Genomic DNA, 240029 nt, shown 5'->3' with positions numbered 1-240029 from the left:
TGCCCCCTTTTAGCCACTTCCTCTGGAGGGCTTTCCCCCTCCCCACGGAGAAGGGAGGGGAGGATTTCTGTTAAGCCTCCCTCTTCAATGAGGGGCCCAGGAGCTATGGCCCCTTGGCTGGTTTGGGGAGTCGCAGCTCTGTGTCCCTCCCAGAGCTCGAGGTCCCAGGTTTCCAGCTCCATCTTCTGTGGCCACCTTGGGGGTCAGGTGGTGCCTCCTCCCTCTGCCACCCACGGGAGTACCGTCGAGCCAAAGCAGTGTGTATGAGGAGGGACAGACAGGGACCCTGAGAGAGAGACAGGGATAGGGACGGAGAGATTCTGCGAGACACACTTTAGACTCAGGGATGGCTCCTTTGCATTTACACAGAACATTCAAAGGGACATTACAGACAAGTCCCACTTGTGAAATTCAATGTGAGAACCCTAAGTAAGATATTAGCAAAACAAATCTGCAATGAATAAAAAGGATATATACCTCATAACAGAATTTTGTTTATCCTAGAAAGGGAACCGTGGCTTTACATTCAAAAGTCTATAATGCCATTCATCACGTTAATAAGTTAAGGGAGAAAATTCATATGATCATCTAGGCACTGGCAATAAATCTCAACATCTACTTCTGATAAAAACATTTTAGCAAACTTGGGATGGAAAGGAATTCCTTAAACTGATAAAGATTACCTACAGAAACCAGCACAAACATAGTTCTTAAAGGGCCAACAGATACATTCCTTAAATCAGGGACAAGTTTGCCCTCAGCCATGCATCTATTCAACATTGCACCTGAGGTTCTATCTGGGGCAGTAAGACATGAAAAAAATAAACAATAACAACAAAGTATAAGGATTGGAAAAGAAAAAGTAAAATGGCATTATTTGCAGGTGATACGATTGACTACATAGAGAATCCAAAATAATCTACAGGCAAATTATTAGAACTATGAAGGAAATTTCACAGAGCTAGAGATAGGATATTCCTATATCAAATCAATATCAAAAACCAATTGCAGGGACTTCCCTGGTGGTCCAGCGGGTAAGACTCCGCACTCCCAATGCAGGGGGCCGAGTTTGAACCCAAGTCGGGGAACTAGATCCCACATGCCACAACTAAACATGTCGCAACAAAGATCCCATATGCCACATACGACCTGGCACAGCCAAAATAAATAAATTAATTAATTAAAAAAAAATTGCAGCTACAACATGTGGATGGATGAACCCTGAAAACACGATGTTAAGTGAAAGAAGCCAGACACAAAAGGCCAAATATTATGATTCCATTGATATGAAACACCTAGAATAGGCACATGCATAGCAGCGGAAAGTAGCTTAATAGTTGCCAGGGGCAGGGGAGAGGGAGGAGATGGGGAGTGACCGCTAACAGATGTAAGTTTCTTTTTTGGGGTGATGAAAATATTCTGAAATTAGATTGAGGTGGTGGTTGTACAACCTTGTGACTATAAACTGAATCGTACACTTTAAAATGGTGAATTTTCTAGTGTGTAAATCATATCAATAAAAAGTAATTGCATTTATAAACAACAGAGCAAACAAAATATAATTTAAAAAAATCCTCCACTTACGATAATAACAGAAATTAAATATAACAAAATATTTACAGAGAAAAGCGTAAAATATTACTGAGGTATAGCCACGCTGGAAAATAGTTTGGTAGTTTCTTAAAAAAGAAAATATCTGCTAACCATATGACCCATTTCTGGGCATTTATTATAGAGAAACAAAAACTCATATCCACAATGACATATGTACATGATTGTACATGGCAGCTTTATTGGTAATAGTTAAAAATTGGAAGCAAACTAAATGCCTTTCAGTGAGTGAATGATTAAACAAACTGGTACCTCCAGACCACAGAATACTACTTGGCAATAAAAACGAATTAACAATCAATACATGTGAGGACCTGGATGGAGCTCAAGGGAATTATGCTGAGTGAAAGGAACTGTCTTGAAAGGTTGCATGCTGTGGGGTGATGTTCTCAAAATGACAACACTGTAGAGATGGAGCACAGATTAGCGTCTGGAGGAGTTGGGGAGGGGAAGGGGGGAGATGGGTGTTGCTATAAATGAGTAGCACGAGGGGTCTTGTGGGACAGAGTTCTGTATCTTGATTTTGGTGGTGATTATATGAATTCACGCAGTTGATGAAATTGCACGGACCTACACACACACACACACACACACACACACAGAGGAATGCATGGAAAACTAGTGAAATCTGAACAAGATCTGTGGATGGTACCAATGTCAATTTCCTGGTTTTGGTAAAGCGCCATGGTTATGTAAGATGTCACCATTGGGGGAAACTGTACTATTTTTGCAACTTCCTGTCAATCTATAATCCTTTGAAAACAAAAAGTAAGACAAAAAAATTACTGGAAGACATTAATGAAGACCCCAAAGACTGGCTGGAAAAAAAATGAATGCTGGGATGGGAGTGGGCAGGATTACGGCTGAAGATACAGTGGCTGAGAGGTTTAATTGGTAAAGCTTGGTGCTGGGTAAAAAGAGTTTCGTTATCCTTTTTTGTCTAATCTTGTGCATTGGAAATTTTCCTTAATAAGAAGTAAAATAAAGAAACTAAAATAAATGCAGAGAGACAGCCACTAACTTGCATAAGGAGATTCAATATCTTAAGGATGTCAGCTCTTCCCAAATTAATGTCTAGATTCAGTTCAGTCCTGATCAAACCCCAACAGGGTTTTGGTGGTGCTTGTCAAGCTGATTCTAAAAGCAGTAAGAAAGAGCAGAGCACTACGAATAGCTGAGATACTCCTGAAGAATAAGGTAGGGGCACTTGCCAACCAGCTAGGCTTATTATAAAGCTCTAGTAATTTGGCCAGTGTGGTATTTATCGGTGCAAGACGGACAGCTAGACCTATGGGACAGAACAGAGAGCCTGACACAGACCTGACACGTATGGATCCTGAGGGCGGGGTGGGGGGCAGGTCAGAGGGGAAAGAGGGAGAAGACACAGTCACAGCTGTGTCACATGCCATCCCCACACCTTCCTGTGGGGCTGGCTTTGCTCTTAGCATCCCAAGATGCCATTTCACACTTGGTGGAACTCAAAGAGGGCCAGGGATGCCCAAGGTCTTCTGGCTCTGGTCCCAGTCTCTTTCCAAAGCGGGGTCCTACCAGACCTCCCAGCCCCGTGTCTGAATCATGGGCCCCCGCGCTGAGCCTGATGACTCATGTAATCCCTGGGGGGGGGTTCCTGGAACTACATGGGTATTAACTTCCCACTTGAGTCTGAGAATCCCTGACCTGGAGAGAGAGAAAGAGAGAGAATGACAGAGAGAGGGAGAGAGAGGGGGAGAGAGGGGGAGAGAAAGAGCGAGAGAGCAAAAGTCAGTCCCTCAGCAGCCAGCATGGCTGCGCTGCCAGGGGCGGGGAACAATCAGGCACTGTCCGCCTCCCTCTGCCCCCCGGGCTCCCACTGGCTTTCATCACTGACCTAACCCGGGGGGCAGAGCACTAGGCGGGGGCGAGAGGGGAAGGTCAGGGGTCAGCCCATTATATGCCAAGCAGAACTAGGAATAGAGCTGCTTTGGGGGTGGCTGGGGGAACTTGGGGCCCCAAGGGAGCCCACATCCCACCTCTGGCCAGAGGCAGCCGATTGGAGGAGACAGGTCAAGAAGAGAGGCGAGAGCTGCCCACGGAATGAGGGCCATGGCTCCCTCAAAGCTAGGAACGGGCCTCTGGAAGGATGCAATCTAACCCCCTGCTCACCCACTGCTGCCCTAGTGGGAGAGGTTTCCCTGTCCCTAGGGGGATCTGGTCCCCACCAGACCAGGGCTCCCTTCTGCCTCCCCAGCCCAGCTTCCCAGTCGGGCCACCCCTGCACTCTGATTCCCCACCTCACTTCAGACTCCGGGAGGGGGAGGCAATGCCCCCGCCTCCGCGACAGGCGTCTCTGGCTCCCTCAAGCTGTCGCTAGTGGCCTGTGCACTCCAGCCAACGCACAGATCTGACTGTTCTGTCCCTCCTCTGCTAGTCTCCTGTGGCACCTCAGTGCCAGGCTGAGAGGGTCTGGGGTTCTGATTCTGAAATTGGAGACCTCCACTACCTCTGACCACTGCCTGGTCTCTGGGATCCTAGTGACACAGTTTTTCATTCATTCATTCATTCATTCATTCATTCATCAGGTATGCATTGAATGTACTACTTGCCAGGCGCCATGCTAAGTGTTGGCGATATAGAGGTGTGACCAAAACAGGCCAGGTTCCTGCCCTCAGGGAACTTGCAGTTTGGAGAGAAAGACAAGAAGCCAGTTAAGAAGCAAACAAATGCATAACCCAAACTGTGCTCCATGTGAGGTGGGAGATGAATGGATGTTCTGAAAGAGACTAGCCAAGGGCTGTGCTTTAGCTGGTGCTCATGGAGGGCTTCCTGGAGAAAGCGACAAGGTAACACGGAAGTAGAGATGAGGATGAAGTGAGGGAGTAGCATACCCGGGAGAAGAACGTTCCAGGCAGAGGGAGCTACAAGAGTAAAGGCCCTCAGGTGGAAACATTCCAGCATGTTCCACGAACAGCAAGCCGCCAGAGGCCCTGAACAGAATGTGACCAGGGAGGAGCAGCCAGGCCCAGGTCTCTAGGTAAGGACCTGAAGTTTATTCTGCCTGTGATGGAAAGACATTAGTGGGGTTTGGGCAGGGGGTGTCATGGTCTGACTCAAATTTAAAATCAACACTCAGGCTCTTATGATACCCATTTTAACCATGGAGACTAAGGCTCAGAGAGGTCAAGGGACATTTCCGGGGTCACACAGCTGCCATGGAGCCAGTGCTCTGTCCAGCCCATCCACCAGCTCCCACGAGTCCAGTTACACCCTTTCCCATTGGGCTCCCCTTTCATTTTGGGGTCTTGCCCAGTGCTCTGAAGAGGGGAATGTTACCTGGGTCAATGCCTGCCACTCCCACTCATGTGACCTCTGGCAGGGCAGGACCTTGCTTTTCTTGTCCCCTGATGTGGAAATGGCCAATACGTGTTAGCTTCTAGTATTACTGCTATTATCTGTTTGCTTTAAAAACCCATGCTCTGGGCTTCCCTGGTGGCGCAGTGGTTAAGAATCCGCCTGCCAATGCAGGGGACAAGGGTTCAAGCCCTGGTCCGGGAAGTTCCCACATGTCGCAGAGCAACAAAGCCCGTGCGCCACAACTACTGAGCCTGCGCTCTAGAGCCCACGAGCCACAACTACAGAAGCCCGCGTGCCTAGAGCCCGTGCTCTGCAACAAGAGAAGCCACCGCAATGAGACGCCCACGCACCGCAACGAAGAGTAGCCCCCGCTCGCCGCAACTAGAGAAAGCATGCACACAGCAAGGAAGACCCAACGCAGCCAAAAATAAATAAATAAAATAAATAAAGACATTTTAAAAAAACACAAAAAAACCCATGCTCTAAATCTCTATGCTGATGATGAATTGAACTGAATTCCACCCACCCACCTCTGGTTCCTTGACCTTTACAAGGGCCCATGAGGCCAGGGGTGAGTCAGTAAGGAGTCAGGCCTTGTTCTGGGGCCATGGCAGCACTGAGGGGTGGGCACGTCAGGCACAGGTCAGCACCCATTGCCCACAGACTCCAAAGACTCCCCAGCCAGCCCTGAGCTAGGCGGGGCAGTGACAGTGACAGGAATGGGGCGGGGGGCGGGGCAGGGGGGGACTCCGGTGCCCCAGGAGGTTTTTCTCCCAATGGCCACTGGGTGGCAGCACTTCCCCAGGAATATGGGATTGTGGGGGGCAAGCTTTTCCTGATTGAATCTGAGGCTCAGAACACAAAGGTTAGAATCTTGGAGGAGACCTAGGCCCAGAGAGGACTTGCCTGGGCTCACACAGCTTTCAGTGGCCGGGCCAGGCCAGGAGTCACCCTCCTGCCTGGATGGACTGTGGAGCAGCAGGAGGGGGAGGGGTAGTTCTCCCTGTGCTCTGGCCAGGACTCGGTGGTAGCCTCATCAGGCCTGTCACTGCCCTTGCTGTCTGTCTCCCCTGCCACACTGTGATTCTCTGAGGACAGGGGACTGTGCCTTGTACCCACTGTCGCCTGCACCAGCTATGTCCTCTGCCTGCGTCACCCTGCCCCTCTTCTCGACCCGGGTCCCACCAGCACCTCCTTCAGGACTCAGCTAAGATGTCAGTTCCTCCAGGAAGCCTTCCCTGGACTTTGTCCTGGGCAGGAGCCCCTCCTATGGGCTCCTCCTAGATGGTGAGGCCCCCAGGGCAGGGATCGTTGGTGTAGCTGAACAGGCCCACCCTGAGGGTGCACAGACACTGTACCTTCTGAGCCTGTGACACAGTGGTCCTCAAACTGCAGGAGACATTGAAGCCACCCACGGAGCTTTGTGAAAATGCAGCCTCCAAGATTCCCCTCTTCCCCGGAGACTCTGATCCAATAGGTCCGAGATAGAGCCCAGGAGCCTACGTGTGAGATACTTCCCAGGCGAGTCTGAAGCAGGGGCCCATGCATCCTAAGGCCCTTGAAGTGTGCCATCAGCTCTGCCCTCTGAAGTAGTTGGGCAAAATGATTATAATGAGGAATGACAATAAAAACCTCTGATGTCATTTAAAAGTCTACAAATAACAAACGCTGGAGAGGGTGTGGAGTAAAGGGAACTCTCCTGCACTCTTGGTGGGAATGTAAGTTGGTGCAGCCACTATGGAGAACAGTATGGAGGTTCCTCAGAAAACTAAAAATAGAATTACTATATGATCCAGCAATCCCACTCCTGGGCATATATCCAGACAAAACTAGAATCCAAAAAGATACATGTACCCCTATGTTCATAGAAGCACTACTTCTGCCTGCGAGAGGTGGATTAGAGCTGGGCCTGGGAGATGGGGAGAACAAGGAAGAAAAGAGGAGGCTGGGCATCTTGCCCTCACCTGAGAAGAGGGACTGGAGTGGGCTGGGTGGGGGGTGGTCAGGAGGCTTGAGGGACATCTGTGTCATGTGAATTCTTTACAAAGCACTCATACCTGTTTCTCCTTTTTATCTTGATGTTTGGAAGAGTCATTGTCCCCAGTCTACAGATACCTGAAGCTCAGAGTCAGGTAGTGACCTGCCCAAGATCCCCTAGCTACAAGATGGCAGCATCTGGGCTTGATCTAGGGCTACTGTGAGGTGGAAGAACCACAGTCCATGTTAAATTATCTGGGTTTGGAGACTGCTGATTTTTTAGAGTCGAAATTCTGGCCTGCAAACAGGGCTTGGAGGTCCCAGCCCTAGCTCTGCCGCTGACCACCTGGGAGACAAGGGGAAGTGCCTCTCTGAGCCTCAGTTTCCTTACCTGTTCAATGTGGCTGACAATACTTGTTCTTCTCTCACAGGGTCGAGGTGAACTTTGAAATCCTGTGAAAGTGATCTGAACAGCGGAGCAGTGGGTACGTGGGAAAGTCGTCGCTGTTGTGGCGTTCTGCACAACTGCCGAAACTCAGATAGTTCCCTAAGGAGGGGGTGGGGTGCAGCTCCCATCAGGCCATGGGATATGTGGATAATCATCCTTCTGCATCTCTCCTTCCTCTGCTGCTCCTGGGAGGAAGCTGGACAGGCCTGGGCCCATGCTGCCTGGATGAGGCAGATGCCAGCGCTGGGTCTCTGGGAGTACCAACCCTCTCCAGGGAACTTACTTTACACAATACCAGTGGCAGCAGAGGTTGTTGGGGAGATGAGATTTGGACCCTTCGGCTGGGAAGCACTGATGGCGTTCCCTGAACCTCAGGTACACAGGGGCTGTGACTCTCAAGGGGACCCCAGGGGAGCTGCTCGAGACTAAGGAAGGAGTGGGGGTGTGAGGAGTCTTTCACTAAGTATCACAGAAAGCATCTGCCTCAGTGCTCTTAGTTTGCATTTGGAGAAAGGAGGCTCGTAAAGGAAAGGGAAGGGAATCCAATCTGTCAATAGCAGAGCCACTGACCACAGGTGTGCAGGTGTTAAGACGGGCACTGAACTAGGTGGCAGGAGTCTCAGGGTCGAGATCTGGATCTTATATTAACCGTGGGTGGCTCCGGACAAAATCTCTTCCCCTCTCTGGCGCTTAGTTTCCTGGCCTGCAAAACTCCTGTTAGGCTGGCATCTCGAAGTATCCTTCCAGCTCGGACACTGTCATTCTAGTAGAGGAGTGACGGCACCCTAGGACGGGGGTGCTGAAAATGTGAAAGGGAAAGTGTCAGGGTTTGTAGTCCGCTGAACTTCTCTGAAGGTGTCCCCGCCTAAGGATGCTTCCGTTGCCACGGCAACTAGCCAGGCGGCTTGGTCCCCCGGCGTCCCGCTGAGGAAGCTGGGAAGAACCCTGACCTTACCAAGATGGCGGCGACCACAGGGCAAGGGGCGGGGTTGAGCGCCGTCGGCCTGTCCGGACGTTTCCTCTATTTCCGCTTTTTCATGCTAAAGGGGAGCTTCCGTCAATACTTGTTCTTTTTCCTCGTTCTGGGAGCCCCGGGAGGCAGGGAGGGAAGGGTTGCCTATAGGGACCCGGGCAAATACCCAGTGCGGGAAGACGGGACTTCCGCGTCCACCCGGAAGTGACGCGACAGTCGCGGCCGCCGACAGGTGGAACGGCAGGTGGGTTCAGGTGCCAGCCTGGCCCGGACCCGGCTGTGGTACTGACACTTCCGGTGAGCGACAGAGGCGAGCTCCCAACGGCCTGGAGACCCGTGGGGCGGGCTCTGGAATCTGAGGCCCCGCCCTGGCCTGGAGTCCCCCCTGTACCTAGTAAGAATCACCTACCCACCCCCAACCCCGGGGACTACCCCCATCGTCCGGAAGGGAAGGGAGGGGAGGGGGAGGGGAGGGGGAGGGCCCGGCTCTCCCACATCGCCGGGGTTGGGGTTGGCATTTAGGCACTGGTTCCCTAAGCCCCGCGCTCTTTTCTTTCTCGGATCCAGTTCCCCATTCCCCTGCCGAGCTGGGCAGTTAGCCAGCCCACTGGAACTCTCGGAACCATGTTTGCAGACTTGGATTATGACATCGAGGAGGATAAACTGTGAGTATGTTGTTACCCCAAGTCCCACTATTGCAGGAGCCCCAGGTCTCTCAGGTGCCTGGACTTACCAGTTCCACAGACCCTTGCTTCTCAGCAGAAGATTAGGTCTTGTACTGTAGCAGAAATGAATCCTGCCCTTCCAGGAGCTCACCATCTGTAGGGGGCTGTGGACACATTGATGGATAAATACAGTTCAGGGCCATAAGGGTGCTAATGGAGAATGACCTGGCTACGAGGAGAACCGAGCAGGCCAAGCAGTGCCTCTGCTGGGGTGTTCAGGGAAGGCTTCATAGGGGAGGTGACAGTTGAGCCAGATTTTGAAGGATGAATAGGAATATCATAAACATACCTTCCTCCCCAGCGTAGATGATCAGTGGGGCAGATTTTCAAAAATTAAGTTAGTTTCCTTAATAGAATATATCCTCCCTCAGAGCAAGGACTGGGTCCAATGCCTTTCTGTGTCCTCAGCACTTAGTATGGTGCTCAGCATCAATAGGTTGTTAGCAAATGTTTGTCAGGTGAATAAGAGAATAAATGAGAATATTTACCACAAAACATAAATAAGTGCTAATGTATAGTGAAAACTGAGAAGTAATTGAGTACAGCAATTGAGAGATGGGTGATGGATAGTTTAACAGGAGAAGGCTTCCTGGAGGAGGTGGCCGTTATGTTCCATATGTGCCTGAGAAGGTGACAAGGATAGAGTCTGACTCAAATCTTAGAGGGAGAATGAAGGAAAGGGAAGGGGGACCTATTTTTACTGAGTGCCTGCTCTGGGCTGGGTTGGTGTTAAGTGCCTTCCATGTACTTTCTTCTAAGAACTTTGATAAAGTGGCCGCTTTTTATCCGTACCATTTTATGGATGAGGAAACTGAGATGCAGAGAGGGTGACTTACTTACCCAAGTCCCACAGCTGATAAATGGCTGAATTGGGATTTGATCCCCCATCAGCATGGCTCCAAGAGCTCTGTGACGTTCCAGCACAAAATGCTGTCTTTTTGGCCAGGTGAGAAAGAGAAAAGCTGTGCGGCACTTGGAGGCTCTTGGGAGTTTTAGAAGGCCTGTCTGTCCCCGTCCCTCCAGTCATCCTTTCTCCAGGAGACTCAGCTGCACGTGCTTCTCTCTCCAGCGGAATCCCTACTGTACCTGGGAAGGTGACCTTGCAGAAGGATGCTCAGAACCTGATTGGGATCAGCATTGGAGGAGGAGCCCAGTACTGTCCCTGCCTGTATATTGTCCAGGTATTGAGTGCTTTGGAGGTGGAAGGGAGGTGCTGGAGGGGGCGAGCCACCTCTCTGCTCGGGCGTGACAAAGGTTCATTTCTCCCCTCTGCACAGCTGACTCCTCATTCTCTTCAGAGGGGCTTCCCCGAACACCCACTGTCAGTAGGTCCACCCTTGTTTTTCTCTGTCATTTCAGTCTGTTCTTTTCCTTCTCAGCACTTATCGCCATCTTGTACTCATGGATTTGCTCATTAGTTCTGTATCTAACTTCTTTTCCAGACTCTTTGCACTATGAGGGCAGGATCCCAGTTTGCTTTTTCACTGCAGTCAGCACCTTGTACAATGCCTGGCAAATAGCGGACCTTCACTAAAAATGTCATCAGTGAATCAATAAAATCATCAGCCTTTGGTACTAACACAAGTGAAGCATAGTGGGAAGACTAAAAGACTATGAAATAATAATGGCCTGAGTTCAAATGCAAGCTTCCCTGCTTATTAACTAGTTACTTAAGCTCTCTGGGCCTCAGTTTCCTCACCTGGAAAATGGGGATATAAAATATGTAGGTCTGGGCATCTTTGGGTTGTTGTGAAGATTAAACAAAATGATATCACACAATGTCCGACCCTCAAGCAGCACTCCCTCGATAGCAGCTGCTATTATTTTTATGACAGTTCACTTTCCCAGATGATCTGCCAGCGATACTGAACAATTCTGTGGTCCTTATAAGAAGGGCTGCCCTGGTGATATTCTGTCAGCTGTGACGCAGGAGTGGGGACAGGCCTCGTTTATTATGTGGCTGGTCAGAGTCAGTGATCTTTCTGTAGCCTTGGAAGGAAGCTTGCCCCCCTCAGACATAAACTTGACCTGGATTCCAGCTATGTTTTAACCTTCTCAGCTATGTAGCCATTGGTGGCAGATGGGAAACTGCAGTTTCTCTGAGGATCTTGCAAAAGAATCACTTCTAAGGCCTTGAAGATGGAGATTCCCTGGATCTGGTCTTGCCTGCTTAGGGTGTGGCCTTTACGAGCGCTTTGGACTTCTCTGGTCCAGGAGGTGTTAGGGAGGCCTCCCCCAGGCCTGGCCTCCTTGCCGTCTCCCTGCCCAGCCTCCCTCCCCTGCCACCTCCCCCTTGCCACCTGTGGGGGGCCAGGTTTGTACTTAATATGAACTGTGATTATAAAATAATAGAATTGATTTTTTTCAAAAGTCAATTTTAATTTTATTCAAAGACTGACTTGCTTTGAACAAGTCAAGAGTACTAAAAGGCCGGTGTCAAATAAGCAATCCCCTCTGCTCGACGCCTTCTCACCACCCTTCCCCCACCTCAATCCTACCCCCACCTCAATCCTACCCCCACCCCAATCCCAGAAGCAACACCGCTTCCCACCCTTTTAGCTGTTGATTCAGGTATGAGGTCCCATTTTTCTCAGTAAGATGCTTATCCTGTTATTTTTTGGTCTATCGCTTGTAAACATCTGTCAGCTTCTCTCAGTCTAGGAGATAAAAATTTAGCTTCCTTCCAAAACCTGTTTCTTCTCACTCTATCTTCCCAACATAGTTATTGTGCCAATTTTGGTTAAATCAGTATCAGTACAACAGATATTATGTTCGGGAAATATTTTCTGAGGGCCTGGCCAGGCTGTTTCGTAGCCACTAGAGAAAAGAAAGCAAGAAAACAGAGACCCTGCCCTCAGAGAGCTTGGAGCCTAGTAACATGCTGTTTTTTTGTCTTTTTTTAAAAATGGCATAGTGTTTGCATATGACCTCTGCACATCCTCCCGTATACTTTATTATTATTATTATTTTTAAAATAAATTTATTTATTTACTTATTTATTTTTGGCTCTGTTGGGTCTTCGCTGCTGCACGTGGGCTTTCTCTAGTTGCGGCGAGCAGGGGCTACTCTTCCTTGCCGTGAGTGGGCTTCTCACTGCGTTGGCTTCTCTTGTTGCGGAGCACGGGCTCTAGGTGTGCGGGCTTCAGTAGTTGTGGCACGTGGGCTCAGTAGTTGTGGCTCGCCGGCTCTAGGGCGCAGGCTCAGTAGTTGTGGCGCACGGGCTTAGTTGCTCTGCGGCACGTGGGATCTTCCCGGACCAGGGCTCGAACCCGTGCCCCCTGCATCGGCAGGCAGATTCTTAACCAGTGCGCCACGAGGGAAGCCCTCGTGTGGTTTATAGGTGAGCAGACCCAGGCTCCTGGCCCAGGTCCCTAGCCGGCTAAGTGATAGAGGCCAAGTTAGAAAGCAGATCTGACAGGCTCCAAAGCATCCATGTGCTCTCCTGCTGTACCAGATGGCACTGCCTGAAGACTCCAGAAATGCTGGTCCCTGCCTGCCCCCCCACCCCGACCCCCCGCCTTAATCCCTGCGGCTGCCTCGGGGGGCCCAGAGGCTTCAGTGCAGATTGTCTGCCAAAACCCGCGACGGTCTGGGAAACGTCCACTGCTGAAGCTCCAGCAGGATGTGGGCAGGGAGTCAGTGGCTGGCGCTGAGGCAGTGGCATTCCCGTGTCCTCTGTGTTCCCCAGAGAAGGGGTCGTGGAGGGTTGTGTGGGTGGGGAGGGAGCCTGGAGTTGAGTCTGTCTCCCTACTTTCTACCTTGCCTTCCACCCACCTAAGGATGTTTCCAGAGGTCTGTTTCCTGGCCTGCTGGCCGTTTCCAGCAAAGACTAGCTCTCTTTCATCAACCCCCTCTGCAGGCCCTTGGATCCCCACTGTTCCATCTTCCAGAAACAGCTATATATCTTTTATTGTTGTGATCTCCTTTACCATTCTTTTTCAAATAATTATGATGTTTTTATTGTGATTCTGGAAGGTAGCAAAAAGAAACGTTTGTCTTAATTATTTCATTTTTTTCTTATAATATTAACATATATGAAACATCATGAAATATTCTTTCTACGTGCTTTGCATAGAAAACTTGGAAACTAAAGATAAGGTATAGGGGAGACAGCTAATAATTTTGGCGTCTCTCCTAGCGGTTTTTGCCTGATGGGACTTCTGTATTCTTGGGTCCGGCTCTGCACACACTTGTGTAGCCTGCTCACCCCTCGCCCCGAGCGTCCCCCATACATCTGTCCTTTAACAGTCACATTCAGCTGCACTCAGCCAGTGAGTGCAGACCCTGTGTTAGGGGTCATCTTGGGAGAAGGGGCTTACGTGTGTGGTGGGGCCCTTGCTCCTTGGAGACAGAGATGAAGTGCAGGAACTGACAAGTGGTGCCTTGGGGCTCCGAGTCAGCTCAGTGCAGCGTTGTTGGAAAAAATCTCAGGAAATGGCTTGGGAGGAGCAAACACTCCTGTGGTCGTGTGAGGTTTGGTGTATTTGATACCAGAAGAGGAAAGTCTCATCAGTCGCATTTACCTCCAGTTCCCCCTTCCCCTCCCCCAAGAATGTGGGTCACTTGTTTCTGGCTGTTAGGGTGCTTTCTCCCCTTGCCCTTCTCCAGCACCACTTAAGGGATAGAGGGCAGAGACCAGGACGGAGCCAGGTGCCGGTTGGGGTGGAGGGAATGACTGTCCCCCACCAGGTTTCTTCCCAGCTTTCCTTTTCTCCCCCGCCCACCCCCCCTTATGCACCCACAGGTGTTTGACAACACCCCAGCCGCGCTGGACGGCACTGTGGCAGCTGGCGATGAGATCACCGGGGTCAATGGCAGGTCAATCAAAGGAAAAACTAAGGTGGAGGTGGCCAAGATGATTCAGGAGGTGAAGGTAAGGGCTGCTGCGGGACTGGGGACACAGAGGCCCTTCTGAGACCTCCAGCCTGCCAGAGGGCCTGGAAGGGGGGACTGGCCCTTTCACAGCTCCCTCCTCGGTGCATCAGGGTCTGGGTCACACCCCAGCTCCCTGGGTTTCTTCCGTGTTCATTCAGTAGATACTATTTATGATCCAGGACTTGTGCTGGGCCTTGGTGAGAGAGTGGGCACCAGGACTGAAAGGTCCCCATCCTCGAGCTCCCAGGGGAGCTGTCAGACTTGGAACCACACCTCAGGGAGGGCCAGTGTGTCCCCAGTCAGGGCCGGAGGCGAAGCTGGAAGTCTGAGGTGAAGCTACCTGGGTCAGTAGACATCCAGTAAATGTCCACGGGGCCATGCTGGGCCCAGGAAGTTGTAAGAGGGAAAGAAGGAACCCTCCCCCTAACCCCTGTCCCTGTAGGAACTTTCAGTCCCCTGGGCAGCTCCTGGTCCAGCGGATGGTCTCCTGTTCTGCAGACCACACTGCACTCTGCCTGTTCCCGGCTTCCCCCTCCCTGCCCCCGCTGCTCCAGGCCAAGGCCTCTCCCCACAGGGCCCCTCTCTCCCTGAATGGCAGGCAGCATTCCGGCCAGTCCCGGAAGCATGCAGCCCTTTTGCCATTTCCTAGAGATTTTTGCTGCTAGTAGCTCTTGGGAATCCAAAACAGTGAAGGAGGTGCAAAGCCACAGGATGATTTAAAAGTCTGAGAGTCAAGCGTCCCAGCTGTATGTTGAGCTTGGCCGAGTGTTTGAGCTCCCTCACCCCATCCATCCAAACCTCTCCTCACCTCCCATCCGTCCTCTGTGTCCTCTGTACCGTGTTTCATTCTGGTACAGAAGTGGGGTGCATGTGCCCCCTCTGGATCCTCTCCCTCATCCCCCCATCTCTACTCACCAGAACCCTCCTTATCCTCCCAGGCCTGTGTCGCGCCAGCCCCTCACGTTGCCCACGAGAACAGGAGCTTTTGGTGTGTGAGCACAGCCTTGCCATTGCACCCAGACTCCCCAGCTCCCACGTTTGGGTGCCAGGCAGAGATACGGCCCCTATTTTACTGGTGCCCAGAGTGGGGGGAAGGATTTGCTTGCGGTCACACAGCTGGACCAGAGCCCAGGTCTGACTGCCACCGCAGCGCTCCTTCCTTTCCCCACAGCTGCTCTCCAAGGCGGCCCTGAGCACACTGTGCTGAGCCTTTTGCATCTACCCCTGATTCCCTGCATCGGGTCACTTAGGAGGCAATTTTGAAATCCTGTTTAGCATTTGAATGGATTCTGTCCCAAGTTCAAAGGTCTTAGGATTTCAAGAACGAGAGTGACCTGGGTGGCCTCACGTGGTCAGGGGAGGCTTCTCAGGAGGAGCGCCACCTCTCTTCCAGTCACTAGACTGCAATTCATGTAATTTCCTTGAATTGCATCGGCCTCCCTTGCTGGCCTCAGGCCCTTGGGTGCTGGGGCTGCCCCTGCACCTGCTTCCTCCATCCCAGCACCAGGCACAGAGAACGTGCTGGGACAGTTTGTGGAGTGAATGGAGGGAGGATGGGGATGGTTTAGAGCGCGGGAGAAGATCCTCTGTGTGGCAGGAAAAATGATGTCGCAGAGGTTTGGAGTGTGGCCATGGCATGGGGGTGGCAGGGGCACAGGACATGAGAGATCGCCAGGCTGCAAGCTCAGTGTCAACAGGGACCTTGTCTGCCCTTGTCCCTGCTGATTCTCCAGGGCCTGGCGGGTGGTGAGAGAAGGAGGTACCTTTTTCCAGGGCTCAGGATTTTTTCATGACCACAAACTCCAGGGCAAACAGGCCTCCCCCGGTAAGGGGCTTGGGGTCCGGGGAACTCCGTCACAACTCTGCTTGTCCTGCTTTTCCAGGGGGAGGTGACTATCCACTACAACAAGCTGCAGGCAGACCCTAAGCAGGGCATGTCCCTGGACATTGGTAAGCTGGGCTGGGGCAGTGGCGTCCAGTGGCCCCATAAGCCCCTGTCCTGCCTTCTTATGACAATGCATCAGTACTCACATGGCTGTGGTCTCTGACTCTTCTGACCAAGCCGATCCAAAGGGCCTGGGAGGACCCAGGGGTACTCCCCCTGCAGCTGGTCCCAGGAACCTGTCCCTGGTTTCTCCCTGCCCTGTGTTTTACCCCGCTTCCCCCAGCCACCTCCTCTGGGACCTTGCTGCCCTAGGGTTGTCCTTTGTAGGGCAGCCCTCCAGCTCACCAGGCCCAGTCCCTCACCCTTCTGAAAGGGAGGGCAGCCCAGCCCGGGCCTGGTACCTCATGCCCACCTGCATACCCCTCCTCAGCCCTGGCCCCTTCTATGCACCTGCTCCCAGAAAGGCTCAGGGTCTGAACTGGACCTCAGCTTTGGGGCAGAAGCCAGCCCTTCTGCCCATAGCATGCCCTGGAACATGTTGCCTCCTGCTAGAGGGTCTGGGCCTTGGTTCTGTGGAAGCTTCAAGGCTCAAGAGCTGGACAGTAGCTTCAAGGTCCTCTGGGCTAGCCCCTTCATTCCAGGTCAAGGCCCGAGATCCAGAGAGACGCTGTGTCCCCTGGGTGAAGGCACACCCAGATCTCTTGGCTCTGGGATCCAGCACCCTTTTCCTACACCCTTGGGCCAGAGCCTCCTCCTGGTTTTTAAGGAAAGAGGCTAAGGGCAGATCAAGTCTGTCCTGGAGGTTCTTCCTCTAAAACCCTCTGGTCCCATCCTAGTCCCCTTCCAAGGACCGAGTGTGTGACCACATATGCAGTAACCGAGTCTGGAGCCTGAGGCCAGCTGTCACTGATGGCGCCTCTGCTCCCGGAAGTGGAGGAGAGATGGAGGAGAGGTTCTCCGCGGTCGGCCTGTCAGCTCGTATCAAGCCTGGGCAGCTCTGGGCTCTCAGTGGTAGCCAGTAGCCACTTTGAGTGCCAGGCCTTTGGTTAAGCGCTTTACATATTTACCCCTTCCAGGCTCCCAGCGCCTCCCTCAGGTAGAGAGTGAACAGGGCGGGGGCCCAGAACCCCTCACTGGGACCCTCCCTACTTCACAGTCACCCACACACCAAACCCCAGATCAACCCCTTCTGCCCCTAGTGTCGCTCCCAGTGAGTTGCGAAGGGGCAGGGATGGCCTGGGGGCCCAGACTCTACCTCACTGAGTCCCTTTCTCACCTGGTCCCAGTGTTGAAGAAGGTGAAGCATCGGCTGGTCGAGAACATGAGTTCGGGGACCGCAGATGCTCTGGGCCTGAGCCGGGCCATCCTGTGCAATGGTGAGTCCCCTCCTTTCACCCCCTGACCCTCGGTCGCGGGGGACTCAGGCCCAGGCCTCAGGGGCAGGGGCACCATGGCTGCCCACCAGGCTGCACCCTTGGAGGCCTCTCCCGCTCCCAGAGCATTCACAGTAGTCAGCGTAGGCATCTTACAGCCAGTGTCCTCCATTCCCCAGCAAGGGTTCACAGGCCCAGGTCACAGATGAGACAAATTCATGGTGGGGAGGTGCCTCCCTCCAGCTCCCCAAGCTGGTGCCTTCGCCACTGCCCCCAGCTGCTCTCACACAGGCAAGGCCTCCCCCCCACACACCCCCCACCCCCTCCACCCCCCGCCAGCCTAGTTCCACCCTGTGCCCTCTTGTCACCCCAGCATGCACTGCGCTGCTCCCACACTGCCCGCTCTGCCCCGCCTCTCTCCAGGAGGTGGCGCTGCTGCCCGCCTCGGGCTGGGGGAAAACCGCATACACGCACATTCGCGCCCACGCATGTGTGCACACACACGCACACACACACACACACACACACACGCGCTCTCTCCCCAGGGGGCCAGTGAAACACTCGGTCCTGCTCCTGCTGTCACCAGCCTGAGTTTATAAATAGCAGCAGCTCTGCTGTGTACGTGTGGGGACAGATATAAATACCTACATACATTGTAGGCTCAGCTGAGCACACTGGGCTTTATTGGCTGGGATGCGGGGTTGTGGGGGGGGGTCTGAGCTTGTTCCAAATGGGGTACAAAAGTGGCGGCTGCTATTTCCAGCTTCTTGGTGTCTATAAATCCCTGTTACTGTAGTTACCATGCGTTGGGATGAAATTAGAACTGGTTGTTGTGTTTTTCCCCCCAGACCTTGCAATTTCCCCAGCCTTAAATAGGGTTTCTAAAATTGAAGCTGTCATGATGTCCCATGACCCAGCTAAAAACAACAGCAGGGCACTTACGTGGCTCCTTCCCTGCCAGGCTGGCCGGGGCCCAAGGCTCTGGGGAGCCAGGGCCTGGAGGCCAGCCCGGTGGCCGAAGCCTCCTGAAGACCTCTGAGGTGCTCCCTTCCAGCCCCCAGAGCCCGGGCCTTCCTCCCTGACAGCCCAACACACAGCCGCCTTCTCTGCCCAGAGAAAGGCCCAGGCCCGGCTTCTGCTACTCCCCTTCTCTCCTGCCACTCTGAAAACCCTGGCCCAGGTCAGCACGGGAGACTGGGGGGCAGAGGGCACCCCAGCCTGCACAGCCCTCACTGTGTGCCTTTAGGCAAGTTGCTTTACCTCTCTGTCCCTCGATTTTCTCTACAAGATGAGCAAAGTAGTCTCTGCCTCCAAGGCTCATGTGGAAGAAAGACTGAGCTGCGTGGAGGGCACTCAGTAAGGCCAGGCCCTGTCTAGGAGGTGCTGGGCAAGGACGTCACCAGCATGGGCCCTGCCCTGCAGTTGCTGCCAGTGCTTCCGGTGGGGAGTCGGGGGTGGACCTCAGCCCTGTTGGAGTGGAGGAGGGTGCCACTCGGTGCTGGTGGGGGTCCCACCCACCCCGATCTGGAATGCGGCCCCCTCCCTGGCAATCCGCTTGCTCCCGTCTTGAGCCCTTGAGGTGAGGCAGCTGCCCCTGCCCCTCAGCTTACAGCCCTTACTGTCCCTGCCAGTCACGGCCTGGCCACTGTCACTGCTGGACTGTGAGCCTTGAGGGCACAACTCAGATTTCACTCACCGCGGGCATTCCTGGGCCTAACGGGGTCCGGCACACAGTGGGCGCTCAATAAACTACCTGTGAAGCCAGCGAAGATGATCACCAGGGCCCGCTCCCGTGCAAGCTCTTCCTCGAAGCCCTCGCTGAGTTTCTCTCCCCTCCCCAGATTGCTCTCGCCTCTGAGCCGGCCGGTGGTGGTAGGGGCTGCCTTTGAGCCTACCTTAGAGTTATTGTCGAGGCGTCCCGTCTCTCCTGCTTGTCTCTGACTGCCTTGCTCCTCGGCCATCAGCAGGGAGTATGTTAGAAGTCCCAGGGCCTTACTGCCAGGCATGGGCCTCCTTGGCCATCAGCAGGGAGTATGTTAGAAGTCCCAGGGCCTTGACTGCCAGGCATGGGCCTGCCTTCTGCTGGCCATGGGGAGCCACCCGCGGGCTTGGCCTTGGGGAGGGCCCAACTGGTTTTCACTCCTGATTTCTGGACGTACCCGCATCCTCTTCACCTTTCTGCCCCTTTGCTGTGTCCCAGCCTGCTGGGGTGGCGCTTATCTCAGGAGCATCCTGAGGGCTGCCCTGCCTGCCCCCACTTGTCTGGGCGTGCAGGGCTCTCTGCAGAACACCAGTGAGCCCAGCTGACCCTGAGGTGCCAAATCCCCCTCCCTGGGACCACGTCCTGTGCTGCTCCTCTGGGGGCGACACTGCCCCTCCCAAGCCTGGCTCAGGTGACTTGTGGGTCTCTCGCCTGACCCTGTGGCTCTCTGATCCCCACAGATGGGCTTGTCAAGAGGCTTGAGGAGCTGGAGCGGACCGCTGAGCTGTATAAAGGTGGGCAGGCGCACCCTCTGGCTGGCAGCCCCGTGGTGGGTTGGGTATCCCAATCTGGGAAGTGCCTGGCACTGGCTCTGCCCTGAGGTGGAGCTCTGGAGCCCTGCTCTAAAGATGATGGCAGTGGGGGCAGAGTGCCAGCCTACACAATTCTAGGACCATGGCCATTAAATATTCTTAAGGAAAAAAAATCTTAAGACATACTTCTTTTTTTTTAAAATAAATTTATTTATTTTTGGCTGTGTTGGGTCTTCGTTGCTGCTCGCAGGCTTTCTCTAGTTGCAGCGAGCGGGGGCTACTCTTTGTTGCGGTGCGTGGGCTTCTCATCACCGTGGCTTCTCGTTGCGGAGCACGGGCTCTAGGCTCGCGGGCTTCAGTAGTTGTAGCACGCGGGCTCAGTAGTTGTGGCTCGCGGGCTCTAGAGCACAGGCTCAGTAGTTGTGGCGCACGGGCTTAGTTGCTCCGCGGCATTTGGGAACTTCCCGGACCAGGGCTTGAACCCGTGTCCCCTGCATTGGCAGGCGGATTCTTAACCACTGCGCCACCAGGGAAGCCCAAGACATACTTTTTCTGATTGTAAAAGTAATACATGCCCATAAAAATCAAATAATGGCACATGTAAACCTAGCAAGAAGAGTCTGAAACCCAGGAACAGTGAGGGCCTCGGGGTGGGGTGGGCGTTTGGAGGCCGTGTCCTGGGCCAGTGTGGTCCCCACCATGTGCCCCCAGCCCCCCTCGGTTGGGTCTCTCCCACAGGGATGACAGAGCACACCAAGAACCTCCTACGGGCCTTTTATGAGCTGTCGCAGACGCACCGGGGTAAGGATGCCCCAAACCTGCTGCGTGACCCTGGAAAAACCCTTGTCACCCTCTGGGCTCAGCACCTCCCCTACACCCATACAGTGAGGGTGCGGCCAAGCTCCTCCCTGGGGCCTTTCTCATGCCCATGCTCAGGCAGACACTGCAGCATCTGACCTCAGGCCAGGTTTGGGCTGGGCACTGTCTAGATGCTGGGGTGTAGCAATAATGGGGCCAGCGGGGAGCATGTAGACCAGCTAGTCTTTTTTTTTGGGCCGCACCGCACGGCTTGTGGGATCTTAGTTCCCCGGCCAGGGATTGAACCTGGGCCCCCTGCAGTGGAAGCGCAGAGTCCTAACCACTGGACCGCTAGGGAAGTCCCCTAGACCAGCTTGTCTTCTGTGGGGCACAGTTACTCCTCTGGGCCCTGTCCCGTCTACCTGTACTGCCGCTTACAATGTACGAGGCCCTTCCTTCTTTGTGATCTCGTTTCCTACAAGTTTGTTATTAGTTGGGCAGGGAAGCTACAGTTAACCCCGTTTTGCAGTTGGGAAAACAAAGCCCAGATAGAAAAAGTGGTCACGCAGCTCCCTAGGGGCAGAGTTGACCTAAGGCCCAGATTCCCAGACTAGTACTCTGCCCCCAGACAATTTCACCTCCTTCAACCTTGACCCAGCCTTCTCCATGGTCTGGTCGCTGTGGGGAATGAGGGCCAGCTCCCTTGGATGTAGACCCAGCTTCCTCAAGGTGTAGACTCAGGTGTCTACACTGGAATCTACATTCCTTGGGGATGTAGGTCCAACTCTCTTAGGGGTATAGATTCACCTTTCTTGAGGTGTAGACCCACCTCCCTTGGGACGCAGACCTCGGGCAGACCTTGGCCTCCAGCCTGCCACACCCCCCGCCTTGCTTCTCCCCAACAAATCCCCGGCTTCTCCGTTAAGGGGTCAAGTAGGGGCACCCTTCAGGACAAACTTGTCACGCAGCCTTTGGGGACGTGTTCTCCGTGATTGGGGTGCGGGAGCCCCAGCCAGCTGCGAGTGAGGCTTTCGTGAAGTTCGCCGACGCCCACCGCAGCATTGAGAAGTTTGGTATCCGGCTGCTGAAGACCATCAAGCCGGTAGGTCCTGTGGAACGTGTGTATGTCAGCACGTGATGGGGGAGGGGGCAGGGTGGCGAGCAGAAAGGGTCCTGTTCTGGAGTCGGAGCACCGGGGGGCCGGTCCTGGCTTGGTCTCCTACACAGCTGACCATGGGTGAGTCGCTCCTCCTCCGTGGCCTCAGCATTGACCTCCAGGCTTTTTTCTGGCCCTGGCTCCACCAGAGTTACAGCTTGCCCTTGACCTGGTCTGTCTTCTCGTCCTTGAAATGGACAAGGCTGTCTAGGAGTGCCCTTTGGCTCTGACACCTGAGTCCACTAGAAGGATTGACACATCAGTGCCATTCCTTGCCACCCTGGCCAGCCTGACCCCTCTGCCCATGGGGGCTTAAGCGTCCGCCCCATCCTCCCCTTCCAGATGCTGACGGACCTGAACACGTACCTCAACAAAGCCATCCCAGACACTCGCCTCACCATCAAGAAGTACCTGGACGTGAAGTTTGAGTACCTGGTAAGTGGTCTCCAGCCTCTGCGGGGGTGTGGGCCTGGCCTGCTGGGGTCAGAGCCCACCTGGAGATTTGCCCCTCCTCAGTCGGCCACACGGTGGCCAGCAGGGCAGGGCCAGAACCTTGGTCACATCTGATTGAGGAGGTGGGACCAGGGGCCTAGGGAGGTGCTGGGGAATCAGGAAGCAGCCTAGGCCCTGCTTCGACTGTTCAGAGGAGCCCCTGGGAGCCTGGGGTGGGTAGAGCCCTCACTCTGGAGCACTCTGACCCCATGGGAATTCTTTCGGTCACTTTAACAATGGATTAGACTAGGTCAGTGGTTATAAAGTGGGTACCAAGGGATGTTAATGAGTTTTATGTTCAAATAATAATTCTGTGGTGAAAGGAGATGAGGAAAAATACTCCATCAAAGAGGCCAAGGTCCTTTGCTTGAGGACTTGTCAGAGCCTTTGATAGACCCATACGTAACATAGGTCTTCAGGGGCCTTCCCAAGCTCTTTGGACCATGGAACCTTTTTTCCCAGAACATCTCTTGGGACTTGAGTGTGGTAAACGCTGGGCTGTCTCTCAGGCCCTTTCCACCCTCCTAGATGAGTGCCCTTGCTGTCCTGAGCCTCCCGAGCAAAGGCCAGTCTGACTGAGGGGCCAGCCTCTCCCTGACACGTCTCGGCTCATCCCAGCTGAGGGTGCGCAGGGCCCATGAGGCCTGGCACACCGGCTCCTCTGGGTGGCCGAGGGGTACAGCGTGGCATGGGAGGAACTGGGGACATCAGGGTGGGCACCCAGGTGGTGCAGCCCCTCTGACAACCTGGCCTCACCTGTCCCACAGTCGTACTGCTTGAAGGTGAAGGAGATGGATGACGAGGAATACAGCTGCATTGTGAGTGCCACGGCGGGAGGGGGCACGGCTGTGGTATTGGAAAGGCTCAGGGTGCACACATCTTCCCCTGCCTACCTCACAGAGCCCCAAGAATGGGCTGGGTCTGCCAGGGACACCAGGTGGGCCAGGCCAATCCAGGAGAGGTCTGGGGGTTTGGCCAGGCTCTTGTTTCTGGAGATTTGGGGCGATCCCCCCACCCCTGGCCCCTCCGGGCCTCGGAGTGCTGGCCAGCTTGCTGTGGAACACTCCCAGTGCCTGCTCCCACACCAGCTGCCCCCCAGACTTTGTGGGGCTCTTGCAGGGAAAAATTGACTTTCCTCACTCCTGAGAGGTGGTTTTTTACTTCTTTTAAATTTTTTTTAATAGATTTTTTTTAATTTTTAATTTTTTTTTTTATGTATTAATTTTTGGCTGTGTTGGGTCTTCGTTGCTACGCGTGGGCTTTCTCTGGTTGCAGCGAGCGGGGCTACTCTTTGTTGCTTCTCATGACAGTGGCTTCTCTTGTTGCAGAGCACGGGCTCTAGGCGCATGGGCTTAAGTAGTTATGGTGCGTGGGCTCAGTAGTTGTGGCTCGTGGGCTCTAGAGCGCAGGCTCAGTAGTTGTGGCTTGCGGGCTTAGTTGCTCCGCGGCATGTGGGATCCTCCTGGACCAGGGCTAGAACCCGTGTCCCCTGCATTGGCAGGCGGATTCTTAACCAGTGTGCCTCCAGGGAAGCCTGTTTTTAATATTTTTGATATCAGGGTCCATCTGTGACTAAATATTCATTTATTTAATGTGGCAAGGGTTTGGTTTTTTGGTTGTTTTTTTTCACAAAGCTATCACTAAGCGCTTCTAGCGGTCCTGGCGCCTCAGAAATGGGGAGCCATGGTAGCTTTGAAGAGTGCCGTGCTGTGCAGGGGGGTGAGCCGGTGGGTCGGCTCTGCAGCCTCCCTGCCCCCGCCCCCCTCTGCCCCAGAGCAGGCTCCCCACCCCCCCCAGGGTCCCTGATGTGCTTCCCCTGCCCCAGGCTCTAGGGGAGCCCCTGTACCGCGTGAGCACAGGCAACTACGAGTACCGCCTGATCCTGCGCTGCCGCCAGGAGGCCCGCGCTCGCTTCTCCCAGATGCGCAAGGACGTGCTGGAGAAGATGGAGCTGCTGGACCAGAAGCACGGTGAGGGGTGTGGGCTGTGGGCAGGTGCCCGGCCCGCGGGCCACACCCTGCCTCGGGCAACCCCTACACCATCCTCTCCCCATTTCAGAGCTGGGAAAACTGTGGCCCAGAGAGGTACAGTACTTACCTGAGCTCCCAGGGCCAGCGCATGGCAGAGCTCTGAGTCAGACCCAGGATGGGAGCTTCCTGGAGCCTGGCCTGGGTGGGACTGGCCGTGCCCCGTGGGCTCCTTGGGGTGTAGTCCACCATCCCCCCACCCTGGCAGGGCTCTTCCACTGCCTGACTGGGAGCTGGGAGGCGGCCTGGGTTCTGTGCAGGGCTGGGCAGCCCTGGCCTTGCCCCCTCCCGGGGCACGAGGGGTCAGTGAGGTGCATGATGGGATGCCCAGGCGGGCAGGGAGGGTCTTCGCCACGCGCAGGCAGCCCCGGCCCACTGGCGCCCGTCTGCCCGCCCTCCTGCCCCAGTCCAGGACATCGTGTTCCAGCTGCAGCGCTTCGTGTCCACCATGTCCAAGTACTACAACGACTGCTACTCAGTGCTGCGTGACGCCGACGTCTTCCCCATCGAGGTGGACCTGGCCCACACCACGCTGGCCTACGGCCTCAGCCAGGATGAGTTCACTGACGGCGAGGACGAGGGGGAGGAAGACGAGGAGGACACGGCAGCCGGGGAGCCATCCAGGGATGCGCGGGGGGCTGCCGGGCCCCTGGACAAGGGCGGAAGCTGGTGTGACTCCTGAGTGCCCCCTTGGGGTGCGGATCTGGGGGGTAGGGCGAGTGGGAGGATGGCAGCACGGGAGTGGGGGCAGGGCTGCCGCACAACAGGGTGGCGCATAAAGGCCTGCTGGCTTGGGGCGCCTGCCTCCCTGCTCCTCTGTCCCAGCACAGTGAACCCGGGCGCCCGCCCAGGAAAGGCACCGGGCCATGGCCTGGGACCTGGACACTGGCCCCTCTACCTTCCCTCCCCACCTCCCCAGCCAGCTGGAGAGCTTGGTCTCTGGACCTGCCTTAGGAAGGAGAAAGAGGGCAGAAAGGAAGAGGGGCTGGAGGTGGCAGGGAGTCCAGGAGCCGTTCCTCGTGGGCACCTCCACTGGGCCCCCGGAGCCCTGCCGGGAGGGGGCCGCATGTGGACCGCCGAGCTTGGGACCAGGGTTTCACATGCACCCTCACCTTGCCCTAGGCTGGCCCCACCCCAGTCCACACTCACCTCGGCGGCCTTTATTTTATTCCCTCGCTCAGCCACTTCCCTGGGGAGGGGCTGGGCGCTGGGCCTGTAGTGAATAAACACAAACCCAGATGGAGCCGGGCTCTTTGCAGTGGCCTCAGACCCTCTCTCCCCTCGACGCCCCCCTCTTCTGCCCCCTGATCACCAAGGCGGGGCAACAAGGTTTACTGACATTCCCTTTATAGCACTGACTCCTCACAGCAGTCGTGTGGATTAGCACTACTGTCCCCATTTACAGATGGGAAACTGAGGCTCAGAAGAGGCTTGCTCAAGGCCACATGGTGTACAGGGACAGAGTGGGATCTGGACTCAGATCCATCAAATTCAGAAGACTCCGCTTTTCCCCCTGCCTCCCAGGCTTTCTGCTCTGTGGAGCCTCTTACATCCTCCCTCATCTTTGATCCTTCAGTGCTTCTGGCCATGAACTCAACCTTTATCTGGGGAAGGGCAGGGCAGATACTGGGTCAGGAGGACCCGAGGCCCCAAACTGGGGAGAGTGCTAAGGGTGCCCCAGCCATTCCAGGTCGCCTGTTCTGCCAGGGCCGAGGGGAGAAGCCCAGTGGGCGGTACCACGCTAGTACCCCGCGTGTCTGGCTTCACCTGGGCAGTCCCAGTCCACACCTGTGGCCCTAGTGTGATTATTTACAGTGGCCCTTTTCACTCTCAAAGTGTCCCTGTTTGGACCATGAAATATGTGCTCGTCCTGAGAATGGGAGGGGTGCAAGAGGGTGTGAGAGGTGGGCAGGGTCCACAATGGCCGGGGCGGGGGGTAGTTTCCTGCTTACTAGGTTTGCGTGTGTGGGTCCCGGGCAGAAACGCGAATGGGATCCTCAGGCAGGATTGGGAGTGTGGAGAGAGGGATGGGCTGTCACCACGTAGATCCCCTAGAACCGTCAGACTATACCACCTCCCTGAAGGGGCAGCCAGTGTGGAGGCCAAGGGCACAGACTGGAACCGACAGCCTAGGTTCCGGTCATAGCTTCTGTGACCCTGAGCTACCTCCTCACTTCCTGTGCCTCAGTTTCCCTATCTGTGAGTGTGGCTAATGAGGGTACCTACCTTCTTGGGTCCTTACTGAGGATTAGATGAGTTAACATTTGTGAAGGGCTTAGCACGGTGCCTGGCACAGTCAGTGCTCCGTGAGGATTTGTTAAAATAAGATGTAGTCACTGTTGTAGTGGCTTAGGGGAAACCACAGACACAGTGTAAGTTGGCCAGGCATCTGCAGGGGCTCCCCACACCTTCCTGGGGCATGGATGGAAAATGAGACCAGTGCGGAGGGGGTCACCAGTGGAGTGGGCTCCCCTGAGGAGTACGGATGAATGGAGTCAGGGTCTGCGGTGGGAAGGCTGCTTCCTCCACTGGGCCCGGGTCACCAAGCTGGTGATTTGGAGGGAGGGAGGCAAGGAAAGGGGTGTCTAGTTTGTGGGAAGAGAAGGAATACTTAAATAGCTCCCTAAACCTTCCTAGCCAGGGTGAGACCTGGAGCTCCCTGCACTTGACTCCAAGTGCCATTGAGGAGCTATCCCTGGGACTCCACTGGCGGGCGGGGGAGCAGATGCCAGGGTCAGCAGTGGCGTCCATAGGGACGTGTGTCCAGAGCAAAGGTCCCAGGACACCCGAGTTTATTCCCTAGAGAGAGGAGACCCAGAGCCGGGCTGGGAGAGGGTCCCTCTTAGGAAGGTGAGGGGGCAGGGCAGGTGCCGTTCCCCCTCCCCCACCCCCCTGCTCTCCACAGGATGGAGTCATAGAGTCAGGTACTCTCCACCTCCAGTGTGCGAGAGGAGCCCGGGGCTCAGGGCCAGGATCCAGCCCCAGCCCGCCTCTCGGACCCGTGCTCTTTCTCTGCTCTGGGCTGCTCCAGCGGCAGGTGCTGCCAGCGGGGGCTTCAGTGTACAGCTCCGAGCAGCAGGGCTGGAGCTGGGACACTTTCCCCTGCCGTCCTCCACCTCTGCCACTTCCTCCCCAACCTCTGCCACTTCCTCCCCAACACCCACGGCCGGTGGGGGGGGGGGGGGTGGGGGGAGTGGTCGGAGGGCCCCAGGGAGAGCCTCTCAGACTCCCTGCTAACCCATCCCCCAGGTAGCAGCCAGAGGCGCGGGAACAGAACCTCTTTCAGCTCAGCTTTATGGACTTAAGATTCACACAGGCCCAGACCCTGCCGTGCACAGCAGCTTCACTGGCGGGGCCAGGGCCAGTGGGTAGATGAGGGAGGCAGCTCCCGGCATGGACCCTGGGGGTGACCACCAGAGCAGCCGCCCGTGTGCCAGGCCCTCCAGGGGCAGCCAGGGCTCTGAGAGGGGAAGCCCCATTCCTGAAGTCCCTGGCCACCCCACCTAGTGCCCCCGCGCTACACAGACTCGGAGTCTAGCCCCGGCTCTGCCTCCGTCTCGGGTTCCGAGGGCCCAGTCCCTGGGCTCGGCACCTCCGGGGCTTCGAGGCCACCGGGCTCCACGGCGCCGGCAGGTAGAGGCTCAGAGTCCACTTCGGCCTCAGCATCCTCCATGTCGCTGGCCCCGCCCTTGGTGCCTGGGCTGGGCGTGGCGTCCTGAGAGCGGCGCAGGCAACACTTGGTGGCGACAGCCATGAAGATCCCGGCCAGGGCCACCTCAGAGCCTGCCAGGTAGAAGATGATCTCGTAGTTCTTCAGCGCGTCCACCAGGCGGCCTGCGGGGAGGGCGGATGGGGAGGTGAGGGCCTGCGGGGGAGCCCACCCTTCACACATACACCCACACCCTCAGGTAAGGGCAGTGCTCTTGGTGGGCTCACGGGTAACACACACACATGCCCCAGTCTTTGTTCCCATTTTACAGATGCAAAAATCCATGAGGGTTCTGCCATTTGAGATCTTAAAACTGTCACTTCACCTCCCTGGACCTCAATTTCTTAAGTGATATGGGGCCTTTGGTGAGGCAGCACTTCACAGTTTACAAGGGACCTCCTGTCCTCGGGATTCCAACCCCACATGTACCCTGGGACTTGCCCAGCTGGGGATATTTGACCTGGGAGTGGGGAGAGCACTGGGCTTAGGCCTGCTCTCCTGGGGGCCCCCAACTCTTGTTCTTTCCACTTAACCTCCTTGGTCTTCAGGAGCCTGGCTCGGCTCTCCCCCCAACCCCCAGGCCTCCCCCCTCCCAGGAGGCCCCATGTGCCCAGGACTGAACTATCATTAGCATGGGGGCTGGGGACAGGGCTTGTAGAACTCTTGTTTCCTTCTGTGTATTTTCCAGGTTTTCTATCACAGGTACGTGTTACTTTCATACTCGGCAAAATCTTTTAATTGCAACTATTTCCCCTAAGGCGTGGTTCTTCAGTGGGCTCCCCCCGCTCTCGGAGGCATCCTTGTGGCTGTCCACACCAGGCTGTGACCCCCCCGTCTGTATCTCTGAGGCCTTGGGGAGGTTCCCTGGAGTCCCCCAAGCCAGCTGCCCGCCTGAGCCCCTCTGAGCAGTACCCCAAACTTGCCTTCCTGACCCCTGCCCAGCCAGCCAGTCTCGCCCCTTCCACACACAGCCCTGTGGTGTCCCTCACCTTCTTCTCACCCCACGTGCCTTCTCTGCCTATTAGATCCACCCCAGGGTCACACAAGAAAATGGAAGATGGGTCCCTGAGCCTCTGGCTGGTTTTATAGCTTTTGGTGGTTGGGCTTGGGGGCTGCTCACACAGGGGTTCAGGTTCAGTGCGATTCCCACTGCACTGAAGTGGAAATTCAGGGTCAGGTGAGATGACAAAGCTTGATGACAGCACTCAGCTAGCCCAGCCCTGGAAGAATGGGCAGCTCACCTCATCTCGGGTGCAGCCTGGGCCCCAGCAAAGGCGGCCCCTGTCATTGCTCCATCCTACAGCCTGACCTCAGCTCTCTCCTGCTCACAGGCAGGCTTCCTGCTGTTTCAGGGATAACCTGACAACCCAGCAAGACCTTAATGTCCCCCACCCCCACCTTTTTGATCCTAGCTCCTGCCTTACTTGTACAGGAACAGTGTCCCCCAAACACTCCCTGTGCCCTCTCCTGGGGGGTCCTGCCCTGCCCCGTGAGACTGCCTTCAGGCCAGCCCCTGCAGGAAGCCTTCCCCTACCACCTCATCATGAGGATTTCCTATGATGCGTAGAGCACCCAGCAGGCAGTGTGCACAGTGGAAGACTCCCGCGCCCTGCCTCTCTGTGAGCGTAATGAGCCCTCCCACTCTGCTCCTGGTTCCCCAAGGATGCTCCCTATTCCAGTCACCCTTAGAGGCTGGGGAGACTAAAGGACTCAGATACAGTGTTTCAAAGGTATGGGCATTGAGCACCGGGCAGGGCTCCGCTCTGCTTCTGGGACTGCAACCTGTACTGGGCCTCTGGGCCTCAGTTCCCCCACCTGCAAAAGGAGAATACGCATCTGCACTTCACAAGGCCTTTGTGCCATCTGCTGGAGATGAGCCAGTGGGCTAGCTACTATCCGTGTTGGGTTCTTCCTGGCACATTTCCTGGCTTTTCCATCCCCACCCTGAGCTGGTGGTACCGCCTGGGGGGGAGGCAAACTGGCCATGGTAAGGGGAGTCTACCCCACCGGGCTGTCTCTCCCCCTCCCCACCCCCCATGGGTCCCTTCCCCTCTCTCATCCCTGGACGTTCCGTCTGGGATAGGGAGGGGGCTTCCCTTGGGCTTAGGGGCACTAGGCCGCGTCACCCTCTCCTCCTGTGGCACGCACCGGCAGAGGGCGGTCCAATGAGCACAGCCACAGCCTCGAGGAGTAGCACCAGGCCCAGCGCACTGGGGAATCGGGGCGCACCCACAGCCGCCATGAGCACCTCGAACTGCAGGGCGCCCACCATGCCGTAGGAGAGGCCGAAGGCGACGCAGAAGGCGACAAGGGCGCCGTAGGTGCGCGCGCGCGCGCTGCTCAGGTCCGTGAGCCCGTTGGCCATCAGGGCCAGGCTGAAGAGGTAGGCGACGTGCGGCCGCAGGCGCGCCAGGCCGGCCAGGGCGCCGCACGCCGGCCGTGCCACGATGTCTACGAAGCCCACGATGGACAGCAGGAAGGCAGCCTCGGAGTCAGGCACGCCCGCGTCCTTGGCGTAGTTCACCAACAGGATGGCGGGCACGAAGAGCCCGAGCGCCATCAGGAACTTGGTGACGGCGTACACCGCGAAGGCGCGGTCGGTGCACACCGTCACGTCCAGCAGGCGCCGGCGGGTCCGGCCACCAGAGGGCGCCTCGCGCAAGCGCAGTCCCGCACTGTCCGCCTCCGCCTCCCCGGGAGAGTCGCCCGCGCTGTTCCTGCGCGGCCGCGGCCCGGGTGGCGGCCGCATGACGGCGCCGCACGCGCAGCAATGCAGCAGGAGGCCGCCGAGCAGCAGGAAGCCGCCGCGCCAGCCGAAGTGCTCGAGCAGCTGCTGGCCGAGCGGCGACAGCGCCGACAGGAACACGGGGCTGCCGGCCGCCGCCAGCCCGTTGGCCAGAGGCCGCCGCCGCTCGAAATACAACCCCAGCATGATGAGCGACGGCTGGAAGTTGAGGGCCAGGCCCAGGCCTGTGGGCGAGGCGGTGCTGTGACGGGCTCCCCGAGGGCGCCCCCACCCCAGGCCCCGGCGGGAGGGAGGGGCGAGGTCCCGACAGGGTGGGCAGACCCCGGGGTGGGGGGTGGGAACGGGGCCGAAGGACGAGGACCGCCCCTCGTGGGGAAACTGAGGACAGGAGGTCTTGCAGCAAGGGCTGCTCACCCCCACCTGCACCCCGACCCCCACGGGGAGGAGAGCAGTGGGCGCCCTCACCTGTGAGCACCCCAGCTGTCAGGTATAGCTCCAGGAGGCGCGTGGCGAAGGATGCTAGGACCATGCCGGCCGAGGCCAACAGCCCACCCACCAGCATCACCGGGCGACAGCCAAAGCGGGTCACGAGGATGCTGGACACCGGGCCTGTGGGCAGGGCAGGATCACCAATCAGGCTGGACCCCTCTCTGGTAGACACTCCAGGCTTTGTACCTCCCAGCCTTGAAAGACGGCTTGAAGGGATGAGGTCACCCCCGGTTCAGAGAGGGCAGTGTTGTGGCCAAGGTCAGGTAGTTTGGCTGGGACAGACCAAAGAGAGCCATATGGGGGAATGCAGGGGAGGAGCCTCTACACTGGTCCCCAGCCCTCCTGAGAACACGGAACATAAAGCAGAAGGGGCGGACCCCATTCTCTTTATTACCTTCACAGCTGGAATCACAGCTTGAGCTGCCTTCCTCCCCAGGCTTCCCCCATCCCTCACCTCCACCCCTCCACGCTGCCTGGCCAGGATAACTCCAGCCATCTCCCCCACCCCACAGGTGGTTAGAGCTTTGGGATTGGGAATCATTTAAATCTCAGTTTTCCCACCTGTAACATAGGCGGGTGTGGGTCTTTTGACAGAAATGGAGGGGCCCTTCCAGCTGGCCAAGCTTTACAGGTCAGCCACCTGGGTGCGGGCTCCACCTCTGGCCAATGCCACCCTCCTGCCCTCTGCTCCCCTCTGTGGTGCTAATGTTTCCACAGGAAGGAAGGGGTTTCCATGCCCGCCCCGAGGGGCCTGGGGGAAGATGCTCAAGGGGTCGGGTGTCTCCTGGTCCCTGATCCCGACCCTCAATCCTGGGCCTGGGGGAGGAGGGAGGGATCCGCGAGGGGGCGCTGACCTGTGCCATAGAGCATGGCGAGCATGATGGAGGATACCCAGGCCGTGTCGCTGTAGCCCGCTCCGAAGTCGCGCATAAGCGCGCGGAAGAAGACGCTCACGGCCTTGGGGAAGCCATAGGCGAAACCGGTGACCACGAAGCAGGCGCCCAGCACGGCCCAGCCCCAGCCGCCGTCTGGGGGGCCGGGGCCCCGCCGGGGGCCTCTAGTGCCCATCGTCACCGCCTCTGCTGGAGGAGAGGGGACAAGAGGGAGCGGCGAGGGTCTGTAGTCCAGACAAGAAAGGGGGATGGAGACCCTGGTGTGGGGAAACTGAGGCACGGGGCTACCCACGGGAGCCCTGCTCAGGGAATGGAGCCAGGAGGGGAAACCGAGGTAGGACCTCACCCCGAATCTCCCCTCCTCCAAGGGGCGTGAAGGGTGAGGGGTGGGGCGTGAAGGATGAGGGGTGGGTAATAGAGTCGTTCCCACCTGAGTCTTAACTTCAGGAAGACTCCCTCTGGAGGACACTCCTTGCCCCTCAGGACCTAGTAGTGTCAGGAGAGGGGATTCGGATGAGTGGGAAAGCCGACGGCCAGTGTGTGACTGGAGGCATGTGTGGGGACCGGCAATGTCCCCAGGGTGTACATGTGAGGGTCTCAGGGCAACGGAACAAACAAGGTGTGGGGTGGAGGGGGAGACAAGTGCCAGCTGCAAAATGGGTGGAGTTCATTTTCCTCCTTGGCCTTGGGGTATGTACCTAATTTTTCTCAGTGATCAGGAATGTCTATTGTCATTTAGAAAATTATGAAAGAAAAACCAAAACATGTTGTAACAATATTAGCCTTGTCTCAGAAGCCAAGGGAGCTGAGTTCCAATTCATCCCAGCTTAGCCATGGATTTGCTCCGTGACTTGGGCAGCTCCCCTCCCCTTGCTGAGCCTCAGCTTTCCCACCTGTAAGGTGGGTGACTGAACACCCCAGACCAGCTGGGGATCTTGGTGTGTGGGGGGATCAGATCTCTGGCTCCACTGGACAGATGCAGACCTTTGAGGGGGCACTGGGAGAGAGACCCTCTGCCCTCCAAACCCTTAGCAGCCCCCCAACCCCTCCACATTTCCAGAGCTCCACCCAGGGGTTCACACAGCACCCCCATTGCCCCCATAACAGACCAGGAGGGGGGCCTCACAGTCAGGATGGACCAGCCCACAGCTGGAGCCTCCCTCCCTCCTGCAACCCCTCTGCGCTGGGGTCTCCCGCCTGGCCTTGGGCAATGCCAAGGGCCCTGTGGGACTCTGCCCCTGGCCCACCAGGACCAAGTTCTGGCTTGGTCACCACAGCTGCAGCCACCTGAGGACCAGGACAAGAGGTGGTCCCTGACAGCCGTCGCCGCACACTTACCTGAGCCGTCCCGTGGGTTTGGGTGTCCAGCCTCACATCTCCTGAGGCCTGCAGGGAGGGGCCGCCCCACTGGCTCCCCTGTGAAAGCCTAGCCTGATGGGGGCCGCAGCTGAAGACTCCCAGTCTTCCTGCAGATCAGCCACTCAACAGCTCACGCCCCCAAGCCTGGGGCTTAGTGTTCCCCACCCCCATCCCCTCTAAGAGGCTTTCCGCTGGGAGGGGAGAAGGGCCAGGCAGCCACCGCAGCACAGGGCCAGGCTGGGCCACATGGTGGGGCTCCTTGTCCCAGGCCCATCCAGGGAGAGCTAGAGATAAGGGGGCCCCTTCACCTCCTGGAGCTTCGGGCAGAGAACACAGAGATCCCTGCCCTGGGGGGTCTGAGTGGTACAAAGGGCACAGCCCTGCCCTGGAGAGACCCCACCAGCCCTCATCACCTCAACTCCTCGCCTGCCCTCCGCCCCCAGGCCACATTCCAGGAGGGGCCTCCATGGCTTTCCCCTGGATAAGGCTAATCCAAGCCAGAGCCTGGGACTGAGGGGGTGGGGATGGGCCAGAACAAAGGGTGCTGTGTCCCAGGGCACCGGAGGGTGACTTGCTGATGGTCCCAGGCCTCAGCCACTGCCATCCCTCTGGCTCTAGGGAACCCACAGCAGAAATGAGCCTGGGCCAGAGATGGGGGGATACAGCTTGCAGGAGTTAGGCCAGACCTAAAGACTTAACTAAAATGAGGGATGTGAGGGGCTGGGAGTGAGTGAGGCCTCCCAGGGAACTGCCGGTGACATTTAGGACCTTCTGGACTCCCTTCTCCAGTGGGAGGTCTCCATCCCCACCCCGTCCCACCCTGTCCCCCAAGTCAGACTCCACCAGTCCCGCTGCCGTGTCTCACTTGCTTTATTTCTCACCGTTTACAAAAGTTAAACAGGGGAGGTGTGTGGGGCAGGGGAGGGGGTGTGCAAGGGGCTCCTCCCCACTGGGACAGAGAAGGGGGAAAGAGGCTGGGGGGCATGAGGCAGGCCCCCAGGGAGAGTCCGGGGCCCCTGGAGGGGAAGAAATGGTTCTGTCCCCCACTTCCGGCTGCTTTATTTTGAAGTCCCCAGACCCCAGGCCAGTGCCTTTGGAACTGCTCAGGCTGGGGGGTGGTCTGGGGAAGGGCAGCTGCCCCCGGTACCAGGGCCCCGGCTCCTTGGATCCACTGCTGCTGCTTCTGCTGCCGCCAGCTCTGGGCAGCCCCTGGGCAGGTGTCGGGGGGACGACCTCAGACCCCTGGTGGAGGAAGGCACCTCAGCGGATGAGGGGCGCTGAGCGGTCATTGGTGACGGTGGGACGCAGCTTTACGGTGGCAAAGGGGTTTGTGCCCCTGTTGGGGGAGAGGAGGGGGTGAGAGGGGCCCAGGTCCCCAGCTGGCTGTGGATCCAGGGAAGGCAGCTGGGCATCTGAGCCAGGTGTCCCCCCCACCTCCTGTCCCTGTCGGGTCACCTCCACTCACGCCCACCTTTGTCTCCCCTCCACAGCCCTCTGCTGAGCCCAGCCCCCTCTGACCCTCACCCAAGGACTCACCGAGGGAAGAGCTCTGGGGGTTGCTGCTCCCAGGACATGAGTTTCTGCAGTGAGCGGGGAGGGAGGGCCAGGTTTGGGGGGGAAGGAGCAAGCGAGCCCCCGCCCCTTCCACCCCCCAATCCAGCGGGGCAGAGGACTGGACCAGAGGCCCCTGCAGCGCCAGGCTTCTGGGAAATGAGGTCCAGCGTTCCGAAACCCAAAATGCTGTGGGTTTCAGACTTGAGGAGCCTCTGGGCCAGAGTGCCATCTCCCAGGGCTAACACCGCCCCCAGGGGAGGCCTTTTCCAGTGCTCCCAGCAGGAGCCCGGGGCTCCCATCCACTAGAGGAATGCACTCCCCCCACCCTCCACCCCAGACTCAGAAGCCCATCCCACCCCTCCCTGCACAGATGGGCAGACTGAGGCTGGAGTGAGAGGGTCCCCTGCCAGACAGCCAATGGCAGGGCAGGGAAGGTTACCTGGTCTCCAGTCTTCCTGCCCACTGGACCACCCCAGGGTTGAGGGCAGACTGGGAGAGGGGGCTCACCTTGATGTCACTGGCCGCCCCCATGCTGCCCATGCTACTTCGGCGGCTGCCAGGCAAGGGTGTAGGTGCGGGGCTGGGGGTGCGGCTCGGGACCCGGCTTGGGGTTCGGGAGCGGGACTGGCCATCCCAGTAGTCTGAGGAAGCTGCGGAGTTGCCTGGCCGGTCCAGGAGGTCATCAAGGCTGTGGCTGCCCCGGAGTGGGTAGGACCTGAGCCCAGAGAAAGGAGGGACGGGAAGGGGGTCAGGGGTCAGGCCCTGCTGCAACCCCCACCCCCCACCCCATCTGCTGGGCTCCTGAGCATCCTACATCCTCCTCCCTTGCCCCTGGGTGAAAGGGGACTGTTGGCTTGAAGGCAGTCCTGAGAGGAGGCAGAGGGATGGACACAATGACCTTCACATGTAGAGAGATGGGGGTGCCCTTTCTCCAGGAACTGAAGGAGGTTGGGCTAACTCAGGACTGCAGCTCAGAGATGCCCTTCCTGGTGGGTGGGGCCACCCCCCCACTGGAGTCCCCGCCCCTGCCCCATCTCTGACCACAGCGGTACCTGGAAGGCAGCTCATTCATAGGGCTCATGGGGTTCACGGACGTCACTGGGTTCAAGGGGTTCGTGGGATTCACGGAGGTCACGGGGTTCAAGGGGTTCACGGGATTCATGGGCAGCTCCTCCAAAGGCTTCACATAGGCCTCGGGGAACCAGCCGCTCCTGTGGGGTGGAAGCAAAAGGCCCGACAATGGTGGTCAAAATACCATTTCTAAGAGGAGCAGACGATTACTGGGCACTGCTGTGTGCCAGGCCTGGCTCTAGGAGTAACTCATTTCATCCTTTGAAGGAGGTCTTTCCCGACATTCAAAGCCACCCATCCAGCCTCATGTCCCACCAGGGGCTGGGGCGCCTTAGAGAGGAGGAACTGGAGATCCAAGAAGGAAAGCATTGTATCCAAGGACATGTGGTGACCAGCTTCATTCCCTACTTGCTGAGTACCCACCACACGAGGGCCCACGGAGAGCCAGATGCAGTCCCTGTTCCCCAGGGGCTCCCAGCCAGCCTTGGGGGGGAGACAGACCCGCAAACAGATGATTACAAGGGTGAGGCAAAGGGGACCGGTGGGGGGAACCAAAGGCAGCTGTAGGGGCCCAGAGGAAGGGGAACCAGAGGCGGGGGTGCCTGGCTACCAACCCCCCACCCTAGGCCCCCTGGTCCCGGTGACCCCAGGCACCCTGCTCTTGGAGTCTTTGTCTGGCTGGAGGCTCATTACTGCATCTTCAGAGCAGCCAGGGTTGAGGGAGAGGCACTATGATCCATGTTCCTTAGCCTTTTCAGACTCCACGGAACCCATCAGATTCTTGCAGAACATCTGGGAAAGTGGTCCCCAAACAGCCACCTTAGATCCCCAAACCCGATCAATAACATTCTCACTTATAGGTAACTGGAAGCTATTTCAAGTCAAACTGACAGAATAAAACCATTTCAGAACGTTTTACTTCTGTTTTCACCATAAAGTGCCTACTGATGAAACTTGCCATTGTTTTCCCTAACCTGAGTCACAGAAAGAATAACGATGTCCCAGGAACGCGGTTTGAGAGCTCAGATCTAGGTGGTTTTATAATCAGGTCCCCAGGAGGTTTGCTACACACCTGTTTTGGGGACTTTCAGGGCAGCACCCTGCTGCCCTCTGACGTGGGTCTGCAAAGCAGGTGTTTTTCCCACTACTCGTGTTCTTAGTCGCGTCTCTACCCACCGGCTCATCTTTCCATTCCTGATCCATGCAGTCGCCTGCCATCCACCCATCTATCTACACGTCATCCCATCCGTGCATCACCCATCCATGATCCATGTGGGCAACCACCCAAGGACCACCAATCCACTAACCCATCCATCAGCACTTGCCCACCTGCCCGCCTCTCTATCAACCCACTCACACACCTCTCCAATCACCCATTAGTCTATACACGCACCCCACATCCGTGCATCCTCCCATGCCCCCTTCCATCTACCCATGTGCTCACACCATTACGCCCTCACCCATCCTCCACCTGTCCATCTACTAATCACATGACCATCCTGGCAAGCACCCTCACACGCACCTGCTGACTCCCCTGTCGACGCTCCATTCATTCATCCCCTCTTCTTGTCCTCATTCATTCCTCTCTCCTTAGCCTGAGTGGGCGTGGGTACCACACAGTCTCTTGCCCATAAAGCCCTGCGGTGGGCATTGCCCGGCTCCAGCAAGCTCCCACCTTCCCCTTTTTCTCTGGTAGAAAGAGTGATCCCTGCTTTCCTCCAGGCTTACCGCGACTGCAGTGTACTCCCTCGCCTCCCCCTTCTACTCACGGTGTCAAAAGCAGCCCCAGTTTATGTTCTTCAAGGATTTCCACTGCGCCTGACTGCAAGGAGGTGAGCACACTCAGCTTGCAAGGTCCCAGCACCGCCCCTGCGCCTGGCCCCGCTCCCTGTCCTTTCCCTCCGTCAGAGGAAACTCTGGCGGACTCTCTCAGGGTAGAAGGCAAGCTGCCCCCTCTCTCAGTGTAAAGCGCACAGCAGGTGCTCAAGCAGTAGGGTTTCTGTATTGTTCCCCCTTGTGAGAGAACCTTCCCATTCCCCATCCTCTACCACCCTCTCAAGGGCCACCACCCTGAACTTGATAAAGAGACTCTTCCTACCCTCGTTGAATGGATGAGGAAACTGGGGTGGGACGAGGAGGGGATGGGGGATGGGTTGTTCGAAGGCCCAGGGACAGCCTCCAACCTGGAAGACTCAGTCGCAGCTGAAGCCCAGGCTTTCCGGTCCTCCTTCCAACCCACCCTGCGCCCCGAGGCTCCTACTCACGTGGATGAGCCCTCCAGCTTGCCATAGAGCCAGCCGTTCTGGGCCTCCGGCACCAGCACCTCCACAACGTCTCCGGCCGAGAAACGCAGCAGCGTGTGGTTGGCGCCCTCCGAGTGGGAGACCAGGGCGCGAACTCGCCGGGCGCCGCCGCCGCCCCTGCAGCCCGGGCGCTCGCCGAAAGAGTTGGAGCGCGAGCGCTCGGTGCTGCTGCTGTAGAGCGAGGCTGCCGAGGGGCAGGAGAGCGCCGCGGCACGTGGGTGGGAAGTTCTCCCTGGCGTCTACCCTCGATCCCTCCTGCTGCAGCGCAATCTCGGTTCCTCTTCCCGGCCCCGGGTCCCCAACCTGGGTACCTGGCCCTCCCTCTGCGCTCCGGGGGCCGGGGGTACTCACAGGCGGACGGCGTCCGAGGCAGGGACCGGCGGTCTGGCTCCAGCTGGGACGCGGATCTCGCCTCAATGGGCTCCGGGCCGTGGGAGCCGGAGCCGTGCCGGCTGCGTGGGGAGCCGAACTCTCCCAGAGGCCTCTGGGGCTGCGAGGGGAGACGGGCAGGGGAGGGTGGGGCGGGGAGGGGCGGGGCCGCGGCGCCCTAGTCCAGCCCCCACCCCCAGTCCCAGGCGTCGGCGTAGGGGTTCTCTGGCCTGCGGCCGAGCAGCCACGGGGGTGCCGAGGTCGCGCCGGGGCGGAAGGGCCGGCCGAGGGGCGCTTCGTAGAACGGGACCCTCGGGGGGAGGAGGCTCCAGGCGGAGGGCCTCAGGCCCCAGGGCCCCGCGGAGGGTGCCGGGGGCGGTGGGGGCGCGAACGGCGGCGGGGGCGCGAATGGCGGCGGCGGGGGCGCCCAGGGCCTCACCATGTCCAGGCGGGTGGGCGTCAGGCGGCCCGAGGGGTAGGGCGGCCCCAGCACGGGGCCCAGCAGGCCCGGGGAGTGGGCACGCGACGGATTGCGGCTGGCCTCCGACTGCTCCTTCCACAGCAGCACGCGGTTCTGGAGCATCCCGCGGGCCTGGCCGGGTTGGGACACGGGGGTCAGCGAGATCCAAGCAGACCCCAGAATCCCGGGGACTCAAAAGTGGCACCCTAGACCCGGGAACTCGGGCCCTGCAAGCTGAGGATGACCGGACTTTCCAGCTGGAAGGAACCAAAGATCGCTGTGGTCACTTTGGGTTCACCCGCTGGCCAGCCCTCCCGGTCTTTTGTCAGAGGCCCCTCACTTTTCCTGGAGGAGTTTCCCCTGACCCGTCTCTCAGTCTTGTGCTTTGATGGCGGCTCTCCCACTGTCTGATGCAGGGGCAGGGCTGCAGTCCAGGCTTGGCTACAGAGACGGAGTCAGGTATGTGCACCTACCCAAAAACTGTTACCAAAGAACCCAGTCCCAGAACTTACCCTGGAATAATCTGGAAAAATATATTCTCTCACCTCACGGGGTTTGCTAAATGGATAGAGTGAAGCCGGCACAGGACAATTCAACTAAGCAACAGACAGTGGCAAATTTCTGATGACATCCTGTGTGCTCCTGGATCCAACTGTACTTGAAACCCTTGAACTTCCCAGTGACTAAAATAATGAACACCTTTTCTGTTTAAGCCAGTTTGAGTAGTTTTCTAAAAGACGCCTTCCAAATAGTTTTTCCTTTAGTCTACGTAAGCATCCCTTTTCTAGTATCCCCAATACATGGGCATCTAACTCTGCCTGAATACCTTCAAGGACAGGAAACTCAGCCACTGCCAACATAGTCCGTAACAACTTAGGGTGGGAAGGTTTTAAATGTTAGACCTGCTGTGTGTATCAATCATGTTTTTAATTTTCTGTATTTTATGATGCTTTGACATCGTGGGGCCTTGTTAATCTGAAAAGACTGCACCTCACAGGGCTAGATAATTCCTCGAGATAGTAAACAGTTTGCTTGGAGCACACCTTTCATATGCAAACCAACCAACCCAAAACCCATATCCCCGATCACCTCCTTCTAATTCACACACCAAACCAAAGTTTCCCCTGCCCTAAATCACCCAAGCCAGGTACCAGACAATTAGAATAACCCCTATAGCCCAGAGCCCACTGAAATTATTCAAACCATCCAATCCTAAACTTACTTAAACTTGCTTACCCTTCTTTGCCCATCCCTTCCCATGGAAACCATAACAAAGGTTCTGGGCCATGCTTTCCCCTGGCTCCTTCTGCCTCTTGACCAACCCCCAGTACTACTCCCATGTGGCCCTGCGTAGTGTGTCACGACCCTTTCTCTTGGGAAGTGTGATGTGTAATAAAACTTTTCAGTGGCATTGACCTCTCTGTGTTGTCACTCAGGTCATCCCTGGTACAATCAAAGCACTCTGCTCTCCAGTTACCAGTGTCTCTCCATTTTCTACTCCAATACTCGCTCCCTCAAGGCCAAGTTCAGGATTGTCACCTTAGGAATAATAAAAGCTTCCCTTTGCTGAGCATTTACTCTGTGCCAGGCCCAGTGTTAAAGACTTTACCTCCATTATCCTATTCGATTCTGCCAGTAGCCCTGCGAGGTAGGTGCCATTATTATCTCCATTTTATAGAAGAAGATGCTGAGGGTCAGAGCAGTTAATGACTGGCTCGAGGTCTCTCATCCAGTAAGCAATGGAGTGGCCTGTACTCGTCTGTCTTGAGGAAGCTTCCTGTGACTACATTTCCAAGATTTTTCGCTTCAGTCTGGCCCAGCTGCTGAAAATTTGATCTCAGGCAGCAAAACAGAAAGGCTCAGCGCCTCAAGTCACAGGAGCAACTAGTCCAGTTAGTGGCTAGGTGGCCGCCCCCTCTGTTGCCTTGCATAGTTAATTAGCAAAACAGCACAAAGACAAAACTCCAAAGGCCTTTGTGCGCTTGTTTCAGAGGCAGTAAGCAAAGTGAGACCATTAAGTTTTGCTTATCGTATTTAAAAAAGGGTTTTTGTCCAATTTGAAAGTGCCTGCCAGGGTGCTAGGGGGTCCTCGGAGTAATGGCCTCAGCACCGAGTCCTGGCCTGGGCGGCACTCAACTTCACTGGCTCCCCTCAGCCCTGCCTTTAGGCAGTTTAGCCAGTGGTTGGGAAGAAACATAGAGGAGACCATGGGAGAATGTTAAAAATATTTACAGAGTGGAAAAGCCATTCTGGGACTTCCCTGGTGGCGCAGTGGTTAAGAATCCGCCTGCCAATGCAGGGGACACGGGTTTGATCCCTGGTCCGGGAAGATCCCACATGCCGTGGAGCAACTAAGCCTGTGCACCACAACTACTGAGCCTGCGCTCTAGAGCCCGTGAGCCACAACTACTGAGCCTGCGTGCCGTAACTATTGAAGCCCGTGCGCCTAGAGCCCATGCTCCGCAACAAGAGAAGCAACTGCAATGAGAAGCCCGCGCACCGCAACGAAGAGTAGCCTCCGCTCGCCGCAACTAGAGAAAGCCTGCGTGCAGCAATGAAGACCCAACGCAGCCAAAAATAAAATTAAAATTAAAAAATTAAATTAATCATGTAAGAAAAATATTAAAAGAAAGAAAAGCCATTCTAAGTATGATACAAACCCCCTAAACTATAAAAGACTGATAAATTTGACTAAATAAAAATAATTTTTTTACCATGGCAAAACTCACAATAAGCAAAATCAAATGATAAAGGACAAACTGGGAAAATAATTTGCAACTCATCACTATGAAAGGGCTAATTTCAGTAACATATAAAGGGCTCCTACAAATTCATAAGAAAAATGGAGGAAAAGATACTGACCTGTCACAGTAAAGAAAATCAAATGGCTCTGAAACATGAAAAGATGTCAATCTCACTTATAAGACAAGCATAACAAGTGTAGAACTACACTGAGATACCATTTTTATCTTTTTGATTACCAAAAATCAAAAAGTTTGCTCGCATACTGTTGTCAAGGAAACAGGGAATCTCCGCCACTGCTGGTGGAAGTGTAAATTGGTACAGCCAATGCTTATATTCCTGGACTCACCAATCCCATTTCTAGGCATTTATCCTAGAGATGTACTTACACAACTGCAATAAACCCAGAGAAGCTGACGGTGAGGTAGAAAGGCGTGTTATTGACTAGACTTGGACTAAGCAAGGACCGATTATTGGAGACAGATGAGAAAGACACCTTACTGTGCTCAGGCACTTAAGAGTTCTTTAAATCTTGTGCATTCTGCGTATAGATATACTTAACAGGTAAATATTTATGCTTCACTGTCTTAGGAGTTAGATCTTGTATGTCCTAAAGCCCAGCTGGGTCAGACAACATGCTACCTATTCCCCTGTACCTAGGGGAAGTCTGGTTCATTCAATCCACAGCTCCCTCCTGAGGGGGCGATCACTCAGCAGGAGGCAGCCAATGGAGGGGTCAGCTCTCCTCTTAATGTTGGAGGTTAACTGTTCAAGACACAGGCAGAAAGGAGTTTCCTTCCAAAGAAGATGTACACATGGCCAGTGAGTACAGGAAAAGATACTCAGCATCGTCAGCCATCAGGGAAATGCAAATCAAAACCATAATGAGATACCACTCCACACTCACTAGGATGGCTATAATCAAAAGGACAGACAGTCACAAGTATTGGCAAGGATGTGGAGAAATTGGAAACCTCATAAACTGGTAGTGGGAATGTAAAATGGTGAAAGAGTGTGGAAGTTCCTCAAACAGTTAAACATAGAGTTACCATATAATCCAGCAATTCCACTCCTATATACTCATGAGAAATGAAAACACACGTCCACGGAAAAACTTTTACATGGATATCCATAGCAGCACCGTTCATAATAGCCAAACAGTAGAAACAAGCCAGATGTCCATCAATCGATGAATGGGTAAGTAAATGTGGCATATCCCGATGATGGAATCCTATTTGGCAATAAAAAGGAATGGTGTATGGATACATGCTCCAACACTGATGAACTTGAACAACATGATGTTCAGTGAACGAAACCAGTCACAAAGGACCACATATTGTATGATTCCTTTCATATGAAATTGCCAGAAGGGGCAAATCTATAGAGACAGAAAGTAGATTAGTGGTGGCTTAGGGCCAGGGGGAATGGGAGGATCAAGGAATGACCGCTAAGGAGTACTGATTTTTTTTTTTTTTTTTAGCAGTAATGAAATGTTCTAGACTTGAGGCAATGGATGCACAACTCTGTGAATATACTACACCGCTTTTTAAAAAATATTTATTTATTTTGGCTGTGCCGGGTCTTAGTTGCAGCATGTGGGATCTTTTAGTTGCAGCATGCATGTGGGATCTAGTTCCCCGACCAGGAATTGAACGCGGGCCCCCTGCATTGGGAGAATGGAGTCTTACCCATCGGACCACCATGGAAGTTCCTATACTACACCATTGAACTGCACACTTTAAATGGGTGAATTTCATGGTGTGTGAATTATATCTCAACATAACTGTTTAAAGGAAGAAGAAGCAGCTCCTCCCTGAAGGATCACTCAGTGGGGGTGGGGTAGGGTGGGAGAAGGCCGAGCCCTGAGCCCGGGACTGGGTGCGGTGGTGAGAGTGGGAGAATGTCAGCCGGGGATGGGATTAGTCACTGGATCCAGCCACGTCTCCCACCTCTGCTCAGCACCAGAGGGTCCCTGGGATCAGAAACAGAGACTCAGGGAGGACCTGGCAAGGTAAGGACCCCGAGGCGGGGAGGCGGGAGTCGGCTGCTGGCTGGTGGGGGCAGCTGACAGCAAGCACTCGGGTCTCCTGAATGGGAGCCTTTGTTTTCATCTTTGGAGGGGAGAGAGCAGGGGCAGGAGGACCTAATCCCACTGGGCTCCTGCATATGCCAGGCTCCACCATCGCACCAACCTTCTGCAGGGCGATTATTTCCCTCCTTTTCCAGATAAGAAAATGAGACTCAGAAATGAAATCACTTGCCAGAATTTGCAGCCAGGGCACAGTATTTGGGAAACTGAACAAGAATACAAAGAAATGGATATAGAAACTAAACAAGACTACAAAGAAATAGAAAGTAATGGAAAGAGCAATGAGGCTGGGGGAGGGGCAGAGGAGCCCATGTTTGTGGCATCAGGAAAGAGAGGCTGGCTGGCTGGGTGGGTCTCTCTCAGGTACCAAATAGAACCAGAACCTGATATGTCATCTGGGCTCAAAGACTATGTGTTGAATAAATGAATGAATAAACAAATGACATTGGAAAAATGCAAGGATTTTTAGGGAATGATGGAAGGATGGTTTCCCAACAGCCCTGGCCCCTCCCCTCCTTCAGATTCCATCATCCCTCTCCCCAGAGGGGTCAACAGCTGGGCCAGGCCAGGGAGGTGGGCAAGTCCACATGCAAGAAGGGTGATTGGGAGGCTTTGGCCCCTGTTGGACTTTCAAAGAAGGCAGGACAGAACTTTGACCACCAGTGGGCTGGCAGGGACCTGAGGATCTGCAAGTGAGAGGCCAGGCAACAGGGCTCAGGGGCCTGAGCAGTGCAGTCACAGAGACACTTGGATAGGGCAACATCAAGTGTCCCTCCTGAGTGTGGTCTGAGAGGGGCTGCTGGCTTTCCTGAGTTCCAGGCATCCATAGGCTTGGGCAGCTGCTAGCCCATAAGGTACTTCTTTGTAATTTAGAAACAGATGTTCTGTCTGGATGGACAGAGCCTGGTGGGTACACATTTGGTGAGAGAATGGCCTCTTTTTTAAAAAATTTTCTTGATAAATTTTTAAAAATTGAAGTATAGTTAATTTACAATGTTGTGTTAGCAAAGTGATTCACACACACAGACACACACACACACACACACATATATATATATACATTCTTTTTCAGATTCTTTTCCATTATAGGTTATTACAAGATATTGAGTATAGTTCCCTGTGCTATACATTAGGTTCTTGTTGTTTACCTTTTTTATATATATAGTGGTGTGCGTATGTTAATCCCAAACTCCTAATTTATCTCTCCCCCCACCCTCTGCTATTGCCTTTGGTAACCATAAGTTTGTTTCTATGTCTGTGAGTCTATTTCTGTTTTGTAAATAAGTTCATTTGTATCATTTTTTAGATTCCACATATATGATGACATATATCATATCATATATCATATGACATATATATGTGGAATCTAAAAAATGATACAAACGAACATATGATATTTGTCTTTGACTTACTTCACTTAATATAATAATCTCTAGGTCCATCCATGTCGCTGCAAATGGCATTATTTCATTTTTTATGGCTGAGTAATATTCCATTGTGTGTGTGTGTGTGTGTGTGTGTGTGTGTGTGTGTGTGTGTGTGTGTGTGTATATATATCACATCTTCTTTAGTGGATGGCTTCTTTAGAGGATGGCAAAGGTAATGATGCTCCTTTCTTCAGGCAAACACAGTCTACACCAGTATGTTCAGCTTGGAGAGCAGAGCATAGCTCTACTCTCAGCCAGGCTTCCTTGTGCAGTATACAACCTGCACAACCTTCCCTAGCAGTCCTGTCTGCTGTGGCTCTCCACATGAGAGGCTTATCCCTCTCCCTGAGGCTGAGTAACAGCTGATGCTTGCAAAAGGAAGACCTGGGGCAGAGTGGGGTCCCACTGGGTAGAGATTGCTCCATTCTCCTGTTCCCCCCACATTTGCCAGCACCACTGCCTGAGCCCTTGCAGTTCAACTCAACCCAGAGTGGGAACAGGACCATGAGGAGGCAAAGGAAAGAAACAAGGCACCTAAGAGGACCCAGTGGTCAGCGAGGAGAACACAGCAAACCACCCCGGCAGCTGAGAGGAGGGAGTGACAAGCTTAACAAGGACTTGATAAGGGTACTTACTGCAAAACAAAGACCTTCTTACCCAGACAAAGCATGATGTTAAGATTTAAAATTGAACAGATGAACTAAAGAGAGGACAGTCCGGGGTGGGATAGGGTGGGTGGGAGGGAGATGCAAGAGGGAGGAGATATGGGGATATATGTATATGTATAGCTGATTCACTTTGTTATAAAGCAGAAACTAACACACCATTGTAAAGCAATTATACTCCAATAAAGATGTTAAAAAAAAAAAAAAGAGAGAGAGAGAGAGGACAGTCCTGTTGAGAACAGAATCAATCAGTCGCCTGCAGATCAAGGAGGAGAAATATCTCAAAATACTGAGCAAGAAGAAATGAAATAGACATAGTGGGGGAGAAGATGGTCACAGATGTGGAGGCTCAAATGATTGGAGTTCCAGAAAGAGAAAAGGTAATGATGGCAGAGAGATAATAATTAAAGAAACAGAAGAGGACATAGCTCCCCAGACCTGAAGAAAGACTTGAGCCTGCAGGCTGAAGGGCCACCGACAGGCACTCATCTAGGTGGTACCTGGACAAGTTCCCGAGTCGCAAGGACACAAAGAAAATCTCCAAGCATCCATAGAGAAAGAGCCTGTTACTTAAAAGGGAAAGGAGACAGACCAGCACCTGACTTAGCATCTACAACACCGAGCACTAGAAAACAGGGGCAAATCATCTTGGACCATGAGAAAAAAAAGGCTGCAGCTCCTTCAACCAGCCAATAGGCCCTCATCAGCAGGGTAAAAGTGAGACATTTGCAGAGATGCAAGGATTCCGACAGTGTATATGCAGAAAATACTCATGCAAGTTCTCCAGCCATGCCAATTAATCAAAACAGAAACCTCAGGACAGTGGGAGGTGAAAAGGATTGAAAACAGTGGTAAGCATTGTATGTGATCCTATGTGTGGTGAAATGTTAGTAGACGATGGTGGTGCACTGGCAATGGTAATACATGTAATCTAAGTACAGATTCTTGAAATAGAAGGGCCATGCTGCAAAGAAATGACTAGTGAGGGTCTGGAACTAAAAGTCCTGGAGTTTCTTGGCAAAACCAAGAGGTGGTGGTTTGGGAGGATGAGAAGAGGAGTAAAGACTTTACAAGCCTCATCTTAGAGCACCAGGGAGGGCAGGAAAATCCTTCTCAAGGTCTCCTCTTATGGGGTGAGGGCAGCAAAGGACCAAGTAGTGTCAGTGTGTGTGGGGGGCATTATTTTTTGAAAAACATAATAGACAAATATATATGATTATGAGGGTCACAGAGTGAGGTCATCATGAGCAGAGATGAAAAGAATAGGCTTTCCAAAATAATAAAGGGGAGAGGGATGTGGAATTAAATAAATTAAATGAATCTCAGCTAAAATTGGGGTAGGGGCAGGCCTGTAGGGGGAGCTCACATACCCTGCTATGTAGCCTCAATTATTCCAAGCAGGAAGAGAAGCAAGCCTACATCTCCCACAGGAAGTTGTTGCCTACTTTGTTATCCAGCAGCAGCAGAAAACTTCTCCCCCAACCCCCACCCCTGTGACAGCCCAGCCAATCAGACTGTAGCAGCCCAACCAATGAGAAACCTCCATACTTTGGACTCCCAGCTTCCTCCAATGGACTCTTTGGTTATTACAGCCCCTCCCAACTCCTCTCTTTTCCCCATAAAAGCAAGCTGTCAGTCCTTGTTCTCTGGATTTGCGTGTAGTCTGCCATACTTCACATAACGTGAATTGCAGTTCCTCTGACTATTCCTGAATAAACTTGCTTTTGCTGGCAACAGAGGAATGTATATTTTATCAAACTGACGAGAACAAGAATGGGAGAAAAAGAGGAAACGACAAAGTAAATACAGTTAACTCAAGTTATCCAGAAAGAATAGAGCAGGTATATCAGTTGTTAGGTTAAACGGGAATGAACTGAATTCTCCTATTGGAAGACGTAGACTGTCAGACTGGTCAAAAGTCAAAACTGAGCTATATCTTTGTAATATAAAACACTTAAAGATAAGAAAAGAGAAAGTAGGAAGGGCAATATTAATGTCAAAGTGGAATTAAAAGTATCAGACTGGATTATGAGATATATTATATACATAAATGACAATATTTACAGAGAAGGTATAATAGTCAAGTCATAAACCCCACAGCACTAAACAACATGGCAGCTAAATGCAGAAAGCAAAATCCACTAGAAATACAATGGTCTGGCAGATCAGCAAAGCAAGACCATAGAAGATTTCAATACGATGATAAAATTAATAGACAGTAATTGAATAAACCTATGAGTTAATGATTTTGTGAATAGTGAGTGTATGTAAACAGGAATGAAAAAAATAAATGGTCCATACATGAATGAATAAATGCAGGAATTAGTTAGTGAATGTGAGAATTTTAAAAAATCATGACTATAAATGAATGAATATGTGATGATACGAATAAAGAAATAGATGGAGAGAGTAAATAAGTAAAATAAGTATCTACAGGGTGGAAGGAAAGAAGGGAATGGGGAGGAAGGGAGGGGAATTCTCATGCACAGCCAGCTCACAGAGAGCACAGCCCCCAGAAGGCTTCATTTAGCTGTCCCCCAGCCCCAGCTCACCCGGCCAAAAAACTGCAGGAAGGTGTTGGAAAGCAGCAGGTGCTTCTCAGCCAGGAAGCGGTAGCGCCGCTTCTCTTCCAGTTCAGCTGCCCGCTGACTCTCAGACACGAAGGCCTGCATCTGCGCGTGCAGCCGGTTCACGCTCTCCTGGGGGAAAAGGGGATTCTGGCTGGAGGCAGGGGGTGTGTCCCTCATCCCACTCCCGCGAGTGCCAGCTGTCTGAAGCCTCTCTCTCCTTCCTGAACCAGCCACCTCCTCCTGGAAGCCTCCCCTGAGCACCCAGCCTGCCTCGCTTCCGGGCCTGCCCTCCCATGTGTATCCTCATCCTCATGAGCCTGGGTTCTGCCTGCCCTCTGGCCCGGGCACTTCTCCCAGGTAGGACTGGTGTCTGAGCCATCCTTCTGTCCCCAGTGCCAGGCACAGGGCCAAGCACAGAAGTGAGGCCTGAGAGAGTTGGTTTAATGAAAATGCAAATTAATTGATTAGTAACCCCCTACTTGGGAGCGAAGATTCCAAAGAGGAGAGATATGAGCTTATTAAAGGAGCCAGAAGAGGAGGCAGGAAAGGAGATAGAGGTCTTGGAGACAGAGGCCACGGATGGGGCCCTGAGCTCGGGAGGAGGGGCTGGCCTTAGCCAGGGGGCAGGAGGGAGGGGGAGTGTGGCGGGGCTGCTGGTGGATTCTGCCTTTGCTACCTTGATCAGGAGCAGCGTAACTGAGGGCCTCAGGTTTTCTCAATGAAGTAGAAGGCAAGGAGGCCAGGGGAATGTGGGGAGGGCCAGGCAGTGACAGGACAAGGAGCGGCGCTGAGGGTGTCCCTGAGACAGTGATGCCCACACGCCAGGGCCTGGCTGACCTCTCCAGCTACGCTTGCCACACCGGGTGGGGCAAGACACGCTCCTGGAGTTGGGCCGGTGCTGGGTGGGAGAGCTCCAACGGGTGTTGGGGGTCCCCTCGGAGCCCGGTGTTGTCCCCAGCCCCTGCACCTTCATCTCCCGCGCATTCTTGTCCCTCTTGCGCTCCATACGCCACAGCTGGGACATGCACTTCTCCAGGTTGGCGGCTCGGTGGCGGTACTCCATCTCGTAGTGCTGGCGGCTGTCCTTGGATGGGGTGGAGAGAGGAGGGAGACCCCTGTGTCAAAGAGCTCAAGGCACCTGGCTTATGGGCCAGAGTACTGGACAGGGGCAGGGGGCTCAGCTGGGAACATGTATAACCTGGGGCCAGTCAATGCCCAGCGCTGGCCTCAGTGTGCCCATCCCTCAAAAGGGGAGAGACGGTCCTGCTGGTGATGGGCTGGGGGGCCAGGATGCGTGGCCAGACTCACTTTGATGAACTGCATGTCCAGCTTGGTGTTCTTCTCCATGTGCTGCAGCAGGTCTCCATGGAATGTCTGCACCTGTGTGGAGTGCAGGGTGGGGGTGATCAGGGCGGCCCTATCATCCCCAGGCCCCAGCGTTCCTTGCACTGCTCACTCCAATACATTGCCCACTGCATTCCTAACACACCAGGCACCTCGCCAATCATCAGAGAAGTGGGTAAAACAAGAGCACCTATCTGGAGGGAGGATTAAATGGTTAAACATACAAAACATTTAGTGCAGTCCCTGGCTTGAAACACATCCTCCATAAATGTGTCGACATCTTCCAGTTCTTAGTCTCAGTCTGTGCCTTGATTATGCCTGGAATTTCCTACCAATCTTCAAATACCAGCTTCACTGCCCCCTCTGCTGGGAGGCCCTCCTGACTCCTCAGGCAGAATTCATCACTCTCTCATTTTGTTTCTGGCATGTGTACAACTTGTTTGTTCATTGTTCGCTCCTCCAGCCATAAGATGGAATTTCTTGCCGGGCCCCTGGTCATAGCCCGTTTGTATGGGCAGCATGAACCAGGTCTGTCCCATCTCTGTGTCCCCGGCAACGTGGGCTGGGCCTGGCCCAGCGAAAGAGCTCACAACTGTTGAGGGCTTCACTGGGGTGGCAGGTTCCTGGGACAGGTGAGAAGGAGGTTGCTGACCACCTGGGTGACCAGGAGGACCAGGACGGCTATTGGGCTCAGGCTCAGAAAAGCTTCGTTCTAGCAGTTTTGGTTCTGCCTCCAATTTGCCCTGTAACTTTGGATGAGCTGCTGCCCCTCCCTGGGCCTCAGTTTCCCCATCTGTAATGGGAAAGTTTTGCCCAGATGGTCCCTAAGGTCCAGCCCTAGAACCCAATGAGCTTGATTCTGTGGGCCTCGGTGGTCAGCTGGCACGTTCCCCTGTGTCCCCCATCAGTGCTCCCTGGGTCACTCCGTGTTGTTAGGACATCAGACCTAAATCCTTCCATCTGTACTCTTTGCAAAGAGGAACATCTCCCATCCTGCTGCCGCTTCTGGGGACACTTCCAACTCTGCTCAGCCTTCTCTGTCTGCCTGGCCTTTCCCCTCCGGAGTCCCTGCTCAAGAACCCTGGGTGGGGGACTTCCCTGGCAGTCCAGTCGTTAAGACTTCGCCTTCCAATGCAGGGCGTGCAGGTTTCGATCCCTGGTCGGGGAGCTAAGATCTCACATGCCTCGCGGCCAAAAAACCAAAACATAAAACAGAAGCAATATTGCAACAAATTCAATAAAGACTTTAGAAACAAAAAAAAAAAGAACCCTGGGTGGATCCTGCCTCCTGCCACAGGGGTCCCCAAGCTGTGCTGTGGGAGCTCTGTCCCTCAGGAAAAGGAATGCTGGTCATCAGGAAAGACCAGTAAATTATAAAAGTTCTCAGTTTTTCTTCCACAGTTGTTTCTGAAACCTTGCTAACTGCTGGTCTATAAGGGAGCTTGGGTGTGGCCCCCTCAGGACTAGCCGGGCCTTAAACCCCTGAGTGTGACTGCCAGTGTGTGTTTTTGGGGGGGGGTGCACGGGATCAGTGTTACAAGCCTCTCTGAGTCCCTATTTCTGCCCCATGGGGGCCCTTTTCTGCCGGATCCAGGCAGTAAGGAAGTGAGCCTTCCTGACCTATACCTGCGGGACCTCCCAGTTCAAGGTTCTGCTCTAACACAAGACATTTGTTCCTGCAAACTGCCACATCCTGCCAAATCGCCCAATATAAACAACAGGGCTTACGGAAGATGCAGGGTTGGGGCTGATGCTCAAAACCCAGGCAACTTGGCAACCAGAACACTAATAGAGACGGTGAATGGAACCTGGAGAGATGAACTTGAACCACGCCCAAGGCCATGGAAAATATTAAAAATGCACAAAACCAATAGAATGGACACACTGGCAACACCTGAATTACTGCAGAGCTGGCATGCTGAGGTGATGCAGGAGGAGGTGGGGCTGTCGTGATGGTGGAAATGGGAGGCTGCGACACCCGCCCCCAGCTGAGAGACCCGGGAGGCTGGGAGTGCTTGTCCTTCCCAGGGAGGCCTGGGTGCAGGAGCTCTTTTAAAATGTTCTTAAAATACAGCCTGAAGGGCTATTGCTGTCAGTGCAGCAGACAAGTTGGGGGCTTTACCCTTCTTCCTAATTCCTAATTTTCCCCTCCCCTTGCCTAGGAAACATCACTTATGAACAAGCCACCTTCCACGTCATAGGATACGGCTCCTGCTGCTTCTAGTCACCTAGGGACTAAGTCACGCCACGGAAACATGCATTAGAGCGGGACAGGTGGATTGTAATTCTTCTCATTACCAGGGCTTGTCTGTGATCGCCAACAGCACAGAGGACACAGACCCAGGATGCCCCAATCAGATGGGGCCCAGGCATCAGTGGGTTAACGGAAAGTCGTTGTCAAGCTCCTGAAGAAATGGATCTAATAAGATGTTGATACTTGAAGAGAACTTTGAACTCTTGCTGTGGGGGAACCACAGGACTGCCTATAATTAGCCAGTGGCTTCTGAAACAAGGAAGTCACCAAACCCAGGGCAGGCTGAGGAGTTCCCAGCAAGTCGGAACAGAGGCTGCCGTGCCCTGCTCCCCTCCCCCTGGGACACGCTCCATTAGCGGGGTCCTGTGAGCCCCTCAGTACAGAAGCTGAGAGCAGACCCACTGCTGAGAACATGCACGGTAAGTTCTATGTATCGAGTTATTCCAGTAACTCGAGAAATCCTTTTGCTTTTGATACAGGAAAATCCCTTTGAAAGGATTGTCTCTGTGGGCTGCCCCCAGCTCCTTTCTTCCTATTTGCTCTTGAACACCCTCCATCAGGCTCCTGCCCCACCACGCCAGCAAGAGTGTTGTTCTCAAAATCACCGAGATGGCACCTCGCTAAGCCCCATGATCAATTCTCAGGACTCACCCAACTTGCCCCTTCATCATCATTGGACACAGTTGGCCACTCGCTCCTCCTGAGACAAGTTCCTCCCTCAGCTTCCAGCCCACCACCCTCTCCTTGTTTTCCTCACACGCCCCGGCTGCCTCTTCTCTGTCCTTTGCTCAGTCCCCCTCATCTCCCTGGTCCCTGAAGGTTGAGTTGCCCCGGGGCTCAGCCGTGGGCCTCTTCCCTTCTCTATCTACACCACTCCCTTGGTGAGCTCATGCAGTCCACTGGCTGAGGCCTCCCAGATGTATGTCCCAGCCCAGATCCTCCCCCAAACTCCAGTCTCATCCATACGACAATATGGGCTCCATTCAGCCAAGAGGAAGAGACAAATATTGAAGATAGGCTATGAAGGTCTAACACGCAGATAATAAGGGTCCCTGAAGAAGAAACGCAGAGAAAGAGAACAAAAAAAAAGTCTAAAAATTGTAATTCAAGACAAGTTTCCTGAAATTAAAAAAAAAAGAAAGATTTCAAACTACATATTGAAAGAGTACACCACATAACTAAGAATATTGTCCCAGACTGATCAATATCAAGGCATAGTCTGGAAAAGTTACTAGATTTAAGAAAAAGAAAAAAATTGGGCATCTAAGGCAAAAAAAAGCAAGTGATTTACAATGGAAGAAATAGATTATCAGACTTTTCAACAGCAACATTCAAGATGAAAGAAAAAGAAAGAAAGAGAAAGAAGGAAGGAAGGAAGGAAGGGAGGAAGGAATGAAATGTGAGCCAAGGATTTTATATCCAGCAAATCTGACTTTCAAGTATAAGGAGAACAAGCTGTTATCTTGGTGTCAGAACTCAGAGAACATTGTTCACATGAGCCCTTCCTGTGGGGACAATCAGAACAAGGCCAAAATGACGAGCAAGACATGGACATGGGGTTTGAGATGAACATTAAATATGTAGTTACTTGTAAACAAAGATCAGTGAGGGTGAAAGGGGAGCAAGCAAGGTGCAGCAGCTCTGGGTCCTGACAGTGTAGACAAAGCGCAGCTGCAGATACTGAGTTTTTCACACATTGAAGATTTGTGGCAACTTTACATCGAGCAAGTCTATCGGTGCCATTTTTCCAACAGCATTTGCTTACTTTGTGTCTGTGTCACATTTTAGTAATTCTCTCAGTAGCTCAGACTTTTTTATTATTGTCATAATCTGTTATGGTGATCTGTGATCAGTGATCTTTGATGTTACTATTGCAAAAAATTACGACTTGCTGAAGGCTTATATGATGGTCAGCATTTTTTGGCAATAAAGTACTTTTAAATTAAGGTATGAACATTGTTTTTTTTTTTTGACATAATGTTATTGTACACTTAATAGACTACAGTATAGTGTAGACATAACTTATATACACAGGGAAACCAAAAAATTTGTGTGACTCTCTTTATTGTGATATTTGCTTTTTTGCGGTGGTCTGGAACAGAACCCACGATATCTCCAAAGCACGCCTGTATTTTGAAAGTGGGGAGAGGCTGGGGAGAGCAAATGTAAAACAGATTTTAACAGTTTTCAGAAATCATATTGGTGGTGGTAGAATTACTATCATTATTCAGAGACTGTAGTGTATATGTAACATGAGATAAAGCAAACGGTAACTATGGGATATTCTTATTCTTTCATTCTCTGTATCCTTAAGAATCAGGACTTTTTTTTTTTTGGGCTGCGCCGCACGGCTTGCAGGATCTTAGTTCCCTGACCAGGGATTGAACCTGCACCCTTGGCAGTGAAAGCGTGGAGTCCTAATCATTGGACCACCAGGGAATTCCCAAGAATCAGGATTCTTGATGTGGAACAAAAGAGATACTGATGGAATAGGGAAGAGGTTAAGTAAAAATCTAGTGCTGAATCTGAATTGGAAGTATCAGTATGAATTTATGAAGTGTTCTATCTTTAACTATATATATTGTCACGTATGTATGTGTATATATATGTTTGTACAGATGTATGTATGTATCTATGTATCTATGTATGTATCTAGGCATCTATCTATGTATCTAGGCATATGTAGCATATCTATTATATGCACATATGTATGTATGTATGTCTGTATAGCACTGGCCACTGAAAAAGCCTAGGAGCAACAATCAACCCAATGGACACCCCTAGTGCCCAGATTATGGTCTTGAAATACCATTTTCCACTAAAAGCAAAAAATAAACACAGGGCTTCATGGAGAGATGGCTGATTCTATGTGTAGAGCAGCAAAGTACCAGATGAGGGCAGAACATCTTGTCAGGCTGGATAGCAAGGAGGCTGTCCGAACCATGAGAGTTATGCCAAAGGACTCGTGTGCCAGACTGAAGAGGCTTCTGCTGGTCAAAGAGGGGACATTTTCAACTTCAGTGAAATAATGATTGCAAAGGAGTAAAACACAACAAATACGTTTAGATCTATGATAGTGACTAGATACTAAAAAATATTATAATGATGGTACTAGTAAAAAAATAAAGCTAACCGGTCACCTTCAGAGGATGACAGGGAGCAAATTCATGATCTTGAAAGCAGACAAGGCGGGAATAAGCCTTCATCCTGTCTTTCCCATAAGAAGCGTGCCACTGGGTAAAAAATAGCACATAAGAAGAAACGTCTCTTTAGAGAAATATTGCAGTTCATAAGTGAAAGAGCAGCAGAATAGCAGCATCTTGTAACTCCCACGTATGAGTGGATGTGGACACACAACCTCCATTGCTGTTATTGTCACAAGGTGGCGGGAGCCACATGCCTCCTGATGGAAGAAGCCAGCACCCACTCTAGTCTTGCCAAATGGATGGAACCTGAGTCTGATCAAGCTTCTGGGTCCAGAGGACAGAGGAACAAGCTGAGCTGCATGAGGAGTGTTTGGAAAACCAAGTCAAGAGGTCCCAGGCCCTTCAACAGATAAATGGTAAGGAAAAGAAAGGGATGGAGAGGGAACCAGTAGATTAAAAGAGACTCAAAGACATATTTAAAAAAAGAGAGAGCAAGACAAATTCTAGCATCCAGGGACATACAATTGGGTGATCAATTACGAAGAAACACAAGGCAGTGTCGGACCAGTGGTCACTTTTGGAGGAAGAGGGGGTCTGTGATTTGATGGGGGCATGTAGAAGGGCTCCAGGAAAGGCTGGCAAAGTTCCTGACCCGGGTGGGAGTTTCAAAGGTGGTTTGCCTTATAATGATTCATTAAGCTCGAATTTGTTCAGTGACACTTTCTATGCCTGTATTTTAGTTTACAATAAAAAAGGTTTGGTTTTTGAAAACCAAAGATTTGGTTTTGAAAGCTTGAGTCAGATCCTGTCATTCCTTTGCTCAATACACTCAGAGGCATGGCTGCAGTTCCGACAATGCCCACAAGGCCAGGCCCCTTTAGCGGCTGGTCATCTCCACGCCGGCCTTCGCTGCCCCCACTCCGGCCACATGGGCCTCCTCAAGCCTTCCCATGTGCTGATCCCTCTGCCCAGAACACTCTTCCTGCAGGTGTCTCCCACTCACTCCCCACCTCCATCAGGCCTCTTCTCAATGTCACCTTTCTAGTGCTGTTCATCTTGAGCATCTGTTAAAAATTGCATCCCTCCAATACTTTCTACCCCCCTTCCCTGGTCTATTTTTCTCCATAGCTTATTTTGCATCTAACCCATCACATCTGTACTCACTTACTTGTCCTGGGTTTTGTCTGGTTCCCCCTTGGGGAGAGCAGGGGGTTTTGTCTGCTGTATCCCCAGTGCCCATAGCAGTACCTGGCACAGGGCAGTAAATAGTTGTCGAATGAATGAGCCCAAGGGGGAGGTGGCCTCTGGTGTGTTCGGCCCAGTATGGCTCTGGCCAAGGGCCCTGCCCTGTTGTCACAGCCAAGACACTGGTACCCAAAGAGGGCAGCTCTCCTTACAGAGCAGGCCTGGGTGACACTCGTCCGCGTCCAGCCCAGGTGTGCCACAGGTGACATGGAGAGCCCTCAAACACAAGGACGGGAAGTTGCAGGCTGCCAGCGTGACCCGTGCTCCGTAACTCCCCGCCCAGGCCCCAGGAGGTGGCACGGGCTTAGCGCTAAGCCTCAAAGTGCCTGGGAGAGGGACCCAGGGCCCTGGTTTTATCAAGTGTAGCGGATGCACGTTTTCTGCTGGTGAATTTGTTCCCCATTTCAACATGGTTACCAAACTGATGAGCATTATATGGTGTCCCCAAAGAGTATCCAGACCTCCAGTGGTTTCCCACACACACGTTTGAGAACCGTGCACTTCCACGATTAGTTGAAATTTCCTTCCAAACTTTCCAAGGTTCCTCACACCCGGCCCCGCCCACCTTTCCCTGTCTGCCTGCCTCGCATCCCCAGCTCGCTTCTGCCCGATGCCACACTCTGCACACGCTCAGCCCACGGCAACCTCTGGAAGGCCCTCTCTTCTCCTCTCCCTCTGGCCCAGCCCCACTCCCTTTTCAAAGCTTATTCTTTCCTTCCCAGTCAGTGAAGCCCTGCTTGGTGCCAGGTCCCTGTCCCAGGCCCTGGAGTTACAGAGAAGACCACGTCCCAGCCCTGGCACAGCTTCCAGTCTTGGCAGGGATAGAGATGGGGGTAAATTCTGCTTCTAATGATCATAGCTAAGGTACATAGAAGGCTACAGGTGCCAAGGTCAATAGTTTATACTTATTAATACAATTAATGCTCACAAGAATCCTACAAGGCAGTTATTATGATTATCTCCATTTCACAGACAGATACACTGAGGCATAGAGGTTAAGTAGCTTGTCCAAGGTCACAAAGCCAGTAACTGGTGGAGCTGGGCTTTGAACCCAGGTGCTCTGGCTGCAGAGCTGGTTTTCTTCACCACTACTTGCTAAGAATGGATAGAAGCATCTGTTGAAGTCCAGAGGGAGGAGAGACTGAACTTGCCCAGGAGTCAGGGGAGGCTTCCTGGAGGAGGGGGTGACTGTGCTGGCCAGCAGAGGTGGGGGTGGGTGGGTCCTAGGCTGAGAGAACAGCGTGACAGCAGCCCACGGTGGGGACGCCAGTCGTGTCTGCAGAGGGCAGCTCTTCCGCCTGGCTGGGCTGTGACTGGGGGTGCCAGGGAGGCTGCTGGCTCAGCAGGACCTGGAACCCCTTAGCGAGGGGCTGGGTTTAGTTCTGCAGGTGGCAGGGCCGTGGAAGGGTTTTCTCCTAGGTGTGTAAGGTCAGATCACTGGCTGCTCCCTGGGGAGGCAGGTAGGGGCAGGGCCTGATGCACGTGGGTGACAGTCCTTTCGCTTCCTGGTTCCTCCACTCACTCTGGAATCTTGGGCGAGTGGCTAGATCCCTGAGACTCAATTTCCTCCTCTGTCAAATAGAGATAGAAATGGCACCTGCCTCCCAGATTGCTGGAGCTTGAACAAGATGTGCAGGTAAATGTGCCCAGCAGAGCCGGGCCCTGGCAGGTGCCCAAAAGGGCAGCCGCTGTTGTCATGTCACCAAAGTCCTCTCTGAGGAAGGGTGTGGAGGCCCTCGTCCCCCATAGAACGCAGCCCACTCTCCCAAGTGACCCCTCCAGGCTGTGGGGTCTGGGACTCACCACCACCTCCAGGTCAGAGTTCAAGTGCCGCTGGGTGTCGGACATCTGCACCAAGATCTCACCTGGAGGCACGGAGAGCAGCAGCTTCAGTGCGGGGACCTACCCTGCCCACCCTCTTCCCACCAGAAGCTGCCAGAAGGGCCTGCCCAAGGCTGGATTTGGGGACCAAAGTCCAGGGATTCCCCATATGACTCAGGGCCTCTGGCAGCACCTGTCCTAGCCCCGGCAAAGTCCTACAGGGAGGGGAGCGGAGGGGCCCTGGCTCCAGAACAAGAGTCTGGGCTCTGGGCCTTGGGCTGCAAGACCTGTGTCTTTGGGGGGGACTTCCTGGAAGGGCCAGACTGTAAAAGGAACCCTCTCTGGGACCTGAGAATGGGGGGCAAGGCCGGTCCCGGGCCTGAGGGGAGGCACCAGGGAGGCAGGCAGAGGGGGGCCCAGAGCCTGGAACACAGGAGGAGGCCGGGGAGGGGGGAGGGGGGCTAGGAGGAGTGTCTCCCAGGCCTAAGAAGATGAGTGGGGGAGATGGAGGGGAAGAGGTGTGCCTCACCCAGAATCTGCGAGGTGGAACTCTGCAGGGCCTGCTCCCCGATCTTCTGGATGGCGTTGAAGTACACTTCTGCCGCCTCAGACAGAGCTGCGTGGAGAGAGGGATGCGTCCAGCCCCAGACCCTTCCTCCATGTGCCCCTCCCCACTTCTGGAGGCCTCTCCTTCTGGCAGGAGAGAGTGTGGAGGGGATGCCTCGGGCTCTGGCGTAGGTGTGAGAGGGACGGGGTGCCCTGGGCGGCGTGTGTGGAGAGGTGGCATTGGCCAGAGGAGGGGGGGTGGAGGAGGGGGGGTGAAAAAGCAGGGAATGGGCTCTACCTGTGGGGCAGGGTGCAGGGCAGCTGCCCCCAGCGCAGGGCCTCGGCCTGTGTCTTTCTGGGAGGGGGCGGGGTGCAGGCATCTGTGTGTGCCCGGGAGGGCGTGGGCGGGTGTGTTGTGAGGCACGAAGTGGGGCTGGGGATGGCATGGGCTCAGGTCACTGCTGTGAGGACTCTGAAATCCTAAAGGACAGGGAGGGATTGGGTGACACTCAGCTCTGGGCGTGTCCCTGGCTTGTCCATCCGGCAGGTGGCCCACAACCCTCTGCTGATTAGCTCTGGGGGTGCGGCAGGTGCTGGGAAATGGGGGAGATGGGAGCTGTTTGCACAGGCACTGAGCGAGTGGCGAGGTCTGGCTGTAGGTGGCTGGAAGGGGGGCTGGTCAGGGTGCCAGGCTGGGGGTGCAGAGGTGGCCTGGGTGTGGCAGTGGGCTCAGTGGCAGCATCAGGGTGACATAGAGAAGTGTGTGTAGTTGGGGTTTTGAGAGACTGCAGGGCCTGGCACTCACCGTGGAAGGCCCGGAGGTAGTTGTTCCCCAGGTACACCAGGTTCTCCAGGGCGGGGTTGAACTGCTCCATAATGCTCTGGAGTCCAAGGGTGGTGGGAGGGAGGGTGGAGATGGGGAGAGGAAGACGGAATGATGGGCCTCAGGATCAGGGCACCCCCAACCCCAGTGAGAAGCCTGACTCGGGGGAGCCCACCTAGAAACCTGGAGTCACCCAGAATTCTGGCTCTCGGCTGCAAGGAACTCAGAGGCCAGGATCCAGGCCGGGGTCCCCTTGGCCGGCTCCAGATCACCACCTGCCCAGCGGGAACTTGCGCCTGGAAGGTTTTCCTCCCACTGGCTGAAGCCTGTGGTCTGTCACAGCGCCCAGCTGGGCGTGGCTCAACGCTGCCTTGAGTTCAGCCGCCCCAGGGGCAAGGGCAGACCTTGCCCTGCTCAAAGAAGAGCCCCTGGGGAGCAAGACTGGGGCCGGGTCCCTTGGGCCGCCGCAGGCCATGGCCAGCTGGAGAGCACCCTGGGTAGAGGACCTAGACTTGGGTCTTGATTCAAATCTCAGCAGCCCCTCTTCTTCCCTTGGTGACTTTGAACTAGCTGTTTAGCCTCTCTGGTCTCAGTTTTCTTATCTATCAAATGGGGTGATTATTTTCTACCCCAAAGATAGGGTGTTGTGAGGTTTACATGTTGCAAGGGTCCTGCACACAGGAGGTGCTCAATAAATGTCTATGGAGACTGCAGCAACCCCCCTGGAGTCGAGTAGGAAGTTTGAGTGAGGGGCTCAGAAACCAGAGAGAGACAGAGAGACAGAGACAGGGAGACACAGAGAGAAAGAGACAAAGAGAGACTCCCCTACCCTGGGGCAGCCAGGTGGCTCTTAGGGCGGGCCCCCTGCTCCCAGCTAAGGCCACCCTGGGCCCTGTCCTGCTTCATCCAGTGTTTGGGAGTCCGTCTCAGCAGTCCTGTCACTCACTGGATGAACCCGTGCTCTGGGAGCCTCAGGTTGGGGCTGGAGTGGCCAACTGCCCCCAGGGACCCCCACCCCCATGCCCACTGCTCAGCCCAGCCTGGTTCTGGGCCTTCTTTCACGGAACAAGCTGCTGCTATGCTCACTCTCTGTCCTCCAGAGCTGGCCGACCTTCGAGCCCTGGGAGAGGGGGCGGCAGCCGGGGCCTGGGCCACGCACACACTCACCTTGTAGATGGCCATGGTGGATCTGTAGAGCTGGTCCATCTCGGGGGCCATGGAGTGGGTGCACCCGGGCACTGAGTAGAAGGCTGGTGGCGCTAGCAGGGCTGGGAGCACTGGGGGTCGGTGCCCTCCAATGCCCACTGCTCAGCGGGCTGTGAAGGAGGCTGCAGAGTGGGACCCGGAGATGGAGGGCTGGCCAAGGAGGAGGTGGCAGCTTAATTATTCACCAGCCAGGGATGTCAGAATGCGATCTGGGGCGTAACCAGACCCGGCGGGGAAGGCATTCTGTGACGCGGGCGGGTTCGTGTGACCTGCCCTTCAATTATTTACCCCTCTGAGCCGCGGACTGGTGGGCATGCGCGGATGGCCACTCTCCCGGGTCACCTCCTCTTCAAGGAAGAGCCTCTCCCAGGCCAGCAGGGACCCCTAGCTCTGGGGGACCCCCGCCCTCCCACCTGCCTACACTGGGCAGTGCCCACCCTATTGGGCTCGAGCTGTGCAGTGACCACCCCCGGACCCTCCCTGGCAGTCCGTCCCTGCAGGCGGAAGGCACCCACGGCTCGTCACTGTTCTCAGGCCCCCTCTCTGCCCTGAGCCCCTCAGACCTGCAGCCCAGCGGCTGAGGCTCCTACGCCCGCTGCCCCCCGCCCAGAGACAAGACAGCACAAACCCTGGATTTGCACAGACCTGCGGGCACGCTTTGGCCCTGGTCACTTGCTGTGTGACGGTGCCCGAGCCCCCTGCCCTCTCTGGGTCTCATCCCCTCCTCTGGCAAGTGGGGCTCTCCCTCGCCCTCCACCGTGGGGCAGGCGGGCCTGGTGGCCGCCTCTGCACACCCTCAGGCCCTGATTTGGGGAGGCCTAAAGAGAAGAGGTGTCCCTGGCCTGCAGAGCCTGGGAACCAGAGCTTCCATCCGTCTGCGTGGGCACAGGCAGGTGACAGCCAAGGCTGAAGGCCAAGGCCGAGGGGGGCTGGCGGGTGGGGGGCACTCACAACACAAGCAAACCAGAATCGAACCATTTATTTCACAGCTTGGGGCAGCCCCTGGAGCCCCTCTCCTGTCGTAAACCACTTCCTGTCGGGAAGGATAACTGACGTCACGGGAGCGACCTCTGAGAGCTGCGGAGAGCTCGTGGGTGGGCGGCTGGGTATGTGGAGGGGCCAAGTCGAATGGGACACCCCACTCCTAGGTGTCCCCTCCCGATGGGGTGGTGATGGCCCGTTTCTCTAGCTCCACCCCCAGCGGAGAGGGCAGAGGGTAGAAGGGGTCTCTGCAGCTCCAGGGGCCCGGGAAGAACCTGGGCCCTCTGGGAGGCCTTAGTGTTTGAGCCACCTTGGGGGTCAGGGAGCAGCCTGAGTGAGGCTTGAGGCTTTCTAAGCTGGAAGGACACAAAGTGCCAGCAGGCGGGGACAGAGGGGGAGAGAGGCCTGAGGACCAGCCTTAGGCAGGAAGCCCGGCGCCCCCCTAGGCCGGGTCTGTGGACACAGAGCCGCCTGGGCCTGGCTCTGCCCAGCCTCCCAGCTGGGCCTGGGTGGGCGGGGTGGGGTGGGGACGGCTGGGGGCCTGGCGGCCTCACGGTGAGAGTAGCAGCTGGATGAGCTTCTGGAACTGCTCCCGGTGCTCGTAGATGTAGACCTCAGTCTCCCACAGGGCGTTGACCAGCACCGTGTCACTGACCTCGTCCAGCATGATGTCTGTCCCCAGCTGGGGATTCAATCTGTCCGGGTCAAGGAGGAGGGGTCACACCCAGGACACTTGGCCTGGGTAGGGGACGAGAGCTAGGACTGGGGCGGACTCGGGACACAGAGCAGCCCCTTGGGGAAAGGGAAAGTCCAGGCTGGGGACTGGGGCCAGCAGAGCCCTCACCTGAAGTACTGGATGCCAACCATCTCGCACCAGGCCCGGGCCCGGTCCACAGCCCGTCCATCCGGATCCGTGCACTGGTGAGAAGCAGCCTCTGTGAGCGTCCAGCACACACCACACACACAGCCCCTGCCTGGGGTCCCCAGGTTCCAGGTTGGCTTAGCCCCCTATCAGCATAGTGACTTGGGGCAAATCCCCCTTTCTGGGCTGCAGTGACTGTCCCAGCTATGCAGAGGGGCACGGTCTGTGGCTTTGACAGGTGGCTCGGCAGCGTTCAGGGTCAGTGAGCTTGGAGGGGCTGAGTGGACAGGCCTCCACCTCCCTGCCCCCTTAGCTTTTGTCCATCTGACATTCTGGGCTTCCACATGGGCTGTGTTTGAAGGAAGGAATCCACAGCTAAAAAATGCTTGGAAATCCCACCGTAGGTGGTCACCAAAGGTCCCTGCCATCCCCATGACACCCAGGGTCCCACGGGAAGCCGCATCCTGGGGCTGAGATCCCGAGGGAAGTGGGCCTGAGGAGGGGCCCATACTCACACAGTCCACCACCATCTTGCTGAGTTCCTTGGCCCCAAAAACAGTCTTGGCCAGTTCCCAGGGGTTGCTGGGACGGAAGACGTCCACACAGGTCACAGGCACCTGCGGGCACCTCCCTGTCCCCAAGGAGACGACAATGGAGAGTTTCTTCACCTTGTTGCTCTGACCCTGTTGGGACAGGACAGGTCAGAGGAGGCCTGCCCCACAGATCGGGGGCACCCAGGGGTAGGAGAGGCTCCCTGGGGGATTGTGAGGAGGAGTACAGGCCTCCTGTGGCAGAAGCACAGTCTGTGCTGCCTCTCCTTTGCTTCAGAGCAAGTTCTGCTGCCAATCTTCTGGGCAACCTTGGCAACCCACCTACCCAGGCTCCCCATCCACTCAGACGGGTGATGTTGGAGCACCCTTGCCCATCCCACAGTCTCTCACTGATTCCCTCTTCCTCCAGGAAGCCTGCCCTTCCACATCTGGCCCCTAGAGGGCGCTCACCTCCCTGCCGCCTGGGGCTTCATCAGGGGTTTGGTGATGACCGCAGTGACAACTACAGCCGACAAGGATGCGGCACACTCAGGGTCAGGCACTGTTCTAAACACTTCACAGATAAGAGGCCACAGAAGCCTCATGACAGTCCCCAGGCAGGTACTATCAATAGCCCTAGGCAGTGGTTGAAGTGAAGCACGGGCAGAGACAGGCCCCAGACCCAGAGGCCCCTGCACCACACTGCTTCTCCTAACGTGAGTGGGCCTTGCCCACCTCTGCACTAAGCTCCTCGGGCTGAGGGCCGCTTCTCTTCCTCTGGATCACTGACTGCACTGCCCCATCCCCAAAGGCCTCAGCATGGGCTCCCCTCCTCTGCGAGCCCTTTCTGAGCCCTCATGTCTCTCAGCAGGGGTGATGCTCCTGGGCCCCTGCACAGTTCTGTCACAGCACCTAAAACACGCGGATGGATGTGTCCTCGTTTATGGACTGTCTCCCCTAAATGTGAGCTCCCCAAGGGCAAGCGTGTGTCTCCAGGCCGGGCAGCGTGGCTAGGCCTGTGACTGGCACATACTGGTATGCATGCTGTCCTCCCCACAAACAGCAGACGCTGTTAATTGATCCTAACGCCTTTCACCACCTAGTCCGGATTGGGCCTCAGAATCCCTCTTAGCACAGTGCTTCGGGCACACACCACCAATCAGGCAGGTTCGAGTGTGACCTAAGATTGCTGTTAAGTGCACAAATGAATGAACGCATGAAGAAAAGCCATTTGTTCTCCCAGGAGTCAGCCCAAGAGTACAGTCAAGGTTTGCAGAAACAGGAGAGGCCGCTGTGGGCGGTCACGTCCAGCCCCTCCAACCCGAGGTGGCTCTCACCTTGCGGATCAAGTCCTGGTTGTACTCATGGATCTCCGTCATGGCGTCCAGCGTGGGGTTGTTGGCCAGCAGCCCGCCATCCAGGAAGCGCCCGCTGGGCCGGAAGTAGGTGGGGGCTGCCCCACTGCTCCGGGCTGCCCGCCACACCAGCTGCTCTGGGGGTGGGGGAGGAGGGGGCCCAGTGGCACAAGAGATGTGCGTTTCAGATCTAAGGGTGTGTGTGTGTGTGTGTGTGTGTGGGTGCACGTGGCACTGTGGGACGAGGGTGAGGCTGGGGACTCTTCAGAAGCAGGACCGACAGGCCATGCCGTCTGGCTCCACCATCCTGGTGGAAGGCAGGGTGCAACCTGCCCGAGGCCTGATGGCTCCCCGGCTCTGCCAGCCCTCAGCTGATACCCTTGGGAGGGAAGACCAGGGCAGTGGGTGGGATGGCGGTGGGCTGGGGGTGCCTGGCAGCAAGCTTGCGACTCCCACCCACCAACCTGCAGCCTCTCGGGCCAATCACTTCCCACAGATGCATCAAACATGGTTTTAACCTGAGGGTTGAGTTGGAGGCTTTAGGTTAACGTTCTGGCCGACACGAGGCTCCCGTACACACTCTGGAGCCTCGTAATTCCGGAAGAGGTGGAGTTCAGCCGGCTGCCGGTCGGACAGTGTCCCTGTCAGCATGACCCTGGAGAGAAAGAAGAAGCAGGACACTGAAGCCACTGACCCATCCGCCCTTGACAATCCACCTTCGGCAATTTTTGTCCAAACTGCCGACGCACTAATTCTTAAACTCAGCATTCCTACTTCTGGGAACCCATCCTAAGACCCTCCCACATGTGTGGGGAGATGGGCACACACTAGGCTATTAATGGCATTAAAGCAAACGACTGGCAACAACTAAATGTCCACCAGTGGGACGGTTCATGCTCCGTGGCTCCTCTGCGCAGTGGGGTCTGTGTTGCTGGAGAACGGCTGAGGTATTGCTTCATGTACTGATGGATGGTGAGCGCCAAGATTTATACTTAAGTGGAAAAAGCAAGGTTCAGGACGGTGTGTGTAATATGCCACCATTTATTTAAAAACAAACCCCAAAAGACCCTATGTACCTATCTGCTTGGTCAGAGGGTAACTCTGGAAGGACCCATGTGCAGAACCTGGCAACAGTGAGCTGCCTCTGGGACAGGGGACTGCTTAGGGGCTGCAGCTCCAGGACAGGAGTCGGGGGAGACTTTTCAGCGTGTCATCTCTGATACCTAATCAGTGTTCTACCATGTGAGTCTACAACCTATTAAAGAAGACTCCTGTCTCAAGAGACTCAGACATCCTTAAATACTGAGGGGAGTGTAGACTGACACAGCCCCCTTGGAAACCAATATGTATTCAGACCCTTACAAATGTCCTGGCTCTTTTTTTAAAAATTTATTTTCGGCTGTGTTTGGTCTTCATTGCTGCACGAGGGCTTTCTCTAGTTGCGGCGAGCGGGGGCTACTCTTCGTTGAGGTGCGCAGGCTTCTCATGGCGGTGGCTTCTCTTGTTGCGGAGCACGGGCTCTAGACGCGCGTGGGCTTCAGTAGTTGTGGCACACGGGTTCAGTAGTTGTGGCTCACGGGCTCTAGAGCGCAGGCTCAGTAGTTGTGGCGCACAGGCCCAGCTGCTCCAATGTGCGATCTTCCTGGACCAGGGCTCGAACCCGTGTCCCCTGCACTGGCAGGCAGATTCTTAACCACTGCGCTACCAGGGAAGACCTGTCCTGGCTCTTTTATCTGGGAATTCCGTTTTGGAAAATCCAGCCTAAAGGAATAATCTTGGTTACAATGAAAGCTTTTTGTTTAAGGCTATTCATGCAGTGTAATTTATTACAGTGAAAAGTGAACGCTCTACATGGAAATAATAAGAGGGAGTGCCTAAACAATGGAATGTTTTGCAGCCATTTCAAATTATACTAGCAAGGAGTTGAGACTAACACAGAAATGTGTTTGTTACAATGAAAAATATAAAGAAAAGGGAACAAAAACTATGCATGGGAAAAAAAGATTAGTTTTCCACCTCTAAGAATCTTGTGGAAAGGTTATTTGAACATACCTCTCAATGAACAAAAAACTAAATGCTGGAAAAAAATTTTTTTGATCTTAAAAGCACAGAAGATTGGGCAATTGGGATTGACATGTATACACTGATGTGTATAAAATTGATGACTAATAAGAACCTGCTGTATAAGAAAATAAATTAAATAAAATTCAAAAATTCAAAAAAAAAAAAGCACAGAAGATCTGATGAGATAGAAAGGAAAATGAGGGTAAACTCTGAGGATAAGCAAGAACTCACAGAGGTAAATGGAGCACAGATCCATCTCCGACCTGAAGGCAGACACCGAACTATCAATTTGAACTTCCATGCTGATGGCCTCATGGGGCCAGAGGGACAGAAGTCAAAGCCCAGGGTTCACTAAAGGTTAGGGATCTAATGGGAGACCCTCCCCATATTAGGTTGTAATCCCAAAGGGCTACTCCCTTGGATAAGGGTAAACCAGAAATAAACCTGCCCCTTTCCCACCCCTGGAGGCTGTGAGTAAAGTTGGCTGGCATTAAGCAAAGAAAGGAGAAAAAAAAAAATCCCTGAAAATGTATAACCACAAACTAACCCTCCTGCAGATCTGTAGTCTAAATTCACATCACCTGGGGGGAAGTTCCAAAACCTTCATGCCAAGAATTTAGTTACAGTGACCCTAGATGCTACTGTACGTGGGTACCTGGAAGATACAACATAAGACACTCTGGAGAAGATACCCTCATTCTAGGCTTCACAGAATCTGCACATATTTCTCAACACTAAGGAATACCACACAGTTCCAAAAAAGGTGGGGAGGGGGACATCAAGAAATAAAACACCGTGAATAAGAATAAGCATAAACAACATAAACAGCAAAACATACCCACATAGACAGCAGTTATTTGAATCCTCAAAAGACTGTAAAACAGCTATGCTTGGGACTTCCCTGGTGGCACAGTGGTTAAGAATCTGCCTGCCAATGCAGGGAACACGGGTTTGAGCCCTGGTCCGGGAAGATCCCACATGCTGTGGAGCAACTAAGCCCATGCACCAAAACTACTGAGCCTGCGCTCTAGAGCCCACGAACCACAGCTACTGAGCCCACATGCCAAAACTACTGAAGCCCGTGTGCCTAGAGCCCATGCTCCACAACAAGAGAAGCCACCGCAATGAGAAACCCATGCACTGCAATGAAGATTAGCCCCCACTTGCAGCAACTAGAGAAGGCCCACGTGCAGCAATGAAGACCCAATGCAGCCAAAAATAAATAAATAAAATAAAATTATAAAAAAACAAACAAACAGCTATGCTTACAATGTTGAAAGACATCAAACACAAGCTTGATAATATTTTCAGGGAATAGAAAACTATAAGTAATGACCTAGAAGATCTGAAGAAAAAACAAAGAGTACTTCTAGAAATTTAAATAAATAAATAAATAAAAACTCAATGAATAGGTTAAATGGAAAATCAGATAAAGTTAAAGAGAGAATTAGTGAATTGGAAAATAGGTAAGAAGAAATTATCCAGAATGCAACTCAGAGAGATAAAATGAAAGAATATACAGGAGAAGTTAAAAGACATGAAAGACAGAAAAACTGTAACATTTTTAACTGGAGTTCCAGAAGGAGAGGCAAGAGAAAATTAGGCAGAGGCAAGGTTGAACAGATAATGACTCAGGCTTCCAGAACTGAAGAAAGACATGAATCCAAAGATTTAAGAAGGCCAACAAATCCCGTGCAGGATAAATCAGAAGGAATTCATAACTAGATATATCATAGTGCAACTGTAGAGCACCAAAAACAAATAAACAAACACATAAATAAAAGCATCCAGAGGAAAAAAGACTACTTACTTTCAAAGGAGCAAGAGTTAAATTTAAATCAACCGCAAGTGTAACAATGGATGCTAAAAGGTATAGAACGATATCTTTCTTGTTCTACAAGAAAATCACCAGCCTAGAATTCTATACTCAACAAGAATAAGAGAGAAATAAAAGAATGTTCAACTGATGAGGGTGAAATACAACTAGTTTCAAATGATGAGAGTGAAATAAACCTATTTTCAAACAACTCTGTTAGTGGAGAATTCACTACCAGCAGGCCATCTCTATGGGAAAGGCAAAAGAAGGTACTTTAGGCAGGAGGAAGGTGGTCACAGGAAAGACTGTAAAGCAAAGAAGTGATACACATGTATACATACACACACACACATATGCATACTCGTATACATACACACATATATGAGCTGGAGCCAGCTCATACTGGCTTGTGAGAACCTATTGCTAAATCTCATGAGCTGGTTGTTAAACTGTTGGATGCTTGAAATCAGCCATGGTGGGGGTATTTATGCCATGGGAATTGGCAAACACTACAAACCAGGGTTTTATTCCCCTAGAGATCTGGTTTCCCAGCTCACCACTAGATAAATATAAATAAACATCAACTTCAAAAAACAATATCTTGTGAGGTTTATAAGAAAAGATAGATTTAAAATTCAGAAAAGTAATTATTGGGTTGGCCAAAAAGTTTGTTTGGGTTTTCCCATAAGATGACATGGACCTAGAGACTGTCACACGAGTGAAGTAAGTCAGAAAGAGGAAAACAAATAACGTATATTAACGCATATATGTGGAATCTAGAAAAATGGTACAGATAAACTGGTTTGCAAGGCAGAAATATAGATACAGATATAGAGAACAAATGTATGGACACCAAGGGGGGAAAGCGGGGGGTGGGGGGTGGTGGTGGGATGAACTGGGAGATTGGGATTGACATGTATACACTGATATGTATAAAATGGATAACTAATAAGAACCTGCAGTATAAAAAATAAATAAAATTAAATTAAAAAAAAAAAGAATGAGTTTGTGCCATCCAAATTCTTCTGCAATTTTCTTTAAAAAAAAAAAAAATCCTTGATTATCTGAGGGGGGATAATGGTATCAATTAAATTTAGACTTCTATAATATGCACTAAAAAAAAAGACAACAGAAATGAGTGCATAGATTTCAAACTATTGGGTTGGGGGTGGAATGTAATGATTAAAACTATTCAGTAAATCCAAAAGAAGGCAAGAAACACGGAACAAAATAGGATAGCATATGTCATCCCCAAAATATGAGTAATTATGTAAGTATAAATGGATCAGCCACATAAACTATTAGATTAACTATATGAAGGTTCTGATAGCCAAACCAATCAGCTAAATCAGACTTAACTAATTAACTAACTTAAATAAATATATTACTATGCAATAAAAATCTATGAATAGACTAAATGCACAGATTAGATAAAGAACAAATCCAACTATAGGCTATTTACAAGAGAGACATGTAAAACATAAGGATCAAGAAGGCTGAATTAAAGCATGAGCACAGACATACCATGCAAATATAACCAATGAAAGCTAGTATAACTATATTAATATCAGACAAAATTAAGGCAAAAAGTATTCTTAGAGATAAAGAGAGCTTTTTCCAGTCACCGGAAAGATTCATAAAAACTTAAATTTACATGTACTTAATTTCATAGTGTCAAAATATTAATGTAAAAATTGACAGAAGTAAAGGGTCAAAAGGCAAATCGGCAAATCCCCAGAGTGGAAGACTTCAATGTATCTCTCTCAGTAATTGACAGAAGAAGTGGACAAAAAAATTAGTATACACACAGAAGATTTGGAAATTTTAACAATGCTTCTAGCCAATATGACTCAATCAACATGTATAAATATTGGCGTTCAATGAAGAATCCACATTCTTTTAAATTACACATGGGACATCTACAAAAACCGACTGAGGAAGGCCACAAATCAAGTCTCAATAATTTTAAAGGACCAGAATCAAACAGAGCATGTCCCCTGGCTACAAAGCAATTAATAGCAAAAAGATAACTTGAAAAATCCCTAAGTTTAGAAATTGAGAAACACCATTTTTAATAACCTACGGTTAAAAAATAATAATAAATATTAGAAAATATTTTTGAACTGAAAAATCATAATTGTGCTTATAGGCTGTAATTAAAGCAGTACCTGGAGGAAAATGTTTATGTTTACATACGTACACACACACACACACACACACATAATATATATACATATATTATATAGTAGAAGAGAAAAAAGGCCAAAAAATCAATGAGCAAAACATTTATTTCAAGAAGTTAAAAAAAGAACAGCCAAATAAGCCCAAAGAACATACAAGAAGGACTAAATATATAAGAGCAGAAATTAATGAAACGGAAAACGTACATACAATAGAGAGCCAATAAATAGCCCAAAGTTGGTTTTTTGAAAGACTAATCCAATTAAAAAACTTGTAGTAGCAAGACTATAATTTGAAAAGAGGAGGTGTAAATAATCAGGAATGAAGAGGGCCATCACAGCAGATGCTGCAGACACTGAAGATAATAAGAGAATTTTGGAACAACTCTATGTCAGTAAATTTGAAGATTTATTATGAAATGGACATATTCCTAGAAAAACATAATTTAACCAAAACTAACTCAAAAAGACATTTAGAAACCCTGAATAGTGTTATAACCATTAAAGAAATTAATTCCGTCATTAAAAATTTTCCTACCAAGCAAACTCCAGGCCTAGATGACTTCACTGGCAAGTTCTACCAAATATTCATGGAAGAAATAAAATCACTATTATATTAACTCTTCTGGAAAACAGAAAAAGAAGAGACACTTCCTCAAAACCAAAACCCTGGGCTTCCCTGGTGGCGCAGTGGTTGAGAATCTGCCTGCCAATGCAGGGGACACGGGTTCGAGCCCTGGTCTGGGAAGATCCCACATGCCGCGGAGCAACTAAGCCCGTGCACCACAATTACTGAGCCTGCGCATCTGGAGCCTGTGCTCCGCAACAAGAGAGGCCGCGATAGTGAGAGGCCCGCGCACCGCGATGAAGAGTGGCCCCCACTTGCCACAACTAGAGAAAGCCCTCGCACAGAAACGAAGACCCAACACAGCCATAAATAAATAAATTAATTAATTAAAAAAAACCCAAAACCCTGAAACCTAAAAATGGGAAAGAACAGGTCAATCTCACTCATGAACACGGATATAAAAATCCTAAACAAAATATTAGCAAATTGAACCCATCAGAATCCTCTCTGTAAAAGGCACCAGGAATTGAAAGCAGAGATCCAAACAGTTTTGTGTATACCCGGGGGGCATAGCAGCATTATTCACAATAATGAAGCTAATAGGTGGAATGAATCAGACGTCCATCAACAGATGAATGGATAAACATATGGTCTACAAATGCAATAAAATATTATTCAGTCTTAAAAAGGAAGGAAATTCTGTCACATGCTACAACATGGATGAACCTTGGGGACATTATGCTAAGTGAAATAAGCCAGTCACAAAAAGACAAATACCGTATGATCCCACTTACAAGAGGTACTTTGAGGAGTCAACTTATGGAGACAAAGTAAAATGGTGGTTGCCAGGGGCTGGGGGAGGGGAGGAATGGGGACGTTGTTTAACGGGTACAGAGTTTCAGTTTTACAAGATGAAAGAGTTCAGGAGATTAGCTGCACAACAATGTGAATATACTTAACATTACTGAACTGTACATTTTAAAATGGTTAAGATGAAAATAATGATTAAGATAGTAAATTTTATGTTATCTTACCACAATTAAAATTTTAAAAATAAACAAATGGTATTTCTAAATACTAACCCCAATTAGAAAATGAAATGTTTAAAAATGTATAATTTACAGTAGCACAAAATATATGCAGTACTTAAGAATAAAAATAACAGGTGTGTAAGACTGCTATAGATACAATTATAAAACTGTAGTGACAAACTTTAAACAAATGGAATGTTTTGCTATGTTCCCTAATTGGAAGACTTGGTGTTTTAAGATGTCAATTCTCCCCTAAATAAGCTCACAACAAACTCTTATATATATAATAGATAAACAACAAGTTCCTACTGTATAGCACAAGGAACTATATTCAATATCCTATAATAAACCACAATGGAAAAGAATATGAAAAAGAATACGTGTGCGTGTGTATAACTGAATCACTCTGCTGTACACCAGAAAGTAACACAACACTGTAAATCAAGTATACTTCAATAAGAAAAAAATAAAGCATACAGATTCAATGTAATCACAATCAAAATCCCAACAGGATTTGCTTTTCTGTAGAATCTGACAGTCTGATTCTACAATTTCTATGGAAGCGCAAATAGCAACAAGTAACCCACATCTTATACAGCACTTCTATGTGCTAGGTGCTTTTTACGTGCTTTATAAACACAACTTTTTTACTTCTCATGAAAGCCCCAGGAAGCAGGTAGTATATTATTCCCATTTTCGAGAAAAGGAAACTTCAGGGTACATGCTCTTAACTACTTCTCTAAAGGGCCTCCAACAATAGCCCTGAAGAAGGACAAGGTGGGAAGCCCTGCTATAAACTTGCTATAAACACTGCAGAATAAGGGCTCCGTGGTCAAAAACAGACCCAAGAAAGACCCTGGACCCACTGCAGAGGAAGCAAGGCCTGCGATGTGGAGGGAAAGACAGACTTTTCACAGATGAGGCTGGGGAAACTGGTTATTTGTGGGGAAAACAGGAAATTGGATTTCTCCTGATAGAAAAATCAACTCCAGGTTAATAAAAGACCTAAACGTGATAGGCAGATCGAGGGAGCTTCCCGACCTGAGACCCAGGAAAGCAGCTTCATGCCTCCAGTTAAGGAAGGGTTATTGAATGGATATAAAAAGCACAAATCATAATAAGGAAAACATTTCTAAATTCTACTGCATTAAGAACATCTGTTCATCAACAAAACACCGTAAGGAGAGTGAAAAGACAAGCCTAGAGTGGGAGAAGAGATCCATCAAAGGACTAGTTTTCAAAATATAAAAAAGAGAATTAAGAAGCCTCATAACCCCCAGCACACAACCCAATTTTGCCAAAAATGGGTAAAACACTTGAATAGGAACTTTATAAAAGAGGAAATCCAGATGGCCTCTAAACATATGAAAAGGTGTTCAACCTCACTAGTAATCAGGAAAATGAAAATTCCAATCAACAGAGACAGTATCTTTCACCCCAGATTTATAAAGACAAAAACATTATAAAGCCAAATTGGTCTGACAATAAGCAAGAATGCAGAGTGCCAGAAACTCTCAAACATGGCTAACGGGAGTGGAAATAGAAACCACCACTTTGGAAAACAGCTGGGCAGAATCTAAGGGTTGAGGCCAAGCAGACTTGGCAGCTCTACTCCTAGGCATGTGCCCCACGGGGTCTTCTGATAAGTCCCAAGATGTCCACTGCAGACTCAAGAGGCCCAAACGGAACGACCCAAGTGCCCGTCGAAGGTAACTGGAGAAATAAACCGTGGGGGCATAGTCATAGGAGCTGTGAGAATGAATGAAGCACAGCTTCACCCAATGGTAGGGACCATGCTGATGAATGTGGCATTGACAGAAGGAAGGATAACACACAAAAGGATTCAGTCCAAGCCCAGAGACAGGCAGGACCGAAACCGTGCTCAGGGCTGCATTCAGGCGCCGAAACTAGACAGGAAATCCAGGTCACAGGAGAGCGGTTACCTCCGTGGGAGGTGGGGGGGAGCAGGAACTATGATGGGGGCCGTCACACACTCAAGGGGCTTTTAGACTTGGCTGGTGGTCATATGTGGGTGTCTGCTTTAGAATTATTCATGGACCTGTTTAATGTACTTTTCTAAATGTATGTTCTATTTCACCATAAAAAAGAAAAAAAATGTCTAGGATAAAATATACAAAAAATGTTTTTCAAAACATTAACTTTTGGTTAATAAATCATGGATATTTTCCTCTTCTTTTTACTTTCCGTAACTTCCAAATTTTCTTAAAAGACTGTATTATTCTTAAATGGAAAAAAAAAAAAGCTTTACTATGAAAAGAAATCCTCCAGGGCTCGCTCACATCTCACTTCCTCCAGGAAGCCCTCCCTGACCACCTTGTTCTCAGTCCTTTCTCCCCCTTGCTTCCACAGATGGTCAGTTGCTGAACACTTTTCAGGGGCCTGCTCTGGGGCAGGCACTGTGCTAGACGCCGGGGCAACAGAAAAACAAGGCAGTCACGTTCCTGCTTCATGGAGCTCACAGTCTGGCAGGCGAGCCAGGCATTAGGCAGACAATAATGTAATTCCAGGATGGGAAATAAATACTGCAAAGAAGTGGTGGTGCTGAAGGTTCTTCTGGAACCTCTTAATAAGCACATGCTGCCTTGCGTGGCTGCCATTTTTTTAGGTCACTTATCTCCTAACCAGATCGTAAGCCTTCCCACCTGATGGCTGCATCACCCCATCTCACGCACACACACACACACACACACACAAACACACACACACACACACACACACACACACACGCAGTGCCGGGGGCAGAGCTGTGCTCAGCAAGTGTGTGTGTGAGGGATGAGAACCGACCCCCTTTGACCCAGGGATGTGCTGTTCGGGTGGAAAAACATCAGACATGGGTCGAGCGTGCTCTGCACCTGTGTCCCCCAGCCGCCCCGCCCCCCACCCCCCATTCAGCTTTAAGCAGACCAGGGCAGGGAGCCCTCTGCTCCCAGGAAGAGCCGACGGGGTGCGTGGCTGGGGCCAAAGCCGCTGTGCCCCCGAAGAGGAGGAGGAGGAGCCTTACTTGGGTTTCTTGACATCCGTCATCTTGGTGTGCTCTCCAAACTCCCGCTTCAGGAACTCCTCCAGGGGCCCCGACTCGTAGGGCCGAGAGCCCCGGAATACCTCATCCTTCATGCGAAAGTACATCCCACGCATGTAGGCCATGGACTTGCCTAGGAACAAGGGGGTCGGAGGTGCGGAGAGACGCGAGGGCTGCCCTGACAGGGGGCCCGAGCACAGGATCCAGCGGGGGGCGGGGGGCAGATTTACCAAAGCACCAACCAAGCTGGGGCTCCTGGGACCCTCCTCTGCAACTTCCCCCACAGGCAGAAACCCCCTTCGGCAGCCCCAAGGCTTGGCACTTAATCTTGTACTCGTAATTTGTATTTTTTCTTTAAAGAAGGGGTCCTGAATGTGTAAAAGCTTATAAATCTAGATCCACCCCGTTTGCCATGGAAGAGAAAGACCAGCCCTGTCCCGTGAGAACAGACAGCTTCCAAGGGGCAGGCTGCACCTCACAGGACGGAGAAACCGCCCAGCACGCCTCAGCCGGCCCAGGGGTGTGCGAGCGGGGGGCTGCGGAGGGGAGAGCTTCTGCCCCCAGGAGAGGTTGAACTAGGCGTCTTCTCAGATCCCTTCCATAGCCCCCGGGCGCCTGAAGACCCTGGATGGGGGATAAATGCCCCCTGAAGAAGGAAGTGACCCTTTCTGGAGGAAAAACTAGAACCTCTGCCCACTCTGCTCCATGCCCAGATCTCATGCCCAGCTGGGCGGAAGCCAGCCCTGAGCTGGCCCTTCTCTCAGGGAAGACCAGAGAGGGGACACGGGGCCACAGAGGCCAGGGAACAGAAGTCCCAGCAGCTTGCTGACTGATAATCCTCCTCTTCCCAGAGCCCCATGGGACGCTGCTCTAGGTCACCTCCTGGGCTGGCTGTGCCCCATGTCCCTCCCACACACACCCTGGGCTGCCGGGCCATGGTCCCCTCACACTGGGAACACCCGGATGCCTATGCCTCCCCCATGGCACCCGGGGCTCCTTGAGGTGGGGCGTGCACCTGACTCAGCCCTGCACGCCTAGCACCCAGCACAGGCCTGGCCTGAAGGCCTTGATGTCCCGGAGGGGTAGGGTCCTCTCCTGGTGGCTTCAGATCTGCAGGACGAGCTGGAGGGCCTGGAACCCAACCCAGGCAGGGACCCCCAGTCAGGGATGCTGAGACAATTCCCGCCGGGCGGTAGCTCGTTCTGAGGGGGCCCCCCACATGCAGCATCACGCAGCCCAGACAGCTCCATAAAGGAGACGTCGCTCGAGCCGAGACAAGGCCTACCCGGAAATCCGTCCAGTAAGCAAAATGCCCTGTCACCTCTGGGAAGCTGCAGTGACAGCAAACTGCGTGGCTTGTCTGTGTCGCTGGGAAGTGCTGGGATGGGCGTCCTTGGGACTCCTAGCCCCAGCAGGCCCTCCAGTGGCCCATGTGACTTTGGGTCACCTCTCCCCCCAGGGCCTCCGTTACCCTGTGGGTAAAATGAAGTGTGCAGACTAGGGCTCTGGCATTTGTGACTCGGTGGCTCCTCATTCCTGAGACCCTCGCTCCACCCACCCTCAGAATGCTTTTCCTTATTTCCAGCAGTTTTGAGGCCCTTCTGTGTCTGCCTTGCAGGGGCGTGGGGAGCAATGGTTGAGGCAACCGGTATAAAAATGCTCCCAACGCTGAGAGTGAAACCAGTTCTGTCCTCTGTGGCTGGGTGGGCATCGCCCTAGCCCACCCCCCAGCCCTTCCTCCTTCCAGCCTCGGACCCCAACACCCCAGCCACCCCCCGAAGAGCCTATGGGCCCTCCCCTCCCCCATGACGTTCTCCGCAAAGCTCGGAGAACAAACTCAGCCCAATTTGAGGGCAGGTCTCAGCCCCAACCCGTCCTGCCTCAGCAGCCCAGGGGCTGCCCTCACTGTGCAGGATGGCCAGGGCCAGGATGCCCCCCGTGCTGGTGCCCGCCACCCAGTCGAAGAGGTCCTTGGTGGCGATGCCCGAGGCCTTCTCAATGGCGATGAGGAGCTGGATGATGACGAGGCCTTTCACGCCCCCTCCGTCCAGGCAGAGCAGGTGGTCGCGGCTGCAGTGGGAACAGAGGGAGAGAAGAACAGTGGGAGAGAAGAGGGTCCCATTACAGCCGGCACTTTGCATGCCGTGTCCCTGAGCACCTGCCCCATGGTAGCCGCTTGAGCACGTGGAGACCAAGCCCTGCGGAGCTTGTGTGCTACCGGGGCTTTGGGGAGGCGGCAGCGACGTCAGTACAGGAATAAACACGGTACTTCAGGAGGCGAAAGGTGCAATAGAGAGAAAGATACAGGAAGGTGAGGGCAGCAGGGGGCAGGGAAGACCTCCCCGGCCATGTGCCGCCTCAGCAGACGCCTGGGTCTGCCTCCCCCACTTTGAACAGGGGCTCCCTAAGGCCACTTGGTTTTGGTCAGATCCAGATCCCCAGTCCCAGACCTGACCCGAAGCAGGTGCCTGATAAAAGTCTGTTTGAATTAAACAAGGCTGGGGGAAGGGCTGCTCTCCCGCGGCCACAAGGAACGGGTGTCCAAGAAGGTCAGGCCCCGCCAGCCAGGCGGGAGCAGCACGGGGGAAGGACCGTCTGTGCGTCAGGAGCCATAAGGAGCTTCCACCAGCATGAACTCACTTAAATGCTCCAAACCCCTTCCAGGTGGACACTCCCTGTCACCCTGTGCATATCTGTGAGGACACGAAGCTCGGAGTCACACAGGTGGATCTGGACCGGGGTCTGTGGACTCCCGGGTCACACACTCTCCAACACATCCTGACCCGTCTCCCTACGGCCCGCCATGCCCAGCCCCTGCCCCGGGGAAGAAGGCCTCTATGATCTGTGCTCAGACCTGGAACCTTCCTTCCGGTCTCCTCCTCTTCTTTCTATCTCAGCTTAAATGTCACCGCTGAGAGAAACCTGCCCGATGCCATCGGGACCCTCCCGCTCAGCCCACTCCTGCCCCACCCACTTCTGCGGTGCAGAGCCCTTCTCGCTTCCATCCGCAATTGCTTTTGGTCACTTTGGTCACTGTTTGCTGCCTTTCTTCCCCCGCTGAGGGCAGGGCCCGGCTCTGCGGGCGGGAGGCGTCCCACGGACACACAGCTGGTAGATGAAGGAGCCTGCGCGGCCCGCCTCCGGGGTCCCTCGTCTTTTCCTGGACAAGCTGCCCAGCCCTACAGCAAGCCCAGAGCGTGGCAGAGGAGGCGGTGCTGTCGCCGGAGGCCTGCAGGGCCCCTGACCAGGGAGGCTGGAGCAAAGAGGCAAGAGGCCTTTCTGAAGATGTGGGGCTGGCAATGGAGGGCAGGGCCGAGCTGTGTGGCTCACAGACCTGCGTGGGGAGGTCCTCACGGGGGTATCCTGACTCTTGTCTCAGCCCCACCTCTAGGGAGGGCGCTCAGGCTTGTGCAGACTCCCCAGTCCTGCTGGAGAATATGCCGCCTCCTTCCTCTTACTGGCGGGGACCTGTCAGTCCTCCCTCTGGTACCCCGCTCGGCCCCTGCGCAGGGGTGTGTGTGGGAGGGGGGGCGCAGTGGGAGGGAAGGGAGAGACGGCCGATAGGGCAGGTGCACCCTCAGGGCGCATGTCATGGGGTGGCCGAGGAGACGAGTGGGCTACAGCAAGGGGAAGCCGAGCCTTCTGACGAGGAGAGGCCCAGCCACCGATGTGGCTGCCTGGTCCTGGGAGCTGCTTCTGGGAGAAGAGAGCTTTCCCTGCAGGGGAGGGCACTAGGGGTGCAGCCAGGAGACAGCCTGCAGGAGCAGAAAGGGCATGGACTCGGAAGCCCTGGGCTGCGTCTGCTCTGACACTGACTCTGTGTGACCTTAAACAAGTCACTTAACCTCAAGTTCTGCATTTGCAAAACAAGGTTACTAACGCCTCCCTAGGAAGGCTGTTAGGAACACAGGATAGTAAAAAACAGAGAACAAATAAACCACCTCCAGCATTACAGGGAAGGGTGGAGAGAGCACAGCTGATAGGAAACACGTTTGTCCTGGTAACTCGCCGAGCTGGCGGGCACTGATTCTGACAACCACTATCACCAGGGACTGTCCTCAGGGGCAGGGCTTGGGTTTCTTCTCTTTGTGCCCATCACCCCAGCCTGCCGCCTAGAATGGGCCTGGGTATACGGCAGATGCTTGGGGAACCAACCCACCCACTAGCTCTTGGAGGGAGGCAGGGTAAGGAGTGGGTAGAATCAGAGGGAAGCAGGCTCAGCGTCAAGGCAGCTGAGGGCTCTCTCCAGAGGAGAGCTGGGCCATCTCCCCGGACCATCCATGACAGGGTCGGGGAGAGAAGGGACAGGGCCGCAGCCAGCTCCACCGTGTGGCTCGGAGCCGGCATGGTGATTGATGGAGAAGCAGGCCCAGCCTCCCTGAAGACTCAGTCTCTTTGCTGTGAACTACAGAGAGCGCGAGCTAGCTTGCAGAGCCAGATACAGACTAGAAAAAGTTCCACGCCTGCTGCATGGCACCCAGCAGAGGCCCTGCCCATGAGCCTGCCCCCGACACTTACGTCCGCTTCTCGTCCCTCATGGAGCTCAGGATGAAGGCCGGCTTCCGGGCCCGGGAGATGTGCATGAGGTCCTGCAGTTCTGTGAGGCACAGGGCAGGGTGGGCTGAGGCCAGGCACGTGCCGCTCCCCGCCACCCCATGGGTCCTGAGGGCAAATCTGGAGCTGTGCCCTTACCCCACTGTCCCTAGCAGGAGCATCCGCCTCCCACCCCCTGGAAGGGCTCTTCATCCCAGGATACAGCAGGGCCAGAGGCCACAGGCCCCTCAAGGAGCGATGGGCTGGAATGCAGAGGGGAGCCCACTGCTCTGGGAACGGCGCCCCACCCTGCCCGGCCAGCTCCCGATTTTCCTGTGTCTTCCTCCCACAGCCCCGAAGCACAAGCACCCCCGACGTGCCCTGTGTGTGCGGTTCACAAAGCGTTTCTTCATGCACGGGAGCTGGTGCTGCTGAGAGCCACCATCACAGAATCATTACCCCCAGTTTACAGATGAGACTCAAAGAGATTATACAACTCGTCCAAGGTCATTTAGCCAAAAGGGCAGAGCTAGGACATTCCTCGGGGTTTAACTCCATGAAGGAATGGAGATATCCTGACCACTTTCCAGATGCCTCGTGCCCTGATCCCAGGTCTGGAAACTTCCTCAGCGGCCTCAGATCGGATGCACCCACCCACAGCATCCATGTTTTCCCCTGTGCCCAAGGTCCATCCCACGCCCACCAAGTGGATTAGCTGCCCTCCTGACAAGCAGCCCAGCCCCAGGTCGCCTGGCCCAGCAGTGTCACGTCATCCCGATTCTGACCGGCCCTTCCCACAGCTGTGCACGGAGTCTAGAAGCAGCAAAGCAGGACGGCAGGCTGCCAGGCAGTGTGTCTCCCCCTCACCAGGGCAAGGGGCCAGAGTGGACAAGATAAGTGGGAGACTGGCCAGGAGAGGCGTGGACAGAGCACCAGGGAGAGGGACGTGCAGCTGAGAAAAAGGAGCAGAGGGGACTAGAGCTGCAGCTAACTTGGGGCACAGCGGGCTCTGCGGCCCCTCTAGGCCCAGGGCATTACCCATCTGACGCGGCGCCCCATCTGACGCCGCGCCCCAGGCCCACTATCCTGCCTGGCTTGGGTGGCTGATTGCCTGTAAAATTGAGAGACAACGATGGGGGGCAGGTCCTGGGTGGGGAGGGGCAGGGGGAGGAGAGAGGCGGAGCCAGAAGGACTAACTGTGGCTGCCGGCTCTGCCCGTCCTGAGCTCCAGGGTTGGCCGGGCTATCCTGGCTGAAGATGCTGGTGTCTGATTTGCCAAGGGTTAAAAAAAACAAAGCGCCAGCTTACCAAGGATCGGTCTCTGACTGCCCTGTTCAGGGAACCCCACTCCCAAACAATCCAGGGCCCTGGGTGGGCCAGCCCACAGGAAGCCCAGAGAAGGTCTCTGCCTCCTCAGGGGCTGTCTCCACGGACACCAAGGACACACGGGGCAGATGCTGGTTGCCTGGCCAGTAGGTCACCAAAGGGGCCGGAAGAGGAGCACACAGGCCCCAGGCCTGACAGAGATTCAGCAGCGTGGCCAAAATGCTCCTGGTCACAGCCAGAGGGCCAAGGGCTCTGAGCCACCACCAGCACTCCTCACTGCCCACCCGAGCTCCCAGGGCACAGAGAGGCCAAGGAAGTACCCACCTCATGGGTGTCCAGGGCACCCTCTCGGGGGAAATGGACCGCGGGCAGCCTCTGGGCGCTATGGGTTGCTGGCTGCCCCCGAGGCTGACAAATGCTGCCCATCCTCCTTTGCTTCCTTCAACAACTTCTCCCCTGGGGCCCCTTTTCTTTCCCACAGGGACTGCTCTGACCCAAGGGCCTGGGAGCCAAGTAGAGAGGAGGGGAGCTGCCTACCTAGGTTGTTGAAGCTGATCGCTGGGGGCTGAGATCTTTCCGGGGAGAAGGAGGAGTTTGTTGCTGCGGAGCACTGCTCCGCCGAGACCGCTGGGATGAGTGGGGAGCGGTAGTCGGCCCCCACGGTTCTCAGCAGAGTTAGGAGCCCCTTCCTGGTGACGACTTGTCATGTTTGGGGAGGGGGAGATCGCACAGGATCAGAAACTGTCGACGTGCAAGTGAGAGGTCCCTCCCTTCCCCACATGGTCCCCTCTCCCAGGCCACCTGGGTATGTGGGGGGTCGGGGGTGCCCCAGAGCCCCGATCCCACCCTGACAGGGCGTGCTGACTCTAGTCTGTTACTTCCAAAGCAGCTGCCTGGGGCTGGGGCAGGTCCTGGGAGTCGGACTTGGAACATGGAAGGAGGAGGTCGGTGTTGCCTGGCCCGAGTATGTGAGGAACCCCCGCTTTCCCTTCTAAACCAGCCAAGAAAGCAGGACTCCCACCTCCACGTTCAGCAATTCTTGAGGCTTTCAGAGCGCAACAGGAACGAACCAGCCAGTGGGCATTTACTCCCATCTAACGGATGGGATAACTGAGAACGCACATGCACGCACATGCACACACGCTTGCTTGCAAACGCTATCAGGTACACACCCACAGCAACCTCCACAGTCCCCCGGAACCTTCCAGAGGGCGCCAGCCTTCTGGTGAGGAGGATCTGCTCTTTCCAGCCCTGAAGCCAAGGTTCACTGAGCCAGCACGCAGCACAGGCACGGTGCCTGTGTGCACGAGGGGTGCACACATGTCATGCAGCACATGCCTGGGTGCACCGGGGGTAACACGTGTCATGCAGCACATGCATCGGCTGTTCTTGCAAGTGGTTGCGTCAGTGAATTCCCCAAGAGTGGAGAAGAGGGCTGTTGCTGCTGCCTACCCCGCCCCCCCCCACCCCCCAGAGTCCTGGCACCCTGAGGCAGGATGGTGGCCGCACAGAAGAGGACACTGCCTTGGCAAGCCCCCTGGGGCCTCCATCTAGTGGTCAGGGGCCCTGTTCTTGGGAAAAGGAAACTTCCCCTCTGGGCCTCCCAGTGCTCCTAGCCCCTCTGCGCAGGGAGCAACTGGGGGCCGGTATGGACAGGACGTGGGCAGCTGATGGCTGGGACTTCCCTCCTCCCCAGTCCCTGCACCCCGCACCCACCCCTGCCCAACTCTGGTCCCAGAGTGTAGAGCACATACGTTTGCTATGCTTGGAGGCTATGAAGGCAGGAGTTTCTCCAAAGTCATTCGGGATGTCCACCTCTGCCCCAAACACAATGAGGGCCTTGATCATCTCCATGTTGTCTTTCTGTTGGTGATGGAGTGAGGGGGAAATATGCAACAGCTCAGGGAAGTGCAGACAGAAAGGACCCCAGCCTCTTCCCCTCCAATCCATCAACTGGGCGGGCCTCTCACCAGCATGGGGAGAGACACTGGAACCCTTCTGACTCCCACCCGCAGTCAATCCCATATTGCACAGTCTACAGTTTGAAGGCCACTGCCCTGACAAACAGGCTTACAAGTATTCCCAGGTGAGAATTTAATAACCCAGGTAGAAAATGGAAGTGATTCACCCAGCCCCCAGCCCCGCCAGCTCCTTCTCTAAAGAAGCAAAACATCTATGACCCCTGACCCAGGAGCTGTGGGGCCACTGAAGGGTCAGCCGCTGGTCGCTTGCAGGACTAACAGGAGAGGGTAAGTGAGGAAAGGCCCCCATCGAGTCCAGGGCCCCGGTTCTGAGGGGGAAACCGAGCACATATCCTCCCTGACGGCAGCCCCCTCCCCAGAGAATGCGCAGTGAACGTCTGGAGGCTGGGCAGCGGGGGCCGGGCTGGGCGTGGTTTCCCAGCACAAACCAACAGACTGGCTGCCAGGAGACCTGAGCGCTGGGCTTGTCACTTCCCTCTCTCGGGGCCTGATTTCCTTGCCTAGAGAATGAAGAGGTGTGTCTAGAAAGCCGTTTTCCAAACTGCTGTTCATGCACCATTAGGACGTATATGGGCACAGGTAAACGTGTGTTTTAACCATTAGTTATGTATTTCTTCTTTGGTTACCTTTTATTTGTGGCACTGGTTTCCCACCTATGGTGGTAATATAACAGTTCTTTCAAAATAAATTTAAGTAAGCTTAAAAGCAAGCCAAATTAACGCAATGATTAAGTACATAATTGTAAAAGTGGTTCGTGAATCCGCCAAAAACTGCACACATGGAATGCAGGTGACCGGAGTATGGAAGCAATGGCCTATGTCAGCAGTTCTCTAAGTAAGAACTGTGGACCCCTTGAATACGGAGACCCTTTAGAGGGTTCAAGAGGTTAGAACCATATTCATGAAAATACCAAGGTGTTGTTTGCATGTGCACTGTGTTAACTTTTGCACCGATGGTGTAAAAACAACTGTGGATAAAACTGCTGGTGCCTTAGCATGAAGCAAGGCAGTGGCACCAAACTAACAGTCATCATGTTTTTCTCCTCTGCCACGCACTCATCGTAAAAAGTAAATTCATTCATTAAAAAGCCAGCTTCACTTAAGAAGGCCCTTGATGAAGCAGTAAGAAATGTTAATCTTATTAAGTTTCTACACTGGTGTATTCGGTGTCATAAAATGCACAGTATGCACAAGGCACTTCTGTGGCATAACCACGTACGATGGTTGTCTCGGGAAAAGCACTGTGTGACTGTTTCAGCTGCAAGCAGAATGAGCTGCTTTTTATGCAAGAGAAACTGCTTTTAGTCGAGAAACAACTGGCAGACAAACTACAATTGTTCAGCGTTGGGTATCTAGGAGGTATTTTCTCAAAAATGAATGCAGTGAGCCTATCACTTCAAGAAAAACAGCTGGCAGTATTTTGTGCCAGTGATAGAACTCAAGCTTTCAAACAAGAACTGGAATTCTAGAACACTGCTCTATGCCATGATGGGCTTGACAGCTTCCCCAAATTTAAAGACTTTTCTGATGAAATTGTGGTGATATTTACAACTGTGGGGTTTTGAGACTGTATAACAAAATGGGTCAACATTTGGTAGCTAGGCATACTCAGCAAACCAATATTTTCCAAGGATGACATGAAGTCGTGCAGGGGTAAAAGATCCAGGCAAAGTGCAAAAGATGCCAGTGGTTTTCACTGTAACAGAGAGTGAAAAGTCCGAGGAAATGATTTCAGAGTGTCCACTGCAACCAACTTGTCAGAAACTACCCCTTGTCAAGTTTTGGTGCAATATGAAAGAATATCCAGGGGGAATTCCCTGGCGGTCCGGTGGTTAGGACTCCATGCTTTCACTGCCGGGGCCCGGGTTCAATCCCTGGTTGGGGAACTAAGATTCAATCCCTGGTTGGGGAACTAAGATCTCGAGAGCCACGCAGCGTGGCCAAAAAAAAAAGAAAAGAAAAAGAAAAGAAAAAGAAAAAAGAAAGAAAGAAAGAATATCCACAATTATCTGCAAAGGTACAACTACATATCTTTTCCAACTATGTACATATCTATGTGAGGCCAGAGTTTCTTCATATTTTTAACATATGCAACAACATACTGAATAAATGTAGCAGAAGATAGGAAAATCCATGCCTTCTCTGAAGCCAGGCATTAAAAAGATTCACAAAAATGTAAAACGATGCCAACTCTTTTCAATTATTTTTTGTTTTGGAAAATAAAGTCGATCTTCCATAAAAATGTTACTTATGTTAGCATGGGCTTGGTAAATTATTGTTATTTTTAAATGAATTAATAAGTATCTTGAAAATCCCTCACTTCTAATTTCTAATATGGTAAATATGGATAGATAACATTCAAATAAAGTCTTTGAAATTCTCAATAATTTTGAAAAGCATAAAAGGATCAAACAGACCAAAAAGTTTAAGAACTGTTCAACTACATAATTCAAAGGGCCCATTCAGCGCTAAAAATGTCCACAGTTTTATTTATAGTTTCAGTCTCTTGGGCAACATCCCCTCTTCAATTATGACCTTTGGTATATAACAGGATGTCTTTGACTTTGTCCTAAATCTCCTTCTTTTAGAGTTCCAGGGGAATCTCCTATTCTATCACTCCAAGACATGTTGAACAGAATTATGGGTACATATGGTTTGCTACAGTTATACACACACACACACACACACATACACACACGTCTGTAACAAATAACACTCCCTCCCCTGCATTTAGTATGTTCATGCTGTAGTTGTCTAACCAGACTGTAGGGGCTTTAAGGGCAGGAACTGTGCTCTCTAATAAACCAGCAAAGGTGACCAGCACCTACCATGGGCCACCAAGATGTGTAAGCAGGCCTGGCCTTCCAGGAGCTTGGCGTCTACCAGGGAGATAAGGGCAACATGCAGATGAATAGCTTTCCCTGATGATGCAGGGAAGGAGAACGAACGTCTCGGGGATGCCTAATCCGTGCCAGGTCTTACATGTGCTGCTTAGACATCCCCCATAGAGTTACCGGGTGTCTATCACTGAATCCACTCAACCACTCTGTCAGGTGGGTACCAACACCTCCATTCTCCAGATGAGGAAGTCAAGGCTGTCAGAGGTGATGTGAGTTGCCCAAGGCCACGGTCAGTAGCCAGAGCTGTATTTTCCCCTCTCACAGCATCCAGATGTCACATGGGGGCATGGGAATGAGAGGTCCTGGAGCGCAGAGGAAGGGGCTGTTATTCTGGGCTCAGAGTGGGGCATGCCCCAGCCCTGCTGGTCGCCTGCACCCCTGCCGAGTAGGCAGTAAGCCCGGGCTCACCGACATGGCCAAGTGCAGCGGCGTGTTGCCGTGCTCGCCCCGGGCTTCGGCGTTGGCCCCGTGCGTCAGCAGCACCATGACGCAGTCGAAGCGGTTGCGCATGACGGCCACGTGCAGGGCTGTGTTCCCCACGGAGCTGGTGCTGTTCACGTCGCAGCCCCGTTTCAGCAGCAGGCGGGCCATCTGCGGAGACAGGGTCCCGGCCCGAGTCAGCGGGGTGCTCAGAGTGGCTGCGGCCTGTGGCACCTGGTGGCACCTGGGCAGGGCCACTTCCCTCAGGTCTCGGGCCCCTGGAAAGCTCCAGCAATGGGAGGAGCCAAGGTGGCAGGCCCCAGTTCTGGGGGTGGCCCCAGACCTTGCCTCCCACACCGGCCGCACCCCAGGAACTAGGGGACAAAAAGCTGAAGCTGTGGTGACTTTTTAAAAGGGCTTCAGGGTCCTTTCCGGGAGCTCACAGGACCCCATCCCTCCCTGCAAAGGTTCCTCTGGGCCCTGCCCCAGAACTGCCCCACTCCCTGCCACCCTGCCCGGGACCCTGCAAAGGTATGACCCCATCTGGGCCTTGGCAACGCACACCCCTGCTCACCCAACAGCCCCGGAGAGCCTGGACTTTGGACCCTGACAGACCTGAGCCCAAAGCTCAGCCCCACTTCATCCCCATTGTCTGAGCTTGGAAGGGTCACTGCACCCCTGTGCACCTCAGTTTTCTCTGCTGTGAAAATGGGAATGCAAGTTCCCACCTCACAGAGTGTGCTGACAAGGAACATGAAAACATAAAGGAGGGCCTGACTTGGTGTCTAGCTCCTGGTGTGAAGGTATCCACAGTGGTTGTCAGTCTCTTCCCTCCTGGCCTGTCACACTTACGAGTATCCCATCATCTTTGAGGGCATCCAGTGCACTGATAGCTGTGCTTCCTGGACATAAGTGATCAGAGACCTCCATCCTCCCAGGGGGTCAGAGCTTAGCTCAGGGGGAGGCCTCAGAGGAGATGCCGGCCAGGCTCTCTATAGACGAAGCTAGAGCCACCATCATCATCACCATCAGCATCATCACCACCCATCACCTTCTGTTTGCGAGGTGCTTGACAATTTATGAAGAATTTTCTCACGCGCTGCTTTGCTGACTTCATGATACCTCCACAGGTAGGCCATAGATCCCCAATTCACACATGAGGAAACCACAGAGGGGACACTCACCTGCAATGCCAGGACATCATTCCTCCTTGGGCTTATTTCCTGGGCCCCCAAGTGCCACCCTCAGAGACCTCTCAGGAACCTCCTTCCGATAGGTAGCTAAGGAACAAAGGGCTCTGGGACCCTCCCCCTGCCCCACTCACCCTCAGACCTGCCTACCTCTGCGTTCTTGGCCCAGTGGAGGGGGCTGGCTCCATAGCGAGGGTCTTTGCTGTGGATCTGGCTGCTGTCCATGCTGACAATCATTTCAGCACACCTGGGGAGAGAGAAGCCACGTGGGAGCGAGGAAGGCCGGCGGGGGCAGCCTGACACTGGAAGAGGCCACGACTCAAGGCTTCATCTACTGGTGAGGGAGAGCTCCTGCAAATACAGTTGCAACAAAACCAACCAGCATGCATATGGTGATACGGCAATGGTATCCTGAGCCCCTCAAGGCACATCTCAAGCCCCCTCCTCCAGGAAGCCTTCCTTGATGACTTCGGTCAGCAATGATCACCCTCACTGGTGCTGGCTGCAGAGTCAGACAGGCTCGAGGTTAAGTCCCAACTTCCCACTGGTGACCTCTGGAAAGTGGCTGGGCCTGTCTGCAACATGGGTGCCTGTGACTGGCACACGGCCACCCTCTACCCTCCCCTGCCTCCCAAACGGCTGGTGTTGCAAGTAGTGACTGCGTCCTGTAGGAGGCAGTAGGCGGGGTGAAGTGCAGTTGCTTTCCACTCCTAGATGGATAACCAAAAGAACTGAGAGCAGGGCCTCAAGAAGATATTTGTATGCCAGTGTTTACTGCAGCATTACCCACAATAGCCAAAAGATGGAAACAACCTAAGTCTCCATGGACATATGAATGGATAAGCAGAATGTGGTATATACAATGGAGTAATTCTGCCTTAAAAGGGAAGGACGTTTTGATACAGGCTACGACACAAACGAACCTTGAAGACATGATGCTAAGTCAAAGTGGGGTCCTGGGCCCAACCCAGCTCTCTGTGAAGCTCGGCTGAGCCGATACCAACAGCAGAGGGGCCCCCAGATTGGGGCTGGGATGGAACCAGTCCCAGTAACCCTAACACTTGTGATTCTTGGAGTATGAATGCGCGGGCTGCCACGTGGTGACAGAGAGATGTGCCCCCCTGGAGCCCTGAGAGGAGCGTGGCTGTGTGCAGGGCACACCCGAGGTACGAGATGACTCGTGCTGCCTCATCTGCAACGATCCACACGGGAGGCCTGGGATGTGGTCGCAGGTGTCTGAGGAGGGAGCAACCTGGGCCACACCGGGATCTTGGAAGTAACCTGGACCAAGAAGGTGACTGAAGCCAGTAGGGTGGCTGGAGCCAAGCTGGAGCGGGGCCACCGTGCCAGCCCTTGGGTGTGGGAGAGCATCACTCATCACGTGTGTCCATTCAGGTTGCAACCTGCAACTCAGTAACTGGGGGTGACCGGGGGTGGGAGCGCTGGGATTGTCTCCAACCATTTGGTCAAGTCTTCCCGAAAGTTCTAGTTCTTCTTGGCCGTACGATGAAGAATCAAGGAAAGGAGGGTTTGTCCAAGCTTGGACCAGACCTTCAAGGGGACATCAATGCCCTCCAGGGGCCAAAAGGTGGGTGCAGATCCCAGAGGAAGGAAAACCCTGAGGGAGGGTGAGCGTGCCTGCCCCCCCACCCGAGGGCAGCCCCTCTGAGCTCTTTTCTTGCTGCCCGTCTACCACATGGCTCTGGAAAGTACTGGGCGACTTCTGTATCCCCTGTCCCAAGCTTTCTCTCATCCACCTCTGTAAGGCACAGTGCCCGGGACTGAGGGACCACCTGACTCATTAATTCATTCTAGTTACTGTATCTGCTGCGTAGTATTTTGGGATAGTCATCTCTTTTATCCCTCCTACATCCACACACACACACACACACACACACACACACACACACACACACACACACACACGTGCACACACTGCACATGGAGAAGAATTATCCTGAGACCAGGTTTCCCAGGGCTGGGAGAAAGGAAGAAATGAGTGGTCTAGAGCTCCCCAAGACATGGGCCTGGCACCTGAGTCCCAGCAGTGCCACCCCCCAGGAAGGAGGGATGCATCAGGCGGATGGGGCCCTGGGCCACCTTGCTAAGCATTCCTAGGCTTCGAGTTGGGCACAGAAGCTGCACCAGCACAGCAGCCATGAAGGGGCTGTTCAGATCAGATGTGGTGGGATTGGATGGAAGGGGACCCAGGTCACACGGGCCCTTCCAAGCCTTAGGGCTGCATGAGATTCTAGCACTGGGGCATCACCTGGGGCAGCGGGAAAGGGAGAACCCCGGGGAAGTTTAAGATTGTTTTTCTCCAGTTTGGTAGAGGGAGGCTCACGGTCAGAAATTAAGGTGCATGACTGAGCAACTTACAAAGTTCTATTCTCTGCACAGCAGAGTTCATGGACCGAGATTCACACTCCCACACATTTATCAAATACTTTCTTTGCAGCCCTTGCACCAGGATCTGACACGCACCTAATGAGCCTGTGGAGGCCACTGCTCGCCTGGGCAGGAGGACTGGCCGCGCAGACGGGAGGGCCCTCGGATCATGTGGGGCAGGGCAGGCTCTTACCCCTTCTGGGAGAACTTCATGGCCATGTGGATGGGGTAGCCGCTGGGCCCCATGATGTTGCAGCGAGCGTTGCACAGCAGCAGCACACGGACCATCTCCTGCTTCCCCAGCTGGCAGGCCAGGTGCAGCGGGGTCAGCCCTTGGTTATTCACCTGGTTCAGGCCAGCCGATGCGTTCTTCCCTAGGAGCTGACAGCAAGACCTCGGGGTGGGCAGAAGCCAAATACAGCAAGGCCCCTGGCCTGTCCCTCTGCTAACATCCACCGCTGTGGCCGTCCCTCTCTGGGGCCTCAGGGGAAGGGAAGCTGGACTCCACGAGAACACTGACAAGAACTTCAAGAGAAGCAACCAAGAAAGGAGGCTTTGGGGAGAGAAAGAAGCTGACTGTGCCAGTATTGGCTGGGGCGCTGGTCTGGCATGACTGTGGCGTGTATGAAAAATTTCTCAATCAGGAAATGTAAATGAAGTTGTATCTAGGATGGGCACTGGGGGTCTGGGTGGGAATGAGACTTGCTTTCCATTGCATACCCTTCTGTCCTGCCTGAATTTTTCAGCTACGTGTAGGTATTATTTTTTAATTAAACAAAACAAAACACCAGTATTAATAAAACAGCCATGGGGATTTTACTTCCTCGACTGTGGTTGAAAGCTGTTTCCCTGAGGTTAATTATGACCCCTGTGTACCCCTGTGACTGGCTGGGTCTGTGGACAGGCTAGGGACACAGCAGGTGCTGGCCGAGGTGCTGGCATCCAAGCCCGATTCAAGGGCCAGCCCCACCGCTCACAGCTCTGTGGCACCCCTCCCCGGGCACATAACTTCGCTGAACCTCAGTCTCTTTGGCGAGGAGAAGAAGATAATGGCCCCCACCCACAGAGGGTATCTTGAGAATTAACTAGAACACATATAACACTGAGTACAGGGTCAGGCATGGGACCAGTGGTAAAGGACAGCTATTGATAAGAGTGAGTGCCCACCCTCTGAATCGAGGCAGGTTCTACGTGGTGCTGTGCTGAGCACACAGTGGGGCCTCAGTAAGGGCAGAGTTCAACAGTGGGTATAGAATTCCCTTCCCTGACAGCACTAATCATAAGACAGGAATCCATATTTTCTGGAATAATGTGGTCCCATTCTGATGCCAAGGCAGAGAGAAGGATATAACCTTTAGAAGAATCTTCTAATTCTAGGCAATAAAATACTGCCCAGTATTCTGTCTTTTCTATCTGATATATAAGGTAGCCTTTTCATCATTTGATCTACTTGCCTACAATTTTATTTTTTATTTTTCTGCCCAGCTGATCAAAAATTTAACAGAAGGAGTGTCTTTGGTGCAAATGCCTACAGGAGCCAGATGGAGTTTTGTTTGTTTTGAGTTACTGTAAAAAGTTAAGCTCAGGTCCTGCTGGACCATGGGCGCCTCCAGGCAGGGGCTGAAATTCACCCAGCCCAGGGGCCCAGCCTACGGTGAGTGCTCAGGAGAAGCTGAATTAAACTGACTGACGGGACTAGACCTTGAGCTCAGTTTGCTGGGTTGGAGGACTTTCCCAGGGTTGTAGGAGCAAAGTGGCCAACGATGTGTCTCCTTGACAAGCATGGGGAGGCAAGTGCCGGGTGGGGCTACACCCTCCATGAAGGGACTCAGGCCTCAAGGATCAAGGTGGGGACAGTGAGAGGCCCGGAGGGACATCTGAGCCCAGAGGCCCAAAGACAGCTGTGGCCGTGGTAAGGTGTGGCCAGAATCAGTCGCCCTGTCTCCACCCTGCTCACCTGCAGCACCTGGGAATTGTCACTCTGGACAGCATAATGGAAGGCGGTCTCTCCGTTGTTGTCAGTGACGTCCATCTGGGCGTGGCAGTACTGCACCAGCTCCACCAGGATCTCCCAGTCGCCCTTGCGGCAGGCCAGGTGCAGGGGAGTGCAACCCTCCTCATTCTCCCTGCTGTTGGCGCAGCTGCAGGGGAGGGCCGGGGAGGTGAGGGGTGTGGCACGAGGTGGGCGGGGCACTGAGAAAGCCAAGTGCAAACGCAGGGGAGGTGGGCGAGGAGCCCAAGAGCATTCGTGCCCCACTCAAGCTGGCTGGTTCAAACTCAGGGCTGAGTCACAATTTACTTGTAACTGGTGTGATCTGTATCAGTTTTTAGTTCAGTTTGCACACCTGTATGAGGGATGTGCCCTAGGGCCATACCAGCCTGAAGTGGGCAGTGGGGTGGCATAGAAAGAATCGCAGAAGGCAGAAATCTCACCAACCTTGGGCAATTCACTTAACTTTTCTAGGCTTCAATATCCTTATCTACAAAAAAATAAAAATAATACCTGCCACGCCTGCCCTAGGAAATCAAAAGAACTATTGTGAGATCAAACACCATGATGTCCAAGATCATGCCGGTAAACTGTAAAAGGCAGTGAAGATTTTTGAGCTTTGGGCCCGGGAGCTGAACCAAACTGTCTGAAGCAGAGAACTGGAGGTGTGGCTACCTCAGGGCAGGATGGTGAGCTCGAGTCCTCCGGCTGGCACGGGGCCCTCGCCAGGGGCATGTTGGCCGAATAGACATACGAGACTAAGTGTTCCAGCTTCCAGAAGGGCAACCAGGCCTTTGGAAGGAGACACCAAGGATCTGAAGCCTCTCCAGCCCTCTTCAGCTGAGTGACCTGGCACAAGTCACATAACCTCTCACTGGGATGACACTACTTCATGGGCATGTTGAGAGGATTCAAGTTCATGGTGGGTACAAAACAGCTACCAGGGGCCTGGCACCTGGCAGGCACTCCAGAAATGTTACATTGTTCCTTCTGACTTCAGTCGGCATTCCCCTGCTCTAACCCAGAGGCAATGCTGCCCTTTTTGAGGTCAAACGTTCTGGGCAACCTTTGAGTTTACGGAGGGGAACTGAGGCTGGACTGAGACTCCCCATCCACGCCCAGCATCCCCAGGGTCCTGCCCTCCTGCCCCACCTGGCCAAGTCCCCCGCCCACCTGATGATGCGGCTGTGATGGAAGCACTCTCGGATCCCCAACTCCACCGCCAGGTGGGCCACCGACCAGCTGGGGTGGTTGCGGATGAGGTCGGTCAGCTGCTGCAGGACCTCAACGTGCAGGATGTGGTTGGAGCTCTCGTAGAAGGGCGGCAACTGGGAAGAATACTGCTGGAAGTTCACCAGGGCATCGGCCTCTGTCTCCAGCTGGAAGAGTCTGAGGAGCCAGGGCAGAGGAGGAAGACACAGAAATGAGCCGGGAGGGACCCTTGGCCCATGCCCTTGATGGAATCTGAAGACTTGGGTCCCTGCCAACAGGTCCCTGCCTGCTTCCAGCTATGGACTGACCTGCTCCCGCTGGACTCCCTTCCCTCACCACACACACACACACACACACATACACACACACACACACATACATAAACCTAAATGGAGTCGGGGCTTTCTTTTCATTTGAAAAGATTTCCTTTCCTTTCTTTCTTTTTTAAAAAATATCATCACGTATATTTCCACAAGCATTGCTGCAAATCCATGGTCCAGCATGAAAGCAAAACTCCCCAGGCACAGGAAGAGATAAGAAAACATGAAAAATGGGACTTCCTTGGTGGTCCAGTGGTTAAGAATCCGCCTTCCAATGCAGGGGACGCGGGTTCGATCACTGGTCGAGCCAACTAAGATCCCACGTGCCGCAGGGCAACTAAGCCCGCGCACCGCAACTACTGAGCCTGCACGCCACAACTAGACAGCTTGTGCACTGGAACTACTGAGCCCCCACGCTCTGGAGACTGCACACCACAACTAGAGAGAAGCCAGCGTGCCACAACTAGAGAGAAGCCCGCACACCACAACGAAGAGCCCGTGCGCCGCAACGGAAGATCACACATGCCGCAACTAAGACCCAGTGCGGCCAAAAATAAATAAATAAATAAATAAATAGATAGATAGATAGATAGATAAATAAATATTTTTTAAAAAGAAAATATGAAAGAAAACCAACAGAAACAATATACAAGAGAAACAGATCTATAACTGGGGGTCTACAAATACTGAGCTACCTGACACAGACTTTAAAATAACTATGACAATATTAGGATAAAACAGAAGATTTACAATTTTGGCAAAACACTTTAAACTATAAAAAAAAAAGAACCAAGTGGATATTGCAGAATTTAAAGATACAACTGCCAAAATTAAGAGCTCAGTGGTTAGGTATAATAGCAGATTGGACAATGCTGAATAGAAAATTAGTGAAAAGGAAGATAGGTAAGAAAAAAGTAAACAGAATAAAGCATGGAGAGACAAAAGCTTGGAAAATACAGGAAACTAGATAAAAGACATAGAATATATAATGAAAAGATGTAACATACATATAAGTGGAGATACAAAAACAGAATAGAAAAAGAATTGTACAGAAGCCATATTTGAAGAGTTAATGACTATGAACTTTCCAAAATTGATGGAAAACATTATTCCATTAATTTAAAATATTCTATAAATCCTCCTCTACCCTCCCCCGCCACCAAATCCACACTTACAACTTACATTCCTCCCACTGAGCCACTGAGCAGTGGGAATTTATGTGTCTTTACCCTTTAACCTGGCTTTGTAACTGCTTTATCAAAAGAATATGCCAGAAGTGATGCCGTCCTAGTTTCTAGAGCAAGGATTTAAGAGACTGGAAGCCTCTATCTCTTTTTTCTTGGGACCCGGCCATCATACCACAGGGAAGCTGAAGCACCATGGAGATGACTCTTGGCCCTGGACCCTTAACCCTGGATGAACTCCCAGCCAACAGCCAGCACCAACTTGCCAGTTGTGAGTCATCTTATACGTGAATCGTGCAGTCAAGCCACCCCAGCTAATACTATGTAGAATCAAACTGAGCCTTTCCCACTAAGCTCTGCTCAAATTGCAGATTTGTGGGATAAATAATTGATATTGTTTTAAGCCACTAAATTTTGGGAGAGTTTGTTGCATAGCAATAACTGAGAATGACACATATTGGTCAACATATTGTAACGTAGCAAAAACTGACACATGTGCCATGTAACAACTGCTGAAAACAAAATGCAAAGAGAAAACATTAAAAATAGCAAAGAGAAAAAAAGTTTTCAGAGGGCAACCATCAGACTCAACAATGCAGCTCAACAATGAAAGCCAGAGATAATGAGATGACATCCTTAAAGAGCTAAAAGAAAATAAATGCCATTGAGAATTCTACACCCAGAAAAAAAAAAACAAACTTCAAGTATGACGTTGAAATTAAAATATTTCACTAGTCAAACAAACAAATGCACCAGAGAGACAGACTGACTGACTGTGACATTAGCAGACCCAAATAAAAGGAAATACAAAAGGATTTTCTTCTGGTAGAAGAAAGTTGATCCTAGATGGATGGTCAAAGATGCAGGAAAAAAATTAAGCACCATGAAAATGGTAAATATGTGAGTGAATCTAAATAAATATTGACAGTATAATGTCTTGTTGGGTTTAAAATAAAAATATTAATAAAAAACAATACATGGCATAGATGTCTCGAGTGGGATAAATGGAGTTAAAGCGTTCTAAGCCCCTTGTATTGTTCTGGAAGAGGCCAAAGTACCAATTATACTTCAGTAAGGCCAAGGATGTGTGTTACAATCTCTAGGGTTCTATCAAGAACTGTGAAGAGTACCACACGACCCAGCAATCCCACTACTGGGCATATACTCTGAGAAAACCATAATTCAAAAAGAGTCATGTACCAAAATGTTCATTGCAGCTCTATTTACAATAGCCAGGACATGGAAGCAACCTAAGTGTCCATCAACAGATGAATGGATAAAGAAGATGTGGCACATATATACAATGGAATATTACTCAGCCATAAAAAGAAACGAAATTGAGTTATTTGTAGTGAGGTGGATGGACCTAGAGTCTGTCATACAGAGTGAAGTAAGTCAGAAAGAGAAAAACAAATACCGTACGCTAACACATATATATGGAATCTAAGAAAAAAAAAATGGTCATGAAGAACCTAGGGGCAAGACGGGAATAAAGACACAGACCTACTAGAGAATGGACTCGAGGATATTGGGAGGGGGAAGGGTAAGCTGTGACAAAGTGAGAGAGTGGCATGGACATATATACACTACCAAATGTAAAACAGATAGCTAGTGGGAAGCAGCCGCATAGCACAGGGAGATCAGCTCGGTGCTTTGTGACCACCTAGAGGGGTGGGATAGGGAGGCTGGGAGGGAGGGAGACGCAAGAGGGAAGAGATATGTATATGTATAACTGATTCACTTTGTTATAAAGCAGAAACTAACACACCATTGTAAAGCAATTATACTCCAATAAAGATGTTAAATAAATAAATAAATAAATAAATAAATAAATAAATAAATAAATAAAAGAACTGTGAAGGGTTTCAGATTTTACCCTACTTGCAAACTAACAAGTTAGCCTGACACAGTTTCATGGATGCTGGCAGAAGACACAAGGTTCCTGGATCAAAGACAAAGGGCAATTTATTACTCACAGCAATAGCATTTGTGCCAGAGTATCAGCATTTGTGCCTATTCCCTGGGATCCATTTCCCAGAGGGTGACATGAAGAGGGTCAGGTGACACCTGCTCATGTTGCATTAGAAGACAGAAACCCTGAGTGTAGGGAACTTGAATCTGTTATAATCATCAATGAGAAAATCTGTCTAAGCTTTGCTCTGGAGGAAAATATTATCTTTATTATATAGAAGAGTAAGCAAACCTACCCTTTGCTGGAGAGAAAGACCCTACCTCTATCTTCCAAGGCTGTTCACAATACAAACATCCTTGTAAAGACAGTATGGAAAAAAAGTAGTCAGAGTCTCTGCTTGTAAGATGTACAGAAACACAAGAGACCCAAGGAGAACTACCTCCCAAAAGCTATCATTAAAAGATAATAATAGAGTATAAATTTCCAAGCTGAAAGAGGTGGAAAAATGGAATAATAAGGAAACATTCAATCATGAATTGCAAAAGCATTATGCCAAGGGAAAAAACTCTGATTCATAAGACTACATGCTGTATGATTAAAAGATAAAACTATAGGGATAGAAAGTAGATCAGGGTTGGGGCTTCCTTGGTGGCAAAGTGGTTGGGAATCCGCCTGCCAATGCAGGGGACACGGGTTCGAGCCCTGGTCCGGGAAGATCTCACATGCTGTGGAGCAACTAAGCCCGTGTGCCACGACTACCGAGCCTGTGCTCTGTAGCCTGTGAGCCACAACTACTGAGGCCCACATGCCTAGAGCCCGTGCTCCGCAAGAAAAGAAGCCACCGCAATGAGAAACCCACGCACCGCAACTAAGAGTAGCACCCACTCGCCACAACTAGAGAAGGCCTGTGCGCAGCAATGAAGACACAACACAGCCAAAAATAAAGATAAATAAAATAAATAAATTTATTTAAAAAAAGAAAAGTAGATCAGTGTTTGCTAAGGGCTGTGGTGGGTGCAGAGGCATTATTACAAAGGAGCACGGAGGAAATTTGGGGGATAACAAAAAAGCTGTGCATCTGGATTGTGGTGATGGTTACATGAGTGTGTACCTTTATCAAAATCCATTGAATGATACACTTAAAATTGGTAAATTTTATTTTTTGTAAATTGCATCTCAATAAAGCTAAAACAAAACAAAACAAAAACCAAAAAATAAAAAGACAAGAAAGAAAGGAATAAAGAAAAGAAAATACGAGGAAGAATAACAAAAAAAAGCAAACAGTAAGACAGTAGATTTAAACCGAAATATATCAGAATTACATGAAGTATAAGTAGACTAAATGTTCCAAATAAATATAAGAAATAACAGACTGGATAACAGGGAAAAGAAAAGACAACTACATATTCTTTACAAGATTAAAATTATAAGGAAATATATAAATACTAACCAAGAGAAACCTGGTGAAGCTATATTAATATCAGAAAAAGTAAAGCTTAAGGTAAAAAGCATTGCTGGACACAAAGAGGGATAATTCGAAATGATAACAGTTTCAGTTCACTATGAAAATATGATAATTATGTATCTAATAATAAAGCTCCAAAATAAAGTCAAACTTGACAGAATTAGAGAACTAGACAAATCCACAGTCACACTGATAGATTTTAACATACTCTACTAGTTTCTTACACAACAAGCAGACCAAAAAAAAAAAAAAATCCCTATTGGATATAGAACAATTAATAAACTTGACCTAACAGACATATATAAAGCACTGTTCCTATCAAGTACAGAATACACATTCTTCTGAAACACACACACAAAATTATAAATATTGGACCCATGCTGGGCCATAAAGCAAATCTAAACAAATTTCAAAGACCTGAAAATATTTAGACTATGTTCTCCAACCATGATGCAATTAAGCTAGAAGTCGATAACAAAAAGATAACGAAAAATTTCCCATATGTTTACAAATTAACCAAGATACATACAAATTATCTACAGTTCAAACAAGAAGTCATGGTAAAATTTAGGAACTATCTTGACTCGATGACAATGCAAATATTACATATCAAATTTGTGAGATGAACTTCCACTTCTGGCTATGACAGAGGAGTTTGTACCAGACTAGCCTTCCTGGTGAAAACAAATATAAAGGCAGGATTAAATTCAAACAAATATTTGAAGGTTCTAGAGAGAACCAAATGCAGGCAAGGCATAGCGGGCCAGGATTTTAGAGAAAAGGGAAGCACACTGAGGTATGCCCCACATTTTTACTCAGGGAACTGAGGTAAGCCCCACATTTTTATTCAGTTTAAAAAAAAAAGAATAAAGGTAAAATATAGTCATTTTTAGAGATAGAAAAACAGAGAATTCACTGTCAGCAGACTTGCACTAAGAGAATTAAGCAGAAAGAAAACTATCTCCGATGGAAGCAACATAATGCAGGAAAGAATAAAGAACACTGGAAAAGGTATTATGTGGGCAAATCTAAATTGACTGTGTTTTGGGTTTTTTTTTTTTTGGCCGTGCCACACGGCTTGTGGGATCTTAGTTCCCTGACCAGGGATTGAACCTGGGCCCTCAGCATTGAAAGCATGGAGTCCTATCCAGTGGACAGCCAGGGAATTCCCTGAATTGACTGTTTCTAAGAACAATAAAAATGTTTGGGGGTATACAGATAGAAATATTTACATATATATTTAATTAAAATGAAAATGCATCACAAAAAGTTGATGAGATGGATAAATGGAATTGAAATATTCAAAGGTTTCTGCATTGTCAGGGAAGCGTCAAAGTACCAATTTAAGGTAGACTGTGGGACTTCCCTGGTGGTCCAGGGCTAAGACTCTGCGTTCCCAGTGCAGGGGGCCTGGGTTCCATCCCTGGTCAGGGAACTAGATCCCACATGCTGCAACTAAGAGTTCACATGCCGCAGCTAAAGATCCCTCGTGCCGCAACTAAAAAAAAAAAAAAAAGATCCCACACGTGGCAACGAAGATCCCACACGTGGCAACGAAGATCCCACATGCTGCAACCAAGACCCAAAGCAGCCAAATAAATAAATAGATAAAATAAACATATTTTTTAAAAAGGTAGACTGTAATAAGTCAAGGATGCATTTTGCAATTTTTAAGTACTTAAACATTAATAAAACAGCTAATGGACAGGGGAAATGGCATTAGTATACATACAGCAGCATTTGGCTTAAACACAGTCAAAAGTTGGTTCTTTGAAAAGACTTTAAAAAATCAATAAACCCCTAACAAAACTCAATGAGAAATACAGAAAACACGAAGTACCATCTTTTCAGATTCTTCAGATGTTAAAAAGAAAAAAAGAGGACATTATGAACAACTTTATGCCAATGAATCTGACATTTCTTGAAAACACAACATACCAAAACTGACACACGAAGATGGAGAAAATCTGGTAGCCCTGTATCTGTTAAAGAATTGAAAACATATTGAAAAGCTTCACACAAAGGAAACTCCAGGCTTAGATGGCTTCACCCATGAATTCTTCCAGACATTTAAGAAAGTAGTAACATCAATCTTAAACAATTTTCAGAAAATAGGAGAAGGATTACTTCTCAACTTTTTTTATGCAGCCAGCTAAAGCTGACACCAAAACCTGATAAGAATGTTTTTTAAAAAGAAAATTACAGGATAATATCTCTCATAAATATAGTGCTGAAAATCCTAAACAAATATTTGATTTAACCTAGCAATATACAAAAGGGATGCTACATCATGACAAGGAGAGATTTATCCCCAGAATATATGGCTGCATTAACGTTTCAAAACCAACCAATCACCCAATCAATGTATAATTCACCATGCTGACAAAATAAAGGAGAAACTAACGAGCTAATAAATGCAAATCTCAATTGTTTCAGTATGAGCATTTGATAATATACAACACCTATTCATGAATTTTTAAAAAAGAAAGCTCTTAGAAAACTGAGACTAAAAAGGAATATCCTTAATGCAACAGAGGGTATCTGCAAAAAACTTAGAACAAATATCATGCTTAATGGTATGATGTTGAAACTTTCCCTTTTGAAACAGGCATGAGGTGAGGATGCTTGCTTCACCATTTTACTCGTCATTCTTGCCAGTGCAGTACAGCAAGAAAAATAAATGAGAAGTATAACGATTGGAAAGGAAGAAGCAAAAACTGTCATTATGTTCATGATGATATGATTATGTTCTCAGAAAATCCAAAAAGTCCTACAGATAAATTATTAGAACTAATAAATGAGTTTAGCAAGGTTGCTGAACACAAGATGAATATACAAAAGATCAACTGCCTGGCTATATACAACAACAAACAGGTAGAAAATTAAATATTAAAAAATATCATTTATTATAACATCAAAACATGTCAAACACTAGGAATAAATCTAACAAAATATGTCCAAAACTAATGTGCAGAAAACTACAAAGAATTATTGAGAGAAATTAAAGAAAAGCTAAATAAGTGGGAGGGTATTTCAGGTTTATAGTCTGGAAGACTAGACAGTATTAAGTTGTCAATTCTTACCAAACTGATCTATAGAGTCAGTGCAATACCAATCTTAAATCTCAAGAGCAGGGCTTCCCTGGTGGCACAGTGGTTAAGAATCCGCCTGCTAATTCAGGGGACACGGGTTCGAGCCCTGGTCCGGGAAGATCCCACATGCCGCGGAGCAACTAAGCCCGTGCGCCACAACTACTGAGCCTGCACTCTAGAGCCCACGAGCCACAACTACTGAGCCCATGCGCCTAGAGCCCGTGCTCCGCAACAAGAGAAGCCACCGCGACGAGAAGCCCGCGCACCGCAAGGAAGGGTAGCCCCCGCTCGCTGCAACTAGAGAAAGCCCACGCGCAGCAACAAAGACCCAACGCAGCCAAATAAATAAATAAATAAGTAAATAAAAAGATACATGCACCCCAATGTTCATGGCAACGTTATTTACAATTGCTAAGATATGGAAGCAACCTAAGCATCCATCAACAGATGAATGGATGAAGAAGATGTGGCACATACATACAATGGAATACTAACTCAGACCCAGGCCCTGTCCTTCCAGAGCTCTGTGGTCTGGTGGGGGAGACAGATGTGCAAACAGACATGTGGCAATCCGTGGCAAGAGGGGCGGACAAAGGTACAGACACTGCTGAGGGAGAACAGAGGGGTGAGCACAGGCTCACAGAGCAGGGACACATGAGTCGCAGGCCAAGGAGTGCGGGAAGAGCATTCTTAGCAGATGGAAAAACAAGGGCAAAGAAAGTGTGTAAAGAGTGAAGGTCTGTCCGGGGAACATGAGTCGGACACAAGCCCATGTACCCCACATGTACCCCACATGTACCCCACATGTACCCCACTGAATGCCGGGTCCTGATCCAGCTTTTCTGGCTACTGCCTGAGCCCCTGGAGGGCAGAGACCTGCCGCTGGTGGAGATGGGCTGTGGGCTGGATAAACAGTGAACGGGCAAACCTTAGGGTGTGTGTCTAGGCAAAGTCCCAGCACAGAGGGCCTCAAAAGTCAGTCCCCTTTCGAGAAGCAAAGATCACATGTCACACACGCTTTGATCATTCCTCCCAGGATTCCTGGGAAGTGCAGCCCTGCTTCTGCTGAGATACCAGCAAGGGGCTGGCAGGGTTCGTCAAACAGCATATGTCACAAATCAATGTCAGCAGTAAATGATTAACTCGTACCAGGAAGAGAAGTATGGACGTTATCACAATGTACACGGCGGTGCTACAAGTGACCACCACGGGGCTCACCCCAGAAGAGCCAGGCGCCTGGACCATATGTCAGGCTGGGGGCCCAGGATGGGCCCAGCTCATCACGCTGCAAAGTGGCCCGCCTGGAGGAAAAGGAAGAGGTGGGTTCTGGAGCCAGGATGTCTGTACCTCAGCTCTGCTGTGAGTGACTTTGTGACCTCAGGCAAGTTACTTAACTTCTTTGAGCTTTGTTTCCTCCTCTGTAAGAAGGGGTCAATAATAGCCCTACCTCTGGGGACTGTGGTGAGGACAGAGGGAGCTAACAGTTAGACCAGCGCCTCACATGCACTAATATAACGCGATACTATCATTGCTGCCATCTGTATCAGCCAGCATCCAACTCTCCACCCATTGGGTGTTGTGGGACTCCCAGGCCTTAGGGAATAAAACCTGAGGATTCGGAAGACCCTGATCCCCTCCCCCAACCTGAAGCTCTGCAGTTACAGAACAATAGGAGCCCCTCTACCTGGAGGCTGGAAGCAGGACCCTGACACCTCCATCCAACACACTTAGTACTTTGCGGACAAAGCCCTCCAGGCAAGTAAAGGAGGAGACTTAAAAGACAGACCTCGGCCCCCTGAAGAGGAAGTCCAGCACACCAGGCCTTCTCTCCACAAAGCACAGGGTGTTCGGATCAGTGGGGAACCCCCCACGATGACTACCCCAGTGAAAAGCCCAGGGCTCTGGCACAGTGCCCCCATCCCCCCAACAGCCCTCACTCCCAGCGACTCCCAGGCCTTGGCATCACCATTTCTGTAGCTCTTCAGGACCTCCGCTCCAGCTTCCCACCCTCCAACCTCCATCCCAGCTCACCCCCTGGATGACAGGACAGCCAGATGGGTGAACGAATGAAGCACCATCAGCACTAACCTAACTCAGCCCCAGTCTGCCAAGCTCCCCTGGACCCTGCATTTGGGGATCCTTGGTCACTCCTCTCCCCTTTTCCCAACTGGCCCTGCAGCTGCTCAGCTCCCTCAGCCCTGTCCTGGATTCCTACACGTTCCTCTAGCCCACGGAGGGGGGCCCAGCATGCCCTGAGAAGAGCAGCTGTCCACCCCTTCCAGGCTCCCCTGAACAAAACTCGGCCAACCAGCCCCTACAAGGACAGTCACGCCTTAAGGACCCAGGGCTACAGGTGATCCCTGGGCCTTCCCCGATTTGACCTTCTCGGCTTCCCCATCCTTCCTCCCTCCCTCCATCTGTATGGGTCAAGCCTCGAGGCAGGCAACAGTCCTCCAGCCCCAGCCCCTGCTGCCAGGACCCTGATGGGCCAGAAGGTGTCGAGTCTGGGAAGCCCCTCCCTCCATTCTAAAAGCGGCCCCACCCCCAACAGACCCCTCAGATGTCAACCTGAAGAAGCTGCTCTCGGCCAAGGGACCTCCAGGCTGAGACCTGGGAGGAGTCAGAGGCGAGAAGTGTGTGTGGGGCAACGACCATCACCCACCGGAATCCACTCTGGGGGTTCCTGGGGTTGACCAGGATGCAGTCCCACGTGCGACTGGGAGCGTTCTGGAACAGAATCAGCTGCCTTTCTTCCCGGACCCGGCCGCTCGAGCTGTAGTCCACCACGGCCACCTCCTTCACCCGGAATGGGTTGGAGAACAAGTTGGTGACGCTGCTGAGGGTGTTGACCAGGCGGCCAAAGAACTGCATCCTCCGCGGGGCCGGCGGGGAGGCCCCGCCACCTTCCCCCTCAGTCTGGAAGAAAACGGGGTCTCTGGTCAGCCGTGCTCGGTCTCCCATGCCCACCTCACCACGCACGGCGGTTTCCTGCACGGGCACCCAGGTGGCTCCCCACCAGCGCTGCTCCCCGGATTCTGGGCCTGGAGGGACCTGGAAAGGAGGGGAAAGAAAGAGAAACGGCACTGAGTGGGAGGGAAGAAGGGTTGATGAGAAGTTCCAGGGCTGCCACTGTGTACAGGTGACCAGCACTGTCCTGCCCCCGACCCAGTTTCCCCAAAAGAGACCCAGTTTCCTCAACAGCAGTGCGGGGCTGTTGTGATCAAAGGAGATGGCAGACGTGAATGCACGTGATGGGCGACACTGCCCTGTGCAAACGGGGTGTTCTCACCCTGTAAAGTATGGAGTCGACTTTTGGGAACTCAAAGAGCTTAGCACTGGTCATTTGAATTCCACAAACAAAACCAGTGTCCCCTCTCTACTGGATGCCACAAGGGGACCAGGGTCATCTCACACTCCATCGGGGGCATTTGTCTAAAACCTCTGGTGCCTGCTACCACGGGCTTCCCAAAGAGCTCTGAGAGAACGCAAGAGCAAGCTCCGCGGAAATGAGCGTGAACGCAAAGACTCAGAAACAGTGACATAGTTTTGGGTGGAAATTTTGTTTCCTACCCACAGGGTCACAGTTTCTGCTATGGAAACTGTCCCCAGTTTGGATGACAGAATCAGATGTCTTGTTATTTCCTGGATTCCCAGAAAGCACACTACCTTCCTCAGGCAGTGCCACCAAAGCTGCATGACAATCGGCTCGAGGCCACCCCTGCCTCTGTGCCAGGATGTCACCTGCCAAAAGAGCAGGTCAGTTGCAGGACAGAGCGTGGGAGTGTGGGCACCGTGGGAGAGAGTGGACATGTGAGTGGATACTAGTCATCCCCTGGCCTATGGGTGGAGGGAGGATCAACGTTAGGGATGAAAGGAAAAGCAAGAGGCCTACAAAGAATCATCTAAAAAGGCAGTAAGGGTCAACAATAATCATCACATCAGGAGACGCTTACTTACTTACTAGGTAGTAGGCCCTGAGCTAAGCATTGCACGTAATTGTCTCATTTAATTCTCACAAACTGTATGAGGCAGACGGCCAAAGCACACAGTGCAGCTTGGGAGCAAAACTGCATTCAAATCCCAGCCTCACCACTGCCCAGCTGTGTGACCTTGGGCAAGTTACTTAACCTCTCTGAGTCAGTTTCCTCAACTGTAACATGGGGATCACAACAGAGCCTAATAACAGTACCTGGCAGATAGTAACTTTCAACAAACATTAGCCCTCTTTAGTTCCATCACCCCCTTTTACAGATAGGAAACTGAAGCTTAGAGAACAGGATTGAAGAGCTTTGAAAACGCTGTGAAGCTTTGTAACGTCTTTCCTTTTTTGATGTGGTGTGAGCAGATTGTGAGAGTCAGTTTCTCCTCCTTTAAAACGAGGACAACGTGCGCCTCTCATGTGCGGTGAGGATTAAATGAGAACGTTCATGAGGACGCTTAGACCTATGTCAAGGTCCTTCTTTCTTCCACACTTGGGAGCTGAGTACCTGCGCCTTTCCCCACAGCCAGGGGAGAGGGGCTGGGACCCCAAGAGAAGGCATGGGACTTGGTATCCGGAAAAGAATTCCCCCAAAACAGAACACATGGCATGCACAGCAATATGCTTTATAACAATTTCTGTTTTGACACAGAAATGGAAGCAACTTCAATACCCAGCATTAGGGGAATTGTAAGTTATGACACGTGACCCCCAAGACACCGTGTGGTCACTAAAGGCTGCTACTGAGAAGGCGGTAACAACTCAGGGAAAGCACGTGGCGTCGTCACAGGCTCAGTGGCAATGAGGCCATGACGATCCCTGTGCTGTTCTGGGCTGCGAGCTCGGCCTGTGAAGCCACTGCCTGCCCGTCCTGTCTCTCCCCATCAGTCCCACCCTGCCAGCTCCAAACCACACGCGATTCCAGAAAGCAATGCTGTTTCGCACCTCCTTGCCTGTCTGCATTGTTTTGTCTATCCAGAATGCCTCCTTCTGTAGCTGGAGAAGCCATGATCCTCCTGCCAGACTGCACACTTCACAGCACGAACCACACCAGGCACTCACGTGGCTCTTTCTGTACTCTGGCCCCGTTCCAAGATCTTTACATATATTAACCATTTCATCTGCACCACCGTCCTATGAAATCGTTACCATGCTTATCCTCATTCTACATATGAGACAATCAAGGAACAGAGAGGTAAAGTAACAGGCCCAAGGTCGCACGGCTAGTAGGTGGAGGAGTGAGAACTGGAGCCCAGATGGGCTAGCTCTGGAGTCTGAGCCTCGTATGGGCAGGTACTGGGTCTTTTTACTTCTATCAATTCTAACACCAGACTCGGTCCAAAGAAAGATTGTTAAAACGTAATTTAACTGAGTAAAAATTACGCACAGCAAAAAACAAAACAAAACAAACAAACAAAAAAAAACTGATAGAAAACATACCAAAATACTAAGGGTAGATGAGAGTATTAGGTTTATGGGCAAATTTTTTTTTCTTTCCCCTATTTTCCAAATGGTATAGAAAATTATTATATTTTTTAAAGAAAGTGGGCGTGTAGGCTGAGCCTCTGGGGCCTGCATCTGGGGAGTCGGGGGGGCGGGGGGCGTGGGCAGGTCAGGCCTGGCTTAGAAAAGCAGCACAGAGGCTTCGCAGAGGGCAGGCCGCAGCAGCGGGAGAGGCGCTCCCAGGGAGCTGGGGAGTCGGGAGCGTCCAGTGCCCGCGGCCCACCTGCGTTAAGGAGGAGAGTCACCGTGACGGTCCAGCTGGATGGAAGGCAGATGCCCCGCCCCAGAGGAGAGCCTCCCTCCTCAGGGTCCCCAGCGCTGGTGGCGAGGGTGCCCCCCACACACACCGACAGCAGCCTGGCCCCAGAAAGGACAGGCCTGGCCCTCCTCCAGCCTTCCAGGGTAGGCGTGAGGATGAAATGACACAGTGGAGGGAAAGTGGGACGCTGGCCACTTTGGGCACACAAACAGTGGCCACTGTCATCACGAGGTGGAAGAAAGGAAATGAAAACCCTGGGCCACATCCTGGACCGATCGTAACAGGCTGGCCTCATTTCTGTCCCCTTCCTCCTGTCCCCGCCACCTCTGACCCTGGAGCCCAGGTTCTTTCTGGCATAGCTGCAGGGATGGGCGCTGGGCTGGGGAGCAGCTGCCACTCGGAGCGTGGAGGGCCCCTGCGCACATGACCCCACCCGCACCCCCTCACCCCACCCCCATACCCTTCCCCAACCCCTGCCTGGACTGTCCTCCCTGCCGTCTTCACCTGCCCCAGAGCCTGCTTTCAAGAAAGGGCTGTCAGACAGATGAATAAACCCCTTCTCATCCTTCAGGACTCAGTTTATGTGCCACCTCCTCCAAGAATCACACCCTGCGCCTCCCCTCCTCCCAGCCCTGGGTGCACGTGCGCCTTCCTCCGTGCCCCACCCTGCCCAGTGCATGCCCACTGACCACTTAGCCTGGGATGGTGATGCCATATCTGCTGGTTGGGGGGAGGGGGGCCCATCCCCCCTTTATGGGTTTATCCAAGCACCTGGCATGCTGTTCCCGCCCCACAGTGGGCATAACATAAATGTTTGGTGAATGAATGAGAACAAATGAATGAACCAACTGGAGGCCCCGGGGGGCCAGCACCTCTGAGGCACCCCTCCCTCCTCTCTTCACCCTGTGCGGTGGTAACAGACCACATGTCCCATTCCTCACCCACTCTGACCACAACAGAAATGCCCAGGAGCTCACCCCAGCACAGGGCAACCTTTACGGGGCACCTGCTGGGCTTTGATCTGGAAAATTCGATGCTTGAAGCTGAGCTCATTCACACTGCAGACAGGGAAACTCGTCAAGCTCGCTGCTGGACCAGAGGGGCAGGGTGGCTGTTCAGGAGGGGCGTGGCAGGACAGCCGGGCCAGGTGCCTGACCTCACGGGATGGGCCACGTGGGGATTCTGGAAGCACACACAGAACTGCCTGAGTTGGAAATGAGGCTTTGTGAGCCCCAGCTGCTTATGACAGGATGTCCCATGATTGGAACGACTGGCACAGGACAGCCTCCGGTGCAGCCGACGTCACCCCCGTGCCCTGCCCTGGCAGGACGGGCTGAGAACACGGGGTCAGATCAGAGCGCTCCGCCTGCCCTGACCCCCGCGGACTTCCTTCCTGCAGCCCTTGCCATCTGCACCTCCCAGCCCACGAGCGCATCACTGCATGCTGGCCCACGGCACATCCTCTCACAAGGCCACCTCGCTTTATGGCTGGCAGGGGGTTTTCACGTGTTAGCTGCCTCAAAGCTCACAAATGCCCATGAGACAGGGACAGTGCGATCGCTAGCCCTGTCTGGCATACGGGGCAACAAGGCCCAGAGAGAGGAAATGGGAGGTGTTGCCTGGAGACTGGACTCACGCCTTCCTCCTCGGACTCCTGACAGCACTAGGCAGAGCGCCTGCACGGAGCACGCAGGCGCTCAATCAGTGCACGAGGAAAGACGGGATGAACGTAGGCATCAGGTCAAACATCATTTCTACCTCTCATCCGAGCGTCTGGGCCTCCAAGGCTGCCTCCAAACAAAACATCCCTCCAAATGTTCACCCTGACCCCAGCTCTTCCCAGACCCTTCCCTGAGCCATTGAGGAATGGGGGAGGGCTGGCTCCTGTCACCTCGCACCCAGCAACACTGCCCCATTCATCCAGCACCCACTGAGCACCAGATGCCTAACCAAGTTTGGGGGTAATGATCATATTTATTCCTCAAAACACTCATAAGAGAAGGCATACTTCTTCCCATGTTACACACAGGGAATTGAGGCACAGGAGGTGATGTAACTTGCCAGGATCTGAACCCAATTAGTTGGAATCCAGAGCCCCAGCTCGTAATCCTCAAGCTGCCTTCAGGAGAAATCCCGAACGGAACGTGGCCGAGTGAGGCTTGATGTGCAGACCCCTGTGTGCCAAAAGCCAAGCCCCTCATGGAACAGTGCACTGCCATTCATATGAGCCAGAGCAAAATGGCCTTTCCGAAAAGGAAAAGGTGTCTCTTTCACCCACTTTGTTTAGCTGGACCACAGCTGGAAGCAAACTGCCCAGAACTGCTGCTGGAGTTCCCCAGCACGGGAGACCCCGATGACTTTACGAAGTTTTTGGGCTGGTGGCATGAAACAGGGTGACCATTTTACGATTCACTCTACAAATATTTATCAAGGACCAATTCTGTGGCAGGCACTGTTACAACTGCTGAGAACACACTAGTGAACAAAACAGATAAAACCCCTGCCCTCCTAGAACTTCTATTTCAGTGGGGGCTATAATAAAGAAGATAAATAGGCAAAATAAAGACATAGTTTCAGGGGGCTTCCCTGGTGGCACAGTGGTTGAGAATCCGCCTGCCAAGGCAGGGGACACGGCTTCGAGCCCTGGTCCGGGAAGATCCCACATGCCGCAGAGCCACTAAGCCCGTGCGCCACAACTATTGAGCCTGTGCTCTAGAGCCCGTGAGCCACAATTACTGAGCCCGCATGCCGCAACTACTGAAGCCCACGTGCCTAGAGCCCGTGCTCCACAATGAGAGAAGCCGCCGCAATGAGAAGCCCGCACACTGCAATGAAGAGTAGCCCCCGCTCACCACAACTAGAGAAAGCCCGCACGCAGCAACGAAGACCCAACACAGCCAAAAATAAATAAACAAAAATAAATAAATTAAAAAAACAAAAAAAATAGTTTCAGAATGCTGATTAGATGTCAAGAAGAAAAATAAATGAAAAAAGGGAGCTAGGAAGTGTCCATGTGGAGATTAAAATTTTAGATATGGTGAACAAGTCCTCAACAAGAACTTGACCTTGAATAAAGACTTAAAAGAAATAAGGGCAAAAGTCATACGGGTATGTAGGTGAAGAGTTTTCCAAGCAGAGGGAAGAGCATGTGCAAAGGCCCTGGGGCTGGACCATGCCTGGTGAGTTCCAGGAACAGCAAGGAAGCCAGTAAGGTCAGAGAGGTAACAGGGAGCCAGGCAGGTACATTGAGAGGAGAAGTTATTACAGGACTTGGAGCAAAGGAGTGATATTAACTCTGGCTGGATGCGAGGTGTAGAGAGGCATCAAGGATAATCTCACAGGTCTTCCCTGGTGGCGCAATGGTTAAGAATCCACCTGCCAATGCAGGGGACACGGGTTCGAGCCCTGGTCCGGGAAGATCCCACATGCCACGGAGCAACTGAGCCCGTGCGCCACAACTACTGAAGCCTGTGCGCCTAGAGCCCATGCTCTGCAACAAAAGAAGCCATCGCAATGAGTAGCCCCTGCTTGCCACAACTAGAGAAAGCCCGCACGCAGCAACAAAGACCCAACGCAGCCATAACTAAATCAATAAATGTATTTTTTTTTAAAAAAAGGATAATGTCACAGCTTGAGCCAGAACAACCGAAAGAAGAATACTGCCACTTCCTAAAGATGGGAGAGTGCGTGTGAGGGACAGATTTTGGTAGAGGGTGAGGAAAGGGATGAAGGGGATGGATATCAGGTGCTTAATTCTAAGTACTTTAAGTTTGAAATTCCTAAGTTTGAGATGTTGAGGGAGCAAATATGTGTGTGTCTATCATTCAGCGGAAATGTCTGGACCGGACTGGAGATATAAATTTGGAAGTTGGAGTCAGAGTAGAGATGGTACTTAAAGCTATGTCACTGGATGAGATCACCCAAAAAAATGAGGATGGACAAAAAAAGAGAAGAGGCATTTAAGGCATGGACCTATTAAAATGATCTCCCAGGAGCCACACTCTATAAAGTGAAGCTTGTAACACAAGACCTCCCCTTCACTACAGCCCCTACCTCCTCCCACACACACCCAGTACATACATGCAGACACACACACACACACACACACACACACACCGAATTTAAATTCCTCCTTCCTTTATCTCTTGGTGATGTCATTCTGCTGAGAAGGAAATTCCCTTTTTTTTTTTTTTTTTTTTTTGAGATCACAGTCTTTTTTTTTTTTTTTAATTTATTAATTTATTAATTTATTTTTGGCGTGTTGGGTCTTCGTTTCTGTGCGAGGGCTTTCTCTAGTTGCGTCAAGCGGGGGCCACTCTTCATCGCGGTGCGCGGGCCTCTCATTATCGTGGCCTCTCTTGTTGTGGAGCACAGGCTCCAGACGTGCAGGCTCAGTAGTTGTGGCTCACGGGCCCAGTTGCGCCGCGGCATGTGGGATCTTCCCAGACCAGGGCTCGAACCCGTGTCCCCTGCGTTGGCAGGCAGACTCTCAACCACTGCGCCACCAGGGAAGCCCGGAAATTCCCTTTTGAGGATACTGTCATTTAATAAGAAAGTAACCCACAGAAGGGAAAAGGTGCCCTGGACACTTAGACAACAGTAGTGACCCTTACAGAGCACAGCAATCCCACCACAGGCTCTGGTGTTATAAAGTACTCTCTTCAGATTCTAGCTCCAACCACATCAGTTGGTGTGAACTCAGGCAACTCAATTGCCCTCTCTTCCTTATTGTGTTAAATGGGAGTAACATTGGCTACGAAGGTAGCCTAGAACATAGCAAACAGTCCACTAATATTTATGAAATAAATGAGGAATGAATGAATAAATGGTAAGAATAACATATAAAAGAGTCTGACTCATAGCAGATGGTCAATAAATCTGCCAAATGCTAAACGCGAAGACTTGTCTTTCCCGCCTTGATTTTTCATTCTATCCCTTTCCCTTTTCTGCCAATGACACAATAGCAAACCCATGCATTTGTACAGGACCATGCTGGTTACAAAGCTTTGCCTTCTACATTTTCTCAAATTTTGAACCTCATGGCAGCCTTAGGAGGGCAGGAAATACAATCCCCCTGTCACAGATGAGGAAACTGAGACTCAGACAGGAAACGGCCTACAAACTCCAGGAAATTTTTAAGGCAGAGACAATAACAAAAACACTGCATTCAGCCCAAGGGTGGAGCATCTGTGGTGCCAAACCAAACTTGCCTGACATCCTGTTGGGTGGGTAACAGGGCAGGTGAAGGGAAAGACTCAGAAGTTTAGGGGAAGGGAAGGTATTTGAGGTCATGTGAGTAGTCCATACAAAAAATGAGCACAGATCCCTGAGCCCTGTGCCCTCCCTGTCCCACACCCACTGGCCTGCCCGTTCCAGTCACATGGTCACAAGGGTCACACACTTCCTGTCACCAGCTTCCAGGTCATCAGTGGGAGCAGGAGGTAGACACAGGATTGGGGGATTGGGAGACTCTGGGGTGACTAGGCTATGGGAAAGGAGGGAGCATGGGGGGGCGTAGGCACAGATGAAATCTGGAGGCACCTGGGAGACAATAAGCAGGGAGAAGCAGGGGGTCGGGGAAGAGTGATGGAGAACAGGGCAGAGAGATGGAGGGACACAGAAGACAGAGATGCAGTGGGGGATCGGGTGGGAACACACAGAGGCGGAAAAATCGGGAGCGCTTAGAAAGGCACAGAAAGAAAGATGGGAACAATGAATGGGAACCAGAGTGAAAGCTGGGGGCACTAAGAGGCACTGAGAGTTGGGGGACGACGGGAAGGGGTTGACTCAGAAAGTGAGAGACGGGATAGAGGAGAGACGCACAGGGAAGAAAGAGGTACTGAGGGGGAACCCAGGGTCGGAGCTGGGGTCCCTGAGGGAACACAAGTTAGAGATGAGACAAGAGCGGTCACAGGATGGGAGTTGGGGACGCTGGGGGATCAAAGGGTGGAAGCTGGGGGCATTTAGGGGTCAAAAAAGGGTTAATGGAGGACATGCCTCGGAATCGGGGAACAAGAGGGAAACCCGCGGGACGGTCGCGGTGGAGCCCAAGGAGTCTGGGGCACCGAGGAGGTTTGGGGAAGGTGCCCCTGGCCCCGCCTTCCCCGCGCCGTCACTCACCTCGGCTTACTCAGCACTTCTACTTCCTTCTACTTCCGCAAACAGACGAGCCCCAGGCCACGTGACAAACCCGGCCACGGCTCTCCGCCAGTCACTGAAGCCTGTGCTTCGCGAGAGGAAGGCAGGGGCGGGGCTCCGCCCTCTTATGTAACTGCCCAATGGAAGGGGCTCCCATGGCCGAGGGAGGCCGGGCTTTGGGCTGAGCCAATCCTCGGCGGCGGGGTGCGGCCACGTCTGTGCGGGGCGGAAGGTGCGCGTTGCCGCTCCTTGGCAGACCTGTTAATGGGGGGCAGGGGTCTCACCGTTCTCCGCCCTCCGCCCACTGAAACGGTCAGAGGCCTGAAGTCTGAGCCTGACTTTTACTACGGCTCGTAAAGACAAAAACAAAACCAACAAAGATGTGTTAGGGCATAACACGCAGGAACCTGCTTTGATTTTGCCGGGTACCTCCAAGCTAAGGTTGCCAGATTTAGCAAATAAAAATACGGGATTAAATTTCGATTTCAGCTGAACAACCAATGATTTTTTAGTATAAGCAAAAAATACTTAGTTATGGTAAAAAAAATTATTCCTTGGTTTCTGGCAGCCCTTCCCCAAGCCGATCTCAGGAAATATTTCAGCACTTTTAGTAGAAACTTGGGCAAATGACTTGGTCTCTGTGAACTCCTCATCTGAGAGTGAGCACAGTAATACTTCACAGGGTTGTTATGATGACTAGAGATAAATTAGTCCCCCTGCCTGCACATAGTGGGATTTCAATAAATGACAGTTGTGGGACTTCCCTGGTGGTTGGTCCAGTGGTTAAGACTCAGCTGTCCCTATGCAGGGGGCCTGGGTTGCATCCCTGATCAGGGATCTAGATCTCACATGCCGCAACTAAGAGTTCGCATGCTGCAACTAAATATCTCGCGTGCTGCAACAAAGATCCCGTGTGCCCCAACAAAGACTGGAGACAGGCAAATAAATAAATAAAAATACTAAAAAATAAATGACAGTTGTTATCATTAGTAATGCTGAGAATGCGTTAAATAGAAGGGAGGAGGCTGGGTTTTAGTCACAAATCTGCTTCTGACTGAACAGATCATGTCCCCTGTCCAGCCTGCCAGGCTTGGTTGGACACATTTTCTTCCCCCTAATCATTCCCCAACCCTAGACCTAGATAAATTATCCAAACTACTCTCTGTTGGCATGGGAAGGGTAGTTTCTGTTTGTTATTCCTGTGAATAGAAGAATATTTCTGCCTGTCTGTCCCAAGATATTAGTGCCCAGACTGGGGCAGCCAATGTAACTGGGGCAAGATTTAGTTAAGAATCTAGACAAGTTAATAAAACTAACCACAGTAACTACTATTTGTACAGAGCTTTGCCAGTTACAAAGTAACTTGACTTCACATCCACCATCTGGGGATTGTAGTTACTCTTGTTTGTATTTCACGGGTGAAGAAACTGTTCCTTTAAACTAAGATTAAAATTTTGTTCGGAGTTTCAGCTTTGAGTTGAGAGAATGGGAAGAAGACTCAGAATTCTCAGTGAAATGTATCTTGCCCTCCGCACCCCAAACAATTAAAGTTAGGGCTATGGTTATCAGGGAATTTGCAAAAGGTCAGGTATTCCACCCACTGCTGAGCAATCTGACCTGGGAAACCTCAGAGGTTCAACAAGATGAGTCCCATTCTTCAGCAAATACTCTCCAGTATTCAAGGTGAGTCTACAAGGCAGGTTTGGCAACACAGACACACAACTGAATCTGAAATGCAGAAAAGGCCAAGGAAGAGAGATCAATCATCTGGATCAATGTTTAGAAACACTAAAAGATCCATAGAGGAAATTAATAAAATAGGGTAGAAAGAAAGTAATAAATAGAAGAAAATAATACAATAGACTCAAGGCCTGATGAAGTTGAGTGCCCCTCCCTTGGGTGTTTCTGGTGAAAACTATTAAATGAGTGGGTAAAGCAAGAGATGAAGAACCCGGAGTTAGTAGGTAGCACTGAATGAGCAAGCAGTGGAAAGGGAGGGGGCAAGTAAGCACCGGGAAGGTACTCCTTTCGGTTTCTGCTGGATTTTGCTTTGGAGCAGTTCAAGTCAAAGAGCTTCTCTTGAGGGGCTGTGCTAGACCCTGCAGCTACAATCATCCCAGAGCCCAAAGTCGACCCAAGTCCCCTCCTCAAAGAGTTAGATGGAAATTAACGAACATGCTCATGGTGAATTTTACACTTTTACCTTGTTTGAGCCTCACGACAATCCTGAGAAGTAGTACTATTATCTCCACCTTATAGATGGAGAAACCAAGATTCTGTCAGGGGAAATGATTCACAGAGTCACATGTCAATGAGAGGCAGAACCAGAATCAAGACCTGTCTTGACTTTTCTTTCCCTACACTGCAGGAGGACCTACTATGTGTCAAGCAGTGTTCTTGGTGCTGAGGAAACCACAGCGAAGAAAACAGACAAAATCCTTGCCCTAACAGTGTTCACAGTCTTGTTGGGAAAGACAGACAATAATCAAGACAGAGAGGTCAGACATAGAGTGTGTTTTGCTAAAGTCTTTGGGTGAAGTGTCATGATATTACCATCTTACTTTCAAAAAACCTAGTGTGTTGAATCTGGGGTTGTGTACATGAGTGCCTTTGTACTCATCCTTCCATTTTCTGTGTGTTTGAACATTTTTATAATTAAAAAGTTGGGAAAAAATACAGTGTGTTAGAAGGTGATAAATGCTATGGGGTAAAAGCAGGGAGGGGAGACAGGGGAGGATTGCAGCTTTAAAAGAGTGGCCTGGGGGACTTCCCTGGTGCTCCAGTGAGTAGGACTCCACGCTCCCAATTCAGGGGGCCCGGGTTCCATCCCTGGTCTGGGAACTAGATCCTGCATGCATGCCACAGTGAAGAGTCCTCATGCCACAACTAAAGATCCCACGTGCTGCAACAAAGACCCGGCACAGCCAAAATAAATAAAATTTAAAAAAAAAAAGAGTGGTCAGGGAAGGCCTGATTGAGAAGGGAGACTTTTTTTTTAAAATCTTTATTGGAGTATAATTGCTTTACAATGGTGTGTTAGTTTCTGCCTTATAACAAAGTGAATCAGCTATACATATACATATATCCGCATATCTCCTCGAGAAGGGAGACATTCAAATAAAAACCTGAGGGAGACGAGGGAGCCAGCCCTGTGATAACCCAGGAGAGTGTTCCAAATGGAGGGAACAGCAAGAGCAAAGGCCCTGAGACAGGAGTCTCCTTGACTTGTTTCAAGAAAAACAAAGAGGCTATTAAGGCTGGAGTAGAGTGAGAGAGAGTGTAGTTGGCAATGAGGCTGAAGGGAAATCAGGGCCTGTAGGACACTGTGGACAGTTTTTAAACTTTAGCTTTCACTCTGAGGGAAATGGGGAGCCACGGGAAGTTTTTGAGCACAGGAGTGACCTGTCAGACTTACATTTTAACAAACTGTGTCTGTTCTGTAGGAATAGACTGTAAGGGCAGGGCAGAGGCTGGGAGACCAGTGAGGAGGCTCTTGCAGCAACCCAGGTGAGAGACGATGGTGTGACCACCATCCCATTTAATCATCACAACTGTAGAATCATTACAATCAGGGTTTGTATTATGATAAAATGTGTAAGGTACAGAGGGCTTTGGGAGAAGGCATGGTTGAACTCTGTCTTCTGGGAAGATTTGTGAGATGACTCTTGAACAGGGGTGGGCAAACTATCCCACCTGCCACCTGTTCCAGGAAATAAAATTTTATTGGAACACAGCACCATTCGCTTATGTATGAATATGCTTTCTACAGTGGCAGAGTTGAGTCATCATGACAGAAACTGTATGGCCCACAAAGCCTGAAATATTTCTATTTGGACCTTTACAGAAAAAAAAAAAAATTTACCAACCCTTGATCTTAAGTTGGGTTTCAAAGGTTGAATAGGAGTTTGCCAGGTGGATTAGGAAAGTAAGAAAGCCAGGTGGAAAGAGCCATATGGGCAAAGGTCAACATCATGAGATTGTGTGGATTGTTTGGGGAACGGCAAGATGTCAAGTGTTGCTGGAACCTGGTACGTGAACAGGTGAGTGGGCAGGTGAGCCCCAGAGGCAAGGCACGAAGGGTCACGAGTGCCAGGCTGAGGATGAGGGCCTTGCCCTGTGGGCAATGGGAGCCCCGGAATGGTTACAGGCAGGGAATTGACTAGAAAAAAAAATCATTCTGCTGCAGTGGAAGAGGTGACTGAAGGGCACAGAGGCCACAAGGCAGCTGTGTAATGATTACACTAATGAGGTGGCTCTGATTTGAGGAGGGGGCCATCGGGGCTTGTGCCCTCCTCAGGGAGGAAACAAGTTCAGGTGACCTTGAGCTGTGAGGCTGCAGCCACGTGTGCTCCCAGCCTAAGGGGGGACAGCCAGTCCTGGCCAACAAAGGCAGGATTTCCCCACATGGGGGGAGGGGTCCCTCAGCCCAGCTCAGGGGCTCACAGGACAGACTGTGGGCTGAGGGGAGGCTGGTTCTCAGGGCCAGGGGGCCAGGGAAGCTTGGCTAAGAAGCTGGCCTGAACCTGTGTCCTGAAGGACGGGGAGGGTTTGGAGAGACTGCTGAGCAGGCGGCATTTCAGACAAAGATGCAGCCCATGTGCTGGTGATCATGCAGGATATGGCTTCTCAGGACGGGGTCCAACGGGGGGTTCATGAGGGTCAGAGTGTGCAAAGCCTTCATCCCTTTCTTCTTTCTCCTGGGCTTCTCATCCTCACTTAAGTTTCTTCAGTCAGCAATTATGATTTATTCCCCCCTGTGCCGTGCAGCATGCGGGATCTTCCCCCACCAGGGATTGAACCCGTGTCCCCTGTAGTGGAAGCGCGGAGTCTTAACCACTGTACCACCAGGGAAATCCTCAGCCAGCAATTATGAAGTGCCTACTACTGTCCGCGTGGCCTCACTCCTGATGGTGTGGGGTCGCATGAAAGGTATTCATTCCTGTCCTTAAAGTTCACAATTGAATACAAAGTTGCCTCAAATACAGAGATAATTGTTTGTTGTGAAAAAGCACTGGAATAAAGGCAAATACGGTCTTCCTGAAGAAATCACGAAATGACAGAGGATGATGTTCCAGACTCTGTCAGGCAGGATAGGCTAGGGAACGCTGCAGTAACGAACAACCCCACAGTCTCGTTGGCTTAACAGGAGTTAACATCTTTGTTCACACTGAATGCCTGATGTGGGAGGGTGGGGGTGGGGCGTTCTGTTTATCAAAGTCACTCGGGAGCCCAGGCCGAGGGGGCTCCTGCTCCACACGGGGCTGGGGATGCGGTGAATCAGGCCCTGGGTCTTAAAGCCGCCGCTCAGAAGTGACACGTGAGTCTTCTGCACATTTCACTGGCCGAAGCGCATCACATGGCCATACCCAACCTCAGGGGAGCTGGGAAATGCAGTCCTACCAGGCGGCCAGAAGAAGAGGAACCAGGATAGTTGCAAATATCCCAAATAACTACACTGATTGACAAGGCAACGAGGTTCTGTTTTTGTTTGTGATGACAGAAACCTCCCTGCTTAATCAACTGTAAATCATATTCCCAGTCAGTCTTCAGCTTAAAGTTTTCTAAAATGTATATAAATTAATTTAATATGGCAATACCACCATAATTTTAGAGCTTTCTGGAAGAGAGGACTGAGTAAGAGGGACAGGGTTCTATGGGATTAAGAAGAAAGAGACCAGAATGAGTCAGGACTCTCTTGATGGTAAGCCACAGAAACCCGACTCAAATTAGCACAGGCAAACAGGCAAAAAGACTGGAAAGTAACCAGAGAATCTCCCAGAATCCAAGAAAGAGGTGACCAGCCAAATGCTGGAGGGACCTCACGGTGAGCCTTAAGCAGGCCCTCCACGGCCTCTGTCTTTCAGCACATCCATCTCACTCTCTTCTCTGGCTTCTTCTGCCCAGGACTGAGGAACGTAGCCCCCTCACCACCTACAGCTCTCAGTACTGGGAATGGACTGAGCTTCTTCCCTTACTTCCTGGAAACGACTCTCACTGAGTCAGCTTGGGCTGTGTGCCCACCCCCGAGCTCATCAGCTCTGGCAGCTCCCACCCTAGCTGGGCATGCACAGAGCTATCAGGAGAAAAGAGGGTGCTGGGCACACAGCATCCTACAGAGGCCCTTTCAGCCCTCAAGGAGGTGATTCCAGGATAGAGAAGACCACCAGAGGCCAAGAGCAGAGAGGGGGGTCTGAAGCCTTGGGTGATGACAGGGGCCAGGCACGTTGAGTGAGGTGGCAGGGAGAGGAGGTGAGGTCCCGAAGAAAGAACATGGGCAGAACCCACTGGACAACCAAGCGTGTTTGAATTATCCTGGATGATCTACATTCTGTCCTGGTGGTCCTCGTTTATGTCCCAGGGGCTCCCGAAACTCTGCTGCAAATCACACGTTTGTCAGCAGGCTGAATCGAATAGTCTCTGGGACGCAGTAGTCATCAAGGGGAATGGCAGGGACTCCCTGAGGATCCTGCCACTGGTGGTCAGGCAGGGCACGGCGGACAGCCAGCGAGTGGACACAGCCTCCACTATCAGGGCAGAAGGACCTTCTAGGAAATTAACCATACCCTCTCCCTCCCTCCCTCCCTCCCCTGCCCAGCCTGCCCCACTGCTCCAGCCTAGGACACGGCCCAGCCCCAGCAGAGCAAGGGCAACTCCTCCATTCATCTAGCAAATAGTTACTGTGCCACAACTGCATGACGGCCGGGGCTAGGCACTGGGGACACAAAAATGAAAAGATGTAGTCCTAGTCCTTAAAGAACTTGTGGATTAAGAGGAGAAGACAGGGCTTCCCTGGTGGCGCAGTGGTTGAGAATCCGCCTGCCAATGCAGGGGACACGGGTTCGAGCCCTGGTCTGGGAAGATCCCACATGCCGTGGAGCAACTGGGCCCGTGAGCCACAACTACTGAGCCTGCGCATCTGGAGCCTGTGCTCCGCAACAGGAAAGGCCGCGATAATGAGAGGCCCACGCACTGCGATGAAGAGTGGCCCCCACTTGCCACAACTAGAGAAAGCCCTCGCACAGAAACGAAGACCCAACACAGCCATAAATAAATAAATAAATAAATAAAAATTAAAATGGATATTTCTAAAAAAAAAAGCGCCATAAAAAAGAGGAGAAGACAGCCACAAAAACACGGAACACGAACTCAGAGGGAAAAGTGCCATCATGCAGGGGGCCATCCCTACTGTGAGGGCAGGAGCCTGGGTCCGCCCGGGGGTTATTCGGGAAGCTCGCTGAAGAACGTGACCTGTGCGCTGGCTATTGAAGGACAAGCTGCAACTGGGGAGGGAGTTTCCGGTCGAGGGGTCTACAAGAGCCAAAGCGTGGCGGTATGGAAGAGCCCAGAGGGAGGGGTGAGAGCTGGGCAGTCAGAGGAGGCAGAGGCCAGGCCTAGAAGGTCTGTGGAGAGGTCTCAACTTTGTTCTGAAGGCAGTGGGGTGCCACGGAAGTTTCTGAGCCCAGGAGTGTCCGGGTCCAATTTAGGTTTTAGAAAGCTCTCTCTACTTTCCCCCTGGAGGCTGGATTAGAAGGTGCTGGAGGCAGGGAGACCAGGCAGGAAGCCGTTGCCATGTCCAGGAGGAGAGATGCTGTGATTTGAACTGAGACCATGGCTGAGCAGAGAGAGAGCATGGAGGGAAGCTTAGGAGGCCACGGGGACTTGGTGACGGGTCAGCTGTGGGATTGAGGGACGGGGGTGAGGCAAGGATGGTGGCCTGGTTTCTCTCTAGGGTGATTGAGTGGAAGGTGGTGTCACCAGCCCATCTGAGAAGTGTGTGGTGTGGGGAGCAGGGGTGCAGGCTGGGAGGGTGACGCTGAGTGGCGCTGTGACTGTGGTGGGTTGGACATACCGGGAGGGGTGGGAGGGATGGGGGGGAGGGCAGGGGGAAATCCACACCTACTGTGCAGCTGTTTAAGAAGATCTGGCCCCTGAGACACAGAGGCGAGCAGGTGAGAGATTAGGGAGTCATCAGCATCAGATGCCGCCTGGACTCTTGAGGGGGAATGAGATTCCCCTGGGAGAAGAGACAGGGGCAAAGGCCGAAGCTCTGAGCATCACTGATCACTGAGAGGTCAAGAGGAACCAGAGACGGAGACTGAAAAAGGAGGAGGGAAACCCACGCCTTGGAACCCAGGGGCCAGAGTGTATCAAAAGGAGGAGGGGAGGGAGCAACAAGGTCCAGGGCTGTCAAAGGACAAGACAGATTAGGACGGAACACGGACCCCGGATTTAGCAACAGAGAGGTCGCGCGGACCTCAGCAAGAGTCCCTTCAGAGGACTGTGGGGACCGGAGCGAGGCTGGGAGGGGAGGGGGCAGGGAGGGCTCAGAGGCAGTGAGTGGAGACGACTCGAGCGTCTGGCCATAAAAGGGAAGAAAAGGCAAAGGTGGGGGGCGGGTGGAGGAGTGAAATGTAGAGGGGTGGGTGTTACAGATGGCAGCCGCTTGGGGAAATTTCGGGGCTGAGAGGACAGGAGCCGGAGGGTGAGTCTGAGGGTCCAGGAGAGAAGAGAGGGAGGTAGCTTTGGGGCCGGAGGAGGGACAGCTTGCGCCGGGACCGAGAGGGAGGGGATGAACAGTGCAGGGAGCTGAGGCCGGGCCTCGCAGGTGGGGGTGTGGACCAGGCCAGCGAGAATGGGGGCTGGAGAGGGGAGGCGGTGATGAGGGACCCCGAGGGCCTGGCTGTGACTGGAGGATGACTTCGCAGTGGAGTCTTGTTGCTGTGGGTGTCGTGTTCGTGCTGGTAGTTTCTCTCCGAAGCCCAGAGCAGCTGGGGTGGGGGGGGGGCGCGGGGAGGGGCAGAAGGGCAGCAGACAAATGAGGTGCCCAAGGTTATGGGTTTACAGGCTCGGGGCACGGAACGGAGTGGCAGATTTCCAAGTATACTGAAGCTGTCAGGAGGAAAAAGGTTTTAGTGGGAAAATATGATGGAGGAGTGGGAGAAAAAAGGGCACCTGTACAGTTCTAAGTCTCAGGGCCCTAAAGTGTCAGTTTGCAGAGTACATGAATAGACAATTCACAGAGAAGAAACTCAACTGATGAACAAAAGTATGGGAATGTATCCAAGCCTATTCATATTCAGAGAAATGTAAATTTAAACAAGACCATGTTATTTGCCTAGAAAATTAGCAGAACTTAAAAAATGGGAACAGGGACCTCCCCGGTGGTCCAGTGGTTAAGACTCCGTCCGTGCTTCCATTGCAGGGGGCATGGGTTCGATCCCTGGTTGGGGAACTAAAATCCCACATGCCATGCGGCGTGGCCATAAAAAAAAAAAAAAAAAAGGAACACCCAGGGCTGATGAAGCGGCAGTGAAAAGCTCATATTCACACAGAGGTCATGAGGGCCTTTATTCACTGGGGTGTCCTGAGCAAATGGCATTGCCTCTCCGAGCCTCAGTTTCCTCATCTGCGCAGTGGGGACAAGAAACACACTCATTTCACAGCATTTTGTGAGATAAAAGGTTCACAAGGGAAGTGTCTCATAAACGGGACAACAGTAGTTACTACCATTGTCTGGATTTGTTCAAACTCATTTTTCTCCCTGCTGGACAATCTAGCCCAGACCCAGGACCCCTGCAGACAGCAGCCCAGTGCAGGGATACCCTCTGCCAGCCACTCCCTAGTTTGCCTTATGCTTTAAGAGTAGGAAGGAAGAAGAGGGGGAGGAGGGTACAGGATTCCGCCTCAGGAGGAATGGCCCACGTGACAGGGGACATCTCTCTCCAACAAAGCCCATGGTTATGCCTGGCCCTGGGCGGTGGGAGAGAGCATGGCCCTTGAGTCAGACCACCTGAGTTCAAGTCCTCCTCTGCTGCGGACTAGCTGTGTGATATTGGGCAAGTTTCCTCACCTCTCAGAGTCTCAATTTCCTCACCTGCAACATCTAACTCCTAAGATGTGGGAAGAAGATTAAGGGCATCAGGCACACAACACCCGGCCACAGGAGGGTACTCCCTGGACAGCTAGTGAACCCATAAATCAGTCAGAACCTCAGCTTGCCTTATTTATTTGCTTTTTATTATACAGCATTTGATTTTTAAAAAACTTTACCTTCATAGAGTACATTTTCACATTAGAGATTCCCACAGTGGGAAAACAACAACTTACTACTTATAATTTTATATTTGTGGACAGATTATTTTAGGACCAGTAAAACAAACACATTTGAGGATTAAGTCTCAGTTTAGAATCTGTAACAATTCGAAATATCTATAAAGGGACCTCTTCCCTACATGGAACTTCTCTATATTCAGAAACTCTCCAGGCTCTTCTTCCTAGGATTTAGAAATCAGTAATGTGAAATATCAGCATTTCTAATTTTCAAATTTCCCTAGGACACATAACCATTGGTAACTGGTATCAACTGAACAGAGAGGGGATGTTTGCAAAAACTAAACACTGCCTAATTTTCTGCAAAGTCTTTACTTACGAAATAACAGTATTTCCCTTTCTCCATCATCCTAGGACAAATATAGATGCTTGATCGGATATTGAGAGTAATAAAGCTGAATTCCCTCTAAGAGTTTGATAAATTAAAAGGCAAAAGCTCATATATAATGTTTAGTTATACTGTGAGTCTTGTGAGAAGTTGAGAGACACCCCATTAACTCCCCAGCATACAGAACTCAGTCTGACAGCTTCTTGGATACAATTCCTCTCACATCTTTCCTCAAAGATTACATTCTAAAAATAACCAGGTGGGGACTTCCCTGGTGGTCCAGTGGTTAAGAATCCGCTTTCCAATGCAGGGGATCCCACATACTGTGGGGCAACTAAGCCCTCGCACTACAACTATTGATCCCATATGCCACAACTAGAGAGAAGCCCGCGCACCGCAAGGAAAGATCCCGCGTGCACAACTAGGACCCGACGCAGCCAAAAAATTAATTAATTAATTAATTATTTAAAAAATTTAAAAATTTTAAAAAAATAACCAGGTGATTAGGAGAAGAGGTTTGTCTCACCAGTGGACTTATCTGTTATTTCCTTGTTATTGTGAGTTGAATGGCATGACGGAGCAAAGGCGAGGTGGTCTACAATCAATTCTCAAGGTATTATGTCTAAAGGGTCAGAGATTCCACAGCATAGCCACAGCTTTGCAGATGCCCGCATCATGATAGTTGAAATAACAAAGCCCACCCAGCAAAGGTGAAAGCTGAGGGCACCAAAAGGCCTGCCTTGACAGCTTTCTGCCATGCATCCCCTCGAACATACAGCTGGTCCAATGCCCTGGTGACTATGGAGAGGGAGGGCTGCCGCCAGGAAGTAGTGCATCGCAGAGTAAGGATTCAAATAAGCAGCTGGGGGACTTCCCTGGTGGTCCAGTGGATAAGACTCCACTCTCCCAATGCAGGGGGCCCGGGTTCGATCCCTGGTCCGGGAACTAGATCCCACATACATGCCGCAACTAAGAGTTTGCATGCCACAACTAAGGAGCCCGCCTGCCGCACCTAAGACCCAGTGCAACCAAATAAATAAATATTAAAAACAAAACAAACAAACAAAACACAAATAAGCAGCTGGAAGTAGGCCCAGGAGCAAAACACTGACAATCCTCTCACCAATCCAGTGGAGAGATGCAGCCTTGGAAGCAGAATGGTGGTTGGGTGACAGATGAATGTGCTGTATTCCACACCATCCTGGGGTAGGTCGGTCTCCTGGAGAAATGCTGAGACCTGAGCCAGTCTGACCACTGGGATTTAGAGGAACAGAGCTCGCCCTCCTCCGGCACTGCAGAGGACACTCAGCCTCCAGAGAGTCCCCATGTCGCTCCTGAAGGCTCAAGGTCATCCCCAGAACATCAGCTTTAAAATGAAGATGATCGTTTCTGCACCACCGTTCTGCCTCATTGGGGAGGGCTATGGTAAGAAGGAAAAGTTGAATTTATAAAGATATTGAAATGTGATAAAAAGTACAGATAATTTTTTTCGGATGATTGGTTTGTTTAGCAGTGGGAGAAAAGATACACTATGGGAAAATATATATTATGCAAACAGGTCTTAGGCATTTAGCACTGTGCCTGGCTCAAAGGAAGCATCTCATGAACGTAATAGGAATAAGTATAGTCAGAAGTAATAAGCAGTAAGAAGAAACTGATACGGGCCATGCGGTGGGTGGAAGAACTGGGACAAGATAAGGTGCCTGAAGGTGCCGAAAGGGATGCTTCTGATTATCACTCCCACCTAGTAGAGGGCCCCGCAGGAAATGTGGGACCCGGCCCAGCTGATGGAGCTGCCCTGCAGAGCGGGGCAGGGAAGGCCCCAGGGTCCAGGGACAGGCATTCATGGGGGCCTGGAAATCAAATCTCAGGGCAGGAAGGGCCTCCAGAGAACACTCAACAGGGGAACCTTGAAGCCAACCCTGGTCTCCTCCATAGCAGCCCAGCTTCTAGCTGTTTTACGAGGAGGGACATTCTGCAGAGTCAACTTTCATGTGAAGAAAGTTTACTGTGGTTTGAGATTGTTTAAAAACCACTGCCCTAATTCTACACTCTCACTCTGCAGGTGGGAAACTGAGGCTCGGAGCAAGGAATGCCCCACTCTGGGGTCAGCCAGGGGTGTGATCTTAGCTGCAGATCCTGGCTTAGATCAAGCCTGGTTACTGAGCTGCTACTATTGGGCAAGGTGCCTACTGTGCACCAGGGTCCCACAGGGACCTGCTTGGGTGCTGTTTGGTGTTTTGGACCCTCGAGCAGGTGAACAGGGACTAGCTGGGCCAGTTAGAGGTCTGCCAGACTGTGCTGGCAGAGGGTGGCTCTATCCCAAGAAACTGGCAACAAGGCCACTCCCTGCTGACAGGAGGTGGGGTCTCTGGGCAGGGTGAGGTCTTCACTGGCTTCGAGTCACTCACCTGGGGAAGACGCAGGTTCTCAGAGGGAGTGTCCTAGGGGACTCCAGAGGACTCATCTCTCTCTAACCCAATATTTATTGATCTCATTCCATACTAGGCACTGTGCCCAATGCTTCTAAGTGTGAACCCAAGAAATTGTTTCACAGTCTATGAAGCAGGCGCTATTAGTAAACCCAGTTTACAAAGGAGGCAGGGAGAGGTTAAGTCACTCAGCTGGTGGTGGGTGAGGCTGGGATTTGAGCCCACAGGCTAACTTGAGAGCCCCTACTTAATTTTTCTTTTTTTTTTTTGGCCGGGCCGAATGGCTTGCAGGATCTTAGTTCCCCCACCAGGGATTGAACTCAGGCCCTCAGTAGTGAAACCTTGGAGTCCTAACCACTGACCCGCCAGGGAATTCCTGAGAGCCCCTACCTTAAACTAACAAACAGGGACTTCCCTGGTGGTCCAGTCGTTAGGACTCCACACTTCCACTGCAGGTGGCACAGGTTCGATAGGGGAACTAAGATCCCGCATGCCACGTGGCACGGCCAAGAAAAGAAAAAAAGAACCAACCAAACAAAAACCTACTTCTTTATTAAACCCAAAATTGCAAGAATGATAGAGAATTTCTATATGCGCTTCACCCAGATTCCCCACTTATAAATATTTTAGCACATTTTCTCAATAATCCGCTCTCTCTCAATGGTTTTGAACCATTTGAGAGTAAATTGCAGATAGATGCCCCTTACCTCTAAGCACTTCAGTGTGTGTTCCCTAGAATCAAGGACATTCTCTTCCATGACCATAGGACAATAATCGAAATCAGGAAATTGACATCGATACGATACTATTATCTAGGCTTCAGACATTATTCAGATTTTACCAATTATCTTAATAACATCCTTCACGACAAAAGAAAATTCTGGATCACACGTCGCATTCAATCATCTCCTTTGGCTCCTTTAATCTGGAACAGTTCCCCTTTCTTTATCTTTCATGATCCTGTCATTTTTTCTAAGCATACAGTTCTAGTTATTTTATAGAACTTCTCTCAGTTTAGGTTTGTCTGATGTTTCCTCATGAGGAGAGTGATTGTATGAATTTTCGGCAGGAACACCACAGAAGTGATGCTGTCTCCTTCTCCATGAATCATTTAGGAGCTACACATGTCAATTTGTCCCATTCCTGGTGATTTTAACTTTTGTCACTTAGTGAAGATGGTACCTGCCAGGTTTCTCCACTGTAAAGTTACTATTTGTAATTAATAATTGTCTATGGAGAAATACTTTGGACCCATGTAATATGTTCCTCATCAAATTTTTGTGTCCACTGGTGATTCTTTGAGGAATCTATTATTACTTTGTGGTCTTAATTGCCATTTTCTAATTCTGTCCTTCTTTTTACTTGAAGGAGGCGTTTTCTCATTTATTTATTCATATCAGTTTGAATTCTTCTCTTATTCAGTAGGCTATAATCCATGGTTACTGTTACTTCTTTTGATGTTCAAATTGTCCCAGATTTAGCCATTAGGAACCCCCTTCAAGCCAGAGAGCTCCCACTTTTAAATATGACATTGCACCATGTCCCTTGACCTTGACCAGAAAGGGAGACACATCCGTGGGGAGCGGTCCCAGCTGGGTGGATACTGAAGTGCTGACCCCCTAATGCAGGCAGGCAGGGGATGGGAGAGGGTTTAGGCAGCCTGGTGTCCAGGGGTGTTGTGCAGACCCACTGGGGATTCATTCACTAGCTGAGCACCTACTATGGCCTCAGCTTTTGAAAAGCTCATTGAAAATGGAGGGTAAAGAAAACAATCGCAATTGTGCAGTTTCTAAAACTGAGACCTTTTTACCCCAAGAGGTAACATGAGTGGCTCTCCTTGATATGTAAATATAAGGTAAGGGGAATTGTTTGAGTGCCAGACATAACTGCTGTAATATTTGGTCACTTGGGAAGCTAGTGGGCCAATCTGCATATGAAACCCAAGGCCTTTGGGAGGTAAGGGATAGATGTCACAATCCCAGGTAGACAAAGGCCCAGAGGCAAGGAAGCATAGCAAGGGCTCTGAAATCAAATTACACTACGTCAAAGGAAGAGGGAGCCTTGCTGGTGACCAGGGCTCCACACAAAGACCTCCTAGTTGGGGAGGTCCTAGGCCCTACTCAGTAAGATAAGGTAGGTGCTGTGATGTCAGTCTCAAAAAAAAAAAAAAAAAAAAAAGACATGGCTCTTGGAGTGACAGCAGGCATTTCAGGCAATGGAAACACCATGAGCAAAGAAAAGAAGGAACTGGGACACTCTCCCATTTTGCCCCCAAAGCCGCCTCTTTTGGGTGGAGCTCCAGGCCCTGAATACATCCCTACATTTATGCTGGGCCCCACCCAGCTGGGCAGAGCCCCAAACGTCTGGATCAGGAATTAGTTAGGTCTGGATTCAAACTCCAGTTCTTATACTTCCTGGCTGGGTGACTTTGGAAAGTCACTTTACCTCTCTGAGCCTTCACTCATTTATTTCCTCAACATGTGTTTTTTGAGGGCTTACTATGTACAGAGCACTGCTCTAGGTACAGGACGTGAAGTGGTCAGCAAGATAGACAAGGTTCTACCTTCATGAAACTTACATTCTGGTTGAAGACAGACACTGAATAATAAGCAAATACATAAGCAAGATAATACCCTATGGGAATATTAAGGTAATATAAAAACAAATTTCAGAGGTGGGGGCTCCTTTAGCCAGGGCTCTCAGGAAAGACCTCTCTGAGGCAGGGACATCTGAGCTGACCTGAAAGATGAGAAAGAGCCAGGCAGTGAACAGAAGAGGAAACAGCAAGTGCAAAGGACCTGTGGCAGGAATGAGCTTGGTGTGTTTGAGGAACAGTAAGAAGGGCAGTGTGGCTGAAGAGTAGTGGTGAGGGGAGAGTGACGGGAGGTGAGGCTGCAGCGCTGGGTAGAGGCCAGATGGCTTAGGGCCCTGTACGCCGAAGAGAGGAGTACAGTTTATATTCTAAATGCAAAGGGAAACCTTTGAGGGCGTTAAGCCAAAAGGTGGGAGAGTGTGAAACAATCTGATCTTTGTTTCGAGAACATTGGTGTGCGAAGAAAGCCTTTAGGGGCAAAGTAAGGAAGTTATCAGGAGCCCTCGGCCATTGTCCAGGCAAGTTGATGGTCCCTGGATCAGGTGGTAGGACTGGGGTTGGCCAGAAGTGGTCAGATGCAGGGTAGTGTTGGAGGTGGAGCCAGCCTGACTCATGAAGTGAAGAGGAAGGAGAAAGGGATGGAGCAAGGCTCCTAGGTCTGGGCTTGAACAGCTGATGTGGGAGAGACTGGAGGTGTGGGTTGCTGAGGTAGGGTTTATGCTCCGGAGTTGGATTTTGGCCGTGCAGGGTATGCAGGCCCCATCTGGTACCCACGTGGAGGCGTTGAGTGGGCAGTTGGATACAGTCTGAAACTCAAGAGAAGCTGTTCCCTCTGGAAATACAAATTTGGAGCTCCTGAGCCTACAGATGGCATTTAAAACCACGAGACTAGATGAGATCATCAAGGCAGAGGGTGTAGGTCGAAAGGAGGCGGCCCAGGACTGTCGACTGTAAAATGAGACAAATGACACCTTCATCCGAGCGGCTCTAGTGAGGTGTCACGTGAATGCCCCTAGCCAGCGCTCTAGCTGGGATTGAAAATCCCGGGGGCGGGGCCTGGGTGTGGGAGGGGTCTTCCGGGGCGGAGTTGGCAGGGGGCGGGGCTGAGGAGCTGGGAGGACTCTCCGGGGCCGGGGGGCGGCCGGGGAGGTGACGTCACCGCATGACTGAGTTTTTATGAATGAAAGGAATCCTGTGAGTGAGTAATTCCGGGAAGCTCGCCTTACAACTCCGCGCGGCCCCCTGCGCTTCCCGCCCCACAACAAAACTCGGCGCGTCGCTCCCGGGAGCCGGGCTCGGAGCGACCCGCGGTCGGGACCGGAGGGGAGACTGACCAGGGCGCGGGCCGGGACAGCAGCTCGGAAGGCAGCGGGACCCGCGAGTGCCAGGGACGCCAGGCGAAGCAGGCCGAGAGGCGGGTGAGGGTCGCTGGTCCTGGACCGGGACGGGCGCGCGGGACCCGGAGGCGGCAGGGTCTCCGCACTCCGGGAACGTGCCTGGGGCAGGGCGCCGGCGCTCACTCAGTCGGTGCTCCCGTGGATCCCTCGCCGGGACGGCTGGCTTGGGGAGTTGGGGTGGTGGGGGAAGGGCAGAGGTCCGGCGGGGCCGAGACGCGGCCGAAGCAAGCTTGGCGGGGTGCGGGGGTTATGGGCCCCATTTTGGGGGCGCGGGCCGAGAGGCGGCGAAGCCGGGCAGGAAGGGGCAGCGCGGGCTGGCGAGCGTCAGCGTCCGCCCAGGCGGGGCCGGGAGCGGTGTGTGAAAGTACGTGACTCGGTGAGAACAGTCCCTGGACCGGTGCCCGCGGGCCGTGCGTGCGCGGTTTGTTTACGTCCGAGGGCGGGCGTGCGTGTGTGTTCCCTGGCCACCTTCCTGGGTATGCCGTCAGGTGCGTGCTTGCGCCGTGTACCTTGGGGAGTGTGTGTGTGTGTGTGTGTGTGTGTGTGTGTGTGTGTCCGCGCGCTCCCAGGAGGATAAGGACCCTGGCGCCTGTGTACCAGCGGAGCGTACCTCGGAGAGAGAGTGACCACAGGAATAAACACGGAATAGGGACGCAGCTAGAGAAGCGGCCCAGTCCATAGTCACAAGGGGTCCGGGAATTCTCTCCCGGGTTGTCTGCTCTCCACCAGCCGGCGGCGTTCAGGCCCTTGCTCTCCCCGGAGTTTCCCAGGACCGCAGCCATGTGACCCTTGGTGTTTGTCCCCCGCCCAGAGCCGGCGCCTTCAGCCACAGGGTGGGGCGAAATATCAAAGATCCCACCGGGCTCTTCTGCGCGACGAGGTGAGGGGGCCACCCCTGGCCCCAGCACCCTAGTGGGTCTGGCAACAAAGTAGGCTGGCGTCCAGGTCCTTGTCCCCAAGTTTTCTGGCTAGCTGGGGGAAGACAGACTCTCCCCTCAGGACTCTCCTTCATCCCCAGGGCTGCCCAACCCTTCAGTCTCAGGAGAAGCAGGAAGGGCCAGAAAAACCCACGGCAAAAGTCGGAAGTAGGAAGGGATACCAGGCTTCCTCTGGCTGGTCTGGGTTCTAGAGGTTGTACCTGCTGGGTCAGGGAGGGTGAGAACCCAAGGTTGGGGTGGAGCTGGTTTCTGCCCTCCTGGTGGTTTCAGTTCACAGGTGGGACTAGTCAGACAGACCTATGGATGACCGGACCTGAGGAGATAGTTGAGGGCCTGGGCCAGGCATGGAAAACAAGCAGTGGGCCTGCTGGTCTTGGTGCATGAGCGGTTAATGCGAGAGGGGTGGGGCCCCCAACCTCGTCCCGCCCCCTCCCCCATTCCTTGGTCCTATTCTGCCCTCCCTGTCCTCCCACCCACAAGGTTACAGAATCATTGGGGTTGGGAGGAGGGCATTGAGCTTGATTAGATAACCATTTTTTAAAATAAATTTACTTTATTTATTTATTTTTGGCTGCATTGGGTCTTCGTTGCTGCATGCGCGCTTTCTCTAGTTGCAGCGAGTGGGGGCTGCTCTTTGTTGCCATGCGTGGGCTTCTCATTGCGGTGGCTTCTCTTGTTGTGGAGCACAGGCTCAAGGCGCACGGGCTCAGTAGTTGTGGCTCCCAGGCTCTAGAGTGCAGGCTCAGTAGTTGTGGTGCACGGACTTAGTTGCTCCGCGGTATGTGGGATCTTACCGGACTAGGAATCAAACCCGTGTCCCCTGCATTGGCAGGCGGATTCTTAACCACTGAGCCACCAGGGAAGTCCAATCAGATAAACTTTTAACTTTGAATCTTTGAGCAGCTACCACAGCTGGGAACTTCCGTGTCCCCATCTGCAACAGGAACTAGGTAACATCCAAGGTGGTAGGATGGGGGTAGAATGGGAGAGGTATGGCAGCTTGCACACACAGCCTAATTTCCAGGGGAACTGTGGGAGAGAAAGCAGAGCCGACCGCCCCAGGCTGAGGCCAAGGGTGTCCAGAAGTATGTGGGGTCCAAGTAAGGGAGGCGGCCGCCAGGAGCACAGGAATCAAGCAGGCCCATCCTCAAAGCTGGGCAAGAAACATCCCTGCGTAGGGCTAGGGACCAGGGGGTGTGGGGGGCAAGAGGGAGTGGCTGGTTGACTCAGTCATAGATGGAAAGCTAGTACTGAGAGGTTTAACCTCCCATGGAACCACTCCTGGGCCTTCAGTAGGGCCCAGGACCCAATGTCGGCTCCCTTGGCCTCTGTCCCTCCCTCAGTCCTAACACTTTTAGCCTGCATTGCCATGGAGCCCATCACGGCCTAGATGCTGGGGATAACATGGTGAACAAATCAGATCCAAAGCCTGCCCTCTGGGAGCTTACAGTCAAGGAAGGGAGACAAAGTTGAAGGAAGAGCCACTAACCTAAATGCAAAACCACAGCTGAGATGGGTGGTATGAGGGGGAAGTCACTGTGGTTAGGAAGTATATAACAGAGCTCTGACTTAGCCAGGGCAATCAAGGAAGGCTTCCCTGAGGAGGTGACCAGTCAGCCAGGTTGTCAGATCAAGTGATGATCATCTATGAATGCCTTGAGGGCAGGGGCTTTGATTCAACTTTGGGTCTAAGGAAGCCCAGCACTGAGCCTGGCACCTACAGGGTAGGTGCTTCTTGGGTATTTGCTGAGTGAATGAATGAATGAGCACTGTGTCAGTATTCTGGTAGAACTCCACAACACTTAGAGAAAAAGACCTGGGAACCCCAGGGAAGCAAGAAGCCTGGGCATGGGCTGTAGGATTCTTGAAGCAGTTTCCCCAAAGCGAGCAGATACTTCAGGGTCCAGGTGACATCCTCCCCCCACCCCACCCCACACACACACCCCATGTGACCCTCTGGGAAAAGTGCAGAGATGGTAGAGTTTACTGGGCGCTCATTCATTTGTTGTCAGCCTGAGAATCCTGGAAGAGAGTGGGGAGAGAACATAGTGGAGGCCCGAAAGGCTGGAAGGGAGGCTGGCATCCTAGGGTTTTGAAATGGGCCAAACATGATCAGGTTATAAGTTTGTGTCAGTAATGCTCCCTCTGACAGCTCTTGGGGGAGGATAGATGGTGGGGTCAGAGGTGGAGGCAGGCACGACTAGAGGCCAGTGAGGAGGTGGCTTTGGTCATGGTTCAGCTGAAAGAGGAAGTGGTCCCTGGCTATGCAAGTGGAGCAGAGGGAGGGTTGAGGCTGATAGTCTGAGTTTGTGTTCTCATGCCCCTGCCCCCAGGAAGCCTTCCCTGATTTCCTTTCCCTTCCTCCAGGGCCTCTACTCCGCTGGTGGTCTTGGAGCTCCATTCTGGGCCAGAATCTGACACTCTAAACTCTGAGACTGTCAGTGCTAGGAGGAGCCTTAGGCTTGGTGGTTTGGCGTGTTGGGCCCAGAGAGAGGGAGTGGCGTACCTGAAGTCACACAGCAAGTGTGAGCAGGTGGTAGAACCTGAGCTGGACCCCCAGGCTCCTACTTCCCAGCTGGGTTCTCCCAGCTTTGCTCCCCTTCCAGCAGGGAGGAGGCTCCACCAGTGCTGGCTGCCAAGGCCCAGGAAAACACATTTTTTCCCTCTGTCCTCACAGAGGACGCAAAATGGCTCAGCAGTCAGCGAGGAGCCCATGCCAGCGGGTGGGCCGTCTACTAGGGGGCAGGGGATGTGGCTGCCGACTGGGCAGGGCAGCTGTCAATCCCCCAAGAGTAACTTCATTCTCCGTGCCTCCAAGGGAACGTTAGGAACCTGCAGACCCCTGAGGTCAGCTCTGCCAGCCTCAAGAAGAAAAAGGGAAGAAGCAGGGGTGGGGGCGTGGGGGAAGTGCGGTGGCTGGCAATGAAGAAAGAGCCCTGAGCTGGGGGTCGGGACTCCTGGGTTCCAGCCCACCACTGCCACCAAACAGCTGCCCGGTTGCTTCAGTTACAGAACAAGGAGGTTGGATCAGCTGCTGTCTCAGGTCCCAGGTCTACCGGACTGGCTGAGGCAGCCTGGTGGAGGACCCCAGCCCCTTGGCTGATAGCCCAGCAGCCTCTGGCCTGAAGTTGGAGGCTGAAAGCCTGAGGTTATCAGAAAGGTCCCCCTTCTTGTGACTTCCCCTGTGATTGCCTGACTTTGCTGAGCTAGGACATTCCTGCGCAAACATAGGTGCCTCAGCTGACATCCAGCATGTGCTTGAGGCTGCTGAGGCTAGGACAGGAGGAGACAGATGAAAGGAGGGAAGAACAGGTTCAAAGCTTCCCTAGGGCCCCAAAGTACTTAGAATCACAGCCAGCAGAGGGGGTGGGTCCTTCAGCCATTAGATAGAAGAGCGGATGGCCAACAGTTTCCTCTTGGGCCTAATCTGGAGGGCTGTGTTGACGAGGATTCTGAGGTTGTGTCCAAGCTCAGTGGAAAACTGTGCTGTGCTGAGAAAGATTCAGGGGCTGTGTCCAACCTCAGTGGGAAAAAGTGCTGTGATTGATTACTGATGTCTGTGTTAGGAGTGGAGGGAGGGGTGATGGTGAGATAAACCAACCATCTGCCACTTCTGATCTTGTCTAAGCCTCTTGTATTTTACACGCTAATACTATGATGATTGTCCCCACTTTATAAGTGAGGAAGCCAAGGTCCAGAGAGGAAAAATGACTTATACGAGGGGATTTGCCTCCCAAGTTCTGCATCAGCCATAGCACCCAGCGCTCAGCACCTAGCAGGCTCTTAGTTAACCTATGTCAGGAGAGGCTTCCCCTCTCCCATTAGGCTCTCCGTGTAGCCCAGACTGCCTGGGTGTCACCCAACACCCCAGCTCCCTGAACAGCTGGCCAGGGGGCCTGGATATCTGTATGTCATTTGCATATCCCTAGCAGACCCAATACAAATCCTGGCACATCAGAGCTGGGCAGCCTTGGAGACTGGCGAGTCCTCCGCTTCACAGGGGTGGGGAAACAGGGCCCAGAGAGGGTGCCCTGTAAGGGCCACACTGGGAGGAGACGCTTGGCTCAATGTGGCCTCAGTCCCAGGATCCACCCCCTGTTAGCTGTGTGACCCTGGACTACTCTATTGACATCTCTGGCCTCACAGGGTTGTTGGGAGAACTGGGGTGATGATGGTGTGAAAGGGATCAGGATTCAGTCCTGGGGCCTTTACAGGTGTTCAGAATTCCTCCTGATTTGGGGGGAGGCAGCCATTCACCCGCTGTGTGACTTCAGGCAAGAGATGCCCCTCTCTTGTCTCCACCTCCCCTCGGGTGAAGTGAGGAGGCAGGGGCCAGACGGTCTCTCAGGACCTTTCCTGTGTGACTCTGGCCAGCCAGGAGCTGCCAAATCAAAGCGAGGTCCCAGGAATTGCTACAGGCCCAACCCCTCCTGGACAGACTCATTAATTCTAATAACCACCCAGGTGCTCACTGACCTCTCCAGTTTGTACCACTTAGTTCCACCAAAACCCTGCGAGGCAGGTATTGTTTGCATCCTACAGATGGGAAAGTGGAGACCCAGAGAGGTGGAGTGGCTTGCCCACGGTCACACAGCCTGGAGAAAAGAGAGATGGGACTCAAACCCAGGCTTTACCCTTAATCCCGTGTTCCTCTCCTTGTTTCCCATACCCCACCTGGGAGCCAGTCATGAGGATAGAATCCCTTCTGCTCCCTTCCCATCCTCCTGGCGTCTGTGTACCATCCCTGTCATGCAGAAGCCAGGAGGCAGATGGAAAGGAGGAAGAATTGGAGGTAGGGCCAGGAGGTTTGTCTCTCGATGGTATTCAGCAGGGCTTGGGCTTGGCACTTGGTTCAGACTCTGACAAGCTGGGTGATGGACAGTGTCATAGACCCAGCCACACTTCACCGGTGCCTGCTCCCTGCCAGCCCCTGTGCTGGCAGCCTCAGCACCCAAAGCTGCCTGGGCCTGGCTCTTGCCTGTGGAGCTCCCTGTCTGGTAGGGAGTCAAGGAAACAGACCATTACAACACAGGGGAGAACTGCTGGGGTGGGCGGTATTGAACAAGTCCTAGGAGCCTGGGAGGGCTTCCTGGAGGAGGAGATGTCTACGTCCAGGGCAGAAGGCTGAATAGTAGGAGTCTGCCAGATGAAGTGGGGGTGGGGGGAGAAGTGTCACAAGGTTTGGGGTGGCCCAAACGCAAGAAAGCATAGGGTGAGAGGAAGTGAAAGCAATTCTGGGACTTTCCTAGTGGCGCAGTGGTTAAGACTCCGTGCTCCCAATGCAAGGGGCCCAGTTCGATCCCTGGTCATGGAACTAGATCCCACATGCATGCCACAACTAAGGAGCCCACGTGCCGCAACTAAGGAGCCTGCCTGCCACAACTAAGACCCAGCACAACCAAATGAATAAATTAAATAAATAAATATTTTTTGAAAAAATTCCTTGTGGCTGGAGTGCAGAATGGAGGCGGGCAGTAGTGGGAAATGAGTCTGGCGTGCCTGTGAGTTAGTAAATGGGGTTATGTGATATGGCACAAGGAGTGGTTTAGCTGGATAGTTAGACCTCTTTGAAGAGGTGGCACTGAGCAGAGACCTAAATGATGAGGAGTCTATGGGGAGATAACAGGGAAGAGAACAGTAAAGAGAACAGCAAAGGCCCTGAGGCTGGAATGAACCACTCAGTGAGGCCACTGTGGCTGGACCACTGGGGCAGAGGAAAGTGGTATGAGATGAGTTCTAAGACAGCAGGGGCCTTGAATGCCAAGGTAGTGTGTTTGGGTTTTATTCCAAGTGGGAAAAAAAACTGACCTTGGCCTCCTGTCTCCCCTAGGTCTCAGCCCAGAGGGCACCTTCTGCAAACATGTCTGTGGATCCCTTATCCAGCAAAGCCCTGAAGGTGAGAAGGCAGCCCTTGTTGTCTCTGGTCCTCCTCTCCCTCCCTGCCCCCGCTGAGCTCCCATCCCAACTTCCCCTTCAGTTCCTGGAATCCCCAAGAGTGGCTCAGCAGGCATCAGGCATTCATGAAGCCACTGAAAGGGCTTAGGCTGTGTACCTAGGCTGGCCATAGGCTGTGTGCCCCGAGGCAGGTCACTTCCCTCTCTGGACCTGCTTCCCCATCGGAACAACGTCCCCTGGGCTGTAGGACTTCAAAGGTGCTTTCCTGGGTTTCTCCAGCTGAGTCCAGGCCCCGTCGCCGGGTTAGAATCCGGGCTGAGCTCTGGGGTGGCTCCTTTTGTGTTCAGATCCCGGTTTGGCCCGGTTTACCCTTTCGGGATTACTGCTCCCCTTCCGAGTCTTGGAGCAAGTCCAGCCACCACCTCAGTGCCCCTGGCGGTGAAGGGGGAACACTAGCGGTGGAGGGGGAGCCGTCCCCAGCACCTGCTGCGCGCCAGGTCCAGAGCTCTGGGCCCGCAGGTTGGAATGTGACCCTGGGCCTCAGTTTCCCCATGCGCCCGACCTGCTGCCCGCAGATCAAGCGCGAGCTGAGCGAGAACACGCCGCACCTGTCCGACGAGGCGCTGATGGGGCTGTCGGTGCGCGAGCTGAACCGGCACCTGCGCGGGCTCTCAGCCGAGGAGGTGACGCGGCTCAAGCAGCGGCGCCGCACACTCAAGAACCGCGGCTACGCAGCCAGCTGCCGCGTGAAGCGCGTGTGCCAGAAAGAGGAGCTGCAGAAGCAGAAGTCGGAGCTGGAGCGCGAGGTGGACAAGCTGGCGCGCGAGAACGCCGCCATGCGCTTGGAGCTCGACGCGCTGCGCGGCAAGTGCGAGGCGCTGCAGGGCTTCGCCCGCTCCGTGGCCGCCGCCCGCGGGCCCGCCGCGCTGGTGGCTCCGGCCAGCGTCATCACCATCATCAAGTCCGCCCCGAGCCCGGGCCCCGCCCCCGGACCTGGGCCCGCCCCCGGCCCCGCCCCCGCCGCCTGCTCCTAGTGGCCGCCGAGCCCCGCTCGCTCCGCCCACGCCCATTCTCCAAACCACAGCCCCTCCGACCCCAGCTGCCTTCCCTAAGTGCCTAAGCGCAGTCTCTGTTTCCAAGTGCCATTTCTCTGCAGCCACCAGCCCCCGTGATGAACACACACGTTCCCTCCCCAGAGCCTGTCTTCCTCCTGCGGCCCCTGCAACTGGGACCTAATGGCCTTGGGAGGGGCAACGGTGATGAGATAGGAGGTAGGGTGGGGTCGGGGTCTGCGGTTTCCTCTGGTAGAAAATTCAGCCTTCTTAGTTTGGGAGGAGGGGATACAGAGCGGATTAGAGAAGGGCCATCGAGGGGAAGACGGCCACCCCTCATTTTGTAACTGCTCAGCTTGTGCCATCAGCCCCTCCCCGCCCGCCAGGGATACAGGACTAGGCTTGGCCCGGTATGGGTCTTGTGGGGCTGTCTAGCTGGGAAGCTGATGCTCCCGCCTCCGCCTTGCACCCAGATGCCTGGCCTTCCAAAGCTGGAAGACTCATTAGAAATCACCTAGTGAAGCCCACTTAACAGAGGATAAAACAGGCCTCTATCGGACGTGCCCAAGGCCACATATGCTTAGTGGTTGAGCTGGAACCCTGTCTTCCCACTGCTACCCTGAGATTCCAGCCGTGGTTGTCAGGGGGACAGCGGCCAGGGCCTGAACAGGTGGTGAAAGGGCCTCCGTGGCCTGGGAGATGGCTCTCTGTGAGTCAGGTGAAGAGAAGTAGAGGGAGAGAGAAGGTGATGCAGATGGAAGAGAGGGAAGGAGCTGGCCAGGCTCAACCCTGGGCTGTCCCTGCAGCCAGGGAGCTGGCCAGCCAAAGAGAAAGGGGACCAAGGAGGTGACCACTGTGGCGGTGGGGAGATGAGAAGACAGATCCTATGTTTCTGCAGCCTGGGATAGGGGTCCTTAAAGGGAAAGGTCCCACCTGTCCACCCTGTGGGATGGGGGCTGACCACTGCCATTGATCGCCATTCTCCTGGGAAGCCCGGCCCGAGCCTTCCCCCGCCCCCCCCCCCCAACTATACAGCTGCTCCTCCCTGCTGTTTATTTATTGCACGAATCTAAGTTATTCTCCCCAGCCAGAGCCCAGCGCCCACTGCCCGGGAAAAGTGGTGTGTGGCCCTGAGCTGGACTTTATATTTTATATCTGCAAATAAATCACATTTTATCTTATATTTAGGAGAAGCCGGATGGCAAAAACAACCAAAAAATGTTTTTTAAAAAAAATTGCCCGGCCCCCGGAATTTATTTATTTTTCTGACTTACAGTAAGCGAGTTATCCGCATTCTGTATTTTGTAGACTTTCTGAATAAAGTCAAGTTCTTTTTTTCCACAGTTTATAAGTGTATGTCCTGGTCTATGTTTTTTTTGGGGGGGGGGTTCTGAATGAGGGGCCCAAGAGGGGGTTCTGCTTTCAACCCCAGGCAGGCCCCTCTGCTGGGTGGGAAGGTTAGCCCCAATTTGCAGATGAAGGAATTGTGCCCCATCACTAGCTCTTGCACCCAGGCTTGGGGCGGGGGTGGGTGAGGTGGAGGTGGAACCGGCAGGGCGGTGCCCAAACATCTGTCCTTCCATCTGGTTGCCTGGGGCCAAGGAGCTTCCCTGGGGAAGGCAAAGCCAGGAGGACAATGATATGGAGGGTTAAATTCCCTGGGCATCCCTTCAGCAAATAAACAGTCCCGCCCAGGGAGGAAAATTCCCCGATTGAAGAGTAATCTTTCCAGCCTTTCACGTTGAGGTCTGATTTTCTACAGCCAAGTAAAAAATATTCTCCTCGTGTTCCAGAAGGCACAGAGAATCAGGGAGAGAAGTGGCTTCCTCAACCCCCGCCTGCAGGCCTAAAGCACAACCCTGTGTCTCATCCTAGGCCCCAAACTCCCTGTAATTCAACCCAATCTGCTAGCCCTTCTGGGACACCCAGTGGGGTGTTCTGTGGTCTGTGGGTCAGGGAAATTGAGGTGTGTTTTTCTCTAGCTGTATGACCTTTGATGACTTATTTCGCTTCTTGCAGCCTCGGTTTACCCATCTGTAGAACTAAAGTACTCTAAGGGCGTAGGTGTGACAAGCACTGGGAACCTTAGGGGCTGCAAGATTTAACACGCAGAGTGAGTTTACCCCAGCGCACCTGACGGTGGTGAGGAGGATTTCTGCGTGGCTGGGTGTGGAGGGATGGCGGGGCTGGGAGAAGGATGCTCCTGTCGAAGGTGCAGGATCTGAAAGCTGGGCAAGGGCCAAACCACATGGTTTGGTTTGGTCCACAAGCCTTTCTCCCCTCACAGGTTGGGGCCCAGGATCCTGATCCGGAGACGCTGAGTTCAGGCCTGCAGAAAGGGCAGCAGGAAGCTGTCGGGGGGACGAGTGGAGGTTGGCTGGGCTGGGAATTGCCCCCACCCACGCTGCATTCCTGAGCGCCCCCGTCAGCCAGGCCAGGCCCCAGGAAGGCATGCGGCGGTGGTAGGAAGGTGCCAGGTGTCTGGCGCATGCCCACTGCCCCACAGGCCCTGCTCCAGGCCTCTTTGCCGCTGGGGGAAGGCGCCTCCGGTCCCAGGGTGGAGGGTGGAGGGTGGAGGGTGGAGGGTGGGCCCAGAGAGGCAGGAAGATAGGCTGGGAGGCATGAGGACCCTGGGAAATCTCTTCCAACCCCTGGGAGACACCTGCAGGAATGGGGCTGCCAGAGTACGGGCCCCCTCTATCTGGTTGACCAAACTGGGTACGAGGTATCAACCCACTGTGCACGCCAGCCCTGTGGGGTGTTGTGGAGGGTGGACCCCTAGTGACCAAGGCTGCCACCATGTCCCACTGGCCGGGGGAGGGGGAGACACTTTGTCCAACAGGGGCCTGGACCCCAACTTCAGTCTCTGGCAATGGGAATCCCCCCATCACCTACACCTACACCGGGAAGGAAGGGGGTTTCCTAGGACACCCTTGTCCACAACCACTAAACCCACCCCCAAACACATACAAGGGAGCCGAGAAAGAGGAAGGAAAAAGCCTTACCCACAGGCAGAGGAGATTTCAATACAATCTATATTATCTCATATATATATTTCTTTCTCACTGTATTTGCTCACTTCTGTCACGCATTTAAAATGTCACAGAGACCAAAATAGAGCGGCTTTCTGGTGGTACTCATGGCAGTCATACACGAGATACAAAACTAGGGGACTCTGTCTTCTCATACATCATACAATTAATTTTTCAAGTATTTTTTATGTACAAAGAGCTACTCTATTGGGGAAAAAAATTAACAAAAAAATAAAAAATAAAAAGACAAGGCAGATTACACATCCTAGGAAGGAGGGGTGGAGTGGTCGGGCACACGTTCCCAGCCCCCATCCCCCCAGGGGCTGCTAGCTCCCTGCCACGGAGCCCCGCATCCACCATGCCAGCGGGCAGGTAGCAGGGTAGGCAAAGACCAGTGGGGCAGGGAGTCAGCAGCACACTTTGGCCTGGAAGGAGAATCAGAGAAACAGATTCGTGAGAGCAGATGGTGGGGGTGGACAGAGGTCCTCCTGGGACGGCCTGCACCAACCTGCTGCCTCCTGCATAGCCTGCCACCACTGGCCAGGCCCACCAGGGGCCCGAGAGCTGGCCTCCGGTACCAGACATGCAGGCCTCTGTGCGCCCCCCACCTGCAGGGCTGGCTTGGTCACTGAAGGAGGCCGGGGAAGACTACTGTGATGGAACCCCCCTCCCGACCTCGGTACAGTTCAGTCCAAGAGTGGCCAGAAGGAGAGATGCCACAGCGAAGTTCTGCTCCCACAGGACAGGGCCCTCCTCCCCCACTCTGCCCCCTCCTCCAGGCTGTTGCAGCCCAAACCCATGTGCTCTCTGGGTTTCAAGTGACAGAACACTCTGCCTGTATGAACGTGCATTGTGTCCCATCACAAGGCTCTTCCGAAGACAGTGGCCAGTGTTAGCCCGGCCTGCCTGGGGGCTCTGGCCCCAGGAGGCTCCATGATATGGGCATGGAGGTGGGGGAGGGGAGGGGACTGGTGGTCCTGGCCACCCCTGAGGCCTGTCCAAGGGCACTTGGCCCAGCACTGCAGGATCCTCTGAGCGCCAGCAGCTTAACAGGGGGCCCCCCAGGGAGTGTCTGGGACAGGCTGAGGGCCTAGTGAGGGGGAGCTTTCATATGTGACTAAGGCACAGAAGAGATGGGCCTTGGGGCCAGACGAGGCAGGACACCAGGCCCTGTTCGGATACGGGGCCAGAGAGAGGAGTCCCCCATCTCCTGGCTCCCCGCCACATGCCCCATCCCTCCCTCCTCCCTCCCGGAGGACTGTGCTCCTCCGGAAGCTGGAAGCTGGTCTGAAATGCGGAGACCAGACCCTCCCCAGGAAACAGGAGGGAGCAGCCCCAGGGAGAGAGACCAGGATCCAGCAGAGGTGCTGACTGCTCAGCCTGGGAAGGAGGGGTGGGAACCCCTGACCCTTTGAGTAGCTGGGAAGCAAGGGCTCTACCCAAAATGCTCTCAAGAGGAAAGACCGCAAGTGGGAGGGCAGTGTGGGCGGCTGGCTGTCTTCAGCAGGCCAGGAGGAAGGGGCATGAGGCAGGCAGAAGGTGCAGCCGCAGAGAGGACACTCAGGAGCCCAGATGCGCCCGAGCACCCTTCTGAGGTGGGACCCGTGGCTCTTGGTGTCTGGCTCTGATCCCTGCAGCATGCCAGTTAGGCCTGGGTCAGGAGGAAGGTCCACAGAGAGCATCCGTGTTCCCTCCTCCCTCCTCCTGCCCAGGGGGAGGCTAACCTAGCATCAGACAAGGGGACAGGGGAGGGAGCAGGCGGGAGGGAGAGCCCGGGTCAGAGTATTGCACGGTGTTTGGGGGAGGGGCTGTACGTCTTGTGGGGGAGGGGCTGAGAAGGCTGCAGCCGCTGGTCCACAACACAAGCGTCTGGGCCTGGGCACGGCTGGTCCCAACATGCTGCCGCCAAAGGACGAGCCGCAGGGGCATGGGAGTCGCTCCCACTGTCCTCTGCCCGTCGTCCAGGCAGTAGAGCCTTGGCCTTGTATAAATATTCCTGAAGGCTCCTGGGTGAGCCTGGGCCATCCTCTGGGCAGACAGCATCTGGCTGTTCCTCTTGAAGCGATATGTGTTTCTGGTCCAATAAATTAAAGGGCACTGCCGAAGCTGAGCCAGCCTGCCTCCCAGCCTGGACGTGAGGCTGGAGGAGGGGCACACCCTGCCCTGGCCAAGGTCCCAGTCCTTCCCCGCCAGCAGCCGCACCTAGAACTCGTCATCAGAGCTCAGCAGCAGAGTCTTCTCGTTGTCCCGGGCGCCAGTGAGGCTGTGGGAGCGCGAGAGGCCGTGGGCACCCCCGCGCCAGGTGGGCCCGGGCTCCAGGGTGGACTGCTGCGTGTACTGCTGGTAGGCGGGCGAGAAGTTGTGGATGGCGTCCTGCACGATGTCGTGCGGGTTCATGGTCTCCTTGAGGCTGCTGGAGATGCTCTTCATGGGGGCGCAGCGGCCTACAGGGCAGGAGGCGGGGGTGAGGGGCCCGGGCAGCGGGGGGCAAGGCAGCCTGGCCCCCTGCCCCTGGTCCTGGGACCGAACCCCCTGCCCCAAGGCTGTGTCATCTAATCAACCCCTCCTGGGACAGAGAATGGGGTCCCGGACATGAGAAGGGACAAGCAAAGAAATGGCTCCTTTGGCGGGGTGCAGAGTGGAGTGCACCCCCGGGGAAAAGGTAAACAGCCACTTGGGAAAGTCTGGCAGGTGGGAAGGGAGCTGGGGTGGAGATTGGCGTGCTGCAGGTGTGAGCCCGAGCGCCCTGGGGAGGCCAAGACGAGCTCCGCGCCAACTGAAGACAGGGAGTGGAGGCGAGGGGGCCCAGGCTCCACGGGCGCTGGCCCATGCCCCTCTCGCCTGCGGGGTGCTCCCCTTCACTCTGGGGAGTGGACCAGGGACCCGCTCCATCAGGACAGGCCGACAGGGGCCTGGACCCACAACGGAGCAGACATCTTCGCTCTGACAGGGCAGGGGCCACCTGCCTTGAGGTGCTTCCTCGTAATTCCCTAACAAATCATCCCCAAGGGCTCTGGGGGGGCAGAAATGGCCCAGGCCCCCAAACCGAGATGGAAGGGGTGAGCCCGACTCTGGTCCCAGGTCTTCAGACTCAAACTTGCATGCTCTTTTCCCCTTCACGCTCTCTGTCACAGAACAGAACTAAACTCCCCAATTCCCCACTAACAAGCACCGTGCCCCCAGACGGAGCAGGGCATGTTCCAGGACAACGAGAGACCAGGACGGAAACAGGAAAGCTCTACGGAGGGCAGCCCTTGGAGGCGAGTGCTCTGGGCTCTGCCGCCCAGGGGTGCCTGGCGGGGAGGAGGCGGGGACACAGCGAAGGAGCTTGGGAGACACATGCTGGTGGCAGGGACCAGGACTGACGTGCAGGACAGACGTGCAGACTGAGAGCAGAACCTACCGTAAGGGCCGTATGTTGGCACTGCCCGCGGCCAAACCCGGGGCAAAAGCGGGGCAGGGGGACGGGGAGAGGAGCCAGAGAAACAGAGAAGACAAGAGACAGCTGAGTAACACCTCGTGCCCACCACCGAGGCCGGCACCGCACCACGCACCCTGCCCGCCCCGCCCCAGGCCCTGCCGGCACCCAGGCAGCCCACTGCCCCCCGGGGGCCTGGGGGGCGTGTCCACCTCGGAGACTCCTCCTTTGGGGCTCACGCTTTCTTCTGGTGGCGGACAAAGAGTGGACCCCCAGAACGCTGGTCGGAGTTCCACCTCCGCACTAAAGTAGGGACCACCCACCCCACTTCTCCTCAGGCTTGGCTAGAACTGCTGAGCCTGTGCTGCATGCTTTACAAACCTCACAACACTCCACAGACGGGACATGGAGGAGGGGGCAGGTGACGTGTACTGACCACACCACGGCTTTGCACCCAACCCTGACGGGCTGAGAGGGGCCGGGCGCCGCGGTTAGTGAGGGGACAACTGGCTGGGGACCAGCACAGTGGTGGACAAAGGCTCGCAGCACCTTTCCCGGACCGGGCTGGGCTGGGCTGGGCTGGGCTGGGCTGGGCTGGGCTGGCATCCCCGCTAGAGCTGGAGGCCTGGCCACGCTGTTTCTGGCTGGAGCTGGATGTGTCTGGGGGCAGTGGACGGGAAGACAGCCCAGGCAACCGCGGAGAGCCCCTGCAGGGCCACTAGTGCAGAAGCGCCAGCTTGAACCATGTTAAACCTTAAGGGTGTAGAAAGGGTTCTTGGCCGTGGCCTCAGACTCCTGGCATAAGGGTGACTTTCCCAAGGGCAGAGGGTGTCAGGACCAGGTCGAAGGGACATCGCCCTCAACACTGGGAGGGTGTCAGCCAGATCCTTCCAACTGGGGGCCTGATGGGAAGCAGGTGGGATGGCAGCAGGCAGCGGTGAGCCCTGGCCACTACTGCGCCCAGCACTAAGTGTAGAATCCAAACCGGAAAAAGTACCTAGAGTGCCCAGGCAGCAAGTGTCAGGTGCCCAAGAGTCGTGAGGCCTGGAGGGTGATTCAGTCCACATGCTTCCAGCAGCCTCGGGTATTTTATGGCCTCTTCCCAACCAGGGAAAGAACACGGCAGGTAGGGTGAGAGGTGGGGGCCCGAGGAGCCCTGCACAGGCCAGGCCAGTGCTTCTACACTCTGCTCAGCACGCCGCTCCCCGGGGCCCGAGGTGGGCACAGGTGGTGGGCCTGGGCAAGTGGGTCCTGCTTTCAGCCCCACAGGCAGGGAGCTGGCAGCAGCCAAACCCCTGGGTGGATGTGTTGGACCAGGAGGCTTCCTCCTCCCCAGGCCCCCCCTGCCGCACAGGGTGAGTCAGTTCAGGCATCCCGAGCCTCCTCTTCCTCCTCCCCCCTGAGCATCCCCTCTCTGCCCAGCAGCAGCCAGAGGTGGCCCCCAGCCCCTGCTTCTCCAGCCAGCAAGTTAGACTAGCCTGGGGATCTGTCAGCACATCCTGCCAGGCCCAAACCCAGCCAATTATGCAGAATCTCCGAGGGTGGGGCCTGGACAGCATGGACTTTTAAGACTCTCCAGGGCATCTTAATATACAACTGGGGTTGCCAACTGCTGTTCTAACAAAGCGAAGATTAGCAGGTGTAAAAAGAAAGCTGTTAAAAGCTATTACCATCTGAGTCTGTTTCTTAGAAGGGATCAGGTTAAAAAAAAAAAAAAAAAGAGCTTTAGAGACAAGGGAATTACAGGACAAAATGGATAACAGTGTTCGATGTCAGGAACCCTTAGGAACTTGTTTATTCTAGGGTCTCTGTCCTGACCTTCCCATGGGGATATTGTGCTATATCATCTCCATACTCCAGATCTGCTGCAAGAGACAGGTGGGTGTAGCTTCCAGGACCAGTCCCTGACCCTGACACCTTGTGACAGGGGACAGGGGAGCCTGGACCTCTGTAGCCCCTTTCCTACACCTGGGATCCCTGACCTGACCCATCAACACCTGAAGGACCCTGGGAGGCAGGAGGGGCCCTGGGGCGGGGCCGGGAAGCAGCCTTCCTACTGGGGGGGTCAACTCCAGGACCCTGGCTCATACCTTGTGCGTCCAGCCTCTTGTCAGCATAGACCTTGTAGGTGAAGGCGTGCCGCAGGGCCAGAGCTGCAAAGAACATCTCCACACAGATGATGAAGTCCTGGTAGCCAGCAGCCACGGTGCCCTCACCCACCGACACGCGGGCCGAGTGGATCTTGGGGATGGCCCCGCACTTCTCCAGGATGGCCAGGAGCATGCCTGGAAGGGGAGGTGTGGAAGGGGAGGCGTGGGCGTCTGGCCCCAGACTGGACCCCCTTCCCCATCTCTCTTCCTCCTTACAGCCCCCCAAATGCCACACTCTCCAGAGAGGTTGGAAGCACAGTCCACGGTTACTCCTGTTGGGCAGGGATGCTGACACAAGCCAAGGCCTCAGGGAAACCACACTCCCCAGGTCCTGGCTGGACACCGCCTGGATTGGATCCCCCTGTCCAGGAAGCAGTCCCACCCAAGGTCATGGCTCCTGTGAAAGGCCCCTGAGGGTCCAGACGTCACACCCCACAGGTGCTCAGTGGACAGAGGTCCCTTTGAGCTCCAGGCCAGGATCGCCTAGGGACAGCCCCATGGCCTGGGCCCTCGGGGCACTGCGGACGGTGAGCAGGAGCAAGAGGACAAGGCTTAGGGGACAGGGAGGCACAGGCCAGCCTCACAGGGGCTGGGAGGAGGCTCACCTTGCCAGAAGGAGAGGAAGATGACAGACTTGACCATGAAGAACTTGAGGACGGGGCTGTAAGGGCTGAGCAGCTCCCGGGTGGCAAAGTAGAAGAGGAAGAGGGCGTAGAGGGCCAGGCTGACGGAGATGTTGTAGATGATGGTCACGTAGAGGTAGCCACTGGTGACGCTGCGGGAACGGGGAGCATCCTCTGGCTTGAACTGACCCTTCTGTGGGACAAGGGGCCTCCTTCCCCCCTTTGCCCTGCCCACCTGCCACTCTGCACAGCTCTCAGAAATGCTCCCCGAGCCATCAAAGGGAGGGGACGGGTGATCAAAGCGGCCCAAACACTGGGGAGAGTGCGAGGGTGAGCACCTGCAGGACAGGCCAGCCCTGCCACCTGCAGCTCCGGTGCCCACGCTCCTGGTGGAGGACTCCAGGTGTCCTCGGGGGCGGGGCCTCAGACTGATGGTCAGAGGGACACGAAGCTCAGCTTTGCTCTTTGCGCTTGAGCCAAGTGACGTCCCCTGTGAGCCTCTGTTTGCTCACCGGTCCTTGGGGGCTGTCGTGTAGGGCACAGGGAGTGTGTCTGAAGTGCGTGCAAGCTCAGGGCCACGTGGGACATGTGGTCACTTTCACTAACCCCCCGAAGTCTCGTGTGTGCGTCAATTCACACAGGAGAGGAGACTCGAGACGGGACCCTCAGGGCTCTGGCCCTCTCGCCCCCTGCCCTGGATGGTCACTGTCCCTTCTTGCTCCCCCCGGCCCCCACCCGGCACCACTCTGCAGCCTGAAGGTGACAGATGCTGCGCGCTCACTCTGGTGCCAGAGGCGGGGCCAAGTGCAATGGCACCACTGCCAGGCTCCGGCCTCGCAATTCAGGGGTGCAGCAGGCGGGAGGAAAGCCGGGGTCAGGCTTGGCCTCCACTCAGAGGATGGACACGGGGGTGGGGCAATCTGAGGCCACCCCCTTCCCTCGGCCAGGGCATGAGCCTCGGGGCAGGGCCGCCCACTCCTCCCAACACGTGCCGTGCGGGGACCCGCTGCTTACTCAAAGTCACCGTCTCGGTACTTGCCGAAGGCCTGGAGGACCACGGTGCTGACAGCCATGAGCGGCTTCACCACGCAGAACTGCAGGGTGGCCTGTTGCAGATAGAAGGTCAAGAGTCAAGGACAAGCACAGAAACCACGGAAGAAGCACCTCCTCTGGCCAGCTGGGCCTGGGCTGGATGCCAGGGGATGGGGGCGGCCCAACCTCCTGCCCCTGGGGGAACTGCTGTCAGGAGGGGAAGGCAGAATACACGAGACAGTAACAGGGCGATGCAGCTGCGTGAGAAGACAGGAGGGTGTGAAGGAAGAATGGTGGAGACGCAGGAGACAGAGATTCCACCAGAGGAGGGGCCCCCACGAACGTGCCAGGGACGAGGGGACGGGCAGAGGGAGCAGCTCACGCCAGGGGCATGAGCTCGGCCCAGGGGCAGAGAACGGACAAGTGCAAGGGGTTAAGTGCTGGTGAAGGGCGGCAGCAGGGAGGTGGCCCCAGAGAGCAGAGGCAGGTGAGGGTCTCCTTGTCTACCCCGGGTCTGGCTCCCTGCCCCATGCTCTAGGCCTGGGTCCAGGGTTTATGTCAAGTTGGGGTCTTACTGGGGATGGAGATGACCCCACAGGAGCACAAAATAGGAAGCAGCCTGAAGCCCGAGGTCCGGAGTCCCGACACGTGTCTGAATTCTGGCCTTGCCAACTACCGCTGCAGAAGCCCGAGTGGGCGGTCACTCAGCCTCCGAGTGGCTGCTCGCGGTAGATGGCTGTAACCAGCCCCGTGTTGCGCGGTCGCTGTGCGGGGACTGGGGAGCGAGACTGCACGGGGTGTCCTTGGAGGTCTCCCACTTCTGAGCACTCAGCAGAGGCCTCTGCCTCGGAGAGAATCCCTCAGCCAGGTTTCCACCAAGTCCCTACAGAGGCACCAGTAAACGCCAGAGGTACCCTCGCTGCCCAAAAAATCACTAGAAGCACCATTCTCTTGAAACCAAATAAATCTAAGCCACAAGGCCCCTTCTGTGGAGATGGGAGTCATTTAACAAGGCTAAGCTAGTGTGCCTCCAAATGGGACAAGGACCCCGGAGCACAGAAAGTAACCCGTGGAACCCAAAGTTTCTGTCCCGAAAGAGGCTCGAGCGAAGTTTGCAGGGGAGCCCGGGGCGGCCTGAGCTGTGCGGCTGCCAGGAGGAGAGGCGCGTGTGACGGGGGCTAGAGGGGCGATGCTGCTGTCAGCAAACCCCACAAAACCCCCCTGCCCCCCAGCCCCTAGAGGACGCGGGACCGGCACGCTCTGGGGAAAGGGAGGGTCAGCAGCGTGCCCCAAGCGAGCCCTGCGAGCCTGCCGATAGGCTGGTGCTGCCCCGGGTCAGCTCACTCGGTGCTCACGACAGCCCCGTGACGTGAGTACTGTCATCATCCTCAGGGTACAGGTGAGGAAACTGAGGCACAGAGCAGCTGAAGTGGCAGGAGAGGCAAACTCTCCCGGAGACTCAGACCCGGGAGCCGGCACTGACGACAAAGCTGCGGTGTCCTCTCTCACGTGGGAAAGCGGGGAGGAGGCTTCTTCAGTTCTTTCCTTTTACTACCTGACCCTGCCACTTCCAGGAGCAGCAGTGGAACATCAAAGCCCACAGGGCTGGGGAATAATCTGCAACAAGGCAACCCAGCTAGTGATCTGCGGTCAAAACTTCATACACAACATCATCATCAAAGAAGGCAGTGAGTCACAGCTGGGCCGGCACTGGTAAACAATGGCTCTGACAGGCCCCACCCTGAACCCAGGACAGTTTGAACTCCTTCCCTGCAGGTCCTGTGGGGAGGTTTTGAATTTAGAAACACCCTAGGGAAGGAGGATCTGGAAGCAGAACTGGAGACTGGGCCATCCAGGCAGTGCTTTGTGGGTGCGTCTGCACGGCGGGCATGGCCCCGCCCAAAAGGGAGCAGAAAGGCCAGTCCTCCCACAGGTCATGGTGATGGGCCATGGGTTTCATTTCCCCTCGTGATGACGCTGCACGATGCTGGACGGGCTGACAGGCCCTGTGGAGCCCCAGAGGAGACTAAATCGAGGTCATGCCAGCTGGGCGTGGCGCCTGACTCCCTCCCGAGCAAGGGACAGCGGGCTCTGAGCCAGGGCTGTGTTAAGGACTTTCCCTCACCTGTTCCTCAAACCATCCCTTGAGGTAAGTATCATTAAGCTCATCTCACAGAAGAGGAAACCAAGGCTCAGAGAGGTTTCATACTTTATGCAAGGTCACACAGTCATAGGAGAGGCTGGAATTCAAACTCAGATGGTCAGACACCCAGACCCCATGCACTTACGCACAACACCACGCTGCCTCCACCCAGGCCACTCGAGGCCACTGGGGGGGCAGCTCTGGAAACTGGAAGCTGCTAGACTGCCTGCCAAGTGAGAAATGGGGGAAAGGACCAGAGGCTGCTCAGAGCTGTTTTGTCATGTTCTTTAATGCAGAAACCCTCCTGGCCTCTAGCCGCAGCTGATCAGAAGTTTTCAAACTGAGATTCTAGAATCGCCATGCACTTCCTCAGACACTCACACACCACAACCTGGTCAAAGTGAGCAAGAGTCTGGGACTACTTCCTGCCCAGGGCTGCATCAGGCACTCCTGGGACACCTGCTGCTGCCCCTCTGAGCACGCCCCACCAATGCAGGTGCATCCCTAACAGCTCAGGGAGTGGGTGCTGGGGCTTGGGGTGCCTCACAGGAAATGGGAACCCTGCAGATGGGCCCTATGCTCTTTGTCACTATGTCAACCAGGGGCAGCACGGCCCCTGCAGCTGCTACTCCAGGGCACAGACCCAGGCTCCTGGCGCCTGGCCTGCAACTCTTGACCAGGGCAGTTTGCTAGGGGTACCCACCTGCTTGCAGAACCGCAGAAATCCGATGGAGTAAGTCTTTCCCCAGAGGCAGCAGGTGCCATACATACAGCTGGACCTGGAAGAGACAAGCAGAGAAGGGGTTGGTGAGCAAAGAGCCAGACTCAGGAAGGTAGGGCTGGGGGAGGCTGCCCTCACCCTCCTGCAGATCCAGACAAGCTGGGGTAGGGCGGGGTAGGGTGAGGACGGGGCTTGGATCCTGGGCAGTCTTTAAGCACAAGGCCAAGCACAGGGAGAGACGCAGGAGAGTATTTGCATATGCGGTAGGGTATGCAGGAGCGGGCGACACTGCCCTTGGGATAACAAACCAACTTAAAAGGCACTGAATGTAAAAACTACAAGAGGGAGAAACAGGCAAACAGGAAAGGACAGGAAGAGAGAGAAGGAGAAAGAGCCAAACAGGCCCTCCCAAGAGTTCCAATGAATGGCCTCGCTCAGGAAGTGTGGGAGAGGCAGAGAGGTCAAGGTCACGGGCAGAGATGGTCTGTGTGACCGGCTGACGCCAGGAGAGCTCGGAGAACGTCAGGCCCAGGAAACAGGGTGGTGTGGGGGGCTCTGGGGGGACTTCATACTCACTCGATGGGCTTCCCTCTGATCTCTGACATGATGGAACTTTCCCCCCCAAGGTATTCATAGCACAGGCTCAGGAAATTATAGATGACCAAGGCTGTGAAAACAATGTCCAGAGAAAAACCACTCAAATCAACAGGATGGATAAACAGATGGTGGAATTCTAAACAGCAACGAAAGTGAAAGAACCACAGTCACAGGCAGCAACGGGGAGGGAACCTCAGGGACATAAGAATCCGCAGTGAATACTCCATTTGTAATCAAAATCAATCACGGCTAAATCATGCTGTTCAGGGATGCGCACACACACTGCTGGTCACACCACAAAGAAAGGCAAGAAAGTGATTACCACCAAATCCAGGACCGTGTGGGGAGCTGTGGGAGGGGAGATCGGGACGGGATGCTGGGGGCTTGAGGAGCTGGCAGTGTGCATGTTCTGGGTCTTGGCTTTACAGTTATTTATTAGCCTTATGCGCTTTTCTGTTTGTGTGTCACAGATCACAATTTTATGACAAAGCAACAATAAAACTTTCTCCAGAGGGATCTCAGGAGAAATTCTCGGCAAGAATGAGATAGAACCCCTTACGCATTCAACAGCGTGTAGCGGCATCTTAGCGAGCACAGCATGATAAGCTGTAACAAAACCTATGAGAGGTGCACAAAATATAGTGCAAATGTCTTAGGAAGCTGGGCCAGCTCATCCTGAATCATGACGCAGCTTGACATCACCCACAAAGATCCAAAATTTACAGCAGCAACCTAGGGCACAGTAGAAGTATGTTGTAAATGCTGCAAATACAGCATTACGTTGTAATTGGTCTCCTGGTCAGAGGACTTCCGCGGGGTCAGCAAATGCAAGCTGCTGCCTGTAGGGTGCTAGAAGCACACGGAAGTGTCAGGAGCCAGGGAGACAGGCCGTGGAGAGGAGGACGAGGAGCACAGTGGAGGATGCCACGAAGGAGAGGATGCAGGAGGCAGATCAGGGACCTAGGGCAGGGGAACAGGAGACGCGTCCAGCGCAGGAGTGAGGCCAAGGGGAGGGTCAAGGCAGGGTCAGGGGATAATAAGATCAAGGGAGAGGCACCAGCAGCTCTGCAGCCAGCGGGCTCCTTCTCATCTGACTGGCCAACCCCCGTGCAGCAGAAGGGCCTTCAAGGCCCCCCGGTGTAGCCCCCTGGCTCAGCTCAAGATCTCTCACCAGGTGGCTTGGTCCCTGCCCATCCCTCACACTTCCTTCCCAGCAACACTAGGTGCCCCCTTCCCCTCGGCAGGGTATTGTGCCCTCCGTGTTTCTGCCCTTGCAGATCCTACTGCCTGGACGCCCTGCCCTCTGACCTCCTAGTACCGTCAACCCGTCAGACACCACCCACCATGAGAAGTCCCCGGCCACCACCATGGGGGCTCGTGCGGAACCTACTGGTTTGCAGACGGACGCTGTGCCCCCGCCCCTCCCACCCCCGGAGTGTGATTACCGACTGGGAGCTTGCTTCTCCCTCTAGCGTGGGCCCAGCCCTCGGCATATACTAACCACACCACAAACGCTTGACTGCCCGAAATTGGAACACAGGAAATCCTGGCCGTACGGTTCAAGGTAGAAGTTGGCCTTCAGCAACGTGGAAAGGAATATATTTGAGGGCTCTACGTCCCTCAGTTGCTCTAACCTAGTAAGGTTTCACGTCTGGGGCTGGGGAACAGGGGCCCAAGTGGCACCCTACATAAACATGACCTGTTTAGCACCTGTCACCTGTGCTGCAACCGTCCCCCTAGAGACATACAGCAGAGGTGTGACTCTGCTGGGAGTCTCTCTGCGGCTCAGTTTCCTCATCTGTTAAAATGGGGACAGAAAGCGCCCCTCTGGAGTTAGGAGGCGGTGGGATTTCAGTGAGTATGCAAAGTGCTCAGAAGAGTGGCCAGCACACTCAGTGTTGGCTGTCACGGCCACTGTTGTTTATCTGCCCGCCTCCCTCAGGGGCCTCTGTCCCCTGACGGGGCTGAGGGCCCTGTGAGCTGCCTGTCCAACACGGAAGCAGCTCAGGATGTTTGGTGGCTGCAGGAATCTCCACTGACTGGGCTCCAGATCACTCTCCACTGACAGAAACTTCGGGGTATCTGAAGGCAGGGGGGTGAGGGGGCGGGGGGCATCAAGCCCAATCTGATGTCAGCCTGCTAATAACCTTTGTCCAAAACCACATAAGGCCAAGTAGAGTGGATGTGTCCATTCCAATCTGGGTCCAGCTGTATTGTGGTTGATGGTATTTTCCAAAGGCAGCCACATCCCATGACAATGACACTCCTCTCAGAAGATGGGGTCTTCTTCCCTCTTTTTGCGTCTGGGTGAACTGGGGCGACCACAGCGGAGGCGAAGCGTGGTGACGTCTGATGCTGAGGTTAGAAAAGGCCTCTTTCTTCTGGCTCACCCTCTCTTGAGATGCTTGCCCTTGGACCCAGCCACCACGCGGTGAGGAAGCCCATGCCGGCCCACGTGGAGAGTCCACATGGAGAGGCTCGTGTGGGGGAGGAACTGAGGCCCGCAGCTGACATCAGCATCAACTGCCAGACACGTAAGTAAACCAGACATCAGATGGTCCCTCCCCTGCCTTCAGGTCTCCAGCTGAGGCCCAGGTATCATGGAGCAGGACCAAACTGTCCCCAAGATGCCCTGTCCAAATTCCTGACGTGCGGTATCCATGAACACAATAAATGGCTGTTTTACACTAGTCTGTTTTGGGGTAGTTATGTACACAGCTACAGTAAGTGGAATGTACATAAAACCACTTCCGGAGCTCCCAGGACACGCCGTGATCTCTCACGCCTCCCCTTGGTGGCACAGCCCGATCTCTCTGCTAAATCCCAGAGGCAGCCCCAGCTCAGATGCCACCTCGTCCTTGGCGGCCTCCCCTGTCCTGTCGCCATGCTCACATCACACCCCACAATCTCTCTGCTGATCTGCCTGATCCTTCCAGGACAAGAGGCAGCATAAAGCAGCCAGAAAGCCACGGATCCTGGAGCCAGACTGCCTGGGTGCGAATCATGGTTCCACTGCTTAGGAGCTGTGTGGTCTCAGGCAAGTTTCTTAAGTGCTCTGTGCCTCGGTTTCCTCATCTCTAAGCCGGGGATAACAACAGCTTCTTCCTGGTGAGGCTGCTGTGAGGACGGGCCTCAGGGGTGGGAGTGTGATGCCTTATCTATAAGGCTGTGCTCACAATGAACAGTCCATAGTGTTACCCACTGTCTTCTGTAAACACTGTAAACACCTTGCAGGCAGGAACCGAGGCCCACCCACAACAACTACCAAAGGGCTTGACACTTCCATCCTCAATCAACACGGAAGGAATGAACGGATGGACACAGGCCACAGCTCCAGGTGAGGCTCAGAGAGGCGGGGCAGGCGGGTATGGCCAACACTCAGTCTTGCGCTCAAGGAGCTCACCCTGCCACACAGCCTGGGAAGCTGCACCTTCCCCAAGTCCCCAAAGACAAAACCCTCAGGCGAGGCCACAGGGGCCCAAGGTTCATCAGCCCCTCTGTCCAGAACCACCAAGCTAGGCTGTCCTGCAATCCACTCCTGGGAAGAGCTTGGTGCCTGAGCTCACATCCTTTCCTGTGTCACAACACACGCGGCACACTCCTGATTACGTGGTCCACTGTCTGTCCATGTGCAGCTCTGCATTCAACTGGGCAGATCATCAAATTTCATCCATCTCTCTCAGTTCAGGACTTTTGACCTTTTCACAGTGCTATGGGGCCAGACAGTCTGGCCAAATACCAGTTTGCTGACGGTGTCTGTTAAAGAGTCGTTAGTGAGTCAATAATGCATCTCGGAGAAGGGAGACAAGACAGAATCTCCTCGAGATGACGCAACCAGCCCACACCAAGACCACTGACCATCTGGACAAATCAATGCCCTTCCGAGGAAATGATGGAGCCGTGCAAAATACCACCCCCCCCCCACCCCAGCAGGCGTGTTTAAACTGGACAACTCGACACACACCCCAGGAACAAACACACACCCCAGGAACAAACACAGAGATATGCTGGCTCTGGACATCAGAAGAGCAAAAAAGATTATGAGTGGGGTTCTCGACCAGCAGCACTGTCGCCTGACCACGCTTCTGACCACAGCTCCAGTTCTGGTCCCCTGGAGAGGCCCCAGACACACAAGTGACCAAGGGGCCCACAGGGAGCATCCAGCTTGAGGGAAGGGATGGGTTCCCGCCCACCCCACCCCCCCGGCCTCTCTCTCTCTTGCCCTGGAAAATCAGGTACCTGGAACTTTCAGCTCCATTCTAGATACCAAATCTTAAAGGAACTAGAGACAAATGCACAAAATCAGGGGCAAAGGACCAGAATGAAGATGAAAGGAGGATGGTGCTGAAGACTTGAGGCCTGGAGAAAAGATATTAGGGATCATTCTCTTCATGTAAGTGATGACCACCTTCGTCCAGAGGGTCAGACAGGACCCTCCCTAAGCACCTGTCCCCAGACTCTGAGCTGCTCCGATGGCACTTTGCTCTTCCTCTCTCACAGCTTTTCTGTCCTTTGCTGTTCCTGCTCATTGATGCTTCTTGCCACCCGAAACACTGATTCTGGTCCCTCTTTCTATGGGTTTCTTCCAGATGTCTGCCTTTATTCTGATTGGTTGAGCTCTTCTGATTCCTGGCTCTCTCAGAGCCATGGCCAGCAAGGGCCACTACCAGCCCATGAGTCCTCCTGGCAGCACACTGGCCTCTGGGTCTTTTGTGGTCCTCAGCTGTATTCATCCAGGCTGTATGCTCCCTATCTGGGAAGACGTTTTACTTGGGCCAGATTCCAGGAAGGTAAGTTTGTCCCAAATCTGAAACTGGGACAGATTTCAGAAAATGAAACATCGTTCTTTGCTTCTTTCATGCAAGTAAAATCTCTTCCCTTAACAAGAGTTCACACTTTTGCAGGGGAGAAACTTGTCCTGTATTCCTTCACCAAGCCTGGCACAGAGCAATTCCTGGGCCTCAGAGACCCAGGGCTGAGTCCAGCCTCTGGCAATTACTCTCTGGGTAACTTGGGCAAACTTCTTAGCCTACGTGAATTTTTTTTTCACATTTGTAAAACGGGGATGATAATATATACCTCACCAGGTAACTGAGAGGTGAGAATGAGCTAACAGTAATGAAGAATACATGGTAAACTGTGAAGTGCCACACGAACATTATTAAAAAAAAACAGTGCCGCACGAAACACCTGTGGAGGGCGTCTCCCTCATCTGAGCTCTGGCCACCCACGTGTCTGCCCACAGAGCTCCCCAGTCTGTCTCAGAGTCATCTTTAGGGGCTACCTCTCACCCCGACCACAATCAAACACTAAATGTAGGTAAGGGGGCTGGATTCTACCCCTCCACCACCTGCCTGCCCCCTACACCCTGGTGGCACATCCTTAGGCTCTGTGAATTCCGGCCCTTACCAGGTAGTAGATGCAGAGCAGGGGCACCGTGGACAAGCATTCACTTCTCCCTGGAAAATGGAAACACTACCTCCAAATTCACAGGGTTTACCTCCACTCTCCCCTGAAATGCCCCTGAAGTGAGAACGAATGGGGGGAAAGGTACAAACCTTCAAGGACAAGGACATGGCACCAGAGGCAGCAAACAAGGGATGTCGACCAAAGCTCTGGAAGATGCGGCAAGGTCACTAACCCCAGGGACAGGGGGGAGCCAGCGAGAACCCCAGGAACCCGAAGACTGGGCGCACCACGCAGCTCTGATGGCTGTGGGGAGGAGTGCAAATGGGAACACTGGCCTACAGGTCTCCACGTGGAGCTCTTGGCTTTTTACTTTCAAGACAGGTTGTGATGGTTCTGTCCTCACAGAACTTGGCCCAGCTGAGGACAGCAATGCGAAGACTTGGGGAAAATATAGAGAGGAAGTCTAAATACCAAGGGGAGATGTCCAAGGCCTTTCCCTGGCTGCACCCATAGCTCAGCCCCTCAGCTCCTTCCTCCCAGGCAGGAGATGAGAACATTATTCTCTGGGGAAACAGGTCCAGAATCAAAGCCTTCATTTGGTGTCTGCCCCACCACCACATGAAAATGGAAGAGGAAACACCCCATATCCTATCACCCAACTGGGAGGAGGCCCAGCAGTTTTAAGCCCCATTCTTAAATATAAAAAATAGCCAAGGACATGAGACATTGGAGGAAAGCTTCTTACCCAAAGGTCAAAGAGCAAAGCAAACAAACAGATGGAAGGAACTCAGGAGACAGAGATAATGCAGGGAACAGAAGAAAACTGTAATTAGCATCCCCAGAGAAAGAAAAACCAATACCAAGAACAAGGCTAGGAAAAAGAGAGCAGGGACGAGCTCCTGACATTTTACAACATGATAAAGGAAATAAAACCTCAACAGAGGGACTTCCCTGGTGGCGCAGTGGTTAAGAATCCGTCTGCCGGGCTTCCCTGATAGCGCAGTGTTTAAGAATCCGCCGGCCAATGCAGGGGACACGGGTTCAAGCCCCGGTCTGGGAAGATCCCACATGCCGCGAAGCAACTAAGCCCGTGAGCCACAACTACTGAGCCTGCGCGTCTGGAGCCTGTGCTCCGCAACGGGAGAGGCCGCGACAGTGAGAGGCCTGCACACCGCGATGAAGAGTGGCCCCCGCTCGCCGCAACTGCAGAAAGTCCTCGCACAGAAATGAAGACCCAACACAATCAAAAATAAATTAATTAATTAATTAAAAAAAAAAAAAAAAAAGAATCCGCCTGCCAATGCAGAAGACATGGGTTCGATCCCTGGTCTGGGAAGACCCCACATGCCGTGGAGCAACTAAGCCCGTGCACCACAACTACTGAGCCTGCACTCTAGAGACCACGAGCCACAACTACCGAGCCCGTGTGCCACAACTACTGAAGCCCGTGCACCTAGAACCTGTGCTCCGCAACAAAAGAAGCCACCGCAATGAGAAGCCCGCACATAACAACGAAGAGTAGCCCCCGCTCGCCGCAACTAGAGAAAGCCTGCGCGGAGCAACGAAGACCCAATGCAGCCAAAAAAAAAGAGAGAGAGAAAAACTTCAACAGAAAAGCTCAAAGGTAAAGATTAAAAAACAAAACAAAAAACAAACAAACAAAAAAAAAACACCCCCTGAAAAGCAGAACAAAAAAGAGATGGAAAATCCCAGGAAATTGTAAAGGAAATTTGAGGCTCAATCCAGAAGTGCAACATTCTACTTAACAGGAATTCCAGAAAGGGATAATAAAGTGGAGGGGAAGAAATTATCAAAAAAACATTCAGGAAAATTTCCCAGAACCATAGGACAGGAGTTGTTTCCACACTGAACTGAAAGGGCCCATCAGGTGCCCGGCACAATGAACATCCCACCTCTTGTGAGGTTTCAGAACAATGGCGATAAAGGCAAGATCCTAAAAGCCAGGGGAAAAAAAAAAAAAAAAAAAAGGTCACATACAATCATTAAGGATCAGAATCCAGCAGACTTTCCAAAAACAACACTGGAAGCTAAGAGAATGTGAAAAACATGCCTTCAAAATTCAGAGGGAAAATGATTTCCAATTTAGAATCATATTCCCACTGAACACCAATCGAATAAACAATATAATAACGATATTTGCAGATAATTTTCAGATTTCAAAAAACAAAACTCCCATGCAACTTTTTTTCTCAGGAAGCTCCTAGAAGATGTGCACGAACTAAAAAGAGAGCAAACGTCAAAAGTGGAAAAGATGGCATCCAGGGGGCAGGTGATTCAGGACAGGAGAGGCGACAGGATTCCCGGAATGACGGTGAAGGAAAGACCCAGGACAACAGCTGAGCAGTAAGAGGCCTCAAGGGCAACCAGTCCAGACGGGAGCAAGAAGGGCAGGGCCCCAGGAGGATCACTACCTGGAAACCCTAGAGCTAGGAGATGAGCTGATGTGTCTGGCGTCACTGACAGGAGGGCTTCTTTTTTCACTTGACTGAAGCATTTGCAGAATAAAGTAATGATAGAGACACAGAAAATAGAGCAAACCAAAAAGCAAGACAAGTAGTAACCAGAGGAAAAATGAAGTCCAACAAGGAAATGTCATCTTGGGACACTGTCAGGCTCAGCTCTGAACAACATTTACAGACATGAAATGATGTACACGCTGAACACAGACTAAGAAGGAAAGAAAACGTGTGTGTGTGTGTGTGTGTGTGTGTGTGTGTGTAGTTGGAGGTAACATACCTAAATCAAGACCTTCCACAGCAGGAAGTCACTATGTAACACTACATAAAATTGAAAAATCAAGAAACAACAGTATAAGCATATTTTTAGGTTATTCTAGAAAGAGAAACCAGTTTAAAGAGTTTAAAGTAGGATGACTTTGGGAGTGAGGAGGAGTTGGGGCAGTTCTGTGTTTCAAACATGTGCATGTATTACCTTAATAAAAGTAAAATTTTAGTTGTTTTAATTTTGTTAAAAAGAAAAGCAAATGTCTCTGTGATGCCCGGCAGAGAGTCTGGCTCTGACCTGGCCTGCGGGATGGGCTGGCTCCGCCTGAAGTAAGAGGCCTCCAGCCCAGTCGATTCCTATCCCACCCGGGTGTTGGGACACTGAGGAGGAAGGGTGGGAGGAGGAATGAACGGGGAGGGGGGGTTCTTTTTGAATTGTAAGGGACACACCCCAACACCAACCCTACAGGGGAAGCTCTTGCTAGCAGCTGCTGGCACCTGCAGATAAGACCACAAAGGGGGAGGGTCCGAGACAGAGCAGAGGTGCACGAACTGGCCAGGCCAGGGCCAAGCCCACTGACTCAGACATTGCAAGCTGGTGAACTCGGGGGCAGCCTGAACTTCACAGCAGCTGCTGTGCTGTTTGTAAACTCCCTCGGAGAGGCCAAGCAGATAATAGCGTTGCTAGGAGATGTGCTTCGCAGGGCAGCAGGCTTCCCGTGAGGACCCTTACGTGGCTGGGAGGAAAGTTGGGACAGGCAGGGCCTGAACAAAAGGGCTTCTGGGGTGGGGGGAGTTACCAACCATCTGCTGCTGTCTCTGCGGCCTGGAGTGAGGATGGTGCGGAGGCCCCGGCGGTGCCCCCCCTTCTGCCACGCGCCCCAGACTTCAGGGCCCAGGAGAGAAAGGAGCCTATACTTGCCCCCCATCACATAGGAGACACCCCCCACCTCCGCCCCCAGCAGGGATCAGCTTTTTGCTTCTGAAGAAACCAGTCGGCATTGGCTGCTCCTGGGCACCGTGCAAGGCTGGCAGCTGAACGGAAAAGGGTTCTCAGCCCCACCTTCCCCATCCCCAGCCTTTACAGCTCCCCAGGTGCCCAAAGGTCTCCCTGGGGACTCCACTGCTTCCAGGAACACCAGGCGCTAGAGCCCCAGTTATGCCCTGAGCAGGTCCCCGCCTGGCCGCAGTGTTCTCACCTGACAGAGCCGGGCCAGCCTGGGGATTCAATGAGGCCCCGTGTGGGCGAACGCAAGGCATGCAGCAGGTGTTCAATAAAGTCCCTTATTCATTCGAAACATACAGAAGGACCCATCATGTGCCTGGCTCTGTGGCACAGGCTCTCCGCCCTTTCCTGCTCTCACGGAGCTGACAGTCCACGAGGGAGACGGAGCAAACCAGGCTCGCAGGCGGTCTGAGCTTCACTGCAAACCGCGGTGAGGCCGAGAGGACTCGGACGGGGGCTGGGAGCGGGAGCGACGGGGAAGGCCTTTCTGAGGAGATGCTGGAGTCAAGATGAAGGAGGAGGAGGAGCTCTGCAACCACTGGGGAAACTGATGTGCCCGGGTGGGCGGGAAAAGGGGTCAATGTGACCGCAGGGGCTGGTGGGGCGCAGTCTGTGCCTGTTAGGTGCCTGCATTCCCTCGCCAAGTCCAAAGGCATTTCCTGTGCTCTGCGAGTCCTCAGGGATGCACAGGTTCAAAGCGGGACAAGAAGAGAGACTCTAGCTTCTTTGGGGATGAGCATGCTGCACCCCAATATCCACTGAGCCCAGGGCCGGGGCAAAGCCCTCTGGGGTCTGGGAAGCAAATAACCAGTCGTGGTCAGAGCTGCCGGGCCTCGGCAGAAGGAATACCAGGTCCGGTCACTCTACCCGAAACCAGCAGTGCAGGTACGGGGAGGATCAGGAAAACGCAGGACCGTGAGAGGAGGGTGGGCATCAGAGCAGGGATCTTGAATTCAGGGCCCTCCTTCCCATCCCTGCTGGCCTGTTTGGGTACAGGCCAAAGCATCGCTGGCCTGTGACCTGTCTTGGGGACTCTGGCCACCCCCTCCTTCACCCACCCACCACCTGGAGATTTTCTAAACTGCAGTTTCCAATCGCATCATATTTTTGTGTATCACCAGTAAAAAAGAAAATCGAAGTTTCCCTCTATGTCCCACAAGGCTTTGTATGTCCCCGTCCCTGCTCCCAGGGCAATGCCCTCCAGCTGCTGGCCTCTCCTCTGCACAGCTCCCAGGACCTCCCAGCCCAGCACACTGGGGCTCCCCTCTGCCCAGAATGAATGCTCACCCACGGTACGACATGGCAGACGCTGACTCATTCTCTAAGACACTGCCCCCTGCCCACCCCAGGCCAGGGCCACTGGGAGAAAGCATCCCTGTCTCCTTGTGCTGACAGTTTAGGTGGCACAGACGCCCGGAGAGCAGGCGGGTTGAGGGCGGGCTTGCCCAGGGCCCAGCACAGGGCCTGGCCGGTGCTTGCAACTCGGTATAGGAGCGGGTGATGCTTTCACACCACACATGAGAACTGCCCCCTGAAAGGCAGCGAGTCACCTGTCCCAGGAGCACGGGCTCCTCCTGGGACAAAGCCCTCAGAATTAAGACACGCGGGGAGGGAGGTCCAGTCCTGCTGCCACCTTACCACGGACCCCTGGATAAGCCCCTTACCCGTCTGTACCTGGGGTTTCTACCTACAAACGGACCACTTATTTGCTGCCCACCCCCCCATCAGAGATGCCGGCACTGAGAAATGAGACACAGGTGGAGGGTCCCTGCTCCCAGGTATCTGTGGAGGTGTGCGGCGGCCACATCGCAAAGCGCCTCAGCAGGTGAGACTCTGGCTACATGTGCGCTGGTACCTGGATGGAAACCGTGAAGGGGGTCAAGAAGAGACGGCTGGCCCCTCAGGGAGGAAGCTGGGAGGAGGGGCTTCTGGCTCCTAGACAAGGTGGGTGCACAGCCCCTGGCCCAGCTCTGCACCCCCCGCCCCTGGCCCTCCCGGTGCCGCTCGCGCTGTCCTCACCCTCGTAGCAGTCGCGCACGGTGCCGAAGTACACGTAGTACTGGTCGTTGGTGAAGAAGAGGAGGCTGAGCCAGGAGTCGAAGGCGTAGATGGGCACGATGAAGAGGATGCGGACGATGTAGCGCTGCTCGTTGGGGCAGCTATAGCAGCGCAGGTGCATGTAGATCTGGGGGCAGAGGGGCCGGGTCAGTCAGAGCCCACGGCCCGCCTTGGCCCGTCTGCTCCACAGAAGGAGGAGACCAGCCCGTGTCTAGCTCTGTCCTCACTAGCGCCGGGACCAAGTTACTCAACCCTGAGCCTTGGCGTCCTCCTCTGTAAAGTGTGATGACACACAACTTCCGTCATGAGGCTGTGGAAGCATTCAACCACAGGGTGCGTGAAGCTCGCAGGCTGCGCGCGGTGGCGCCGGGGACACCTCACAGACACTGGCCACGAGGCCACGCCCAAGACTGTGCAAATCAGCCAGGGATGTGGCGGCATCCACAGCTGTGACAAGCTCCCTGGGGACCCGTGTGCACGGCCAGGTTTGGGAACTGGGTGCCTGGTGCAGAGGAGGCTATTAACATGCGTGTGCGTGTCCCTCCGCCGCCTGGACTTTCTAAACACCTGGCCCCTGGGGCATGGAGCTAAAACACAGGCGTCCAGGTGATCGCCCACCCCACCCCGTCCCTTAACTAACTTATGGTGTAGAGGACGGGAGGGACGGGACCCTCACTTTCACAGAAGGTGGGAGCACTTCCTGGCTGAATGGCTGCAGTGATGGCCTGTCTCACTTTCCCATCTGTTGAACAGGTGCAGTGCTGCCTGCCTTGCTGGGAAGTTGGGAGAATGCAATGCGGTTTTTAGAAAGCAGGAGAAAAAATAAAAGCTGCATACAAATGCCAAGAACTGCTCTAACCACGCTGCACAGTCCCAGCAGCCAGAGTCTCTCGTCTCCGCTCCCATGACTTCATGCTTGGCCCAGCCGAGCCCTGGGCTTGGGAGGAAGAGAACAAAGTATTCCCCATCTGCTGTGAGCCAACCGCCTTGGAAGCAGTCGAGTTCTAGAAGGGACGGGGAACACAGGGACCCGAACAGGCTCAGCCTCCCCTCTTCGCTTGGCAACCTTCAAACCTTCTTCCTGGGGCAGCCAAGGCACGTCCCGGCCCATGGCAGCCTCCCCGGGGACAGCGAGCACAGGGGGACGGGAGACTTGACTTCTATCCCAGCTCCGCCACCAACTTGTACGTGACTAGGCTAGTTCCCCGCCCTCCTCCCTCTCTGGGTCTCAATTTTCTCATCTGCAAAGGGGTCACTGCCATCCTGTTCTCCTGTACAGTTCCCAGGCTACCCTACAGTTTAGGCTAGACACATGACCAGTTCTGGCCCATGGAAGTGGGCCATTTCTGGTTGAGAAGGTTAAACATCCAGAGTGCTTTCTGCACACGCCCCTCCCCACAGTTGTCAGATGGATGATGTCTTAAAAGCTGCAAGATGCTGGAGCCACAGAACGGAAACTGACCTGCACTGGGCTGAGTGAGCAAGAACCTGACTCCCCCGGGTGAAGCCCCTGAGATTTCGCGCTTATTTTTTACTGCAGTGTAGCCTGGCCTGGCCTAACTAATACTCTGTTGGACAACAAACCTTTCAGGACCTCCCTAGAGGGCTGGGGCTCACTGGCTCAGGGGCTCCTGCCCGGCCTGGGTACCTGGTGGCAGGTGATGAGCAGGGCCGTCCAAACGAAGAAGCCAGAGATGGCCTGAGCTGCGGTTGTCATCAGGAACACGGGCTGCTCCATGGCCGTGGGGCTGCCTTCGGGCATCACGGAGACACTGGGCGAGGCTGCTGCTGTTGTGGGCGACGCTGGATCTGGGGCCAGTGCGGCCCCCCTCACAGTCATGGTGCCCGGCAGCAGGGGGCTTCCTGAGAGAAACCCTCGGGGTAAGCGATGAGCTGGCCTAGAGAGAGGGAACCGCAACGTTAGCCTCCTTCCAGCGTCAGTGGCGGTGTTGGAAAGAACCTTCCAGGTCTCTACTTCCACCTTCAAAATGTGACCAGACCCTGACCACGTCTCACTCCAGCCCCCAGCATGTCTCCCCTGGATTAATGGAACAGGTTCCTGACCAATCTCTCTGCTTCTGCCCTTGCCCGCACCATCCCCACAAGGCAGCCGTGTGAACCTTCTAAGATGTTAGCCAGATTGGGTCCCTCCTCTGCTCAAAACCCTCCAACAGCTCCCATCTCCGTCGGAGTATAAGCTGCTGTCCTTACAGAGCACATGGGCCCTCCATGCTCTCTGATCTCACCACAATTCCCATCTCGATCCTTCCCTCCAGCCACACTGGCCTCCTGCTGTTTCTTGGACACGCCAAGCCTGCTCCTGCCACAGGGCCTTTGCACTGGCTGTCTCTGCCCAGCCACACAACTCGCTCCCGCACTTCCTTTAGGCCTCTGCCCTGACCACCTGCTCAAATGTGGCAAGCCCTCCCTCACCCCAGGCGCTCCTGACCACTTTGCTTTGCTTGATGTCTCTCCAGAGCACTCATTACCATCCGACTCCATCTGACAAACTGTACATTACTCACGTGTTCATTAACTGCCTCCTGCACCAGACACAAGCTCCCTGAGGGCAGGGGCCCCGTTCTGCTCACGACTGGATCTCTGGCACTTGGAACAGTGTGGGCATACAGCAGGTGTTCAGTAATTACCTGCTGGCTCCGCCCATCTTTACACCTCCGGGTCTAGCAAGATCACTTTAGCACTGAGGCATCCCCTCTACGGGTATGTGTCTTTTCTTTGCCATTTCTCCCCAGTTTCCCTAATGGCTAACATCCATTCCTCACCATCCAGCTGTGCCGTTCTGGAGACTTTGCAGCCCTTCCCCACCAACAAACTGCTCACCTTTTAATTTAGCTCATGTATCACTCTTCCTAAAAGCCTGTCCTGTTCACTTTCCCCAGCCAGGTACTTCCATGCATTTCACCCGCCTCTGTTGTTCTACATAACACGCAGTTCTGTCATTTCCTCGCGTTTATCCTCCTAAGACTGCCTACTCTTTGAGGCAAGACCACTTTTCCATCTTTAAATCCCCAGCACCAAGCTTAGCACCAAGGCCATTTGTAACATTTATTATCTATTGATTTTCACAACTTATTTCAAAAGGAATTTGAGGTACTTCAGAGAGAAGCAAAGAACAGAGTTGAGGAAGCTGGCATAAAGGAAGATTCTGGGTGGGAGAGATGGGAGTGGGCGGGACACAGGACGGTACTCCAGGGTCCCAGGCAGTTACCCCAGGTGGGCTGTCATGTCAGCCCCGCACTTCCTGGTGGCAACAAATTAATGGTTTCATGCTGGATGGTAACCCAGATGTTATGGGAAGAGCTGTTGTTAGGGATCTCCTGGCAAGTTCACAAAAGGGACCAATGCTGGCCGGGGGCTAGAACCGCTCTCAAAAAGCAAAGCCATTCTGTCAGAAGCACCCGGAACTGCTCTTGGGAGGGCTGGCCACTCCTGCATCCGCGGGCTTCCGAGACCCACAGCCCTGACGGAAGTGCCTTTCACTGCTGCCACCTGTTGACAGGTTGGGCACGCCGTCCTGGGGTCACGGAGTCTCCTGGCAACAGAGGCCCTGGAAAACTAACCTGCAATGGACCAGGGGACCAACCAACCACTGATGCAAACAGATGCAAAGGTGAGAGTAGAGAGAGCCCAGGCCGGGGCTCAAGTCTCAGCTCCACCCCAACCAGCTGTGTGCCTGCACGGGCTCACTGGGCCCAGAGGGTCCCCACTGCCTGACCCAGAAAATGGCCAAACCCCCAAACCCAACCATCTCAGCCTGAACCCTGAGGTCAGTCCAGATGACCTCTCCCAGTGCCTTCCCAGTCTGAGCTGATATTCTCAGCCAAAACATTCTGACACCAACGGGAGGTTTCCCTGGGCCTTCCCGGGGTGCACCACGACCCTGCAATGAAGAAGAGGTTCTTTGCCCACCATCTCCCCCTCCCCACCCTTCTGCCCCCATCTGAGCCATGTCTGCTCCTAGCTGTAAGTTATTACCCCAGGAGAGCCCTCTATATTGCTATTTTCCTATAAAAATAAATGATCTCTAACACACCAACCAAGAGAAGAATCTAGATTAAAAACTCAAAACTGGAGACGTCATCTATATAAAGAAACTCAAAACTGGAGAAGGTGTCTATATAAAGACTGGTGGTGCTTTGAAAAAGAGACACAGTGACAAGTCTAAGAATAGCTCCTGTAAGTATGGTTGCAAAACTGAAAACCAGTGCCAGAAATATTTCCAGAAAAAGAAGATTTGGGTTGTAAATCATCATCTTTGTCTGTCATCCCAAATTAAATGAACAAACACAAGGAAATGGGAGGGGGGGCTTCAGGAAGTACAAATACTCCCCAATCTTCTCCTTCTGAGCAAGGGCCGGGTGTGTCAAAGGCTGTTTTGTCCTCTACTAACGGCAGCGTTGCGAGGGCCCTGTACAGACTCCCCAGAGGGGAGACCGCTGAGCTCTGACCCCACCACAGGTAACCCTCCAGGGCATATATGCAGCCTGTGGGAGCTGATGAAGGCTCCGCACCGTTTCTTGCTGGGACTCTGCTTCCTCACACTCAAGTGCCCTCCTTATGTAGGTCATCTGGTTCCCAAGAAGTCTACTCAAGAGAGGGCAGGTGACTTGCCCCCAGATTAGACGCTGGACTTAAACCCAGGTCCTATAACACATTTTAGGTGCCTACTGTCTACCAACCCGGGCCGTGGATGAGCTGCCCTCGGGCTCCAGAGCCCCCTTCCGGGACAGGGGTCACGGCCGTCTCACCAGGGCCCTGACTTCTTCTTGCAGGAAGGGGAGGGAGGTACTTCCCAGGAGGGGAAGCCACAACCTGGGCGAGCACGCCAGCGGCCCGACCCACGCTGGCCACGTTTCGTACTGGGGCCCTGTGATATACAAACCATTTACTTCACTCTCGGGCGCCCCTCGCGGTCTGCAAACCATTTTCCCCAACATGATCTCATGCTTTCTCTCACAGCAATTCTGAAGTAAGTAACACTATCTACATCTTAGAGATGAGAAAAATGATGTGAAACTGGGTTTTACAGCTTCCTGGGGTAGCACCAAATGACTTGAGGGTTTTCATAATAACCCCCCAAAATACTTCAGGCAATGTTCTGACTTACAGATGCAGGGTCCCCGGCACCCAGAGAGGCGGGTGAAGGCAGCTCCTGGAAGGCTGTCTCCCAGAGTTCACCCTGTTCCCAGGACCCCAGGCAGCTCACGGCACTAGACCCCACAAACTTCACAGAGTGTGGGTGCTGATGGCAGAGGATGTACACTGGGGTCCCATCCTTTCACACTCGGGACGGGCACCTACCTGGAAAGGACCTCTGCCTGCCCGGGTCCCACAGGTGAGCAGGACACTGGCCCAGTGGAGCCCCGGACCTGGGAGAAGTGGGAGTTTGCTCCCCAGGGAAAAGGCCCCACCCCACCCCCCGGCTGCCTTTCTTCAATGAGGCACACACATGCCAGAGCGGGGGGATACACGGATGCAGCTCAGAACCCCAGATGCTCTGGCAGGTCCCCTGTATTTTCTTAATCGACTGAACGTTAAACTTCTGCCAGGGTCAGGCAGAGAGCCTGAGGGGAGACGCTGGAGCCATCTTTCCAACAAACACGTCCGGAGGCCTCTGGATGCTGTGCTGGGCATGGGAGACCCGGCCTCGGCCTCAAGGACTCACGGCTCCTCTACACGCCTGCTCGATGCAACAGGGGTACCCAGAGGCCTTACCCCACCACACTGCACAAGGGTGCAGGCCGAACACCCAGGGAACCCCGAGGAAGCACCGACTGCCAAGGCCAAGGCCGGGGAGAGGGGTGGGGAGGGCTTCGAAGCGGCAGGGACTTTGGGGCAGAGTCTCTACGGAGCGTAACCAAGCTCCAGCTGTGAAGTCACCGAGCCGAGTTCCTGCCAGACTCCGCCGCCTGCTGGCTTGACTTCATCTCTCAGAGCTTCAGTTGTTTCATCTATAATATTTGAGGGTAACGACGTCATTGTCGGGGGAGTGTTCCACTTTACACAAGCCCATTAGTAAATGGAGACAGAACGCGACCAAAAAATGACCATTTTGCAACTCCTAACACAAGTAATGGGCATAGATACAGATCATCAGTGGATGATGAAACCACTAAGTGAGAGGCTGAAGGGGAACTTGATAAGGGATGGAACAGGCAGCACCCTCCAAACCCACAGTCAAGGTCAACATCACTAAAGAGGGGCAGCCAGAAGTGTTGAGCCCCCCAGTGAGGTGCACAGGCAGCACACAGCACCAACTAGGAAGGACCCTCACCCCAAAAGTGAACTGGAATCAAAACAAGTCGCTAGAACTAACCACCAGTATCCGGGAAATACAGAGGGTAGCAAAACAGATGATCACCAGGAAGTAGCAGCCAAAGCCAGACCACGGGACGGTCTATAGGACAAATGACCTGGTTTCTCCCAGGAATTAGTGGCTTATAAACAAAGGTGGCTGAGGGGCTGTTATAGAACAAGAGCCAAGGAGACATTACAACTAAACGCAATGTCTACTAGACCTTGCTGGGTCCTGATGCGAACAAACCAATGATTAAAAGAAGACATCTTTGAAATACACAGCACACAGGAATTCTTGCCAATTTTGTTAGGTGCATGGTGGGTATGTAAAAATAAAAGTCCTTATCAATGGAGGAAGAATTAACTTTTTAATAAATAGTGCTGGAACAATTGGATATCCAGAAGCAAAAAAGAAAAAAGAAAAAGAACCTTAACCTAAACCCTATACCATATACAAAAATTAATTCAAAATGGATCATGGATTTAAATGTAAAGTGTAAGACTACAAAACTTTTAGAAGACACAGGAGAAAATCTTTGAAACCTAGGGCTAGGCGAAGTGTTCTTAGACTTGACACCAAAAGCATGACCCTGTAAAAGGAAAAATTGACTGGACTTCACTAAAAGTAATAACTTTCATGCTGTGCCTCTGTGAAGAGGATGAAAAGACAAGCCACACAGTGGAAGAAAATATCTTCCAGCCACATATCCAACACACGACCAGCATCTAGAATACAGAGTAGAGGAAGAATGCTCAAACCTCAACAGTAAAAAACAAACAAACAAAAAAACCCCCCAAACAATCCAATCAGAAAATGCGCAAAAGACATGAACAGACATTTCACTCAAGAAGGATCGCGGCCAACACATAAATAGCTGTTCAACATTAGCAATTAGGGAAATGCAAACTAAAACCACAATGAGATATCACTACCCACATATAAATACGAAATAGTGACATCAAATGCTGGTGAGGATGCAGAGAAACTGGCTCTCACATACATTCCTGGTGGGAGTATAAAATGGCTGGGCCGCTCTGGAAGAGAGTTTGGCAGTTTCTTGTAAAACTAACATGCACCTACCATACAACCCAGTAATCACTTTTAGACATGTATCCTAGAGATATGATTGTACATTCACCCAAAAACCTATACACAAATGTTCACAACAGCTGTGTTTGTAATCCTCAAACCACGGAAACGGTCCAAATGTCCTTCAACAGGTGAAAGGTTAAACTCGCTACATCCAGACCATGGAATACTACCCAGCAACAAAAAGGAACAAACTATTGACACAGGCAACAGTCCAAACGGATCTCAGGGCACTACGTTTAGTGAAAATAGCCAATCTCAAAAGATCACATACTGCCCGATTCCGTTTATATAACATTCTCGAGATGACAGGTCTATAAAGATGGAGAACAGATAGTGGTTGGCGGAGGCAGCAAGGAAAGTGGGCGCACAGATACCCAGAGGGTAACACAGGGAGTTCCCTCCAGGCGGTGAGATACTTTGTATCTTGATAGTGGTGGTGGCTACAGGGGTCTACAGGAGACAAAACTGCATAGAACTACACACACGTAAGAACAGTGAAAACTGAGTAAGGTCTCTTGTCTAGTTAACAGTACTGTACTAATGTCCATGTCCTGGTTTTGATACTGTCCTACGGTAATTTGAGATGTCACCATTGGGGGAAGAAAGGTACATGGGACTCTACATAGTATTTTTGCCACTTCCTGTGAGCCTATAATTATTTCAAAATTTAAAACTTTTTAAAGGGTTCTTATCAAGAAGAGATGTACAATGAACTACTTAAGGGCAAAAAAGAACACGACATCTGGGCTTTTGCTCTTTGAAAAGGGGGAGAGGGACAGATGCAACAACATTGCCAGATGTTGCTAACTGTTGCAGATGAGTGACTGACAGGTAGAAATGCATTCTATCAATACTATGCGCTCTACTTGTGTTAGACATTTTCCATAATAAAAAGTTTTAGACTGTAGAACGGTAGAATTTTCCACCAAATTTGTAAAGAGATGGGCAGTCACTCGGGAAATTGTATCAGAGATTTACTGGTTACCTTGTAGAAATGCAATCAGAAAGATTTGTCAAACCTAACAACTGAGCTCAACACATCTTTCTTTTACCAAAAAAAAAAAAAAAAGTTCCAATTCCCCATTTTTTCCTATGACCACTGGTTATCAGAGATATGCTTCCCAGGGATGTTTCAAAAACATCTTAAGGCATATTTAATATGTCCCTTCACAGGAAAGGCATGTTATCACAATGAATGAGAAAGGAACTGCTCTTCGAAAGAAACCTCAGTTAGGGCAGAGCTTTCTGGAAAAGTATATGTGAAAATGCTTCTCCTGTTGTAGGATTTTATCACCAAAAACAGTATGTCTGTAACTTACAAAAACGCTCATATCTGAGCTCCTAAAAGCCTACGTAACAGAATTTTCTAATCTGTTTAAAAATTTCCAAAGCATTTGAGTGGGTTTTGGACTCATGTGTTAAGAACTTTAAAATACCTTCCATTTAGTTCACAAGAACATCTGATTGGCATCAGGGAGGATGGAAATGTACTAGCCAAATTTCAACAAATCCTCTGCGTACACAGTGGATGGGATGGAAAAATGAGTAACCCGATTTAGAAAAAAAGCCAATGATGCATTTCCTCTGTGTGCAGCTACATGTCCTGGGAAGGGATCTTTTTCAGGGAGGGCGGCCATTAAAACCAAGCATCTAAACAAACGGCTCTTTCCCAGAGAGAGCATCAGAGGACAGTTTCCAAAAATAAGTACATGAAGTCAAAAGGCTTTTGTACCACCAACAAAACTTTTTTTTTTTTTAATTTTTAAAAATGATTACATCTTTAACTCATCCTTTGATTTCTGTTTTTGGTGTAGGTTTTATGATATACATAGTATAACTAACATAATACAAGTATAGAATAACTTCATCACTATCCATATATTGGGGGTGCATGCCGCCAAAGTTCTATTACTGATAGGGATGTGTGGGTAAAGAAAGTCTAAAGAGTGGTGCTGTAAGCAGTGGGAAAAGCCAGTCGATGACATGGCTCTTAACTTTCTCTGCAATGTCTCTGCCTCTGCCCTCCCGCCGCCCTCAGTCCCAGGCTGAATCAGACCGAAAGCCCAGTCAAGGCCCGGTCCTGCCTCTCTCTCCCAGCGGCTCCACACCCGGGCCCTCACTCACCCGCCTCCCTTGCAATCCTAGGCTCTGAGTCTCGGGAAAACTGAGCTGGAATCTCGGCGCCACCACCCAGCCGGGACTGGATGTCTCCGAATTTGTTTCCTGGGTGCATCGTGCTGTAACCAGGACCCTTGGGCCAAATGAGTTTAGGAATTCAGAGCTTTTCAGACTTTAGGAAGGATTAAGGTGCTGTATATGGTGCTTAGGCAGTAACACCCCCAGAGGGGTCTGGGCGGCACCCCAAAATCAAACACACAGTACTTCCACAGAGAAAGGTGAGATATTTTTAAAGACCCTAATTAGCCTCGCATCAATTCAGGTCAGATTTTTGCCACGAAATTAGCTTGCTGCAGACTTAGGAAGAACCTTTGGGATTTCGAGCGTTCTGGATTCCAGAAAGGTGGAGAAGGGACTTGGGCGTGGACCATCCTCCAGAGCTCCGGGGAGGTTGATGCTCAAGGAAGCAGGAATCCAGTGTGGTTTATTTTTTCACTTATTTTCAAAGATGACCCCATCCCACCTCCTGACCTGAAATCCTTTGAGAACATGTGAGGCTCTGAAGGTGGGATGCAGTCCTGACTCCTCTGCAGAGCCCAGGGTCCTGCCAGCTGGGTCCCAGCCTCCCTCCCTAAGTGCTGGCAATACCGGGTCCCTCCACACGTAGCTCTGGCCCCTGTGCCAACGCACCCTCCCCTCTGCCCTGGTCCTCGTGGCGGGTGACAACTTTCACTCACAGGTCATCCTCAACGTCACGGCCTCACCGAGGGCCGGCCCACTCACTCCCGCCCAGCCGCACCGTGCTCGCTCCATGAGGTTTGTTCTGACAGTGTTCCCGTCTCCCCACACCTGAGTCATCTCTCTGTAGGCCTGGCACAGTGCCAGACACACAGCAGGGACCTGGAAGAGAAGAATCAATCAGATGACTGATGAATGTCCGGCATTAAGCCACGTGCTGCACGCTGCCGGCTCTCCGTCACTTGGTCCCCTCCCCACCATCCAGAGCTCAGCTAAGGACCTGGACATTGGCTGGAGGGAGGGATGGGCTGGGTGAGGGCAAAGGATGGAGGTTGAGTCACACCATCTCACACACATCTTCCATTATGGAGAGCCACACCAATGAGGGCAAAGGAACTTGTCCTAAGTGCTCCATCAGGACACAGCCCGGTCCACCGGGTGCAAGCAACAGGAAGGTGAGAATCTGCCAAGATAGACACATTTTTACCAGCTGGCACAATCTAGCAATGTTCTGCCAGAATAAGGAAGCTCCCAATCAAACAGGGCTAGAAGTCTCCTGGGGCAGGAACACTGATCAAGGAACCTCTGAAGGGTGGTCACTCGTCCCTGTCTTCTCCCCAACCAGCCTGCAAGCTTGTGGAGGTCAGAGGTCATGTCTTATGTCTAGCTCTGATCCCCGGCACTGACCTCAGAGCCTGGATGTGGTTAGCACTCAACAGGCTTTGGCTGGATAAGGGGGCAACCGAATGAATGTTTGGGCTTTGCAGCTCCTTCCAACTCTAAAACTCTATGACACCCTCCACCAGCCTTGTACCAACTCCCAGGAATGGCATGTTCTCCTGCTCCTCCCCCCCACCGCCAGATCTTTATTCCCACCTGCCTTTGTAGCTATCCCCTTCTACAGCCTATTACAGTTTGCACGTGGCATGTCTTCCTTGGTCTTTACCATAATTGTGATTAGATTTGTTCCCTTAACATCCTGTGAGTGGGGCTCCATGAGGGCAGGGACCAAGTACTGTGATGAAAAAGTACTTGCTGAATGACTGCTTTGGGGATATGCTGACAGACACTCGGCCAGGGGTGTACCCAGAGCAGGCCTGTGGCACTCTTCAGTCGACAAAGCACTCCTGACAGCCGTGTGGAGTAGGTCTTATTGCAGTCAGAACATCCCGGCAGGGGTACCAAGGTCCCCGGAGAGGGCCTCGGGGAGCACCAAGCCGCAAGGTTGGACAGAGTTCACCTTATGGGTGCAGAAAGCCAGGCTTCCGGGGATCAAGGGAACAGGGTCGGGCAGACCCAGCTCCCAAGAAAAGGGAGGAGCGCCAGTTTATGAATGTCCTCTCCACCTCCTATTAGCTGCCAGAAGGGCACTTGAGAGCACAGGATCGGAGTACAGGGAAGTGAGGGGTCTCGAGTAAAATTCAACCAGGCCCTGGTGAGGCCTGATGAACCAAGCCATGCCCTAGCAAACAACACAGAGTGATGCAAACGCTCACGTCCCCTAACACAAGCCCCACCCCGTCCTTCTCTGGGAGGGACGTCTCTGGCTGACTCCCTTTCTGAAGACACCCACCTTTTCCAGAAAAGCTGCAGAGCTCTGTGTCGTCACTAGACTCAGCCACCTGCCTTGGAATTTAGGTATTTCAGAGAACCTCACCGTCTCACCCAGATTTTATTCTGCCATTTCGCTTCATGCTTGGGAGACACTTTGCTGTTTTGTGTCCCCCACGGATTTCCTGCCTGGAAGGCTGAATAATGGCCTCCCAAAGATGTGCACATCCTAAACCCCTGAACCTGTGAATATTTTACCTTAAATGGCCAAAGGGACCTTGCAGGTGTGATTAAGTAAAGGATCTCGAGATAAAGAGATTATCCCAGATTATCTGAGTAGGCCAGATATTATCACAAGGGTTCTTACAAGAGTGGGAAAGAGAGGCTCTGAAGCTGGAGGAAGGGTCCTGAGCCAAAGAATGCACGTGGCCTCTAGAAGCTGGAAAAGGCAAGGAAACAGATTCTCCCCTTGAGCCTCCGGAAGGAACACGGCCCTGCCAGCGCCTTGATTTTAGCCCCGTGAAATACATTTTAGACTTCTGGCCTCAAAACCAGAAGATAATAAATTTGCATTTTAAGTCACTAAGTTTCTGGCAGTTTGTTACCAGCAGCAGTAGGAAACTAATACACCTAGTTTACAGATGAGGAAACAGAGGCCTGGAGGGCTGAAGTCATTAGCCCACAGAATCCTGGTAAATGGCTCCTCACGCTGCCTGTGCTGTCCTGTCAGGTGCCCAGATATCCAAGGGCTGTTGAAGAGCCATGGGCTCTGGAGTCAGACACCTGGACTTGACTTCCAGCTCTGTCACTTACTCGCTCTGCGTCTGCGGGCAAGTTATACAACTTCTCCCTGCTGCAGCTTCCTCAGCGGTAAAATGGGCTGCAGCCACACTTAGCTCCGAGGGAGCTGTAGGGAAGAAACAAGTCACTATAAGGAAAGCACTGAGAACAGGGCCCGGCACCTTATGACGTTACCTGTGATGATTTACTTGCGTTTCAATCATTCCATCCTTCAGCCAGGCCGGGAGAGCACACTCCCACCGGTCTCTGAGACCCGGGCCAGTCCTGCGTCTGGTAGTTGGCTCTTTTTTTAAGTCTTCTGAGGTCATAGTTTCATTTATCAGTTTCAGATCCAAAGCCTTTCGAGCTGCGCCCATGAAGTGCTCGCTCGGGCAGTTGCTACACACCCACGGGCCAAACTGGGCTGGCAACACGTTCGCACGCACGTCTCTGGAATACGAACGCAGCCTGGGAGGGGTTTCGGTTCTTTTATTTAAGATACATGGAGGAATCTCCATCTTCGCAGAGCTCACTAGGCAGCACTTGACCTGAGCACGGTTAACCTGAACTGGCCACTGCTCTCACTTCAGTTGCCTGGGGATGACGGGCCCTCCGGTCTCCGGGGGCTGTTTGTTCTGTGGACTTCTGGGTGGCTGCCTTTTGGGGGAGGCTGACCCACATCAGAGCAGGTCAGCAACCCACAGCCTGGCCCTTCTCCAGAGGAGATTAGAGGGAAAGAGCAGCCAGGGGCTGGGCGGTGCTGCCTGGTTAACCTTTGGAAAAAGGATCACATGCCCTCACGAGGGGGCAGGGTCCCATCTCTCAGTTCCACTCCCCTTCGATCAACACGGACAAGCTGAGGCCACGCTAGTGGTTCCACATCTGTCCCTGTTCTCCTGGGGTCAAGTTCTCACGAATCTCTCAACAGGAAAGAAAAACCATCCAATCATGTATCTGTCCTTCACTTGGTGTTGGGGGCAGGGGGTAGGTGCAGAAATAAAAGAGAACAACAAAGTAATCCAAAATCCTTCAGCAAAGACTTACTTAATTCAGTCTTGTAATTAAGTCTTTTTTTTTTCAGTACATACCAGGCCAAATTTTGATCCTTACAGTTTTCTCTCAAACTGAGAACGGATGGGCCAGTGCTCGGTCTCTCTAGCTAGACTCTGTGTCCCTCTAATGAGACCACCTTTTCATCCAGCTAAACCCGACCCAGCCCTAAGCAAACAGGTCCCCTTTGGATGCGGAACCCTGAACAGTCCCGCTGGCCCTTGGGTGCAGGCTGTCTAAACTGAGACCCCTGAACCTGCCCTGACCCCTGGGACCCCTTTGGCAAGAAGCCCAGCTCCAAGGGCACAAATAGAGGCACAGATGTAGAGAACAAACGTATGGACACCAAGGGGGGAAGTGGTGGGGGGGTGGGGGTGGTGTGATGAATTGGGCGACTGGGGTTGACATGTATACACTGATATGTATAAAATGGATAACTAATAAGAACCTGCTGTATAAAAAATAAAATAAAATTCAAAAAAAAAAAAAAAAAAAGCAGCAGCCCAGCTCCAGCCCAGTGAGAAATCCTAGCCTGAACTTCATTCATGCCAACGTGTACTGAGTTGGGTGAGTCAGCGTTCCACCCCAGGTGCACACCCCACAGGAGTCCATGTGTGCCACACAGACAAGAACAAGAAACTTCATTGCAGGCCTGTTTATAACAGAAAAAGCCTGGACACAACCCAAATGCCTATCCTCAGAACGAATAGTGATGGCTGAACCTTGAACAACAATGGGTCAGGGGCGCCGACCCTCAAAAATCCACGCATAACTTATAGTCAGCCCTTTGTATCTGCGGTTCCACATCCTCGGATTCAACCAACCGTGGATCATGTAGCACAGTATGTATTTATTGAAAAGAAGCCATGTATAAGTGGACCCACGCAGTTCAAAGCCATGCTGTTCAAGGGTCAGCTGTATATTTAAACAGCGTGGACTTCCATGGCACAGTGAGCAAGGACTGCTCTACACAACCTGGGTGACTCTCACTACAGGTTTTCCTATAGGATTCTATTTGCAAGAAGGTCAAAAACAGTCAATAGTGATGACGTGTGAACAGTGGTTACCTCAGAGGTTCGTGACCTGGAGGAGGCCCCAGGGAGCCCCCAGGGAGAGGCTGGGAATGTTCCGCAGCTTGATCTGGACAGTGGTTTACACGGGTATTTACAGAGGTAAAAATCCATCACACTGTTCATCTAGTTGTGTGTTTTACTGGAGTAGGTTAATAAACATACACTTTCAAGCACCTTCTATGTGCTAAGTCCAAAGGGTATCTCCAGCAAGACTCTAACCGCTTAAGAGCTTACAGTCCAGTGGGGAAGAAAATACACTCAAATAACAATATAAGATTGCCCGTGGCCAGTGGGGCAGTTAATGAGAGTGGGCCAAGGGATCAGTATTACTCGTGAGTCAGGGGAAGTGGTAGAATAAACTGATCAAATGCAGGAGTTTTGGAGGCAGCCAGACCTGTGTCCAAATCTTATTTCTAACTGTGTGACCTGGACAAGATGTTCGCTCTGCTTCTTCATGCTATGGGGGAACCACAGTTGAACCACAGCACTTCATGGGTCCTTGTGAGGGTGAGGGAAAGAATGCACACAAAGCACTGGGGCATAAGACTTGTTATTCCTGTTGCAGGGTGGGCCCGCCCTGTGCCAGGCGCCACGGTTCACAGATGTGAAACGGGCCCCGCCCCCCATGGCTCCCGATCCCACCACGAAGAGAGCAGCCCCCATTCACCCACTCGGCAAACATCTAACAAAACAGGGGCTGTGATGTGGACTTTGCCCTAAAGGAGCCCACAGCCCAGTGGGGAATCAGACACCTAGGACACAATGTAAAAGGCTTAAGTGCCAGTGGAGAGGAACAGATAAAGAAGCAGGGGAGGTCAGAGGGCTGAAAGAGTTGGAAACTGAGCTGGGCCTTGAGAGGCAGAGAGGATTTGGGCACGTGGAGACTGCTAGAGAGGGAAAGGCAAGCAGACAGAGAGAACAGCATGAGCAAAGGCACGGAGGTGGGAAGGCGAGGAGGCACGTGGAGAAAAGAGCGACCAGTCAAGTGTGGCTCAACAAGGGACCCGGTAAACAGGGCCTGGGACAGGGTCTTTATTTATGTGTCAGTGGGGAAGCCCCTGAAGGTTTCAGGGGAAATAAGCATATCAGAGCAGGGATTTAAACGACAAGCCAGACAACAGCGGTGATTCAGAGGGGCCAGAGGGAGGTGGTTACATTTCTCCAGGGCTGGGGCCAGGGGTCGGATTTCCCGAGAAACACCCGGTCCCCTTCGTGAGACGCAAGCTTACATTCTTGATTAGCTGATGGTCAGGGGCCTGAATGAGGATGGCTGGTCCTTGAGGGGGTAGCCTTGACCTGCCTGCATTGGGCAAGAGGGTGAGGATACATTTCTTAAGGTTCTTGTTTATTTAATTGTATTCATTTTAATTTTTTGAAAAAGTCACATATTCACATGAATCGGCACTCAAAGCGTAGGAAGGGTCTCCAGTGAACAGTCTCCCGCCACCAGCCACCATCCCAGAGGCACTGCAATCACCAACTTCGTGTGAATCCTCAGAGACCCTGAGCACATACATAAGCGAATGCACTTTCTATTTCCCTTCACTTTCACGCAGATGGAGGCACACCAGACATACATCCTGCACCCGCCACCTTCACAGCAATCTATCTTGGTGATTGTTCTGTAACCGTGCTTGGAGTCTCCATCTTATTTTTTATGGCTGCACAGTAGTCCATGGTTTCAATGGACCATAATTTGTTCCTGGCCCCTGCTGGTGGACTTTCAGGTTGCTTCCAACCTTTTGCTATTAAAAATGAGGCAGCCATGACTAACCTTGCACACGTGGTAACTCATCTGTAGGATAAATTCCTAGAAGTGCAACTGCTGGGTGAAAGACTTCAAGCATCTGTAATTTTGAAAATGTTGCTAGAGAGGCAGGATACATCTTAATTGCTCATCCAAAAAATAAGCCTAATTATTGGGGAAAATACTGACAACATGTAGTTCCAAGGATGCCCAGATGAAGACACAGTAGAGACAGAGAGAGCACTGGGTCGGGAGATGGCTCTGGACCCAAATCAGCCCCAACTCTCTCCCAGTGTCCTGGTCCATGGACTCGCATTTCCTCACCTGTCAGAGAAGGGCCAGACCCGCTCAGCCCCTCGGCCGTTCCCAGGACAGGCTCTGGTGCCCTGGTCCCAGGGCAGGGGGAAGTGTGGAAGATGACTGGAGTCACCACGACACCCGGCCCTAATTGGTCTCCCTGGGCAAAGGCGCCAGGGGAGGAGCAGGCAGGCCACGGAGCGTGCACCAGAAGCAGGTCTGGCGGGGACAGGTGGGAGTGCAGAGCCCGAGACGGTGGGGTGCTTCCAGTCTGGCTATCCTGAACGAGTGACAAGCACCTCTGGCCACTTCCCCTGCGTGAGCTGTAGGGACACCACAGCCATGCGAGACACACTCAGGCTCCACGACATTTACTGCTGTGTCTATCACGGACCTGCTACGTAACAGCAATGGCCACCTAAACCTCACTCATCAAGCTGTGGCTGGCAGAGGATGCAGGTGGGTCTCTGGATACCTAGTGTCCTCCCTGTGAGTGAGGACAGCTGGGTAAACGCAGCGGGCAGGGCAGGGCTTCCTCCCACCCTCACGAATCTGGCTCAACTACTGAGAACTGCAAATGGAAGAAATGGTCTTCTGCCCCCAATCAAGTGGGAGACACCTCTTGGCAAAGCAAAGCCAGCATTTGAGAGGCAGAACCGTCGCCAACCTTCCTGTTTCCCAGCCCGTGCTCTGCTCCAACAGACTGGACAGCCAGAATGCCTGTAAATCAAATCATACTTAAATGCACTGAGGTTATCGCTATTAACATTTTTCTAACCACTGCCCAGTGCATCAAGCTTTCTTTGTAAAGCAAGTATGTATTGTTTTGCTAAATCTAGATTTTCATACACCCTATTTGTTTAAAACCTACTGACAAACATATAGAGATGTACTTCTCTTCCGGGAGGTGAGGCCTTGACGCTAATTACTCTGGGAGAGCTCACTCCCTCCACTCCTCCACTCACCTGCCTGTACCTGTGCTCCAGGTGGTCCTGCTACCTGGAAAGCCCTCCCCTGCTTCTCCACCTGCCCACCTCCACTGTCCATCAGAGCCCCCAGATCAACTGCCCTTCCCCCAGGGAGCCTGGGCCCCCGGCCCACCGGCAGGCAGAGCAGACTGTTGTCTCCTGGCGCCCCCATAGCTTCGACCGGATCCTCTATGAACGCTCTTTCCAAATCTAAGCAGCAGTTCCACCTGCTGGCCTTCCCAGTGGGAATGCAGGCTCTCTGGGGGCCATGGCTGTGCTGAAGGGGCCACTCAGAGCAGCAAGGGCACAGGATTTGAAATAAAAAACCTGGGTGCTTCCTTCCACAGGATCTTAGGCAAATTCACCCCTCTGAGCCTCAGTCTATCCATCTACAAAGTAGGCGCAATAATTCCAAGGTGCCAGGGCCATTGGGAGGATTAAATGAGATGATATGTGTGAAAAGCAATTTGCAAACTGTAAAGCCCTACACCAATTCCAGTGAGGATTAGTAATATTAGTACTAATCGCAGCAAGATCTTGTTTGACTCACCTCCTAGAGTAATGAGAATAAAAACAAAAATAAATAAATGGGACCTAATGAAACTTAAAAGCTTTTGCACAGCAAAAGAAACTATAAACAAGACAAAAAGACAACCCTCAGAATGGGAGAAAATATTTGCAAACGAAGCGACTGACAAAGGATTAATCTCCAAAATATACAAACAGCTCATGCAGCTCAATATCAAAAAAAAACAAACAACCCAATCAAAAAATGGGCAAAAGACGTAGACATGTCTCTAAAGAAGACATACAGATGGCCAACAAACACATGAAAAAATGCTCAACATTATTAATTATTAGAGAAATGCAAATCAAAACTACAATGAGATATCACCTCACACCGGTCAGAATGGCCATCATCACAAAACCTACAAACAATAAATGCTGGAGAGAGTGTGGAGAAAAGGGAACCCTCATACATTGTTGGTGGGAATGTAAACTGATACAGCCTCTATGGAGAACAGTACAGAGGTTCCTTAAAAACCTAAAAATAGAACTAACATGTGACCCAGCAATCTCACTACTGGGCATATACCCAGAGAAAAACCATAATTCAAAAAGACATAGACCAGACAAGGACTTCCCTGGTGGCACAGTGGTTAAGAATCCGCCTGCCAATGCAGGGGACATGGGTTCGAGCCCTGGCCCGGGAAGATCCCACATGCCACGGAGCAACTAAGCCCATGTGCCACAACTACTGAGCCTGCGCTCTAGAGCCCGCGAGCCACAACTACTGAGCCCATGTGCCACAACTACTGAAGCCTGCGTGCCTAGAGCCCGAGCTCCGAAACAAGAAAAGCTACCACAATGAGAAGGCCACGCACCACAACGAAGAGAAGCCCCCACTCGCCAAAACTAGAGAAAGCCTGCGCGCAGCAACGAAGATCCAAACAGCCATAAATAAATAAATTAATTTAAAAAAAAAAAAAAGGACATATGCATCCCAATGTTCACTGCAGCACTATTTACAATAGCCAGGACATGGAAGCAACCTAAATGTCCATCAACTGAGGAATGGATAAAGAAGATGTGGTACATATACAATGGAATCTCACTCAGCCATAAAAAGGAACAAAATTGGGTCATCTGTAGAGACGTGGATGGATGGAGAGACTGTCATACAGAGTGAAGTAAGTCAGAAAGAGAAAAACAAATATCATATATTAATGCATATACGTGGAATCTGAAAAAACTGGTACAGATAGTCTTATTTACAAAGCAGAGGACTTCCCTGGTGGCACAGTGGTTAAGAATCTGTTTGCCAATGCAGGGAACATGGGTTCAACTCCTGGTTCGGGAAGATCCCACATGCCGCAGAGCAACTAAGCCTGTGGGCCACAACTACTGAGCCTGTGCTCTAGAGCCCGTGAGCCACAACTACTGAGCCCGTGCGCCTAGAGCCCGGGCTCCACAACAAGAGAAGCCACCGTAATGAGAAGCCCGCATACTGCAAGGAAGCGTAGCCCCCGCTCGCCGCAACTAGAGAAAGCCCGTGCGCAGCAACGAAGACCCAACAGAGACAAAAATAAATAAAATAAATAAATTTTAAAAAACAAAGCATAAATAGAGACACAGACGTAGAGAACAAACGTATGGATACCAAGGGGGAAGGGGTGGGGTGGGGTGGGATGAATTGGGAGATTAGGATTGACGTATATACACTATTGATACTATGTATAAAATAGATAACTAATGAGAACCTACTGTATAGCACAGGAAACTCTACTCAATGCTCTGCGGTGACCTAAATGAGAAGGAAATCCAAAAAACAGGGGATGTATGTACACGTATGGCTGATTCACTTTGCTGTACAGTAGAAACTAACACAACATTGTAAAGCGACTGTACTCCAATAAAAATTTTTAAAAACTAGATTAAAAACAAGAAAAAAAGAGTAACATTAGTACTAAATAGTATGTTAACATTAATATTAATTTCCTCACAACACACATCTGTTCACCAACACCTATCGTTGTGCCTGCAGGCACCCGAAATGACTGCTGATGGAATCCCAGGTTCTCTGTTCATTCCAGGCAGAACTAAAAACACGGCTGCTAGAGATGGAGACCAGGAGCCTCTGCCAGTGGCTACAGCAGCAGCAGCCGTGGGGTTAGCTGTTTTTCCCCTGGAGCTTTCCTGTAAGAGGTAACCCAGAGGGCTTTGGGAAACAGCCCCACCCAGCAGAGTGGAGGTGCTCAGCCACCTGCCAACAGGACAGGGCCTCCCTGGGTGCAGGTTGCCCACAGGGGTTGTAGCAGGAGAAAAATAAAGGCACCAAACTCCACACACTTCTCCCAGGGTGGGGAGGCTGTCTTATCTGAAAATCACTTTCAGGGCGGCAGATGTAGTAACTTCCAGAGGTCTCATTCCACCCACTTCGTTGAGGTGAGGGTTGGGGACAGCCATCCTGGGACCACCCGTGGCCTGAAGGTACAGGGTCCTCAGATCGTGGCTCCCGAACAAGGATACTGAAGTCTTCAGGGGGATCACAAAACAGACTGCAGGTTGGAAAACAAGACACACACACACACACACACACACACACACACACACACACACACACACACACACACACACACACACACACACGCCTTCTCTATCCATCTTCACATGATGGTGAAGACCAGCTCTCCCTCCAAGACAGAAACCAGGCCCTCCTCTTGGGGGCGGGGTGGATTTCAAGGTTTTCTAACCTGGGACCTCATCTGAGCCCTGTGGCAGCCGGGAGGTGGGCAGAAGAGAGGATGAATAACCCCACCCGAGGGCAAGTGACTCGCCCAAGGTCATCACCAGGTTCTCTGACTCTGTGCAGTGCTCCGCCTGCTCCTCACACCATGGTGCCATCCAGCAGAAAGGGTGGAGACCTCGTCTTTCCTACAGACCTTGAAATAAAGCAGCAAGGGGCTCTGTTTTAGAACTTCTCTGATTCTTTCATATCTACGGCTAACTTTCATGTCATGGGTAAACGCCTGCAACTCGGTGTTATGTGAACAATGAGCTAATGCAGGATCATGCCTAGAAGGAAAATATGCCCACTCTTCAACAGTGATTATTTCTTGGTTATTAGAAATTTGGGGTGATTTTTATTCTTATCCTCCAATCTTTTCTGGGTTCCAAATCTACTATAATCAACAAGTACTATTTTCAAAAGCAGAGAACTCCATTGTTTTTCACAGGCTGACACACTGCAAACCTTCCATGAAATACTCATTTTGTTGTGTGTGACTTTTTAAAAACATGGTAGAACTGGAAGTGATGCAGGTTACGAACAAAAGTTTTCTGGGTGGGATCTTCCCTCTCTGGTTTCCGCCCCAGAGGAGAAGGAAAAGGAGGTGACTGTGGGGCTTCCTGCCTCTCAGCCCAGGCCTGAGACCTCCAGACCATTGGACGGAGCCTGTCCTTGAACACATCCAAGGCTGTTTAATGTACCTGTCAGCTCCTGATATAAGCTCAGTTCTAATAAACAATCCTGTTCTGACCTATCACTTCTCAAGAATAATTCCAGCTTTATCCTGTGTGGCAGTGATACTAACCCATCCAACTGTTGGTTTGTTAGGCAAAGCGGTTTCAGCACCTACTCCGTGCAAGGCATCGTGCCAGACCCTGAGCCGCCATTAACCCAGGACTGGAAAAACCACCAACCAGACAGAGGCCCCATGTATCCTCCTAAGTTCTGCCCAAGCATAGGGTTTCAGATGCACTAAAACAGCAGCAAACAGGAATGTGAACAAACGCAGCCTAATTCCAGCGCCGCCCCTCCGAGGACTTTGACAAAGCTGGGGCCTAGCACGAGTCCCTGATGAGAACACTGGCAGCTTAGCTGCACTGCATTAAGGTACTTGCACCACATGCCACTCGGCAGAGGTAGACAAAATGGGTAGGGAACATGAGACAACCCGAAACTTGGGGACCATCCAAATCTTCTCTCCAGGGCCCCTCACACTTTATTTCCCCCCCCCTTCCTGTCCTCTTTGAGGCCAAGAAGATCACATTCAATTAACATTTACTGAGGGCCTACTACGTGCTGAGCCCCAATGCCAAACAATTTTGCAGACAAAGAACTCAGACCTTTGCTTTGCACATGCTGTTCCCTCTGCCTGGAACCTGCTTCCTTATACATGGTGACAGCGTAAATGTCACCCGGTCAGAGAAGTGCCTGCCCAGGCGGGAATGCCTCAATGTTCCCTCAGAGCACCCATGACGACTGGAACGGCTCTCCCCAGCTGGACTCAGCTCCCTGCACTGGCACACAGGCGTGCAACACCTCTTTCCTGAATAAATTAAACAGCCTGTAAGGTAACAATAAAAGCCAGTGTTTACTGAGCACGTACCATGTACAGCCAAATGCTGTGCTGAGCTCCGTGCAGACATCAGAGCGTTACAGCCATATGATGGCTGCACTGTTATTACTCCTCTTTTACAAATGAAGGAAATTGCATCATCTCCCGCTATTCTTAAAGAATGGGAATCAGAACCTGGTAAGCAACTTGTCCAAGGCCACAGAGCTAATAAGAGAGCCGCAGCTCCCAATTCTTTCTCCAGAAGGCTCAGCTTACCTCCCTCTCTCCCTGGTGCCCAAAGGGGTGCTTCTTTCTCCTGTGCTCCCAGTGACCATTCTTGTCCCCTTCCTGAATTCTCAGCCTCCTCTCCCCAGGCACCCAATTCAGAAGTTTTCCCCGATTCCTCCCCTCACGTCCTACACCCATGGGCTCCCACAGCCAAAGTGGACCCCCCTCAGCTGTGTTTCAGCAGCCATCCTGTGCAAAGACCCCTAGTCTTTCAGCCCTGTAGGGAGGGACAAACTGGGGCGCTCAGCTGGCCGCTCAACACCCAGCAAAGCAGGCGGGGAGGGCAGGCATCCCCTCAGTGAACCCACACATGAGATCTGGCAGTTAAGCCTGGCTCTCCGCGCCCCACTTCCCACTATGTCCCCACCCCCCTTTGCCTGTATTTATAGCACTGATGAGCATGGGGGCCTGGAGGATGGAAGATGGGGGAAAGGAGCCGCCCACTCGGTCCAGATCCACAGTGTGAGAGGTCAGTGAGGACCTGCCAGACCCGAGAGAGCCAGGAAGAACCCGGTTCCAGTTCAGGGAGCCACCCCACCGCCAGCCACGGAGGCCAGGGTAGAGCCACCATTACAGCAGCGAGCTCCAGAGGCCTGTCCTGAGTCACACAGGGCTGTCAGGACCAGAAGCTGCTGGAAGAATAGAAGCGAAACGCAGCAGGGACCAAAAAGGATGCCAGTGACCCGAGGGAAAGCAAAGGAGGGAAAGGCCCAGTCTCCTTGGAGTTACCTGCAGGAATGAAGAAAGGAGACACGGGCATACTGTCCTGGAACATGCGGCTGAGGCTGTCACTTCCTTTTTGAAAACTTCAGGGCTCCCTGTTGACCACACTGGGGTCAAGCTCAAACTCCTTAGTGGGGCCTTCAAAGGTCTTCACGCCCTGGGCCCACCGTAGCCATGTCTGGGTGAGGTATTTCAGGCCTCCGCACCTCTGCCCACGGGGGCTTCCTCTGCCTAGAATGCCCTCTTCCTCCACAGGCAGAGCACTCCCCGTCCGTCCATCAAGGTGCAGGAGGTTTCGACGATGCCGGGCACACCCCAGGGTTAGTGGGGGAAGAGCGTGGGCTCCAAGGTCAGCTCCACCGCCCAGCGCGGCTTTACCCTCCTAGGCTGCCTCCTCTGCAAAAGGTGAAGGTAACTGTTCCCACCTCACTGTGGTGGGAGGATGAAACTCAGTCGTTCATGAAAGCACTTTGAACTGTGCCTGGCACACAGTAAGTGCTTAATAAACGAGCTGTTGTTCCTGTTGTCCTCCGGCCCCACTGGGGCCCTCTGTTTCCACCACAAGCAGAGCACTCTCTGTCGCATATCTGTTACACGGTGGACAGCCTCAGCCAACCACAGCCTCTTAAAAGACACAACCCACGACTCAGCACGGTGCTGGGCACACAGTAGGTCTTCAGCAAGTGCTCACTGCCTGTGAAGGTCCGGTGGTAGACCCTCCCACCAGAGTTCTCCCAAGGCCCAGCAGCTGGCCTTCCACAACTCACACACCAAATCCCCAGTCTCAAGGCCCAGCAGAGTGAGAAGGGTATTCACAGTTACTTGGTTTCAAAACAATAAAGGACCGTACTCTGCCTTCCCACTCCAGGGAATTCACAGGGAGAAATGAGCACAGGAGGGACTGGAAATAGCATTGAGACCCTCTTGGGGAAGAGAGCTCGGCCGGCCCGCCAGAAACCAGGAGCAAAACCTCAAAGGCAGAGGAGGAGAAAACAGCCTCCAGACAGAAGCCCGAGCTCCACGGAACTCGGCCAACACCAGTGAACTAGGACAAGATCACTTGCACCCATTCTGCCCTGAAGCTCTTCTTCCCACCCACTTGGAGGCCTTTAGAAGGGGCTCCTGGTGTAACCCACTACCACATGGGAGCAACTTAAAACACATCCAGAATCCCAAAGGCTGCACAAAGGAGCCAGGCTGCCTGTGGCCAATTCTTGGGGGGAATTGATGGTGACTTCTCCACGCACACTGGCTATAGGGGTCTTGTGTCTGGACTGGGGTCACTGTCTATGTCCATCTCCCCAGCAGACTGGAAGCCCTTAGAGGCCGGGCACCAGGTCCCATTCATCTTTAGACCCCTGTGCCCCTAGCATAGTGCCTGGCATGTAGTAGATGCTCATAAGTTACAAGGCAGCAACACCTGGCAGCAAGAGAGGTCCTGGTTCATGGACGACTCCATCCAGGCCTGCCACATACATGGACAAGGAGTCATGTGCTCCCTCTGGGTCTCAGTTTCCTCATTTGTAAAGAGGGATAACAAACAGTTCTGTACACGCACAGCCTCCGAGAGAATTAACTGGGGAAATATACGTGGAAAGCACCAAAGCATCAGAGGAATGCTAGCTAGCCATCCTTCCAGTTTCAGCTCAGCTCCCCTCGCCCCCTCCACGCCATGTTGGAACCTTTTCTGCTGGCCACGTTCCCCCTCCCCCAGCGCTGAACCCACTCTGCCTTCCCTCTATTGTTTTATATTTTTCACATCATTGTGACTACTTGATTCTAAGTCTGATTCCCCGACCGACCTGAGAGGTCCTGGATCCCAGGGGCATCATGTGTTTCTGTTCAAAGCCTGACAAAACGGGCACACAGACCTGACCGCTGGGGCCTTTCCACCCCACGGTCCCAGCTCTGATACACACGGCACCCTCCGGCAAGAGGTCCCGATGTGCAGAGCCTAGGGGGCCCACCAAGCACGCTGACAAGGAAGGGAGATAGGAAGGGACGCTGCACACATAACCTGTGCAAGAGTCACACCTCTGAGACCTGCGCCACCTCTGCAGGTGCGTGAGCTTGTTTGCCTGGCTGCCTCCACAGCACAAGGGCCTCCAGGGCACAGATTGCTGCTTCTTTCCTTACATGAAGCACCCGGCAGTCAGATAAATAATACATGACGTTCTCCTCACACGCAGGTATCAGACGTGCAAACACCTGCTTTGCCCCACAGTGCCCTGGGTGTGGGTGTGTGCGTGTGTGTGGGTGTGTAATGTCTGGCCTTGCACAACCCCAGAGGGGATACGGGTTGGGAACAGATACGCCCACCTCTCAACCCCATCTCCTTGCCTTGGCCTGGAGTCAACTAGCACTAGACCCAAGCAGTGTGCCCGGAGAGGAAATGTCTGGGATGGATGCACACACCCTAAGCCAGTCTCTGTGGTCCTTTTCCAAGCACATATCCTTGGAGCCCCGGGTTCCTGCCGGTGCCCCTCCAAACTGCTGACCTGTATGCAACGCGTGTACACCTTCATGCACGCATCCCCAGAGGCCTCGCCAGGCTAGCCACCAGCCCAGATCACAGCTACCCGCACAGGGCAAGGCTGACTCCCCCACTCACTCGGCTGTGCCAGGCACCAGCACACCCACCGGACGCATACCATCCTACTTGCAAAGGGCCTGTCCATCCGCTTCCCCTCTCTCCCGGCCACCCCCACGGGCAGGTCCGATTACACTCCAGGCGCGGGCCCCGCCACGCTGGCGAGGAGGGGGCAGCGCACACCCACGGGCGGCCCGCGACCTCGCAAGGCGGGGACAGAGCGCAGGGCGAGACGGGCGGGGCCGCAGACGCCCCCTCCCTCCCCGCCAGGCCGGCCACATTCGTCCGCTCCCCGCCCGGGGACCCGCGGCCAATGCGACCCGCGGGGCGCCCCCCGAGCGGGCCTCTCCAGACGGGACAGCCCCGCCGCCCCCGGAAGCCCTCGGCCGCCCCCCTCGGGGCCTCCAGCGCAGGGCCGGTGGGTAGGGTACCTCAGGAGCCCATGGCGGCGCGTGTGCGGGCGACGCGCGGCAGCCGGACTGTGAGAGAGAGGCAGGCTGACGGCACAGCAGCCCTACTATCTCGCCGCCGCCGGCTCGTCCCGGGCCCAGCGGAGTGCCTCCGCGGCGCGCCTGCGCACCGAGCGCGCCGCCGGGGAGGGCGGGGCGGCGAAAGCGAGGCTGAGATCACCCTCCCGGCCTTAAAGGAGCCGCCGTCCCAAACCCCCGGTGGTGGGAGCGATCCTGGCTTTCCAGCCGATCGTAAACCAGTCAGGAGTCGCCTCCCCAGCCTCCATCCCACCCCCAACCCTGCCCACCAGTGAGCTTCTTGGGGTGCAGGGACAGAGTCTTGGGCTCCAAGCTCTCGCTGGCTGTATGGAGCTTCACCTCTTTTCCTCCATTTGGGCCTGTTTGAAGATGAAACAATGTCTAACGGCTATTTGTCGAGTGAAGGATGCATGTGGAATTGTGGAATGAATGTATACTGAGGTGCTGTGTGCAATAACGCAAAATGAAATTGCAAAACAGAGAAAGAGGTTTTTCTTCCCACTCCACCTAGCAGCGCTTCCTTCCTGCCCCACCTCGCTCTAGGTGGCCTAACTAGCAAAATTCTTCAGATATCATTCAAACCGCCTAGCCCATTTCTGTTTGCCAGGTTCACACCCAACTCAGTTTAACTAAAAAACATAAAATCCAATCAAGTTCTGGCTTTGGTGTGTTCAAGATCCCCAGATGTATTTCTATCCCCAGCCCAGGCTCCTCCCCTGAACTGTGTACTCACCCCCTCATACCTGAGGTTCCAATAGGATCTCAAAGTCAACATGCCCACAACAGAACCATTTCCTCTCAAACGCAGAGACCTGCACTCTCACAGCCTCCCCACAAGAACGGTTAGCAGCTCCATCCTTCCAGCCCCTAGCCCAGAACTCCTGGAATCATCCTTGAATCCCTCCTCTCACCCCTTTACGCACTGGAGCAGGAAATTATGTTGGCTGTACCTGCAAAATATGTCTAGACTCTGACCTCTTCCACCCCATCTCCACTGCCACCACCCCATCCACTTTCTGTCCAGGATTATTGCAATATTCTTGTTATGGACTGAATGTTTTTATCCCCCCAAAATTCATATGCTGAAATCCTAACCCCCAATGTGATGGTGTTAGGAGCTGGGGCCTTGGGAGGTGATTAGGTCATATGGGTGGCGCCTTCATGAATGGTATTAATGCCCTTAAAAAAGAGACCCCAGAGAACTTTCTAGACTTCTTTCTGCCACGTGAGAATACAGTAAGAAGTTAGCAGTCTATAACCCAGAAGAGGGCCCTCACCAGAACCTATCACACTAGCAGGCACCCTGATCTCGGACTTCCAGCCTCCAGAACTATGAGAAATAAATGTCTGTTGTTGATAAGCCACCCAATCTATGGTAATTTGTTATAGCAGCCCAAGATGATCAGGGTTATTGCAACATTTTCCTAACCTGTTTCCCTGTTTCCAGACCTGCCCCGTGTCCCAGTCTACTTCATTGCAGGAGCCAGAGGGATTCTTTTAAAACCTAAGTCAGAACACGGCACTTCTTTGCCCGAAGCCTGCCATTGGCTGTGCATTTCACTCTGAATAAAAGCCAAAGTCCTTACAAATCCCTGCAGAGCTTTGCTTCATCTAACATTCCATCCACCCAGCGGTGTCTGACCTCATCTCCTCCTCTTGCTTCCCTCCACACTGACCCCTTGCTGTTCCTAGAACAAATGAAGCACGCTTGGCCTCAAATCCTTGGCACTGGCTGTTCCCTCTGCTGGGATTGCTGTTCCCTCAAACACTTGAATGCTCCCCCTTTCACTTTCTTCAAGGGTTTGCTCACGTGTTCCCCACTCAGTAAGGCCTGCCCTAACCACTCTAGTAAACTTGCCAAACCCCTTACATGCAGTCCCGATTCCCCCTTTCCACGCTCTAGTTTTTCCCACATCGCTTAATTTCTATCATGACATAGTTTGCCTGTTTTACTGTTTGTCTTCCACCAGTAAAAGGTAAGCGCTACAAGGACAAAGATTTTTGTCCTTTTTGTTTCCTGATATAATCCCAGTACTTAGTACAAGGGTTGGTATAGAGAACATGCTTAAAAACTTTCTGTAGCATGAAGAGTCCTCTAGGAAAAGTCCTTCCCAGCCCCCAGGTAGGAAGTTGCTCAGGGCTTTCCAGCACACAAACAAGGCTTATCATCAATTGCATCATCATCATTTGTTCATGACTTCCCGGCTCTCCCTCCCTACACATGAAAACTCCCCCAGGGCAAAGTCCTTGTCTTAATTTTCACCATATCTTATACTTAGCATAGAAACCGGACATGATTTGACAGCCAGAGTGGCAGGCCAAACCACACCCTAATTCAAGTTGTTAGCCCCTGTTCATTAAGGGCACTCTGGGTCTCAATTTACAGAGGCCCCAGGCTGACAGGGGCAGGGGCAGGTGGTGGGTATTTTTAGGCTTGGGTTGCCAGAAAGGGGCTCAAAGACAGAAAGTCACCTGGCCTGAGTGACATGGCAGGTCAGCAGCAGGTGGCACTGTGAGCCCTAGTTTGTCGCTACCTGCCTTTCCTCATCCTCTCCCCAGGCTGTCTAATTTAGAAGTAAAAATTTACCCCCTCTGTCACCACCCCACTCCATGCAAATGCCCATTCACCCTGGCTTGAAGATGCCACTCACATCGGCCCCTCTCCCTTCCATGCCTGGGGCCACTGTCCTGGTTCAGGTCCCCTTACTTCTGGACAATTCCCCAACCCACTAGTTACCTTTACCCCTGCTCACTGGCTACTGAAGGAGCCTTTCTCCACCTCCAGCAACCAACTACTCTTCCTTCAAAGGCCAAATCCGATGTCATCTTTTGGTTCTTTCTTGATTCCCACCTCCCTCACTCTCCCCTCCTCTATTCCGGTCTAATTAGTTTCTCCCCAACAAAAAAAGTCGCAAATAAACTGAAATTCATCAAAGAATAGTTAAGTAAATTATGGTAGATCCATACAATGGTATATTGTGTAGATACTAAAACAGCCACTTTACACATTTCAAATAATAAGGGGAAATGATTAGGAATAATACTGACTGGAAAAGGTAGTAATAAATTTGCATGATAGCCTGATCTGAAGTGTTTAAAAAAAATTTTTTTTTTAGGCTTAGAAGAAAGATTGGAAGGAAATATAACAAAATGTTAACAGTGGGTTCTCCTAAGTGGCAGAATTATGAATATTGGTTACCTTTTCTCTCTCTCTCCCTTATTTAATTTTTGTTTCTCTGTATTTTCCAAAATGTTTGCAAAAATCATGCAATCTCTTCAAAATAAGAAAAAAGGTTATTTAAAGAAATGGTCTGGGACTTCCCTGGTGGTGCAGTGGTTAAGAATCTGCCCGCCAATGCAGGGGACACAGATTCAATCCCTGGTCCGGGAAGAACCCACATGCTGCGGAGCAACTGAGTCCGTACGCCACAACTACTGAGCCTGCGCTCTAGAACCTGCGTGCCACAACTACTGAAGCCCGCACGCCTAGAGCCAGTGCTCTGCAACAAGAGAAGCCACCACACCGCAAGGAAGAGTAGCCCCAGCTTACCGCAACTAGAGAAAGCCCGTGCGCAGCAACTAACCCCCAACACAGCCAAAAATAAATTTCTAAAAAAAAAAGAAGAAGAAGAAGAAGAAATGGTGTGTTGTTCCCTTCTGTTTTCTTCTCTCTGTGCATCATAATTCATCTGCATGCATCTGTCTCCTCCACCAGACTAAGGGCCTCTCAAGGGTAATAGGGATCAGGTTGGATTATCTCTGCATCCAAAATCCACTCCTAGCATCTGTAGGGGAGTGCAGAGGAAAGAGCCAGGGCCTCAGCGGTGCTGGTGAAACCGTGCACCTCAGATTCGGACTTGAACCCACGTGGCTGGGACTCGAACCCGGCCAAAACCCAGTCTTCCAACTGAGATAACACACCTGGTTTCTCGACTTTATGAAGCTCAGGTTCTTGATGTCTCATCGCAGAAAGAGTTCAGTGAGAGACAAAGTGATGGGTAAGAAGTGGATTTATTTAGGGAGAAACACACTCCCCAGGGTGTGGGCCATCTCAGAATATGAGAAAGGCACCAGGGTATGGGGTTGTCAATTTTTATAGGGGTGGGTAATTTCGTAGGCTAATAATTGGGAGGAGTATTCCAGCTATTTTAGGAAGGGGCAGGGATTTCCAGGAATTGGGCCACCATCCACCTTTGATCCTTATGGCCTGTCTTGGAACTGTCATGGTGTCTGTGGGCGTGTCATTTAGCTTGCTGATGTGAGCGTATACTGAGGCTCAAGGTCTAGTGGAAGTCGACTTGTCTGCCATAGTGAACCCATTTGGTTCCAATTAGTTTATGTCATGTCCTCAGGCTATGTCATTCTTTCAAAGGTTGTGCCCTGACCCCTTCCCTCCAGTTTCACTGGTGCTAGCTAATGAGTGGCCCAGAGCCCAGAGCACTCTGAATCCATTTACCTGCAGTCTCTGCGTCTCCCACGTTTCCCCAAGGATGCTGTGGGAGCCCTGGCCAGGTGCCCTGGAGAGGCAGTGTGGTGTGGAGGGCAGAGCACAGGGCCAGCTCCATTTACTTCCTAGCAGTATGATCTTAGGCATGCGGCTTTGCCTCTCTAAGGCTCCGTTTCCCCATCAATATGTATGAAAATGTCGACACGGTATTTTGCACACAGCTGACAATCATGCTGCAGTCTATAGCATGGGGCTGCTGAAGGCCCAGCTAACTTTTTACCTGAATCAGACCCTTTTGGTTGCAACGGACTAAAACCCAATTCAAACTAAGTTAAACAAAGGAAGGGAATTTAAGGGCTCACTTAATTAGGAAGTGCCAGGCAGAGCTGGATTTGAGGCCTCACACACCGTCATTAGGACACTATTTCTCTCATTCTATTGGGTGTGCGTGTGTGTGTGTGTGTGTGTGTGTGTGTGTGTGTGTGTGTGTGTGTGTGTGTGTGTGTGTCTCGGCCTCATTCCCAGGTGGTCTTTACCCCGCAAAGGCACAGAGAATATGTCTTTCCTAAGAATTCCGAAAGTTCTGTTCCATACTTGCCTCGGATTGGCCCATCTTGGGTCACTTTCCCATCTCTGAGCCAATCACTGTAGCCAGGAGCTGCAGTGCTCCAATTGGCCAGGCCTAGGTCAATGGCTCCGCCCCTGGAGCCAGTGGGAGGAGTCAGTTCCTACTGAACCAAAAGCACTGAGAGGGAGGGTGGGCCCCTTAAGGAAAATGGGATGCCGTGACCAAAAGAACCAAGAAAGAGTGCTGGGGAGGAAAAAACCTCAGATGTTCAGCAGCTCAGGGAGTTTAAGTGGCTCTCCCAGGTCACCCAGAAAGGAAGATCAGGGACAGGGCAGAAGTGTAACCTCAACCAGAGCAGAGATGGAGGGAACTACGAGAGCCATCTGGATGGGGTGGCTTTTTGGAGGCCTTTAGCTTGTACGGTGACCAGACTGCCTGGTTCTGATCCGACTCCACCACTGACAGTCTGTGAGACTTTGGGCAAATCACTAAGCTTCTCTGAGCCTCTGTTTCTTCATCTGTAAAATGGGGTTAATAACCATACCATCATTTCAGGGCTGATGTGAAGATGAAATAACACAAGTAAGGCTGTTAGCACAGGGCCTGGCATGCTATAAGTACTCAGGAAGTGCTGGGGGGGGGGGTTGTTTTGTTTTTTTGTTTTTTGGCCTCACCGCGTGGCATGTGGGACCTTAGTTCTCTGACCAGGGATCGAACCCATGCCCCCTGCAATGGAATTGTGGAGTCTTAACCACTGGACCACCAAGGAAGTCCTGGAAGTGCTGTTTTTAATATATATAAACAGTAAGAAGGCCTTTTCTGAAATTCCTGTTTGCAACTGAAAACATAAACAGGCCCAACTGAGACGATTTTGATGAACTTGCCTCAAACTCTGCCGTCAGTGAGTCTATCCCCAGCAGCCACCTTGTGCCTGGTGTCAGGGTCTTGCTGCTGCTCTTCCCATCACCTGGAACACATTTCTTCACACACCCTTTCCTTTCCCTAGTTAATTCCTGCCCCTCCCTCAGGTCCCTGATAAAACGCTGGTTCCCCCGGGTATGTCATTAAGTGGAAAAAAGAAAATATCATACAGAACAGTAAGTATTAGATGTATCATTTATGGAAATATATGTGTGTATGTCTATTTGTGTGTGTGTGTGTGTGTGTGTATGATTTAAAATGCATAGTAGGGGGGACTTCCCTGGTGGTCCAGTGGTTAAGACTCCATGCTCCCAATGCAGGTGGCCTGCGTTCGATCCCTGGTCAGGGAACTAGATCCCGCAAGCCGCAACTAAGACCCAGTGCAGCCAAATAAATAAATAAATAAGGACTTCCCTGGCGGCACAGTGGTTAAGACTCCACCTGCCAATGCAGGGGACATGGGTTCGATCCCTGGTCCAGGAGGATCCCACATGCCGCGGAGCAGCTAAGCCCATGCGCCACAACTACTGAGCCTGCACTCTAGAGCCTGTGAGCCACAACTACTGATGCCTGCGCGCCTAGAGCCCGTGCTCCGCAACAAGAGAAGCCACCGCAATGAGAAACACACGCACCACAACAGAGTCCCCTGCTCGCTGCAACTAGAGAAAGCCCACGTGCAGCAACAAAGACCCAACACAGCCAAAAATTTTTTAAAAATTTAATTAAAATAAAAATAAATAAATAAATATTTTTAAAAATAATAAATAAAATGCATAGTAGGGAATTCCCTGGCAGTCCAGTGGTTTGGACTATGTACTTTCACTGTGAGGGTGTGGGTTCAATCCCTGGTTGGGGAACTAAGATCCCACAAGCTGTGCAGTGTGGCCAAAAAATTTAAAAAATTAAAAAAAAATGCATAGTAATTTTCTGGAATTCATGAGAATGCACCCTCACATGAACAGAGGGCAAACAAAGACCAGGTCTTAGTCATCTTTGCTCAGAACCTGACACACAGGGTCATCATCTTCATCACAACTACTTTTCTTTGAGCAGTTGCTATGTGGCAGGCAATGTACTAAGCTCTTCATTATCTCAACAAGCAGCAGTGACGGCCATTTGGCAGATGAGGAAACTGAGGCACAGACCTTGGCATCATTACTTGACCAAGGTCACACCTAAGCAACCCGGCACACAGGGAGCCCTCGTGGATGTTTGTTAAATGAACCCGGAACCCACACTAGCCCCCACAGGGAACTAGGAAAATCAGCCAGTGAGAGAAAATGCTTCTGACTTCACAAAGCCTTTCCTCTTAGGGTGGTGATCTTCAGGGCATCAATGGCCATCAGCAAGCAGAACAAGGCCATTCCTGGGGGACACCATCTAGGTCATGTGTATGTGTGTGTGTGAATCAGGGATGTGGCTGGGGATGATTTACAGGTTGCTGTGAAAAGACCCTGAGTTGGAGACACAGAGAGAAGGAACTTCCTCTTTCTGTCTGTCAGTCACACACACACAAACGTACACACCTGTACCTCCAACAGAGGCGAGGTGAGTCCCACTTCAAATTCACCTAGCCAAAACAAGCAAAAGAAAACAGGCCAAAGAGAAGGATTTACTGCCAGTTTCCTTGGAATCACTAGGAACTTGTTTCAGATTCTCTACAAAATCCCAGGTTGCAGCCAACTATCCTGAGCGCTGCCATCAGGAAAGGGAGGTCCTCCCACAGGTCAGGGACGTGCAGGAGCTGGGGAAGCTCGGTCCAGGGTTTCCTGAGAAAGCCTTTAATAAGAGGGAGGATAGGCGAGGAGGAGCAAGAGGCCTGGTGTCCCAGTCTCAGAGCTGCAGTGACCTGGAGGGCATGACTTCAGAGGGGCTGCACCTTAACCATAGGTGCTTTGAAAATGTTGGGATGAAAGGCTTTGGGAGGCATAATTACCTGAGATGTTATTCTCCCAGGGGCCTGCAGGAGCCCAAGTTACTATCTGCAGAGATCTGTTGCAGAGGTCCCCAGTGGGGCCTTCTTAAACGGGCAGTACCCCAGGACTTGGCCCTCTGCTTCCCTCGCCCTGGCTGCTGGCTGGACTGCTCTCCCATCCCATCAGTGTCTCCTGCATGGCTAGCGCAGCCTCAGTGAAGCCAGGCCCCAGATGTGCAGCTTCCTGAACCTCAGTAGGCTACGGGACATGGCCTCATATGGGACAGTTGGGAGGACAGGGAGATGCTGTTGGTGCCTCAAGGCTAGGGTGAAAGGAAGGATGGCAGGGATCAGGCCAGAGGAAGAGGAGAAAGGTGGCTCTGTGTCACCATGGCAACATTTATCCTGCTCGCCAGACCTCTTCTCCCTCACCAACTCACGTGCAGCCAGGAAAGCAGGCCCCAGAGAAGTGTGGCTTGAGCGAGAGTAGATGTTTGGTGATTGGGCAGCTTGAGGTTGGAGCTTGGAATGGGTTTACTCCTTGGAAGGATTAGATGGGTTCCTGCGGGAACCTGTGTTGCAGGCTCTGGGAAAGAGGATGTGACATGGGGGCTCAGCATTTTAGCTATAACTATTCCTGTATCTGTTTCTGAAATAGAGTGTGGATGGGGGAGGGGGAGGTAAGGGAAGGAGACAGAACACAGGAGTGGAAGGCTCTCCCCTTTGCTAAAGCTACGCTGGAGTGACCCCGTCCCCCGACTGGAGCTGACGGCAGGGGTCTGTCCCATCCACTCCTCCATGGGAGGCCCTGGCTTGTGGGGGGAGGGGGAAGGCATCAAAAGGTAGGTAGGAAAGGAGAGGGGATGCCACCACCTAGGAGGCAGCAGCCGCGGGGCACGGATGGCTCGTGTTTTAAGGGGGGTGGGGGGGGGGAGTGAATGAACAAAGTTCAGAGGAAGCCTAGTCCCTCCTTTTGTCCCAGACCCAGTTCTCCCGGTGTCTCCTCCCGTCCTTCCTCCTCCAAACCTTCTGCCATCCAGTCGTCAATCCCCCTCCTCAAGGGTTCTTTGGCCTCCAAACAAGAGCAGACCTCTTGGATTCTCAAAACCACCTTCCATGCCTCACCCTCAGCTGCCTCTTCCCCCCACTTCCCACCCACCCCAGTCGAAAGGTCACCTGTTGATTTTTAGAAGAGTGGTCACCTGTGTGTCTGTGAGGGGGAATACTGCACGGGAAGGGGCATGGGCGAACTTGCCGGGGTATTGACAATCGCCCACATCTGCCTCAGGTGGTGATTACACGGGTATATAGAAACAGGTAAAAAGCTACGGATCCGTGTACACTTAAGATGTGTGCGCTTTTCATACATGAATTATACTTCAATTTAAAAAAAAGAAAAGAAAAAGAAAAAGAACTAGGGGAAAATGATCAGTAGGAAGCTTGTTTTTTTGCCAGCCTCCCTTTCCTCTGCCTGGTGGCTTCGAGCCCGCTGACCACACCCTCCTCCTTCTTGCCCCGCCCCCAGCCCTGCTCCTCCCTCCCTGGCCGCGCCCCCTTAGTTTCGAGCTGAGAATGCACGTCCCCCATCGGTGTTCCAGTTTTCTATCAGTGGTCCTGCTGTGCTCCCAGGCTCCCAGGCAGGTAACCTCAGAGCCTCCGACTCAGTCTCTCAGCTGGCTAAGAACACCGCGTTCTGAAACGGTTCAGTCATCCTTGCCTTCTGCATGCCTCCTGCCTGGATTGTGACCATAGCTCCCTAACAACTCTCCCTGTTCCCTTTCTCCATCTCCCTATCCACTGTTCCCAGATTCATATTCCTCAAGTTCACATCCATGGTGTCCTCTTCTCTAATCAGCGGTCCCCCACAGTGCAGGTGCTGGCGGATGGAAATCAGGCCTTTGGGATCTGGCCTCTGCCTCTTCCAGCCTTGGCTGCTGTAGATCTTCTTCCCCCTCTGAGCTTGGAAACTCTGTATCAAGCTGGTCCTCTGCACATGCTGTTTCCTTGGTTGGTAATGACGGTCTCCACCTCACCACCTTCCCCAAACCCGGCCGCCACCACCCAGTAAACTCACATTTCAAGGCTCAGGTCAAGTATCTTTTTAAAAAAAAAAAAAATTTTTTTTTATTTGGTTGTGCCACGTCTTAGTTGCAGCAGGCGGACTCCTTAGTTGTGGCAGGCAGGCTCCTTAGTTGTGGCATGCGAACTCTTAGTTGCAGCATGCATGCAGGATCTAGTTCCCTGACCAGGGATCAAACCCAGGACCCCTGCATTGGGAGCGCAAAGTCCTATCCACTGGGCTACCAGGGAAGTTCCCAGGTCAAGCATCTTTGAAACACCTTCCTGATGACATCAGACACATTCCTCCCTCTTTTGTCCCTAGTTCACACTGGGTATCTCACACTGGATTTTGGATTGGGGTGAACCACTTGCTAACCTGAGTCTTCCCCCTAACTTTGGCCCCTGGAAGCCAAAGTCACAGCTTGTGTTTGAAATGTGTAGTTACCATTACTGAGCACTTAAGAGGTGCCTGCCTGTAGTGAAGGTTAAGAGCATGGGGCACTGCGCCTCCGTGTCCTCATCCATAAAACAGGCATCATAATACACCAACCTCATAGGATTGTTACGAGCAGAGGGTGGGAACAGGGCCTGGCACAAGGAGCCTCCTCAGCCCTTACGCGCATCTGTGGTTTTATTTAATCCTATAACCTCTGAAGTAGGTATTGCCACCTCCACTTCACAGAGAAAACCGAGACCCAGACAGTGCCCAAGATCACAGAGAGATGGAGTCAGCCCTCTGGATTCCAACCCTGTGCTCTCCACCCCTCCTCACCCCTGCACTCCACTCCACCTCAGCCCAGCACCTGGCATCCACAAGCCCAGTCAATGTTTGTTGCATGAATAAAAATGATTCACCAAGTGGCATGTTTGCCCCCTCCAGTCTGGGCAAAATTTCTGGGCAGTTGTTTGGCATACTTGATAAAAATAGTTTGCATGGTTGACGCAGCCTGGTCACTCCTCTGGCCTCAGCTTAAATATCACTTCCTCAGAGGCTGTCAGTCACCACCTCCTCTCTTATACATTAGCTCCCTGAATAAGAAACGCAGGAAGGAGAAACCAGAAACCAGTGAGGATCGTGGGTAGGAACACAGTGGAGGGGGCAGGGATGGGAGTGATTCTAATTGTTACTTGACTTTTATATAGCTTGACGTTCATATATGTAATACCTCCAAAAAAACAGAATAAACCAAAAGGGGAGGGACACACTAACTCATCATTTATAATTTTTTTTTTTTTTTTTTTTGTGGCTGCGTTGGGTATCCCTAGTTGCGGCACCTGGTCTTTCTCTAGTTGCAGCGAACAGGGGCTACTCTTCGTTGCGGTGCGCGGGCTTCTCATCGCGGTGGCTTCTCTTGTTGCAGAGCATGGGCTCTAGGCACATGGGCTCAGTAGTTGTGGCGCACGGGCTTAGCTGCTCCACAGCATGTGGGATCTTCCCAGACCAGGGCTCAAACCCGCGTCCCCTGCATTGGCAGGTGGGTTCTTAACAACTGCGCCACCAGGGAAGCCCACTCATTATTTTTTTTTTAATTAAATTTATTTGTTTATTTATTTATTTTTGGCTGCGTTGGGTCTTTGTTGCTGTGTGCAGACTTTCTTTAGTTGCGGCGAGCGGGGCTACTCTTCATTGTGGTGCGCGGACTTCTCATTGCAGTGGCTCCTCTTGTTGCGGAGCACAGCCTCTAGGCACATAGGCTTCAGTAGTTGCAGCACGCGGGCTCAGTAGTTGTGGTGTACGGGCTTAGCTGCTCCACGGCACATGGGATCTTCCTGGATCAGGGCTCAAACCCGTGTCCCCTGCCTTGGCAGGCGGATTCTTAACCACTGTGCCACCAGGGAAGCCCCACCCACTCATTATTTAAATTAATAAAATAACCGCACAGAGCACAGAGAAAAGAGTAGTTTCAAGTTACTTCTGGGCACTATACTCTGACAGTATTTCCTTAGATACATTCTAAGGGGGAAAAAAAAACCTGTAAAAAACTTTTAACTCCATAGGTATACTTTTTTTGTTGTTGTTTCTTTTTGGCCACAAGGCTTGTGGGATCTTAGTTCCCTGACCAGGAACTGAACCTGGGCCCTCGGCAGTGAGAGCTTGGAGTCCTGACCACTGGACAGCCAGGGTTGTCTGTCAACAGATACCCTATTCCCATCCATAGGTATACTTTTAGTAGTAACATTAAAATTGTAATTTTGAAACTTATTGTAATTTGTACTTTCAAAATTGTAATTTTGAAATTGTTAATGAAAATACCTATTCCCATCCATAGGTATACTTTTAGTAGTAACATTAAAATTGTAATTTTGAAACTTACGTATATTATAGGATACAGCAAATAAGCACATTAGTATTAATAAGATCTAAGATTTTCACTGCAAAAGATATATAAATTAAAAATTTTTTTGAAAAGAAGATTAACTCCTTGTATTTCCCCTTAGGGCCCACAGTTGGTAACATCACACTGTTTGATGTCAGACGGGAGGGGCTGGGAATCACCAACTATACTGTCACTCTGCTCCAAGGCAGGTCTCCCTGTGGTTCACTGCCTACAATGCAGGGCCCTCTGGCATCTCCTGGTGGTTAAGAATAAGGACCCACCTTTGCCTCAGCCTCACACGGAGGGCCAGAAGGAGACCCTTTACCAGGCCTGAGCCAGGCTGTGGGGTCATAGGGTCTTCGAATGCCAGCACTGGAAGGGACCTGAATTATGAGGGTTTTGAGCGATGCCCAGGACTTACAAGCGGTCTCTCAGAGCCCTCCACCCCCTCCCCAGGCTGAGCTCTTGCCTGTGAGTGGAGATCGTGGCAACAGCGGCTTTTGGGTTAACGAATGAGAAGTATGAAAGTAATGTGTGCTGGATAAACATGGACTGCTAGACAAATTCTTGTATAAGCTGGCCAGACAAAGGCAGCCAAGGCTGAGGCCTGTTCCTTTATCAAAGCTTGGCTGAAGGAACTGCCCAGGCTCATCTGTGGCATAGGTGCCATTGGACCCAGGAGAGCTGTGGTCTTGGGCAAGTTATTTTACCTTCACACTGTTTCTTCATCTGAAGGCAGGGAGATTAACACCTAACTCAGAATTAATGGCTAAGATAACTCAGAATTGTGGATAAGATAACGTGAAGAGCGTTTTGAACTTTCCTATTCAGTGTGGTCCTGGGCTGTGGGCATCACCTGGAACTTGTTCGGATGCAGACTCTCAGGCCCGACTCCAGCCCTCCTGAGTCAGCAGCTGCATTTTAACGAGGTCCCCAGGTGGTTTGTGTGTGGTCTTTGAAGCACAGGGTTAAAACAGTCCCAGGGAGGTACCAAGTACTCTCCGAGTGTCCTCAGCCATCCCTGGCTCCCAGGTCTGCTGGAGAGAAGCCCCCAGAGCAAAGAGGTGGGTGGACCAAGGGCTGCCCATGTCACTTTATCCTTTTCTACTTTATTACTTCAAATTAACAACCACAATAAAGCTCAAAAAAGTCCAATATTTACACAGGAAAAAAGTACAAAATTCCCCCCAAAGTTCTTCAGTATTTTTTTTCAGTTTTTTAAATTACAAAGTAATAAAAAGCTTTGCTCTTTAATTAAAAAAAAAGAAAAAGAAAAAAAAGGGGAAACAGAGGTAAATAAATTAGGAAATACACACACGGAAAAAAACAAACAAAAATAAAGTAAAAACGAGTGTTAACTAGGCAGGATGGATTAATCCAGTGCCCAGGCCTGACCCCAGGTAAGTGTCAGGACCAGGGAATTAATTTATAACCCAGGAGCCAGATGCCTTCTGGAAGTAGTCTCCACGGATTCTGCCCTAAGACCAGAAAAGGGGGACCACAGGCTGATGACAGTCTCAGGGGTCGGTGGTGTCAAAGACCCTCTGTGCCCTTCTTGAGGGGCATGGAGGTCACTGCCCACCCCCATGTCCTTGTCAGGGGGATGAGAACACAAAGTCGGCCTGGCAGGTGGGCGGGACACCTGCTGTCCTGGGAGATACAGGTCAGATACATACACACACGTCCACAAGGACTCCTGGCCCCCCTGCCTCACCACCCCCTCCTCAAGGTCTCTGTGGACAGGCAAAGAAGGGACCCAAACGCTGAGGGAGGGCACTGGCAAAAGCCCAACACAGAAAGTCGGCGGCCGTCATCTCAGGGGGGTGGGGCTGCACACGTCTCCCGTGGTCCCAAGGCTCATGGACACCCAGTGGGACCTGCCTCTGACCAACCAATCCATTCCCCCAGCTCCTCAGGCCACCTCCTGAGGGCTCGTGAGGACCTGCTGCAACTCCAGTGCAGAAGTGTCCCCCTCCCAGCCATGTCAGGCGGCGGCCGTGGCGTCCGCCAAGCGTAGCCTGATGTCTGGGAGCGTTTGGCAGCCTGAAGGCTGTGGGCAGCGGGAAGTGTGAAGGGACGAGGATCCTCTCTGCTGAGGGCATCCCATCTTCTTGCCATTGGCAAAAAAAGAAAAAAAAAAAAAAAAGAAAAAAAAAAGAATCGAAATAGAATCCATCGTTGGTTTTGTGCTGGGTTTTTTTTCTCTTTTTGTTCGAGTGGTTTTTTTTTCCCCATCTTTTTGTTGTTTTTTTAAAAGAAAATACAGTGAAGACACTAGAAAGGGGGAGAGAGAAGACAGATCAGGTGCACATCTGCCTCTGGCTACCCGTCTGCCAGCGGCCTTCAGCTCCTGTCTTCCTGCCCCCGAGGCTTTGAGCTGGTCCCTCTCTGGGGCACACAGTAGGTGCTCCATTTTCACAGAAAAGACACAGAATCTCTCTCCCTCTTTTTGGTGAGCAGCCACCCCCCAGCCACACATCTGTCTCACCCTGCCACGGATGGACTGGTTCCTGGGCCTGAGGTCTGACGAAGGTAAACCCCGATTTATGCCCCAGAGCTACCTGTGGAATACATTTCCACAAAGCAGATCGTACTCAGGATGTTCTGGTGTGAGGTCAAGCCTGTGAAATGTAAGCTGCTGCCAGCCATGTACATATTCCCCAGGGAGCTCCGACATCCCCCTGCATACCGCCAAAGGAGCCCCAAGCGGGTTCCCAAGCGGGGCTCGAGTGCAGAGCTGCGACACCCCACCTCAAGGCCTCAGGCAGCCACAAGTTCCATGGAGGCTCACACTAGCCAGAGGGCCTCTCCTGGGCTTGTGGAGGCCACCAAGGGCCTTCTTTGACAGCAGATAAACTCCTAAGTACAGGGCCCTGTCTTACATGCTCTGCATGAATGAAGCGTTTAACAGCCCAGAGGCTGAGACAAGGCTAAAGCCCTGGGGAAGGTCGGGGTGTGGGGCCCCGGGCTCAGTCCCTACTACCAACCTTCCAGAATAGTTAAGGCAAAGTGGGGACAGAGGACTGCCCCAGGCAAGAAGGAGTTTTCCAGCAGAAGTTAGCTGGCGTGGGCCGGGCCCCGCTCAGAGCACACACACCGGGCTCCTCCAGGGGGCCGTGGGTGTTTCCAGACCCGACGGGGCTACATCTGCAGCAGACATCGGCTCACCTAAGCAAATACTGGTCCGATGGTGGTTCCTCCTCACTTCCCGAGGTGGTCAAATGGCACGCTTGTCTTTGGGAAGGGAGGCAGAAAGGTGGGAGGGGTGAGCTGCTGGCCCCGGCACTTCGGCAAGTCTCTCCCCACCGTGGAGCCCCACCCCCAACCCAAGCCCCTCAAGCCAAGGGCAGGGGTACATGACCTCAAGGAGCCAGAATGTCTCTGTTTTGTAAGACAAGAACCCTGCCCCCAGCAGCAAAACAGCTGCTCAAGGCCACACGTGAATGGAGCCGCTGGACTCCCAGCTCGTGGCCTGTCCTGCTGAGACTTCTCCAACATAGGCAGGAGGCCAAGAGCAGGTCTCCTGCCCACCTCTGCCGGACCCCTTCCCTGGGCAGCCCCGGATTCTCCCTTCCCAACTTTCCTAGCCCAAACATGGCCCCTAAGTGGGGCCAGCCGACGGGGTCCACCCATCCCTCCATCCTGTGCTGACCGGGACGGCGGGGGCTCGCTGATGGCAGGGACCACGAGCCCCTCCTCTGTGAGCGCCCCGCCGCCCACGCAGGCTGGGCCCCTGGCAGAGGGCTGGGTTCCAGCTCTATCGCCTGCTGGGGCGGTTACTTCTCCTGGCTCGGCTGTGAGGCACAGAGGGCTGGAGTGAGGGCAGCTCACCTGTGAGGCTGAAATCCGGGAGACCTCTTGCCGCCCAGTGAGGTCGGAGGACGAGACATTGGCGGGCGCGCCCCTGTGTAGCCTCATGCTCACCTTCCTCTCTCTGTCGACCCGGGAGATCGCTCTGGGGGAAGTATTGCCTGGAGGGCGAAGCGGGGGCAAGCTGCCCTCAGCACCTGGGGCCCTGGCCGCCCCGCGCCCCACTCGGGCCCCGCGCGCGGCCCAAGGTGTCTGCTCACCAGCTTGCTGGATGCGGGAGGCAGGGGTGGAAGCTACAGGCTCGGCCGCACTGCGGAGCCGACTGGCGGTGGCCCCAGTGGGCGGGCCAGGGGGCAGGGCCCGGGTCGCGGACCCCCGGAGCTGCCCCATCCTCTCCTCACGCTCGTGCTCTCGCCGCTCCCGGTCCACGTCCTCGGGGTTCCGGGCTGCACCCTGTGGGTGTGAGATGAGACCTGGTCAGCCCTGCGAGGTCAGCGTGCTCCGGGATCTGGCACTCCCTCAGCACTCCCTCGGGGTCAGAGCAGGGGGAGGCAGGCCAGGTGGGCGTCTTGGGGAAGTGGCATCTCAGAAACCCTCTGGTCCAACCTCCTCCCCACAAAGCAGGAAGCCCAAGAGACCTGGAAATGACCCATGATCGCACCGCACAGAGAAACAAAGCCACACAACTGCCCGGAAGGAGGAAGCTGGACCCGAGGGGCAGAGGGAGGTCGCATGCCCCAGGACAACCAAGGGTACTCTGTGGCCCTGCCAACCTGGGTCCCCTCCGTGTACAGAGGGCCCCCAGCTCCTCAAGGTTTCCAAATACAGCAGGGCAAGTGTTCAGAGGCCCAGAGAGAGGGTTACAAGGCTAGCTGAAGGCGGGGCCAGGACTCAAACCAGGCTTCCCAGTGCCTAGCCAGGGAATCTTTTCAAAGGGCTGTTCTTCCCCTGCCCCTGGACCTGGCAATGGCTTCTGGCAGGTGCTGTGGGGACCACAACCAAGAGGCCCGGGGGACCCACACAGATGCTGCCTGCCTCGGGAAGGGAGCTGGAGAAGGAATGGGCTAGATGCCCCATGGAAGAAAAAGAGGCCCAGCAGGCAGGCTGTTGCAGAAGGGGTGCGTGAGCCCCTGGGGGCTCTGCCTTCCAGCCACTGCCACCCCCAGTGCAGGAAGAAAGGAGGAAGGCCCAGAGAGGAGTGCGGCATGGGAGCGGCGCCTGGCCGCGTTACCTAGTTGGTCCTGGGGTCGTCCACAGGGAAGGGCGGGGGCTGGCATGAGGGGGGCCGCATCTGTGAAGGAGAGAGCTGCAGGCTGAGTTGGGGGCCTGCTAATGGGCCACGGGGTGCGGGTTCCTGCAACTCCCTCTCTCCCAGAGGACTGGCGGAGAAGGCCCTGCTGTCCTTGGGAGATGGGGTGGGGGTGGCCCTTGACTTTAAGCAATTCCGGGAGATAGCGGCTGGGGATCAGAATGATCCCTGAATCCTACTGAAGAACCAAGGCCCAGAGAGGCCTCAGGACCCGCCTGGGGCCACACAGCTCAGAGCAGAGCTGGGGTGTGAACCCAGGCTTCTGCCACCCAGTCCCGCTCTGCTCTCCGCACCCCCAGAGGACTTAGCAGAACATTCTAGGGATGCACATTCCCAGTCCTCCCACCCACAAGCCTGTCCAGGCAGGCCTGGAAGCACCAGGGCACCATCTCCCGACCTCCAGTCCTCACCCCGGGTTCCCATCCACTCAATTACAGATTGGCAAAGAGAATGACTCAGCCAGAAGCACAGCAAAACCTATGATATGAGCTGCAGCACCCACTCATTAAACATCCCATGGGCAGAGGGCACATCAACCCTACAAGGCAGGTATGAACTCACTCCCTGGTTGGAGAAACTGAGGCTCAGTGAAGCCAAGTGATTCACTCAGAGGTGCACAGCCCAGGGGCCATGGCTGAGCGGAGGGCTGGAGCCCCTGCCCTTTGTGACCTCAGGAGGCTCAGGCCAACGGCAGGCTCAGGCCTGCGGCAGGCTGAGGTGAGCTACTCTCCCCGTTTCCAACCAACCCAAGTGATGCCTCAAGAAACGCACACCAGGGAGGTCTCTTGGCTTTTATTTGCCCATGTGAAAACACAAAAAGGTCAACATCAAAGTCACACAAGCACTCATCAGTGTTGTATGGACCCCTGTCCTTGGCTGTGTCGAGTTTCCACCTGGCCAGCTAGTTGGACCTCGGAACACAGTGGCTCTGTGTGCTGAGAGCAACATCCCAGGCTCCAGGTATCCGGGGATTCCAGGGCCCTGATGTCGAACGATACGAGGTGGCCACTCCAAGGAGGGAAGTTCTCAGTCAAGGGCAGGATCGTTCCCATGGAAGAGTCTGCGGCCCACGGCGTCCAGCATGGTGTCCAGTCTGCTGGTAGGTGCTGATGAAGGTTTCTTGCAGGGGGGAAGGGGTGATGTGGGAGGGGCTTGGTCTCGAGGTGAAAGTGTGGAAGGTCTCCATCGTGTGTCTGCAGATACTTCTGCCAGGGGCAGCGGGAGGCGGTTGAGCTCACTACAGTGGTGATGTGGTCAAAGGTGCCCAATTATCCAGTATGATGGCCCTCAAGTCAGAGATCAGGGCAGGATAAGGCTGTTGGCACCTTTGCTCAGCTTCTGAGTCCAGGGTCTGTCTCTAAGGGAATCCCAAGAAGGGGTCAGGGTGCCAGCAATGGGTGGAGAGCGTGCTCCCGGCCTGGCTTGAGGCAAGATCTTGTCGGCTGGATGGTCCCATGAGAAGCTCTGTGAGGAGCCATCTGGAGTAGCAGGTCCCACAGAACTTTCTGTGATGATGGATATGTTCACATCCGCCTTGCTGAGTAGGGCAGCCACTAGCCAGCCGCTTGTGGCTCCTGAGAACTTTAAATGTGCCAAATGCAACTGAGGAAGTACGTTTTCAGCTTTAATTAATTTTAATTAAAAATTAGCCACACGTAGCCAGTGGCTACCACATTGGAGGGCACAGGCCTAGACAATGCAAAATCCATTCCTGGAGCTATACAGAGAAAAAAAGGCCAAACTCAGCCCAGAACCAGACTCAGGAATGACTTTCTACATGGATGAGCGGGTGCCCAGTGCCCTGAGCAGTGCCCTGGGGCAAGAAGAGTTGGCCTCGGGCCCTCAGCTGTGCTCCCAGCCGGAAGGTCTGGGGTGAAAGGTGCCCCACTGCCCATCTCTCACCCCTGGGGCCCTTCGGCCTGTGGGACCCCCATCCTCTGCCCCACTCCTTAGGGAACAGTACCAGGCCACTGTTTGAGAGCCAGAGAGAGGAGGGGCACAAGACCAAGTGCCGATCCCAGCGTCCTGGAGAACAAGGCCTCAGGCCTGAGCATCTGGTGGAGCAGGCCGAGGGCACCCACCAAGAGGCACGCCACGATGAAACGCAGTACAGGTAGTGGCGTTTAATGAGTTCAGGTTCAATACAGAGGCCACCGACAGGGTCTGGTTGAGGCTGCTCCTGGTGCCCATTGCCACCTGGCTCCTCCAGGGTAGTGAACATCGTCCCTCCTTCAGGCTCTGTTCATCAGGCAGCCGATTTGTCCCCAAGAATCTCGGAGCAGGGCCTTCTCCGTCATGCCTCTCCACTGTACTCCCACCATGCCAAGGGATATCTCCTTGGGCCTGGCCCCAATGGGCTCAGGCACACCTGGGGATGTCAGAACTGGGGCCCTGAGGTCCAGACCACAGGCCAGTAGTTTGCGGCGGGCAGCTCCTCCATCTCCTCCATGGGCCTACCTGGAGGGTCCTGGGTGCCCAGGGGTGCCGGGCACCTGGAAGGGACAGAGAGAGCACAGCAGGGGCTCAGCCTCTTGTGCTCACCCCGCCAAGTGGTAAGTCTTGGAGAGGCCAGGTCTCGGAGGGTCCTTACCAGTACGTGGGTGGGTACATGGGCCCGGCACAGGCACAGGGGCGGGGCCTGGGCAGTGCAATAGCGTCGCTGTCACGGGGCTGAGCCTGGCTCGAGGAAGCCCCCTTTTCCAGAAGAGACGGGAAACAAGACATAGGATTTCACAGATTCCGGAGCTCTAGGCCTAGCTGACCAACACTTCTCCCCACCCCACCCCCAAGACTCTTGACAGAGAGAGAGAGAGAGAGAGAGGAGGTGCCTAGCAAGACCCAGGGTCCCATAACCAGGAAGAAGGAAACCACAATGAAGGGGTCCAGGCTGGCCAAGGGGGCCTCAGTGAAGGCCACCACCTGGGATGTGCAGAGCAACAAGAGCAGGATGGTGGAGGCCACGATCCAGACAGCAGGGCGGCCCACCAGCGCCATCCGGGCCCCACCCATCCAGGTGCCTAGGACGGACTCGAGGCCCAAACAGGCCCTCTTGGGTCTGGTGGGAGGTGGTGCCCCGCCTGGGCCCCGCTGACCACAGCAGCACGTGCCGTCAGCAGCACGTGAGAAGGGAGGAGCACGGGGCTCCGGGACCCCAGTGAGGTCACTTGCACTGTCCAGCTCATAGCTCCCATCTTCCGGGAGCCCCGCCCGCTACGGGGTCACGTTGGCTTTCCCAGTTCAGTCCCCCAAGCCCGCCTCAGCCTCCAGGTGACTCACGAATTTGAGCATGTTCCAGTCGAAGACATAGTCATAGGAGAAGCCCTGGCGGTGGAAGAGGTTGCGGAAGAGCTGGCGCAGGTAGGAGTAGTCGGGCTTGTCGTCGAACCGCAGCGAACGGCAGAAGTTGAGGTATGTTGAGAACTCAGCTGGTGGAGGGGGACAGAAGGCGCCACCATGAGGCCCATGCTCCCAGGGCCCCCAACAGCCGGCGCTGTCCCACCCAGCCACCGTCCCTACAGATACTTCTGATCTAAGAGGGGTCAAGATGAGGTCCAAGAGGCCGTCCTCCCTACAACAATCCGTGAACTTCAGCCTGTCAAGAGCCCGACGGCAACTCTAAGCCACAGGAGGAAAACTTCCATTTCCTCCTCTGAAAATCAGAGGCAAGAGAGGGCCCTGGTGAGACAATAGGAAATATATATATTGGTTCCGGCCCCCGGGCTCCTAAAGCCCTTGTACCTGCCTAGGTGGTCAGAGCATGAGGAGCATCTTTTGCTCTACGGAGGAGACTCTGGGTGGGCTCCTGGGTGCGGGCAGGTCAGCAGAAAGACCAATCCATGATTAGAAGCTTGGAATTTCCAGCCCCCGGCCCTACCCACTTCTCTAGAGAAGGGAGAGGGGCTGGAGATGGAGTTAATGATCACCCGTGCCGACATGATGAAGCCTCCATAAATATCCCAATAGCATGGGGTTTGGAGAGCTTCCCAGTTGGCGAACTCATCCACATCAGGAGGGTGACACACCCCAACTCCACGCAGATAGAAGCTCCTGCTTTCGGGACCCTCCCAAACCTCACCCTATGTATCTCTTCAACTGGCTGCTCATCTGTATCCTTTACCACATCCTTTAATAAACTGGTAAACATAAGGAAGTACTTCCCTGACTTTTGTGAGCCAAATTAATCAAACCCAAGGAGGGAGTCACGGGAACCTCAGATTTATTTATAGTCAATCAGTCAGACGCACAGGTGGCAACCTGGACTCGTCACTGGCATCTGAAGTGTGGTGAGAACAACCTTGTGGGACTGAGCCCTTACCCTGTGGGATCTGACACTACCTCCAGGGAGATAGTGCCGGAACTGAGTTAAACTCTAGGACACCCGGCTGGTGTCAGAGCATTGCTTGGTGAGGGGAAAAAAACCCCAGACCTTTGGTGACCAGAAGTGTCAGAAGTGAAGTGTTCCGTGAGAGTAGTGAAGGAGACTCCCAGGAAGAGGAAGGTCTAGAGTTTTTCCTGACATTCAGCCCTTACGAGGTGAGGCCGGAGTGTGGGTTGGGGACACTCGGTATTTACCAACCAAGCCTCCTAGCTGTGCCTGAACAGTGGCAGAGCCTGTGATTGATGTTCTGGTGCCAGGCAGTGGTAGCCCAGGACAGGCTCTGTGTGGTCTCGTCTGCCCCTCAGAAGGGGCCTCAGGGGTCCCAGGCTAACCACCTGCCCCACTGGGCTACTCACAGGGGTAGCCTTTGCAGAGGACCTCAATGGGCGTCGACATCTTCTTCTCGCTGATCCGCTCGTACTTCTGGCGCTTGGTGGCCGCTTTGAGGCCCTGCCAGGGCAGGGAGCCCAGGTTGAAGTACATGAGCACATAGCCCAGACTCTCCAGGTCATCTCGACGGCTTTGCTCTGCAGAGTCAAGGACGAGGTGAGGGGCAGGGTCCACTTGGGCTCCCGGCTAATGGGAGCCAGGACCCCTTTCTCCAGGGCATGCTCCTCGATTGAGGGGAACAACCCCCCCTGTGCACCCAGCACGAGCCCCCCTTGTCACATGCTGGCTTGCTGCAGCCCCACTACAAACAGGCATTGTTATCACCCCCTTCTACAGAGAAGGGGCCTGAGACTGAGCTTTTCCAACACAACCTAGGCCTAGTTTTTCCAGCTCAGGCTCTTATTCATTCAGCAACTATGCAGTAGGCACCCCGGGGCCTCCTTGCCTGGCCCACACTGCGGATAAGGCTCAAGCAGTGGCATCAGACAGGGCTGGGGTCAGATCTGACTTTGGCACTTGCTAAGCTGTATGACCTTAAGCAACCTGTGTCACACGGTGAGCCAGCATTTCCCATCCGTAAAAATGGGGAAACAGGGCTTCCCTGGTGGCGCAGTGGTTAAGAATCTGCCTGCCAATGCAGGGGACACGGGTTCGAGCCCTGGTCCGGGAAGATCCCACATGCCGCGGAGCAACTAAGCCCTTGTGCCACAACTACTGAGCCTGCGCTCTAGAGCCTGCGAGCCACAACTACTGAGCCCTCCTGCCACAACTACTGAAGCCCGCGGGCCTAGAGCCCGTGCTCTGCAACAAGAGAAGCCACCGCAATAAGAAGCCTGCACACTGCAACGAAGAGTAGCCCCCGCTCGCTGCAACTAGAGAAGGGCTGTGTGCAGCAACAAAGACCCAAGGCAGCCAAAAGTAAATACATAAAATAAATAAATTTATTAAAAAAAAAAAAATGGGGAAACAGCCTCACGCACCAAGGCTGCTGCGGGGATGAGTAAGGCACAAGAGGGCGGGTGCTTGGCACCCCACAGCTCTTCTTGTGAAAGAGAAGACCTGCCTGTGCGGCCAGTCAGGGAAGTAAACCCAGGCTGCAGAAGGAAAGCCAGAGTCCTGGCCAGCAGCCCATGGGTGTACCCTGCTCCCAGGCCTCGCTCACTCACCGATGCCCAGGTGGGTGTTGATGGAGGCGTAGCGGGCAGTGCCAGTCAGGTTCTTGTTTTCCCGGTAGGGGATGTGCTGGTGGGTGCGGGCGTCCCGGTACTTCTTGGCCAGGCCGAAGTCAATGATGTACACCAGGTTGCCCTTCTTTCCCAGCCCCATGAGGAAGTTGTCGGGCTTGACGTCCCGGTGTATGAAGTTCTTGGAGTGGATGTACTCGATGCGGCTGATCTGGGGGAGGGGAGAGCAAGTCGTTCAGCACATGTTCCACAGAGGGGCTGGGGCCGTACAGATGCAAAAAACACATCCGTGGTCCCTGCCACGGGTGGGGGGGGGGCAGATCAGTCTGCAATCACCATGTATGATGATTTCAAGGGTCAGGTCACGGAAGGCTTCCTGGAGGAAGTGACAGTAGAGAGGAACTCTGAAGGAAGAGTTCATCAAGTTCGCTGTGACAAAGGAAAGAGAGCAAGGCAGGAAAGCGAATGGCAAGATCTAGAAATGAAGCCCAGAAAGGCATTCAGGCCTCACCTGCCTGGCTCTACACCCACAGAGGACATGAGAGGCCCTCAAGGGACCAAAGAGGCATTTCGAAGGCTGTTCTGGCAACCAGACTGGGGGGAACAGGAGCACCAGTGAACCCTAAACTTGGCAGGGGTGACAGAGATGGAGCACACAGACAGGATCTGTCCCCTGGCTTCCAGAGGACACCAAAGTAAGGTGGACACACAGGCCCTTGTCTTCCTTTAAACAATATGTTAGAAACTTAAATTAACATATATGCACACAATAGGTCCTCTGGCAGGTTGGTCCCCTCCCTGGGCCTCAGGCTTCTGAGTATTTCCTAAACCCTTTTTGAGTCTCCCGTCCTATGAGAATCTGACCACCCTCCTCTGCACACACACATCTAGCCTAAAACTGGAGGATGTCTGCAGACGTTCTGGAGGGCAGCCACAGCTACAGACCGCTATGTAACAAGATCTCCATGTGTCATTCCAGGGCTAGAATTCTATGCTTTTTTCATTTTCTTTTTCTAAAATTTTCCTCCCTTGAGCTTATAAAGGGACTGAAGACCTAAGCATTGCTTGTCCGTGGCTCCTGCTCTGGTCCAGGCACCGTGTGGCATCCCAGGTGACCGCACAACAACCCAGCAAAGGGAAGACGCTCCTGAGGAGACTGAAGCCCCCCAGCTCACCTACAGTCACCCCACAGGGACAGGACCCAGGTCTGTGTGACCACAGGCTTCACACTCACCTGAGGGCAGAGTCCCAGGCCTTCCCCGGAAGCCCAACCGAGCAGGTCTGGAGTGGAAACTGGGAGCCTGCATTTTAATACCCCTTCCTTACCTACCCCCCAACCATGACTGATGGTCAAGGTCCCCTGGTCCTGGTCCAGGAACCAGGCCTGTCCTACGTCGCTGTCACTGCCTCCTGCTCCAGCATCCTCCAGCTGGGTACCCAGTGCCCACTGGCACGACGGGGCAGAGGAGGTTGGAAGGAAAGCTGGGAGCCCAGTCCCCAGCCCGAGTGGGTAGGTGCGGGGCTCACCATCTGGTCGGCCAGGAGCAGCACCGTCTTGAGGCTGAACTTGCGGGAGCAGAAGTTGAAGAGGTCCTCGAGGCTGGGCCCCAGCAGCTCCATGACCATCACGTTGTAGTCACCCTCGGCTCCACACCACTTGATGGACGGGATTCCCACTGTGGGGAACGCAGGGCTGTCAGGGGCAGTCACTCCCCACCCCGCCCAACCCCAGGGCCCCTCCCACGTGCACAAGCACATGGCACATGCGCAGAGCTCCTCAGGCTCCCGCCCCTCTCCAGCCCCCTCCAGCCCTCACCTCCCCCCTGCATCATCTTGTAGAACTTGCTCTCGATGTGCAGCTGGGGGTGCTTCGTTTTCACACACTCAAGCTTGATGGCAACTTCTTCACCAGAGGCGATGTTGGCACCTGCCAGGGGCAAGGGACCGGGGTCACACTCAGCTGGGCAGGCAGCACCAGTCCAGGACCAACTAAGTGTCTGCCCCCGAGCAGCTCAGCACCCCTTGGGGGAGGCTGTGCAGAGGGCCCGGCACTGTATCCAAGGGAAGCAGAGGGACTGTGGGACACAGAGCAGGCACCCGACCCAGCCTGGGTGGGAGGGGAGAGCCAGAGCTGCAGCTCGTGCCAGGGGAAGGAGGTGAGGGCCGTGGACCATTCAGAGAACCGGAGACTGGGGCAGCAGGAAGGCTGGATGCGAGGGGGGTCAGGGCACAGCCGAAAAACGCTCACAGACCAGTAAGGGGAACTTCATCCTGGAGCGTGGGAGCTACTGAGGACTCCCGAGCCGAAGAGAGGTGAGGTCAGTGGGGTGTGGGGCTCAGGAGGAGAGAAGGGAGGGGGGCAAGGCTGTCTCAAGAAAGACCCAAATCCCCGCTGCACCTGGCCTCAGTTTCCCCAGCTACAGTAATGGGTGGGCTGACTTGGAGGGCTGGGGGCTAGGCTGAGAGGCCGGCTCCTCCTTGGGGCCGAGCGGGACTGTGGCTGCCACAACTAAACGGTGTGGTCTTCGCACACAGACAACAGAGAAAGTCCGGAGGAGGGCACACGACTGGAAGAACTGAGGACAGGCAGGATAAAGCCGGCACCTCAAATCAGGGGACGAGATGGGGCTATGCAACAAACGTCCTTGGAATAACTGGCATCTGAGAAAAGACAGCACAGCTCACAGCACGCACCGGAAGTCCGAAGTGGAGCAAAATATAGTACGGGGGAAAAAATCGGAGTGTAAGTTGGCTCAACCACTTTGGAAACCAGGTTGGTCTCTACCTGGTAAAGCTGAACACACACAAACCCTTGGCCAAGCCAGTCCACTCCCAAGTGTATGCCCTTCAGAACCGTGAGCACTGGGAGGACACGAAAGGACCTGCACAGCAACAAAGACCACAAAGCCCAGCACCAGAAGGATGGCTACAGGGTGGTGCAAGCGCCCCGGGGATGCCACAGGCAGTGGAAGGCATACACGACGGCTAAGCGGCTGGCTCTCGGCATCTGAACCCTGAGTGCGGGGAGCAAGGAGCAGCACCGTTCACAAGAGCCGGAAGGTGGAGACACCTGAATGTCCATCAGAAGACGTGTGGATTGCCACTCTGCCTGTCCCTGAGAAGGAACGGGGCTCTGACACACGCTGTGACATCAGTGAACCTTAAAAACACTATGCTCAGTGAATAAGCCACACACCAAAGGGCAAATAAATACTGTCTGATTCCATTATATGAAATGTCCAGAACAGATGAATCCATGGAGACAAAGAGTAGACTGGTGGTTGCCACAGGCTGGGGGCAGGGGGAAATAGGATGGGCCTGCTTAAGAGGTGCAGGGTTTTCTTCTGGGTGATGAAAATGTCTTGGAACTAGATAGGGATGGTGGTCGCACAACACCGGGGCTGTACTAAATACCACTAACTTGTGTACTTTTAAAATGGTTAATTTTATGTTGTGTGAATTTCACCTCAGTTTAAGGAAATAAAAAAAAGAGGAAGGAAGAGACAGAAGGATGCAAGCATAGTTCTAATTGTCTCAATTTCAAAACACACAACACTGAAATATATATAGTTTAGGGATATAAACATGCGATAAAACTAACAGAAGAGAATAACTTAAAATGTCAAGATAGTGGTTACCTCTGTGTGGGGGAAGCAGAGGGCGGGACGGGGTGGGGTACCAGGGGCCTTCAAGGTGACAGGCATGTCCCCCTCCAACTGGGTGTTGGGAAGGATGCCTTATACCATGCACATGTTTTATACATTTAATAAAAAAGTAAAACAATGAGATGTTAGAAGAAAGGAGCACTGCCTTTTAATTTGGGGGTAGGCAAGGCTTTTTATCCTGACTTAAAATCCAGAAGCCATTAAAGAAAAACAAAAGGCTCCCTTTCCTCCTCCAAAAAAGGAATCACTCTCCACGGCAAAAACACCAGAAACAAAGTCCTAAGAAATAGTGCACACTCTTATCAATAGCAAAGAGCTAACATCACACTAATATATAATGAGCGCCTACAAAGCAGTAGGAAAAGGACCAATGATTCCATAGGAAGTAGGGTAAAGGATTCAAACACACACTTCACAGAGAAAGAAAGAAATCATTAGTATAAAAATGGCTTACTCAGGGACTTCCCTGGTTGTCTAGTGGGTAAGACTGAGTTCCCAATGCAGGCGGCCCGGTTTCGATCCTGGTTGGGGAACCAGGTCCTGCAGGCATGCTGCAACTAAGGATCCTGAGTACCGCAACCAAGACCCAGAGCAGCCACAATAAATGAATAAATAAATATTAAAAGACCATGTCGGGCTTCCCTGGTGGCGCAGTGGTTGAGAATCTGCCTGCTAATGCAGGGGACATGGGTTCGAGCCCTGGTCTGGGAGGATCCCACATGCTGCGGAGCAACTAGGCCCGTGAGCCACAACTACTGAGCCTGCACGTCTGGAGGCTGTGCTCGGCAACAAGAGAGGCCGCGATAGTGAGAGGCCCGCGCACCGCGATGAAGAGCGGCCCCCGCTTGCCGCAACTGGAGAAAGACCTCGCACAGAAACGAAGACCCAACACAGCCATAAATAAATAAATAAATAAAAATTAAAAGACCATGTCCACCCAAGCTAGCCTGCACTCTCGGTGGGAGGGGTCGCTCCTCCCCAGCGGTCCCCGTGTGAACTGGGGAAGCCTGGCGGCAAGGCCACTTGGCTCCCTCCAGCTCCCACTCCCAGGACTTTACTCGATACCCTCGCACGGTGCAAAATAAGGCCTGGATGAGGCTGTCCACTTAGGCTGTTTTCAACAGTAAAAGCTTGGAAACAACCCAAATGTCCAGCAGTGGGGACTGGTTAAATAAAGAAAGGCCCATCCATAAAACGGAAAACAATGGAGAAAGAATGAGGAAGCTCTCTCGGTGTAGAAGTGGAAAGATCTCAAAGATACAGGAAGTGAAAAAGCAAAGTACAGAACAGTATGTATTATATGCTCTCCTTTCAGTGGTTAAAGAAAAAAAAAAAAGTGGGGAAACTATGTATCTGTGTTTGTTTGTATCAACATAAAGAAACACTCAAAAGGAACATGAGAAACCAGTCAAGACTAGGCAGGGTTGGATCAGGGCTGGATTAGGGCAGGAGGGGAAAAGGGCATTTCTCTGATACCATGTTATGTCTTGTCATTTTTTTCAACACCTTTGTTGAGATATAATTCACATTCTACACAATTACTTCTTTAAAGTGTACAATTCAGTGGTTTTCAGTATATTCACAAGGTCATGTAACCAACACCACAATCAATTTTAGAACACTTTCACCATCCCCAAAATACCTGCATCTCTTAGTGGTCGCTCCTCATCTCTCCCAACGCCCCAGCTCTAGGCAACCACTAATCCACTTTCTGTCTCCATGGACGTGCCTACTCCTGATATTTCATATAAATAGAATCATAGATATGTGATCTTTTGTGACTGGCTTCTTTCACTTAGCATGTTGTTGTGTTTTGGTTTTTGGTTTTGTGTTTTCATTTCTGAACCACTTAAAACTTAAAAGAAAAAAAAAGTGGATTCCCAAATCCAGTGAGCAATGGGGAGAAAGTGCTTTGCAAACTGTAAAGTGCTTTTGACACGTCAACACTCATCACTGGGGAGAGCCTCACACGTTTCCAGGCGACAGTGAGGATGGGGGTGGGGGGGGAGCTGGGGCTCACTGCAGTCCACTGGCCATGCAGTGGGAGGAAAGGCTGCAAGGGCTCCTGCTGTGTGAGCAGGACCATCCCAGACTGTGGTCACAGCACGTGCAAAGGCCCGACAGGAGTGGGCGCAGTGAACGCTGGGTGGTCTGGTGCAGCTGGAGCTCGAGGTGGCTGAAGAAGACAGTGGAAGAGGTGAGTCAGGGGGAGATGGGAAGGGGCTCAAATGCCAAGCTACGATCCTGGCCATCAGCCTGCGACTCCGGGGGCCAGGCATCGATGCCTTATTACAGGGCACTGCCGACTCTCTGCTCTGGGGCAGCCCTGTGCACCGCAGGGTGTTTACCAGCATCCCTGACTCTACCCACTAGCTGCCAGCAGCACACCCCCACGCTGAGGTGAAACAACCAACAATGTCTCCAGACCTTGCCAAACGTCCCCTGTGAGACAAAATCTGGCCTCCCTCCCCTTGTTGAGACCCACTGGTGTATTAGAAAGGACCGGAGAGGACTTGAGGTGGGGGGGGGGGGGGGGACCTGGAAGGAGGCTGCTGCAATTGTCCAGACGATGGCGGCCCCGTCCAGGAAGGGGGAAGAGACCAAGCGACACTGGATGACGCAGGGCCTTCAGCACTTATGACTCAGCAGATTGCGCAGGGAGCAGAGGTGCCGGGAGAACGCCCCTCCCCGAAATGGGGAGGTGGAGGGAAAGAGCCCTTTGTCCCCTTGAGCTCTTACACCATCCTGCCAGTACTACTGTTTGTATCATATGAGGAAACGGAGACACCAAAGGTCAATGACCAAATGCCACACAACCTCCCTGAACAGGGACCTAAGCTGTTAGGCAAAGGCTTCTGACCCCAACCGACTGCTGGAAAGCTGTCACAGCTGCCTACGGGTCCCACCACCACCAGACCCCTGCACTGCCTCTGAACTCTACCAGGAAGCTGCCAGTCTTCTCTCTGACCTCCCTCACTTCTCACAACCACTGACCTGAGGCTCAGAGAGGATAAGTAACTGGCCTGAGGTCACACAGAACTGGCTGGGGCAGAGCCAGGATCTGAAACTTAGTCTCTAGAGCCCCTGCTTTTTTCTCTACTCCAATTCCCTAGCATCTCATTCATTCAATCACCAGACACATACTGAGCCCTGGGCCACCTGAGGCAGCCCTGCCCTGGAGGAGCTCAGCTCACCTTCCGTGGGAACAACAAAGGATAACTCTGATTAAGTGAAAAGTGCCAGGCAAGGTGGCAGAGGTGGCCCCTAGGAGAACGAGCAGCCCTGTGGGGGGACGAGCCAGTGTGGAAAACAATCTTGGACGTAGAGAAGGGCTCGGACCTGGCCAGTCCTAGAGAGTCTGGGACCTTGGCAAGTTCTAGGTGGGGAGGGGGATGATCAAGCTCAAGTGGGGGCTCACTCAGACACTCACAGACAGGTACAGTCAGGGACTGGGCCGGACTGAAGGTGGGAAGTACCCACACCATCACCCGCTGGGGTACACCGTTCCCTCCCCCATCTGGAACTGAGGACCAGAGACTAAGAGGTCTAGAGAGCTCCTGAGGCACATGGCCAGAGGTTCGTAGAGTGGGTGGCACAGGCTCGGCCACTTCTGGACCCCATGCAGCCAAGGTGAGGCCCTACCAGAGCTGGCCCCGCATGATGCCGAGGGGAGAGGGAGGAGGGGCTGGAAGAGGAGTACAGGCCTTGCGGCCACATCCACAAATGTGCTCGCCTTCAGTCGATCCTGGAAAGCAGGGCCTGGAGGCCGCGCCCAGCCCCACCTGCAGAGGCCATCTGGAGTCAGGCCCTGGCACTGGCACCAGTGACAAGAATGTGGCCAGAGCTTCGAACAAAGGGAGCCAGTGAGGCCAGCCGGGGAGGCCCTACAATCACTACCATCCCCACACCAGCGAGAGGGGCCCAGGAGGAGCTGGCAGGACACTGCATCAGGCCAGGGTCCCCGAGGCCTGTGCAGCCAGCGAAGGCTGGACAGTCAGCAGAGAACCAGCTCCCTATCCCCCACTCAGGCCCAAAAGGACCCAGCTCCTGACAGTAGCAAATCCTAACCAAGACTGAGGGTTGGGGGACACAACATAAAAGCACCACTGCAGGGCCGAGCATGTGCAGAGTTTTTGCATGCTGTGATCTCACTACTTCTCACCACCCTGGAGGCCTCACAACTCCATTTTACAGATGGGGAAGCCAAGGCTGGCAGAGGTCATCACTTGCTCAAGGGCATACAGTGAGGAAAAGAAACGCCAGTACCTAAACCCTGGTAGAATTTACTCCAAAGCCTGTACAAAGAGGAGTAAACCCGGACTTAGTTTTTAAAATGAACTAGATGGGGGCTTCCCTGGTGGCGCAGTGGTTAAGAATCCGCCCGCCAATGTAGGGGACACGGGTTCGAGCCCTGGTCCGGGAAGACCCCACACGCCACAGAGCAACTAAGCCCGTGCGCCACAGCTACTAAGCCTGCGCTCTAGAGCCCGCGTGCCACAACTAATGAAGCCTGCGCGCCTAGAGCCCGTGCTCTGCAACAAGAGAAGCCACCACAATGAGAAGCCCGCGCACCTCAACGAAGAGCAGCCCCCGCTCACCGCAACTAGTGAAAGCACGCACGCAGCAATGAAGACCCAACGCAGCCAAAAATAAATAAATAAATATATTTTTTAAAAAAATGAACTAGATGATTACTGGATAAACAGGAAGTACTACCCCCAGCAAGGTCCCACCACATGGTCCAGGGACAATGACTTTCTGAATGACCTTGGGTTGCCCCTCCATCTATGGGCCTCAGTTTCCCTTCTGCAAAGAGAAGGCCTGGGGCTGGGTGTTGTCTAGGAGCAGGTATGCATCAGCCAAAAGCTGCCTCTCCCTGCCCTTTGCCCTCAAGCCAGTGGCTCCAGGCTTCAGTCCTGAGCCCAAAGCCTCCATGATAAGAGGGTCTTTTATACCCACCCCAATTTCACAAACAGTAAGGAGATGGGCACCCCCTTTTACAGATGAGAATGCTGAGGCTCAGAGAGAGAAAGTGACTTATCCCAGGTCACACAGCACATGAGAAATAGACTGGGGACCTGAACTTGCCCCCATATCCCCACCTTCTTCTCTCCTGCCATAAGTGAGGCCGCTTCACAGGCCTCTGCACGTCACAGCCCCCATTTCCTCATTCGTTCATTTGAAAGGCCTTCACTGAGCCCCCACGTGCTGGGTGCTGGGGCGAGAAGGTGGACACAACCCAACGCCTCCCCGCCTCCCCCCCAGAGGAGCTCAGAGTCACAGAGCAAACCTTTCAAACAGCTCCAGCCTGCACTGTTCCTTCCCTCTGTTCTGAGCTCTGCAGTGCTTACAGGAGGGTGATCTACTAGGTGTCTGACAATGACCTGCACACCTGGCTGGTACTTTACAGTTTACAAGATGCTTTCCCACGCGCCCATTTCACTTGTGCCTCATGAAAGTCCTTAGTCGGCCACGCATCAGTATCACACAAACTTCACCAACCGCACAGAGCCAGGTCTGATGGCTCTCTCCCACGTTTTGTCCTCTACACTCTCACTCCTGTGGAGGGCTGTGGGTAGAAAGTTTGCCTTTTCTAGTTTTTTTGTTTGTTTGTTTTCTTTTCTTTTTTGGCCACGCCACACGGCTTGCGGGATCTTAGTTCCCCGACCAGGCATCAAACCCACACCCATGGCAGTGAAAGTGCGGAGTCCTAACGACTGGACCACCAGGGAATTCCCTGTCTTTTCTAGTTTTGGAGAGAAGCCTCGGTGGCCAACTTGATCGTGCTGCCCATCTCAATGTGTGGAGCAGGGACACAGCTCGGCACCATCTCTAGAGGCTGTTGTGAGGGAAGACCGCATTCGAACAGGGCCCAGCCCAGCCTAAGTACTGTCCAGAGAATGTGGGCATACGTGTCCCCCTCCCCTCTGATGGGGAAGGGGCAGCTCACTGAGAAGCAGATTTCATACCCTAAGAGGGCAGGGACCCAGATCACTGAGTAAGAGAAACCCCCCGAGTTCTGAAGCAACAAGCACAGCACACTGACCTGTCAGTTTCCTCTGCCCAGGACAGAACTGACTTACTGTTCTTTTCCCAGGAGGGAAACAGAGGCACAGATGCTTCCAAGGGCACAGGGACAGGAACGGGGAGAAACCCCAGGGGCTGCCACCTTGCTCTAACAACTCCAATTCACGATTACCAACACAATCTCTCCCCTCCAGACCGACAGCTGCCAAGGAAGGGCCGCGTCCCCTGACTGTGCCCCGCACCCCCAGGGCAGCTGAGAAAGGGGCATTCTCCTGGGTCAAGGACAGGGGTGAGATAGTGATTTGTTTAATCAACAACATGAGAGCAAACTCAGACTTTCAACAGGAAGCACATCCAGGGAGAGAGATCCTAAAAGCTAAGACCGCCCCCCGCCCTGGCCCTGAGGATACGGGGGAGCCTGCGTCATTCCGAAGCCTTCCTGGGCTGAATTCCAAGAGGCCAGACCACAGGGAGGGGGCCTAGCTGGGAGCAATCAGCTTGCTCAAGCCTCTTCTGTCCACCAGCATCCTTCCCCCAGGAGACAAGAGACAGGGGTGCTAACCCAGCCTGGGTTTTCCCACGCCCAGCTGGAGACCCAGCTCATCTGCAGCTAGAAACCAGAGTTAAAAATACCCTCCTTTGCCCGGACTGCAGCAAGTGGGAACCCCATCCTGCCCTGACTGAGGAGCCCCTCGGCCTGCCTCACCCCCAGCCTGCTGCTTCCCTCCCCACCTGGGATGGCTCTGGGGACAAAATGACCAAAACACGCCACCAGAGCCACGTTCTGACTTCAGAGCGTGAAATGTTGGCATCTTTTCTCCTAGTCCCCAGGGCTGTCCCAGGGGCTCCAGAGCCACTGAGCTGGAGCCAGAAACACTCACCTAGGTAGATATCTCCAAAGGACCCGCTCCCGATCTTCCGGCCCAGGCGGTACTTGTTCCCCACACGTAGCTCCATGGTTCACTCTTGCTGCAAAAGTAAACAGAAACACAGGGTCAGAGAAGAGGGGAGCTGGGAAGGGGGCCTAGCCCCCTGAGCCCACTCCTCCCCCACCAAAGGTCAGGCAAAGCCACGAGAAACTTGGGACACCACCATCCTCCCTCCCACCAGCCAGGAAGGGATTTGGCTTTGCTTTGCCTAAGAGCAACCAGGTGTCAGGTAGCCCAACAGCCTCCACCTGTGGTGAGGCTATTAGAACAGGTGTCAGTGTAGCCAGGCGGAAGAGGGACTAGAGACAAGGCCCAGGAGGAAAGAGCAAAGCAAGCATCTCCTCGGGGGATACTCAATCAGGGACCCTCCGCTAGGAGCCTCTCAGGGGCAGGCCAGTCACAATGGGCAAAGACTCTGAAAGGAAAATCAAGGACAAAGGGGGTGATGGGGAGGTGGGATGCAGGAGCTGATCACCCTGGGGGTGCGGCCATGGCAACCACCAGCAAATTGCAACCTCCAGGGATAGGAGGACAGCTTGAACTGTCCCCAAAGGAGTTCCTCAGCCCCATCAGGACTGACAGGATCCCCGTGCCCCCATCCTTACCCCAGGCCTCCAGCTTCCAGCACCAAGAATTGGAGGCCAGGTCTCCACAGCCTGGGCTGGTCTTCCCAGAGGCAGACCTTGCAAGTCTGCAGTGTGCCCTGCCAGAGGTCTCCTCCCCAACTCACGGGGAAGGCAAGAAAGGGGCCCCCAGAACACCCACCTTCTGGTCCTCTCCCTCTCAACACCAAAAACCTCACAAAGGGCTCTCTGCAAGGATCTCTTTGGATGAACAGTTTGGGGCTGGTTTTCTTCAAGATTAGGAGGGTCTCCTAAGAGGGCCCTGCAGAGCAACTGAGGGGACCAAAGCCAGGTTTTGAGCTGAAGGACCAGCTTCTGTGGTGTGGGAGGAGGTCTGGGGGGAAAGCGCTGATTTGAGCACTTCCCTCCTTCCTGTGCCCCACCCTGGGTGTCCAAGCTCACGGAACATCAGGGGCCACCCTGGTAGGGATGCCTCTGCTCTGGCCTGGGGCAAAGGTCTGGGCAGCAGAGGAGGAAATTCAAAGGCCAGGAGGAGGTGGTTTTTGCTCTGGGGGATGGGGAGGCTTGGCCAATGAAATAAGGAGAGGGATGCGGGATCCCTAAGATCTCAGAGGGTCTACGAGAGGGCAAGTGCAGAAAACTATAAAGAAGTGCCGCTCCCTGCAGACAGGGAACTGAGGCCCAGGGAGGACACGCCACCTGCTCCCCACCCCACCCCAGCAGCAAGTTAGTGACAGTTTCCTCCCCTAAGACCCAGACAGGGTTCCTGCTGCCCTACCTGGCAGCCTCCACCCTCTCAAACAGGACCTATTTCATGCCAGGGCCAGGAGGCAAACAAAACAGGAAGATGGAAAAGCAGCTGTGTGCGGCACAGAGGCTCAGCCCCTTCCCCATGCCAAGTACTACCCCAAAAGCCAGACCCACCCGGGAGGGGAGACGGGAGAGCTCTATTCCACAGTTGGTCAGGCTGGAGCTCTCCACCCCAGCAGAGGCAAGGAGCCAATAGCTCCTGCCCAGAAGAGACATCCAGCCCCAGCACTAGTTCCCAGGGAGCCGCCACTAGCCCTTCACCAATGGTCACAAGGAAGGAGCTCCACCCCGCGCCAGCCAAACTCTGGGCTCTCCACCAAGGGCCTCTGCCCACACGCCCGGCCAGTCCCAGCGGAGGTGCCAGGGCTGCCAGCAGAACACGCTCCACATATGCGGGAAACTCACATGCCACACACCTCACATACACACCGTCCTGTGTGTACACTCCAAAGGAAGAAAGAAACGCAGACATACACTGTGAGTCCTGCTTGGGGAAGGGGGTGGGGGGCGGGCGGGTGTGTACACACACAACAACCCCCCCCCCCACCCCGGGTCCGTCTTCCGCCAATGCCAATTCAGAGACCACACACGGCAGCCGGGAAAGCCGCAGGTTAGGAAAGGAACATAAATACACCCGCATCCTATATTACATAAATACCCACGCCGGGTTATATAAATACCCGTGCCCTCCGTCTGGGTGTCTTACATAAATACACTGCACATGACCCCCCAGCCCCTCCCCACTCACCGGGCTGTCGGCAGAGAAGGGCAGAGAAGAGAGGGTGCAAACAATCAGCCCTGCAGGCAACCACCACTTTTCTGGGCTACCACCCAGACCCGCCAGCGTTCCTCCTACACCCGGGGGGCCAGGGCCCCAAAGAGAGCCTAGACTGTCCCAGCACCGTCTCCCCAAAAGCCTCCCAGAGGAGAGGAGAGAGGCTCGAGTCAGGAATGGAAGAGGCCTTCCAGTTCTTTGCTGCTTCTCTCCTTTGGGGGGCGGGGTGGGGGGTTGGCGTTGGAATAAACGAAGAAAAAAAAAAAAAAAAGCGGACGTGAAGATTCCGGAGTTTCAACTGGTTAAAAAAAATTAGACAAACTATCAAGCAGAACGGCACATGGGCAGTTTTCTTACTCCCTGCCCAGCCCCCTCCCCTGCCAGGGCCCTTGTCCCTGGACCATTAAAATAAAAAGTGGAGGGACATCCCAAACACCCAGGCAAAGGAGCCCCAAACAGGCATTTATTGGGTGCAACTTAGACACTCAGGATCCCCTTCCCCTGTTCCCAAATCTTTCTCCCTGACGAAGGCTGATGCAAAAAGAAAATATGCAAGAAAACTAAGGGAAAAAGTTGGGGAGGGGGCTCACCCCACTTTGAGTTTGGGCGTGAAGAGCTTGGGAATCCTCTCTCTAAGGACACCCGGGCACAAACATAGTTTTATGTTCCACAGAGACTTGCAAAACATGGATTTCTCACACGCAGAAACGGGAGAATCCGATCTGATAAATAACCCCCACCCCTTTCTTTCTCTCCACAAAGGAAAACAGAATCGGTGGCTGGGTGACCACACACCCCATCACCCCAGGGCCCCCAAGCGCCCCCAGCCAACATGCGGGAGCAGACTTGCTGACCCCCAGGTCTGGAGCACCCAGGCCAGGAGCGAAGGGGTTGGGGGCTCTGCTAATGCTCTGGTGAACCCTACCGAAGCCCAGGGTTTGGGAGAGAATTCCGAATCAACAGTATCGGGTGCCCCCCAGCACCCCAGTCCCGGACCCCCTCCCTCAGCGTCCCCAAATCGCAGCCCGGGGTGGCCGCCCCGGTCGGCTGGGGCCTTGAACGGTCCAGCTGGGGGAGGGGGAAGCGGGCCGGACTGGGGTGGCCTCCCCCGGGCAAGCCTGCAAAATAATAGTCACCCTCCTCCTCCTCGTCCCCAGTCGCGCCTTTGTCCTCGCCGGGCCGAGCGGGCGGCGCCCGGGCAGCCCCCCCATATCCGAGTGCGAACGCGCGTGTGTCCGCCCTCTCCTCCCCTCCCTCTCGCGCAAAAACAAAGAGGCGGAGGGAGCCCCGTTTCCCCCCAGGTTTGCGCCCCTCCGCGGGCCCGCGGCCCCCCAATATTTACCCCGCCGGGAAGGCGCCGGTGCCGGGCCGCTGCTCGGGGAGCTGCCGCGGGCGGGGGCGGCCCGCCTGGGCGGATGCCGGAGGATTCGCAGAGCCGCCCGGCGCGCCAGCCTCTCTCGGCCCAGCCGCCGCCACCGCCGCCGCCGCCGCCGCGCTCCGCTCCGCTCGTCCCGGCCGGGCTCAGGCTCTGGGATCTCAGCGCAGCCGCCGCCGCCTCCCTCCTCCCGGCCCTCCTGCCCGACCGCCCCCGCCGCCGGCTCGCGCGCTCCCGCCCGGCGCGCGCCCGCCGGCTCCCATTGAGCCCCGGGCCCGCCCGCTGATGTCATCCCCGGCCAGCCGCCGCCGCCCTGGAGGATTTAAAGTGCCCGCGCCCTCCGCTCCCGGGGACGCTGGGGCGCCCCGGAGCCGGGAAACACGGCCCCCCAGGCTCGCGAGGAGCACCTTGCAGGAACGGGGCCTTACGTTTGGGGCCGAGGAGCGCACACAGACACTGACACCCTGATCCAGTGGGGGCACAGGTGGAAAAACCTGGGAGGGGGTGGGGAGGAGGAGGGCACGAAAAGCTGGGTTCTTCTAGACCCAAACACTCCTCTCCCCTCTGCCCGGTTCTCTCTCCTCTCACACCCTAGTAGTGGGCCCCTCTGAAGGCCGGTGTTTGCAAAAGGAGAATGTTTACAGATTTGGGGGTCTCACTCCGCCTCCGGGCTCTGAGTGCTGCAGAGCACACAGGCCAGGTTGACTCAGAGGCCAGCGATTTGACCGGACAGCAAGAGACGGAGGGATATTGACAAACGGCCCAGAGAGGTAGCTGGGGCTATGCTGCGCTCTCCCCCCATGGAAAAATCAAATGCAAAGACCTTTTTCTTCTCCCTTCTTCCTCTTCCGGCAGCTCAAACTGATGGGCACAGAGCTGACCTCAAACCCAATCCTGTCCTCACTCGTTTAATGAGGGACCCCACACACTGCCATGGAGCCAGCACTTGAGGGAGGGTCCCCCAAGTGGTGCACATTTAGCCGAGTCCCCTCCCAGCTCTGGGCTGGGGTTTCCTTGTCTGCAAATCGGGAAGGAGCACGCGTCCCTCCCCAGGTCACCGAGAATTAATTAAGGCTTCCTACTGGCTTCCAGAGCAGGCGATGAAAGATTCCAGGGCAGTTATTAAAATGATATTTACACTGTACCATGCAAAGCTCCAAATTATGACACACATCCATTCACGCACACAACTGTGGCTGTGGACACACAAAATGCTGGAGTGCACTGCATCCCGTCCCAGAAGCATGATTCCTGGGAAGAGTCACTTCAAGAACAATCACACCTTCCTTCGAGCCTGAGGGACTTAGTCACACACTCTCCAAACTGTCAGGAGCCCCACAGACTGGGTTCTTCTTTCAGAGCCCAGGAAACTGCAGCCCAGAGATGGGAAGGGGTTGGCCTGGGACCACACAGCACAAGATAGCTCTATTCTCTCAGCGGTCCCTGGGAAAATGAGTCTATCGTGATCTCACTTCCAAGAGGAGGAGAGTGAGGACAAGCCTCCCAGGAGAGGTCTGGGGCAGTCAGCTGGGGACCTGCCCTCAAAGCCACTTTTGCCAGAGAAGAGGGTCACCAGCAAAAGTGGTGGGCTTTGCTTGGCTTGCGTGGTGTTTTTTGTTATTTCTTTTGTTCTGTTAACTGATTCCCAGTGTTTTAAAATGGGAAGATTTCATATGACAGGTCTGTTTTCCCTACTTCTCTCCAAACACTGGGAGAACTGCCACTCTGGGCCCAAACGCACCCTGGGCCCTGGCCATACTCAGCAGGCCTGGGCGGCAGCCACCCACATTTATCAAAGCCCAAGGGCCCCCACTTGTTTCCTCACGTCAGCTTGTTTTACCCATTTTTATGACTCCCTCATCTCCTGGAGGTCCCCAAATGTGACCTGTCTTAGAGGCCAACCACCAGGCTCGGCTACCAATGCCCTTCCCTTCGTCATCTGTTTCCATCCCAGTCTCACCGACCCTGAATCCTGCTTCCACTGTCCAGGGCAGCCGGCCCTCCCTGTGGCTGCAGGTTCTCCTATGTGAGACAAGGTGCCAGGCCTGGGGCCCCAGGCAGAGGGCCCCCCAGCACTACTGAGCAGGGTGGATACACCACTGTGTCCTCTGTCTTCACCATCCCAACCTTCCAACCTGGCCCTGCTTCCCGGCCCTCTCTCTCCAGGAAAGGACTGATACTCCTCCAGCATCTACTAAGTACCTGGCACTGGGAAAGGTGTTATCTCATGTAATCCTCTCAACAAAGATGAAATCCTACTCTTGTCCTTTCCCAGGTTGAGAGAGGAATCTGAGGCTCCTCACCTCCGCCTCAGGGTACACATTAACAGTCAGATGTCCCAGCTTCCCTCCCAATCTTGTCACGTGTCCCCTCCCATCCCAGAACTTGTAACTGACCCCCCTCTGCACCACTATTGAAGATCCTGGTCAGCCAGTCTTGAGACCCACTCTTCCCCTCAAGGCCTGCGCCCAGCCTCTCCACACACACACACCCCCACCCCATCCCCCCCCAGTCTCTGCCTTGGAAGAATGCTCCCCACACCCCCTCCCTGATTAGCTGTTCTGTGGACCCAAGTTCTCCTCCTCCCTACTCCCCTCTGAGACCACCCATGGGTCCTTCTGAAGAACTTTGCAGCTCAACTCTCAGGAGAAACTGAGGGGACACAAAACCCAGCCAAGGAGGGGAGGTGATTCCAACGGGAAAGAAAACTTACAACAGAGTTCTAGCAGCCTCTGGGCCTGACTTCTCTCTCCAGACTGGATTCTCAATGACTCCTCCTGGGACTTAACTCCCAACTCTAAAGCCCAAGGGTGTGTCTGGCTGGATTTCCCCTAGCCCCGCTCCCTACATACCACCTACCCACCCACCCACCCACCCAGAAGATGCAACTGGGCCTGGGACAATAGGTGTCAGTGAAGAGCTGATCACTGGGCCCCACACTGGGTTTTAGCTGCTCTGCACTGGTCAGGGGGAGCCGCTCCTGACAGTTTGTTCCCATTTCCCTGGCACCCCAGAGCACTGGGCTGGGGATCTTGTGGTGCCCAATGATGGGGAGAAAGATTTCAGCACCCCCCCAAGGGACCTGCAACCTGAGTCTTGGGGGTGGGGTGTGGGGAGGAGGAGGTCACCATGGATTTACCAGGCAGCAGGGGAGGGTCCTTAAAATGACACAATCTGTCCCCTGAGGCTGTTTTGCAGCCTCAGGACCTCAGGCCTGGCTCTCCCGCTGCCTGGGGCACTTTTCCCTCAGCTGTGTACCTCACCTCCCTCAGGTCAGGACTCTCAAGTCCCTTTCCACAGGGAGGCCTTCCAATCCTGATTTAAGATCTGCCTCTCCTTCTCTGCTTCATTTTGTTTCCTGGCACTTACCACTACCTAACTTATTCTATATGGTACTTATTTGACTGTTTTTTTTCTTGGTCTGCTTCCCCCACTGGAATATCAGTTGCATGAAGGCAGATCTTTGGGGGCATCACGCGTCACCAGTATCAAGACTGGTGTCTGGCACACTGGAGGGATTTAACAAATATTTGCTGAATGAGTGAATGGTTGGATTGTGAAGGGACAGCCTCCACTCTCTCTGAGAACACATGAAGAGCTATCACTTACTGAGCACCTACTGTGTGCCAGGCCCTCTCTGAGACCCGATACCTGCATTCGATCCTCACATCTATCCTCAGCAGAGATAGTGGCCTGGCAGAGCCCACTCTCTTAACCACCTCGCCCAGGCTGGTGGAGAACACAGCTCCGGGGCAGGGCCCTGGCTCCCTCCATCAGACCCCTGAGCTCCTTTACTAGAGAAGCAACTCTGGGCCCCAGCTGAGAGCCACAGGGCCTAGTGGGGCTCATTTATGCCAACTCCATCATTTCACAGGCAGAGACTCAGGGAGCCTTGCTCAAGGTCACAGAGGGAATCCGAGACAGTAGCCCACCGTGGTTAAGAAGCTGCCTTCAAATGCTGACTCTGCCACTTTTTAACTGTGTGACCCTAGGAAAGTTCCTTAAACTCTCTGAGCCTCATTTGTAAAATGGGGATAATGCAGATGATCATGCACAGAAACACCCTGGTCCAGAAGAAGCCCTGAGTAAGAGGAAGATGTTGACCCTATTACTGTTGTAAGGAGTGGCCACGGAGTGAATGCAGGCTGCCCGTCTTGGATTCTCTCTAGCAGTGCAGGCTACATCTCCAGCTTCTTTCCTTACCTTACCTCCCCCTGGAGGGTCCGCCACCGGCCCCTTCGAGGTGGGCGTGGGTTGGAGGTATGCAGTCCTAGCTGGGCCCGGTGAGCCACTGGCCTTGCCCACTCTCTGTCTATACCTGTGGTCTTGGTTCTAGGAAGCCCCTGCAAGAAGTTTCTCTGGGGTCTTCCTACTTGGGTCTCTCCCAAGACCCTCAAGGGTCAGTGGCCCACACAGGCTCTGCTCTAAGAGGTCCTCCTCAGGATATGCCAGCCTGAAAATGCTGCCTTACTCCATTCACCTCGGCTCCTTGCCCCCAGAGCCTTCCAGGGTGCCATCCCCCAACCTTTGGCTGCTCCCACGGCAGTGTCCTGACGCCTCGGCCTGCCCTCTCCTGTCTCCACTGCTTTTCAATGCTTTTCCTGGGTGACCTCACCACACCATCATGATTAGTCAGGTCATTCCCGGCAGTGGTTCCTCCCTCCTCTGCCCTCTTCAGCTGAGAGGCAGCAGGGCGGGCTAGCAACAGGCCTGGACCAGGGCCCAGGAGGCCTGGGTTCGAGTGCCAGCTCAGCCACTGAATTTCAGGGGGACCTTGGAGAATTCACAGCCCCTCTCGAGGCGGCTGGACAAGGAGACCTCTAAGGCTCTTTCTTCAGTCTCCCTGTCTGTAAACTTAAGGCTGGACCAGATGGGGAATGGCCTACACGCTCCACATCTGGCACTCTGTTGAGAGAGATCCTGAGGTCCCACACATCTGGGCTCAGTGGGAAAGGGTTCTCTTCCCACCATCAACCCCATATTCAAAACACGTGCACTTCCTGTCAGCTCTGTCTCCCAACTACATGCTGAACCCAGCTTGGATTACTTGGATACCACACTGGTCTGTTAATGGTGAGATCATGTACCTCTGCTACTGAAAATACACTAATGGCTCCTTCTGTCGGCGTGAAATCCATGCTCTCTCCCAGGTCTGCTATGATCTGGTCCCAATCTGCCTTTCAGATCTCACCTTGAACCTTTCTCCCCCTGGTCTTTTGTTTTGTCACATCTCAGGGCCTTTGCACTGGCCGTTCCTTCTGCCTAGAATGATCTCCCCCCAGGTCTTCAATGGCTGCCTCCATCTCATGATTCAAATCGCAATTCAAAAGTTACCTCCTCACAGAGGTCTTCCTTGACCACACAATCTGAAGTGGGCCCCCTTGCCCTCCGTCCCTCTTTGCTGGATCACCCTGACTTATTGTCTTTATGGAACTTACTAGAGGCTGAAAACATTAGCTTGTTTATTTTTAATGCCCGTGAACATAAGCTCCAAGAGAAAGAAACCCTCCTGTAGCTGCTCCGTGGGTGCTCAGTTGGTAGTGGGTGCCCCATAAATACTTGTGCAATGAGCGAACTCTGCCACGAACTCTGCCACGGGTATGTGGTCCCTGGGGTGGAGACAGGGCCTGGCACTTCCCATCCCTGGGTCAGATGTTGCCTGACAGCCTTCCCTCAGGGACAGGCCTGTGGTTTCTCCCCACCCCCTCCCAGCCTTCTTGGCCTTCTTGTGGTGGGCTGTCTGCCCGCCCCCTCAGCTGTACACAGCCTCTCTCAGCAATCCCTGGGCTGCTGTCTTCTTAAGGGAAATCAACTCCCAGTGGAGTTAGGAATGCCTGCCACGTGTCCAAAGGCACAGTGAGCACTAACAATAACCCAGCATCACCAAAGGACCACATCACCCAGCCTCCAGCCCACCCCCCCCACCCCCAATGCCTCCATCCACTTCCTTCCTTCAACTCAGCCTGTCACCTGGCTGCCCCTCTGGGCTCACCTGACCTCTCTGCTCCACACAATCTCCCTCGTTCGCACTGCTGTCGATCCTCTCCAAAACTTGCTCCTTCCACCCTCTGGGAATCCAAGGAAGCCCGTCCCCGGGACACACAACCACTCATTAGCCGGGCCGCGGGAATTACGATGATTGCCACGGCTAATAATCCCAATTCCCACAACAACACTTCTCAACTCAGCATAGTTGCTGCGACTCATCGTCTCCTCAGCATGTCACATGTCTGTCCACAAACATTTCCTGATGCCAACTCCTTGCAGGGCCTGAGAGATCCACACTGGACCCTGTTCACCAGGAGTTGACAATCTGCCTGGGGAGGCTGGGTATACCCAAGAAAAAGACAGACTAACAATGCTGGAGAGGGACTTCCCTGGCAGTCTAGTGGTTAAGACTCTGAGCTTCCATTGCAGGGGGCACGTGTTCGATCCCTGGTCGGGGAACTAAGATCCTGCATGCTGCGAGGGGAAAAAAAAAAACAATGCTGGAGAGAACATGCCAGCAGTGAGTGCAGGAGGACAGATCCACGGGGCCTGGGATCAGCGGAGGCACCAAAGTGTGGTGAGCTGCCCCCTCACCCTCCACTGGGGCATTCTGTGAGATACACGACCTGGGTTTTCTTCACTTCATGTGAAACCTGCTGTTTCCTCTTCAGCTTCCTCTCCTTCAGATCCCTCCAAAGCCTATGTTTTCAGTACAACGTGACTATAACCAAGAGATATGGTAGGAGTTTGGGGAGCAACCAGTACCTCCACAGACCCAGGACTCGCTCCGTTCTTTGACCAGGCTCTCCTCTGCGTCCAGTGAGGACTCCCACCCCGGACCCTCCTCCCAGCCCCCAGTCGGAGCTCCTGCTGACGCTTACCTGACACTCGCGTGTTGGCCTCCGAGATGGGAGATGCGCACACCTGTCTCTCCAGGTGAGGATTCAGCTAGGGCGCACCGCGCAGGAAGGAGGGAGCCGGCCTGGGGCGGGGCTGTGACGTCAGCGTTTCCGCCCCGCCCCCGGCTTCCCGGCCACGCCCCCGGCTTCCCGGCCACGCTCCGGCTTCCCGGCCCGCGGGGATTCGTGGTTCTCATGCTTCCGGGGTGAGGTGATGGGGACACTTCCCCCTACACGCACGCCTCATTCGGACCGGGCCCCCAGCCGTCAGCTGTGCCTCCAAGTGAGACCCTCGAGGGTGGGCGGACTGAGAGGGGAGGTTCCACTCTTCCAGAGTGAGGGACCCCTTGAGAAACCGAGAAAGAGCTGGGATTCCCACCACCCCACATCCACCCCCATCCCCCGCTTACACAGAACAGTTGGGTCCTCGGATTCCAGGTTCAAATCACCTGGAGTAAGGAATGATCTCCGGAGGGACAGGGGGAGCCTCTGATTCCTCGAGTGTTTTCTTCAATTCATACCCCACTCTCTGAACTTCCCTCCAACCCTATATAGGGTTGATATATCTTTTAAATCTCTCTCTCTGTCTTTCATTGAGATATAATTCACCGTTTAAAAAAGTATACAACTTGGTGGCTTTTAGTACATTCACAGGGTTTTGCAACAATTACCTCTATCTAACTCCCTAACATTTTTATCACCCGGAAGAAGAAACCCCATACCCACCAGCAGTCACTCCCCATTTCTGCCCTCCTCCAGCCCCTGGTGACCAGTAATTTACTTTTGTCTTTTGCCTATTCTTGTTATTTCATATAAATGGATCACATGATGTGCAACCTTTTGCATCTGGCTTCACTTGGCATCTTTCTGCCAAGGTTCCACCACGTGGTCACATGTATCAGTACTTCAGGGATGCAGTACTTTTTCTGGCTGAATAGTATTCCAGATCGAGTTTCCCACAGTCTAGAATTGGTTGACTGCATCCCTGTGGTGTCTCTTAACATGCTCCACTATCCCCCATATTTCCTATAAACTGGTAATTAGATGTAGATTCTAAAGGCTGGCGGCTTGATTTGATTTGGATTCAATGATTTTCTCAAGAATATTTCACGGATGATGTTGTGCCCCTCCCAGTGCATCAGAGCAGGAGCCATAGAGTATTGGGTTGTTCCACCATTTAGCGATGCTGAGATTGATCAGTGGCTTTAGGTGTTGTTAACCTCATCCTTCTGTTATAAAGTTCCCCATCAAACTTTTACCCAGGGATTTTAGCATCCATTGATGATCATGGACTAGGTCTGCTATTTTATCCTACAGTTTACAGATAAGGAAACTGAGGCTAGGAGAAGAGAAGTGGTTGGCCCAAATCACAGGGTTAGTGATAACCAATATCTACCACATAATGGACCCTCACTGTGTGCCTGGCACTGTGCTAAGCATTTTACATGAACTGACTCATTTAATCCCCTCAACAATCCTCTGTCATTGGCTTTATTTATTTATGTATTTTTAATATTTATTTATTTATTTGGCTGCATCAGGTCTTAGTCGCGGGATCTTCCGTTGCGGCGCACAGGCTCTTTGTTGCGGCACTGCAGTGCGCGGGCTTCTCTCTAGTTGTGGCACGCGGGCTCCAGAGCGTTGCAGACTTAGTTGCCCCACAGCACGTGGGATCTTAGTTCCCCAACTAGGGATCGAACCCACATCCCCTTCATTGGAAGGCAGATTCTTAACCACTGGACCACCAGGGAAATCCCTGTCATTGGCTTTATAGTCTCATCTTGTTTTCAAATCAGGAAACTAAGGCCCCAAATGGTGAAGGGACTTGCCTTTGATGAATCATTTGGTACTTCATCTCAGGAGATACTAGAGGACAGAGAAATGGGGGGAAAAAAAAACTGTGTTTTTTCTTGCTCTGGTAAATATAGACATAGACAAAGTGATCAGAACCACGGAGGAAAAAAAAAAAAGAGAGAGAGAGAAGAAAAAAGGTGAATTCCTTGGTGGTTCAGTGGTTAAAACTCGGCACTTTCACTGCTGTGGGCCCGGGTTCAATCCCTGGTTGGGGAACTAAGATCCCTCAAGCCATGCAGCTGCAGCCAAAAAAAAAAAAAAGAACCATAGAGTCATGGAAGTCTCCCCAGAGGAAGCATCACTGGACATGGGCCTTTAAGCATGTGTAGGAGTTTGCTGTGGGGAGTAAAGGTAGAGGAATGAGTCCACCATACGAATAAGGCCTGAGGTGTGATTTGGGCTATGGCCAAAGACTCCATTCCTCACCATGGACATATGCTCACAAATGTCTGTCCTCGGCAAGAAGGAAGAGAGAGAGGGTATGGCTTGGCCCGTCACACACTGAGAGTATGCAGACATTATTACAGAGTGAGGAGCACAAAAAGCACTGGACTAGGAATCTGGCAGTGAGTGTTCACTGGGCTATGAGGCCCGGATGCTGTTCCCAGGCATGGTGCCCTGCCCTCAAAGGCCTAAGAAAAGCTGATGGAGATAGACCTGGGGGTCATTAGCTCCTACCCCAGAAAGGAGAAAGGCCAGCCTTGTCCTAACCTCCAGCTCCAAGGTTCTGACTGGAGGTATCCCCCCTCAGATACCTGGACCATTGAGTGAAAAGAACCTCCAGCAAATTCTAGTTCAAAGTATCCCTTGTAATATATATGTATTTGCTTCTATGTGCATAGAATATCTCTGGAAGTTTCCAGAAGAAAAAAGTTTACAAATCATGCTTTCTTTAATATACAAAGAACACCTAGAAATCAGTAAGAAAAAGACCAACAATATAACGTAAAAATGACTAAGAATATCACTGAAAAGGAAATACAAAGATTTCTGAAACTCAGTAACGATGGCAGCTTCAGGACTTCCCTGGTGGCACGGTAGTTAAGAATCCGCCTGCCAATGCAGGGGACACGGGTTCGAGCCCTGGTCTGGGAAGATCCCACATGCCGCGGAGCAACTAAGCCCGTGGGCCACAGCTACTGAGCCTGCACTCTAGAGCCTGTGAGCCACAACTACTGAGCCCACGTGCCACAACTACTGAAGCCCACGTGCCTAGAGCCCGTGCTCCGCAACAGGAGAAGCCACCGCAATGAGAAGCCCGTTCACTGCAACGAAGAGTAGCCCCCACTTGACACAACTAGAGAAAAGCCCGCGTGCAGCAACGAAGACCCAATGCAGCCAAATATAAATAAATAAATAAATAAATAAATATTAAAAAGAAAAAAAGATGGCAGCCTCATTCAAACTAAGAAAAATGCAAATTACAGCTACACCAAGATTCCACTCTCACCCATCAGCTTGGGAAAGATACAAAATTTGGGTAACACACTGATGGCAAGGCTCTGGGGAAACAGGCCCTTTCATCCCAGGGAGAGTAAATGTGTACAGCCCCGGAGGAGAGCAATGACGATACCCATCAAAATGACAACTGCACGTTTCCTTTGACCTCAGTCCAAATCCAGGTATTTATCTTACAGGTATCAATGCACAGGAGGGAACTGGCTTATGAAAAGGGTTGTTCATAGCAGTGTGTGTGTATGTGTTGGAAACATGTCCATCAATAAGGAGCTGATAAAATAGAACATTCATCCAATGGGCCTTAATGAAGTCGTATAAATGAATGAGGAAGCACTTCATGTACAAATGGGGAAAGATCTACATGAAGTATTGCTCAGTGAAAAAAAAAACAAGTTTCAGAGAAGAGTATATAGTTTGTGACTATTTATGTAAAAAAGGAGGAGAAAGAACATGCATCCGTCTTTTCTATCTATCCATCATCTATCTATCTATCTATCTATCTATCTATCTTTTTTGACCACGTCAAGTCACGCGGCATGCAGGATCTTAGTTTCCCGACCAGGGATCGAACCTGTGCGCCCTGCATTGGGAGCGTGGAGTCTTAACCACTGGACCACCAGGGAAGTCCCTCTATCTATATTATGAGTATCTCTGACCGGCAATATAAGAGGCTGATGATTTGGGGGGCTTCTCCAGGAGAGGAAATGGGTGGCTGAGGGAAAGTCATGGGAGGGAGACTTTTACTGTACCATCTTTGGTAACTTTTGAATTTTGATCCACGTGAAAATATTTTCCATTCCAAAAACTACATTAAATTAAAAGTTTAAGAGTCCATCTTTTTTTTTTTTTTTAATAAATTTATTTATTTATTTTATTATTTATTTTTAGCTACGTTGGGTCTTTGTTGCTGCGTGCCGCTTTCTCTAGTTGGCGGCGAGCGGGGGCTAATCTTCATTGCAGTGTGTGGGCTTCTCATTGCGGTGGCTTCTCTTGTTGCGGAGCACGGGCTCTAGGCATGTGGGCTTCAGTAGTTGTGGCTCGTGGGCTCTAGAGCACAGGCTCAGTAGTTGTGGCGCACGGGCTTAGTTGCTCCGTGGCATGTGGGATCTTCCCGGACCAGGGCTCGAACCCGTGTCCCCTGCATCGGCAGGCAGATTCTTAACCACTGTGCCACCAGGGAAGCCCAAGAGTCCATCTTACAGAAAGGGAAACTCGTGGGTCAACAGAGTTTGCAGGTTCCTCTCCTACAACACCCCGGGTAAAGGAGGGCACGAGGGAAGGAGGGTGTCCTCTCCTTGCTTTCCTGTTTTAATTCTCGCAGCCACCTCCCCATTTTTCAGATGTTGATACTGAGGCTCAGAGCTGTAGAATGACTCCCTGAGGGCACAAGGCTGGGGTGCAGGGGGCGGCCAACACCCAGTTCACATCCATGGCTCCTGGCCCTCCCATTGGCCATCACCACATGATGCCACCCCAGCTGGCCAGCAGGCGTGATGGATTTCTCAGTTAACTCTTCATCCTGAACTTTCTGGTTATTTGACCAAAGTGGACTATTGTTTGCCTGAATTACACTTTATTAAAAAAAAAAAAAGGATAAGCTGATTGAATGAGCAGTCATAGGACTGGAATGGCTCAGGCTAGATTTATCAGGGACTTGACTGGACTGGCCCGTTCATTAAATTATTTGGGAGTTTACTTTAAATTTAGCAGCATTTGGATTCATTGGCTTTTTGAACAGGCCTGGGTTTGGAAAGAAATTCAATTAAGTGGTTCTTTGACTATATTAATGGGATTATTTTTATGATTGAATTACGGCAGTTTCTTTCAAGACTTAATTTGCCTCCTCTCTGAGGCTTTTCGAGACCTTACCAGGCAGTTCTGGGGGAGATGGAGACTCTGACCACTTCCAGTTCACTCTATGCAGCAGCTGCCTCCTCTGGGAACCCCTCTAGGACCCCCCAGCTCCCCCACTTCACAGCAGTCACGCTTCCTTGTTTGGCTCCCTGATTCACGATGTTGATGGTAAAGGGTTTCCAGAACTGTTTCCCCATCAGGCTCTCAGCTCTTTGGGGACAGAGACCGTGGATTCACCTGGTCCCGGTTCTTGGCACAGGTCTTGGCCCAAAGCAGGAGCTCAGGCCAGGCAGGAATGAATTCAACTGAACTGATCCCAAGTCTTCTGACTCCAAGGCCACGGGAAACAAGCCTCCTCCCACTTAGTTCTTCTGAGAGAAGGGAGGGGGTTTCTAACCAACCCATGTTGGGATTATATCCTGAAGCTCCCACCACTCCACTCCCATTCCAGCCTGCATCTAGCACCCACTAATACAGATCTCACCCTTTACAGTTTACAAAGAGTTCCCCACCTCCTCTCTTTAATCTCAGAGCAATGCACTGAGAAGTGGGTTCTTCTCCTCCCTTTACAGCTGACATCCCTGGGGCTCAGAGAGGGGCAGGGCCTTGCTTAATATCACACAGCCAGTGGGTAGGGGAATGTCAGGACTCCAGGCTCCTGGAAGGCAGGACTGAGGCCAGGAGTTGTGCAGGGCAGTGGAGAGATTGTAGGGACAGCCCCCTCCTGTACTTGAAGAGTGGAGGGATGAGGGCTGGGGAGGATCACAGAGCCCGTGGCCTGAGCTGTGAGATGGGGCAGCAGAAGGTCAGGGAAGGTTCCACAAAGTCCTGGGGGGTGAGGAGGTGGCTGGCAGCAGTGGGAGGAGGAAATGGATGTGGATTCACCCATTCAATCATCAGCAGACCTGCCGAGGCTGGCCCTGGGCTGGGCCTCA

The 240029-nt window shown here is 52.9% G+C and overlaps 7 protein-coding genes and 1 pseudogene across 30 annotated transcripts; 2 read left to right on the top strand and 6 right to left on the bottom strand.

Annotated features, from left to right (window-relative positions):
• The first annotated feature begins 8412 nt into the window (after positions 1-8412).
• Positions 8413-25427, top strand: PICK1 (protein interacting with PRKCA 1). Of its 6 annotated transcripts, none has more exons than XM_082420059.1 (13): positions 8414-8636; positions 8907-9004; positions 10088-10245; positions 13809-13937; positions 15823-15889; positions 17111-17200; positions 19640-19693; positions 20450-20512; positions 21478-21611; positions 22008-22100; positions 22925-22975; positions 23983-24127; positions 24592-25427. In XM_082420059.1, the coding sequence occupies exons 2-13, from the start codon at positions 8983-8985 to the stop codon at positions 24864-24866; spliced, it is 1281 nt and encodes a 426-aa protein (XP_082276185.1). In that variant the 5' UTR covers positions 8414-8636; positions 8907-8982; the 3' UTR covers positions 24867-25427. The 6 variants fall into 6 exon arrangements, with proteins under 6 accessions (XP_082276189.1, XP_082276185.1, XP_082276184.1 ...); XM_082420058.1 differs by having other exon boundaries at positions 8414-8733; XM_082420062.1 differs by having other exon boundaries at positions 8416-8583; positions 10134-10245.
• A 2035-nt stretch (positions 25428-27462) lies between these two features.
• Positions 27463-33424, bottom strand: SLC16A8 (solute carrier family 16 member 8). The gene is made up of 5 exons (XM_082420066.1): positions 33360-33424; positions 31983-32507; positions 31105-31248; positions 30042-30863; positions 27463-28018 (listed from the first exon to the last, which is right to left on the bottom strand). Exons 2-5 carry the CDS (start codon positions 32194-32196, stop codon positions 27702-27704), a joined length of 1497 nt encoding a protein of 498 aa, XP_082276192.1. The 5' UTR covers positions 32197-32507; positions 33360-33424; the 3' UTR covers positions 27463-27701.
• An 810-nt stretch (positions 33425-34234) lies between these two features.
• BAIAP2L2 (BAR/IMD domain containing adaptor protein 2 like 2) lies at positions 34235-61380 on the bottom strand. Of its 2 annotated transcripts, XM_082420045.1 has the most exons (14): positions 60977-61380; positions 59792-59867; positions 58970-59056; positions 58423-58484; positions 49939-50010; positions 49598-49714; positions 48613-48759; positions 39117-39269; positions 38660-38798; positions 38270-38492; positions 35987-36145; positions 35442-35649; positions 34917-34960; positions 34235-34716 (listed from the first exon to the last, which is right to left on the bottom strand). In XM_082420045.1, exons 1-14 carry the CDS (start codon positions 61025-61027, stop codon positions 34641-34643), a joined length of 1614 nt encoding a protein of 537 aa, XP_082276171.1. In that variant the 5' UTR covers positions 61028-61380; the 3' UTR covers positions 34235-34640. The 2 variants fall into 2 exon arrangements, with proteins under 2 accessions (XP_082276171.1, XP_082276172.1); XM_082420046.1 differs by lacking the exons at positions 59792-59867; positions 60977-61380 and having other exon boundaries at positions 49598-49709; positions 58970-58995.
• Positions 61381-61975: 595 nt separating this feature from the next.
• On the bottom strand, positions 61976-113310 carry PLA2G6 (phospholipase A2 group VI). 6 transcript variants are annotated; one of them, XM_082420004.1, is made up of 18 exons: positions 113217-113310; positions 104372-104406; positions 104018-104271; positions 93344-93559; positions 92138-92321; positions 90374-90561; positions 87943-88039; positions 86591-86773; positions 83056-83164; positions 81839-82000; positions 79961-80039; positions 77349-77512; positions 75425-75575; positions 65262-65398; positions 64726-64880; positions 63374-63541; positions 62841-62914; positions 61976-62691 (listed from the first exon to the last, which is right to left on the bottom strand). In XM_082420004.1, the coding sequence occupies exons 3-18, from the start codon at positions 104224-104226 to the stop codon at positions 62547-62549; spliced, it is 2421 nt and encodes an 806-aa protein (XP_082276130.1). In that variant the 5' UTR covers positions 104227-104271; positions 104372-104406; positions 113217-113310; the 3' UTR covers positions 61976-62546. The 6 variants fall into 6 exon arrangements, with proteins under 6 accessions (XP_082276130.1, XP_082276128.1, XP_082276131.1 ...); XM_082420002.1 differs by having other exon boundaries at positions 104018-104406; positions 113217-113308; XM_082420005.1 differs by lacking the exon at positions 104372-104406 and having other exon boundaries at positions 113217-113293.
• Positions 113311-123224: 9914 nt separating this feature from the next.
• Positions 123225-124999, bottom strand: LOC309640813 (succinate dehydrogenase [ubiquinone] cytochrome b small subunit, mitochondrial-like; annotated as a pseudogene). Its single transcript has 2 exons — positions 124742-124999; positions 123225-124534 (listed from the first exon to the last, which is right to left on the bottom strand). The product of its transcript is annotated as a succinate dehydrogenase [ubiquinone] cytochrome b small subunit, mitochondrial-like (transcript).
• A 4868-nt stretch (positions 125000-129867) lies between these two features.
• On the top strand, positions 129868-139330 carry MAFF (MAF bZIP transcription factor F). Of its 5 annotated transcripts, XM_082420117.1 has the most exons (4): positions 129908-130115; positions 130824-130974; positions 136863-136928; positions 137503-139330. In XM_082420117.1, exons 3-4 carry the CDS (start codon positions 136893-136895, stop codon positions 137959-137961), a joined length of 495 nt encoding a protein of 164 aa, XP_082276243.1. In that variant the 5' UTR covers positions 129908-130115; positions 130824-130974; positions 136863-136892; the 3' UTR covers positions 137962-139330. The 5 variants fall into 5 exon arrangements, with proteins under 5 accessions (XP_082276240.1, XP_082276242.1, XP_082276241.1 ...); XM_082420114.1 differs by lacking the exons at positions 129908-130115; positions 130824-130974 and adding an exon at positions 129868-129891; XM_082420116.1 differs by lacking the exon at positions 130824-130974 and having other exon boundaries at positions 129898-130111.
• Positions 139331-140996: 1666 nt separating this feature from the next.
• TMEM184B (transmembrane protein 184B) lies at positions 140997-189677 on the bottom strand. 3 transcript variants are annotated; one of them, XM_082420069.1, is made up of 10 exons: positions 189519-189677; positions 164561-164810; positions 162874-163039; positions 151675-151765; positions 151081-151156; positions 148217-148308; positions 147185-147354; positions 146520-146714; positions 144415-144435; positions 140997-143455 (listed from the first exon to the last, which is right to left on the bottom strand). In XM_082420069.1, the coding sequence occupies exons 2-10, from the start codon at positions 164750-164752 to the stop codon at positions 143214-143216; spliced, it is 1245 nt and encodes a 414-aa protein (XP_082276195.1). In that variant the 5' UTR covers positions 164753-164810; positions 189519-189677; the 3' UTR covers positions 140997-143213. The 3 variants fall into 3 exon arrangements, with proteins under 3 accessions (XP_082276195.1, XP_082276196.1, XP_082276197.1); XM_082420070.1 differs by lacking the exon at positions 144415-144435; XM_082420071.1 differs by lacking the exons at positions 140997-143455; positions 144415-144435 and adding an exon at positions 144465-145527.
• Positions 189678-202894: 13217 nt separating this feature from the next.
• On the bottom strand, positions 202895-227293 carry LOC309641189 (casein kinase I). 6 transcript variants are annotated; one of them, XM_082420944.1, is made up of 11 exons: positions 227009-227289; positions 223450-223537; positions 214693-214803; positions 214404-214552; positions 212859-213087; positions 211659-211829; positions 210201-210349; positions 205876-206068; positions 205637-205776; positions 204974-205039; positions 202895-204079 (listed from the first exon to the last, which is right to left on the bottom strand). In XM_082420944.1, exons 2-10 carry the CDS (start codon positions 223523-223525, stop codon positions 205007-205009), a joined length of 1251 nt encoding a protein of 416 aa, XP_082277070.1. In that variant the 5' UTR covers positions 223526-223537; positions 227009-227289; the 3' UTR covers positions 202895-204079; positions 204974-205006. The 6 variants fall into 6 exon arrangements, with proteins under 6 accessions (XP_082277070.1, XP_082277071.1, XP_082277073.1 ...); XM_082420945.1 differs by having other exon boundaries at positions 202895-203915; XM_082420947.1 differs by lacking the exon at positions 211659-211829 and having other exon boundaries at positions 227009-227293.
• Between the last annotated feature and the right edge of the window lie 12736 nt (positions 227294-240029).

Source organism: Balaenoptera physalus (assembly GCF_965194825.1).
Source record: "Balaenoptera physalus genome assembly, chromosome: 13".
NCBI lineage: Eukaryota > Metazoa > Chordata > Mammalia > Artiodactyla > Balaenopteridae > Balaenoptera > Balaenoptera physalus.
Note: the sequence above shows the minus strand (reverse complement) of the source record. Positions and strands in the feature narration are given on the sequence as shown.

Excerpts from the sequence above, each read along its gene's own strand:
- MAFF (XM_082420113.1), top strand. The coding sequence starts at position 130,344 with ATGGGCCCCATTTTGGGGGCGCGGGCCGAGAGGCGG. Across the intron at positions 130,380-136,862 it reads GGGCGCGGGCCGAGAGGCGG|GTCTCAGCCCAGAGGGCACC; the intron begins CGAAGCCGGGCA and ends TGTCTCCCCTAG. Across the intron at positions 136,929-137,502 it reads TATCCAGCAAAGCCCTGAAG|ATCAAGCGCGAGCTGAGCGA; the intron begins GTGAGAAGGCAG and ends TGCTGCCCGCAG.
- BAIAP2L2 (XM_082420045.1), bottom strand. The coding sequence starts at position 61,027 with ATGGCCCCCGAGATGGACCAGCTCTACAGATCCACCATGGCCATCTAC. Across the intron at positions 50,011-58,422 it reads ACTCTGACCTGGAGGTGGTG|GTGCAGACATTCCATGGAGA; the intron begins GTGAGTCCCAGA and ends CACTCCACACAG. Across the intron at positions 34,961-35,441 it reads GGGCGGCCAGTGACATCAAG|AAACTCATGTCCTGGGAGCA; the intron begins GTGAGCCCCCTC and ends CGCTCACTGCAG.
- TMEM184B (XM_082420069.1), bottom strand. The coding sequence starts at position 164,752 with ATGACTGTGAGGGGGGCCGCACTGGCCCCAGATCCAGCGTCGCCCACA. Across the intron at positions 146,715-147,184 it reads CTTCCTCTCCTTCTGGCAAG|GCATGCTCCTGGCCATCCTG; the intron begins GTGAGCCTCCTC and ends CTCCCCTTCCAG. Across the intron at positions 143,456-144,414 it reads GCCAACATACGGCCCTTACG|GCCGCTGCGCCCCCATGAAG; the intron begins GTAGGTTCTGCT and ends CCTGCCCTGTAG.
- PLA2G6 (XM_082420002.1), bottom strand. The coding sequence starts at position 104,316 with ATGGGAGACCGAGCACGGCTGACCAGAGACCCCGTTTTCTTCCAGACT. Across the intron at positions 86,774-87,942 it reads ACTGGGCCAAGAACGCAGAG|ATGGCCCGCCTGCTGCTGAA; the intron begins GTAGGCAGGTCT and ends CTGTCTCCGCAG. Across the intron at positions 62,692-62,840 it reads GTTGGCATCCAGTACTTCAG|ATTGAATCCCCAGCTGGGGA; the intron begins GTGAGGGCTCTG and ends TGACCCGGACAG.
- LOC309641189 (XM_082420944.1), bottom strand. The coding sequence starts at position 223,525 with ATGGAGCTACGTGTGGGGAACAAGTACCGCCTGGGCCGGAAGATCGGG. Across the intron at positions 213,088-214,403 it reads TGCTCCTGGCCGACCAGATG|ATCAGCCGCATCGAGTACAT; the intron begins GTGAGCCCCGCA and ends CCCCTCCCCCAG. Across the intron at positions 211,830-212,858 it reads CAACACCCACCTGGGCATCG|AGCAAAGCCGTCGAGATGAC; the intron begins GTGAGTGAGCGA and ends TTGACTCTGCAG.
- PICK1 (XM_082420059.1), top strand. The coding sequence starts at position 8,983 with ATGACATCGAGGAGGATAAACT. Across the intron at positions 19,694-20,449 it reads GACCGCTGAGCTGTATAAAG|GGATGACAGAGCACACCAAG; the intron begins GTGGGCAGGCGC and ends TCTCTCCCACAG. Across the intron at positions 24,128-24,591 it reads GCTGCTGGACCAGAAGCACG|TCCAGGACATCGTGTTCCAG; the intron begins GTGAGGGGTGTG and ends CTCCTGCCCCAG.
- SLC16A8 (XM_082420066.1), bottom strand. The coding sequence starts at position 32,196 with ATGGGCACTAGAGGCCCCCGGCGGGGCCCCGGCCCCCCAGACGGCGGC. Across the intron at positions 30,864-31,104 it reads GACAGCTGGGGTGCTCACAG|GCCTGGGCCTGGCCCTCAAC; the intron begins GTGAGGGCGCCC and ends CCTCGCCCACAG. Across the intron at positions 28,019-30,041 it reads CATTGGACCGCCCTCTGCCG|GCCGCCTGGTGGACGCGCTG; the intron begins GTGCGTGCCACA and ends CCCTCCCCGCAG.